A 230,767-nucleotide genomic window follows, 5' to 3' on the forward strand; every position below is an offset into this window, starting at 1 on the left:
GAGCACTGAAGTGAAGGCTTCGGAGAAAATGAAGAAGAGGTTTGTGAGAATAGTTTAGTTTAGAGAATACAGCATGGATACAGGCATTTCGGCCCACTGAGACCATGCCTTCCAACGGTTATCCGTACACTTGTTCTATTTATCCCACATTCCCATCCTACTCACTAGGGGCAAGTTGTAGAGGTCAATTGACCTACAAACTTGCAATTCTTCAAAGTGTGGGAGGAAACCAGAGCACCCGGAGAAAACCCACGCAGTCACAGGGAGAACGTACAAACTCCACATAGACAGCACCCATTGTCAGGATCAAACCAGGGTCTCTGGCGCTGTGAGGCAGCAGCTCTACCAGCTCTGCCACTGTGCCACGCTAACTCCAAGGATGAAAGACTTTAGCTACATAGTGAACTAGAGAAGCTGTAGTTGTTGATCCTGAAACGCAGGTTAAAAGGGGGTATATAATAGTGGTATTATAAATTATGAAGGGTGTAGACACAACAGACACCAACCATTCCCTTTGGTAGAGGGGGCAAGAACCTGAGCATTGAATAAAGTTGAGTAGCCAAGAAACCAAGGTTTAGCATGGATTTTTTTAAAATGTAGCAAATGGTTAGAATCTGTAATGTTCTACCAGGCTAGCAGTGGAGATAGATTAAATCATGCTGCTCAGAACTGGATAGGTACTTGAAGATAAGAAAAAAAAAACCACAGGCTAATAGGAAGAAGACAGGGCAGTGGGTCTATTTGCAATTAGCCATTGAATTGGTTTGTACTGAGCCAGCATGAACTCGATGGACTGAATGGGCTTGCTCCATGCTGTAATTAAACTGATTCTGAAAAGGTCGTTGATGAAAATAATCATGACTAGAACTATTTAAATACAACAACATAGCATCTTATTATAAGCACTTTGGGATGAGAATATAAATGGAATATCCCTCATTCTCATGAATATTTTATGTTATTTTTAATCTTCCACTTAAAGGCCTAAAAGATATTTAATGTAACTTTGCCACTCATAATTAAAACGCTTGGTTTTAAATACCGACGTCTCCAACATTGGTATTTAAAATGTCAAAGACACTGTCAGGGATTGTGAAGTATTATTTGGGCTTTAGTGACTCAATTATCCCAACCAGTAATGGCAGAGGTGGTGGTTCATCTCAGACAATATGCTAATCTTTGATCATACTTCCTGTTGTATACCACAACGGCTAACCTATTGATACGTGTAAAGAATGTTCTTGCCAGTACGAGAGGCTATTAGACATGCTGCAACCGAGGTGATGCTTGTAAAAGAGGTCTGTTAAAAGTTAATTTGGGACAGGTGCATTTTTGCAGTTTGATGTTTGGGAAGAATGATGACGGTTTTAACTGCATGGTGCATTAATTTATTATTTTAACTCTATCCCTTAAGTAGAAGATTAACGAGGTTATCAGGGCTCAGCTTCCTGCTGACTCAACTCACTGAGCCCTCAACAATATTTTTGAGTGTTTTCTCTCCAGCCACAGGGCGTCTTGTACTATCTTGGTTGATGCTGAGGGATATGAGACAAATGCAGGCAAATGGGACTAGTGCAGATGTGGCTTCTTGGTTGACATAGATGAGTGGGCTGAAGGGCTAGATTCCACGCTGCATGACTATGCCCTATTTTCTAACACCTTTAGACTTTACTTTAGACTTCAGAGATACAGCTTGGAAACATGCCCTCCGGCCCACCGAGTCCGCGCCGACCAGCGATCACCTTCACACTAGTTCTATCCTACGCACTAGGGACAATTTACAATTTTATCATAACCAATTAACCTACCAACCTGTATGTCCTTGGGATGTAGGAGGAAGCTGGAACATCCATAGAAAACCCATGCAGTCACAGGAAGAATGGACAAACTTTGTACAGACAGCACCCGTAGTCAGAATCAAACCCGGGACTCTGTTGCTTTAAGGCAGCAACTCTACTGCTGCACCACTGTGCCACCCTTTAACAATATTATTCATGAATTTGCATTTTAGTTAATCCATGACTACATTCTCAGTGATAGTTGCTCCAACACTCAATCACTTCCTTGGGAAATCTATTCAATGTACTTCGAGACTGCGTAGAACAGGGTAATTAGAAGTGATAGCTCAGCCATCTCAGCTCAAGTGATAGAAGGGAAAATTAAATATAAACCTGTATTCTACCTTTCCATAGTAAATCTCATGAGGTAGTGTAGTGCACATGATGACGTGCACTACATTGTGTAGTGCACATGATGAAATTTAACCATGAATTGAACAATATGCAGAGTGCTGGAGGAACTCAGCAGGTTCGGCAGCATTTGTGGAGGGAATAGACAAGCAAGGTTTTGGGTCAAGAACCTTCTTCAATCAGTCTGAAGAAGACTCCTGACCTGAAATGTTGTCTGTCCATACCTTCCACAGATGCTGCCTGACTTACTGAGTTATTCCAGCATTTTGTGTTTTGCTTAAGATTCCAGAAACTACAATTCCGTGTGTGATCATGAATTGGATTCACTTTTACTATGATGGCTGTATAACCAACACGGACATGTCAATTAATGACTGCCACATTTTCTGCCTGGTTAATTGTTCATGCCCATTTTCACCCTTCCTCCACTCTCTCACTAGAATCATTCTGTTACAGTTCTACAGGCATCAGCTCCACCACAATGGGGGACTCCACCCATGTCAACACTCAGAGAGGGTGCATTTATCAACTACAAGAGACATCTCACCTTTGTGCTCCGTCAAAATGAACATGTTTTAACTGTCTACTAAGACCTAAGGCGGGTGGTCAGAACATACGAATGGGAAACAAGGAGAAGCCATTCTGATCCTTGTGCATGTTCTGCCATTCAATGAGGTCATTAATTTGCACCAATCTCATATGCCTTCATTCCCTTCACAGCAAATAATCTATCAGAGGCTGTCTTAAATATATTCAGTGACAACCCTCTAAGCAGAGAATGTGAACGATTCATTACCATTTTGGCGGTCGCAAGAACGACAACTGAGTTTTTCAACGTATTTTATTCACAAAATTATTTCTCAGTTCACAGGTCCTCACAACACGTCTGGCCACAACGGTGGTCAGCATTGAACTGCCGCACGAAAGCAAAACCGCGCGAAAAACCAGCAGCCCCTCCTGAGTCACGTGACCGCGGCTTCCGAACGCCGGGTTCGATACCTGCGTACACCATTTTACCAATCATTTTAAAGGACATTTGGACAGACATATGGATAGAATTTGTTTATAGGGCTGTAGGGCAAATGCAGGCTAATGTGACAAGCTTATATGCTAACTTGGTCAGCAAGAATAAAGTGGCCAAATGGCCTGTTTCCGTGCTGTACGGCTCTATGACCACCAGGATTGAAGAAATTTCTTCTTATCTCAGTCCTGAATGGTTCTCCCCTTATTTTGAGAGTGTGAACCCTGGTTTAGATGCCCTAGCCATGGGAAACATCATACCCGACTCCTCTCAATCAAGCAAGCCAGATAAGAATTGTGTCTATTTTTATGAGTTTGCATCTCCTTATTCTATCTCAGTTTGCTTAATATTTCCTCATGTGACAAACCCAGCAATCAAGGTGGAAAGTAGTTATTGGGAAACAATCTCTCTTTATCCCATGAGCTCTTAAGTTAATTGCTGTGTCCCTCTCACCACAAGCTGAATTCAGCTGACTGCAGACCAATGATCAAACCAAGGACCTTCTAGGCTTGTAGGATTATTTTGCTTGTCCATTCAACCAGCTGGGTGACTGAGGAAGATTCTCATGGCTCTCATTGTCAGGACATTTACACAATGTTTTACTCCGAAGCAAAATTAATTTGCGTGAGGTTTCTTTAAAATAATAATAATAATAATAATAATTTTATTTATAGAGCACTTTAAAAACACAAACATAGGAAGATTCTCATGGCTCTCAGGCATGTCAAAAGCCAGGGACAAATTTTTAACACATGTTTTACTCCAGAGTGCGAGCAGCAAAAGAAGGCTCTATCCCCTCTGATTTGCCTGAGGTTTTCTTTAAAATGACACACTGTCAAGAGTTTCTGTTTTTGGTTTGTTCTATTCTTTGTGAAGAACTCATAGGGGAAGGGAGTGGTATATGGGTGGAGAAGGGAGAGGTATATGGAGGAAGGGAGTGGGGAGGGTCATGTAGTTACCTATAATTGGGAAATTCCGTTGTGTTGCAAACTACCCAGTCGGAATGTGAAGTTTTGCTCCTCAACTGAATTGCCTGCATTACAAAAGCACAATAATGGTTAAATAGCGGGTTTAGACATCCTGAGGAGGTGATAGGACTTAGATCCTGCAGATGTCATGTACAATGCTGAGCATAATCACTGGAGTCTAATTATACCACAGCATCTGATTTATGAATCACGAATCCTATATCTTGAATATAGCCACTCATAAAGAAGGTCTATTATCATAGTCATGCAAATGGTGTAACTTAGCAATATTGTGGTAATTAGTCCAACATGGTAATTTTTTTCCAAAGCTATATTGAACACAGATATTTCCTCAGCTGGTTGGATTCACAGATGCGCTGCGTTTTTTCTCCACAAAGCACTGCAGGTTTGATTGAAATTTTATTGCTCCAAATGAAACTCGAATACATAAACTTAATTTTAAGTGCATAAAATTTACTCTAAAAGCTGTACGAGTCGACAGCTATTTTGATAGATTATTGCGAGGCATATCTGAGGAGCAAATGAGAGATGGAGAGCAACAATTTCATGACAGCGTGATTGCCATTGGAATAATTAATTGCAACAGTAAAATGTATTTCATTAAAACAGGCGAAAATTTTTATTTCATTTTGGTAGGATCTATTACTTTTGGTCCTTATACGTAAATGTTAATCTTTTTTAACGCAGTAAAGTAGCTGATGAATAATTTTAATCACAAGCCAGGGCACAGAACCAATAGAATTGTTTCTGCATAAATGTTCAACTCACTCCAACAAAGATTGTCTGTCCTTTCTGCTTGCTCCAAGTTTAATGCGTTCAAAATGGCCAAGTGAGTGCCTGCTGGAAATGTGCACAGAAAGATTCGTCAAGTTGAGTTTATTGTCATATGAAGAAATACCATGAGGTACAGGTAAAATGAAACTCCTGCTTGAAGCTGCATCACAGGTGCATGAACTCAGACAGCACACAGCAACATAAATTATTCATACATTATGCATAAATTCCACAAGAGAGTGAAAAGAAAAACACTCTCTGTGCAAAAAACAAGACATTACTGCGATAGAAGACCAATGTAGTACCAAAGTGTTCCGCAGTTTCCTGTTGTCAAGGTAGAGTTAAGGTTGGGTAGGTTGGTTTAAGAACCTGATTGTTGGCGGAAAATAGATGTTGCTGAACCTGGCGCTGTGGGACTTCAACCTCGAACCGCAGCAGTGAGAAGGGTGCACGGCCAAGATAGTGGACACCTTTCATTGTAGATGCCACCGTCTCATGTAGATGCTTTCAAACGAGGGAAAGGCTGTGCCTGTGATGTACCGGGCTGAGTCTAGCACCCTCTCAGCCTCTTGTGTTCCTGTGCCTTAGAATTGCAGTTCCATGCCATGGTGCAACTAGTCACAATACTTTCTACAATGCATCTGTAGATCCTCATATTCATTAAACATTATTCATTAAACTTTCATACGGTAATATTGACAATTGGAGAATTACATTGAAAAGCTGAACAATTCAAGAACACCATGCAATATCATAATATATTTTGCATGATTAAATGTCCCAAGGAGTATATTAATCATCATTTACATTGAGTCATACAAATAGATATCATGGTAAGTGAATAAAAGCTCGGTCAAAAAGATAGGTTTTAAGGAGCATCTTAAAAGAGGGGTAAGAGGTAGAGAAATAGAGAGGTATCTCCAGAGTTTAGGATCTAGTCATTTTAAGGCATGGAGGGAGAAGACCATGGTTCTTACAGAAGAAGCCAGAATTGCTTCTTGCTAGGTTGCATTTCAGGGTCCCCACAAGCTGAAGGGCATCCACTGAGACCCATTGATAAAGAAGAGCTCACTGGTCCACCAGTTAGCTGCCACTGTAAAAATTGGCCTTCTATAGTGCATGTAGTTCAAGGTTTTACATACTGTACAATCCATCTGACGTCTGTTTTGGGCATTCTGTCTTGGCATTACTTTTGGGGATGGGGACCCTAATTTCAACAGCAAGTAATGGGATGAGGACTGTTGTAACTGGCTGCTCGGGGTTAGGTGAAGGTGGAGCTGTAGATTGATGGGAAGAAGGGAAAGGAAAGGTGAACGGGTTAGTGGACACTCCTGATTGCATAAGTGATTGCTGGTTCACAGGTTTAGGAAAAATTGTCCACCTCGTGGTGCGAGAGGCCAGAGGGAGAGCAGGGAGACATAGCGAGAAGTATGTGACCTACCTGAGAAGCCTCCCAGCACTAGAATCCATGGGCTGAATTTACACAGGCTAACAACTTAAACGAACAATGAGGCAAGCTTAACTCATACTGGGAAGTCTTAAATGAATGCATGAGTAGTTGAAACTCACAACTGAGCATGGAGTGCAAACCATTGAATGATTTTTGCAGCTGTCTACACTCCTCCATGTACAAAAAAAATCACGGACTATGTGCCATTTGCAATGTCCACATTTCTCTTCTGTTGAAATGGAATCATATAGCAGGTAAAAACATGACATCACAAAGACTCTCAGGATGAGATTAATTCCCAGTTGATTGGTGTTATGGTTGGCTTCAGATTATAGTGGGTTGGAAATCTATTCACACAACTCCAAATAAATTGAACTGTAATACTAAAAAATAGGTTAATCAGTTTGGTGCATTGCATATATTTTATATGTTGTCCCGTAATGCCCATTGGGAAAAGGACACAAAGTGGAGGAATTCAGCGGGTCCTGCAGCATCCGTGGAGAACATTGATAGGTAATGTTTCGGGTTGGGACTCTTCTTCTTTCCTTCCCTTCTTAGGAATTTCCGGAATTGCCAATTGGGAAATTTGTCTTCTCATTTTTTTTAGCAAAATTTTCATTCATCCATTTTTCATTCCGTTTTTCCCAGAGTAAAATTCCCTCAAATATTTCAGCAGTAGGACCAGATGCAAAATTTATTCACCGATGAATTTTTAACCTGAGTGATCTGCGTTTAGTTCAGTTTAGAGATATAGTGCAGAAACAGGCTCTTCAACCCACTGAGTCCACACCGACCAGCAATCCCAGCGAACTAACACGATGCTACATACACTAGGAACAATTTTACATTTATTTTACATTTATACCAAGCCAACTAACCTACAAACCTGTAAGTCTTTGGAGTGTGGGAGAAAACTGATCTCGGAGAAAACCCACGCAGATCACGGGGAAAACGTACAAACTCCGTACAGACAAGCAGCCGTAGTCAGGATCGAACCCAGGTCTTTGGCACTGTAAGGTAGCATCTCTACCACTGTGCCACCATGCCGCCTAGTTTCTAATTACCCAAAGAATAACCAGTCCTGTTTGAAGCTTTGAGGCGTTACTATTTAAAGGGTCAACATTCAAACAGCATTCTTTGCCCTCACTGTGACTGGAACCTCCTGCAATTTCACATTTAAGTTCATGAGGTTTGATTGCTCTGCCCATGGAGTCAGGATTATCAATACTATCCTGCAGCATCATTCTGCATCTAATCTCTGCCACATCTCACAGTTTGCTGATCACATAAGTGAGGTCACCTAATCTATATGAATAAGAGATTTTTACTTCATCTCACAGCAGAAAACAGAACAAATATGTACATTTATCTGTACACTCCAGTCCTTCTAGATATCTTCCTGGCAACCTCCAGCTAGGAGCGCCTGATTATAGCCCTGAAGGGTTTACACATCGCTCATATGCGCGAGACATGCTGCATGTGGGCCCCATTATTGAACATCCTGTCCAGCACTGATACCAAGTCAGTTGGCAACTGTTAAGAAAAAATGCAGAGCTAAATTTTCAGGTCAAAGTACCTCCCAACAGAATGCTATAGAAACTTTGAACAAAAGTTTTATCAAATTTGGTTTGGATGCAATTGTGAAACCAGGCTATTATTTCATTAAAACACAGAACTGCAGATGCTGATTTATAAAAGTGCAAACACAGTGCTGGAGTGGGGTGGAAGATTGCAACCTTCACATGGTCCGCCCTGTTTCGATGAATGTTATCAACCCGGTGTGCACAATCAAAGAAGATCAAATAGAACAAGTTGTCCTACAACGTTAGGCTGTGCACGCCATACGCAAAAAGAAGAAAGTGCTGGAGTAACTCAACGGTCAGGTATCATCTCTGCAGAACATGGATAGTGGTCGTTTTCGGTCAGGAGTTTTCTTCAGACTCTGAAGGAGGTTCTCGACCCGAAACATCACCTATCCATGCTCTCCAGAGATGCTGCCCAACCCGCCGAGTAACTCCAGCACTTAGTGTCTTCTATCACGTTGTTTGTGGTAATCCTTTTAACAGCAACCAAGTAACTGTATCTGAATAGACAAGAATAAAGTTATGCACAAATTGGAATTTTTGGAAATAAATATAATGAAGGTTCATCAGACTGCTGTTTAATAGCATGCATTGTTTAAGAGGCTTTTAGAGAGGCACATGAACATGCAGAAAGTTTGTGTTATCCAGTCAAATCATACTATACGCAAGTACAACAGCTAGTGCAAAGAGAAAAAATATTAGAGTGCACAATATAACATTACAGCCTTTTAGCTTTACAGTTACAGAGTAAAAGTCTAAGGTCTACAATGAGATAGGTTGTACGTTCTTGATTACATCCTAGCTTATGGGAAGACTGTTCAGTAGTCTGCTAACTGTGAGGAAAAAGCCTGGTGGTACATACTTTCAAGCTTTCATATCTTCTCTCCTACGGAAGAGAGGATCACCAGGGTGAAAAAGGTCCTTGATTATGCTGGCTGCTTTTCCGAGTCAGCCTGGCATGTGGATGGAGTCAATATTGGGAAGGTTGGTCTGGGTGATGGACTGGGCAAGATCCATATCTCTCTGCAATTTCTTGTACTCTGCAGAGCTGTTGCCAAACCAAGTTGATATGCAGCTGAGTGGGGCTGAGGGGCATGTTCCTTTGCTGTTCTCTGTTCTTTGTTTGCCTATGGTCTCAGATGTAATATTAATACTTATGTAATAATCACACAGCGTGGATCAGCATTAATTAAGTAGGAGCATACAAATAAAGCGGAGGCAAGCAAAATTCGAACAAGACCAACAATTGTCCTTTATTCCAAAGAAGGAAAATTGAGAAATAGCTGACTCAGAAGAGAACAGCGTTGGTTTGGCAACTGTGCTTCTCACAATGATGTATGTTATCAAGGTGGAACTCTGCAGACCACAAAGAATAGGGAACTGATGAACTTGAACTGAGTTCAGCAAGTGAAGAAATCCAATGGAAGCAGATCGATTAAGCAGTGATTTTGCAGTTTCATAAATTGTTTGGATTGCTAAGCAGTTTATCAGAATAAAACAAGTATAAAGATTCTTTGTTTCTGAGCAGGTGATTCAATGGAATGCATGCACGTAGGTCGAGAGTTCTGTTTCCTTGTCGGCTGCACAGTATGAATTTGATACATGGCACAGGGTTATTTTGCTACCATTTACCACAATGTTTACTGTTTTTCCTGCAAACGTTTCTATGTGAAGTTTATATATCTATTGAAGTCTTCAAGCATTGGAAACATCCTCGAATGGGGGAGGAGCCTGCAATACCAGAACTGTGTGCTGGCATAGTTGTGGTCTGAAAAGTCAAGGTTTAATATTGATTGGAGTTTCCACTGAATTGGTTGATAAACACACTCATTCTATTTCTTGTACAATAGCTATTTCTATTGCAGGTTCAGCATATCCATGTAGGCCAAGTCGAGTTTATTGCCATATAGGCGCAAGTCGAGTTTATAGATACAGGTACATGGGAAAATCGTGCCATCTTCCGGAGGCAGCATCTCATGTAGATGCTTCTTATGTTGCAGAGGGTTGTTTCTTGAAGGACCGGGCTGAGTCCATCACTCACTGCAGCCACTTGTATTAGATTTGCCATACCAGGCCAGGACGCAACCAGCCAGGATATTTTCTACAATACATCCTTTATAAGTTTGTTAGAGTTTTCAGTTTCATGCTGAATCTTTTTAAACTTCTAAGAAAGTTGAGGCATTGGTGCGCCTCCTTCATGATGCATCCATGGGCTGGGTTCAGGACAGGTCATCCGAGATGTTAACACCAAAGAATTTGAAGCTGCTAATTCTCACCACCACCGACCAACCAAGAAAGCTGGTACTTGATCTCCCAACTCCCCTTTTCTAAAGTCAATGATTAGTTCCTTGGTTTTGTTAACTTAAAGTGAGAGTTTGTTGTCGCGGCACCACTCAAGCAGATGTTCTATCTCTCCTGTACGCTGACTCAACATCAACCATGATTCGGCCAAAAAACAGTGGTATCATTGGCAAATTTATAGATAGCATTGGAGCTACACAACCACACAGACATGGGTGTCAAGAGGGGCGAGCAGAGGGCTCTGCAGCCTTGAGATGCATGTGTGTCGATGGTCAGTGAGAGGGAGTTGTTGTTGCCAATCTGCAATGATTGACGTCTGCCAATGAGGAAGTCAAGGGGAGGGGAATAGATACAGCGGATGGAGATCTAAGAGCAATTTCAACCCCATTTTCATTCCAGGAGTGGTGTCATGAAGAATGTTAAAGATGTTATCAACTTCTTAAGTGAACATACTTAAAAATGGATACAGCTTTCCTCTTTCGCTGCCTTAACTAAACCATTCATGATTTTTTTAACTCTAAATTTCAACTTACATTGTAAAATATTAAATGGAATATCTCAGTGTCAATTTAAACCTTTTAAGAATAGGGATTACTTACAAATTATAATTAAGGTAATGCATTCAGAACCGAGAGAGCAAGAGTAATGTCTGAAAATTCTTACTTGAGATTATAGCCATCCATCCAAAAAATGTGGTAGTTTACAGGATATCTGTAAAATATAGATCCGTCAAATGTTATGAAGCAGACTGCAGGAGTAAGATTAGGTGGAAATAATCAGACAATAAAGATGATTGTGAATGTAACAAGTGGCTCGGCATTAAAACATTTATTTGGCATTTTAAATAATGCTCCCAAAAATAAAATTAAAGAATTCTATTGCAATTTGTCTTTGTCATTATTTGGGGTTTTGTTTTGTAATCTAGTGAAGTCTCACTTCTAATGTGCTTGCTACCCAAAAAAACATGTTAATTGTGCCAAGTGAGATGGTGATAATAAAACAGCTGTCACTCCCACAAAATGGCTCCCTGAGGACATTGTTTGATTATAATTTTAAGAACTATTATGTCATAATTATTCATTTGTTTGCAGAGACTGTTCCTATGATTTTGTAAACATTATGATTATATTACCAATTTAAAGGAAAGCGCTACTCCTTGGAGAGCTGCAGGTACAGTATAACTGCATCTGGCTTGTAGTCTGCAAGGAATTGAACTCAAAAGAAGGTATCTATGATTACCTTGATCCCAAACTGTGATGCTCTGCAGTCAGGACAATAAAATCAAACATCCCTACTTAGGTATTTTTTACGGCTTGAAGTATAAACGTAAAAACCACAGTAAATAATTTTCGAATAGTGAAAAATGTAGAGATAAATGTCTTAACATAGCATATCATTAGCTATTTTATGGATAGTTCTTAAAACCGTGGGTACGATTTCAATTAAATAACTGCATGCAGTTTTTTAGAAAGCCTTTTTTGCTCCTATAACACTGCTTAATTATGAATTACAGTGGTAAAATATAGTCCATTTTTTCAACATTCGCCTTTCTGCTACATTAAGGAGTGAAGATAATAAAATAGAAATGATGTAATTGTACATGATTTTAGTCACAATTAAATATTTAAAAATCAATTTTATTAAAATTAAGAGCAAAGTAAATTCAAGCAATCGTATTAGGTGTTCACGCATTTTTATCTCATGTGGTACTTTGGTTGAAAGTGGTATATTTTAGTATTTAGCATTACTGGCACAATGTATCACAAATGGAAACTGATTATCAGGAATTAGAACATGGACATCATTTGCACTCTTTGCGATTTTCCATCATTAATATGCTGAACACCAAGTCTGCACTGCCAATGCATACCTTTGTTTTGTGCACACGCAAGAGACAGCAGATGCTAGAATCTTGAGCTAAAAACAAACTGTTGGAGGAACTCGGTACTTTTGAGTTACGTTTTCTGGAGATTTGATTTTTCATCAGCTTAGATAGTGCAGCTAAATCAATGAAATCATTGCATTTGTGTGAGCAAAGGTACTGGAAAGGTATGTAGGTTCATAGATATATACAGCGATTAATAGGCTAACTGATAATTAGTCGCTAACCACTGAGTAAGGTAGAAAATAGCTTCGGAAAGATGAAGAAAAATAAAAATACTACAGAAACTCAGCGGGCCAGGTAGCATCTGTGGAGGGAAATGGACAGATGATGTTTCGGGTCAGTACCCTCCTGACTAATGTAGTAGAATTTGTTTTTACTCTGTTTGTGGAGACATCTGCACCTGGAACACAAGATACCAACGTCCACCTTATTTTATTAGAGTCATTGAGAAATGCAGAACAGAAAGTGGGCCTTTGGTCCATGCCAACCATCAACCACCCATTTAGACCAATCCAACCATAATCCCATTTTTCATTGTTCCCACAAACCATTTAATTTTTCCAAGATTCTACCGCTAATCTACATATAAGACGATGAATCTGTTAATTGGCAAGTCTTTGGGTTATGGGAGGAAAACAAAGGCGGAAACCCACACAGTCACAAGGAGAATGTGCAAACTCCACACAGACACCAGCCAAGGTGCAGATTGAACCTGGGCTTCTGGCAATGTGAGGCAGCATCTCTACCAGCTGTGTTACTACACAACCAAAGCAGGGGCAGGCGGAACGATGTGGCTGGCAGCTGAGACCATTTTGTGTTAGCTGGGAATTGAATCTAGGTCTCTGACACGGTAGTGGGGATTCTATCTCTCAGCCTCATTGCTGACTATTTTATTCTGCTGTGCATTGCCCACGCCATGTTTCCTCAACTTCTTTAGAAACCCAGATGCGACAGATTAATTTGTAAATCTCATACTATTGAAAAAACAATTTAGTCCATTTCCTGGACTCTCCTCACCCAACTCTCTCTCCAGCTCCGTGCCAAACCTCGACTGAACATCAAATGTTAGATAGCCAGCATTTTCCTATATATTTGACCCAGTATTTCCAAAATAAGGAACTTAATGATGTGAGTAACGCTGCACAACTTCATCTTTCAGAAGCTATTTTCTACCTTTACTCAGTGGTTGGTGACTTATTGGTAAACTTATTTCAGTATTGTATGACTCTATGAATCTATGTAGTTTCTTTGTACCCTTGCACACACAAATGCATTGCTTTTATTGATTAGCTGCATTATCTACGCTGATTAAAAATCAAGTCACCAGGAAACTCAACTCAAAATTACTTTTGATTATCACCTAATCCTCATCTCATTAGAGTGTCTCCCCATTTATCTTACCGTCCCCCCCCCCCCCCCCTCACATAAGTCTGAAGAAGGGTCTCGACCTGAAACATCGCCTATTTCCTTCGCTCCATAGATGTTGCCTCACCCGCTGAGTTTCTACAGCATTTTTGTCTACCTCCCCATTTTTCTTTGTTAGCCCACTGAGTCCACGCCGACCCCACACACTAACACTATCCAATACACACAAGGGACAATTTACAATTCTACCAAGCCAATTAGCCTGTAAACCTGTACATCTTTTGAGTGTAGGAGGAAACCGGAACACCCCAGAGAAGACCCACGCAGGTCACGGGGAGAACATACAAACTCCGTGCAGAAAGTACCCATGGTCAGAATCGAACCTGGGTGCCTGGCGCTGTAAGGCAGCAAGGCTGCGCCACCATATATTGCGTTCTTGGTGCAGAAACCACCAAACAGAGCATAACCCTCAAAGTTAAGGGGCAGTACATCCATGATCTCCCTGCGCCTGCATGGATTTCCTTGGGGGTGTTCAGAACATGTTTGCGGGTTGTTTGGCTAATTTGCGAGTGTAACTTAGTATGGGTGGGTGGTGGTATATTGAGGGTGCATGTGAAAGAGAATAGATTACAAGGAAATATGTGGAGGAATGAGTTTGATGGGAATACACTTAGAACTTAGACTCAGAGGGCTGAATAGCTTCCTTCTCTGACATTAGAAAACTGGAAACCCATCCTTAATCCTGTAGTTTTAGACTCCCCTATCCAGTGGAAAATACTGTGGCTATATCACCTAATCTATATCTATGTCCTGATTTTATTAATTTCCAAGGGTCACCCCTCTCTCCCCACCACTCCCCACCCAGCCCCTCACGATCTCAAGGGACACTGACTTCAAACAGTAGGAAGAGCAAAACTTTCCTTGTAGTATGAATTTGGCCTGTGGTTAACCTGCTTAACATTATTTAGCTCCCTACAAACCAAGAATCAAAGCTGCAACTTTTGGTTTTCATTCATTTTTCACAATCCAAGTGTCTCTGGCAAGGCCAAAATTTATTTTCCATACATAATTTTCATTGAAATCTGTGTTGTTTGGTAGGGAGTTCCAGGATTATGACCCAGCAAAGAAGGACTGACGTTATGTTTCCAGACTGGGATGATGTGACTTTATGGGGAATGTTCTCTATATCCTCCCACCACATCATATGGTGAAATTTACCACTGAGCTAATAGAAAAAATCTCTACAGGTTCAGTACTCAGCATTGCCCTGCCTAGCCTAACAACTTAAACAGTTGAGCAAAACACAAAATGCTGCAGGAATTCAATGGGTCAGACAGCATCTGTGGAGTGTTCTTATCATAGAGGGTGAGCAATGAGATAGGGCTTGAAAAACCTTCTTCAATGTAGGTATACTTTGAAGAGATTTTGCAGTGCAGCAGTAAAATGGAGTCACAAGAAAATATACAGGGCGTCACAGTGGCACAGCGATAGAGTTGCTGCCTTACAGCGCCAAAGACCCGATTACGATCCTGTCTATGGGCGCTGTCGGTTTGGAGTTTGTGCATTCTCCCCATGTCCTGCATGGGTTTTCTCTGGGATCTCCGGTTTCCTCCCACACTCCAAAGACGTACAGGTTTGCAGGCTAACTGGCTTAGTACAATTGTAAATTGGCCCTATAATGTGTAGTGATACTGTTAATGTACGGGGATCATTGGTCGGCGCGGTCTCCGTAGGCCGACAAGCCTGTTTCGTGCTTTATCTGTAAACTAAGCTAAGGATGCTGGTGTCTTGAGCAAAACTCAAAGTGCTGAAGAAGCTCAGTGGGTCAGGCAGCATCTGTGGAGTTAGTTCTCTCCAACAGTTTGTTGATGATTGCTATTGTCATGAGTGCAATATGTATTGACAACGGTCATGTGTAGTTGATGGCATAGAGAGCAGGACGAGATGAGGGTGACCTATTAGAAGAAAGGCATTGAAGTTTATCTTATAACATTACACTATTTAATTCATGATTTATTTAATCTGCTTTTTGGAAGGAAATCTAAATGGACAGTAAAGAATGAAACAACTGTATATTTCAATGTATCATACTGTTAAATTTTGAACAACTTTCTCTTAATATTTTGTTTCACTTAAATCCTATCATTGGGACAGTAAAATCCAACAGAGGACAAAAAATTAATCATATGAATTGCTGTATCCATTAACATTACATTGATGTTTAAATAGTGAGAATATAAAATAATGCAATGTTACCATACTATTCCTTCATTCAATATCCAGTTTACCTTCTGTGGTAATTCATTGACTATATGTTAACAGATTTTATAGATATCTTTTGTATCCCAGGAATGGTCATATTCTTACGCTAAGTCAATTAACTATTTTAATGCTTGCCTTGAACAGTAGAAATCATTTGAGCTCAGCTGAAAGGAACAGGGAGAATATCATGATCACTTCCTCTCAGTATGGAGGTTAAATTGGTTAGCAGGGTGTGTCAGTAAATGGTGTGGAACTAAGCATTACCACAATTACATGGGTGTGTAACTTGCAATGAAAACAACAGTCATGCTGTCCTGTTCTTACTGTTATAATAGGTGAAATCCACACGTCTTCTGGATTAGACACGTGTATAGTTAAATGCAGGAATACACACACTACTGCTTGTGATTCTCTCATCCCCCAAGGCTGATACGCGGATGTCTCAAACAAAATCAGCGGGAACAGACAGGAACTTAAAAGGTGCAGAAATGTATTCCTTGTTATTTGCTGTAATACATGATGTGCTTTGGAATCTCCTTCTGAAATCGGTTGTAATATCTTAAATATTGGAACAGTTTTGGAACAGATTTGGTGCATACTAGAGTTGTAAGACCTCTTCTCATTGTAAACAAATTGTCTCGCCTTTTTTGCTTGAGATTTTATTGCAAAATTTCTTCGTACGAACCTCCATGGGGATGATCTTAAATGATTGGAATATCATTCTCAGAGAAATATTTCAAAATCAGAAGGATCCTGACCCGAATGTCCATGTTCCATCTTCTCCACAGATGCTGCCTGATCCATTGTGTCTTATTTTCAGATCCATATTCTCTGAAATAATGAATATGTTCAATTTTATTTTTTTGTTTATGAATCTCGTCGTTTACCTTAACCCAATCCAAATTTATTTACCTCAAACTGCAAAATGTTTTAAAAAATCACTTAAAAATTATCTTCATTATTTCTTAATGTGCTCTCTCTGCACACTTTAAAAAAAACACAAGTGACTGCTGAGCACAGCCCAAAACTGGATGCTAGAAATCCCCTTAGACTACTTCCAAAGAGTATTTAATGTTTGAGAAAAAACAATCCATTTCACAGGAATTTTCAGATTGTTGTGGGTGATTTTCTTTAAGGTAGGCTGTAAACTTAATTTCACAGCTGACTGCAAAATACATCACAGATGCTGACCTCCTCACTATCTATCGAAGGGATCAAAACGAGGCATTGCCTCAAAAAGGCTTCTAATATTATCAAAGACCCACACTACCCTGACTGCAGCCACATTTCACTACAGCCATCGGGAGAAAGGTACAGGAGCCTGAAAACTGTGACCACCAGGTTCAAGAACAGCATCTTCCCAGCAACCATCAGGCACTTGAACACTACATAACACTAACGTTCACATCTATGATCTTTTATGGACTCTGCATTACGGACTTTGAAATTCTTACTTGCTGTAGCTTAACTGTCTATATGGACTTCAGCAAGGCATTTGATAAGGTCTGCACGGTAGGCTGCACTGGAAGGTTAGATCGCATGGGATCCAGGGAGAGCTAGATGACTGGATAGAGAATTGGCTTCATGGAAGGAAGCAGAGGCTGTGGGTGGAAGGTTGTTTTTCTCACTAGGGGCCTGTGATTAGTCATGTGCCTCAGGAATCATGCTGGGTTCTTCACTGTTTGTGGTTTATACCAATGATTTGGATGAGAATGTACAAGGTCTGATTAGCAAGTTGGCAGATGACATAAAAGCGGGTGGCATCATAGATAGCGAAGATGGTTATCACAAATTACAGCAAGATCTCAATTGATTGGGCAGGTGCGCTGAGGAATGATTAATGGAGATTAATGCAGATATGTACCAGGTGTTGCATTTTGATAAGTCATACCAGGGTAGGGTAACCAGTTCAATAGTACCCCAAAGTCCATCAAACCAATGGTATGGCAACCACTCACTCTCTTCATTGATAACCATCTTGATGAAGCTTGTTTAGGGTCGATGGATCAGGTGCCACTGTAGGCGGTGTAATCCTTTCAGCCGATATTGGGGTTGTGCCATAAAGTTCACACCTGTCCGAGGATGTTGCCAGTCTCTTCATAGATCGTTGCACAGATGAGATGCTCCCGCCCTCTCATCCTGTGGTGGGGTTCATCACCTTGATCTAGACGTTAGCGTATCCGTGGGTTTGGACAGCTTCTCCTAGTAGGTTTGGATGGCCTGGTTCCACATCACCACGTAGAAGCGGCTGCTGGACTGGAAGCCAAAGACAAAGCCAGCGTAGATTGTGGTCTGTGTTGATGTAGAAGGTGCCACTGAAGCTGAACTCCTCAAATCCGACAGTAAGGCCAGGGCCAGAGTTGCGGGTCTGCAGTAACTCCCTGCCCTTGTTGCGCAATACCCAGTTAGGAACGATCTGCATTGTCGTCCCTCAGGTCAGTCACACTGATGGTGCTGTCTCTGGGCACATGTCATAGATATCTGGGATGTTGTTGTCAAAGTCCTTGCAGGTATCTCATCTGCTGTCACCATCGGCATCGATCTGGTTATGGTTGGGAACAAAACAGCAATTGTCCTTCTCATCAGAAACGCCATCATTGCCATCCTCATCAATGTCCTGATTGTCATCACACTGATTACCCACCCCCAGGTTTGAGTCATTGTCTTCCTGGATAGGGTTAGGCATAATCTCTTTCAAAAGCTCCATCCGTTTCAAAATGTTCAGCTTCTCTCTCTCTAGACCCTTGGTCATACGATAGAGATCAAAATGCTTCAAGATTGTTGATCAAATGTGGTTTGCCTTTCCGAAGTTGTGACCAAAGGCTTTGCACTTCCTCCTGATCTGTATTGATGTTCTTTCTTCTGTATGGATCAGCTTTACATGGAGCTGCAGGTAGCGATCAATCAGAAACACCTTGTTACCTCCTGGGTGGGGGCAAGGTCTTTCATGTACCTCTTCATGCTGCTCTTTTATGTGTTTCTTAAGTCCTTCAACTCCTCTGTAAACAGCACAGCAACCCTAATACTGTCATCGATACACAGTGGTGAAATCTTCCTTTTCCAAGTTTGACCTTGGTTTCCGGCCACGTTTGTGTCCAGATTGTTTCTTCACATCCTTAATATTGCACTTCCTTACTGGTAACTTACTCTTCTTCTTCCAATATGGTTGAAAAGACTCATCTGAAGAGCCATTCTTAACATATTTCTCTGCCATCTTCACTTGATAAATACCTCTCAGAAAGATCACTGGACTCTAATCCATCCACATCATTTCTTATAGAACAAGATGCTTCATTGCAGTTAACTGTTTTTTTCACATTTAATGGTTGAGTTGCATCTTGCACCTTTTCCTAAGAGCACTCTGCATATTCAGGATCTGAGCGTAAGAACATATCCTTCTTCAGTGGGGATTCCCAGTTGTCCACATCAACTGACCACCAAGTGGCTCCACTGTATGTACAAGGCTGAAAGTCTGCTAATACTGGGACAGGTTGGTGCTTCGCAACATTATCATCCTCACCATTTGCAGTCACTGTTCCATTCCGAGGTGAAAGGGTTATTGAACCATCCAGAACTTCCTCCATTGAGTCCTTATTTTTACTGGATGGGCACAGTCCCTCATTCAAAACAACGCTGCGACTTGAATGCATGTCCAGGATGTAACTGTGGCAAAGTGGAATCCTGCCTCACCACAACACCAACTAGCTTCTTCCCCTCTGTTATCAGAGTCCTGAACAGTCCTTCCAATTGCTAGGATTCTGCCTGAGTCACCTCTACCCCATTGCAGACATTGGACTTTATCTCTGTTGTGCTATAATAATTGATTCAATTTCAATAGTTTGTTTTTATCTGCATTCTGGGTGAACGATGAACATCTGAACATTCAAATTGTGAGCCTTCTCGAACTGCTTCTCACATTGGTCACAAGCAAATTCAAGTTCAGCTTCTGCCTTGTGCTTGGTCATATGGTATTTCAAGGATGCTCTTTGCCTGCACTAGAAACCACTAACTTCGCACTTCAAAGGTTTTGCTCAATTATGTCTCATATGTTGAACTGACAGTTGTTTCCGCTGTTTGAAAGTCTGTCCACATTCATCACAAATGTAGTTTCTTTTCACAAATCGAGTCGTTCTTTCTCCCAAGTTGTCCAAAAGCGTATGAAACCAGCATTCTTCTTCCTTCTCCATCAATGCCAACTGGCTGTCAGATCCATCCCAACTCAGCTCCTCACTTTGAACCCAACTGGGATTTACCTCAATCCAGTTCTGTAACTGAGTTGCATTCCAAAATCAAGGTTTTTCAAATCCACAACCTAATTGCTCTCCTTCAGCTGCTGTGTGATGAAAGCGAGATGGTCATTTTCAAACTGAGCATTGGTGAGCACATTTCTCATCTGTTTCAGCTCGGTCTGTAGCTCCCGGATAGACTGCCACATTTTTCTGGTTACTTCAAGAATCTGTGGTAATGGAGCCACCTTGGTCAGTGTTATAAACATAAGGCCAGTTGTCAGCTTTATTCAGGGCATCTTGGTGCAGGGGTGTTTCCCCAAGTCCAGCCCATCTGTGCCAACCTCAGGATAAAAAGTAAGGTCAATAGCCCCATCGTCCTTTCTTGGTTCTCCTCCATTTACAGTCAATTGTATCAGATGTCTTCAACGGGAGTAATCTTCAATGTTCACGGCAGTTGGTGTCGTAGTAGCACCTGGTACAGTCCCCTCCAACATGGTCCCAATTGTGTCCGATCCCAGTAGTATAGACTGTGTCTGTATTCAGCTGGCAGTGGCATCTGCGTTTTCAACCCCTGTGAATGCAAGACTGACAAGGCTGTGCTTAATTGCTGTGCGTATGTATTTAAATCATTGATGTGGGCCTGTAGGTCATAACTAATTTCCACACTCTTTGGTGTCCTATTCATTCCCTCCACTAATCCAGAATGCTACTGGTGGTGGGGGATGTGAGATCACTCTTTAATTACCTATAAGGCAGACCCTTTAAAAATAGATCATTATATTAAAAAAAAACAATTTCAAAAAATATTCCCAATTGTTCCAATCTATCTCCCCAAATTTACAATTTCAAATTAACAGATTTTATTCTGAGATAAAGGCATCTCCAATCTTATCTAACACATCTACCTGGATGCCACGTGGCCATCATGGAATTCAGGTCTCTGTTTGAACTCAATTCAAAAGGTAAGAAATATGGAACAGAAATAAATAAATAAAGATAAATAAATGGATTTATAAATGACCCTAAAGTTAAGAGAAAACAAAGAATAGACAATTAATTTCCATAGATTGCAAGCTCATTCAATGACATCCTATTTCATCTGACATAGACCATTTCATCAAAATGTATATATATATAAAAAATATAGCATGTTACTTGATGTCAACTATCCCAATAGGCTTTGGGAGAAATTAAAAAGATATAGCCAAAAAAAAACCCACAGGAAAATGAAGCTGCTAGTATCTTGGCAGCATGGCCTAGAAAAGAACACTGAGCTTCTCTAGTCAGATAAGAGACAGAACTTGGATGAGTGACAACTCAAAAGAACATGGAGAACTGTCTAATCAGATAAGAGCCAGAACTTGGATGAGTGAGAATTTGAAAGAACACTTTTGAAATAGCTTTTCTGTTTTAACCAATACTAACTTTCCAACATTGAAAGACAAACAAGTACAAAAACAGGTAAAATACACATTTTAATCTGAGAGATTAGCCAAAGTGGCATAGCCCCCTCGTTTCCAAAAAATTGTGCAAAACATTAGAGACATCTCTCTTTATTAATTTTCCATTTCCCTCCCTTGTCTGACAAAAGCTATTCTGTTTAAAACAAAAAATATTTGTTTCTATGTGAACCAATTTGCAGAATTACCAAGCTACAAAGTTCCCCTGGCAGATTTTGTGAACTAGGACTGGGAGGTTTGCAAAAGTTGTCCAGAACAAGGGGTCACAGTTTAAGGATAAGGGGGAAATCTTTTAGGAACGAGATGAGAAAAAAAAAATTCACACAGAGAGTAGTGAATCTCTGGAATTCTATGCCACAGAAGGTAGTTGAGGCCAGTTCATTGGCTATATTTAAGAGGGAGTTAGATATGGCCCTTGTGGTTAAAGGTATCAGGGGATATGGAGAGAAGGCTACAGGATACTGAGTTGGATGATCAGCCATGATCATATTGAATGGCGGTGCAGGCTCGAAGGGCCGAATGGCCTACTCCTGCACCTATTTTCTATGTTTCTATGTTTACGTGTATATAAAAAGTGACCAATTTTCATGTTTGAAAGGCATCTCTTCATTCATTATATTAACCAATTAAATGTAAAAATGTTAATGTACATTTAATGTAACAGCTAAATGAACATGTTAAATGATAAACATTAAATTCCCATATAATTTGTGGCTGTTGTCATTCTTGTGAAAAATGCCCAGTTGTTCTTTTTCAGCTGTGGGATGTACTTGTTAATTACAGCTCTTCAGTTGTATTATTCCACATATGTAATTCAATAGTTCATGAGCACATATTATTGTTGATAAAATGTGTACAACACACGGCCACTATAATCCTGACTGAATTCTGGACAACGAATGACTCAGCCTATATTCGGATGACTACACTGTGGTACTGTAATTCCAGTCCTAATCTTACCCCATTAGCTGGTTCAGTAAAACACTGAATACAAGCATGGGATCAACTAACATCAACTAACTTTATTTTCCAACACAATCACACTACCTATACGATACCTAATCCAACACCGCGGGCCCGATCCTTGTCTCTACTGGTTCAAGCCCTTCAGCTTCATGCGAATGGAACACCTCCAGAAAGTCAGCACGGTCCCAAGTGCTATCCCAGAAGATCGTCACACCCTCACGTGCTCTCCCCCCTTTAATGCCCTCACGGACCATTGGCGCAAAATACATGAGGGGGGGGGGGGGGGGGGGGGGGGGGGGGGACAACCCCTACAAGCCAATCATCAATAAAGATTATAAAATACATTAATTGACAGTTCCCTAACCCAGTCACAAAATATCACATAACATTGTTTCTACAAATAGCACTTAATTGGAACATTTCTATTAAGCAAAGAAACATTTTACTAGGAAATGTAAACAATTTGGGCAAGGCCCCTCTCCTTGCCCAATCATGAGTAACGGCACAAAGACCATGTGACATAGTTATCGACATTATTATAACCCCATCATCTCCCAATGAATCCTAAGCATGCATTTGCAGCAGGACCTGGTTCCCTCTGCAAAACCCTCATACATATTATCAATTAAAGGACATCTGCACATCAATCTGTACTCAACCTCTCCCCAGAACCCAGACACTCTGGAGCCATGATCCTCATGGTCTTTGTAGCTTTTGCAAAGGATGTTAAGCTGGCTTTGCAAAAGCAAAAATCCTCCATTTTGTCAGGCACCTAAAATGCCCAATATTGTACATGAGAGTATTATTGAAAGTTGGAGATTATAAATGTGATTCGAAGCTACATTAAAATGACTAGCCTAGCTATCAATCACACTCAGATGACTTTCTTCAAATGGTCATATTGCTATTTAAATCATCAAGAGTTCAAGTAGTTCTCTTTTAACAAAATATTGTAGAAACAGTCTATTGAACTGGTGCTCAGATGATTTCTTCAAAGAGCCAGCGCAATAAATTGAAGGACTTCACTCTTCTGTATGCTTCATGAATCTATAACAGTATTATTGCATTTTTGTTGAAAATTCACCTGCTTTAGAAGTCATTATTAATGCATTAATAAGCAGTATGGAATAGAGGTTTGATAGCATATTTTTTCATGACTATGAAAATCAATCACACAATGATGTTAACACCTGCTTGTTAACTAGAGTCAGAACTTACACAGTACAGAATCAAGCCCTTTGGCCCACTCTGTCTATGCTGATCATGAAGCACTCGTCCATACTGATTGTGCAGCGTGGCATGGTATCATTTGTGCATGTGAAGCTGTTGCTGCAAGATTTAAGTGCACTTGTGTGCAGATGAAGTATGGGCTCGAGTGGAAAGGCAGGCCACGATAGGAGGAAGAAGATGTATTAATTGTTGGTTGAAAGATTTATCCTTACTTGATCTTCTGTTAGGGACACATTATTGAAGATGACAGTAGAATCTGCTCTGATGAACCACATGTAATCCAACATTGTAAATTAAACTTTCTGCATTCTTTTGGTTGGAAGAAGGGGGGAAATGGGAAGAAGCTATTGAGACGTTTCTCCTGCAACTCCATCTGTGATCCAACAATGTCTGATCTCCGATCAGTGAAGTTAGGACTTTTAAAAAGACACAAGGTGCTGGAGTAACTCAGCAGGTCAGGCAACATCTCTGGAGAAAAAGGAATATCGATGTTTCATGTCGGGACTCTTCTTCGCCAAAATCACCTGTTCTCCGAGGATGTTGCCTGACCCAAGAGTTATTCCAGCACTTTGTGGCTCTTTTTGGAAACCAGCTTCTGCAGGTCCTTGTGTCTCCAGCAAAGTTATGAAGCCTGTCATTGCCAGGAAAGGTAAAGGATCAGGCCCATAATGTAAGTGATAGTTCCTGTTGAGAACTGTTTACTGCAAGATCTCCTGACATGACAGGGAATTGTGCTTGACTGTTTGTTCAACTCTTGATGTTTATTCTTCCTTCTTTTATGCGGCGCCCTAAGAAACTGGCATGGAATCAAAGAGAAAATATAATCTCCAGGTCCACATTTTTAATATAGTTTATTAAATTCTTTCTTCTTACACATAATCTTCATTAGTATTATTTAACTAATTAGATATCAACTGACATGACTATGGTTGTACTTCCTAAGAGTGAACAGAACTCTAACTCACATAAAATAATTTAATTTTTAGGAATATTTCTAGTCTATTTCTTACTGTGAGGAATGCATTTCCAGTGTTTCAGAGCCATGCAGCATGGAAGCAGAACCATCAACTAACCTTGTCCATGCCGACCATTTTACTGATCTGCGTTATTCCCATTTATCCATGTTAGGCCAATGTCCTTCTATGCCTTGTTGATTCAAGTGCCTGTCAAAATGCCTTTTAAACCTAGTAATTGTATCTGGCTATACCATACCTTCTGGCAGTGCCTCGATATCAAGCAGTCTGTGTGAAAGCAAATTCTGCCCCGGTCACCTTTTAAGTTCTTTCTGTCACCTCAAATCGATGGCCTCGTGATTTTGAAATCCCTACCATAGAAAAAAGATTATGACTATCCATCCAATCTTCTCAAAATGTTGTTAAACTCTATCAGATCGCCCCTCAGCCTCCTTCACTCCAGGGAAAACAAACCCAATCATTCCTTATACTGTAACTAAAGTCCTCCAATACTGGCAGCATCTTCATGAATTTATCCAGTGCAATCAATAAATTCTTACTTGCTGCAACACAACAGGCCTGTAAACACAAGACTCATAGATAACATAGAACAAAAAAAATCAATAAATCCATAACCCCAATGCAAAAAGCACAAAGTCCTTAGTGCAACCACAGTCAGTCCATACTTCATAGTTTAATTTGTGTTGTGCAGTGTTCAAGAGCCTGATGGTTGTTGGGAAGAAGCTGTTCTTAAACCTGGTGTTCAGGTTTTTCAGGCTTCCAAATCCTAGGATGAAATGAAAGCATGTTCAGTGTGATGTGGGTCTTTGATGACGATAGCTGCTTTTTTGAGGCAGTGACTCCTATAGATCCCTTCGATGCTGGGGAGGTCAGTGCCCTTCATGGACCTGCTCTCCAATCGCAGGTTCAGAGTTCACCTTGGTCAGAACAAGAATGCATGGAGAACGCAGAAGAATGGGCTCCCGCAAGGGTCAGTCTTAGCCCCAACCCTGTTCAACCTTTACACAAATGACCTACCCACCACCAAATCCCGCAAATTCATCTATGCAGATGACATCTGTTTGGCCTTCCAAGCACCAGATTTTGGTACATTGGAACAGGTGCTCAATGAAGACCTTGCTAAACTGGACAAGTACTGCAAAACCTGGCGCCTAAAACCAAGCCCAGAAAAAATGGTCTCCAGTGTGTTCCACCTCCATAATGCAGAAGCCACAAGAGAACCAAACATCTATCTGAGCAGGACCAAACTGAAGTATGTCCCCACTCCAACCTACCTCGGAGTGACCCTTGACAGGACCCTATCCTTCAAGGAACATCTCAAAAGAACAGCAGCTAAGGTGAAGTCCAGAAACAATCTCCTCAGTAAGCTTGCTGGCTCAAAGTGGGGGGCAGCAGCCCCCACACTGCGCATTTCAGCACTAGCCCTTGCATTTTCTTCAGCCGAATATTGTGCCCCTGTTTGGTCCAGGTCATCCCACACACACCATGTGGACACCCAATTGAACTCAACAATGAGGATCATCACAGGAACAATCCGCTCAACACCACTCCCCTGGCTCCCTGTCCTATCCAACATAGCCCCTCCACACATCCGGCGAGTAGTCCTCACTCAAAGGATGCTCCAAAAGACCAAAAACTCCCCTCACCTGCCAATTCACATGGACATCTTCAACCCACCCACTGCTCGACTTCCATCTAGACGACCAATTTGGAAGAACCCACCACCAGCTGATTTCACCATCCAATCAGCTTGGAAAAAGGAATGGGAGTCCAAGGACGTCCCAAATAAACATCTGGTGTCAGACCCAACCCTACCGGTCCCTGGCACCAATCTCCCAAGGAAGCAGTGGACGACGCTGAATAGATTCAGGACTGGACACGGCCCTGCTTGGCCAGCCTTCACAAATGGGGCAGCAGTCCAACACCACGGTGTGCTTGTGGAGAGCAGCAAACAATGCAACACATCATTGAAGCATGCCCTCAACAAAGACTCAAAGGAGGATTTGTCACCCTTCATACAGCAAATCAAGAGGCAACTGCTTGGCTAAAGGACTTTGCATTCGCTAAATAAATAATAAATGAACCTGGCAGTGTCCGGTTGTAATCTCCTTTGTTCCTGGACATTCAAGTTGCTCAACCAGACCATGATGCAACCTGTCAATATGCTCTCCAACATATCCCTGTAGAAGTTTAGTTTACTTGAGAGATACAGCGTGGAAACAGGCCCCTCAACCCAACGAGTCTGTGCCGACCAGCAATCATCCGTACACTAATTCTATCCTACACATTAGGAACAATTTAGAGAAGCCAATTAACCTACAAACCTGCACATCTTTGAAATATGGGAGGAAACCGGAGCACCCGGAGAAAACCCATGCAGTCATAGGGAGAACATACAAATTCCATACAGACAGCACTCATCGTCAGGATTGAACCCGGTTATCTGGCACTGGAAGGCAGCAGCTCTAGTTTAGTTTAGTTTAGTTATTGTCATATGTACCGAGGTACAGTGAAAAGCTTTTGTTGCAAGCTAACCAGTCAGTACCGCAGCGCCACCGTGCGCCCTGCTTCCCTTCACAAGAGTATTCATCAATGTACCAAATCTCATCCATCTTCTCAGGAACTAGATGTATTGTTCGGCTTTCTTTATGATTGCATCTATGTGCTGGGTCCAGGACAGGTCTTCAGAGTATGCACGCCCAGGAAATTGAAGTTCTTGACACTCTCCACCACCAACCAATCAATTAAGACAGGGTTTTGGATCCTTGGCTTCCCTCTTCTAAAGTCAACAATCCACTCTTTGGTTTACCTGACGTTGAGAGTAAGGTTGGTGTTCTGACACCATTCAATCAGATTATCAATCTCCCTCCAATACTCTGACTCAGCGTGGAAACGGGCCCCTCAACCCAATTTTCTAATTGTCTATTAGAGTTAGATAGATCTCTTAAAGATAGAGGGGTGAAGGGATATGGGGAGGGCAGGAATGGGGTACTGATTGTGAATGATCAGCCATGATCACAGTGAATGGCGGTGCTGGCTCAAAGAGCCGAATGGCTTATTCCTGCACCTATTGTCTATTGTCATCGTTACCTATAATTCATCCAACAAAAGTGGTGTCATCTGCAAATTTAAAGATGACGTTGGAACTGTGTCTGGTTACACAGTCATGGATGTAGAACGGGTAGAGCAGGGAACTGAGCACCTCCTCCCCATAAGTGCAGCAGCCAGAAATGTGCACAATACTCCAAATGAAACTTGTGTCTTGAAAAGGTGCAACAACCCAACCCTTATATTCTGTGCCCCAACCTATGAAGGCAAGCATGCATACCATACACCTCTTCACGACCCTATCTACCAGTCTAGGCACCTTCGGAGAATTATGGATATAAACCCGAAAGTCACCTTGTTCTTGAATTACTATTTTGAATGACTATTTTAGGATGCATTTTCAATGTATTGAATGGGGCACCCTTTGCAGTTTAGTCAGGACTAATGGTGAGTTAGGGGGTATTTTAACTTCCACAAATAACGATTTGGGCATCAGAGAAGACATAAAGGTCATAATAACTCTGGTCTCAAAGAGATAGCTCTGTGAAATAGGTAAATGTTTTTTCAGCTCACAAAGGTGAGAACTGTGTTTACAAGGGAACCCATGTACACTGATGATGCTGCACTTATCGCCCCAATGGAAGTAGGTTTTCAGGGGCTGATGGACAGACTGTCTCAATGTTTGTAATGAATACCGATTAACAATCAGCGTTAAGAACGCAGTTGTCAAGGGTCGGGGCACTTCACTCCCCCATGAAAACACATGAAAAGCCACTCCGCTGGAAATTGTTAACAAATTCACCTACCTAGGATCTACAGTGACCAATAGTCTTTCTCTGGATGAGGTAATCAATCCACTTACAGAAAAGGCAGCAACCACCTTTGGGAGGATAATCAAGCAGCCACGGAAGAACAGGAAAGTCATAATTAAGACATCTGTCTACAAAGCGCACGCCAAGCATGTTACCGTACAGCAGTGTAGCTTGGACACCTAATCTACATCAAGAATGGAAATTGAATGGAATTGGCTTTGTCGCATTCTTTGCAGGACAAAATCAGCAATTAATCTATCCTTTCCCTGACCTACTTACTAATCCTCAAGCAGAAGCATCTCTGCTGGCTTGTACATGTACACAGGATGCAAAATAGACATCTTCCCAAAGTTATGCTGTACGGGTTGAATGCCAATGCACGGAGAACAAGAGGAAGACCAAAGCTTTGCTACAAGGATATGATTAAAAGAGATCTGACAAATGTTTACTTTGGCAACCACAACTGGGAAGTGACTGCTGAAGTGGAGAAAGGACCTCCAAGCAGGTATGAAGCACCATGATAGCATGTGGTTCAAGACTCTGGAGGCCAGGTGCCAACGCCACAAAATGGTCAACAGCAACAGCTACACACCCCAATCCAATGGCTAGAGACAACTTCAGCTGCTGAAGCTATGTTGGGGGGGGGGGGTCTGCCTGTCATGGATAGGTCTAATCAGCCGCAGCAGAAAATGTAACCACAAATGAAACATTCCCCTCTCCAAGCAGGCCGTTAATCCCGCACCATAATCTCTCGCAGATGGACACTTGAGAACATATTGCTGTGGTCTAATGCTCTTCCACCTCACCATGAAAATGCTACGTTAAAGTTTATTTTTCTACACTGGTGTATATGATGACTAAAAAGCCTAAATTGGCTTCTGGGTATCTTCTGATTTACTGGTTGTATAGAAAGCCAATGGCTCCCCAGAAGCTGATGTGCACTGTATCTATCCACTATCTTCAGCTCGTGAGATGCTTTTTTATGTTAGCGGGATACTAAAGTAATTGTAAAAAATTACTATTCTCACTGCTGTTTTATGTTGGAAAGTTATTGCAACATCTATAATTATAACATACCAGAACATATTGAAAATAACCAACCTCTTTTCCATATGAATTGCTGTGCACTTGATTGTAAATGAACCAGTAGCAAATGTGGTTAAAATTATTATTATTATTATGACAAAAGAATGCAATTAGAAAAAGGTTATCATCCAATCCTTCTTATTATGTGGTCCTTCAGATTGAGGATGACTTACCTCATTCCAGTTCCTTGGTTTTAAGGTGGTTGTTGAAGCCAATGTGATCTACCAATGGGGCAGGAGGTGTTTGGCAGGTTGGAATGGTGGATAGAGGCTGTGACTGTGTGCTACTTTTGTCATTCACATTGGATTTCTAAGTTCTCCCGACAAACATACTCTGTGTCCTATCTGAAGAATGGTCCTGATCCGAACTGTTACTTATCCATTCCCTCCACAGATGCTGCCTAACCCAACAAATTATTACAGCAGAAAAGCTGGAGAAACTCAGCGGGTGCAGCAGCATCTATGGAGCGAAGGAAATAGGCGACGTTTCGGGCCGAAACCCTTCTTCAGACTTCAGAGTCGACCCGAAAAGTCGCCTATTTCCTTCGCTCCATAGATGCTGCTGCACCCGCTGAGTTTCTCCAGCATTTTTGTGTACCTTCGATCTTCCAGCATCTGCAGTTCCTTCTTGAACAAATTATTACAGCAGTTTGTGTTATGCTCAAGGTTCTCAGTGCAAGAACAACAGTAGATGAATTCCTTCTCTGAGGACCATTTTAATTTTAGTTTTAGAGATATAGCGTGGAAACAGGCCCTTTTGCCGACCCAGTCCGTGCCAACAGTGATCACCTGTACACTACTTATATCCTACACTCTAGGGACAATTTTTACATGTCAATTAACCTACAAACCTGCATGTCTTTGGAATGTGGGCAAAAATTGAAGCTCGGACCCGGAGAAAACCAATGCGGTCACTGTGAGAACGTACATGCTCCAACCGTATTCATTAAAAGAGCTGCCAAGGCTGAGATGCTCATTCAAATAGCTTATTTTATCTCAAAATAGAAAATAGCTCATTTTCCCAGTGTGAGTCAAAAGATATGGGGAACAGTGTAGACAAAAGTATAGACAAAAGGAACTGCAGATGCTGGAATCTTGCATAGAACACAAGTGCAGGAGTAATGATTGACCAGATTGAACCACTGAAGTCTTTCCAGGTGAGGCAGAGGTTCACCTGCACCTCCTCCAACCTCATCCATTGCATCCACAGTTCTAGGTGTCAACTGCTCTACATCGGTTAGACCAAGCGCAGGCTTGGCGATCGCTTCGCCCAATACCTCCGCTCAGTTCGCATTAACCAACCTGATCACCCGGTGGCTCAGCACTTCAATTCCCCCTCCCATTCCGAATCCGACCTTTCTGTCCTGGCCTCCTCCATGGCCAGAGTGAGTCCCACCGCAAATTGGAGGAGCAGAACCTCATATTTTGCTTGGGCAGTTTACACCCCAGCTGTACGAACATTGACTTCTCCAATTTCAGGTACTCCTTGCTTTCTCCCTCCTTCCCCTCCCCTCCCCTTCCCAGCTCTCCCACAGCCTACTGTCTCCACCTTTTCCTTTCTTCTTCTGCCCCCACCCCCACATCAGTCTGAAGAAGGGTCTCGACCTGAAACATCACCTATTCCTTCGCTCCATAGATACTGCCTCACCCGCTGAGTTTCTCCAGCATTTCAGAATCGGAATCATACTTTATTCGCCAAAAATGTTTTGCAACTTACGAGAAATTTCATTGGTCAGTCATACACTTAGAAGTAACAGATCACTTCAAAAACACATTTTAACATGAACATCCACCACAGTGACTCCTACACATTCCTCACTGTGATGGAAGGTGAAATATAGTTCAAGTCCTTCCCTTAGTTCTTCCTTGGTCGTGGGCCTCGAGCCCCCATTGACGGGATGATCTTGACTCCCATAGCCGGCGGCGCAGGGCCCTCTGCGTCGAGGCGATCAAGCTCCTGCATCGGGGGGGATGTCAGCTCCCCTGCGCCGGGCGATTGAACCTCGCATCGGGGCTGGTGAACCTTCCGCGACATTGGAGCTCCCGACGGCCTCACCCGAGACTGCGAGCCCTTGGTGTTGGTTCCGTGGTGGTCACGGTGGGAGCGATCCCAGACAAGGGATCAGCTCCGATGTTAAGTCCACGCCCCGCGGTGGGTCTCACGACAGTCCGAGGAGGCTTCCAGCTCCATCGATGGTAGGCCGCAGAGCCTGGAGAATGTGATCATAAAATTGATCACATCTCCGGGAAGGTAAGAAACTGAAAAAAAGTTTCCCCCGATCCCCTCCCCCCTCCCCCTCATAAAACAAACCAAAGAACATTAAAACAAAACTTTTACCAAACTAAAAAATAACAAAAAGAGCGGGAAAAAAAACTGACTGCCGACAGTGCAGCCATCGCCCCGGCGCCCCTGGTGGAATTTTTGTCCACCTTTAAAGAATGACTCCAGCATCAGTGTAAAAGTGTAAATGAGGCCAAAATCAGATGGACCATGACCTTGGTAAATGGTAGAACAGTCTCAAGGGGCTCACGTAATCTACTGCTATTTCTTAATGGAGACACAAGAAACTGCCGATGCATGAATCTTGAGCAAAAGACTAAATCTTGGAGGAACTCAGCGGGCCAGGCAGCTTCTGTGAAGGGAATAGACAGACAATATTTTTAGTTGTGATCCTTTTTCAGGTTGATTGAAGTAGTGGGAAAAACGTTGAAGAGAGGTGGGAGCGGGACAAAGTTGAGTCTTTGGAGCGGAGATCGCAAGAGACGATAAGATCAATGACAGTGTGGCTATTATATTTCTTATGGCCTTTATGTTTTCCTTTTGGGTTCAGTTCGGGGTTTTTTTGTTTTTTCATCAGTATTAAGCAAAGGCAGCTGAACAACTGCCAGTTTCTGCGCATCTAGATGGTCTGAAGAAGGGTCCCGACCCAAAACATCACCTATCCATATTCTCCAGAGATGCTGCCTGACCCACTAAGTTAGTCCTGCACTTTATGTCCTTTTGGGTAAACCTGCAGTTCATTTTTTCTATACTTTCAGGGACATATTGTCGTTTTACTAAAATCCATCACCATTTACCAGATTAATATCATCATGCCACTGATCAATGATTTGAAAAACAACAGTAACTAGACAATGGTTGTATTGAAAATAGACACAAAAAAACTAGAGTAACTCAGCGGGACCGGCAACATCTCTGGAGAATTTGGTGCGAGACTGTCGTACTGCCAGACGACAGTCGCCCATCAGTCACTACCGGCCTGTCACGTAAATGACGCACAAATGACGCCCAAGTGGGACAGGCTCATAAGAGTCCACATCTTGAACAACGGATACAGTAGGTGAGGTTGGAGGAGGTGCATGTGAACCTCTGCCTAACCTGAAAGGACTGTCGGGATCCCTGGACAGAGTCGAGGGATGAGGTATAGGGTCAGGTGTTGCATCTTCTGAGGTTGCAGGGGAAGGTATGTAGAGAGGGGGTGGTTTGGGTGGGAAGGAATAAGTTAACCCGGGAGTTGCGGAGGGAATGGTCTCTGCGGAAGGTGGAAAGGGGGTGGAGATGGGAAGATGTGACTAGTGTAGGGATCCCGTTGGAGGTGGTGAAAATTTCGGAGGATTATGTCTTGTAAGCGACGGCTGATGGGGTGAAAGGTAAGGTCTAGGACGACTCTGTCTCTGCTGCGACTAGGGGGAGGGGGAGAAAAGGCGGAGCTGCGGGGTACCGAGGAGCCACGAGTGAGGACCTCATCTATGATGAGAGAGAGGAAATCCCGTTCCAAAAAGAATGAGGACATCATGGATGTCCTAGTGTGGAACACCTCATCTTGGCAGATGCGGCTTGGACGGAGAAATTGGGAGTAGGGGATAGTCTTTGCAAGAAGCAGGGTGGGAAGACGTTTAGTGTCCATAGTTGAGGGAGTCAGTGGGTTTATATTAGATGTCAGTCAATGGTCTATTTCCTGTGATGGAGACTGAGATCAAGAAAGAGGAGGGAGGTGTCGGAGATGGTCCAAGAAAATTTGAGTGCAGGATGGAAATTGGTGGTGAAGTTGATGCTCTGCATGGGTGTAGGAGGTGGCACCGATGCTGTCGTCAATGTAATGGAGATAGAGTTCGGGGATAGGGCCAGTGTACGCTTGGAACAGGGATTGTTCAATGCACCCTACAAAGAGGCAGGCATAGCTGGGGCCCATGTGAGTGCCTATAGCTAAGCTTTGGACAGAGGAAGTGGGAGGAGTCGAAGGAGAAGTTGTTAAGGGTGAGGACCAACTCCATTAGACGGCGTAGAGGAATATTGGATGGTTCTGCAGTCAATGAAGAAATGGAGGGCTTTAAGGCCTTCCTGGTGGGGGATGGAGGTGACTGAACGTCCACAGTAAATAAGAGGGAGTGGGGGCTGTGAAAGCAGAAGTCATTAAAGAGACAAAGGACATGTGAGGTATTTTGGAAATAGGTCGGGAGAGATTGGACCAGAGGGGATAGGATGGAGTTGAGATACGTGGAAATCATTTCAGTGGGTCAGGAGCAGGCAGAAACAATGGGTCTGCCAGGGCAGTTGTGTTTATGGATTTTGGGAAGAAGGTAAAATCGGGCTGTGCGGGGCTGGGAAATGATAAGGTTGGAGGCTGTGGAAGGCAGACAGCCAGAAGTGATGAAATCAGAAGTGATCTGTGAGATTATGGCCTGATGCTCATCTGTGGGATCAAGGTCCAAGGATGTGTGTACGTTTGGAATGCTGTGCCGTATTGCTAAAGTAAAACACATGTAAGGGTCTGAAGAAGGGTCTCGATCCAAAAAGTCACCCATTCTTTCTTTCCCGAGATGCTGCCTGACCCACTGAGTTACTCCATCATTTTATGTCTATCTTTGGTGTAAACCAGCATCTGCCGTTCCTTCCAAACACATTTAAGCATAAATTCTGTATGAGAATTCTGACATTTATTGTCCCCATGAAGTTTTCGTGATGGAAAATTCTATCTTTCCAAATAAGCCTCTGCGGTGTTTATTTGTCTTTCAATGGTTAATACATAAAAAGTTAAGCATTATACAGTATATAGTTACATTGAAAAATAATTTGAGTTGGTCCAAAACAGTGTAAAAAATGTAGTGATTGTATTGCATTTGGCAGATCTGAGACGTTGTTGTGCCCTAACTCAATATCTATCCTTGCCCAGCCCCCCAAACCGCACTTAAAGTTGTTGCTCGTAAAAGCTATTCAAGATTTACTTTATGTCATCTTTGCTGATTGTAAAGAGATGGATGGAATGTCTTCTTTCCAATTTCATAATATTCACAATTAATATTTTTAGAACATTCTATTTAAATTTGCGTTGTACTTTGATAGCTTTCAGTGATTTGTGAAATTGGCTTAATTGATGCCACATACAAGGTCTAAAAATATATTTTCCTGGCACAGTGAAAATAATTTGTTCATAAATCCTACTGATATAACTCTAGCAGAAATGTTCTTATAATTCGCTGACATATTGCCTCACCCAAGGTACAACTGATATGTGCATAAATAAACATTGCCTCCTGCTACCGGTAAAACACACTGAAGTTATACGCTATTGTATTCCCTCCATACAGGAAGATCTGAATTTATTCCAAGTAGTAATTTTTGTGAATTGTGCAAAAAACACGTCTGTGTGCTTTGTGTGTGGACATTTTATTAATCTGTATTATGACCAACATCTATTGGGGTTATTCCATCCCTTCTCTACATTTCGGAGTCAACTAAAATATAGCAAGTCTTGATGAATATTTTCTGATGCTGAACTAATAAATTACTAATGTAGACAAATTCATTAATTAAATAGCATTTTAAAAATCGTAATCCTCTTATCCTTGCACTTAAATTTCCTCTAATCCATGAATAAAAATCTCTGGTGTGCAATTTTACAGTTCCAGTACAATGGCTACAATTGGTCCACACTTTTATTTAAAGAAGGGTTGGAATTTATGCTGCCCAACTTTAGCACACATGCACACATTTAAAAACCCACTGCTAAAGAAGGGCAAAAGTACATTTTGTATTGTGAAACAGTCATTTGGTTAAATAATTTAAAGAATTGCAGATGAGTATAGCACACTTCCAATGTGGTACTCAATAATAAGATATCATAGAAACATAGAAACATAGAAAGTAGGTGCGAGAGCAGACCACCAGGTCCATCGAGCCCGCACCGCCATTCGCTCATGGCTGAACACTAAACAGACACACTTACCCACAAACAGTAGACACAAGACACAGAACACAAGACACTACCCTCCCCTTTATACCGCTATCACCCCTCTCCACCCCAAGAACCTCGTGATCTCCTGGGGGAGGCAAAAAACCGGATAAAAACCCAGGTCCAATTCGGGAAAAAAATCCGGGAAATTCCTCTCCGACCCCAATCTAGGCGATCGACACTTGTCCAGGAGATCACTCAGGTCTTACTATACTAACCATACCTAGGTCCATATCCCTGCCCTCTCCCCGTAGCCTCTTATCCCCTTGGCAGCTAAAAAACCATCTATTTTAGTCTTAAATATATTTAAAGATTCTGCTTCCACTGCTCCCTGGGGCAGTGAATTCCATAAATTAACCACCCTCTGGGTGAAGAAGTTCTTCCTCATCTCAGTTTTAAAAGAGCCCCCCCTTATTCTGCAACTATGTCCCCTAGTTCTAGTTTCCCCGATCATTGGGAACATCCTCGGGGCATCCACCCGATCAAGGCCCCTCACGATCTTATATGTTTCAATGAGATCGCCTCTCATTCTTCTAAACTCCAAAGAGTAGAGTTCCAGCCTACTTAACCTTTCCTCATATGTCAATCCCCTCATTGCAGGAATTAATCTTGTAAACCTTCGCTGCACTGCCTCCAGGGCTAGTACATCCTTTCTTAAGTATGGACCCCAGAACTGTACACAGTATTCCAAATGTGGTCTCACTAATACTGTGTACAGCTGCAGCAAGACCTCCGTGTTTTTATACTCAATCCCCCTAGCAATAAAGGCCAAAACTCCATTGGCCTTCCTGATTGCTTGCTGCACCTGCATACTAACTTTCAGTGATTCATGTACTAATACCCCTAGATCCTTTTGCGTTGCATTACAACGCAGCTCCTCCTCATTTAAAAAATAACTTGCCCTATCATTTTTTTTCCCAAAGTGAATGACTTCACATTTATTAGTATTAAATTTCATCTGCCAAGTTGTTGCCCACTCACCTAGCTTATCTATATCCTTTTGCAGACTCTTCCTATCCTCCTCATCCCCTACTTTTCCTCCCATTTTTGTATCGTCCGCAAATTTTGATATATTACACTTGGTTCCCTCCTCCAAATCATTTATATAAATTGTGAACAACTGGGGTCCCAGCACCGACCCTTGCGGAACCCCGCTAGTTACCGGTTGCCATCCCGAGTATGAACCATTTATCCCCACTCTCTGCTTCCTATTTGTTAGCCAATCCTCTACCCATGCTAATATATTACCCCCAATCCCATAATTTTTTATTTTTAGCAATAGTCTCTTATGTGGCACCTTGTCAAAAGCCTTTTGGAAGTCCAAGTATACCACATCCACCGGTTCCCCTTTATCCACCCGGGGTGTTACTTCCTCAAAGAATTCGAGCAGATTCGTTAAAACAGGACTTCCCCTTCACAAAAACCATGCTGGTTCTGTCTGTCCGATGAAGTCATGTTTATCCAAGTGCCCCGTTAATGTTTCTTTAATAATTGTCTCTAACAATTTACCCGCCACCGATGGTAGACTAACCGGTCTGTCGTTACCCGCCTTCTGTTTACTTCCTTTTTTAAATATAGGTAGGTGTTACATTGGCCATTTTCCAATCCACTGGGACCGTTCCTGCCTCCAGGGAGTTTTGGAAAAATTATCACCAATGCATCCACAATCCCCCACCGCTATCTCCCTCAAGACCCTTGGATGTAATCCATCAGGCCCAGGGGATTTATCCTCCTTCAGTCTCATTAATTTCCCTAATACCACCTCCTTGGTGATCTTAATAGTATTTAGCTCCTCCATTCCTACCGCCCCCTGTTTATCCAGCGTTGGAATATTTTTTGTGTCTTCTATGGTGAAGACTGATACAAAATACTCGTTTAATGCCTTTGCCATTTCCATGTTCCCCACCAACAACTCTCCAGCCTCACCCTCCAATGGACCAACGTTCACCTTAGCCACCCTTTTTCTTTTTATATAGCTATAAAAACTCTTACTATTAGTTTTTATGTTGTTCGCTAAATTCCTTTCATAGTCTATTTTCCCCGTCTTAATTAATCTCTTAGTTATTTTTTGCTGACCTTTAAATGCTTCCCAATCCTCTACCCTCCCACTATCTCTGGCTACCTTATATGCCCTTGCCTTCAGCCGAATACTATCCTTTATAGTTTTACTGAGCCATGGCTGACTGTTCTTACCCTTACCCCTTTTTTTCTTCATAGGAATAAATTTTTCTTGAAGGTTATACAGTATACCCTTAAACGTACACCACTGCTCATGTACCGTCTTATTCTTGAGCCTGCTATCCCAGTCAACTTTGATCAGCTCAGTCCTCATACCTTCAACTACATAACTACATATCAATCTGTAGTTTGAGTTAAATTTGGGTGTGCATCCTTTCAAATATAACTCATTAGTATATATAGTTTCAGATAATTCATGGTAAGTAGAAGGTAGGAAGATCTTTTGGTTTCAAAGCGAATCATGGAAATTTTCTGGTTGTATGTTCTGCTGTAAACTGTTGACATTGATTGCAGAATTAATCAATAATTCATATTCTTTGTGTCATGCAATTACTTGAATGTTGAATTTAATGGACTCTGATCTTTATCCACCCCGGCATCTCCAATGTTCCTACATTGCTTTGAGACATATGTAATGCAATATACAGTTAGCTGCAGTGCAGAGTTGATAAGTCTGCCAAGATTCCCTCAGGTAATCACAGTAAAGTGACCCCAAATGGAAAATTATGTGTATGTATAACATTTAAAGACAGGATATTTTCCACGGTAATTACCTTCTGGCTGAGCAGTCTGACAATGTTCATTGTTCGGGTTCACTTGTGAAGAACAGTCATCTACACAAGGAAAAGGGCAGGTTATTAAAAAATAGACTAAGTGTTCCTACTGGTAAGTTGTACCTATACCCCAAGGTTCGTTCAATCGCTGTCGTATTGGCACTATTGCTTAGAATAATGCAATCATGGAAATGGTACCACATAGAAGAAACCCATTTGACCCATCAAGTCTCTGGAGGGAAAATCCATTTGGTCTCATTCTCTGAATGAATGTATGTACAATCAGATTCAGGAACATTTATTTATGAGAGTACTAGGCAGTCCTCTCATAAACTGGGGTTTTGTCCCAATTTCCAACCTACCTGATTGCAGAAATTAGACTTTTGTCTGGAACTATAACACCACAATGCTGTAAAATTATATTCTGCACTCTGGTGTTTTTCTTTTAGCATTACCTATTGTGTTTTTGTATGGATGACTATTTATTAATCCACTTGTGTATAGAATTATTTGATTTAACTGGAAACAAAAGGTTTTGACTTGCAAATAAAAAGCTTTCTTCTCAGCACATGTGTGACAATAATAAACCAATTCACATAGCAAGTGGCAGGACTGGCTGGTGTTCAACCACTGGGAATGCGGTCAGCAGTTTCGAAGACAATCGCCGAAGCCGACCCGTTAGTGCCAGACAGGAGGAAGGCTGCAGCCCTAAATCCTCCCACTACAGCCTTCATGTACCCCCACTGCTACCACGTGTGTGGCTTGTGTATCAGATTCGTGAGCCACACTCGATCCCACAAGACATGAGACTGCACAACCATGCTCTCGTCGTCTATGACGGGCCACCGCCAACAGCAATGTAAGGTTGAGGAACAACACCTCCTCTTCCATCAGACTTCCAGATTGATTATTGGATTCTACAACTCACTTCCTCTGTCTGTATCAGAACTGGCCATTTCAGCTGCTGGTCATCCATCTATGATGTGGGCTTAGTTTTCTTCAAACCATTGGCAAAACTTGACTGGCTGGGCATGTCTTACAGCCATGCATTTTGCAATTTTTACTATCTTTTAGTTTTTTTTTTTAACTTTTACTCTTGTATAAACATTTCTTCATAGCTTTTATTTATTTTCTTTCTCACTAAATGCCCCCATTAATCTATCAACTGGATGATTTCTACAAACCTGGAACCATCCCATCCTACCTTGTCCTATACATCCTTCCCCACCACATTGCAACGAACAATTAACTTGTTCTTTTCTCTCTTTCTCAGTTCCGATGGAAAATCTTTGACCAGAATTTTTAACTCTGTTACTGCCACCTGATTAGTTGGATGTTTTCTGTTTTTTTAGCCAAGATATTCAAATCAAATAGTTAATTGTTGTCTGTGGGAGTATTCAGTGCCAAATTAATTGTCATCTATATTACTAAAAGTCTGATCTTGACTACATCCTGTTGTTCTGTATATTGATTTAAATAAAAACGCTGCCACTTACGGCTGTGATTTTTGGCCATCTTACTCAGAGTCCTCCTCTGCTGCGCAGGACAAGAGGATTTTCCCCATCAATGAAAAATAAAAGAGTTATTAGTGTTTAAAAAATGTTGAGATTCTCTCTCCTGAAGGCCACGCCCCTTCCGGAGGGGCTATAAAACCCAGAAGTGTTGAGTGCCTCAGTCAGTCTCTGCAAGATGGGGGGGAGCGACAGGGTCAGTCTGAGTTGTGAATAACACTGAACACATCTATATTACTAAAAGTAAGATCTTGACCGCTTTTGACACTGCGATGTGATTTCCAAGAGAACGCCGCCACTCACGGCCGTCATTTTTGGCCACCTCGCTCAGAGCCCCCCTCCGCTGGACAGGACTGGAGGATTTTTCCCATCGATGAAAAATCAGAGAGATATTAATATATTTTTTTAATTTGCCATTCTCTCTGCTGCCCCCGCTGGTGGCAGGGGGGAGGGACTATAAAACCCGGAAATGTCGTGGTTCACTCAGTCTCTGTCAGATGGAGAAAGCGAGAGAGTCATGGTTCTCTGAGCTGCGAATAACACTGAACGCACGTCTACTCCACGGTGAGTCCCCGGGATGTGGTTTTCAGCAAATGTGTTGTTGTTTGCAAAGTGTTTGCCCAATTGGATTGGCTTTTTAAAGGGCTTTCAGCAAATGTGTTTTGTTGGCGTGCAACGTTTTTTTGTCCAATTGGCTTGGCTTTTAAAGGGCTTGCTTGCTTGTTTTCGGATGGATAAAGCATGAATAAACATTTTATTAGATCAGAGCTGTGTTTAATTTCAAAATTGGCGCTCATTCTGTGATTTTTGCTTAGTTGCAAGATGGCGCCGATGACGTAATTTCCGGTTAGCGTCATTTCCAGTTTGTGGCAAGAAGGAAAAGGGTGGGGTCAAGATGGCGCCGAGTGCAGGCGCCGTTGATGACTGAGTGTGTTTGTTGGATGTTATTTAAGGCATGTTTTTGCTTCAGCACCAGCAGCCTCTACAGGAGGCTTTAAACATTCATTTTACACACTGTATATTCAACACGTTCTGAAGTTACTTGGCTTTTTAGTATTGGGTGAGTGTGTGTGTGTGAATGAGTGTGTGTGTGTGTGGTGTGTGAATGTGTGTGTGAATGTGTGTGTTAATGAGTCTGCTTGTGTGTGTGTGTGAATTAGTCTGTGTATGTGTGCGTGCGTGAATGAGTCTGTGTGTGTGTGTGTGAATGAGTCTGTGTGTGTGTGTGTGTGAATGAGTCTGTGTGAATGAATCTGTGTGTGTGTGTGTGTGTGTGTGTATGTGTGTGTGAGTGTGAATGAGTCAGCGTGTGTGTGTGTGTGTGCGTGCGTGCGTGTGCGTGAGTCTGTGTGTGAGTGTCTGTGTGAGGTGGAGGGTGTGTGTGAGCAACAAATAACAAATAGTACGAACTAGCGCAACAGAAAGCTCCCCTCCCCCCCCGCTAAACTGTGTTGCCTTTGGTTTGGAAATGCTAAAGCTGTGTTGCTTTGTGTTTGGAAATGCTAAAGCTGTGTTGCCTTTGGTTTGGAAATGCTAAAGCTGTGTTGCCTAATAAATGTTGCCTTACCCAATTAAAGTTGCCTTGCCCAATTAAAGTTGCCTTGCTTAATTAAAGTTGCTTTGCCTTCTATATAATTAAAAGTCTAATCTTGACCACTTCCTGTTTGCGCTCTATATTGATTTTAGAAAAAACGCTACCACGTACGACTGTAATATTTGCCCATATTACTCAGAGTCCCCCTCCGCTCATCAGGTGCCGAGGATATTTCCCATCGATGAAAAATAAAAGAGTTATTAGTGTTTAAAAAATGTTGAGATTCTCTCTCCTGTCAATCACGCCATGAAGGCCACGCCCCTTCTGGTGGGAGGGGGGGAGGGACAATAAAACCCAGAAGTGTGGGCGTGGCTCAGTCTCTGCAAGATGGAGGAGGGAGAGGTCACGACTCTCTGTCTTTAGTGGCCTTACACCCTGCTTGAAATGGTATGAAACTGCACTTGAATTTGGTGGCCTTCCAACCTGCTTGAAATGGAATTTCAAGTAATAGCCATGAGTCAACTGCCAGCCCACCAGCCGCGAGTGAGTGAGCTGCCAGCACAACAGGTTTGAGTGACTGAGCCGCCAGCCCAAGAATCCATTTGGCCCACAATCTCCATACTAGCCCTGGAAACCAGTCCCTTCAGCCCACAACACCCATGCTAGCGCTCCAGAAAGCCCCCCCCTCCTCCACTGGCCATCAATATTGGAATTGATGGAGAGGTGGAATATTGCGTTGGGGGACCAGCCCTCCCGTGTGATGCTGGGACCCAACGGGTCCCACTTAGTCTAGTAATATATATAAATGACCTGGACATAGGTGTAGATTAGTAAATTTGCTGGAGTTGCGGACAATGAGTAAGGTTGTCAAATTAAACAGCGAGATACAGATCAGCTTTAGAAATAGGCAGGGAAATGGCAGATGGAGTTTAATCCGAGCACGTGTAAGGTGTTGCACTTTGAAAGATTAAATGTAATGGGAAAATATACCGTTAATGACAAGACTTGATTAATGTGCAGAGGGATCTTGGAGGCCAAGTCCATAGCTCTCTGAAAATGGTAAACACAAGTAGGTAGTGTTGAAGAAGGCATGTGGTATGCGTGGCTCCGTCAGTTGGGGCAATGAGTACAAGAGTCAGGAAGTCATGATGCAGTTCTATAAGACTTTGCTTCGGCTGCATTTGGAATATTGTGTGCAGTTCTGATTACCCCTCTTTACAGGAATATGGAGACTTATGAGAGGGTGCAGAAGATGTTTTACCAGAAGGCTGCCTGGATTAGAGAATATTAGCTACAAGAAGAGGTTGGACGGTGTTTTATTGTTTATTGAGGAAACACTTTTTCACACAGAGAGTTGTGAGTGTGGAATTCTCTGCCTCAGAGGGCGGTGGAGGCCGGTTCTCTGGATACTTTCAAGACAGAGCTAGATAGGGCTCTTAATGATAGCTGAGTCAGGGGATATGGGGAGAAGGGGAGAAGGCAGGAACGGGGTACTGATTGTGGATGATCGGCCATGATCACATTGAATGGCGGTGCTGGCTCGAAGGGCCGAATGGCTTACTCCTGCACCTATTATCTATCGTCTATTGTCATGTCAAGTTCATTTTCTTTACCAACATTGATTGCATGAACTTTTGTCATTGCTTCATGATCTTCAAGCTCGTTATCCATTGTTTTGTTTCTACTAAACTTAGTTTCTCCATAGCCATCATCACATGTCTCCTGACAAGCTGTACAAACTATCCTGAAATGTATACCTCACTGCCCAATCACCCATCACCTTGTCATTGTTGAGTTTCATTGGCTCCTCATTATCTTTAGAGCCTCACTCTTTCCTAACTACATAACTACCTTAACCAAGGTTCAGGTTTATTATTTACCAAGAGACAGTGGAAAGCTTTGTTTTTTGCATGCTGTCTAATCAGATTAAATTTGCTAGTGCTACATGTGTGGGTTTAAACTAAATAGTGGGGGGGAGGGATTGACAAATTGGGAGTATAAAGGGGAAGTGAGTACAGGAAAAGTTACTAAAGACTCCCGAGTTAATGGGAAGGAAAGTTCGAGAAGGGATAATAGAGTAAGATCAGGGCCAATAGTGGCCGGTGTGAGAGGGGAGGAGAATACCAAAGTTAAAGTGTTGTATCTGAATGCGTGAAGTATAAGAAATAAAGTGGATGAGCTTGAAGCTCAATTAGAAATTGGCAAGTATGATGTTGTGGGAAATAGACATGGCTGCAAGAGGACCAGGGCTGGGAACTGGATATTCAATGGTATACGTCCTATTGAAAAGACAGGGTGGGCAGAGGGTGTGGGGTAGCTCTGTTTGAGGAATTAAATTCAGGCGATAGAATCAGGAAATGTAGAGTCAGTAGAGTAGAACTGAGGAATTGTAAGGGTAAGGGCCATAATAGGAGTGGCCAAGCCCCAAAACAGTGGATATAGGGTGCTGTTGAGACAAGGGGCAGGTAGAATACCAAAGTTAAATGTGTTGTATCTGAATGCGTGAAGTATAAGAAATAAAGTGGATGAGCTTGAAGCTCAATTAGAAATTGGCAAGTATGATGTTGTGGGAAATAGACATGGCTGCAAGAGGACCAGGGCTGGGAACTGGATATTCAATGGTATACGTCCTATTGAAAAGACAGACAGGTGGGCAGAGGGTGTGGGGTAGCTCTGTTGGTGAGGAATTAAATTCAGTCCCTTGCGATGGGTGACATAGAATCAGGAAATGTAGAGTCAGTATGGATATAACTGAGGAATTGTAAGGGTAAAATGACCATAATGGGAGTTATCTACAAGCCCCAAAACAGCAGCTTGGATATAGGGTGCAAGTTGAAACAAGAGTTAAAATTGGCATGTCATAAAGGTAATGCTACGGTTATTATGGTAGATTTCAACATGCAGGTATACTGGGGAAAATCAGGTTAGTACTGGACCCCAAGAAAGGAAGTTTGTCGAGTGCCTCCGTGATAGATTCTTAGAGCAGCTTGTACTGGAGCCTACCAGGGAGAAGACAATTCTGGGTTTAGTGTTGTGTAATGAACCGGATTCGATAAGGCAACTTGAGGTAAAGGAGCCATTAAGAGGTAGTGACCATAATATGATGATTTAATCTACAATTTGAGAGGGAGAAGGGAAAATCGGAAGTGTCAGTATAAGAGTTGAACAAAAGAGACTATTGGAGCCATGAGGGAGGGAGATGGCCAAAGTTGACTGGAAAGATACACTAGCGGGGATGACTTTGGAACAACAATGGCAGGTATTTCTGGGAATAATACAGAAGGTGCAGGATCAGTTCATTCCAAAAAGGAAGAAAGATTCCAAGGGGAGTAAGGGGCGACTGTGGAAGACAATGGAAGTAAGGGACAGTATAAAAATAAAAGAGAAGTATAACATAGCAAAGATGAACGGGAAGCCAGAGGATTGGGTAACTTTTAAAGAGCAACAGAAGATAACTAAAAAGGCAATACGGGGAGAAAAGATGAGATACGAAGGTAAGCTAACCAAGGATATAAAGGAGGATAGTAAAAGCTTCTTTAGGTATGTGAAGTGGAAAAAATTAGTTAAGACCAAAGGTGAACCCTTAAAGACTGAAAAAGGAAATGGCAGACAAGCTGAATTGGTACTTTAGGTCTGTCTTCACTAAGGAAGATACAAACAATCTTCCTGATGTACTAGTGGCCAGAGGATCTCGGGTGATGGAGAAACAGAAGGAAATTCACATTAGGCAGGAAATGGTGTTGGGCAGACTGATGGGACTGAAGGCTGATAAATCCCCAGGGCCTGATAGTCTGCATCCCATGGTCCTTGTAGCTCTAGAAATCGTGGATGCATTGGTGATCATTTTCCAATGTTCTCTAGATTCAGGATCAGTTCCTGTGGATTGGAGGGTAGCTAATGTTATTCCACTTTTTAAGAGAACAGGAAGGGAGATTATATGAATGGTGTTCAAGAAGGAACTGCAATTGGAGAATCGAAGTTAGCCTGGACAAACTCGGTGGTGGGGAAATGTATGGAGTCAATTATAAAAGATGAAATAGCGGCACATTTGGATAGCAGTAACAGGATCGGTCCGAGTCAGCATGGATTTACGAAGGGGTAATCATGCTTGACTAATCTTCTGGAATTCTTTGAGGATGTAACTAAGAAAATGGACAAGGGGGAACCAGTAGATGTAGTGCACATGGACTTTCAGTAAGCATTTGACAAGGTCCCACATAGGAGATCAGTGGACAAAATTAAAGCATATGGTATTGGGGGTAGGTACTGACATGGATAGAAAATTGGCTGGCAGACAGGAAACAAAGAATTGGTATAAATGGGTCCCTTTCAGAATGGCAGGCAGTGACTAGTGGGGTACCACAAGGCTCGGTGCTGGGACTGCAGCTATTTACAATATATACTAGACCAAGTGCAGACCCCGTTGGGTTGTGGGGGGGGGAGGCGGCATGCAGCGTCACACACACTAACTATCTCCCCCCCCCACCCCGCGCCCCTCCCGCACTCACGCTAATTACCCCCCTTGATATTATATTAATACAGCTGTGCAGGACATTTGTTCAGTCATTCAGAGCTCAGACCTCCATCTTGTAGAGACTGATTGGGGCACACCACTTGCAGAGACTGATTGAGGCACACCACTTCCTGGTTTTATAGTCCCTCCCCCTCCCATCAGCAGGAGCAGCAAAGCGAATGGGAAATTTTGTAAAAATATTAATATCTCTGTAATTTTTCATCGACGGGAAAAGTCCTCGGCACACATGCGGCGGAGGGGGCTCTGAGCAAGCTGGCCAAAAATGACGGCCGTAGGTGGCGGCGTTCTCTCGGAAATCGCAGCACAGATGGCCAAAACCGGTCAAGAATTCTCTGGAATTTCTTGCAGTCTTGTGCAGAGCTATTTCCAAACCAAGCTGTGATGCAACCCAACAGTATGCTTTATGTGATGCATCTGCAGAAGCTTGTTAGAGCCATTGGACGCATGCTGAATTTCCTCAGTCAACTGATGAATTGGAGGCGTTGGTCTGTCTTCTAGGCTGTCGCTTCAATGTGGTTGGTCCAAAACAGATTGTTGGTAAAATAAATGCCAAGGAACTTGAAGTTCTCAACAATTTCCACTTCGGCACCATTGATACAGATTGGGGCTTGTACTCCACAATGCTTCTTGAAGCCGATAACTCGCTCCTTCATCTTGCTGACATTTAGGGAGAGTTTATTGTACTGCCACTATGTTATCTACTTTGCCTCCTTGCTGTAGTTAGTCTGCCTCCAGCTCCAGACAGTTAATGGAGACTATTCTGAGGGATAAGATATAAATGCATTTGGATAAATTGGTCGATTAGGGATAATCAGCATGGTTTTGTACGTGGGAGATTGTGTCTGACGAATTTGATTGATTTTTTGAAGAAGTATCCAAAAAGGTTGATGTCCAAATCTGTAGATGTGTTTATATGGACTTCAGCAAAGCATTTGATACGTTTCTGCACGATAGGCTGTTCGGGAAGTTAGATTGCATGGGATCCAGGGAGAGCTCGCAGACTGGATAGAGAATTAGCTTCAAGGAAGGAAGCAGAGGGTGATGCTGGAAGATTGTTTATTGGACTGGAGGCCTGTGACTAGTTGTCTGCCTCGGGTATCAATTGCTGTTTGTTGCTTATATCAATGATCTGGGTAAGAATGTACAAGGCATGATCAATAAGATAGTAGATCACACTAAACTGGGTGGTATTGGAGATAACAAAGATGGTTATCAAAAATTACAACAGGATCTTCATCAGTTGGTCAAGTTGGCTGAGAAATGATGAATGGAGTTTAATGCAGATAAGTGCTAGGTATTACATTTTGGGAAGTCAAACCAGAGCAGGACCCACACAGTGAATGACAGAGCCCCAGGGAGTGTTGTAGAACAGAAGGATCGAGGAGTGCAGGTACATACTTCCTTGAAAGTAGCATCACAAGTAAACAGGGTGGTCAAGAATACTTTCGGTACATTAGCCTTCATCAGTCAGGGCGTAGACTTTGGGATGTTATGTTACAGTTGTACAAGATGTTGTTGAGGTCGCATTTGGAGTATTGTACAAAGTTTTGGTCAATCTGCTACAAGAATGATGTTGTTAAGTTAGAAAATGTGAGAGAAAATTTACGATGATGTTGCCAGAACTTGAGGGCTATCGGGAGGGGTTGGACAGACTAGGTCTTTATTGCTTGGAGCGGAGGAAGATGAGGGGTATTTTATAGACGTATATAAGATCATGAGGGGTATATATATATATATAGGGTGAAAGCACTTTTACTCAATTTTTACCCAACGTACGGGAATCCACCCCTGACAGTGTGTTCCACGCACCCCAGACTGTCGTTGCAAAAAAAATGGCCCAACACATCTCAGTCTGAAGAAGGGTCCCAACCAGAAATGTCACCTATCCATGTTCTCCAGGGGTGCTGCCTGCCAGGCTCAATTACTCCAGCACTGTATGTTTGTTTGTAAACCAGCACCTGCAGTTTCTTGTCTCTTCCATGTGAATACATCTACTGAAGAAGGGTCTCGACCAGAAACATCACCCATCCCTTCTCTCCAGAGATGCTGCCTGTCCGGCTGAGTTACTCCAGAATTCCCTCGAGCCATCAGACTCTTGAATTCCGTATATTGTGCAGCCATTATTATCTATTTTATCTTTTTATCTAATTTATCCTTTTGTTATTTTATGTTGCACGTGGAGCCAGATGCAACAAAATTTTGTTCCGACTTGCATTTATTGGTGTATTTTTGAATGACAATAAAGTCTTTGATTGATTGATTGAATTTTGTGTCTATCCAACTCAGTATCCTGTACCTGCCTTCTCTCCATACCCCCTGATCCCTTTAGCCACATCTAACTCCCTCTTAAATACAGCCAATGAACTGGCCTCAACTACCTTCTGTGGCAGAGAGTTCCAGAGATTCACCACTCTCTGTGTGAAAAATGTTTTTCTCATCTCGGTCCTAAAGGATTTCCCCTTTATCCTTAAGCTGTGACCCCTTGTTCTGGACTTCCCCAACATCGGGAACAATCTTCCTGCATCTAGCCTGTCCAACCCCTTAAGAATTTTGTAAGTTTCTATAAGATTCCCCCTCAATCTCCTAAATTCTAGCGAGTACAAGCCAAGTCTATCCAGTCTTTCCTCATATGAAAGTCCTGATTGGGTTTAAGGATCAGTGTCTATCCTTTCTGTGGATAGAGGTGGAGGGAGTGGCTCCCTGGGGGCGGGGGGAGGTGTGAGGTGTGGTCCCTTTAAGGGCATGGCCAGCCATCCAGCCACACACACCCCCGCTTGTCCTGCAGTCCCGGCCGCCGCCAGCAGCTGCGCTCTTAGCGCCAGGCTACTTAACATCCGGGAACGAGTATTCGGATTTCCCAGGCAGAGACAGAAACAATATGGCGGAGGTGAGGCGGCGAAAGAGCTGGTTTTACCCCGATGTGATTTAATGACCGCGCCGCGCTCTTACCGGCTAGCGGGCGGCCGGCTGTTGAGGTGTATGCCGAGGTAGCGGAGCTTGAGCCGCGGGGGTGGTTTGGAAACGGAGCCGGCGGGTGCAGGTATTGACGGGCGAGTGGTTTTTGTTTGGAGGGGGGCGGGCGGGCGAGCGGGCGGGCGGGGGGCTCGGGCGCCTGTCCCGGCCCGGCTGGAACGGGCAACACTGCGCCTGCGCGCCTGGCCCCGGCCCGGGCTGACAGCTACCGGCGCGAGCTGCGCCTGCGCGCCGGCAAACTCTCTGTTTGTAAACTTGGTGCCACATTGCGCTGGGATAGTGAGTGTGTGGTTGTGTGGAGGAATGAGCCCGCTGGTTTGCACCCGTGCACAGTCCCTGCAACAGCCGCGCACCATAACTGATGTTTAATGTTTGTGCAATGTATATGTTTGCAAATTGTGCATTCACTTGCTCGTGTGTGTGTGGAGGAATGAGCCCGCTGGTTTGTACCCATGCACATCCCATGCAACATTCGCAGACCATAGCTGATGCCTAATATGTGTGCTATGTATATATTTGCAAATTGTGCATTCATTTGCTCATAAGTATATGTGAGTGTGTGTAGAGGAATGAGCCCGCGCGTTTGCACCCGTGCACAGCCCTCTGCAACAGCCGCACACCATAGCCGATGTTTAATATTTGTGCAATGTGTCTATTTGTAAATTGTACATCTACTTGTTCATAAGTAAGTATAGATACGTGGAGGAATAAGTCCGCGGGTTTGTACCAATGCCGAGCTCCTGCAATAGCCGCACACCATAGCTGATGTTTAATAATTGTGTAATATATTTCCAAATTGTGCGTTCACTTGGTTATAAGTATGTGTGTAGAGGAATGAACCTGCGGGTTTGCACCCATACACAGCCGCTGCAACATTAGGCTACGACTTATGTTTGTGTAACGCATATATTTGCAAATTGTGCGTCCACTTGCGTATAAGTATGCGCGTTTATCTCTGTATAATATATATATATATATAGTGCGCATGTGCACGCACGTATGTGTATATTTACGAAAATCAAATAAAAACCTGCAGATGTTGGGAAATCTAACAGAAAATGCCGGGAATACAGCAGATCAGGTCGTGTCTGAGGGGAAGGGGAGCAGTCAATCTTTCAAGTCGAAGATGAGGTCGCCCTGACAGTTCAAAACACGAAGGGTCATCGAACGAAAGCGTTGACTGTTTCCCGTCTCCACAGACGCAGCCCGTCCTGTTATTTCCAGCATTTTCAGTTTATTGTTTATAGATATAAATGTATAGATATGTATGTGTATATATATTTAAGTACATCTCTCGCTGTATATCTATATATTGAGATAGATAGATATTTGTAGTGCACGTGTTTATGTTCGTGTTGATGCACATGGGTTTGTGTACAACGCGCTGGTGTGTGAACATGTCTACAACGCGCTGGTGTGTGAACATGTGTACAAACAGCATGCATTTCTGCTCCGCATCCCCAGGCAAAGAAATCTGAGATTTGTTTTGTAGCTGATTCCCGGCTAACAATTAGAAGGTTGGACTGAGTTACTCCATTCATTTTGCATCGGCGAAATGGAACACAATGCATTGCAAAATGTATGAAAGATGGAGCCACTTTGACACAATCGACATGAGATTCTTCGTACTAAAATACCGCAAAACTCTTCCATTATCCTTTACCCCATTGATAGATCGTTCCAGTCCGTTTAACATCATCTCTGTTTCGACTCTACATGTCAAATGTGCATTGGCAGAGGTTGAGGCACTGGAGATTGTCTTCTTATTGTAAAATTGCATGGCCCAAAGCTCAGAGATCTTGGGAAAACTTGTCTGTTAGATGTCTTGTATTCCTGTCGCTCAATTCCGTTATCGGAGAGACACACAAAATGCTGGAGTAACTCGGCGGGTCGGGCAGCACCTCTGGAGAGAAGCAATGGGTGAAGTTTCGGGTCGAGACCGTTCTTCACACTCGTCTGAAGAATACTTGTGAGTCTGAAGAAGGGTCTCGACCCAAGACGTCACCCATTCCTTCACCTGCATTTTGTGTCTATCTTCGGTGTAAACCAGCATCGGCACAGTTCCTTCCTACACAATCCCATTGGCGATTTTGCAGACAACACGGTGCCGGCTTTTGCGTAAGCGTGGTCATACAAACGGTAATGTCGGACATTATGGCATCACAGTTTGGGTAAGCGACGTGATGCAAGCGCGATCAATCGGATTGTTCAGCTGGGCGGAGAAGTGCGTCAAAACAGCACAAAAGTACACGTGGAACGGAAGATTGTTACGAGATTCAAAATACTGTTTTTAAATAAAAAGACGAAAGTTTTTATTTGAAAGCCGGTGGCGCTTGGACCGGAAACAATGGAAAGAGCTGCGAGATGTCGCGGAACGGCGATGCAGAAGCTCGGGGAAGTCTAGTGTTTAAAGTGAAATAACTCCCCACTGCAAAGTAAGGATAGGGGTTGTTCTCGTATACGTTTAATTCAGGAAAACAAATGGAACAAAATACGGTGGCACAGTTGCTGCTGCTGCCTCGTAACGCGAGATCAGTGTTCAATCCTGACCTTGGGTTAGAGGCATTGTGGAGTTTGCGTGTATCCATGTAAATTGTGTGTGTTTCCTCTCGTATCCCAAAGATGTGTGGTATGATAGGTTATTAGGCTATTGTTAATCTCTCTCCTCCCCCCTCAATGAAGTTTATAGTTGAGTGGTAGATTCTGGGAGGAGTTAAGTGGAATGTGGGATTAATGTAACATTTGAGTAAATCGATGGAGACACGAGGAACTTCAGATGCTGGAATCTCAAGCAAAAGCGCTGGAATAATTCGGCAAATCAAACAGCATCTGTTGAAAGGTTGGATGGGTTGCGTTTCAGGTCGGGATCCTTTAGACTGAATGGATCGTTGGTGGTCAATGCCAATACCATGGATTGAATGGTGTGTTTCCATGTGGGTATCTCTGACTCACTAAACTCTACTAAGGAAACTAATCATAAACCCCATAATTCCTAATAAAACTTTGTTCCTTATACAAACCTTGAGATGTTGCCTGGAACCCAGCTCTTTTATGTTAATGGGTAAAAGAACCAATGGACGCTTGATTGTTTTGTTGTATGCCTGTTTGTTTGCATTTTGAGTGTTCTTGAGTAATTCTGGAACAATAGTTAGACACATTACGCACGTTCTTGGCCACAAAAGGTCTGTATGTTTGAAATATTAGAAAGTGTTCGCAATATAATGCAATTGATGTCTTAAATTAGTTAATTTCTCACCAAATATTTGTGGCCACAGAATTAGTATGTCTTCTCTTCCATTGAGTATGTAGACAACACAGTCAAATGAATGACTACATTTACTCTGATAATTGAAAGAAAATTGAGTTTTCAGATGACTTCTGTAAAATATAGTGAGTTGGAGCAAAAGGAAGGTGTTTGAATCAGATGTAAGGAAAATATGGAATCTTAAATTCTGCTTGGCTGTTTTGTAAACTTTGTGGTTCCCCCAATCAGGTTACGCTGAGCATGGGAACATAGGAGGTTAAGGTGAATGCTTAAGAAATTGTATATTCAAAATGTGTGTTCACATAAAAGTGAGGTGGTGCATTGGTGGAGTTGCTGCTTTTCTGCGCCAGAGTTCAATTCTGACTGGATGCTGTCTATACATAGTTTGTATTTTCTCCCAGTGACTACGTGGGCTTTCTCCCGGCGCTCCGGTTTCCTCCCACACTTCAAAGACGCACAGGTTTGTAGGTTAATTGGTTTTGGTAAAAACAATTTAAATTATCCCTATTGTGCAGGATAGTGCTGCTGTACAGTGTGATTATTGGTCAGCGAGGACTCGGTGTGCTGAAGGGCCTGTTTCTGCGCTGTGCCTCTAAAGTCCAAAGATGGCAAACTGGTTAACAAGTTGTCAATTTATAATAAATTTGCCACCTGCTGTTGGATTGATTGCAGTCCTCGTTTTAAGATGAAGAATATGCTTTAGTTGTAAACGTGCTCTTTTGAAGATGTTGATTACTATTATAAGTAAGCTTTGTTGGGATATTCATGCTTTGAAGTCTCCTGCAACAGCTGCCCTGCTTGCCATACTTTCATTAAACATGAAACCTTATGTATTCACCTCAAAGTTACGAACTCCCTGTTTCAATTAACTATTACTTCCTCTAAGGTGGAAGTTGCTTCTTGTGATGATGTTCTGTCTATCTTTCATGCTGTACTTGTGACAAATATCTTTAAATATAGGTTTAGTAATAACTGAAGCATCTTGATATGTTGTGAACAATTTGTTTTGCACTGTATTCTATCCTAAGCAAAGAATGCATAATGTAGCCTGTTAATCTCATTTTTAAACTTCATTATATCTACCGCCATTTTTGTCTTTACTAAATGTTATTTGTATGTAATAATAGCACTTGTAGTCTTGATAGTTTTTAAGGAATTGGGAAGAATTGGCATCTATGATCGGTGTTGCAGTGTTCTCAGTCTTTGAAGATACTGGCTTGTGGCTTTGTGCTCATCCTTCTTGTTTTGCAAATTGAATTGAATTAATTCTGATCTTTTTGTTTATGGTAAATTGCATTTTAAGTCTTCCTAATAATTAAATGCAGCATTTCAATCTGAAAGGTAAACTTGAGTAGATTATGACATAATAGCAATGGAACCCCATTCATACCAAAGCATGCCTCTTTTGTCATTAAGTCATAGATTTATTGAATAAACTTGAGAAGATTGTTGGGTCTTTTAAAGCAGTCCGAGTCCTGTGGTTGTAGATTCTGACCCAGTAACAATAAAGAAGCAGGATGGAAATCCTGGTTGAATGGTTTGTGCCTTGAAGGGAAATGTACCTCCTTCATTGTACTGAGACTATGCAATGAATTGAAAAATGTTCAACTTCAGAGAAATTGTCACTGAACTTCAGAGTTAATGAAATAGTTGTTTTATTAATTCTTCTTGTGCTGTTGGTAATATCCATCCATGACCGTCCTTGAGAAGACATTGGTGAATGAGTGTCAAACCACTATAGTTCATGTAAAGTTGGGATTTTGACCCAGACTCAGTGTATAAACTTTTATCAAGACTGGATGGTTTGTGATATGAATTGGACAGGTACTCTTGATTAGTACCGATGTCGGGTTATGGGGAAGAGAGGGTTTAGGAGGGAGAGATAGATCAGCCATGATTGAATGGTGGAATAGACAATGGGCTGAATGGCCAAATTCTACTCCTATCCCTTATGACCTTGTGAATTGGAACTTACAGTGATGGTGTTTTCATTCGGCGGTGGATGTTACTGATTTGGAGGACATCGTCAAAGGCACTTTGGTGACATTGCATTGTATACTGTAGATAGGTTGGCACATTGGCACAACTAGCAGAAGCACTGCTTCATGGTTATTGGTGATCAGTAGAATACAAGGGAAGCCGATGAAAATGTGAGGAGAGTGAAAATAATGGAATTAAAGTTGAATTGTGTAAATGTGTTGTTGATATTTTTTTGCAGGCAGGATGGGCAGAAAGACATGTTTCCATTCCATTGTTTTTTATGGTTACAAGCAAACTTTTTGTGCAGTTAAGAGTTGTACTTGTTTTAATGAAGAGCATTTAATCATTTTTCTGACTTGTGTCTTCAAATTGGTGCTATAGCTCTTGAAGAAGGGAAGTAGGAGCAACTGTTACTCCGTTTTTATTTATATTGGAGCAATAGTTTTGATTGACTGAAAGATATAGCATGGAAACAGGCCTGCGACACATCAAACTTACACTGACCAACGATCACCGATTCACACTATTTCCATGTTATCACACTTTTACATCCACTCCCAACACACTTGGAACAATTTAGAGCCCAATTAACCTTAAATCTCGTAAGGTCAAAAGTGTTAGGAGTGGAATTAGGCCATTTGGCCCATCAACTCTACTCCACCATTCAATTATGTCTGATCTATCTCTTCCTCCTAACCCTATTCTCCTGCCTTCTCCCCATAACCCCTCTCACACATGTTCTAATCAAAATCTGCACTTCTTTGGGATGTGGGAGGAAACCGGAGCACCCAGGGGAAACCATGTTGGTCACGGGGAGAACGTGCAAATTCCATGCAGTTAGCACTGAAAGTCAGGACACACTAGTGTCTCTTGTGTTGAGAGGCAGCAGCTCTACCAACTGCACCAACGTGCTGCCCTGGTGATGTCCATTGTCTCTTCTGTAAAGTTTCTGGTCTATGGGGACTAACTAGATGTTGATAGATGAGGATTTGGTGATGGTAGCGATTTCAGATATTTAGATCCAAGCTCTGCAGTGTAATCCTATGTAGTCATGATATAGTTGTGGACTATAAGATGAGAATTGGGAGGAAGTTACAAGAACATTTGCACAGCCGAAATTGAAAAACAGATCATCCAAGTTACAGTAATCCCTGCCATCACGGAAGGTGGTGTCCAATAAATTGAATTATCTTCAGAAGATATCAAGAAATAGTACAATGTCACAGGTTATGGGGAAGAGAGGGTTTAGGAGGGAGAGATAGATCAGCCATGATTGAATGGATGAGTAGACAATGGGCCGAATGGCCAAATTCTACTCTTATCCCTTATGACCTTGTGAATTGGAACTTGCAGTGATGGTGTTTTCATTCGGCGGTGGATGTTACTGATTTGGAGGACATCGTCAAAGGCACTTTGGTGACTTATTGCATTGTATACTGTAGATAGCACAAAGAAATAACTGAGGACTTAAGGTAGAAACAAGGAACTGCAGAAGCAAGTTGCAAAGGACACAAAGTGCTGGAGTAACTGGGTCAGGCAGTATCTCTGGAGAGCATGTATAAGTGACGTTTCGTGTCAGGAGCCTTCTGAGTCCTTCAAGAGGAGTTGATATTGCTAAAATCTTTTGAGCCAAACTATATCTCAGCTGTAGTACTGAAGACCACTGTCGAACTAGCTGTGCCTCCAATCAAGTCTGAAGAAGGGTTTTGGCCCGAAACGTTGCCTATTTCCTTCACTCCATAGATGCTGCTGCACCCGCTGAGTTTCTCCAACATTTTTGTCTACCTTCGATTTTCCAGCATCTGCAGTTCCTTCTTAAACACCTCCAATCAAGCTGTTCAATACAGTCATGAAATTGACATCCATCCAACAATACGGAATATTTCCCAGGTTCATTCTATTAAGAAAAAACAAGCACATCTGGCAAAAGACTGCCCAATCTCAATTCTGTAATGTCAGCATAATGATGGAAGCATCACCAATAACCTACTCGCTTATGCACAGTGGCTTTCAGGGCCACAAGACTCCAGGTGTCATCTTGGCTATATATGTATCAGAGGTGAGTGAAGGCAAGTGAGGCACAAAATGCTGGAGTAACTCAGCGAGACAAGCAGCATCACTAGAGAGAAGGAATGGGTGATGTTTCGGGTCGAGACTCTTCTTCACACTGAGAGTCAGGGGAGGGGGAGATACAGAGGTGCGGAAGTGTAAGCTGTTAGAACGAGACATCAAAGGGGGTGAATCTCAAGGAAAGTGTAGATCATTGTTAACTAGGGGAAGGTAACAACCAAGCAAGTTGATAAAATGTAATCAGGGACAGTCAGACTGGTCAGAACTGGGAAGGAGGAGGAATGGAGAGAGGGAAAGCAATGGTTACATGAAGCTAGAGAAGTCAATATTCAATACCGCTGGGGTGTAAGCTGCCCAAACGATTTATAAGGTGCTGTTCCTCCAATTTGTGCTGGGCCTCTGACAATGGAGGAGGCCCAGGAATGAAAGGTCAGTGTGGAAATGGGAAGGGGGGTTAAACTGTTTAGCAACTGGGAGATCAGGTAGGTTTAGGCAGACTGAGCAGAGGTGTTCAGCTAAACGATCACCGAGCCTGCGCTTGGTCTCACCAAGAGATGAGAGTGATGGCCCTGGCATTAAGGTAACATTTAACCGTGGACCGTCAAGTTTACTTGGTAAAACGAAATAATTGGGGCATAACTGGGAAAACAGTCAGTTGGCTGGAGTTGTATCTCATCGAAATGACATTGGTTATGGCAGATGTCAAGGGCTCTCACTTAACTTTTTTTCCCTGTTGCCAGCCGGGAAACCTTAGGTTGCCAAATGACAGTTTTGGTGGTCATTTAAGACGGCTTGCATGACGCGTGCAATAATGTGCTCGGACGAAGTGCGTAGTTACCAGTCGGAATTATGCTCAATGAAGCATTCACATATTATTTCTGCTTGAAATAAAGTCACAAACTAAACATATTCACCAATCAAGCCATGATATATAAGACTTCTGACCGACATCCACTACAAACCCACTGACTACCATGGCTTTCTGGACTACACTTCTTTCCACCCTGCCTCCTGTAAGGACTCCATCCCCCACTCCCAATTCCTCCACCTACGCCGCATCTGCTCCCAGGATGAGGCGTTCCACACCAGGGCATCTGAAATGTCCTCATTCTTCAGGGAACGGGGATTCCCCTCGTCCACCATAGATGAGGCTCGCACCAGGGTCTCTTCCATACCCCGCAACACTGCTCTCTCTCCCCATCCCCGCACTCGCAACAAGGGCAGAGTCCCCCTAGTCCTCACCTTTCACCCCACCAGCCGTCACATACAACAAATAATCCTACGTCATTTTCGCCACCTCCAACGTGACCCCACCACTCGCCACATCTTCCCATCTCCCCCAATGTCTGCCTTCCACAAAGACCGCTCCCTCCGCAACTCCCTTGTCAATTCTTCCCTTCCCTCCCGTACCACCCCCTCCCCGGGCACTTTCCGTTGCAACCGCAAGAAATGCAACACCTGTCCCTTTACCTCCCCCCTCGACTCCATTCAAGGACCCAAGCAGGTGGGACAGAGGTTCACCTGTATCTCCTCCAACCTCATCTACTGCATCCGCTGCTCTAGATGTCAGCTGATCTACATCGGTGAGACTAAGCGGAGGTTGGGCGATCGTTTCGCCGAACACCTCCGCTCGGTCCGCAAGAACCTACCTGACCTCCCGGTGGCTCAGCACTTCAACTCCCCCTCCCATTCCCAATCCGACCTCTCTGTCCTGGGTCTCCTCCATTGCCAGAGTGAGCAACACCAGAAATTGGAGGAACAGCACCTCATATTCCGCTTGGGGAGCCTGCATCCAGCGGGCATGGACATTGAATTCTCCCAATTTTGTTAGCCCTTGCTGTCTCCTTCCCTTCCTTAGCCCTCGAGCTGTCTCCTCCCATCCCCCAGCCCTCGGGCTCCTCCCCATTTTTTTCCTTCCTTCTCCCTGCCACCCCCTATCAGTCTGAAGAGGGGTTTCGGCCCCAAACGTTACCTATTTCCTTCGTTCCATAGATGCTGCTGCACCCGCTGAGTTTCTCCAGCATTTTTGTGTACCTAAGATATATACCACAATGACATGCAGCAAAATTACAATACATTTCTATTATTTCTTTACACTTCCAAACAAAAATGTGGTTGGATTATTCAGCATATGATCAACCTGTGTCAATAAATCCAGGACCATGGTAACATATATGCTTAACCATGCACGCTACAGATTGATGCAAGCATGTTTTCTGTGAAGGACTGAAAATTATCATGACATGGGCATAGCATGAGTCGTTATTGCTATTGGTAGAGAAACACTCTGGCTTCCGACATAATTTATCCACAACAAAATATACAGGTTGCAAGGAAATTTCTAAAGGCATTTTATGATAATAGCTGTTAAAACCAACTATACCCATCTGACACTTTAAACATTACATTAACTGAAAAGAGATGGCCAAAGGACATAGCTACAGCAAATGTTCTTTTGGTAATATGTTTAAAGGTGTCACAATGCCACATTACCGGACATTCAGATTAGATGTATGTGCCGTGAACAGCAATGAAGATACCCAGTTTGTACGCACCCGATTTTTAAAAAATAATTAATAAATGCTGTTTCCATCATTCCCACTTCAGAGTTAACGTTAAAATTTCAACTGAAATATCTCCTGACCAAATGTGTGATGTATATGACCGACTGTAGAAGTAAAACCTGGATAAATCCGACGTATAGTTGTGAATGTTGCTCATTAAATAACTACAGTACTGATACTCCATATTAAGAGCATTGATTTGCCGTTAAAATGAATTCTGTAATAATGTGTCAACGGCAGCAGTGACAATCGAACACTACGGTTTTAATGTTTCACAAGTTCACAATTTAATTAATCCGTCTTTATGGATTAAAACAAATAATAACATTGGAAATTAAAACATATTTGATTGCATTCCGTTATCAAACATAGTCTATGTTCGCTCTGAAGAATGAATGGGAGTAGACAAAAATGCTGGAGAAACTCAGCAGGTGAAGCAGCATCTATGGAGCGAAGGAAATAGGTAACGTTTCGGGTCGAGACCTTTCTTCAAACTGATTCTTCCCCCCCCCCCCCCCCCCCCATTTTTCTTGGATGGGGGGATCTGTGGACAGGATGAATGGGGTGGGTGGGGTGGTCAGCGCGGAATGAATGGGGGGGTCAGTACAGTTTGGATTGGATTGGATGGTCTGCAGGATGAATGGGAGGGGGATCGCTACAGGATGAATGGTGGATCGCTGCAGGATGGATGGGGTAATCACTACAGGGTGAATGGGGGGGATCAGTGCAGGATGAATGGGAGGGATCATTACAGGGTGGATGGGGGATCACTGCAGGATGAATGGGGGGGATCAGTGCAGGATGAATGGGGGGGATCACGACAGGGGGGATGGGGGATCACTGCAGGATGAATGGGGGGGGGATCGCTACAGGGTGAATGGAGGGATCGCTGCAGGATGGATGGGAGATCACAACAGGATGAATGGGAGGGTTCAGTGCAGGATGAATGGGGGATCAGTGCAGGATGAATGGGGATCAGTAAAAGATGAATGGGGAGATCACTACAGGATGCATGGGGGGTAGACAAAAATGCTGGAGAAACTCAGCAGGTGCAGCAGCATCTATGGAGCGAAGGAAATGGGCAACATTTTGGGATGGATGGAGGAGAAGTACAGGATGAATTGGGGGACCAGTGTAGGATGGATGGGGAGTGACGGGAGAATCAATGCGAGGTGGATAGGGTGATCAGCGCAGGATGAATAGATTGGGGGGGGGGGGGGGGTGGAGGGTAGATGGGGAGGGGAGCACAGGGGATGTCAGTGAGGACTGAATAGAGGTGGGATTGGGGATCAGTGATGTTTGGAGAGGAGGGGTCTCAGTATAAGGTGGGTGGAAGGGGGCATACAAGAGTGGGGAGGAAGGTCAGCGCTCATCGGACAGGGACGGCATCATCGCCCCGCTGCCTTGGCCGTCCCTGTCCACCGCCAAAGGGGGGAGGCTGTTGGGATCTCCTCGCCACCGCCACCCTTCCGCCAGCCAATAGGAAGGTGCGGGGCCGAGCGGTGTAGCCACTTCAGACGGTGAAAGGAGGCCGCCCCTTCCTTCTTCCCTCCCAGCCTTGGCGTGCACGAGGGTTTGTTTTAAAAGCAGATATGGCAGGGTGGCAAGCGGCGACCGCTATCAGTGCGGGAGGAGGTGGAGCCCCTGCCGCTGTGCGGGGCATGCCATTCGCTCCGACCTTCCGTCATGCTGCACCTGGTATATTTGCCCCGCACTACAGCTTGTTACCGCTGCCGACACGATTCTTTTCTCCAGGGATGCTACCTGACCCGCTGAGTTACTCCAGTTTTTTGTGTCTATCTTCGGTGTAAACCAGTATCTGCAGTGCCAAGCCGGGCAAAATGACTCGGCATTTAGGTTGCCCGGCAGCTCTTTGGGTGGTCATTGGCACCCGGGCAACCGCTAATTTCGAGCCCTGATGTCAGATGTCAGTCATTCAAGTCTCAAGGCATTGCTACAGGAATTCCTCAGGGCATTGTCTTAGGCACAGTCATCTTGGACTACTTCATCAATGACTTTCATTCCATCACAGATTTACGGATGATTGTAAATATAATTGAGCATTTTGTATTTCTTCAACAAGTGAAGCAGGCCAAGCACGCATTCTAAACTGGTGGTAAGGTTCTCATTGCAAATGTCAGGCCATGGTCATCTCCAGCAAGAGAGAGTTTAACTACATACCTTTAATATTCAATGGCATAACCAGCACTGCCTCCCTCAGTGAATATCCCCAGGTTTGGGTCAGCCCTATGGTCCAGAAACTCAACTCAACTCGACTAGCCACATGAGCAGAGTGGCTGCAAGAGTGGCTTGGAGACAGTGTTTACTGCAATAAGTGCTTCTGGCACCCCAAGACCATTCTACCATCTATAACAGGGGTTCCCAAACCTTTTTCATCCCGTTTACTCCTGGCAACTTTAATAGCACATAACAATGTTTTTTCAATTATTTATGAACAACTAATGATGAACAGATACGGTATACCAGAACCAAACACAGTCCGTCAATGAGAAAAGAATATGTACAAATCCAGAATCAACAAATTTACTCCCTGGGTAGGTGAAGTTTTCCCCCTGGGGGTAAATTTACTCCTGATTGGGAACCCTTGATCTACAAGATACGGACCAGGGAAGTGGTGAAATACACTCTCTTAGCCTGGATGATTGTAGTGAATATGAAGTGGTAGTTCTACTCAGAACTAAATATCCTCTTTGTGTAGGAAGGAAGTGCAGATGCTGGTTTAAACTGAAGATAGACACAAAAAGTGGGAGTATTTCAGTGGGATAGGCAGCATCTCTGGAAAGAAGGAATGGGTGACTTGGGGAGGAACATGCAAATAGTGGTGTTCATGTACTTGCTGCGCTGCTACTTCTTGCAGGTTAATCGGTTGGGGAGGTTCGTTCAGAGAAACCCCAAGTGAAAAACTGTAGGGCATTCTCTAGATAGTACACAGCACTGCCAGTTCTGTAGATTGCACACAGAAAAGTAGGAGGTTACATTTTAGGGTACTTAATAGGGTATCGGTCAAAGGGTATTTTATCGTCACGTGTACCAATTATGGCACAGTGATACTCGAATTACTGTACAGCCATACTAAAAAAAAAAGAACAAGACACACAACTACATAAAAGTTAACAACCATCCATCACAGCAGATTCCCCACATTCCTCACTGTGATGGAAGGCAATAAAGTCTAATCTTCCCTCTTTATTCTCCCGAGGTCGGGGCAGTCGAACCATCCGCAGTCGGGGCGATCGAAGCTCCTGTGGCTTGGAGCTCCTGAAGTCGGTCCCTAACCAGGGCCGCGAGCTCCATGATGTAAAGTCCGCAGGCTCTCTGGGGTTGATCCTCGACAGGGACCGCCAGTTCAACGATGTTAAGTCCGCAGGCTCCCGTCGTTGGAGCTTGCAAAGTCGATCCAGCAGGAGACCGCCAGCTTCTCAATGTTAGGCCGCAGTGCGGACGGCGATACAATACGGAAAAAAATTGCATCTCCGACGAGGTAGACGTTTCAAAAAGTTTCCCCCCCAACCCCCCACCCCCCCACATAAAACAAAGCTAAAGAACACTAAAACATACATTTAACACATACTAAAAACAACAAAGAAGAAAAGGATGAGACAGACTGTTGAGGCAGGATATTTACAAAAAGCTGCAGTAACTAAGCAGGACAGGCAGCATGTCTGGAGAGGTGGAATGAGTAACATTTCGGGTCGAGACCCTTCTTCAGACTAATCCCCACTTCATTGATTGAAATAGTTGAGCCTGGGGCACCTGCTTTTGAGCGCCAGTGGTCTGGGGTTGATAAGATTGGTTCCTGGTAATCACAAAGCATCTTTATTTAAGTACGATTCCAGCCAATGGACAATTGTCTCCTGATTTAGAAAACAAACTGCTTGAGGAACTCAGTGGGTCAGGAAGATCTGTGATGGGAAATATGCTCCAGATGCTGCCTGACCCGCTGAATTCCTCCAGCAGTTTATTTGCTCAAGATTCCGACATCTGCAGTCTCTTGTGTATCCTGACTTCCATGGACTCCGGGTTGACAAGGACTTGCTTTTGCCACACTCATTCAAATGTTGTCATGTGGGAGACGAGTTGGACTACAAGTGGGACAGCATGGTTTCAAGACCACACTCCCAGCATACTGGGGATAAATGTACAGCTATTGAAAGCAGGCTAGGTCTTGCCTAGTTGAAAAAACTGAGAGTGCTATGTGCTCTGTTTTGCAGAGACGCGGCACACCCCTGCCTCGCCTGACTGTGCCATTAACGGCATCCTTGGGCAGCGTCAAGGGTGGAGGGGTCTGCTTTTTAAGTAACTCCACATGATGTGCAGATGTGGGAGTCCTGGTGAGCTTCAGCTCCCTAGAATTGAAATATCTTACAGTGAAGTGTACTGCCTGCTGCTGTTATTAACTTCCGTAGTCCTGATGTTAAACTGGATTATTTTCCCCTCAGTAAATATACTGAACCAACACACAATTCTTGCTTCAAGTTTATTTGTCACCCCGGGAAACTTACTCTGGTCACTCTCTTGGAGTTCCAAGTGTTCCCCAGAGCAAGTGATTTACAATAGGCATAGTACAGGTATATAAGCAGTAGTAAACAGAAGCAATTTGGCATGGTTTCTTGGTCCTCCAATTATATCATGGTACGATATGTGTGTAAAGGCAAAGGTCAGGTTCCTCATGACAATTGACTCGCAAGCGCATGATCTCATTATCACCAATGATCAGGTTTCTCAAAATGAGTGACTAGCTTTGTCATAACAGCTGTAACAGAACCCAGCATTTTTCCACTCAACGCTGCAATTTTCCACTAATTTACGCAGCAAAAACCAAATTCATCACTGACAACAGTCCACGTCCCACCCCAGGCCGAAGAGGATCGGCATTTGAGGAACTGCACTTGTCACCTGAAGCAGAAGGATCCGGTACAGAAAGTTGTGCAGTGCTGGCCTGAGGAAACTTCGAGACTGCTTTGAGTCGATGGAGTCTGCAGCCAACGAAGATGAACATGCCCCTGCTATCACAGATTTCATCTGCCGCAGAATATGCACAAGAAAGACCTAGTGGGCTGTCTGCAGCTAAGCGTGGCACCATTCCATCTAAACTCATCTCCAAATTCCTGTAACTAGGAATCAGTACCTACTTCCATCATTGGAGACTAGTAAGATTAAACGAGAACTTACTAGTTTGAAGTTTGATCTTTATTTTATGAGGAGTTACGATGAGGGATTACGTGAAGAAGGCCCGTTCAGCCACACGTGCGTCAATCTTCAAAGCAGCGGTGTGAAATCACAGATAATAACAGTGACTGAAGTATGATAGTAAGATGAAAGAAGACTAGAACTACCAGATGATCTTAATGAGGGCTGGCAGCGGAGGGCACGTAATCCCTCATCGTAACTCCTCATAAAATAAAGATCAAGCTTCAAACTGGTAAGTTCTCGTTTAATCTTACTATTTTACTTCGGAATCACGTGAGTTACTACGTGAAGATTTCAAATGCCGTGAGAAAACAAGTCTACACAACTTCAACTGCCTCATTGACGAATGAGGGAAAACATTCATAATGCATACAGTCATGACATAGATTTAAACATGCTGATGCTGTTAAATAAGCAATAACAATAATCACATCTCTCATCCGGATGGAACCGATAACAAAACATAAAATAAATTGAGAAATACCCCTGGTCTGGCAATGGTTTATTATAACATGTTTGAAATTTTTGTTCGTTTGACCACGATACAGCCGTTAGGACGTGGTCCAGCGGAACGTAATTAACCCTTGCTGCTGCTGTTATAGCAGCCCTGGTGGAGTGAGATCTGGATCAGTATCTACTCCTACATAACTCAACTCAGTTTTAACACCTGGCCAGATCTGAGCAGATAGGTTCTTATAACGTTTTTTGTAACTAACAATCGTAGTTAGCTCAGAGTCTCAAAGGCTCTTGGTGACCTTAATGTATTGTATATGCGTGTCCCCACATAACGAAAGGTCCCTGTGTATGTCTTGAACTATCTTGAGACCTGACACCCCTACTGCTCTGCTTAAATTAATTATAGCATAAAATATTATGCATGTATTCGCAGATATAACCATCCTCTCCTGTCACAATAATGTAGCGAGTGGCCTGTTGCGCTAACCAGCATGATAACTACCTGATGAGGTCCGATCAAAGCTAAGAATGTAGCTAAGAACCCCCTGGTGAAATAGTGTTAACACAATGTCAATCTCCCATACTGCATTGTACTTGTCCTGGGAAACTTGTGTAACAGATATCCTTTACTTAACTCGATATCCGAGGTGAACCCAACAACTTGGACCTTGTTAGCTGCAGTAAGTCTGATGGAAAGCACCTTGGCACAGTTAATGACCCTATAACTCAATATTGTCAAAGACCATTTAAATGAACTGCAATAACTCAGAATCTGTACCATTTTAAATGTAACATGAGCATTAAACAAACATTTCCCATCTCCTGAAGCAGCAAAGTACCGCTTTTTGGTACCATTCCAGCACTCTGAATACATACAAAATAGGCGTGACAACCCAAGCCGTAAGCAGTCTATTGAGAATCTGTGGAACGTATATTAATTTTATCATGCAACGGCTGACATCCCAAGCCACAGCCTTAACCAGCAAGTTACTTTTAAAATAACCATAAATTGCATTATTATTATTCCCGACAAATCGGGAATCAAACTGCATTGGCCAATTCCACAGCTGGAACCTAAAGCTGCTCTTGATGACTTTATTTCAAGACCCAACTCGTAAAGCAAATTGGAGGAAGACATAAAAGAGCATTCCTCATGCTTGTAGCGAGAATGTATCTTTCGCCACTGTTATGCCACACGTTTTTGCAACCTTTGAATGAGCATGAAAACAACATATCCATGTTCGGTGTTGCATTGAATCAGAATTTCATAAATACTGTGTGGTCCAACACCTATTCTGTGTTGTTGATCTGTACTTAATGATACTCCAGTGGCAAAAGAGATTGTGTACCTTTTACCGGATCTTTTACCTGATTGCACCCTTGTGCTTATTATATGGGGGCGCTGCTCTGGCAGCAGCCATGTCAGCAGCGCGTCAGTTTTTTTTTCTACTTTTTCTTATTTTTTAGTATGTTTTAAAGTATGAATTTTGTGTTTCTTTGTGTGTTTTGTGTGGGGGGGGGGTAAGGGGGAAACCGCTTCGGTCGCCTCCTCCATGGAGAGGCGACTTTTTTCCAGGTCGCCTCCCCCGTGGCCTAACATCAAGGATCGGCGCGGCCTTTCCCGGAGACGCGCCCGGGGCTTCGGCTGCGGGCGCAGCGTGGACTCTTGGCGTGGAGCGGGTGAGCCCTCGCTGGAGGGGAGTGTTCCGTTTCGCTGGCCCGGGGCAGCCAGCAGCCTGAAGTCGCGGTCTGCAGAGCTCCAGCTGGTGTGGCGTCTACAGCCCGGGATCCCTCGTGGGGGACCCGGGGGAAGAAGAAGCCATCACTGCCGGCCCGCGGCCAACTTCTACCGCGGGGCCGGCATGGACTTACCAACACCCCTGGAGGGGAGCTTCGACCGCCGGCCCTGCAGTCTACGGTGCTTCTGGCTGTGGCGGAGACTTTAAATCTCGACCGCCAGCCTGCGGCCTACAACAACTTAAAGCCGCGGTCTCTGGTGAGGAAGAGCCGATCCTGGACTGACTGGACTCTGGTCCTGTCCACGGGGGGGACTGGGACGGGGGGGGGGGGGGGGGGGATGGAGGAGGACTGGCCAAATTTTTGTGCCTTCCACCACAGTGATGAATGCTGTGGTGGATGTTTGTGTGTTACATTTTTATTGTGGTTGTGTGTTCTTTATTATTGTATCGCTCCTGCTCCCCAACCGGTCGTCTGCACCAATGCGTCTGACATAATGACGCACGTGCGGCTGAACGGGCCTTCTTCGCGTAATCACTCACGTGACTCCGAAGTAAAATCTACTTTCTGCCCCACAGATCACAATCAGTGAGGATAGGGTGACAGCTCCTCGTCCACAATAATTCTCAACACGGGTATCCCACAAACATGCGTTCTCAGTCACCTACTACCGTACTCCCTATACATTCATGACTCCACAGCAAAATTTGTCTCTAACTCCATTGACAAGTTTGCAGATGACACCACTGTGATGGGCTGGATGATCAACAATGATGGGACAGAGTACAGGAAGGAGATAGAGAACTTAGTAACATGTTGTCAGGACAATCATCTCTTCCTCAAAGTCATCTAGATGAAGGAGCTGGTTATCGACTAAAGGGAGCGAAGTGAATACATGCCACAGTGGAAGTTGTTGAGAGCTTCAGGTTCCTTGGTGATATTACTAACTATCTATTATGGAAAACCACATTGTTCTGGCAGTCTAGAAGGCAAACCACTGCCTCTGATTCTTCAGGAGACTGAAGAAATTTGGCATGTCTCCAATGTGTCTTACAAATGTCTTTTAAAATCATTTGTCTACAGATGCACCCTAGAAACGGTCAAGTTGCATTACAGCTTGGTTTGGAAACAGCTCTGCCCAAGAAGTTGCCAAGAATTGTAGATGTAGCCCAGGACACAGATCCGACTTCCCATTGTTGACTCCATCTACACCTCGCGCTGCCCCGTAAAGCAACCAATATAATCAAAGACTTTTCCCACCCTGGTCATTCCTCCTCCTCCCCACTCCCAGCAGAAGGTACAGACACTTGAAATGTGCACCATCAGACTCAAATTAGCTTCTCAGTTATCAGGCTTCTGAACAGTTCTTTCATGAGCTCAGCTAATGTCCAATTCATTTCTACCCCAATGGGGACATTGGACTATGTTTATGGAACTGATGCGCTACAATGTTGAGAACTGTTTGCTGTATCTTCTCCTTTGTTAATACCTATTGTACTTGAGTTTGACTTGATTGTATTTATGTATAGTATTATCTGGTCTAATTGGATTGCATGCAAAACAACTTTTCACTGTATCTCTGTACACGTGACAATAATAAACCTAAACCTATGTCAGATTCCTATTCATAGACTAGAGCTCTGCTTTCAATACCGTTATCACAACCAAGTCCATCTCCAAACTTGTGGAACTTGGAGTCAGCACTCCCCTGTGCAACTGGATCCTGACTTCCTGACCAACAGACCACTATCAGTGAGGATAGGTGACAAATCATCCTCCACAATAATCCTCAACACTGGTGGCCAGCAAGGATACATACACAACGCCCTACATTACTGCTTACACACTTACGCCTGTACAGCTGAATATCAATCCAACTAAATTTACAAGTTTACGGATGGCACCACCATAGTGGGCCAGAGATCAAATAAAGATGAGACTGAGTACAGGAAGGAGATTGAGAACCTCGTAAGCTGGTGCCAAGTCACCAACCTCTCCCTTAATTCAGCAAGACAAAGAAGATTGTGATTTAATCAAGAAACAAAGCAGTACACACACCCAGTACATATATTAATGGCCCCAAAGTAGAATAAATATCACCAGCAATTTTTCCTGGACCAGCCACATCGAAGCAATGGCCAAGAAAGTACACCAACACCTCTACTTCCGTAGAAGGCTTGGGAAGTTTGGCATGTCCCCAACAACCGTCACAAATTTCTACAGATATGCCTCAGAAAGGTTATTATCGGGATGCATCACAGCCTGGTTTGGAAGCACCTCCATCCATGAGCACAAGATATTGCAGTTGTGGACGTAGCCCAGACCATCATGCAAACCAACCTCCCATGGACTCCCATCTACATGCTGCCTCGGCAAGGCTATCAGCATAATGAAGAACCAGTCTCGCCCCATCAACTCCCTTCCCCCCCCCCCCCCCCCCCCCCGAACCATCAGGCAATCAGTACAGAAGTTTAAAAATGCATACCTCCAGATTCAAGGACAGCTGTCATCAAGCAACTGAATCGTCCTCTCGCCAGCTGGAGTACAGTCCTGCCCTCCCACCTACCTCATTGGATACATTTTTGAAATATATTTAATGAGATTTTATTGGATTTTGTCTTGTACTACATGTTATACCATTTATCCTGAATCTGTACACTGTGGACTGATTGGTGTATGGTCTATTCATTGACAGGACAACACACAAGAGAAGCTTTTAGAGAAGCTTTTCACTAAACCTCGGTACACTTGAAAATAACAATAAACTAGACTCACCTAAATGTGCAGACCCCATATTACACTTGGAATTCAGCTCCTTTATCCAATTTTACTCTGAGGCTGTGATGAATTCTGCAGTTGAGTGTGCCAGGCAGAATCCAATCAGCATTATTGTGCAGGGTATTATTGAGAAACCCTGCATCACAATACTGTCAATTATATTTCCCCTCATTTACTTGTTATTGGCAGTAGATTGAGTGTTTTTTGGCCAAATTGTCTTTGACATACTGGGCACCTTTCCATTCTGTTGGTCAGCTGCCATGGTAATGTAACGTCAAAGCTAATACTGGAATAAAATTCACGTGCTTCAGTTGGTCTTGTACCCAATTGTAAGGGTCCATCACTTTTTTTTGTATTGATTGTACTTGGCCATTTCTTGATAGTATGAATTGAATTCAATTGAATTAGTTAATGAATTGAGCTGCGTTATAGAAAGGACCTCGAAGAGTCCAATTGGGTACTTTAGTAGGAGGGCAAGATGGACCAAACTTTCATGAATTCCAAACTAAAGATGAATAAGGAGGCTTCAGGTTTGTTTTTGTTTCACTCGTGCCCATGTTGATATATTAATGGAGATACTTCATGTTCTTTACTTAACTATCCACCACCATTCACAAGCCTAAATAGCTGGTCATTATGAGCTTTGATCTGATCAGTTTGTTACGGTATCTGTGCTGATTGGAATATTCCACTTCAATTTAGCATGTACCCAATCTTGAGTTGGCACTTTACTTTGGGTTAAACCTGGTGCTGCTTGTGAAATGTCCCTTTACTGAACTGAACTATTGTTCCTTTGTAGGAGAAATGCCCAGTCATAAGTTGGCTGATTGTGATGAAATACAATTAGGTACCTGAAGACCCACAGCTTTTAACAAAGTTTAAGTTTTGTGTGTTCGAACTTAGTCGCAACCAGCATGGTTAGATTGTAACAGAACGCTATGGGGATATCCTTTATGCAAAGATAGAATTTGTTTTCCAGATGTCACTTCTGCGCTGTTATTATAGACTGATGCATTAGGAAAAGTTGGATTGGTGAGAAACAAGTGAACAGGTAATTTGTTTCCCCACGTCTTTACCATTGGTATGGTTTGGTCATACGCCTTTCTTGACTTGCCTAATTTCATCAGCAATTATATCATCTTAGCGCTCTTGCTAATAGACTTTGAGGTCCGCTGCATAGAGTACTGTGGCCCTCAGTAAGGAAGAGAATGGATTTAATGTAAGATGTTGAAGTTTTGTTCTTCATGATTAATACAAAATACAATTTTGTGGCGTTCTGAGTCAAAATGGGCACCCAGGTTCCACTCCTTCAATGCTACCTCTTGCAGAGTGGAGTATTGCTTGAACTATGTGATTCTGTCAACCTCTTGCCTGGACTAAACAAATTTAGGGAATTATTTATCTTGGGTGTTTGAGGAAAACCCTCTGGTCTTCTGCCAAATACATCTAATGCAGAGGTCAGTGTCAGGTGGTCCAGGGGTTACATCAAGCTGAGGGCTTCCTGGCAATGTTGTAGTGAACCCATGGGCATGTCAGCATGTTCCTTCATTTCATAGTTGTGCACTGCAGCAGAGAAGTAGGGGACATAATGAAGATCATATATGTGCAAGTGAATTAACAAAAAATATTTATTAATATTTTAGGCAGATGCTAAAATTATTATTGCTTCATTGTGTTTAAATTATTTGAAGTTGAAATTTAAAAAAAAAGGTTAATAATGAAATTATTGCAACTATTTCTGCGTGTCTGAGCTGACAGAAGGGCATCTGCAGGGGATCTGTTTGTATTGCCTAGCTGTTGCTTGCAACGGGTCCGCATTGAACGATCATTGCAGTGTGGCTGCAAAAGGTAAACAGCAATGGGCAACCAGTGTGAAGAAAAGCCGCTGAACTGGATCCTGCATCATCCAGCTCAATATCTTGCCGTAGCATTTTGATAAAAGTAATTTTCAGAAGACATTTACGTAAGTTACATTGCAGTGGGTCCGTGGTTACTAACTAAGCCAAATAAGGACGGCAGATTTCTATCATGGGGTTTTTATGACAGTTATTCACTTATCAATGCTGTCATTTTATTCTAGATTGTTTAATTAAGTGAATTTAAATTCTTCAGCTGCTATGGTGGGATTTGAACACGATTCCTCAATTGAGCCTATGCTTACTAAATCTGCAACTTAATCGCCACCCGCATGTTCCACAACCTTTAGGTATGTTATGGTCTGACATTGTTTAAATGAGCTGTGCTGCTTGCTATATGCTAATTGGAAGTAGGATCAGAAATCAGAATTTGGATGGAAACAAAGTGCTGGAGCAGCTCAGTGGGTCAGGCAGCACCTCTGGAGTAATGGAACAGGTGACGGCAGAGATTGGTGATGAAATTCACCACCTTTACTGTGGATCAGCACAGTGGGCAGTGGTAGAGTTGCTGCCTAATGCCCCTGTCCCACTTGGGAAACCTGAACGGAAACCTCTGGAGACTTTGCGCCCCACCCAAGGTTTCCGTGTGTGTTCCCGGAGGTTGCAGGTGGTTGCCGGAGGTTGTAGGTAGTGGAAGCAGGTAGGGAGACTGATTAAAAACCTCCGGGAACCGCACGGAAACCTTGGGTGTGGCGCAAAGTCTCCAGAGGTTTTCTTTCGGGTTTCCTAAGTGGGACAGGGGCATTACAGCACCAGGGCCCAGGTTCGATCCTGGCTATGGATGCGATCCTGGATATGGAGTTTGGACCACACGCTTTTTATGGGTGCTTCTATTTCCTCCCACACTCCAAAGATGTAGAGGTGTGTAATTTAATTGGCTTTAGTAAATTGTCCCCAGTGTGCAGGATAGTGCTAATGTTCAGAGTGATCGCTGGTCGGTGAGGACTCGGTGGGTTGAAGGACCTGTTCTTTCACGCTGTGTCTCTTAAGTCTAAAGACACTAGCATTTCGCTTCTTCTGAGTCTGAAAAAGGGTCTCGACTTGAAACATCACCCATTCCTTCTCTCCAGAGATGCTGCCTGCTCCACTGTTACTCCAGCTTTTTGTGTTTATATTCAGTGTAAACCAGCAACTCCAGTTCCTTCATACATGTTATATGCTTCTAACCTGAAACACGTTTTTTTTCTACAGTTTCACATTTACTTGAGGTTTTATGTTTCTGAGGTCCATAACTAAATCAGAACAAATCTTGGTAGGAACTAATTTTTCAGAACAGGTTTGACAGAATGGATATGTAACCTGCCTCTGTACATCATAGGTGGGCACAAAAAGCTGGAGTAACTCAGCGGGTCAGACAGCATCTTTGGATAAAAGGAAAAGTTGACCTTTCGGGTCAGGCATCATCTTCAGACACAGGTATAAACCAGCAACCGCAGTTCCTTCCTACACATTTTGTCTATATATCATAGGATCACTTTACTGGCAATCAGTGGATGCCCTGAGCCACAAAGTGTATGTTATTTGGGATCTGTGTGAATCAGTTATGCTACAAGGGTAGAATAATGTTTTTAACACTGTCGGTTAGCCATAGGATAAGTCATTTACTTTCATCTTGTAGCTGTATTTCATTCCGTGCACTGGAGCCTCATTCTTTGCTATAATTGTATTTGAGTTATAACATCATGTCATACGTGATAGGAGCAGAATTAGGACATTCGGCCCATCAAGTCTACTCCGCCATTCAATCGTGGCTGATCTATCTCTCCCTCCTAACCCTGTTCTCCTGCCTTCACCCCATAACACCTGACACCTGTTGAAGTTATTTCAATCTTGCTCAGTAAACCATAATTGAAGTCAGTTTTTGTGAAGATGGACACAAAATGCTGGACAGGCAGCATCTCTGGAGCGAAGGAATGGGTGACGTTTCGGGTCGCGAGCCTTCTTCAGACTGATGTCAGGGGAGAGGGAGATACATAGATAAGGAAACATAAGGTGTGAAAATAGGACAAAGGGAGATTAAGGAAAACGTAGAATAGAATAGATCATTGTTAGCTGGAAGTTGACTACAAAGCAAACAGAGACAGTACGACTGGTCGGAGAACTGGGAAGGGGGACAGATGGAGGCAGAGGAAAAGCAAGAGTTGAAGTTAGTGAAGTCAATGTTTATACCACTGGGGTGTATGCTGCCCAAGAGAAATATGAGGTGCTGTTCCTCCAATTTGCACTGGGCCTCACTGACAATGGTGGAGGCCCAGGTCAGTGTGGGAATTGGAGGGGGAGTTAAAGTGTTTAGCAAACGGGAGATCAGGTAGGTTTAGGCTGACTGAGCGGAGGTGTTGAGTGAAACGTTTGCCGAGCCTGCGGTTGGTCTTGCTGATATGTACCTGGAAGAGCGGATACACCTGGAAAGACTGTTTGGGTCCTTGGACAGAGTCGAGGGCGGAAGTATAAGGACATGTGTTGCATCACCTGCGGTTGCAGGAGAAAGTACCTGGGGTTGGGGTAGTTTGGGAGGGAAGGGACGAGTTGACCAAGGAGTTGCGGAGGGAACGGTCTCTGCAGAAAGGGGTGGAGATGGGAAGATGTGCTAGTGGTAGGATCCAGTTAGAGGTGGCGAAAATGTCGGAGGATTACGTGCTGCATCTGAGGCCTGATGGGGTGGAAGGTGACTAGGGGGACTCTGTCGCTGTTACACCTGGGAGAAGCAAGAGCAGAGCTGTGGGATATCGAGGAGACCCTAGTGAGGGCCTCATCTATGATGGAGGAGGGGAACCCCCATTCCCTAAAGAATAAGTACCTCGGAAGTCCTGGTATGGAACACCATCTTGGGCGCATAGATGGAGGAATTGGGAGTAAGGGAGAGTCTTTGCTGGAAGCAGGGTGGGAAAAGGCTTGTAAATGTTCACAATGTTTTTGTGAATGTGGGTATGCAACAAATGCACCATCAGCCTGTGTTCATTTATGCACTTAACAAACACTTGAACAGCTGCAGCGGTTATTAGTTCGATTCCAAATTAATTTGTTTTGTGCCCCTTCAAACATGGTAAGAGTTATGACTATATAATCCTGTTGATTCCATGTTGCCCTGGAGAATGCTGGAACTGCAAATCCAATCTCCTTTAGAACCTTTTTAAAAAAATGCAAACTTCGAATGCACAGTAGTTGATTTCCCAGACATTTTGAAACTGGTCATTTAGATTTAGTTTAGACTACACTTTTCCTTGTATTGGGAGAGGGTTAATGTTAAAAATAGCCGATAAATATGGCTTATTGAAAGCATTATTAAAACGGCAGAATTAGGCCATTCGACCATTGAGTCGCCACAACTGCGGATGGTTTGACTGCCCCAACCGCGGGAGAGCAAGAGGAAGCAGATTGAACTTTATTGCCTTCCATCACAGTGAGGAATCCACTGTGGTGGATGTTTATGTTAATTTTTATGTGGTTATGTATTACCTCAATTGGGTACATGTGACAATTAACTGACCTTGAAACCTTGAGTCTGCTCAGCCATTTGATCATGGCTGATCTGTTTTCCCCTCATATCTGTGGATAGAAATGGGGAGGAATTGAGGTGGCGGCTACATTTGACAACCAAGAAGATTGTCGCTGACCTGAGCAATGAATTGAAGGTAGATAAAAATGCTAGAGAAACTCAGCGGGTGAGGCAGCATCTATGGAGTGAAGGAATAGGTGACGTTTTGGGTCGAGACCTTTGAGCAATGTATTGGGTCACTGGTAATGGTGAATGGACCTGTTGCTACTTGAGGTCAGAGCAACATTTTTTTTTTTGATAATCTCAAGTTTCTGGATGATGAGAGGCAAGCTTAAACAGCATTTGAATAGTCGAGAGGTAACAAAGGAATGCGTGGGGGTATCACAATAGTTGTGCTGAGATAGGTGTCATGATTCCTGAAAAGGTAGATGGTCTTGCTGGTTCATTTCTGGGTAAGACATCAAAATTGCGAATTATTTCCTCTTTGACTGTCAACCCGGGCTGTCTGCATAGTCCCTGCTCTGCTCTTGTTACACCCATGACAGTATGGCTAAGCACAGCTCCAATGCCATCCATAAATTCGCCTAAAGCACCACTGTGGATGGCTGAATCCCCGGTGGTGTGGAGTCAGTGTGCAAGAGAGATAGAGCACCTGGTTGAGTGGTGCCACAATGACCCCTCACTCATCATCGGCAAGGTCAAGGAACTGATCATTGACGTCAGAAATGGGTAGTCGGGAGACTGCACGCTAGTTTTTATTGGTGGTTTGGTGGTGGAGAGAGCAGCGTCATATTCATTGGGCATTAACATCTTGGGTGACTAGTCAGATATAGAAACAATCCCAAAGGTGTGCCAGGTCCTCCACCTTCTTAGAAGTCACAGAGATTTGGTATGTCTCCGAATATGCGGACAAACCTTTACAGATGTACTGTAGAAAGTATTTAAGAGGGAACTGCAGATGCTGGAGAATCGAAGGTTACACAAAAAAACTGGAGAAGCCCGTCTGAAGAAGGGTTTCGGCCCGAAACGTTGCCTATTTCCTTCGCTCCATAGATGGTGCTGCACCCGCTGAGTTTCTCCAGCTTTTTTGTGTAACCTACTGTAGAAAGTATCCTGACTGGTTGCATCATTGCCAGTAATGGCGATTCTAATACACAGGAACGTAAGAGGCTGAAAGTGTTGGTCTTAGCCCTAGACATCTTAGAAATGATTCAATGGCCTGGAGTAACTCAGTGGGTCATGGAACATCTTTGAAGAACATGGCTAGGTGAAGTTTCAGGTATGGACCCTCTCCAGGCACCCACCATCAAACCCATCTGAACAAGCTGCTGCCTCAGGAATGTGACATCTATCATCAAGGATCCTCACCAAGTCAAGTCAAGTTTATTTGTCACATACACATACGAGTTGTGCAGTGAAATGAAAGTGGCAATGCTCGCGGACTTTTGTGCAAAAGACAAACAACCAAACTACCAAACAAACTATAAACACAATCATAACACACAAATTCTTTTACATAATAAATAATGGAAGGAAAAATGTTCAGTAGCGTTAGTCCCTGGTGAGATAGGCGTTTACAGTCCGAATGGCCTCTGGGAAGAAACTCTTTCTCAACCTCTCCGTTCTCACCGTATGGCAACGGAGGCGTTTGCCTGACCGTAGCAGCTGGAACTGTCCGTTGCAGGGGGGAAGGGGTCTCTCATGATATTGTTGGCTCTGGAGTTGCACCTCCTGATGTATAGTTCCTGCAGGGGAGCAAGTGAAGTTCCCATAGTGCGTTCGGCCGAACGCACTACTCTCTGCAGAGCCTTCTTGTCCTTGGCAGAGCAATTCCCAAACCAGATGGTAATGTTCCCGGACAAAATGTTTTCCACTGCCGCTGCGTAGAAGCACTGGAGGATCCTCGGAGACGCTCTGAATTTCCTCAATTGCCTGAGGTGGTAAAGGCGCTGCCTTGCCTTACTCACGAGTGCTGAGGCGTGTGATGCCCATGTCATATCCTCGGAGATGTGGACTCCCAGATATTTAAAACAGTTCACCCTATCCACAGGATCCCCATTTATCCTCAATGGAGTGTACGTCCTCGGATGATGTGCTCTCCTAAAGTCCATGATCAGCTCCTTTGTTTTTTTGATGTCAAGAGGAGGCTGTTATCCTGGCACCAGAGTGCTAGACCAGCCACCTCCTCCCGGTAGGCCTTCTCGTTGTTGTCTGAGATCAGGCCCACCACCACAGTGTCATCAGCAAACTTAATTATTGAGTTGGAGCTGAACCTAGCCACACAGTCATGTGTATACAGGGAGTACAATAGGGGGCTGAGGACGCAACCCTGGGGCGATCCTGTGCTCAGGGTGAGGGACTTCGATGTATTCCCTCCCATCTTGACTACCTGGGGTCTGGCGGTGAGAAAGTCCAGGACCCAGGCACGCAGGGAGGTGTTGAGCCCCAATTCCATTAGCTTCCCGGCCAGTCTGGTGGGGACTATCGTGTTGAAGGCTGAACTGAAGTCTATGAACAGCATCCTCACGTAGCCCCCCTTCTGGCTGTCCAGATGGGAGAGAGCGGTGTGCAAGACCTGGGAGACCGCATCGTCCGTGGATCTGTTCGGACGGTATGCGAACTGCAACGGGTCCATGTTCCGAGGGAGGAAGGCGCAGATGTGTTTCTTCACCAGCCTCTCAAAGCATTTCATGACTACCGAGGCAAGGGCCACCGGACGGTAGTCATTCAGACAGGCTGGGGAGGCATTTTTTGGTACCGGTACAATGATGGGTTGTTTTAAGCAGGCAATGACCACGGACTTGTCCAGGGAGAGGTTGAATAATGTAGTGAGCACTGGAGCTAGCTGCGTAGCACAGGACTTGAGTACTCGCCCCGAGATGCCATCGGGGCCTGCAGCTTTTCTCGTGTTCACCCATGTCAGAGCCCTCCTCACGTCGTGCTCGGACAGCGAGAATGTGTGCACATTCCTGCCTTCAGCTTCGGTAGCCATCCCGCTGGCGGTATTGTCGATAGTCGGCAGACCTGGAGTGGTGTTGCCCCTCTTGAAACGAGCGTAAAAGGAGTTCAGGTCATCAGCTAGGGAGGTGCCGGCACTTGCGGATGAGGGAGGGGTGCTCCGGTAGTTGGTTACAATCCGTAGCCCCTGCCACAGGCTTCTGGTGTCCTGCTGCTCCATCTGTAACTCCATCTTGTCTCTGTACCTTCTCTTTTGCCCTTCTCTTTGCGTCCTTCACCATGCCCTCTTCTCACTGCTTCTGTCAGGTAGAAGATACTGAAGCCTGAAATCCCACACCACACTGTTCATGAACAGCTTCTTTCCAACAACATTCAGGTTCTTGGACCAACACTCTGGACTTTTGTTTTCTAATTATGTTTTTGTACTAATATATCTTTTTGCACAATATTTTAGAAGTTTGTTTGGAACTCATGAGAGGAATAGATTGGGTAGATGCACAGAGTCTCTTGCCCAGAGTAGGAGAATTGAGGAGAGGACATAGGTTCAAGGTGAAGGGAAAAATATTTAATAGGAATCCGAGGGGTAACCGTTTCGCACAGAGGGTGGTGGGTGTATGGAACAAACTGCCAGAGGAGGAAGGTACACAAAAAAGCTGGAGAAACTCAGCGGGTGCAGCAGCATCTATGGAGCGAAGGAAATGGGCAACGTTTCGGACCAAAACCCTTCTTCAGACTGTTAGGGGGTGGCGGGGAGAAGGAAGGAAAAATGAGGAGGAGGAGACAGCCCGAGGGCTAAGGAAGGGGAGGAGACAGCAAGGGCTAACAAAATTGGGAGAATTCAATGTTCAAGCCCGCAGGCTGCAGACTCCCCAAGCGGAATATGAGGTGCTGTTCCTCCAATTTCCGGTGTTGCTCGCTCTGGCCATGAAGGAGACCCAGGACAGAGAGGTCGGATTCGGAGTGGGAGGGGGAGTTGCAGTGCTGAGCCACCGGGAGGTCAGGTAGGTTCTTGCGGACCGAGCGGAGGTGTTCGGCGAAGCGATCGCCCAACCTCCGCTTAGTTTCACCGATGTAGATCAGCTGACATCTAGAGCAACGGATGCAGTAGATGAGATTGGAGGAGATACAGGTGAACCTCTGTCGCACCTGGAACGACTGCTTGGGTCCTTGAATGGAGTCGAGGGGGGAGGTAAAGGGACATGTGTTGCATTTCTTGCGGTTGCAACGGAAAGTGCCCTGGGAGGGGGTGGTACGGGAGGGAAGGGAAGAATTGACAAGGGAGTTGCGGAGGGAGCGGTCTTTGCGGAAGGCAGACATGGGGGGAGATGGGAAGATGTGGCTAGTGGTGGGGTCACGTTGGAGGTGGCGAAAATGACGGAGGATTATTTGTTGTATGTGACGGCTGGTGGGGTGAAAGGTGAGGACTAAGGGGACTCTGCCCTTGTTGCGAGTGCGGGGATGGGGAGAGAGAGCAATGTTGCGGGGTATAGAAGAGACCCTGGTGCGAACCTCATCTATGGTGGAGGAGGGGAACCCCTGTTCCCTGAAGAATGAGGACATTTCAGATGCCCTGGTGTGGAACGCCTCATCCTGGGAGCAGATGTGGCGTAGACGGAGGAATTGGGAGTAGGGGATGGAGTCCTTACAGGAAGCCTTGTCCAGAAAGAAGTTGCCTTGCCTAGCGATTGAACACCTCCGTTCCGCCTTGCCTAATTGGTCCCCCTCCGCCTAATTAAAGTTTTTCACATCGATGAAAAATGCCTAATTAAGAAAATGTTGAGATTCCTCTCCTGAAGGCCTAGGGACTTAAAGTTGAGTGCCTCAGTGTCCTAAGATAAGCGAGTTGGTCCTTCAGCCTAATTAAAGTTGCCTGAGTCTTCTATATAATTAAAATGTCTTTGAAAATCTTGAAATGCGACTTCCTGTTTGTGCGCTTTACCTTTGGTTTGGAAAAAAAAATTAAAGTACCTATGTACAGTTGCCTTGCTAATTAAAGTTGCCTTGCCTAATTAAAGTTGCCTTGCCTAATTAAAGTTAATCTTGACCACTTCCTGTGTGCGCTTTACATCGATTTTAGAAAAAACTACCATGTACGGCTGTGATCTTTGGCCATCTCAGTCCCCCTCCACTCATCAGGTGCCGAGAAGTTTTCCCATTGATGAAAAATAAAAGAGTTATTAGTGTTTTAAAAATGTTGAGATTCTCTCTCCTGTCACTAATGCCATGAAGGCCACTCCCTTTCTGGTGGGAGGGGGGATGGACTATAAAACCCAGAAGTGTGGGCTTGGCTCAGGCTCTGGAAGATGGAGGAGGGAGAGGTCACGACTCGTTGTCTTTAGTGGCCTTGCACCCTGCTTGGTATGAAACTGTACTTGAATTTAGTGGCCTTATACCCTGCTTGAAGTGGTAAGAAACTGCACTTGAATTTGGTGGCGTTGCACCCTGCTTGAAATGGAATACCGTGAGTCAACTGCCAGCCCACCATCCGTGAGTGAGTGAGCTGCCAGCACAACAGGCTTGAGTGACTCAGCCGCCAGCACAAGAATCCATTCGGCCCACAATGTCCACAGTAGCCCTCTGGAAACCAGTCCTTTCAGCCCACAACACGCATACTACTCCAGAAAGCCCCCCTCCACTGGCCACCAATATTGGAATTGATGGAGAGGTGGAATATTGCATTGGGGGACCAGCCCTTCTGTGTGATGCTGGGGCCCAACGGGTCCCACTTCGTCTAGTTAATTTTTTTTTTATTGCACTTGAGTCTATGTGCCCAGGCTGCTGCAAAGTTAGATTGTTCACCATACCTGCACCTCACTGTACTTGCGCATCTGCCAATTTGACTTGAATTACCGAGTTCTTTCTCAGACTTTTTATCAACAGAGTATAGAATTTATAACTTGGGAATGGAATTATACCAAAATTAATAGCTTGCTTTCACTCTAATTTCTTGGAAGAAACCTTTTGCAAAATGTGAAAATAAAAAACTAAAATATAAATTCCCGGAAATGCGTATTCTCCGGCAATGAAGACGCACCTGCATCGAAGACGCACCCCCATTTTGAGTTGCTAAATTGTGAAAAAAGGCTGGAGGGGCAGAATTTCTCACTCTCAAAAAAAAAACCCCAGTTACAATTCAATTTGCCCAAGGCTTCCAGATCTCCTCCATTCTGAATGACTGAATGGGTGGGAGGGGTGGAGGGTGACGGCAGGTGGGGAAAATGGGAGCGCTAAGAAACTAGGAAATTCAAACATAAGGATCAATAGTGCCAAAACGGGAGCAGCCACCAGGACCAGACGGCATCCCCGGGCCGGCAGAAGGCGATGAGGTGGCGGCCTGTTCTACTGTCGGTCCCACCGGCCGCTCGCAGCCACCCGAGCTACTTCCACTGTCCGGCCATAATGCAGTGGCTCTGCGCCCGGAGCGCCTCGGCAGCGGTGAGTTAGTTGCTGGCATGATCCCTGACCCCCTCCTTCTCAACGCTCCTGCCTGTGCTGACCACATGCTGTGAACAGAACTCTCCCCCCACCCCCAGCAGCACTCTCCTTTTACAGCCGCGTCCCACTTTACAGTCACTTCCCATCAGCTACCAGCAATGAGGGACAGACTTGGATATCCCTCAGTACAACAACATCTTTCTTGATGTTGCTGTAATGAGGGATAGCCAAGTCTATCTTTCTTGGCTAACAACCTAACCTTTGGACTCCAAGACGCAGGTACATTTTTGTGTCTTATTTTTGGGTAATAAATAGCGTCTTCATTGCTGGGAAATACGGCACTCAGCAGGTCAGGCCACGTTGATAGGAAGAGAAACAGTTTGCCTTGCAGGTTGAAAACCCTTCAGCCTTGGTCAAAACATGGGCTTTGAAAACATTAACTCTGTTTATCTTTCCACGGGTGCAACCTGACCTGAGTATTAACTACGTAAGCATTCTTTTTCATTTAACACACGTTGCAGCCAGTCTGACAACTCACAGGGATTGAAGGAGATGGTGCTGAGGTCGAACTGGGCGTTTACCGTACTTTTGCTCAGACACTTTTGCCAAGGCGCAACCTGTAGATAATGAAGGACCAAGCAACGTTCCTTGGGATTGCTAGTTGTGGGGCAACGAGAAAAGTGTTCTTTTTGTTGCCATTTTACAAGTTTAACAATGGGGTACGTGAATAATCCAGGCCAAATGCAAGGAGAAGATGCTTTTTATGGTTTGGGTATACCTTTGGTACATCAGGTTTTCAATTGGTCAGTGTTTTCACCACATTGAGGTGTATTTGTTTCCTCAACTCTCCTGATGATTGAGTTTTAATACTCATATGACTCGGCTATTAAATGTGGCGCCTTTTTTGTTGCAACTCTTGGCATATCTTATGTATGCAAAAGAAAGAATATCACTGACTTGTCACGCGACAATAAAGTGTCATTCATTCATTCATGTTCTTTTCCTCTAAGCATAAATGTATAGATATTTTAGTTTTAGAGACAGCATGGAAACTGGTCCTTTGTCTTATCGTGTCCACACCAGTCATTGATCACTCGTTCACACGTTCTATGTTATCCACTTCCTGCACACCAGGGGCAATTTAGAGGCCAACTCGCCTACAAACCCGCACATCTTTTTGGATGCGGGATGAAACCGGAGCACCAGGAGGAAACCCAAACGGCCACAGGGAGAACGTGCAAACTCTATGCAGACTTCACCCGTGGTCAGGATCGAAACTGGGTCTCTGGTGCTGTGAGGCAGCTGCTCCATCAGCTGCAGCATTGCACACCCTCCCCCTTCAATATGTGATGTACAATATCAGTGGGCAATAGGGTTCTAAAGAAAGCTAACATCTTGTGTTGTGACCAAAATTAATTGTTTTTCATTTTGTATTTTTAGGCCTCTGTTGGTAGACAGAGTCCTCGCGTGGTGTTATATCGAACACAGAATCTATGTTCCTTAGAAAACAGACTTCAGTCTGGAGGAGGTATAGTAAGCAAACTGTTTGTAAAATGCACTTTCTTTTTATCTTGAATATGTTCTTGTCTGGCAGCTTAGTAAATGAGTTTGCAAGTGCAAGACTTTTTTAAATGAATTATGAACATAAGGCATAGGAGCAGGAGTAGTGGGCCTTTGAGCCTGCACTACTATTCATCAAGAGCATCGCTGAATTTTACCCACTGTCTTTTGCAGCACTATCACCATATCCATTAAATTCCCTGAATATCCCAAAATCATATTGATTCATGTTTTGTATGAAGAGATCAATTGATCCAAACAGAGAATTTCAAAGGTTCATCTTCCTGTAAGTGAAGACATTTTTCCTTGCCTCTGATCTATATGCCCAACTCCTTGTACACCTACTGGGCTCTCTGGTCCTAAGATCTTTGGTCGAGGGAAACATCCTCCCTGCATCTAGCCTATCTTGCCCACTAATAATTTTTGTCGCTCCTGTTGGGGAATTTTGAGGGAAATCCTGGACAATTTTAGATATTGGTTCAAGCATTTTAGTATTGGAGATGGAGCTTAAGCAGAACAATTTCACTTTTTTTAAACAGTCTAAGGCAGCCTTTTTTTTCTGAGCATTTAAAATTCTTGGGGCCGAATTAGGCCATTCGGCCCATCAAGTCTTCTCTGCCATTCAATCTTTCCCTCTCAATCCTATTCTGCCTTTGCCCCATAACCCCTGACACTTGCTCATCAAGAATCTGTCAATCTTCACCTTAAAGGTATCCATTGACTTGACCTGTTCAAATGCAATCCACGGATTCACCACCCTCTGACTAAAGATGTTCCTTCTCGTCTCCTTTCTAATTGTACGTCCTTTTATTCTGAGGCCATGGCCTCTGGTCCAAGAGTCTCCCACTAGTGGAAACATCCTCTCCACAATCACTATCCAGGTCTTTCACTATTTTGTAAGTTTCAATGAGGTTCCCCCCCCTCCCCCTTCTAAACTCTAGCCAGCACAGGCCGAGTGCATTCAAACGCTCGTCATATGCTAACCCAATCAATCCTGGGACCATTCTCGTAAATCTCCTCCAACGCTAGCACACCCTCTTTCAGATATAGGGCCCAAAATTGCTCCAAATGCAGTCTGACGGCCTTATAAAGCCTCAGCATTACTTACCTGATTTTGTATTCTAACCCTCTCAAAATTGCATTTGCCTTCATTGCTACTGATTCTCCTTACAAATTAACTTTTTGGGAATTCTGCACCAGCACTCCCAAGTCCATTTGCACCTCTGATTTCTGAATTCTCACCCCATTTAGAAAATAGTCTACTCCTTTATTCCTGCTCCCAAAATGCATGACTCCACGCTTTGCTACGCTGTATTGCATCTGCCACTTCTCAGCCGGCCTATATTTTCCAGTCTTCTACCTCGCTCTCTTCTTGAACAGCGGAGTAATGTTTGCAATTTTCCAACTGTCTGCGACCATCCATGATTGATGAGATCACATCTAATACCTCCACTCTCTCTAAAGCAACCTTTCGAACACCTGCGGTCCAGGTGACTTATCCACTTTCAGACGTTTCACTTTCCCTTTAGTGATCGTCACTCCACTAACTTCCACCTACTGACACTCTTGAGTTTATGGCACATTGCTGGTGTATTCCATGGTGAAGACTGATGAAGAGAACATATATACAATTCATATGCCCTTTCTTTAATCCCCATAATCTATTCTCCAGCATAATGTTCCAGCGGTCCAACGTCCACTCTTGTGTATTTCTTACTCTTTATACATCTGAATAAACTTTTGTTATCCTCTTTTCTATTGTTGGCCAGCTTACTTTTGTGTTTCGTCTTTTCTCTCTGTATGCCTTTTTAATTACCTGTTGCTCTTTTAAAATCTTCCCAATCCTCCAGCTTCCCACTAATCTTTGCAATGTTATCTTTAATTAGTTAGTCAATAATATGTTTCTTTCGATCTGCTGCCCTGAATGGTATAGCCTTATACGAACACCTCTGAAAAACAATTTTTTGTGTGTTCAAACACAAAGTCTCTGTAATAAGAGAGTTTTTAGTACAAATAGAATTACATCTCCAACAATGCTTTTGCAGTTAATCATTCTTAGAGGGTCCGAGGTGTTGGGTGTTTTCTTTTAAAGTTGAAAATAAATTAACTGTTTTGAAAATGAGTGTTTTATATCAATTAGTTGTGATGTTTTGAATTACAGTGCCCTCCATAATGTTTGGGAAAAAGACCCATCGTTTATTTATTTGCCTTTGCACTCCACAATTTGAGATTTGTAATAGAAAAATTCAGATGTTGTTAAAGTCAGATTTTAATAAAGGCCATTTTTAATACATTTTGTTTTCACCATGTTGAAATTACAGCAGTGTTTATACATAGTCCCCCCATTTCAGGTCACCATAATGTTTGGGGCACAGCAATGTCATGTATAGGAAAGTAGTCATGTTTAGTATTTTTTTGCATGTCCTTTGCCTGCAATGACTGCTTGAAGTCTGCGATTTAGGGACAACACCAGTTGCTGGGTGTCTTCTCTGGTGATGCTCTGCCAGGCCTGTATTGCAGCCATCCTTAGCTTATGCTTGTTTTGGGGCCTAGTCCCCTTCTGTTTTCAGATGTTGTAATAAGGTGGACGAGTTGAATGTGCAGAAAGCTATTAATGACTATGATATAATTGGGATCATGGAGACATGGCTCCAGGGTGACCAAGGCTGGGAGCTGAACATCCAGGGATATTCAATATTCAGGAGGAATAGACAGAAAGGAAAAGGAGGTGGGGTAGCGTTGCTGGTTAGAGAGGAGATTAACGCAATAGATAGGAAGGACATTAGCTTGGAGGATGTGGAATCGATATGGGTAGAGCTGCGAAACACTAAGGGGCAGAAAACGCTAGTGGGAGTTGTGTACAGGCCACCTAACAGTAGTAGTGGAGTTGGGGATGGCATCAAACAGGAAATTAGAAATGCGTGCAACAACGGTAAAACAGTTATAATGGGTGACCAATCTACATATAGATTGGGTGAATCAAATTGGCAAGGGTGCTGAGGAAGAGGATTTCTTAGAATGTATGCGGGATAGTTTTCTAAACCAACATGTAGAGGAACCAACGAGAGAGCAGGCTATTCTAGACTGGGTATCGAGTAATGAGAAAGGGTTAGTTAGCAGTCTTGTTGTGCGTGGCTCCTTGGGCAAGAGTGACCATAATATGGTTGAGTTCTTCATTGGGATGGAGAGTGACATTATTAATTCAGAAACAGGGGTCCCGAACTTAAAGAAAAGTAACTTTGAGGGTATGAGATGTGAATTGGCCAGATAGACTGGCAATTGATTCTTAAAGGGTTGATGGTGGATATGCAATGGAAGGCATTTAAAGACTGCATGGATGAACTACAACAATTGTTCATCCCAGTTTGGCAAAATAATAAATCAGGGAAGGTAGTGCATCCGTGGATAACAAGGGAAATCAGGGATATTATTAAAACAAAAGATGAAGCATACAAATTAGCTAGAAAAAGCAGCCTACCAGAGGACTGGGAGAAATTCAGTCCAGCAGAGGATGACAAAGGGCTTAATTAGGAAAGGGAAAATAGATAATGAAAGAAAACTGGCTGGGAACATAAAAACTGATTGCAAAAGTTTTTATAGATATGTGAAGAGAAAAAGATTAGTTAAAACAAATGTAGGTCCCTTGCAGTCAGAAACAGGTGCATTGATCATGGGGAACAAGGACATGGCAGACCAATTGAATAACTACTTTGGTTCTGTCTTCACTAAGGAAGACATAAATAATCTGCCGGCAATAGCAGGGGTCAAATGAGATGGAGGAACTGAGTGAAATCCAGGTTAGCCGGGAAGTGGTGTTAGGTAAATTGAATGGATTAAAGGCCGATAAATCCCCAGGGCCAGATAGGCTGCATCCCAGAGTACTTAAGGAAGTAGCCCCAGAAATAGTGGATGCATTAGTGATAATTTTTCAAAACTCCTTAGATTCTGGAGTAGTTCCTGAGGATTGGAGGGTAGCTAATGTAACCCCACTTTTTAAAAAGGGAGGGAGAGAGAAAACAGAATTACAGACCAGCTAGTCTAACATCTGTAGTGGGGAAACTGCTCGAATCAGTTATTAAAGATGGGATAGCAGCACATTTGGAAAGTGGTGAAATCATTGGACAAAGTCAGCATGGATTTATGAAAGGTAAATCATGTCTGACGAATCTTATAGAATTTTTCAAGGATGTAACTAGTAGAGTGGATAAGGGAGAACCAGTGGATGTGTTATATCTGGACTTTCAGAAGTCTTTCGACAAGGTCCCACATAAGAGATTAGTATACAAACTTAAAGCACATGGTATTGGGGGTTCAGTATTGATGTGGATAGAGAACTGGCTGGCAGACAGGAAGCAAAGAGTAGGAGCAAACGGGTCCTTTTCACAATGGCAGGCAGTGACTAGTGGGGTACCGCAAGGCTCAGTGCTGGGACCCCAGCTATTTACAATATATACTAGACCAAGTGCAGACTCGGTGGGTCTGTTCCCCCAATGTGCGGTTTTGTGGGGGGGAGGCGGCATGCAGCGTCACACACACTAACTATCTGGGGTGGAGGGGAAGAGCACCGCGCACTCGCGCTAATTACCCCCCCCCCCCCCCCCCCTGGATATATATATTAGGGGTAATTTGCTCCTTTTAGGAGAGGAGAGGGGGGAGTGGGGGGAGAGAGAGAGGGGGGGGGGGAAAGAGAGAGGGGGGGGGGGGGGGGGGGGAGGAGGAGGAGCGTGGGGAGAGAGAGTGACTTTTTATTTCAACCCAAACCCCCCAAACAACCATTTGCAGGCAGTGCTTTTTTACTTTAACCATATTTTCATTTTCAAACCACATTAAGGGTACTTACTCACAGTTGTGTGAACATGTGTTCAGTGATATTCACAGCTCATAGAAACGTGACCCTCTGCCTTCCTCCAGCTTGCCGACTAATTGAGGCACACCATTTCCTGGTTTTATAGTCCATCCCCCCTGCTGTCAGCGGGGGCAGCAGAGAGAATGGGGAATTTTGTAAAATCATTAATATCTCTGTCATTTCTCATCGACTGGAAAAATCCTTGGCACACATGCGGCAGAGAGGGGCTCTGAGCGAGGTGGCCAAAAATGACGGCCGTAGGTGGCGGCGTTCTCTCGGAAATCGCAGCACAGATTGCCAAAACCGGTCAAGAACAGACTTAGTAATATATAGATTAATGATTTGGACGAGGGAATTGAATGCAACATCTCCAAGTTTGCGGATGACACGAAGCTGGGGGGCAGTGTTAGCTGTGAGGAGGATGCTAGGAGGCTGCAAGGTGACTTGGATAGGCTGGGTGAGTGGGCAAATGCATGGCATATGCAGTATAATGTGGATAAATGTGAAGTTATCCACTTTGGTGGCAAAAACAGGAAAGTAGACTATTATCTGAATGGTGGCCGATTAGGAAAAGGGGAGATGCAAAGAGACCTGGGTGTCATGGTACACCAGTCATTAAAAGTAGGCATGCAGGTGCAGCAGGCAGTGAAGAAAGCGAATGGTATGTTAGCATTCATAGCAAAAGGATTTGAGTATAGGAGCAGGGAGGTTCTACTGCAGTTGTACAGGGTCTTGGTGAGACCACACCTGGAGTATTGAGTACAGTTTTGGTCTCCTAGTCTGAGGAAAGACATTCTTGCCATAGAGGGAGTACAAAGAAGGTTCACCAGACTGATTCCTGGGATGTCAGGACTTTCATATGAAGAAAGCCTGGATAGACTCGGCTTGTACTCGCTAGAATTTAGAAGATTGAGGGGGGATCATATAGAAACTTACAAAATTCTTAAGGGGTTGGACAGGCTAGATGCAGGAAGATTGTTCCCGATGTTGGGGAACTCCAGAACAAGCGGTCACAGTTTAAGGATAAAGGGGAAATCTTTTAGGATACGAGATGAGGAAAACCTTTTTCACACAAAGAGTGGTGAATCTCTGGAATTCTCTGCCACAGGAGGTAGTTGAGGCCAGTACATTGGCTATATTTAAGGGGGAGTTAGATGTGGCCCTTGTGGCTAAAGGGATCAAGGGGTATGGAGAGAAGGCAGGTACAGGATACTGTGTTGGATGATCAGCCATGATCATATTGAATGGCGGTGCAGGCTCGAAGGGCCGAATGGCCTACTCCTGCACTTAATTTCTATGTTTCTATGTATTCTCTTCAGCGTATAAAAGGCACGCTCAATTGGGTTCAGATCGGTTGATTAACTTGGCTACTCAAGAATTGACAATTTTTTACCTTTGAAAAACACCTTTGTTGCTTTAGTAGTATGTTTGGGATCATTTTCTTGCTGGCCAATGAGTTTTGAGGCATTTATAAACAGCAATAAAAGTTTCCAACGGTGATGGAAAGACGGGGGTGGGGGGGGAACCTAGGTGCAGCGAGCTCTCTTATACCTGCATTAAGGAGGCAATTATACACACCTGAGCAATTACAAACACCTGTGAAGCCATGTGTCCCAAACATTATGGTGCCCTGAAATGGGGGGGACTATGTCTAAACACAGCTGTAATTTCTACATGGTGAAACCAAAATGTCTAAAAATGGCCTTTAATAAAATCTGACAATGTGCACTTTAACCACATGTGATTTTTTTCTATTACAAATCTCAAATTGTGGAGTACAGTGGCAAATAAATAAATGACAGGTCTTTGTCCCAAACATTATGAAGGGCACTGTATCTGCTTCAGACTGGAAGAAAATATGTAATAATTGAATGTTGTGTTTTTGTTCCTTTAGCCGGCTCAATGGGCTCAGCAGATCACAGATTCAACTTAGCCGATATCCTGTCTCACAATTACACTCCTCGGGAAGAAGAAGAGACGCCGGAGGCCGATAAATCGTTTGAAGATCTGGAAAGGGTAATTTTTTTTTTTTTAAATTCTCAACGAGACTTCACTGGTCGAAACCTAATGAGTGATTTGATCAGCAAGTGGATCAGAGTGAATACCATATCTCTCATAGGCGACACAAAATGCTGGAGTAACTCAGCGGGACAGGTAGCATGTGTCTCAAATATCTTTTCATCTTTCCGTCCACATTTCTGGCACTATCCCACACAACCCCCACCCTGAATGCAGCATCAAAATGTAGATGAGCAAGATAGCTCAACTACAGAATTCTTTGAATGTTAAAAGCAGTATATTTTTGATAATTGAGCACAGGTAGAATAATTCCCTCTGTTCAGTACTTTAGCTTGTTTGGTCTAATTGCTGACAGACAACTATGCTTTAACAAATGTGCGGTGTTAAAAATAAAATCATTTGGTTTTATTAAGCTACATTGAAATATTTGGCACAGAGCAGCAAAAAAATGTTGGAAATTAATTAATTAACAGATAATTTTTAATAAAGTCTAGCTAGGATTTTATAAAAATAATTGTGATGTGATTTAATTTAAACTTGCCATGTGTAATTACATTCCAGTGAAACATCCTTTTATTTCATCGTGTTTGTGTTTAAAAGCCTTCGTTCAAAGTGGAAATAAAGAACTAAGATCCATTCATTTTTTTTTAATCTCATGAAGGAAAGTGATGTACCTCTGGAAGAACTTCTAGCACTTTATGGCTATGAAGCATCCGATCCAATCTCTGAACATGAAAGTGAGGGCAGCTCTCCCAGCGAACTTGCTGACAACTTACCGGATATGACCCTGGACAAGGTCAGAACTGTTGAGAGATCAATTTATGTGATAGTCATACAACATGGGCGGCATGGTGGCTTAGCGGTAAAGCTACTGCCTTACAGCGCCAGAGACCCGGGTTCGATTCTGGCTACGGGTACTTGTCTGAATGGAGTTTGTACGCCCTTCCCGTGACCTGCATGGGTTTTCTCGGAGAACTTCCGTTTCCTCCTTCACTCCAAAGAATTATACGTTTGCAGGTTAATTGGCTTGGTATAACAAGTCCACGTTGATCATCTAGACTAACCTCTTTACACCAACACCATGCAAATCTCCTGGGATCTTTAAAGCAATAAGCCAATTATTACCAATATGATCAAAAGCTGTTCATGGGAGATCTAGTAGACGGCAGTGATGTGTTCCTTGACATAATTGAAAAATTTGAATCGTTGCGAAAATGTGATCTTTCCAAAGATCTCTACAGATTTAGAGCTTGCATTTAATAATCCCAATTCTTTATTTTATAGATAATATATAAACTATTGTTTATACCTGATTAATGTGGGAAAAAGATCTTCGGGGTAAATGTTGATTAGCTTCCAAATCTGCATCTTTGCCGAGATACAAAATCATGAGAGGAATAGATCGGGTAGTTGCACAGTCTCTTGCCCAGAGTAGGGGAATTGAGGACAGAGGTTCAAGCAGAAAAGATTTAATAGGAATCCAAGGAGTAACTTTTTCACACCAGGGGCAGAAAACCTGGGGGAGGGTGGGTGCAGAGTGGACACGTCCCCCCCCCATGTTTTGAGAGGTGGGCGACATCCCCGCCAGGTTAACCTGCCTGGACTAGCGGGAAATAAGGCCAGCGCGGAGAAGCAGCGCTGGTATCCCGTCAGTCCAGACAGGGCTGTTGGTTAACCCGGTGAGACAGGCAGTTGAGCTGCATTTAGCGCTGGATTGAGCCTCCGAAGCCTCGTGTGAGTGTGCACATGCGCGAGCAGCCGCCAAAAAATTGTGTCCCCCGTCCCCTCCATGTTTTGATAGTGAGTTCCATTCTTGTTTCACACATAGGGTGGTGGGTGCATGGAACAAGCTGCCATAGGAGGTAGTTGAGGCTGGGACTATCCCATTGTTTAAGAAACAGTTAGACAGGTACATTGATAGGACAGGTTTGGAGGAATATGGACCAAATGCAGCAGGTGTGACTAGTGTAGCTGGGACATTGTTAGCCGATATGGGAAAGTTGGACCGAAGGGCCTGTTTCCACACTATATCACTTTATGACCATGAGAAATATAATGTTTCTCTGCCCCTATCTGTTCTCCAGCATCTCTTCCCATCAACTTGAATGTAATGTTTCGTAAACATAAATAGAGAATGGGAAAGCATACTTCGCAATTGTTGCCATAATCTACTTAATTATCACCATTGGGTAAAACACGTAATAATCCCTGCACATTAACACAATCCAACCCAATTAACATACAAACATGTGCATCCTTGGAGTGTGGGAGGAAAGCGAAAACACCCGCAGATCACAGGAAGAACGTAAAACTCCTTACAGACGAGCACCAATACTGGGGATTGAACATTGGTCTCTGGCATTGTAAGGTAGCTACACTAGCGCTGCGCTATCGTGTAATCTTTTGTTACCCAATCTTACAATTAATATTTAATAAACTGCTTAATATCTATTCTTGTGGTTTAACTCCCTTAAGGTGCTATGCAGCTTGATTCCAGTAATCTATTGGACAAACGACCCATAAAAAACATTCTCTTAACTTATTTCATAATCTATATACTTATAAAACTCTAATCTTGGATGTGTGTGTGTGTGTGGGTGTATAATCAGACTGATCGAAAAAACGGCGCCCAGACGATACATATTCCTGTAGAGATTTATCGGGTGAAGTCAAAAATCCGCTTACCTGAAAATTTCGAGCTTTATTTCTTGAGTTATTAATCAAAATGTTCAAAACTTTCAAATAACTTAGAAAATGAAACGGCTTTGGCTGATGACGTTATGACGTCACAATGGCTGCACATTGTATTCAGGCGCTGCAAGTCACGTTGCCTGGCCGTGCCGCTCGCAAGACCTTTGAAAAAAACCACGCTGTCTTCTTGCTGAAGCCAGGAGCGACATTCAGGAACCAGCTCTCCCCTCTGACGACGCACCCCCCTCCCCAACCCCCAAACCCCTCAAACTCTACCCCCCTCCCTCTCTGTCCCCTTCACGCCTCCCCCCCCCCCCCCCCCCCCCCCCCACCACCGTGCGTTGAGGGGATGGGACCCAACGGGTCCCAGTTGGTCTAGTTTCCAATAAAATTATTTAAAATCCACTAAATTGATCTTCCACTATGAACTCACTCAACTTCTATAGTCCAGAAAGGCATTAAGCTAGTAGAGCTGCTGCCTCACAGCACCAGAAACCTGGGTGAGCCTGACCTTCTGTGCTGCCTGTGTAAAGTTTGCACATTCTCCCTGTGTGGATTTCCTCTAGGTGCTCTGGTAATGATGGTTTGCAGGTTAATTAGCCTCTCTACAATTGCCCCGTGTGTGTAAGGAGTGAGTAAGAAAGAGGGAGAACAGAACTAGTGTGAAAGGGTGATTGCTGGTCGGCCAGAACTTGGTGGGGGCCTTTTACCATGCTGTATCTCTATACTAATCAAGCTGTGACTATAATGTGAAAGAGCTCAAACTCTGAAATCCTCTGAGAAAATTTCAGCAAAAGAAGTAACCAAACGATCAAACATTAATAATAAGCCCTTCACTTTGTTGACAGGAACAAATAGCTAAAGATCTTCTTTCTGGAGAAGAGGAGGATGAAACCCAATCTTCAGCAGACGATTTGACTCCATCAGTTACTTCCCATGAGGCATCAGATCTTTTTCCCCACCCTTTGAGATGTAAGTTTTATGACATGGTTTATCAAAACCGTACGAAGGTTGCCATTTAATTCATTGTGTTTTATTCATGCAAACACCAATGGACTATTCACTGCCACACTCTGCCACATTGCTGTATTTAATTGGGGGTTTTATTAAAGACGCTTTACCTGGAGAGTGTTAAATCTTCTGTAGTAAATAGTCCAATAATATTACTGGTTTGACCTATCATTCTCAATCTTTTTTTTCGCTGTTACCTCACCAGATATTAGAGGCGAAAATATTTTTATTTTTGTCCTACAACATGCTCAAAGGAGATGGAGAAAGGAGGAATGATCCTGTACTAGTAGAGCTGCTGCCTCACAGGAAATGCTCTTTACCATTCAATTTACCTAGTCCAATTCAATGTTGGCTAGTTATACTCAACAAACAGGCTTTGACACATACAGCGCAATCTACTCTGGTTAAATAGATAGAGTTGAATATTAATAATCCCTCGTGATCATTACGAGCTTTCCTCTTGTGAAATAACAAATTAGTGACCTGTCCCACTTAGGCGATTTTTTTGAGCGAATACAGGCGACTGTCGCTAAATTTTCAACATGTTGAAAAAGCTACAATTTTTGCTGTCGTAGGCGCTGTCGTTAGTGAATTTCATTAAACCTAGTCCCTGGCAGTAGCCAAAAGAGTCACATGTGGGACAGGCCCTTTGATCTATTTGATGCCAGTTATCTATTTCACTTTGTAGTCTCATTAAAATTGTCTGTCCAGACGTCTTTGTTGACTGTTGTTTTCTGTGTATTGTGTACCCCCGATTGCTTTAAGTTCAGAATTCATGAAGCATGTAAGCAAATGAGTTTTTTTTTAATTTAGTTCCATGTTGGAAATTCATTACATTTCTGCATAATCTACTCCTTTGGGAAAGATATCCAGCAGTTTGACTTCTTTCCTTAGTTCTCTTGAGTCCTGGTATTGTCAACAGCTTCCAGATTAATGTTATGACATAGGAGGCAAAGTAGGTTTCTGTATTTCCAAATAAGAACACATAAATTTTGGCATAAATGCTCATGGAGCCTACTCGACATCTTGAATCACAATTGCCCACTGATCTATAACCTCAGTTCCATATTCCCAGCGACCTCTGGTAATCTTTCACTTCCTTGCCTTCAAGAATCTATTTAACGCTGGCTGGGGCCAGACTGCTGGCAAACCGTATAACCAGGGGCGTAGATAGAGCTTGAAACTAAATACGAAGGGGGGAGGGAGTCATCAAATTGGAAGTGTAAGGGTGTAATTAAAGGGGAAAAGAGTGCCGGAAAAGTTACAGGGGTCTCCAGAAGTAATAGAACAAGGTTTAAGGGGTTACAGAGTAAGGTCAAGTAAAATTGGGACAGTTGTGAGAGGAGTTGAGGTGATACCGAATTAAATCTGTTGTATTTGAATGCACGTAGTATAAGCAATGCAGTGGATGAGCTTGTAGCACAGTTAGAAATTGGCAGGTATGATGTGCGAATTACAGAGACATGGCTGCAAGAGGATCGGAGCTGGGAGCTGAATATTCAAGGTTATATGTCTTATCGGAATGGCAGACAGGTGGGCAGAGGGGGTGAGGTAGCTCTGTTGGTATGGAATGGAATTCGGCCCTTAGCGAAGGGTGACATAGAATCAGAAGATGCAGAGTCATTGAGGATAGAGCTGAGAAATTGTAAGGATTAAAAGACCTTAATGGGAGTTATTTACATGCCCCCAAACAGTGGCCAGGATATAGGAATCAAGTTACATCAGAAAATATAATCGTCATGTAGGAAAGGCAATGCTACGGTGGTCCTGTGAGATTTCATTATGGAGGTAGACTGGGAAAATCTGGTTGGTACTGGACCCCAAGAAAGGGAATTTGTAGAGTTCTGAGATGGTTTCTAATTTAGAAACATAGAAATTAGGTGCAGGAGTAGGCCGTTCGGCCCTTCAATATGATCATGGCTGATCATCCAACTCAGTATCCCGTACCTGCCTTCTCTCCATACCCCCTGATCCCCTTAGCCACAGGGGCCACATCTAACTCCCTCTTAAATATAGCCAATGAACTGGCCACATCTACCCTCTGTGGCAGAGAGTTCCAGAGATTCACCACTCTCTGTGTGAAAAAAGTTCTTCTCATCTCGGATGAGATGAACTTTTTATTTAATTTTTTATTTAAATCTTTTTTTTTTTAATTTGACAGCAATTTGCATACATACAATGATAACAGACAGTGATAGTCAGGACATAATTGTACAACAGTATGTAAACGACCCTCAAAACCCTTACCCTTACCCACCCTCGCCACCCGGAGACAAACAACACTCACATACGTACACATCCACACAGATATGATAAGATAAACAAAATGATAATGGACGAAAAAAAAAAAGTGTAGGGAAGGGGGGGGGGGTTGAGGGGATAGCAGCTGCAATAAGACAGAGCAGTGATAGAGGGCACTCAGTCCTCTTCCGAGTCCGGAAACAAGTTAAGAGAGTTAACAAGTTCCAGGAAAGGGTTCCATGTATCTAGGAATGCCTTGGTAGAGCCTTTGAGAGAGAACCTAAGTTGAACCTGAGATGGTTTCTTACAGCAGTTTGTAGTGGAACCTACCAGGGAAAAGGCAATTCTGGATTTAGTGTTGTGTAATGAACTGGATTTTATCAGGGAACTCAAGGTAAAGGAACCACGCGGAGGTAGCGACCAGGGGATAAGAGTAATAGATAAGGAAGTGTAAGGTGTGAAAATATGACAAAGGGAATATAAATCAAGGAAGATGTAGAATAGATCATTGTTAGCTAGAAGAAGCTAATAACAAAGCAAACTGAGATAAAATGTAGTCGGGGACAGTAAGACTGGTCGGAGAACTGGGAGGGATGGAGATGGAGGGAAAGCAAGGGTTACTTAAAATTAGGGAACTCAATGTTCATACCGCTGGGGTGTAAGCTGAATATGAGGAATATACCTACCAATTTCTGCTACAAGGTCATTCACTTTGTTTCTTAGACCACGTGCATTGAAATACAAGCGAAATATGAAGTGCTGTTCCTCCAATTAGCGCTGGGCCTCACTCCAACAATGGAGGAGGCCCAGGACAGAAAGGTCAGTGTGGGAATGGGAGGAGGAGTTAAAGTGTTTAGCAACTGGGACATCAGGTGGGTTTAGGCAGTGTTCAGCGAAACGATGGCCAAGCCTGCGCTTGGTCTCGGCGATATATAGGAGTCCACACCTGCTACAGCGGATACAGTAGATGAGGTTGGAGGAGGTGCAAGTGAACCTCTGCCTCGTCTGAAAAGACTGTTGGGGTCCTTGGACAGAGTCGAGAGGGGGAGGTATAGGGACAGGTGTTGCATCTCCTGCGGTTGCAGGAGAAAGTACCTGGGTAAGGGTGGTTTGGGGTGGGAAGGGACGAGTTGACTAGGGAGTTGTGGATGGAACGGTCTCTGCGGAAAGCAGAAAGGGGTGGTGATGGGAAGATGTGGTAAGTGGTGGGATCCCGTTGGGGTGGTGAAGATGTTGGAGGATATGTGATGGCTGATGGGGTAGAAGGTGAGGACCAGGGGGACCGTCCTTGTTACGACAGGGGGGAGGGAGGGGGAACAAGAGCATGGCATGTTGCAGAGTAGCAGGATATCGAGGAGACCCTAGGGAGAACCATATCTATGATGGAAGAGGGGAATCCCCACTCCCTAAAGAACCTCATCCTGGGCGCAGATGCGGCTGAGACTGAGGAATTGTGAGGAAGGGATAGAGTCTTTGCAGGAAGCAGGGTGGGAAGAAGTGTAGTCTAGATAGTTCGCTGACGACACCACTGTTGTGGGACGTATCACTGATGGGGATGAGTTGGAGTATAGAAGAGAGATCGAGCAACTGTCCATAAGGTGCCAGCGCAATAACCTGGCCCTCAACACCAGCAAAACCAAGGAACTGATTGTGGACTTTGGAAGGAGTAGGAGGGGAACCCACAGCCCCATTAATATCAACAGGTCAATGGTTGAAAGGGTCAAGAGCTTCAAATTCCTGGGCGTGCACATCTCTGAAGATCTTTTCTGGTCCGGGAACACTAATGCAATTATCAAGAAAGCTCATCAGCGCCTCTACTTCCTGAGAAGATTACGGAGAGTCGGTTTGTCAAGGAAGACTCTCTCTAACTTCTACAGGTGCACAGTCGAGAGCATGCTGACCGGTTGCATCGTGGCTTGGTTTGGCAATTTGAGCGCCCTGGAGAGGAAAAGACTACAAAAAGTAGTAAACACTACCCAGTCCATCATCGGCTCCTGACCTTCCTTCCATCGAGGGGATTTATCGCAGTCGCTGCCTCAAAAAGGCTGGCAGTATCATCAAAGACCCACACCATCCTGGCCACACACTCATCTCCCTGCTACCTTCAGGTAGAAGGTACAGGAGCCTGAAGACTGCAACAACCAGGTTCAGGAATAGCTACTTCCCCACAGCCATCAGGCTATTAAACCTGGCTCGGACAAAACTCTGATTATTATGAACCTATTTTCTGTTATTTGCACTTTATCAGTTTATTTATTCATGTGTGTATATATTTATATTATGGTATATGGTCACACTTATCTGTTTTGTAGTAAATGCCTACTAGGTTCTGTGTGCTTAAGCAAAGCAAGAATTTCATTGTCCAATACAGGGACACATGACAATAAACTCACTTGAATACTTGAACTTGAACAGTCATTCCAATAAAAAGCAACAAGACACAAAATACATTTTAACATAAACATCCACCACAGTGACTCCTCCACATTCCTCACTGTGATGGAAGGTGAAAAAATGTTCAATACCTTCCTTTCTTTGATCTCCCGCGGTTGGGGGCACTCGGACCTTCCGTTGACGGGACGATCTTGGCTCCCGTAGCCGGTAGTCAGGCCCTCCGCATCGGGGTGGGGGGGGGGGAGAGATCTCAGCTCCCCGCGCCGGGAGATCGGACCCCAGGTCGGGGCTAGTCAGACCTCCTACGACTTTGGAGATTCCAGACATCAATCTCTACCCGAGACTGCGAGCTCCTTGATGTTGAAATCCGCAGGCGAAGGATCGCAGACTCCGATGGTACATCCACGGCCCCACGGTGGGGCTCAAAGTCAGTCTCAAGCAGGGCCGCTAGCTCCATGATGTTAGGCCGCACAGCGACCGGAGATACGATCCGGAAAACAATCGCATCTCCGGCAAGGTTGGAGAAAAATACAAAATTTCTGGATGGGAATATTCAAGACCATTTCTAAAACACTCAAAATTCAATTGGAGTCAGATTCAAAATATTAGGAATGTCAGAGGGCTGCCCTAAGTTAACGATATTCCAAAGACGCTTCCTTGACTACAGTTTAATAACTGAAAAAATGTATACTTAAATTCTACAAAAAGATAACAGTTCCGACAGTGAAGATGTGGATTACAGAAATGACCGAGACCCTACATTTAGAAAAAATAATGCTTGTTTTGTCGGACAAATCAGATCAATCTTCCAAAATATGGTCTCCTCTCATTTAATTTCTTCAACAACAGAATGGTTGAACACAAATTCAAAACCGACGCTAGGGTCGAGTGAGCGGGTGTAGGGAAGGGTAGTGGGATATATCTCCACTTTTTTTTTTTCACTTCTTCGTTAGTTCAGGGGTCTTCTTTCTATTTTTGTATCTTTTTCGAAATTCTTTCTTTTCTTTTTCAGTTCTTCTTTTCCCTTTCCTTTTTTTCTTTTTTGCGATTCACTTATTAGTTTATAAAATGTTAAAACTGAAGCTGTACGAAAATTGTATAATTGTTATGTTGATTACTTTCTCCTTGTTCAATTGCTAATAAAACAAATATTTTTTTAAAATAGTTAAAAAGTAATAATAATAATTAAAAAAGAGATTGAAAAAAGTTTCCCTCGACCCCCTCCCTCACCCTCCACATAAAACAAACCAGAGAACATTAACACATACTTTTTTAAAATACACTAAAAATAACAAAAAAGACGAAAAGACAGATAGACCGTTGGCGAGGTCGCCATGATTAAATGGTGGAGTACACTTGATGGCCTGAATGGCCTAATTTTGTTCCTTTCACTTATGAACATGAATACAGAGATACACCTTATGACTGCCTCTAAATATTCAAAGATTCTTCTTCAACTGCCCTAGGAAGATCAGAGTTCCAAAATATCAATACGATACAATAGAACTTTATCCCAGGAGGGAACTTGATCAAATAATGCAGTTGAAAAACGTTTTGCTTAATTACCTTAACCGATGATCGTTTATTTAAAAAACTGTGACCCCCTTTCGAAGAAGAACCTTGCCCTGGCGCCTCTGGATCTTTCACAAGTCTGCTTTGCCCTGACCATATTCTTCGCCCTGATCCCTCTGGAACTTGTACTACAGTCTCCCCTCTCGTCAGTAAACTCCAGCGGCCTAGATATTGCAATCTTTCTTTGTCGGAACACTTGTCCCTTCCAGGTTTCAATCTAATAAACCTTATCTCTTTGTTGGAAAGGCTATAATGTACAGTAGTACATCCAGTCCTTCTGCATCAGAGCTCTCTCCTTCACCCTTTAATATTCTTTCATTTTTCCTGCTGAACTGTGTAATCTCACATTTTCCCACATATTCAGATTGCTGCATCTTTGCCCATTCACATAATGTATCTGTGTTCTTTTCATGTAACCTGCCGTTATCCTTTCGTATCATCCTTGCATCCTTTTCTCAGCCAACATTCTTGCCAGTCTGTGTCAAAGATTTAACAGTGACTTCAACCAAATCATTATATTAGTTGGAGGAAAACGATGATCAGGAGGAAGAGAGAGAGAGTCTGCCGAAGAGAAATTAAAATCTCAAAACTATTTTTGCACAAACAGTAGATTCCTCTTAATGTTAAAAGCTCGTTAATTTTTTTTTTTAAGTTATGTCCTAAATAATAATAAAATTTAAATTTTTCTTAGTTTTTTTTTTCAGGTTAATAGCCTTTACGAGAACTAAGCAGGCTTTAAACTTCCATGAAGTTGCAAAATGGGTTGAACATTGCTTACATTTGCTGGTGGTTTTGCTTAGAACTGTTGGCATTTAGGTAATTAAATGGCACTCGGGTTCCAGATTTAAAAAGCAGGTGCTGTAAAATGTAGTTAAGTGGGACTTGCTTCATTATTACTACTTTAATCCTTATCTCACACCTTTTGGCTTCTCATCTCTGGCCTTTGTTCAACCATCTGCCTTTCAAACCCACCCCACCTGTATCCACGTATCACTTGCCTGGTTTCCCCTCCTCCCCACCTCCACTACAATCCGTCTGAAGAAGGCTCTCTACCCGAAACATCATCTATTCCTGTCCTCCGTGCTGTCTGACCAACTGAGTTACTCCAGCACTTTGAGCCTTTTTTGTAAACCAGCATCTGCAGTTCCATGTATCTAAAATTGATGGTGGGTTAAGATCCTATTTAGAATGCTAGGCATTTTATTCCTCCATGCATGTTTGTAGAGGTTGAGAAAAAGACAAATGCTAAAAAAAATTGTTTAAGTGAATAATACATAACTGTTTCAATTATTAAATGTAATATCATTGGTATTAATTATATGTAATTTTAATACAGCAAATAAAGATCAGAGGAAATTCTGATTCAGTTCAGTTCCACATCAATTCTTGAGTTTTACGACAGTTAATTGTGTAGCTGCACGAAATAACAAAAAATAATTATTACACCTCAGTTATATTTAACTATTTAATTTGGATATAAATATAAATTATGTTTTATTTGCTCTCTAGCTAATTCTATTGAAGATGATAAGGAACTTTCCTTAACGGATGAGGATTCTGAAGAAGATGATTCTATTTTGTCGAATGACTGTAAAAAGGTTAGTGCCTGTGGGCATTGATTAGTGTATATCCTTCATCAGCCTGTGGGTCCGGAAGAGATGCCACCTTTACAGGGTTGGTCATAACATGTTCTGCAGCTTCTACTACAAAAGTGCTTGATCTTCCCACAATTATCTCTCTTTTACATCTGCCTTCTCTCATTTTTGGTTTTCCCCACTTTTGTCGTGCTTTGAAAACACCAGATTATTGGGGTAGCATGCAACTGAGCTACTCGTATTGGATAAATTCCAAGCAGATTCTTGGTTAACTAAATATGGCGTGGAAGGATGCATGCACGAAGATCATGAGAACATTCATTAAGGTGCTGAGAGGGAAAAATAGATCGACCATGATCAAATGGCAGAATAGATTTGAAGACCTGAATTGCCTAATTCTTCTCTTATGACTTGTGGTCTATGGCATTATTATACTTTCAGCTGGCTGTCATATATGGAAGTATTATCTTGAATATGTATGTATTTGTAAGATTTGTTTTACAGAAATTGATTGTAAAATCAAATTGTTAAAATTGAGAGTCATTTTTAAGAGAAGTAATGTACATTGTAAAATCCTGATAACTCAGCATGCTCAGGACCCTGGCAGACAAACAGATTTTCTGTTTTATTTCAAGGTGTTATGCAGTATTGCAAGAAATTTCTCCGTAAACCCTAATAAATGTAAAAAGAATACATGAAACAGTTTAAAGGGAGCATAGGAAATGGCACCCCAGTGAGTTGAATGGGAACTGAGGACCAAGCTAATGAAAAACAAACATGTTCTCAGTGAAAGGTGAATTTAGAGAATACGGGAACTCCAGCCTCAGCAAGTCAGAAGGGAGCATGGGTCCGTCCTCCGATGAGTGTGAAGAGAAACGGCAAACGTTAGCTGAGTAGCCAGATGCCGACACTGGGCTTTCTGAATTGTTGGAATGCAGGTTTTTGTAATTTTGCTGCACTGAGTTTTATTGCACGAGGTCTAGATTACAAAGATGGCTAAATCTACGTTTATACTAAATCTATGTAAAACCTGTTAAGGGATGCAATTAAATAAATTGAAATTAAAGGATATAGCAATAATTGTTGCAAGAGGGGTTTGTAATGCACAAGATTATGAGTTGCACCATCAGATCAGTGATTAGCTCAGAATTTATGAATGTTTACTGGTTGGTTAAGGAAAAGGGAAGGATCTGTTATCTCTTCAATGGTTCCAAGTTTCTTCATGGGTTTAAGGCTGAGTAATTTTTACCATGATGTGCTTTATGGAACTTGCATGCAGAAAGTATTAGATCTGTTTGTTGCTGAGTTATGACATGGCAGTAAGAGAAAGATTGGATGCAACAAAAGAGAATGTGGGTGAAACACAGAAATATGAAGGATGGTATAAAAGTCTTGATGTACAGAATTGTTTGAAGAACTTTGAGCAATTTTTCTTAAAAGTGGTCCTGACAATAGAGCAGGAAATGGCTTGTGTGTGTGTGTGTGCTTGAATCAGAACTGAAGCAAGAGTATGCTATTTAAGGTTTCATGTCCAATGATTCTGAAATTTGGACGTTTTGTGGTAGTTTTAGTCACAGATTTTGGAGGCAAATTTCAATGTGAATTTGTTGTATATATTTAATGCGTAAAGTAGAATTAATTTTTGGCCTTAATCATTTCTTTGGGCAATTGAAACAGCCAACAACCGCCCATACCTTATTACCTGTAAATGGAGTGGGTTAATGGGCTATTGGAGGGCATTTAAGAGGTTTTTTTTGTATATCTGTGGTCATACTTGGGCTAGATTAAAGATTTCCACCATTGCCCTTGGTATAATCTGCAGATGACTGATTAAATAACTAACTATTAAATACTGTCAATACTAAGCGCTAGATTTCTAAAATTTCAGAATATTAACTGTACAAATGCCACAGCATTCCTGGTTGAACTTGCACTCTGATCTCCACATTGTTAGCACAGCAGTGTGGGTTATCAGTTTAACTGCTGGACCACCTCCATACCCAATGGAACTGACTCCATATTTAAGTGATTATGATTTATCCTAGGATATATCCAAAAGGTAAATCCAAAGGGCTTCTACAGCTATATTAATAGCAAAAGGATAACGAGGGATAAAATTGGTCCATTGGAGAGACAGAGTTGGCAGCTATCTGCAGAGCCAAAAGAGATGGGGGAGATATTGAACAATTTATTTTCTTCGATATTCACCAAGGAGAAGGATATTGAATTATGTGAGGTAAGGGAAACGAGTAGAGTAGCTATGGATACTATGAGTTTCAAAATAAAAGAAGTACTGACACTTTTGAAAAATATAAAAGTGGATAAGTCTCCAGGTCCTGACAGGATATTCCCTAGGACATTGAGGGAAGTTAGTGTAGATATAGCCAGAGCTATGACAGAAATATTTCAAATGTCATTAGAAACGGGAACAGTCACCGAGGATTGGTTTCTAAGAGTAAACCTAGCAATTACAGACCTGTTAGTTTGACTTCAGTGGTGGGCAAATTAATGGAAAAGATACTTAGAGATAATATATATAAGCATCTGGATAAACAGGGTCTGATTAGGAACAGTCAACATGGATTTGTGCCTGGAAGGTCATGTTTGACTAATCTTCTTGAATTTTTTGAAGAGGTTACTAGGGAAATTGACGAGGGTAAAGCAGTAGATGTTGTCTATATGGACTTTAGTAAGGCCTTTGACAAGGTTCCTCGTGGAAGGTTGGTTAAGAAGGTTAAACTGTTGGGTATAAATGCAGGAATAGCAAGATGGATTCAACAGTGGCTGAATGGGAGAAGCCAGAGGCTAATGGTGGATGGCTGTTTGTCGGGTTGGAGGCAGGTGACTAGTGGGGTGCCTCTGGGATCTGTGTTGGGTCCTTTGTTGTTTGTCATGTACATCAATGATCTGGATGAAGGTGTGGTAAATTGGATTAGTAAGTGCAGATGATACCAAGATAGTGTTGTGGATAATGAAGAGGATTTCCAAAGTCTACAAAGTGATTTAGGCCATTTGGAAAAATGGGCTGAAAGATGGCAGATGGAGTTTAATGCTGATAAATGTGAGGTGCTACACCTTGGCAGGACAAATAAAAATAGGGCGTACATGGTAAATGGTAGGGAATTGAAGAATACAGTTGAACAGAGGGATCTGGGAATAACCGTGCATAGTTCCTTGAAGGTGGAATCTCATATAGATAGGGTGGTAAAGAAAGCTTTTGGTATGCTAGCCTTTATAAATCGGAGCATTGAGTATAGAAGCTGGGATGTAATGTTAAAATTGTACAAGGCATTGGTGAGACCAAATCTGGAGTATGGTGTACAATTTTCGTCGCCCAATTATAGGAAGGATGTCAACAAAATAGAGAGAGTACAGAGGAGATTTACTAGAATGTTGCCTGGGTTTCAACAACTAAGTTACAGAGATAGGTTGAATAAGTTAGGTCTTTATTCTCTGGAGCACAGAAGGTTAAGGGGGGACTTGATAGAGGTCTTTAAAATGATGAGAGGAATAGACAGAGTTGATGTGGACAAGCTTTTCCCTTTGAGAATAGGGAAGATTCAAACAAGAGGACATGACTTCAGAATTAAGGGACAGAGGTTTAGGGGTAACATGAGGGGGGACTTCTTTACTCAGAGAGTGGTAGCGATGTGGAATGAGCTTCCAGTGGAAGTGGTGGCGGCAGGTTCGTTGGTATCATTTAAAAATAAATTGGATAGGCATATGGATGAGAAGGGAATGGAGGGTTATGGTGTGAGTGCAGGCAGGTGGGACTAAGGGAAAAAAGTTGTTCGGCACGGACTTGTAGGGCCGAGATGGCCTGTTTCCGTGCTGTAATTGTTATATGGTTATACAACTTTAAATGCGTAATCTGATTTCCTTAGATGTTCAATTTAAATATTTTGGGTGGAATTTCACAGCCTCTTAAGAGAACTTGCCAAAATTTGTATTTTGTTTTCTTTCAGGAAATTATGGTTGGTCCTCAGTATCAAGCTCCAATTCCACCTTTTATTAGTAAATATAGGCAAAACGAAAAAGGTAAGAATGGGAGGCATTGTGGGTTCCGTCCATATTTGCATTTTTGGCAAATTATTTTCTTGATTCTCTTGACCTACAAATACTTCATACCGTCGATTGATGTGGATAAAAATATTGTTTAGTTATAATATCGAAAATTAAGACCAGGAGCTAGCTTTTGGCCCTCCAAGCATGCTCTGCTATTCAATACAATTATAGCTAATCTTGTTTCTGTTTGGATCCCCTTACTCCTAAATGCCTTTCATATCTGGAAATCTATCCATCTGGAAATCTATCCAACTGGACTTGCTCAGTCTTCTGTCGGAGAGGATTTAACAAGTTTGCCAACCTCAGAATGAAGAATTAGTTTTTTCTCATTGCAATCTTGAATGTCATGGCCCGTCTGCTGAGACTGTGACCAAACAGCCACAGAAAACATCCTTCCTGCATTGAGCCTTTACAGTCCTGTCAGAATGAGATCTCTGCTCATTCGTCCAAACTCCAGTGAGTGCCACCTGGCCATCCCTGTCTCCTCCCAGTTTCACCAACCCAAGAATCATTCAGGGGAACCGTTGTTACATTCCCTCTCTGGCAGGTATGCCCTTTCTTGGGCATGAAGCCCAAAACGCCACAGGATACTCTAGATGTGATCTGCATAATTGTAGCAAAGCCTCCTTATTCCACAACTCAATCCTCTCATAATGCAGGACAAATTTATTTTGCGGGCCAAATATCAACTGCTTGCTGCATATGAATGTCTAATTTATGTAACTGGTGTGCAAGGACACCCAGATCTATTTACTCTTCAACTTCCCCTTATTAAACAATCTTTTTAGCCTCTTTGCTGTATTCTAAGCTGCTCCCAACCTTCAAGCTAGTTGTTTCTGCTAACATTTGTTGTCTCCTATCTGAATCCAAAGCTACTGTATCCTTAATTTCCTTCGGTAAACCATGTTTTTAAAACTTACTATTGTACTGGACAGGAATAAAAACTTGCGATAAATCATTTGTACTTTCTTAAAATTGTATCTACTGTCAATGCATTTATCAAAGTTTCCCTAATCTATCGCGGTCAATTTAAGATCGGAGAAACTAAAAATCCACGCACTCGTTGAATGAATAGATACGTTGCATCTATGAAAATTATTTTGTCTTGGCTCTGTTGCCATATTAGTACGTGTTAGTGGTGTTAATTAATTTTTAGATCTTCCAATTGCTCTTGTAGTAGTCTCTGGTGGAGTTTTGATTTTAGAGTATCATTCTGATTTTATTTTATGTGCCTTTTTTATGTTTCGGGAACTAAGGAGCATACTTAAGAAAGAAATCGGGGGACTAAAAGGGGGACCGGAGTTAGATCTGGCAGATAATATTACGGAAAAGGAGATTATACTGACAAAGTGATTTTACACTTGAAACTTTCAGACGTTCTGAATGAATTTGTATTTGTAGTGCATTTAAAATTTAATGCTGTCAAATATGTCACAGGCATTCTGGGAGAGTAGTTCAACCTGATTTTGGCATCTGATCTTTGTCCAAAGTTGTATAATTCCATCTTTTTAAATGTGACCATTTTTAGTGACTATTCAACAGCAAAACCTCCCCCAAAATTCCATCGTAGACTCATCCTTGAGAAATCTACTAGTTTCCAAATAGCGTAATGTTTCTGCACATGGTGACAGTATCATGCCACCCATGTTCGTGTCTGTGTTCATGCTTGGATGGAATTCAGACTAATCTGATTGTAGACAAGATATCAATTGACACTGTTCAAAAAGAGGATTTTTTTTTTTTAACAAGTTGTAGTCATTTATTGTAACTGAACAGCAATCATCCTAGGAATTAACAAATTCTCTGAATGTTTCTTTGATCTTCACCATTCCTGCTGAGCTAATTTGGCTGCCTGTCAAAATTCAAAGTGGAACATGTTGAAAATGTGAAATAATTGCTGGGAATATTGATTAGGCCAGTCAGCCAGGCCAATCTGTAGAGAGAAACAAGTTAGCTTTTCAGTTTAAGGCCTTTTTCAGAACTGGTTGCACTGTTTGTCATTAATGCAATTACTACATTTTACAAAAAATGCACTGAATCTAAAACACAGGAATATTGGGATGTAAAAGGTGCTAGAACCATGCGTGTTTTATTAGTTAATTTTGCATACTTTTGAGGTATCTTTTTTTTTTAATTTCCTTAGTGTTTAGTTAGACTCTATTGGTAGTTAAACTCCTTACTTAGATTCTACTGGTAGTGGTCGATTTTTTAATGATTGTTATTTGGTATATTTAAATTCTTGCCTTTGTTCCCTCTTTCACACTTACAGTTTATGATAATGAAGACCAGCTGTTATGGGACCCCTACGTTCTCCCAGAAAGACGAGTGGAAGAGTATCTGTACAAGGCAGTAAAGAGATCGAGAGAGGAGAAAATGACAGAAACCTTGCCTGAAGGAATACTTGTGAAAGATAGTGAACAGGTGACTATCATGTCTACACAGATTACCTTCTATATTAAAGTTGAGCTCTTTTCCATATGCTCCTTTCGATTGGCAATCCAAGTTTCATGTGGATGTGATGACCTCCAAAATCTAAATTGTACTTTAATAAATTAATCCCTTGGAAAATTCCTTGACAAGAATAATTTGAGGATAACATGCAAAAAGGGGTTTCTTCTTAACATTTGGCTCTACTTTTGGTCTACTTTGGTTGACACTCAATTTATGTGTGAGGACTTGGAAGAATGCTCATCATCAATAGGAACATTGTGAAACCAATGTGGTTTGGGAACGGCTCTGCCCAAGACGGCAAGACATTCCAGAGGGTTGTGGACGTAGCTGAGTTCACCACACAGACTAGACTTTCCAGCATTGACTCTATCTACACTTCAAGCTGCCTCGGAAAAGCAGCCAACATAAAGACTTGTCCCACGCCGGTCATTCCTCCTTCCTGCTCCTGTCCAGCAGATGGTACAGAAACTTGAAAGTGCAAACCACGTGACTCGGGAACAGCTTCTTCCCCTCTGTTATCAGGCTTCTGAGCGGTCCTTCCGTAACTGAGGGTACTATTCGATTCAACTCTACCTCATTGTGGACATTGGACTTTGTCTCAGGAACTGAATGAAGGTATCTATGTATGATATGTCTGATCTGATGGAAAACATGCAAAAGAAAGCTTTTCATTGTTTTTCAGTACTTGTGACTAGAATAAGCTTAAATCATATTAGAATGGGCTATGTTGATGTAATGGACACTTTGTAGGTTGTGGCTTTAATTGTTAGCATTGTTGAGGGCTACTGGTTCCTGGCTCACTTCATTGTGGGGAGAGCATTTAGTTCGCTGCATCCCGATGTGTGACCTGAAAACATTACTACAATGCCATAGATATATACCTTAGCTTTTAAAGCCAGCATCTGAGTTGCCATTTGTTCCTGATCCTCCTTCCCACTCGTCTTGATGCTCATACTGCTTTCGGATTTTGTTTTAGAAATTTTCTTTTTTTTTTCTTGAAGATATAAAAATAATTTTGGTAGGAGTTTCATGTTTTGTTTATGTTACCTTCCTGGTACTTTTGCAGAATGTAGTACTGCTGTTTCACAAATCAATTTTCTATCTCTGTTTAACTCCATAGGCTTTGTATGAGCTGGTAAAATGTAACTTTAATGCCGAAGAAGCTCTCAGAAGACTAAGATTCAACGTCAAAGTGGTGCAAGGTATGTATCTATTTTTTGTTTTGAATGCCTTGCTATCCACCATTATTACGTAGCTATTCAATAGAAAATGAGTGCAGGAGTAGGCCATTCGGCCCTTCGAGCCAGCACCGCCATTCAATGTCATCATGGCTGATCATCCCCAATCAATGCCCCGTTCCTGCCTTCTCCCCATGTGTCCTGACTCCGCTATTTTTAAGAGACCGATCTAGCTCTCTTGAAAGCATCCAGAGAACATGCCTCCACCGCCCTCTGAGGCAGAGAATTCCACAGACTCGCCACTTTCTATGAGAAAAAGTGTTTCCTCGTCTCTGTTCTAAATGTCTTGCTCCTTATTCTTGAACCTGGTTCTGGACTCAGCCCAACATCGGGAACACATTTCCTGCCTCTAGCACGTCCAAACCCTTAACAATCTTATATGTTTCAATGAGATACCCTCGCATCCTTCTAAACTCCAGTGTGTACATGCCCAGCTGTTCCATTCTCTCAGCATATGACAGTCCCGCCATCCTGGAAATTAAACTTGTAAACCTACGCTGCACTCCCTCAATAACACAAATGTCCTTCCTCAAATTAGGGGACCAAAACTGCACACAATACTCCAGTTGTGGTCTCACCACGGCTCTGCACAACTGCAGAAGGACCACTTTGTTCCTATATTCGATTCCTCTTGTTATAAAGCCCAACATGCCATTCGCTTTCTTCACTACCTGCTGTACCTGCATGCTTACTTTCATAGACTGATGTACAAGGACCCCCAGATCCCGTTGTACTTCCCCTTTTCCCAACTTGACGCCATTTAGATAGCAATCTGCCTGCCTATTTTTGCTACCAAAGTGGATAACCTCACATTTATCCGCATTGAACTTCATCTGCCATGCATCTGCCCACTCCCCCAACCTGTCACCCTGCATTCTCATAGCATCATCCTCGCAGTTCACACTGCCACCCAGCTTTGTGTCTATTCAGGTTAAGATGAGACCTTTACCACCAGTATCTTCCACTTGTCCAAGAATTGAGCAATTTGGACAATTCCAAGCTGCATTTTCTTGAGTCTGAAGAAGGGTCTCGACACGAAACGTCACCCATTCTTTCTCTCCAGAGATGCTGCCTGTCATGCTGAGTTACACCAGTTTTTGTCTATCTTAATTATAATAGAATTGGCTTTATGCTGTTATAACTTGCTGAAGCCTAACATCAGACTATAAAGTAACAGGTTTTGCTACCAAGGGTAAATCTGCGATAACTGCAACATAACTGCTCCTGTACAACTTTGGTTGCAAATGTTTTAACCATGTTCTGCAAATCGTGCAATTTCCATTCTACATTGATAAGGTGCCTTTTTTTTTGTACATGCAGATGAATTGTGTGCCTGGAGTGAAGAGGAATGCAGAAACTTTGAACATGGACTTCGTGTTCACGGGAAAAACTTCCACCTCATACAGGCAAATAAGGTAAAATGAAATGGAAAAAGTTGTGCAGGTGATGGATGTATAAAAATTAAAACAAAACTTTATGGAAATTGTACTACAGTTCAGTCACCATTGCCATCAAGGCGAATAAAGGGCAAGGTTGGAGGACGCTATCAGCACAATGACACAGAAGGTAATGCTTGATGATGTGGATGGAAACCAAAATACCTCGAGAAACATGTGCAGTCACAGAAAAAATGGGCAAAGTCCGCATAACACCGGAGGTTAGGAAGTGCTAGTTGATCATCAATTGAATCCTGCAAACTTCAAGTATAGTTTGGTGGTGGAAAAATCAGTGCAGTCGGTGAGAGAATGGTGCATTTTAAGAAGCCAAATTGAGGTAGGACATGGACAGTAATTGGTAAGGCACTAATGTTGATGAACGGAGCTTTGAGGTTCAAGTTCATAGTGCCATAAAAGGGACGACATATGCAGAAAGGGTGGTGAACAAGGCATATGGTATGCTTGCCTTCATAGGTTGGGGCATAGAGGTTACACTGCGGCTTTACTAAACACTGGTTAGACAACACTTGGAATATTGTGTGCAGTTCCAGTCGTCATACTATATGAATGATGCCATTGCACTGCAAAGAGTGCAGAGGAGATACACTGGGATATTGCCTGGGTAAGATGACTGTAGATATGGGGAGAAATTGGATAGGCTGGGCTTGTTTTCCCTGGAATGAAGGAGGATGAGGTAAGATATGATAGAACTATATATTATACTATAGGGTAAGTAGTCTAAATATGTTTCCCATAGTAGGGGTATCAAGAAGGGATGAAGGAGTTTTTAAGTGGCTTTGAGGGGAAAGATTTTCGATTGATATCTGGAATTTGCTGTCATAGAAGGTAATGGATTAGCATTAACATGGTGGGTTGTGCTGAATAGGTTATACAGAATAGGTGAGGATATGGGATTGTTCTGAGAGGAAGCGTAGACATGGGTTGAATGGCCTTGTTCTGTGGTAAAGATGAAAGATTTGCCCCAAATTGCAATGCTCGAGCAATTTGGCTTATGTGGAAACGAATGGACAAAGGCAGAATATTACATGTTTAAGGATTCTTGTATAAAGAAATATTGGAAATGCTCCAGACGCATCGCACTCTTTTCAGAGATGATAATATCTTAGGCCAATGACTTCTCAGTCTTGGTTCAATTTATTTGTTGTATATTGGATTGGATTTTGTCAACCTTACAGACTGATTGACGTTCTGCAAATTAGTCACCCAGTTGATGTTTAGTTTCTCCAATGATGGGGGGAAGTATTACTGTGAGCATCAAATGTAATGCTCAAAAATGGAAGTGCAAGTAAATTGCTTCACCTAAAAGGAGTTTGTGGGTGGTTTAGTTTAGAGATACAAAGTCGAAACAGGCCCTTGTCCACACTGCCCACCGATCACCAAAACGTTAGTTCTATCCTACACATTAGGGGCAATTTAAAGAAGCCAGGTAACCTAAAAAAGCCTGCACATCTTTGGAATGTGGGTGGAAACCAGAGCACCAGGAGAAAACCCACACGGTCACAGAGAGAATGTACAGTCAGCACCAGTCGTCAAGATCGAACCCGGGTCTCTGGGCACTGTAAGGCAGCAACTCTACCACTGTGCTGCCCTGTCCTTGGATGATAGAAAGGGGAAAAAATAATGAGGCTGGTGTGGCATCACCTGCAGTTGTGTGGGAAATACCTCAATAAGGGGAGAGATTAGTGGAAATGGCCAAACTAAATTGTGGCAAAAGGGATCCTTCACTAACCTGAAAACAGAGAGGATGAATGTGAATAGTGGTCTAATCTTTTTGGCTGAAATTAGAGGATGATCTGGTGATCAGTTGAATATGGAAGCTGAGGGTGAAAGGTGAGGATTGAGGTAACCATTTTCTTGTGTTTATCACAACTACACAACTATGATGAAAGACTGGAATGACTGGGCTTGTATTCATTGGATACTAGAAGGATGATCTTATAGAAACATATAAAAAGTTTAAGGGATTGGACACACTAAATGCAGGAAAACATGTTCGCGATATTGAGGGAGTCCAGAACCAGGGGCCACAGTTTAAGAATGAGGGGTAGGCCATTTAGAACTGAGATGAGGAAAAACTTTTTCTCCCGGTGAGTTGTGAATTTGGGGAATTCTCTGCCTCAGAAGGCAGTGGAGGCCGATTCCATGGATGCATTCAAAAAAGATAGAGCTCTTAGGGCTAGCGGAATCGAGGGATATGGGGAGAAGGCAGGAACGGGGTACTGATTGTGGATGATTTAGCACTGGTAGAACAATGCCTCAACTTCCATCTGGGCACATTAGTTTAGATACAGCATGGAAACGGGCCCACCGAGTCCGTCCTGAACATCGATTGTATTGTATTCAAATTTATTGGCATTGTCTCAATTTGAGACAACAAAATGAATTTCCCTTACAGGCAGTATCATAAAAAATAAAAAAATCATAAAAAAATAAATAAATAAATATAAATAACGGAACATATTAAAAATAAAATTGAAATTGAATTTAAAAAAAAGCACAAACACAGAAAGTCCACGACACAACATAACATAAATGGCACCAAGGTGAGGATGGCACCATAGTCCAGCCAGCCTCCCCTCCGTGTTCATCCGAGGTCGGGGCCTTCCGAGCACCCGCAGTCGCCGCCCCGGGTGGCCTGATGTTCAGGCCCTCACGCCGGGCTGGTGGAACGCCGACGCCGAACCCCGACGGTGAACGTCCTCCTCCTCAACCTCTTCATCGATCACGCTAGTTCCATGTTATCCCACTTTTGCATCCACTCCCTGCACTCCTACAAACCTATTAACCATCTTTTGGAGGTGGGAGGAAGCCAGGGCACACAGAGAAAACCCACACGGTCACCGAGAGAACATGCAAACTCCATAGAGATTGCACCCATGGTCAGGATTGAATCTGGATCTCTGGCGCTGTGGGAGAGCAGCTCGACCAGCTATGCCAACCTAATTGCAGCCAACAAGGCTTAATATCATTTAACCATATTTTCTCTCTCCATAGATAATGCTGGATAATTCCACTGCAATTTGTTTGTCCTTTTCCATCGCAAACTGCTGGTATTCAAAGTGATAGTTACCTTGACAACTTCCTTTTGCAACTAGTCACTGACATTTCCTCTGCTCTTGCCACCCCTCCCATTTTCTGCAATTTAAAATGTGTTTGTTTTCCCACTTTGTCCTGTATCAAAACTGGAAATATTGACCTGAAAGATTGACTCTGTTTCCCCATCCACGGATGAAACCTGATTTGCTGAGTTCCAACATTTCTTTTTGTCGTTTCTTAACAATGTGTGTACAAATTTCAATGGTTGCAGATACCTGAAATTCCTAAATACAGCAAACAAAAAATCGTTAAGGATAAAAGGAATTAGTCAAATAGTCGGATGTAATCAAGAGAGTAAACAGTGCTTTGTTGTCATGTATTGGCAAGGAACAATTATATTCTTGCTTGAAGAAGCTTAATAGACTCCATAAATGCAATAATACACAAATATATAATAATCAATTATACAATAAATTAATAACTGCAATATTAGCTAACCATGATAGTGCAAAACCAAATTCCATAGTACAACCAAAGACAGTCCATAGAAAATTGTAGTTGCTAAGATGGTGGTTAGTTGTTGTGCAGTGTTCAAGAGCCTGATGGTTGCTGGGATGAAGATCTTCTTGAACCAAGTGGTCACGGTTTTCAAGCTCTTTGTACCACCTCGCCGATGGTAGAGACAAGATGAGAGTGTGGTCCAGGCGGTGTATAATAGTAAGATTAAACGAGTACTTACCAGTACGAAGTTTGATCTGTATTTTATGAGGAGTTACGATGAGGGATTACGTGAAGAACCCACCCAGCGCGCAGGCGCGGCATACTTCCAAGCAGCGGTGTGGAATCACAGATAGACACTAGTTGAAGTAAAGATAGTGAAGACCAACGAGACATTAGTCCGAATTTGATCTATATAATGAGGGTGGGAGCGGAGGGCACGTAATCCCTCATCGTAACTCCTCATAAAATACAGATCAAACTTCGTACTGGTAAGTACTCGTTTAATCTTACTATTTTACTTCGGAGTCACGTGAGTGACTACGTGAAGACTTCAAAGGTCTGCGATTTCAAACCGTGTAACAGTTATATCACTCACTGCCGAAAGATCATCGAGGGAGGAAGTGGTAGCTAGAGACCAACAAGTTTGTTTAGTTATAAAAGAAATATTTATTAACTATAACAAAAAAAAAAAAATAGCTCCCATGGGCTTTAAATCATAACTTTGCGGTTTTTAAAACGGTATCCGAAAAGACGTCCTGTTCCATCAGCGGTTTGTTGTAAAATCGTTGGAATGTCGATTCCCTTGACCATCCCGCTGCTCTGAGGATGTGGTCGAGGGGAACCTGCATCCTATCCGCCGCTGAGGTGGACGCTGCCCTGGTTGAATGGGATTTAAAAACATTTGTGTTAATCCCTGCCATGCTGAGGACCTGTTTCAACCATCTGGATAATGTTTGGCTGGTTACCCGTCCAAAAGGCTTTCTGTGGCTAACCCATAAGGCTTTCTCTCTCCCTCTTAGCGTTTGGGTTGTGTCTAGATAATGATGAAGGTGGGTCACCACACACAGCCTAGGTTCTGGAGGGTAAGCCCGGAAGATCAACGGGGAGTTTGATGTACCTGGTCTACTTTGTTTTACCAACCCCGGCATGGTGAAAGTAATGGTATCTGGGGTGGTCACCATGTAGTTCAGATTAAGCTGATGGAGCGACTGAACCCTTTGAGCTGAGACAAGCGCCATGAGCATGAGGGTTTTGTAAGTGGCCTGTTCCAGGCTCAGGGATCCCACCGGAGGCCAACCTCGAAGGTGTGTGAGAACTACACTCACATCCCACATGTGAGTGTATCTAGGTGTAGGGGGTTTGGTATTAAAGATCCCCTTAAGGAGTCTGATGACTAGAGGGTGGGATCCCACACTATGCTGTTCTATCGGCATGAGGTATGCGGACAGTGCGCTCCGAGCCGTATTGATGGCACTGTAGCTCATCTTGAGATCATGGTGCAGGTGGGCCAGGAACTCCAGCACATCCGAGATCGAAGTCGTCGTGTAGGATGTCCCTGCGTCCAGACAGTACTGTTCCCATTTCCTGATGAAGGTCAGGTACTGTTTCTTGGTGGAAAACTCGCAGGGATGCCGACATGGTGGTGATTGTTCTGTCTGATAACCCCAATCCCCGGTAAGGCCTGTTCAAAATCTGGAAACCAGGAGTTTCAATTTTTGGTGGCATGGATGGCTAATGCCAGTTACCGGGTGAGTCAATAATTGGGGGTGGTGTTGAAGGACCATTGGTGTCTCTACCACCATGTCGTGGAACATTGGGAACCATGGTTGGGTAGGCCAGTCGGGCACGACCAGAATGCCAGAGGCTGAGTCTGCCTGAATTTTCTGGAGTACCCGACTGATGAGGCAGAAGGGAGGGAAAGCATAGAAAAAGAAATTTCCCCAGTCCAGCGTGAAGGCATCTACCGCTGCTGCCTCTGGGTCTGGTTCCCAAGCCACATACATGGGTAGTTGGTGATTTAACCTAGACGCAAACAAATCTATATCTGGCGTACCATATTGCTTGATAATTTTAGCAAATGATTTTGGGTCCAACATCCATTCGATGTTGTCGTTGAATTTTCGTGACCTGGTGTCCGCCACTAAATTTAGCTTGCCTGGTAAATAGGCAGCTGATAGCCAAATATGTCTCTCGACACACCATTGCCAGATTATAGCAGTTAATTTGTCGCATGATACTGATTTAATGCCACCCATGTGCTGGATATAAGATACTGCCGTAGTGTTGTCGATCATAATTCTAACATGCACGTGTCGCATACCAGATGCATATGCTTTTAGCCCATAAAAGGCGGCGAGCATTTCCAAAAAGTTAATGCCCAGTGATTGTAGTAGCGATGCCTCTGAGTTAGTCCATCTGCCACCTGTGCTGTCTTTGGAGTTAGTAGCTCCCCAGCCTAAAGCACTGGCATCCGTTGCAATGGTTATGTTAGGATTGGTTACGGTGATAGGACTGTGACTGTGCCAAATATTGTCAACCCACCACTGAAGTTCTGATTTGGCTTCAGCGGGTAAATCCATTTTGCGATCATAATGCCCCCTATGAAGGCGTAATGCATGAGTCCTTGCTCTTTGTAGATTTTGATAATGCAAGGGCCCATGTTGGGCAGCCGGAAATGCTGCTACTATAGAGCCAATAACTCTGGCTACATGCCGTATTCTAGGTTGCGGTGTGGCAATTAAATGGCTACAAGCTTCAATGAGTGAAACTGTTTTGTGTCTGGGCAGAGTGACAGTCATGTGAATCGTGTCAATAGTGAAGCCTAAGTAATCCATGTTAGTAGTAGGCTCCAATATTGATTTATCTGGGTGGAGGATAAAACCCAAAGTTTCAAGGAGTTGTTTAGTGGCTAACACTCCTGCGACAGCTTGTTCCCGTGTTCTTCCTAATATGAGAACATCGTCCAGATAGGCCACTACTAAATGTTTTAGTTCTCTCAATTTCTTCATGGCCACTTTAAGAATTTTCGTAAATAGTCTGGGAGCTGTCGTTAAACCATTGGGCAAAGCTCGGTACTGCCATAGCTGGCCCCTCCAGATAAATTTCAGATATTTAAAGTAATCTTTATGAATGGGTACCAAATAGTAAGCATCTTTGATATCTATGCTTGCCATGTAGTATCCCTTGGAGATCAGTTGTCTGGCAGTGACAAATGTCTCCATTTTGAAATGTTGATACTCAACAGACTGATTGAGTGATGTCAGATCAATAATAATGCGACATCCACCATCTTTTTTGGTTTTGAGAAAAATATTTGATACAAATTCTTGCGGCTCGTGTGTGGTCATTTCTATGATGCCTTTAGCCACGAGCCGATCAAGTTCAGCTTGTCCTTCTACCTTCTCAACTGCCGAGGGAAGGAACACCCTTTGGGGCATGTGCTGAACTGGCGGTTCTACGCCTGGTTTGAATTCAATCTTGTATCCACTAATACTGTTGAGTGTAAACTGATTGTTAGTAAGGGAGCACCAAACATGCTTGAAGAACCTCAAACGTCCCCCTGTTAATACTACACCCTTTGTCTGTGTATGTTGACAGGAACCAGACCCACCTACCTCCATGTTCACTTGTGGGGTCGTTTCCGGTGGGTCTGGCCCAAGGTTGTCCGTGTTGGTGCTGCGGTGGGGCGGCGCATCTTCCCACGGTTCCGCCCTGGGCCCCGCTCTAAAAAAGAGCACTGGGGGTAGTGGGAGGCGGTCACCAGGCTTTCACCAGCTCGGTATCTGCTGGTGGCTGCCGAGGCGTGCGGCCAACTGGGTGTCTTCGCCCTGCTCGGTCCTGGCCCTGCCCTCATGAGGCCTACTGGTTTTGCCGCCTCTTCCAACTCCTTGAGCCTTTTGGCCAGATCCGCACCAAATAGCAGCGCCTGTCGTTCGGGCGCTGGAGCTTTACAGAGGCCGGCATATGTTGGGTTGAGGGCAGGCCTGATGTTGTCCCGCCGTAGGTTGTTTAGCTCATACGTGGTGCTGCACATCAGTGCGAGGGCATCCTGCTGGGGTATGGTCAGGTCTTCATCCCCAACAGACCGAGCAAAGGCGGTGACGGCTGCTGAGTGGAGCTTCAGGACTCGCTGCATTTTGACCTCCTGAGCCCTTATGTGCTGCCCCAGCTGGTTCCAGATCTGCCCATTTACCGTCTTGACCCTCAGCGCCTCGCAATTTTCGGGCGCGATGTAGTTGTCAAGGGCCTGCTGGACAGCCTTGTCCTGCAGCGGGTTGTTGGACAGCCTGTTTATAGTGGCCGCCATTCTGGGTGGCAACACCATCCCAGTTGTTGGTGGTGCCGCATATCGGCCCACTACACCCAGTAGCTCTTCTTCTGGCACGCCTGGCATGCTGACGATATCCTCCGCCTGCCCTTGGGATAGGCCAGCCCAGTCCTGGCCTCCCTTACTGCCCTCGAATATAGAGGGTACAGAAGGGTGTGGAGAGGAGGAGGCCAAAGCCCGTCCTCCTGGGAGATGCCGCATCTCCTCATTAATCATACGCTCGAGGAGCTGCCTCATGCAGCTTATCCGAGCGTCTCTCCTTTTCGGTGGGGGAGAGTGTTCCCGTTCCTCCGAATCATCGGAGGACACCGGCCGGTCGGTTTTCTGTGTCGCCTTCCTCCCTGTGCGGGGCGTTGAGATCTGCAGCACTGGGGGCGGCTCGGTGTCGGGTGAGCGGGAGCGTTGAAAAAGCTCCTCCGCTGCGAGAGGCTGCCGTCCCGCTATGGACCCGTCCTCGGGTGGAGTAGGGCAGGCAGTCCTCCTGGCTGGTCGCTTGCGAGAGGCCATTATTCTCTCTAGCGCGACTCTGTAACAAAAAAGGCACTTACCTGAGGTCTTGCCTTTATGCTGCAGCTGGAGAGCCTGGCTCCAGCTGCTGCCGCTGTTGCACTGCTGACGTAATGCCGCGCCTGCGCGCTGGGTGGGTTCTTCACGTAGTCACTCACGTGACTCCGAAGTAAAATTACACTATTGGGTAATATTTAATGGGTGAAATGCAGAGTCACCAATAATGGTGGGAAGAATGAAGAGAGCCAATATAAAACAAATTTGATGGTACAGAAATTGTATATGGTGGTAATGTAGATAATCAAATCTTTGAAGGTATGGAAAACATTTATTTTCAAAATGGTGCCTTGTGACAGAAAGAATATTTTCATAAATTTGTGCATTTGCTCTGGCTCTTATATTCTGCAATGTTTTTGAACGCTGTGTGACTAGGTACGAACCCGTTCCGTGGGAGAGTGTGTAGCATATTATTACATGTGGAAGAAATCCGACCGTTACGACTATTTCGCCCAGCAAACAAAATTTGGAAAGAAGAAGTATAGCCTTCACCCAGGTGTCTTGTGAGTATTATTTGGATATTTAATTTCAACAAACCATTTTTACCATTTTTATTTAAAAAAAAATAATTTGACTGTTAAAGGACATTGACGTTGGCAAGGTCAAATTCTCATTCGTTTATACATGCAATCTAGACTACCTGATTTGGGTGTTCACTGAACCTTGGGGATTATTTAAACTCTAGTTCAAAATAGGAATCTTGTTTGCCCTTTTGAAATGTTGAGAGCTGAAAATTTTCTATTTATCTTTACTTTAATATTCTGCATTAAAATTGGGTCTCATTTCTCATCTTGCAATTTTCTTCCCCTCTTGAAAGAGATTACATGGACCAGGATTTGGATGGTATTGAGAGTGAAAGTTGCAGCCGAGCTCCAAGCTCTCCACCCATCTCCTCCACGACCAGCAGACTAGACTCTGAGCAGGAGTCTATGCTTCACAACTCAGGTAATCCCACTGCCCTGCAGTAGTTTTTTAAGTTCTAAATATAATTATTTATCATGCCGAGATTTTGGTGAACTTTGGAATACAGTTATTGACTTGAGAATTATGTATTTTTACTGTTTATTGTTAGTTTTAATGTACAGTGCATTGAGAAAGTATTCAGACCCCTTCACCTTTTCCACATTTTGTTACATTACAGCCTTATTCTAAAATTGGTTACAGTCATTTTTTTTTATCATCAATCTACGCACAATACCTCATAATATAAAAGCGAAAACAGGTGTTTAGTAATTATTGCAAAATAATTAAAAATAAATAACTGAAATATCACATTTACGTAAGTATTCAGACCCTTTGCTGTGACTCTCAAAATTGAGCTTTGGTGCATCGTGTTTCCATTGATTATCCTTGAGATGTTTCTACAACTTGATAGGAGTCTACAAGTGGTAAATTAAATTGATTGTACATGATTTGGAAAGGCACACACCTGTCTATATAAGGTCCCACAGTTGACAGTGCATGTCAGAGCAAAAAACAAGCCATGAAGATGAAGGAATTGTCTGTAGCCCTCCGAGACAGGATTGTGTTGAGACACAGATCTGGGGAAGGGCATAAAACATGTTTTGGAGCATTGCAGGTCCCGAAGAGCACGGTGGCCTCCGTCATTCATAAATAGAACTTTGAAACCATGAGGACTCTTCATAGAGCCTGGCCAAACTGAGCAATCGGGGGAGAAGGGCCTTAGGATAGAGACTTACTAACATATTCAGGGAGGTGACCAAGAACCCGATGGTCACTCTGACAGAGCTCCAGAGTTCCTCTGTGGAGATGGGAGAAACTTCCAGAAGGACAACTATATCTGCAGCACTCCACCAATCAGGCCTTTATTGTAGAGTGGCCAGACAGAAGCCTCTCCTCAGTTAAAGGCACATGACAGCCCGCTTGGAGTTTGCCAAAAGGCACCTAAACAAGATTCCCTGGCCTGATGAAACCAAGATTGAACTCTTTGGCCTGAATGCCAAGTGTCACGTCTGGAGGAAAACAGGCACCGCTCATCACCTGGCCAATACCATATCTACGGTGAAGCATGGTGGTGGCAGCATCATGCTGTAGGGATGTTTTTCAGCGGTAGGAACCGGGAGACCAGTTGGGATCGAGGTAAAGATGAACGGAGCAAAGTATAGAGAGATCCTTGATGAAAACCTGATCCAGAGCATTCAGGACCTTGGACTGGGGCAGATGTTCACCTTCCAACAGGACAACGACCTAAAGCTCACGTCCAAGACAACGCAGGAGTGGCTTTGTGACAAGTCTGTGAATGTCAGTAAGTGGCCCGGCCAGAGCCCGGACTTGAACCCGATCGAACATCTCTGGAGGGACCTGAAAATAGCTGTGCATCAACACTCCCCATCCAACCTGAGAGAGCTTGAGAGGATCTACAGAGAAGAATGGGATAAATTACCCAAATACAGGTGTGCCAAGCTTGTAGCGTGATACCCTAGAAGACTTGAGGTTGTAATCACTGCCAAAAGTGCCTCAATAAAGTACTAAGTAAAGGATCTGAATACTTATGTAAATGTGATATTTCTTATTTATTTTTAATTATTTTGCAAAAATTTCTAAACACCTGTTTTCATTTTTTTATTGTGGGCTATTGTGTGTAGATTGCTGATAAAAAAATGAATTTAATCCATTTTAGAATAAGGCTGTAATGTAACAAAATGTGGAAAAAGTGAAGGGGTCTGAATACTTTCTGAATGCACTGTAATAGGTCACAATGGTAATAGTGTGCCGTCGTCGTTTGAGCAATGAACTTCTAGCTGCAGCTTTATTATTAAATGCAACAACACAAGAAGTCAAATCACAACAAATCATCAGTTATGCTAGGTAAACCAGAGCATAATAGTGCAAGGCAAAGAACGTATTGCTAGGCAAAGTAGTACGACGTCCATTGTAGTTTGGAGCTGAGGTACAGTGGATGTTCGGGTTGTGTAGGGTGATTCAAAAGCCTGAGGTTTGATGGAAAGAAACTGTTCCTGAACCTGTAGGTAATGGTTTTTGGGCTCCTGTACCGCCTTCCCAATGGTAGCAGCGAGATGTGAGAACGACCAGAGTGGTGCTGGCCTTTGATAATATTAGCTTCCTCCATGGGTAGCGTTTCCTGTAGATTACTTCAACTGGTGGTAGACTGGGCAATGTCCAACTTTATAGCCTCTTTTGTCATTGGGCTATTGAATTATCAAACACCCCATGATACAACCACCCAGTATGCCCCCTGTCATGAGTCTCCTCTACATTTTGAGGGTGTGGAGATGATGATGAGCTTTCTTTGTGATTGTATCAATGTGCTGAACAGATCATCAGAAATGTTCACGCCCAGGAATTTGAAGCTGTTGACTCTCACTAATGCCATCTTACCAATGAAAGCAGGTTCATGGCCCCTTAGGTTTTCTTTCCTCGGGTCAACAATCAATTCCTTGGTCTTGAGAGCAAAATTGTTCTTCTAATTTCATCTCAAAAGTCCTGAACATTACAACCAACATTGCTACTCATTTACAAAATCCTGATGCTTTAATCCAGATTTTCAGATTTCCTGAGATGTAGCTAAGTTTTTCTTGTAAGAACATTGGCCAGGGTGCAAAGTTGCTCCCAGTTTACAATTTTTGCTTGTCGAATAGGTGTCCTAGATTTGGATTTGCATTGTGTTGTTTTCACCCCGTGGGTAATTACAATATTTATTATCTTGAAGGGGTATATGTTTACACAAAGGGTGGTGGATGTACAGAACAAGCTGTCAGAGGAGGCTGGGGCTATCCCAACATTTAAGAAGCAGTTAGACAGGTTTGGTGAGATATGGACCAAACGGCGGAAGGTGGGACCGGTGTAGCTGAGACGTGTTGGTCGGTGTGGGCAAGTTGGGCCGAAGGGCCTATTTCCACACTGGATCACTCTATGACTCTATAAGTTGGTACAAATAAATTTGTCATGGATATCAATTGTGCATTAGGTCAAGTTATTACCTGCTTGTAATCCCATCTTTATGCACACGTTTTATTACAGAGCAGCAAGATGTGGAACTTGCAGTTTGCACCATGAATAATAACAGCCAGATGTTTGAGTATTGCAATCCTGCAGTGAACGGACCTGAAACGAATTGTTCTATGGATCCAATCTGTGGCCAAGGAAGAGTTACCCCCACACGTGACTGTGATGCTGTTACTTTAAGTCAAGCAGAATCTGGGTTTTTCCAGCTGGAACTGGATCAAGTCATTCTGGACAGGCCAGCATTGGAGATGTCCACAAAAAAGTTGAAGATGGATTTCTCACTGCCTAAATCGTTTAATGACGGGCTGCCTGACAATCCCAGCAACGTGGTTTTTGAAAACCACACTTCCCACATTGCTCAAGCAAAAATGTCTGTGGCCGTGACGGATTTCGGAAGTATTGATGTTGGGGACGTGAACAGTTTGCTCAATGCTCATACATTGCACCACTCTGCAACTATTCAGTCGGAATCTTTATCTCAGTGAGAGCGAGGCATCTCACAGAATATTTTATTTATATTTTACTTTAAAAGTTACTGAAAACTATTTTTTGGCATGACATCAGTGATGTCTTATATTTATTTACAGTGCATATTTGTTTCTCAAGAAAAGGAACCATTTATTTTTGGGCCCAGGTACATGAATGGGATCTAATCCTTTGGATGTCACATGGAGGAGACTTTCCCCACATTTTTACAGATCAAAACCTTTTCACCTGTTCAGTTTTTGTATTCACCTTGTCAGTAAAATTGGATTCATAATGTTATCACCGACAAATCTCATTCATGACAACTATTCTAGTCATAAACATTTTTTTTATTGTGCATGGTGTTTAACGTCTAATGTTAGTCATTTGCTACATCTCAAGAAATTAATCAGTGTTCTTTTTTGGATAAAGACGTGTGCATTTTGTGTGACAGATTTTTTTAGTAGTAGCTTGATTAACCAAGCCATCTGCAAGGAGCTACTTTCATGACTTTAAAAAAAAAAAAAGAAAATGAAATAGTTGTTCCTTTGGTTTGGGCAAATGTGAGCTGATTGACTGGAGTAAGTCCCATTCCCTGTTAACTGTTTAACTATCTCCCATTTGGATTTAACTGTTTTGGATGAGCCCACCTTAAACTATTCCAAGCTGATACAGAACAGTGGCCTGGGTGGCTGAGAGTGTACCTAATATTCATTGATTCACTACAACCAGTATAGATAGTACTAGGGATTGATGAATCTGAGTCCCAGGGACTCCATATACCAAACTGTGAACTAGTTGCTGTATGGACTTTATGCCACTAGATGATGGTTTCTGGTAATACTTTACTGTACATCTAGTGTTAATAAAGGGCACTCACTGCATGGACCAGAGACAATTTGTATTTCCATGAACGTGAGGGTTGCAGAAGTTTGCTTTTTTTTCTAAACTAAAGCTGGCAAGTAAGATAAGCAACTGAACCCCACATTAAATAAAAGTGCAATTCCTGTTGGATAGCTGCTAAGTCTCTTTATAAAAAAAAAAAATTAAAAAAAAGCCAGTATATTTTCCCAGGCATTCTTGCCATGGTCCAATTGGAATGCATTCACTGGTTGTTTCCACCTTGCTGCTGCCCTGTTACCTGGCCATTAAGTTAAGCATTTAGAACTGCCTTTATTTTTGAAATGCTCTTCGTTTAAAGCACATGCCGATTTTGCATATCAGAAAGACGAGCTGTCAGTACATCGATACAATTGACAATTGATGATGATTAACCTGGCCTGCATTGTGATTGGAATCCTCCTCCATCAAATAAAGTCAAAGCATTTTTAAATTGTAAAACTACAATGTCCTTTGTGGAACACAGAGTGAGGAGTTCTCAGTATTCTGCACTTGAGTTGCATCTTAATTTGGATGGTGCCATCTTGAACAGACAGGTGCTGCAATAAGCTTTACCTTTCAGCATATTTTATAAAACACAACTTTAACAATCTTGCACTGAGAAGGTCTATGCACTCAAATGCTATTAACTTTCTCATACATCACATAATGCTGTGTTAAAACAATTCCTGTCTTGGGGAAACTGGTTTGATAACTGCATCTATAGAACTGATGGGGACTAAAGCACAAACTTTATGCATTAAAGCCATTTGTGCTGTACTTTGTTTTTTTTTTATAAATGGCACTGAAAATGTTATCAGTCATCAGATCACTTTACCCTCTTCTCCCTGTACCCATTTCAGGCGCTGTGCACTTTTCCTTTTTGTTGATCCAAAGGTCACACTTGATATGAAAGAAACTCTTCAGTGTTAATATGACATTGCTTGCTGTTCAGTATTTTTAGACTAAGAGTTGGAATATAATTTATTTTTTACTTGCAGTTAACAAGCCTATTCAATTCAGATTGAGATGTCTCAATAACCTTGATGTTTGCTGTAGATATCTAAGTGAAAGGTTTTCCCTCTTTCTGTAGCTTTTTAAATATATGCTTTACAATCCATTTTAATCAAGGTTTAAAAATTGCTTACTTTGTTTGAATGTCTGTATACCCGTGCTATTGTTAAATGACTTCATGACGACTTCAATGATTAATGCAAACAATAGATCTTTATTCTTTTGGATACTGAACCCTGTGAGGAAAGTGCCTATTAGGTTTGCAGATCATCATTGTTATATTTGTGTATTTTTGTCAATCTTGGCTCGATGGTAGTTCTCTGGGTCAGCATTCAAACTTAGTTCTCGGGATGAGCACATAACCAGTTAGTGTTGTTTGCTCGAGGTGAAGTCTTTCAGGTAAATTGTTGGACCAGACTTGTGAAAGGTCCCTTCAAACTATACCAAGAAAAATAGTTCTTGGACATTATTTGCCATTATTTAACCATTCACCAGTATCACTAAGTCATCTCTTGTGCTACAAGTAAGATGAACTGACAGTTCAATTTGATGTGGCTTTACTAGAGGCACACTCTGAAATAATTACGTTCTCTCCCTAAGAAAAGATGAAGGTGACATTTGCAATTGCATCAAATGTCAAGAATGTTAATTTTTAAGCCATCTGAAAGGAGCTATACTTTCATGACTTTTAAATCTGTAGGTGTTGCAAGATGATAGTCACTCCTTTGAGACCCAATATATGATTGATTATATCCATGTCATAACACAACCCTGTTTGTTGTTAAAAGTTCAGATTTCACAACATAAAAATATTTCCTTTAAACTTGTGCTGCTCTTACAATTGCCTTTTCAAAGTTCATGTCTAACACAGATCATTTATATCCTTGTTTAATATCGAGCGAGGCTCTATTTAAGAAAATCTATCATGTCAATGCCAAAGTATTTTTCAAAGCTTCTACAATGTTATTACTTTTTCTTGATATTACTCCCTGCAAGGAATACACAGTACTAGCAGGATAATTACTCCTACCTGTACATCATCAATTCCATCTTTTATGCTTTGAGCACAATTTCTTTTTTAATGATCTGATAAGAGTGAATCTGGAAGAATGATTCTTTTGTATTCAGTTTCTCCATGCAGAGTAATTCATATTTGCCCAGTTAGTATTAATGTGTTGAACGCACATCGTAACAAGAACCTCGCATTCCTCTAATATTGCTGCCATAATGTGTTTATTGCCAAAAGATAATTTAATGCAAAAAATAATAATTCTTGGAGCAAAATCAAATGTACCAAAGCTCTGTGTATACATTAGGAAAGTATTTAATAAGATCCTCTTGTAGTGAAGAACCATAATCCCCAATATTTACAAATAGCAGTTTACCTTCATAATAACGGGGGGAGGGAAGAATGATGTCCGTTATTGTCAATTGTCCACTATAACACAGTAAGGGGGGTAAATATGTAAAATATTGGAAAAGGTCAATGAACCAATGACACAAAATACATAATAATTTAAACTTTTCACCCGATACAAATGGATGCCTGAGTAACAACAGATTTTGACCATTATAACCACAATCTGTTTTTATAAACATGTCCGTAATGACAAGGGTAAAACGATGGTTAAGATGCTGGATTTTCTTGCAACTTTCAGCATGTTGTTTGGTTACTTCTTTGGGAAGTGTATTTTGAATGGGGGAGGGAACACTAAAACAGAAATCATCCTTGATTACTTGTGTTGTGTTGTTGCAAGCGAATCGACCACTGTCTATACCGTCTGTCTCGCGTTTTGAAATAGTATTGAGAGCAGACAACTACTGACCAAAGCACTCGCAACTGGAAATCAAGGTCAACTTTCTTCCAACATGTCGAATTGCAGGGGTTTTTATGCTACACAAATCTCATGCAACGGTTGAAAATACTAACAGCCACCTCAAATTATTCCAATGAATTCATATCTGCACTGTTATAAAATGAATGAGTGCAACTTCTTTTTAAAGATATGACATGGGAATGAGAGTAAGTGAGACCAAATATTATGAACAAGTGAGCAATTTGCATATTTTATCTTTTGTCCAAAGTTTCCACTTTCAATGAAGTGGAGTTTTTATTTACATGCTCTTCCACATCCACTGGAGGGCAGCCCTTGTTTAAAGTACCACTGAAGGTCTATTTTCCACCCTGATGGACAAAATCAGCACCATAACTTTTCAAATAGCTTGTCTTTTCAATGTTCTGATCAATGCCCTTTTTAGAAACTTCATTTAATTTTTCTAGATTTTGTGGAGCAACAAGTATGAGTTATTTGGAATAGCTGAGTTACCGATGTACTTTGGTAACAAATATTTTTATAAAGTACATTGGTAAACACTTTTTGAATGTTTTACTTTAAAAATTCTTTAACACTTTCCTGCTATTTTGTTAGTTGAAACGTGCAGTTTCATTTCAAATTAATAACCCACAAAAATATGATGCTTTTGGTGCTTTACCCTTGAATGTAATGTTTCTTGCTGTCAGATGATGGAGTAGGAATATTATTTCAATGTGCTCATTTGACAGCTGTCCAATCTTTAGATTTATTCTTAAAACTACTGAATGGGCAGTCAAGATTTTAATACTCTTGAATTTGCTTAACAATTAGAATATCGAAGTTTGAAGCATTGTTCTGATTTTATTACTTTTCCCCATTTGAGTTTGTTCCCATTCGAGTTGGTTCATAGTAGTCGAAATTATTGAGCATGACATGGCCCTGAAGATAATGATCGCTGGTTGTCCTTGTTCATAGATAGTGCTGTGCTGGCTGTATTATGTTTCTCGCGATATAATTTCTACATGCATTCTGTGTACATTTCTTAACATTTTATCTGCCATTGTGCTATTGCCACCTCCTGTTTTTTACTTGTGCCATAAGTTTCCCTTGTGCATCCGTTAACACGCTCACACTGCAATGACCGGAGAATGGACTCAAAAAAAATTAATTGAACTTTTATTTAAAACAAGGATACAATCTTGCAGCAAAATAACAATCGCAATATGTCCAAGAATTTATTTTTCTGAGAGGACTGGATGGAAAGCAAAATGCAATAGCAGGGAGTGAACATGATTGTATCTTAACGTTAATTTACCCCAGCCCCAAGATATTTGTTATGCAGGTAAGTTCAGAGCTCTATATTTGCAGCTCAGTCAAGGGAAATCAATAATATCTGATTAATATTGAGGGGATCTACTGCATCTCACATAAGAAGAGTTGAACTTGCATGGAGGGTACAGGTAGAGTTGAAAATATATATTCCTGAGTGTCATTGGGCAGAAGCCACCCAAGGAAATGACCAGGTTTGCAAAAAAAGTAGAACTATTAAGTTGGCTTATATTAATTGTCACAAACCTTGCCAAGTTTGCATTTCCAAAGCTAATAATGGATATTTCCACTTACCAAAAGTTATAATTTTTTTTTAAGTGTCTACAATTGTAGGTGCAATGAATGGATAGAGGCAGCAATAAGTCGTGGTCCCATAATGTATTATACCATAAGAGAGAGTGGGTATTCTATTCATATTGTGTAGTATAACCCCTGAACTATCAGCAGATGTATTTTTGTGAGTTTCCTACGGGAATGTGGAGTTACGATGCAATATTATTCCTATAATACTGTGGCATTGATAATTTCTAATGGTACATAATATACCGGATAGTCGGTTGCTGCATAATATCTGCCAGATGTTTTTGTTGTATAATAACTTGATACTCTGTCATTGGACTGAATTGGAAGATTGAATATAAATGTAGTATGTATATTTGTACATTTTCAGCCATGTATTTTAATCTCTGCAATCCTTTATATACATGTATTTGAACGGTATTGAACCCTTTCACAGACCTGATGAGTTTTTAATAGACTTAATGTCAGCCCAAATGCATCTTGTTCAAATCTGCATTGGTTATAAGACAGAAAAGTGGGTAAAATTTTTAGTGATCTTTATGCAGTATACATCATTCAGACTTCTGATGGATTGGGCAAAAGGTGCTTATCAAGATGTTCTATTGTAATGGAGATATGAAGAGCAACTTAATTATTTAGTTGCAATCATCCTTACCTTTTGTATAATGGAGTCCTAACCAATGTTAATCGGCAATGATGAGAGTGAGGAATTTGGATAAATATTTGCAGTCCAAGATGTTATAATGTACTTCAGAACAAAATGTGAGAGATTACTGATATTTTACAGCATTTTGGGTTATTCTTGGGTAATGTAACCAAGAACACACTGGCCATGCATTTGCAAAATGTGGTACCTTCTAAAGTGCTACACAATGCACAACTGAATTATTTGAAGGGAAGTGTTTACTTGTAAATGAAACGAAGGAGGTGGTAGTTTTAAAAATAAATAATTTGTCATGCCGGCTGCTACTATTCAACTTGCTTCTTTGCCTGTGTTCTTTTGTTAGCTCTCCTTAATGCTCAGTCATTGTACATCACAACTTTACTACACAAGGGGTGTACAAGCTGAACAAAAACCTGCTCAATCTTTTCTTTGCTTTCTTTCAAGTTACAAAAACAAAATATTTATTTGGATATTTCTGCCAATTTTTCACATCCTTTAGGTGATATATTTAATTTTGTTCACTATTAATTTCAGCTGCTGATCTCAACTTTTTGCACTTGCTCCAGTTTAGTTTAGTTAAATGAACCAAAGATCAAAGCTGGCTGAAAAGTTCAAGTGTAATTTTTGGTTGTAAATGTGTCTTAAAGTGATCAGGTATGAAAACCAGTTAAGCCCCTGTACGTTTTGGCACTTCCTGCATGCATGCTGATTTTCGACTTTCTTTGTATCATGATCATTGTGCACATTAACAAATGCATGCAAACCATTCTAACCTACTGTTCACAGAAGTAAGAATATTTAGGATTATCAATCATAACAATGACACATGACTCTCTCAAAAAATGTAGCAATTTGATCCAGAGTGTTACTCAAACTGACCAGTTTCCAGACTCTACCCGATTGACCTACCACCAAGAGGTTTCCATCGGTGCTCTGGGTCAAGAAGCAAAATAGTTGTGTTCTCTACTTTTGATATCCATCAACCCTGATGGAAGTGCAGAATTTTGGTGTGGACAGATTGAATTGATCATGCTGTCCCTTAGATTTGTGCACTCACCCTGGTGAGGTTTAGAATGCCAACTGGCAACTGTGAAAGTGTCGAAGAAATGGGAGGGAGTGCAGTTCCATTTGATTGTATTTCTTGTGTTTTTTTACATGTAGTTTTATTGAAATAGATTTAAACCCTGCATCAACGTTTAAAAACATAACGTTTAATTTTTGATATTTAATGATCATCACCCTTGATAAAGATCAATTTTTTAACAAATACGTGTTTACTTTCATGATTTTTCAAAATAACATTAAGCAGCGGTAGAGTTGCTGCCTTGCAGCGAATGCAGCGCTGGAGACCCAGGTTCGATCCTGAGTACGGGTGCTGTCTGCACGGAGTTTGTACGTTCTCCCCGTGACCTGCGTGGGTTTTCTCATGATCTTCGGTTTCCTCTCGTACTCCAAAGACGTGCAGGTATGTAGGTTATTTGGCTTGGTAAATGGAAAAATTGTCCCAAGTGGGTATAGGGTAGTGTTAATGTGTGGGGACTGCTGGTTGGCACGGACCCGGTGGGCCGAAAGGGCCTGTTTCCGCGCTGTATCTCTAACCTAAACTAAAACACTAAAGGACCAATAACATGTTTGCATTCTCCAAACCATGCTTTGGAAATAATACAAATGGGTTAAATGAGTTTGGCATTGAATGTTTTTTTTTTAACTTTGAAACTGCAAAATAAGACCAATTGTTATTTGTGCAGATGTTTTCAAGAATCATTTGAAATATGCCTTCAAGTTGGCTGGAGTGGAGAAAGTCTATGTATCTTTTAACACTTCATGCATGTTACATGTATAGATAAAGGATAGATTAACAATCCGGTATTTGATTAGCCGGTTGCATATCTGTAAATTGCAACATTCCTTGTATGAGACTCCCCTCATTACTCCCAGAGTCATTACTACAGCTTGACACAAAGAAGTCCAAAATGCATCAGAAATTCCTGGTGTAAAGAAGAGAGATAGTGTTAAAATATTTTTAAATTATACTTTGTAAATATAACTTAAGACTATGACTAGGATAACTTGGGATAAAATTGGTCCATTGGAGAGACAGAGTGGACAGCTATCTGCAGAGCCAAAAGAGATAGGGGAGATATTGAACAATTTATTTTCTTCTGTATTCACCAATTAGAAGGATATTAAATTATGTGAGGTAAGGGAAACTACTAGTTTCTATGTAGTAGCTATGGATACTATGTATACTACTAGTAGCTATGGATACTATGAATTTCAAAGTAAAAGAAGTACTGACACGTTTGAAAAATATAAAAGTGGATAAGTCTCCAGGTCCTGACAGGATATTCCCTAGGACATTGAGGGAAGTTAGTGTAGAAATAGCCGGGGCTATGACAGAAATATTTCAAATGTCATTAGAAACGGGAATAGTCCCCGAGGATTGGCGTACTGCGCATGTTGTTCCATTGTTTAAAAAGGGTTCTAAGCGTAAATCTAGCAATTATAAACCTGTTAGTTTGACTTCAGTGGTCGGCAAATTAATGGAAAAGATACTTAGAGATAATATATATAAGCATCTAGATAAACAGGGTCTGATTAGGAACAGTTAACATGGATTTGTGCCTGGAAGGGTCATGTTTGACTAATCTTCTTGAATTTTTTGAAGAGGTTACTAGGGAAATTGACGAGGGTAAAGCAGTGGATGTTGTCTATGGACTTTAGTAAGGCCTTTGACAAGGTTCCTCATGGAAGGTTGGTTAAGAAGGTTCAACTGTTGGGTATAAATGCAGGAGTAGCAAGATGGATTCAACTATGGCTGAATGGGAGACGCCAGAGGGTAATGGTGGATGGCTGTTTGTCGGGTTGGAGGCAGGTGACTAGTGGGGTGCCTCAGGGATCTGTGTTGGGTCCTTTGTTGTTTGTCATGTACATCAATGATCTGGATGAAGGGGTGGTAAATTGGATTAGTAAGTATGCAGATGATACCAAGATAGGGGGTGTTGTGGATAATGAGGAGGATTTCCAAAGTCTACAGAGGGATTTAGGCCATTTGGAAGAATGGGCTGAAAGATGGCAGATGGAGTTTAATTCTGATAAATGTGAGGTGCTACACCTTGGCAGGACAAATCAAAATAGGACGTACATGGTAAATGGTAGGGAAATGAAGAATGCAGTTGAACAGAGGGATCTGGGAATAACCGTGCATAGTTCCTTGAAGGTGGAATCTCATATAGATAGGGTGGTAAAGAAAGCTTTTGGTATGCTAGCCTTTATAAATCAGAGCATTGAGTATAGAAGCTGGGATGTAATGTTAAAATTGTACAAGGCATTGGTGAGACCAAATCTGGAGTATGGTGTACAATTTTGGTCGCCCAATTATAGGAAGGATGTCAACAAAATAGAGAGAGTACAGAGGAGATTTACTAGAATGTTGCCTGGGTTTCAACAACTAAGTTACAGAGAAAGGTTGAATAAGTTGGGTCTTTATTCTCTGGAGCGCAGAAGGTTAAGGGGGGGACTTGATAGAGGTCTTTAAAACGATGAGAGGGATAGACAGAGTTGATGTGGACAAGCTTTTCCCTTTGAGAATAGGGAAGATTCAAACAAGAGGACATGACTTCAGAATTAAGGGACCAGAAGTTTAGGGGTAACATGAGGGGGAACTTCTTTACTCAGAGAGTGGTAGCTGTGTAGAATGAGCTTCCAGTGGAAGTGGTGGAGGCAGGTTCGTTGGTATCATTTAAAAATAAATTGGTTAGGCATAGGGATGAGAAGGGGATAGAGGGATATGGTATGAGTGCTGGTAGGTGGGACTAAGGGAAAATAATTGTTCGGCACGGACTTGTAGGGCCGAGATGGCCTGTTTCCGTGCTGTAATTGTTATATGGTTATATGCTGTAATAATGTTAAAACCTCTAGTTGGTATGTTGTAGATTTCCTGAACTGCCTGGATTGTCTGAAAGAAGCAGTCTGCTGCAAAGTAGGATGTAACCACCAGATGGTGAAACATGTTTATTTTTGTTGTCATTTAGCTGGAGAGGTCGACAACACACTTTATGAAGTTGTAATGGTTGACAACTTTCTGTGCCTGTAAGATTTTATATTCGGACATTAAAAGAACGTCCAAGAACATTCACATTTTGCGAACATGCGCAGTCTGACTTCCAGAAATCTATTTTATATTGCATAGTATTTTATACTTGCGAATAAGATTCCCACCAGGCACCCTTTGAGCTATATTTGCACACTTCTGTTTCACGTGGACAGATATAGTAACATCATTGTAGCATATGCCAGGTATTTTGCAGTATTTAAAATAATAATGAGAAATTTATCATACAGTGTAAATTGCAAAACATCACGTTTTGAACCAGCTTTTAAGAAACCTGCAAAGCGTTTGAGAGCTTAAAACCCCATAGTACTGAAAGAAATGACGCTTTTGAACATTCCAACAGCCAATAATTACTTCCATTTGTGTAATAAAAGTTGTTTTTTGCGTATCTTACCATTTGACCTGATGTGTTGTCCAATAAATACATTGTGAACTATTTTAAAACTAGTTACCAATGCAGTTACATTTGCACAATTAATAATTTGCCCAGCGTTTTGAGATTACTGTAACATATTAAGCTGGAACTTGTATATTAAGGATTTCATGACAATACCGAAGTCCCAGTCATTTTATCCATCAGCCACAACCTGCCTTTGTTTGTAATAATGTTGCATCCATCATGATCTTAAAACAGAAACAATGAAAATCTAAAGCAGTGGTGAAAGCAGATATCTTGCAGGTATCTAATATCCTCATTTTCCCTGCACGTGGAATTAATTCCATGACCACTGATTTGGAAGATTCCCAGCCCACCCTTTCTGAAACTGCACTCTGTGAAAATGCCAAAATTGGCCAAAACCTGTGTATGTAATTTAATAATGAAAAGTATTTCAGAGTTGTGTTGTGTGAGAGACCCTTTTATTTTTCATATGTAGCTGTAGATAAAACATTGGGTGTCCCACTATAGTTAGAATAGGAACATTGTTTTCATTCAGGACAGAATTGACACACACATTGAATTATATGCACAAAATTGGGAAGCGAGAATGCTATCATCTGAAAGCGGGACCTAATGGGAGACTTCAAAACATTCTTATGTTATCTTCAGCATGGGTTGTGTTCATCCTTTGCAAGGGTGCATTTTGCATGAACGCCACTTGTTTGAGAAATTGTGCATCGAGATCAAAGGTTAATATCAAACCATGTTCGAACGGTTAAAATAAAAGGGGCGAAAGTGTAGACATTTGCAAATTTTCAATTGGATATTTTACCAATACAGAAAATTATGTTTTTTGAGACCATCATGGAGGTGTTATTCTTAGTAATTGGTGGACTGCATGTGACACATGCTCCTTTATGCTTGATGAAACGCAAGGATACAAGACTGAAGTTGTGATTTCTGTTTGCCACATGAAAGCTGGTTGCTCGTGTTAGAGATCTTATTGTATGTACATGGGAGGGATTAGTTTTCCCCTTAATTTAAAGAAAAAAATGCATCACTGATTTTACATTCATTGGTTTTCAGTTGTGAGAAATTGCTTCATTAACTTTTAGGTGCCAGTTTTGAGTGTAAATCTCAAAAATTCTCAAGACATTTTATTTTTATTGCTTTAATTGTCTGTCACCTGCCAAAGTAATGAGGTTTTGAAAGAATGTGGGTCTGTAAAGCTTATCATGAGAAATGAGACCCTGTTAAGTTGACTTCCAAACTGATGCACAACACAAGATGCTTTCTTTCCCCAATGAAGTCTCCAGAAATTTTTTTTTTAAATTCCAGAAATTGATTTAAATGTTTGCTGTGCTGCAAGCCAAACAATGTAATATGGCAATATAATATTCATGTACAGTCAGCCTCACCAAATATGCTTGTTGCTAATTTAGCTCAAGTGCTTGTATGAGTGACTTCCGCATGGACAGTGATTCCATCCTTAAGATTCACAAACAGATTTGGAAAGGGCTCACAAACTATGCATAAAGTGTAGAGTATTAAAATGAAGGGTGTTAAAGTGACACTAGAGAAATTACAGTACATAGCCAATCTGATTTAATACTAAACATCCCTCAGCAATCTTGTTTCATTCATACTGGTTTTCTATTTAATTGGAATATTTATATTTAATATTTCTTGATGTGCTGCTGATTTTTTTTTCTTGATTTGGTTAAAATAGTTTACAATAATGCAGACTTCCCTCTTGGTGACCAGTTTAATATTGTTTGTCGTATGAAAGCCTCCTGTTTGCCATTTTGTACTCTACAATAAAACCTTGATAAATAAAATCGCTTTCCCCTTTTGTTTTACTAGACGCGAAACAGTCTTACAGTAATTTTCTATCTTTACGTACTTGACCTCTTTTTAATTGAGACATTGAATATTGTAAAGAAATACTTACAGCCATGAATGATGTAGACACAGAAAAACTAGCCACTTGGAACTTGGGGACAAAGAGCGAAGATGATTAGCAGACTGACCAAAAGTGATGTAATAATGTGCTTTTACACAGTGGATTTGTTAACATCCTAGAATGCAATGGAAGTGATAGTAGTGGAGGCAGGTTCACTTGGAGTATTCAGAAAATAATTAAGGGGAAGGAATTTTCAGGCCTGTGAGATTAGTTGGATTGCATGGTACACACTTGGGCAAAATGGCTGCCTTTCAAGCCATAATGCTTATATAATTGAGATTTTTACAAATTCTGCTATAAAGAAGACAAAGCTAATAGAATCTAAATACCATCATTTTTGTCACAGAACATCCTGTTTGAGACTTGCCTTACCATGGAAATGTCATGAGCTGAATCAGTCACTTCACTGATTCTTCGAAACAGCCAAGTATTTCATGTTCAGCTTGAATGTGACTTCATATTAGTCAGTCCATGGATGAGTTTGATTATTTGTGGTTGCGACATACAATATAATTGTACTTTAGTTCGTTAGAAATCCTTAATCATTTTGGAATGACCTTCATACACTCTTAGTCTTTAGCTAAAAGTGAACCATTATCCTGAATGAAAACTCATTTGGAAGTTAATTTTCCTTTTTACTGTTAAATTAAAATTGGCTACACAATGCGGAGCTCTCTTCTGTTTAGCCATTATGAATGTAACCAAAGTATTAAAAGGGAGCATTGAACATTGTCACATAGGAAACAATGGATGCAAAGGTAATCGCTCACTGTGAAGCCATTGAAAGGAGATATCATTTAGAATTTATTTATATTGTCAATAATGTTAAACGTCAAATACACAGCCTTTCTGCAAAGTGTAGATTCAGGGGCACATCAATCAGAATGAAGGATTGATTAAACCAATCATTTAAGAATATTCTCAAGACACTAATTAAAATGTTTAATTTTGAAGTGCAATAATGCACAAATTATACTATAATCATTACCACAATAAACAAATAATAGTGATATCAAGTAACTGCAATAGTGAAAAGTTGAAGATCACAGTGCAACCAAAAACACAGTACATAGAAGATCCTCGAGGACCAGAGGACATGGATTTAAGGTGAAAGGGAAAATATTTAATAGGAATCTGAGGGGTAACATTTTCACACGAAGAGTGGTGGGAGTTTGGAACAAGCTGCCAAATGAGGTAGTTGAGGTTGGGACTATCCCAATGTTTAAGGAAATGACAGGTACATGGATAGGACCGGTTTGTAGGAATATGGACCAAACACTGGCAGGTGGGACTAGTGTATCTGGGACATGTTGGTCGGTGTGGGCAAGTTGGCCCAAAGGGCCTGTTTCCTCACTGTATCACTCTACCATTATATAGTTGCTGAGGTTGTGGTTAATGCTGATCAGTGTTCAAGAGCTTGATAGTTGCAGGGAAGAAGTTCTTGAACCTGGTGGTCATTGTTTGTAAAATTGTATTCCATTTATTATAGTGTTTCCATGTGATGCTTGGCACTGTAATCTATTTAATCCTAATAAAAATTCCCCCTCGCGTATATAATTAGAAGCATTTGGATAGAAAAACACAGCAAGCTTATTCCCCATTTCTAAGCATTATCTAATGGTTGACATGTTCAATTACATCTGCTGATAATTGCTGGCAGATGTCATGTTTTTCCAAAGAATGAATTGCATAAAAGGAGAATTAATATTCTCAGCCAGCGCAATATTTTCATGTCCCTGAAGATCAGGCACATAAGTTTGATTTTTTTTTTTCCATTTTTGTTTGATACTTAATTCCCAAATAATTTGAAACAACAGCACCTAATGAACTGAAATGGATACACTTTTAATTTGTAAATAAAAGAGAAAGGGTTTGGTTGCAATTCGCATTTTCAGTTCAAAATTTCTGTTATCTTAATTAAGTCTGTGATTAATTAATTGATTGAAAGATACAGCCTGGAAACAGCCCCTCTTCTCTGCCACACATCGAATGGAATCTTCTATAATAATTTTGTGGGGTTTTTAATAGATACAAAAATGACTGAATATATGTCATTGGCATCATAATTTATATTCAGTAATAGTGACAGATGTCATACTCTCCTTATCAGATACCTTTTTGTTTCCTTGTCCACTTTTGTTTCCTTTCCATCTCTAGCCTTGCTCCACCCAAGTGACAATCAAACCTCTCCCCTCACCTGTATCCCCCTATCAGTTGTCGGGCTTTGGCCTGCCTGTACCTCTCTTTTCCAGCTTTCTTTCTTTGCCCACCCCCCTCCAAAAAATAAACCAATGACAATCCATCTGGAGAAGTGTCCCGACTCATATCATTCCCTATATACATCCTTCCGAGGTGTTGCCAGTAAAAGACTGGCCAGCACCATGCTGGTAAAAACAATGTGGTTCACAACTGGCTGGCTGGTAATGGGGACACAAGAAACTGCAGATGCTGCAGTCTTGAGCAAAACACAGTGCTGGAGGAACTCGGTGTCAGGCCTTGAATGGTCAGGTAACGTTTCTGGTCGGGACCCTTCTTCAGACTGATCGCCCGTAATCTAGGGAATGATGGATTAATGTTAGGATAATGTGCAAGTAATGTTTGAAAGGTCCAAGCCTGTACTCGCTGGTGTTTGGAAGGATGAGGAAGGATCTCATTGAAAGCTACCGGATAATGAGAGACCAAGATAGAGTGGATGCGGAGAAGATGTTTCTAGTACTAAGAGAGTCTAGAACCAGAAGGCACAGCCTCAAAATAAAAGGCCGAACCTTAAATGATCAGAATGAGATGGGCCGATGTCGTGGAGGTCAAGGCAATAGGTGTTTTTGAAGCAGAGATTGGGAGTTTTATGATTAGGAAGTGTGTTAATGGTTACGAGAAGACAGAAGAACGGGGTTGAGAAGGAATAATAGATCAGCCGTGATTAAATGGTGGAGGAGCCTAATTGGCCTATTTCTGCTCCTATATCTTATGGTCTTTTTTGGGTCATTTTTTTGGAAGATTTGTTCCATTAACTGAATTAAATATCCACATTTGTGCCAGAAAAGTTCTAGTGATCCGGTAATTAAAACATTTCAGATCTTATGGTGGTCCACTCAATGCTGCCAGTTAATGCGATCACGTTTTTGTGTTTACCAATTTCGATTATTTGCTGAAGGGAACTCCAGCTATTTTCCTAGTTTTATCTCTCGTGACCGCAGTAGATGTTTGTTTTTTGCCACTCTCTGTTTGTGTCTGGGCGCCTGTGTTGAATTGGCAGCCACTGTTACCGCCAAACAGAACGGTTCTTATCAAGTGCTTACACTGTAAAAGTCACCAATTCTTGACTGAAACTCGTCATGGAGCAGTGGGATGAAGTTATGCCAGGAATACGATTTTAATTTTGAATTCTCTTCATTTTTAAATACATTACTGATCACAAAGATGACCTGCTGGTGATGCATTGTATTGTTTTGGATCATTCATAAACATTGACATTTCTCATCCTAGATCTGGAATAACATTTATATCTGCTGTTCTTAACTGCAATGCTTTTTATCGTTTTTGTGCGTGATTTCCAAATATGGCCTCAGTTATTCCTCAGAAAAGAAGCTGATTAATATTTCTAGATGGATCCATTAATTCTTTTTCTTTAATTGTCCTTAGTTATAAATATCTCTTGCAGCCATTTTTCCTTCACCCCCTTCTCTTCTGCAGGATGATGAACGTTGCCCATAGCTGGTATTGGTGTTAACTCCAGAGGATGATTTTCACTCTATGCATAATCAACCTGAAGTTTGCAAATTCAAGTCATTGCTCCTTGAAAACCCATTGACAACAATGTGGGCTTATTCCCCAAATAGCTACTGCTTACAGATTCATTCTGGTATATCCCTGTAAGGAGAGGAGATTCGTTTAACTTGGCATCATGTTCGGCACGGATATTGTGGACTGAAAGGCTGGTTCCTGTATTGTACGGTTCAATGTTGAAGTGTAATTTTGTGCTCAAACATATTATGGAGTTTAATTTCATTTCCTATGTCTCTGTATGTTTCAGATTTCCCAGTATGTTGGCTCCTTTTTCACATATGGTTTGCACGTTCTCCCTACGACCACGTGGGTTTCCTCCAGGTGCTCCGGTTTCCTCCCACATGCCAAAGATGTGCAGGTTTGAAGGTTGATTGGCCCCTTTAAGTTACCCATAGTGTGTAGGGAGTGAATGAGAAAGTTGGACAACAGGACCAGCGTGAACGGGTGATCAATGGTTGGCGTGCCAAAGGGTCTATTTCCATGCTGTATCTTTAAATTAGACTAAAATCTTTCCAAGTTCAACACATTTAGGAATTTCCATATATTCTCCAACTGCACGCAGCTGTTTCTACTGCAGCTAAACCGCTCTAATTGGGATTATAAGGGTGCCACTGAGTTTACTGCTGAGTACTTTTATCATGTGTCAGGCACCCCTTACAAGTGTGTGAAAGTTATTCTCAGTTTACCGGTCTTCTCCCCTAATAGCGTAACAAAAAAAATAAACACCATATTTTTTTAATCCACAGATGATAGAAACATAGACATGAAACATCCGGAGGTGCAGGAGTAGGCTATAAAAATTTCGACACTGCACCGCCATTTATATGATCAAGTTGATCAAATGCAGAGCCCGTACCTGCCTTCTCTCCATACCCTCTGATGCCCTTGGCCACAAGGGCCACATCTAACTCCCTCTTAAATAAACCAATGAACTGGCCTCTGAACCCTCTGAAGAGAGTCTTGACCCAAGACGTCACCACTATCAATGTGAATCAAAATGGTGCCTCATCTCGACCTACTGTTTCCCCCTTCTCCTTACTTTGGGTTTTTGTCCTGGATTCCCCAACATCTAAACATCTGCCTGCTCCTAAACAGGTCCCCCTTTGGCCCAACTAAGTTTATAAGTTCCCCTTTCAATTTAAAGGTACAGCATGGAGACAGCCCTTTGTCCCACCAAGTCCACACCGACCATCAATCACCCATTCACACTCGTTCTGTGTTATCCCATGTTCTCATCCACTCCCTACACACTAGGGACACTAGGCTTGCTAACCTATAAACCCGCGGATCTTTGGGATGTGGACACGGAAATACACGTGTGATGAAAGGCAGAGCAAGCTGGTCAAACTCCACGCAATACTAAAGTAAACTAAGAGGATCAGGAAGAAGAGTCTTGACCCTCTGGAACAGAAATGGGCAGATCTAGCTCAACTTCTTGTACTGTGCTTTTTTTTTTGTATAACCAAGCTGCCCCTTCTAAACAGTCCTTTGGCACAACTAGCCCGAGTTTGTTTTAATTTAGAGGTACAGCATGGAGACAGCCTTTGTCCTGTCCACCGATCATCAATGCACAAGATGTCTTTTAAATGTCCAGGACAAGTATCAGCTGGATCAACTACAAATCCTCTGGCGGAGATCAGAAGAACTATATCCACACAGAGAGTGGTTCATGTAGTTCTCTGCCACAGAGGGTACCTGAGGCAAGTTCATGGCTATATTTAAGAGGGAGTTAGAACGGTGTCCCTTATGCAAAACCAACAGGGGGTCAGAGAAGGCAGTTAGAACAGACCTTTGATCATTATATTGTAATTTATCGAAGGGTCCGAATGGCCTACTCCTGCACCTAATTTCTATGTTTCTATGTTACCCATTCACACTCGTTCTGTGTTATCCCATGTTCTCATCCACTCCCTACACACTAGGGACACTAGGCTTGCTAACCTATAAACCCGCGGATCTTTGGGATGTGGGCGGAAACCCACGTGTTCACAGGGAGAATGGTCAAACTCCACGCAGACAGCACCCGAGGTCAGGAACGAACCCGAGTCTCTGGAACAGTTGGGCAGCAGCTCAACCAGCTGTGCTACCAGGCCGACCAAGCTGCCCCTTCTACTAGTTCCACCTGCCCGAGTTTGGCCCATATCCCTCTAAACCTCTCCTGTCCATGAACCTGCACAAATGTCTTTTAAATGTCATTATAGTATCTGCCTCAACTACATCCTCTGGCAGCTCATTCCATATACCCACCACTCCTCCTTTTCATGTAGTTTTCCTCGATGACCTGAACAACTAATACTAATAGGAGGTAGAACGGATTTGCAAAAACAACTTCACAGTTAGAACAGCACCTTTATCATTATTTGTAATTTATAACTGATGGGAGGTTATTGATCTGAAACTAACTATTCTCACACAGACATGTGCTGCTTGACCCATTGACTATGTTCAGAGATACAACAACTTATTTTACATCATCACCCAGCATCACAATTACTACCATTAATCCCCCCCTTTCCCTTCTGCTCTTAAGGAATTGATGATGGTTTTGTAAGAAATAATGGCCATGAAATTACTGAATTGTCGAGCAAATCCAACTGTTTCTTTCAGGTCTGCAGGAAAAAACCGTGTCCCATCCTTACTTGTTCCGGCCTAGGTATGGCATTCAGAAATGTGGTTTGGCTTTTAAAACAACGGCCGAGCAAGTCACTCATTATATAGAAATATCAAACAATGCAGCCCCCAGGAACGGGTCCGTGAAGCCATTATGCCTTCATTGGCCATGATGCCAAATTAACTTTAGAGTTTTGTTTATTGTCACGTGCGCCGAGATACAGTGAAAAACTTTTGTTGTATGCTAGCCAGTCAGCGGGAAGATAATACATGATTACATTTGAGCAACCCACAGTGTAGGGATACAGGACAAAGGGAATAACTTGCAAATGGGGAATGTGTATCGCTTCACTTCCTGAAGTCAATCACTACCTCATTTCTCTTGCTGACATTGAGAGAAAGGTTGTTATCTCGACACCACCTACCCCCACATGGTCCATATCCCTCCATTCCCTGCCAGTTCATGTGTCTACCACCTGGCAGCAAATTCCAGATGCACCCCAGATTCTCCTTCAAACTTTCCCCTCTCAGCTTAAACCTATGCCTTATGGAAGTTACAAGGTGGCACCAGAAGGTAGTGCCTTTCCACATACTGTTCAAAAAGAGGAAGCATTATGCAATTTTAAGGTATGGAGTGATTTGATGGAGTCAGTCACAGTCATAGAGCTGTACAGCATGGAAACGGGCCTTTTGGCCCACTTTGTCATGCTGACCAATTTGGAATCTGGAGCAAGTAGTCCCACATGCTTACATTTGGCCCATAGCCCTCTAAACCCTTTGTATCCTGTCCAGGGCAGGTATAATATTGTGTCGAACAAATATTTCACAGTTTCTCTGCACACGTGACAATAAAGAAACCATTCAAACATTAAACCAGCTATTGAATTCTAATTCGATTTGAACTATTAAACTTGGGAATCTTGCAACCCAGTGGTACGAATATTGAGTTCTCCAACCCTCGCATCCCTTCTCCCTCCGTCCCTCCCGTAGTCGTCATACTAGTTTTACTATCATCCCGTTGAGTTCCTCTCTCTGTATGCTTGTTATCACCTATCCCACATCCAACAATGGCCTATTGTGTGTGTGCCCCACATTCCTTTGATTATCGTTGCTTTTTGCATATCTTCCTTTCATTTCTCCTAAGTACCGTCGATATCTCGTTTCCCTTTCGGTCCGAAGAAGGGTCTCAATCCGAAACGTCACCTATACCTTTTCCCCAGAGATGCTGCCTGACCCGTTGAGTTGTTCCAGCCATTTGTGAATGTCTGTCTATTGAATTCTACACTTGTGATTATCCTTCCATGCCCATCTCATTCTGATCATTGGATGATCCCTGGACTTCCCAATGATCTTTCACTACCCCATGATTTAATTCTGAGTTAGAAGTGTTGCAAGTTTTCTTTTAACAATAACTGTACTAGGTAGATTGCGTAAGACAAATTATCCCATTCTGATCATATCAGATTATTAATTCTCATAATTCACACCACTTTTCCAACTGTTTAATTAGTGATTGTATGTTTGACATTTAGAAATTGGCTACACTTCCATTGTGAATAAAGTGGAAAGTAAAATATTTGATTAAATTCTAAACTGTTATTGGGAACCCACTTTGTTTAGCAGTTCTCTGACTCACAATGTCCTGTATGTTATTAATTATCCTTTTCTATATACTTGGAGTGTTTAATTATCAATCTATATCTGCATCTCATTGTCCTATATCTATAATCATTGCAAGATTACGCAGCTGCTTTTGTCCAAAATATTTCCACAAGGTCTGATGATTCAGATTCCTCTTGTGTGTCTGCAGTGGCCACTTATAGAGTTATCGAGTACACACCAAAGCCAGTGAAGACCAATTGTCCTACTTTGAGATGGTTTGAGTTGAAGGAAGTGCAGAGTACAACGGAAAGCATTATTTTTGCCAATCTTCTATTAAAACAAAACTTTGATTCATTCACAATTGGTGAGCAATGGTCGTTTTTGGGAACTGTTAGACGTGAAATGATGAGAAAGTCCAGGCAGAGGAGACTAACTTTGCACCATGTTTAGCACAAACTTTGTGCTGTACTATAGACAATAGGTGCAGGAGTAGACCATTTGGCCCTTCGAGCCAGCACCGCCATTCAATCTGATCATGGCTGATCATCCACAATCAGTACCCTGTTTCTGCCTTCTCCCCATATCCCCTGACTCCGCTATTTTTAAGAGCCCTATCTAGCTCTCTCTTGAAAGCTTCCAGAGAACCTGCTTCCACCACCCTCTGAGGCAGATAATTCCACATTCACCACTCTCAGTGAGAAAAAGTGTTTCCTCGTCTCTATTCTAAATGGCTTACTCCTTATTCTTAAACTGTGGCCCCTGGTTCTGGACTCCCCCAACATTGGGAACATGTTTCCTGCCTCTAGCGTGTCCAAGCCATTAACAATGTATCAATGAGATCCCCTCTGTCCTTCTAAACTCCAGAGTGTACAAGCCCAGCTGCTCCATTCTCTCAGCATATGACAGTCCCGCCATCCCGGGAACTAACCTTGTGAACCTACGCTGCACTCCCTCAATAGCATGAATGTCCTTCCTCAAATTAGGGGACCAAAACTGCACACAATACTCCAGGTGCGGTCTCACTAGGGCTCTGTACAACTGCAGAAGGACCACTTTGCTCCTATATTCGATTCCTCTTGTTATAAAGGCCAAAATGCCATTCGCTTTCTTCACTGCCTGCTGTACCTGCATGCTCACTTTCATAGACTGATGTACAAGGACCCCCAGATCCCGTTGTACTTCCCCTTTTCCCAATTTAACGCCATTTAGAAAGTAATCTGCCTTCCTGTTTTTGCTACCAAAGTGGATAACCTCACATTTATCCGCATTAAACTTCATCTGCCATGCATCTGCCCACTCCCCCAACCTGTCCAAGTCACCCTGCATTCTCATAGCATCCTCCTCACAGTCCACACTGCCACCCAGCTTTGTATCATCTGCAAATTTGCTAATTTATGTTCTATGTTAGAACATATGAACAAACAAAGAGCGGTCCTGAGCTACTATCCACCTCAATGGAGACCCTTACTCCATCTTTAATTGGACTTTACTGGACTTTATCTTGCATTAAATATTATTCCTTGATTGTTATCTTGCATTAAATATATTATTCCTTGTATTGTGTATCCATGTATTGTTTTTATATATATATATATAAAAAATATATTATATATATATATATTGAACAATTCTTCAACGTTACTACAGAGACTACTTTAACTTTAAAAGCAGCAGGCTCGCATATAAACATACTTTTGTATGGGCAAGAAGCCTATTGTGACTAGAGTCACAACATTGACCAACATTGAAAAACCTGGCTTGCTATCTTTCCGTTGCAACAGATATTAGCAGCAGAGGTCAAAGTGTTGCTTACTTTATGGCAGGAAAAGAAGCCATTGCAAGAGTGCATGTGGAAGATTGGCACAAAGGTTAATGGCTGGATTTTGAACTCATTTGTTTCGAGTTCAGATTTCTTCATTAAATATCAGTGGTCTCGGCGTGCAGGAAGTCATGGTACGTACATAGGTCATATCATGCCAGGTGAAGAGGCAGCAGAATATGGGAGACAGATGGGGATATAGTGTGAGATAGGTGTGGAGGAACATGGGTGGGAAGAGAAAGACTGAGATAGGGAGCGATAGGGAAAGAAAATAAATCAAAGTGATGGGAAGAGGGAAGAAAGACATGTTGAAGAATGAAACTGGAGGAGAGCTAAAAAAATAATCGGAGATGGAGGGGATATGGGTTGGGGGACACTAGAATAGGGAGCTAAGCTTCAACAGAATCTGTGGAATTCATTGCCATAGATGGTGAAGGAGGCCAAGTTACTGGGTATGTTTAAAATGGGATTAGGATTAGGATTAAAATAGGTTTATGACTAGTATGGGGGTCAAAGGGTATGGAAAGAAGGGAGGAGAATGGGGTTAAGATAGAGAAATAGATCAGGCATGATCGAATGGTAGAGCAGACTCGATGGGCTGAATGGTCTAATTCTGCTCCTTTGTCCGATGGTCTTATGTTCTTATGATGTGCATTATATTAATGTTGAGGGCACAGTCACAGAGGACTGGAAAAGGGAAATTAGGGAACTTTGGATGTAGAAATGCACAGTGAACAGGGGCTATGTCGGTCACCTGGAGGAGAGTGGGTCTGAGGAGTGGCGGAGTGAAAGTGGAGCGAGGGAGGAGATGGAAAATGAAGAGAGCGCAATTATTTTAGGGCAATAGGCTCACTGAGCCTTCTACAGAATAAGAGCTTTGTCTTCAATAGGCAAGAATCATCACTGATGATAATTCACGGGGAGGTCTGTGGGAATTGAACAGTTTTTAAAGAAGGGCATTGCGGGATTTATTACAGCATAACTGAAAATCTTGCATCCGTAGTTGATACTTTCACAAAGCTACAAGGATTCTACTTGCATGTTGACTAATCCCAGTTGCGAAAGACTCTCTGGAGGTGGACAACTAAACCAGCATTTTTGAAAAATTTTAACATTATCTGTCCTATGGGTTTATCTGCAAGGAGTGTTTGAGATTATGATCGGATGAGGCATAGCATTAGAATCAGACTGCATCAAGCAATGAAATGTTTGGTACAAAGAGAGAAAAATATGTTTAATATAAGAGTTTTAGAATGCATTGCAAGAATTGCATTGCACTAGAATGCGTAGAATGCATCCCACATCTTCGGATTCAGAGACTGTTTCTTTCCAGCTGTTATCACGCAACTGAACCATCCTATCAACAACTAGACAACGGTCCTGAGCTACTATCTACCTCAATGGAGACCCTCAGTCCATCATTACTGGACTTTATCTTGCATTAAACCTTATTCCCTTTATCATGTATCCGTACACTGGATGGCTTGATTATAATCACGTGTCCTCTTTCAGCTGACTAGTAAAGGGCCTGTCCCACGAGCACGCGACTGCATGCGGCAAGCGCAACATAACGTGGTCGCTTGAGAACGTGGTCGCTTGAGCCGTTTGGCCTCGCGGGGCCGGTCCCACTTCGATTGCCGGAGTCGTGTGGAGTTGTGCGGAGCTGGTCCCGACATCGCGCGGGGCTCCAGAAAACTGACAGTGTTCAAAAATTCCGCGCGGCAACGGCCTGCCGGCCCGCAGCTGCATTGAGGCCGTATGCACCACCTTGACGGGCATACGCAGCATCTTGACGCCGTACGCAGCGTCTTGACACCGGACGTCATGCGCGAACTTCCCGCGGACTTCACGTCACTAACACGACCTCCGCGTGTCCCGCGCTTCTGGTTTGGTCAGGCTCGCCGCATGCTGTCGCATGCTCGTGGGACAGGCCCTTTAGCTTCCAACAAAACCTTTTCTCTGAACCTCGGTACACGTGGCAATACACTAAACTAAGGTGATTTTGTTTTGTTACGCCAAGGGGTTTCGAGGCTGTGAAGTGAACCTCTGAATTGGTTATTGATGCCAAGTCTATGGAAACATTTAGAAAGAGTTGAAGGAAACAGGAGGGAAAAAAAGGCCCTGGAAAAAGACATATGGGTCATGAAGACCATGTGCAGGGAGGGGGAACTACAACATGAATTTGTTTGTCTGAATGCTCTATTATTTATTTTATTCAATAACCGTTTATGCTTTATCTCACATCTTTAAACCTGCAACATGCATCAAATGTTGCAATGGCTTATAAGCAAAACGACGTTACAATTCAATTCAATTCAATTCATTCAACTTTATTGTCATTGCACAAATACGAGTATAGGTACAACAAAATGCAGTTTAGCGTCTGGTCATAGTCATAGTGCAAGATAGTAGAAGTAAAAATAAAAATACAAAATAAGCATACAATAAAAAACAAAATACTGGTTAACAATGTGTGGATTGTGGATGAATTAAAACTGGTACATAGGCAAATAACTGTATACAAATGGGAGAGTCTAGAGATAGCTAGCAACAGGACTCTGAGTTCAGCAGTGTAATGGTGTTGTTGAAAAAGCTGTTCAGATTCAGATTCAATTTTAATTGTCATTGTCAGTGTACAGTACAGAGACAATGAAATGCATTTAGCTTCTCCCTTGAAGAGCGACATAGCAAACGATTTGAATTTAAAAAAAAATAATAAGTGGGGGGGGGGGGGGGGGGGGGGGGGGGGGGGGGTGTCCGGGTGGGGGGGGGGGGGATTGGCAGTCACCGAGGTACGTTGTTTAGTAGAGTGACAGCGGCCGGAAAGAAGCTGTTCCTCGACCTGCTGGTTCGGCAACGGAGAGACCTGTAGCGCCTCCCGGATGGTAGGAGGGTAAACAGTCCATGGTTGGGGTGAGAGCAGTCCTTGGCGATGCTGAGCGCCCTCCGCAGACAGCGCTTGCTTTGGACAGACTCAATGGAGGGGAGCGTGGAACCGGTGATGCGTTGGGCAATTTTCACCACCCTCTGCAATGCCTTCCGGTCGGAGACAGAGCAGTTGCCATACCATACTGTGATGCAGTTGGTAAGGATGCTCTCGATGGTGCAGCGGTAGAAGTTCACCAGGATCTGAGGAGACAGATGGACCTTCTTCAGTCTCCTCAGGAAGAAGAGACGCTGATGAGCCTTCTTGATCAGAGTAGAGGTATTGTGGGTCCAAGAGAGGTCATCGGAGATGTTGACTCCCAGGAACCTGAAGCTAGAAACACGTTCCACCTCCGTCCCGTTAATGTGGATGGGGGTGTGCGTGCCGCCTCTGGACTTCCTGAAGTCTACAATGAGCTCCTTGGTCTTCTTGGAGTTAAGGGCCAGGTTGTTGTCAGCGCACCATGCTGCTAAGTGCTGGACCTCCTCCCTCAGCCTGCTTGTGCGGGACCTGAGGCTCCAGTACCGACTCCCTGATGGGAGGAGGGCAAACAGTCCATGGTTAGGGTGAGAGGGGTCCTTGATGATTTTCCCGGCCCGTCTCAGACACCGTTTTCAGTGGAGGGCATCCATGGCAGGGAGCGGGGCAACGATGATGTGCTGAGCGTTTTTCACCACCTGTTGCAGTGCCTTCCTGTCAGCTGTGGTGCAGATGCTGCACCATACCGTGAAGCAGGTGGTCAGGATGCTTTCGATGGTACAGCGGTAGAAGTTGGACAGGATCTGGGAGGACAGGTGAGCTTTCTTGAGCCTCCTCAGAAAGTAAAGGCGCTGTTGCGCCTTTTTGATCAATTTGGTGGTATTGAGGGACCAGGACAGATCTTCTGAGATGTGTATCCCGAGGAATTTGTAGTTGGAGACGCGCTCCACCTCAGTCCCGTTTATGTGGATGGGGGTATGTCTGCCACCTCTGGTCTTCCTGAAGTCAACAATGATTCCCCTTTGTCTTCTTGGAGTTGAGGACGAGGTTAAAAGAAAGTAGCAGCGTTTTGGAGTTTAGTCGCTGCTGTAATGTTTTCAAGAGTGTTAGATAGAGCTCTTAGGGCTAAAGGAGTCAAAGGATATGAGGGGAAAAACAGGAATGGGGTACTGATTTTACATGAACATATTGAATGGTGGTGCTGGCTTGAAGGGCCGAATGGCCTACTCCTACACCTATATTTCTATGTAGGCAGTCTGTAGTCACAGTTAGCTCCAAGCTCCCAATATATTATCTGCTCCTGTGATCTTATTTGAGGGACACACATAGGCCAGGTGTCATGGTTTTATTCAACATATCCAGAGGAAGTGTAGCTACTGTAATTTTGGGTACATGATAACCAAATTACATGCTGTGAGATTTCACAAACTACAATGAGAGGTGCACAAGAACTAAGCAGCTGAATTTTTATCGACATAATGGATAGGTGATGTTTCGGGTCACCTCTTTCCGAGCTGTAGTCCAATATACCTGTCCAGATGTACCCACCTCAACTAATTCATCTGACATCTTGTTCCATTCGCCCACCACCCTCCACTAGCCAAGCCTCCGGCAAATTTACTTCAATCCAACACCTTCATACAAATAAGTAAGATTACTACCACAGCTTTGGCACCTACCGCTAAACCATAGGATTGTTAAAGCATCCCTGGGTTACTTGGAATGGTAAGTACAGAAATTGTGCGGCAGATCTCTGATGTATCCCTGATTTATAGATGCTGCCACACCTGCTGAGTTTCTCCAGCATTTTGTGTGTACCTTCGATTTTACCAGCATTTGCAGTTTTTTTCTGAAACATCTGATATATCGTTGCTCGGTTTCCAGATCTCTGTGCTTGATTACGCAAACCCCAATCTAAGCCCAGGATCTTTATTCTTTATGGTGCTTCCTCTGCCACTTGCTTGAAGGCAGGTGTCGGCAAAGGGAAGGAGAGAAATGGCAGCTTTCACCCGCAAGTAAGAATTTCATTGTTCCATCTCGGAACCTATGACAATAAAACACTCTTAACTCTACACATCATAGTTTTAAATACACTAGAAACTTTAACGTAAATACCAGGAGAAGCTTCAACTCTGCTTGCTATAGGTGAGATTGAAGAGCGACAAGGCAATGTTTACACTGTCTGCAACTGGAAGAGCTGCCACAGGAACCTATAGGAGTGGATAAAATACTGGCTTAAAACAATATATATGTGTGTGTGCATGGATATGTGTGTGTATATATATATATGTGTGTGTAAACCATAGAAGTTGATACAATTAACACTTTTTAAAATATATATATATGGATACATGGAAATATATGTATGTATATATATATTGGGCTATGTGTTAAATGCAGGCAATTGGGACGAGCCCAGTGCGCCAACATGGTCGGCACTTGCAGTCTGTCGGTTCCCGAGGAGCAGAACCCGTGAACCTTCATGGCCAGACCACAGAGCGCTGCCAACCCAGCGGAGACCGTAACAATTTTTCGAATGCGCGGCTTTTTTCCCCGTTCACGCCCACGGTGAGAGATGATTCGTGTCGGAGCGCCTGGAGTGGTCCTCCCCTCCCATCGCCAGTGGTCGTGAGCGCTGTCACTCCTGTACAGAGGCCGCCCGAGGAAATAAAACATTCGCGAAACGGACACGTTCCCAGGCAGAGTGCGGCTCTTTTAAACCTGCTGAAATAAGAGATGCAAAGTCTTTAGCCTTTGTATTTTGTCCTAAACCTCTTTTTTTATTATTTTTTTAATCGGCTGAATCAAAGGTAAGTTTGTTTTCTTTTTTTTTAAATGTTTTAGTTTTGTAACATTTCAACGTGATACGTTTGATTGGAAGGGGTACTTTTGGACAAAACTGAAGCTGGACGAACTGAACGGGGCAGGCAGCATCTGTGGAGGAAATGGACAGAGGACGTTTCGGGTCAGAAGCCTTCTTCGGACTATTTTGAGGTGATTGGGGATGTAGGGAGAAAGCCGGAGAAGAGGTGGAATGTAGAAACGAGGAACTGCAGATGCTGTTTTACAAAAAAACACACACACAAAGTGCTTGAGTAACTCAGCGGGTCAGGCAGCATCTCCGCAGAACATGGATAAACTACGTTTCGGGTCGGGACCCTTCAGACCATAATGTTATCCAGAGATTATATCTGTCCGCTGAGTTACTCCAGCACTTCTTGTCTTCTGAGGTGATAAGTGTGGCCAGGTGGGGATAGGGGATGGTGACTTTATTCGAGGCGGGGGGGGGGGGGGGGGGGGGGGGCAGGAGAAAATGTGTAGGAAGGAACTGCAGATGCTGGTTTAAACCGAAGATAGACACAAAAAGCTGGAGTAACTCAGCGGGTCAGGCAGCATCTCTGGAGAGAAGGAATGGGTGACGTTTCTGGTCGTTTAAACATGCAGGTACAGCAGGCAGTGATGAAAGCGAATGGCACGTTGGCCTTTATAACAAGAGGAGTTGAGTATAGGGAGGTTTCACGGCAGTCGGGTCACGACCCATGACCCGTACTGTTGCTACGATACTCCAACTGGATTACACGCGATGTATTGCAGTAGGCACTTACCATTGTTTCTCTAATTTGAGGAAGGACATTCTTGCTATTGAGAGAGTGCAGCGTAAGTTTACAAGGTTAATTCCCGGGTTGGCGGGACTGTCATATGCTGAGAGAATAGAGTGGCTGGGCTTGTATACTCTGGAGTTTAGAAGGATGAGGATATCTTATTGAAACATATAAGATTATGAAGGGTTTGGACACGATAGAAGCATGAAACATGGTCCCGATGTAGGGGGAATCCAGAACCAGGGACCACAGTTTAAGAATAAGGGGTAAGCCATTTAGAACGGAGACGAGGAAACACTTTTTCTCACGGAGAGTTGTGAGTCTGTGGAATTATCTGCCTCAGAGGGCGGTGGAGGTGGGTTCTCTGGATGCTTACAAGAGAGAGCTAGATAGGGCTCTTAAAGATAGCGGAGTCAGGGGATATGGGAGAAGGCTGGAACGGGGTACTGATTGGGGATGATCAGCCATGATCACATTGAATGGCGGTGCTGGCTCGAAGGGCCAAATGGCCTACTCCTGCACCTATTGTCTATTGTGAAGTTTCCTGACTTTGCTTTGCAGTCAGTTATAGACATCTGCCAAACAACCCCTGCTCACTGGGATGCACCCATCACTTGCCAGCACTTGCCCCACTCTTCACCCACCCTCTTCCTCCCCTCCACTTTATCAATCTGAAGAAGGATCCTGACCCAAAGTTTTCTGTCCATTTCCTTGCTGCCAGACCTGCTGAGTTCCTCCAGCACTTTTTTTCCTTCTGCTGAGACCAGTAATTGTTGTGTTTTTAAATGCCAGGTTAACTGAATTCCTATGGTTCTGCCCTCTCTCTCACAATTATTGGATTAATAGTCTGTTAATGTATCTGCTGTGCTATATTTCAGGTCAGGTCGGGGGGAGTTCCCCCCCGCCACGGGTACCATGTAATCATCAACTCATTTAATAATCAAATAACCAAAAAGTTGAGTTTATACTTTTTAGTTAAGTTAAAAAAAATAAAGATCACAAAAATAGTGTTTCCTCTTTCTAGTGGTGCTGGTACACCATTTCGACATGTATATCATAAGCAAAGCCCTGAGATTTGAATGTATTTTTTCTGAAATGGTGTACTATCTATTTTTTGCAGGAAATAATCTTGGAAATAATCAGAAAAGGCACGAGGTATCTGTAAACTAATTCTTGTTACATTCATCTCTAGTTATGTAATTGTTCTTAAATTGTAATTTGTATAGAGGAGTATTTTGCAAGATTTCTAGATAGAGTTTGTAAAATATTTTTTGTTATGTTGTATCCTAGGAGCAAATGAACAAAATGTGAATCGTTCTGTGAAACTGATGGCTTGCTCTTTCTCAACTGGAGCATTGAACCTGGGCACATAAAATACAAAAATAACTTAAAATCTTTCCCCCGACCTGAAATCTACTACTGCAGATACATTAACAGGCTATTAATCCAATAATTTAAAATCTTAAAGGCATGTGCTGTGTAGATAGAACCTTGAAGGGTCCATTTTGTGTTTGTACTTTAACTATTAAAGGTTCTGCATGGATGACACTAAATATAAACAACTTGTTTATCAACTTCCAAATATATTATAAAATGTCTGCATCTTCCAAAATGTTGGCTTCAACGCCTTCTGGAATACTTATGGACGGTGAGATTAAGTACATACAGATGCTTACAATGGATCTTTTGGATATTTGCTGGCTCATTATGCTTCCCATTTTTGTATATTTGGAGCCATTTTACTCATGGTAGGGTTTTGCTTTTGGTTGTCCACATCCACGCTGTAGTTTCATGGTGTTTATTATTTCTGGAGCGAAGACTATCAATGAAGGCTTAACTCTAATTTATAGTCGTGTCTGAGCCCATGACTGTAATGATAAGCAAAATGAGCCCCTGCCTATAACCGGTTTACCCAAATGTAGTGACCTGATTGTTGCTTAAATTAAATTGTGCTTATTGATCAGTATTGGGTTTGAAGAAGGTTTCTGACCCAAAACATAACTTATCCATGTTCTGCTGCTTCTCCTGTTGAGTTACTCCAGCGCCTTGTCATTTTTGTAAACCAGCGTCTGCAGTTCCATGTGTCTCTGCATTGATCAAGGTCCGTTGCTTCTAGCATTGATTGACACAAATGACAAAATCGTCATCATAATGATACGTTTAAGCATGTTAATTGCAACCAACTTCAGCTTTTACTTGTTTAAGAAGGAACTGCAGATGCTGAAAAATTGAAGGTGGACAAAAATGCTGGAGAAACTCAGCGGGTGAGGTAGCATCTATGGAGCGAAGGAAATGGGCAACATTTTGGGCCGAAACCCTTCTTCAGACTACTTTGCTCCATAGATGCTTCCCCACCCGCTGAGTTTCTGCAGCATTTTTGTCTACCTTCAGCTTTTACTTTCTGCCTGTCTCACTTACTTCTGATGTATTCACCTGGAGCTTAATTGAACCAATTAACCGAGTACTGCATCATCCAATGTACAAAGCCCTGATCAAATACATTAGTCCAGGCTTTTAAAACATTAGTTCTACCTGTGTTCAAAAGTACACCAACTTGGTGTGTGGTTAATTGAACCAATTATGTGTGTGCACTTTTGAACAACAGGTGGAACTAATGTTTCAGAAGCATGGACTAATGTATTTGATCAGGGCTTTGTACATTGGACAATGCGGTGTTAATAAAAGGTTTTAGTGTGACTATTGTTGCATGTTTATGTTTAATATGGAGTTTAAGTCATTGGATTAGAATGCACTACATAGTGTGTATGCCCAGACATTATTATCTAAATGGTGGCCGACTAGGAAAAGGGGAGATGCAGCGAGACCTGGGTGTCATGGTACACCAGTCATTGAAAGTAGGCATGCAGGTGCAGCAGGCAGTGAGGAAAGCGAATGGTATGTTAGCTTTCATAGCAAAAGGATTTGAGTATAGGAGCAGGGAAGTTCTACTGCAGTTGTACAGGGTCTTGGTGAGACCACACCAAAGTATTGCGTACAGTTTTGGTCTCCACATCTGAGGAAGGACATTATTGCCATAGAGGGAGTACAGAGAAGGTTCACCAGACTGATTCCTGGGATGTCATAACTGTCTTATGAAGAAAGACTGGATAGACTTGGTTTATACTCTCTAGAATTTAGGAGATTGAGAGGGGATCTTATAGAAACTTATAAAATTCTTAAGGGGGTGGACAGGCTAGATGCAGGAAGATTGCTCCCGATGTTGGGGAAGTCCAGGACAAGGGGTCACTGCTTAAGGATAAGGGGGAAATCCTTTAAAACCGAGATGAGAAGAACCTTTTTCACACAGAGAGTGGTGAATCTCTGGAACTCTCTGCCGCAAAGGGTAGTCGAGGCCAGTTCATTCGCTATATTTAAGAGGGAGTTAGATGTGGCCCTTGTGGCTAAGGGGATCAGAGGGTATGGAGAGAAGGCAGGTACGGGATACTGAGTTGGATGATCAGCCATGGTCATATTGAATGGCGGTGCAGGCTCGAAGGGTCGAATGGCCTACTCCTGCACCTAATTTCTATGTTTCTATGTGCAGTCATGTGCCCATAGGATTTTGTGGCTGTTTACACTTGATATGAAGCTGAAATTTTAAACATCAATTAATTAATAGGATACTTTACACAGGGTGGCACAGCTGGTAAGAGCTGCTGCCTCCTGACATCAGTGACCCAGGTTCAATCCTAACCTGTGTTTAGGAAGGAGAGGAGGAGAAACGTCTTTTGTCAGAGAGTGGTGAACCTGTGGAATTTGCCACAGAAGGCTGTGGAGGCCAGGTTGGTGGATATTTTTAAGGCAGAGATAGATAGATTCTTGATTAGTACAGGCGTCAGATGTTATGGGGAGAAGGCAGGAGAATAGGATTAGGAGGGAGAGATAGATCAGCCATGATTGAATGGCAGAGTAGACTTAATGGGTCGAATGGCCTAATACTACTCTTATTCCTTTATGACCTTATGACATGTTGGTAAGTTAATTGGCCGTGGCGTTTGGGCAAGTGAATGAGGAAAAATGGGATTACCTACAAATCCGGTGATCGATGGCTGGCATGGACATGGGGCTTGTTCCCAATCTTAATGACTCCATAAACTCTCTCTTTCATTCTGTCAAAATTGCTCTTGTGCAATCCTCCCCTCTGGAGGGACATTTGTTGTTTCTAAGATAAATTACTGTCCTTTCCACACAGTACCATGTAAGGTGATGCTGTTTCTAAACCTGTATTTATGATCTGGCTACTTTGAGGGAGTAGGGGTACAATGTTAATTGTGGATGGTGCCCAGAGCAGTCGGTGTGTCTTCTACCTTGCATAAGCTGCAGACAGGGCACCATTGGAGAAGGGAGCGAATGTCCATGGTTCTGGGTGGGGTGCTCATGAAACAGACTGACTAAAGAGTTGGTCCCTATTTAGAAGTGTTATGTCGATCTCTCCATCACTGTTGCCAGTTCCTTACTGAGTTTGCAGTGACTGCCTTCTGCCTGCATTGCCTGAAAATTGGTTGCTCTGCAATGACGTTCTCCAAATACTATCTCACAACTGGGCTGGCACGGTGGGGCACCAGTTTCTTCACTCTCTTCTCCAATGCTGCCTTACAGCGCCTGAGAGCCGGGTTAGATCCTGGCCATGGGTGCTGTCTGTACTGAGTTTGTACGTTTCCCCTGTGACAGCGTGGGTTTTCTCCGGTTTCCTCCCACACTCGAGACGTAGGTTTGTAGGTTAATTGGCTTCGGTAAAAAATCTGATGTGTCCCCAGTGTGCAGGATAGTGCTAGTCGGCGTGGACTCGGTAGGCTGAAGGGTTTGTTTCCATGCTGTGTCTCTAAACTGCTGTAGAGGTGAAGGAAAGCTGGAGTAGGCCTGGGGGAAAATGGAGATAGTGGGGAGTTTGAGACCAGGTAGGGTTGAACCAGGACTAACAGGTGAGTGAGCACCAGCCTCTCCAGGGACTTCATGACGTGTGAAGTCAGCGCCACCGGTCTGTAGTCATTGGAGAAGCTGGGGTGCGTCCGCTTTGGTACAGGAACCAGCCAGGATGTCTTCCACATCACGGGAACCCTCTCCAGGCTCAGGCTCGGGTTGAAGATATGCTGGAGTATTCTGCACAACTGGCTGGCACACGCACGCCTTGAGTACCATTGGGCTGACGCCATCGGGACCCGTGGCTTTGCCTGGGCGGAGTCTGCTCAGCTCTTTTCTCACCTGCTCAGCCTTGATGGTCAACTGCGACAAAGACTAGATTTTGAGCCAATTTCTGTTAGCAAATGAAACGTGCACAGCGTACAATGACAATGGTGCCATAAGTGCAAGAGGGAGATGGCATATTGAGTGAATTACCACTGTAGTTTCACAGCCCATTCTCTAGGTTGGACTGGACAATTATTTAAAAAAAACACCACTTTAAAGCCTGTGCTAATTTTAAATGCACACCTAGTAAGAACAAGGGAACTATTTCTTCTCTGAAGTTAGAGGGTTGAAGGCTTTTTCAGTGCATTCAATTGCTATGCCATCCTGGTGTTGGCCTTTGTACCAATTAATGAACCAAAACCAGAACAATTTGTTTATTCTCCTGTCTTGTCACACAACATTTACCTTTGTAACATTTTGATGCATCAGGTCCCATCTGTTATAGTAGCTTGCAGATGTGAACAATTATTTATTGATAGTCTGAAGTGCATTTAGTTAAACTGAACCATGCAATGAACCTGTCATTCATCTCAATGTGCTGATTAATTAGCATTTATTTTATAAAATTGCACAAGTTCTGCTGCAGGCAGCAGTTTCGGAATGGCAGGAAGAGATGTGGCTGAACTGCAGGATTTCAGTCGCTGTGTCACCAACCCTGGATTTACTGAAGGGTCTCGGCCCGAAACATCACCTGTTCCTTTTCTCCAGAGATGCTGGCTGACCCGCTGAGTTACTCCAGCATTTTGTGCCTATTTATTAAGATTAGTCTGACTTGTAAAGTTAAACTGGACAAAGAACCTGTGTGGAACCTACCAGGACCTTGGGATTTGTAGCCAAGTAAAGTGTAGTTGCTCGGCATAATGTAAGAAGCTTTATTGTTAAGACTCCAGTTTCTTCTCACATCCCAATGTTGTGTGTATTTGCATATTAATGGGCCCTCTTTCTATCCTGCTCCCTCTTTCATAAGGTGTTTCTCACTCACTTTTTTGACTTCTCCATCTTGGGGGAAACAATTAGGCAATGGCATCCATCACCAGCCCACGGTCAGGGTGGCACAGCGGTAGAGTTGCTGCCTTACAGCACCAGACACTCTGATCCGATCCTGACACTTGGCTGCTGTCTGTACGTAGTTTGTAGCTTCTCCCTGTGACTGTGGCGTCTCCCCTGGGTGTTTCCGTTTCCTCCCGGGATTGTAGGTTAATTGGCTTCTGTAAACATTGTAAATTGTCCCTAGTGTGTAGGATAGTGCTAGTATACATGGATCGCTGTTCATAGACATAGGCATAGAAAATAGGTGCAGGAGGAGGCCATGTGGCCCTTTGAGCCAGCACCGCCATTCATTGTGATCATGGCTGATTGTCCCCAATCAATAACCCGTGCCTGTCTTCTCCCCATATCCCTTGATTCCACTAGCCCCTAGAGCTCTATCTAACTCTCTCTTAAATCCATCCAGTGATTTGGCCTCCACTGCCCTCTGTGGCAGGGAATTCCACAAATTCACAACTCTCTGGGTGAAAATGTTTTTTCTCACCTCAGTCTTAAATGACCTTCCCTTTATTCTAAGACTGTGGCCCTGGTTCTGGACTTGCCCAACATTGGGAACATTTTTCCTACATCTAGCTTGTCCAGTCCTTTTATAATTTTATATGTTTCTATAAGATTCCCCCTCATCCTTCTGTTCGGCGTGGACTTGGTAGGTCAAAGGGCCTCTTTCCACACTCTATCTCTAAACTGGGCTCCCATTGTCACCTTGATAAAACTCTTTCCTATCCATGCTTGTTCCAGAAGGACTCCAGTCCATTTTTCCAGTTCCTCCTGCTTCATCATATTTCTCTACTGATGACAGCAACTTCTGCAATAGTGCTCTGGATGTGTTTGCCTTGCATGTACTTATTTGAATTTGGAGAGCAGACTGAGCCAGTGGTACCTGTACGGCCTCTGGTGTTCCTCTGAATCTTGTCCTGGGATCAATGTGTCTGTATTTGACAACAGGAGAAGCGTGGGTGGCACGGTGACGCAGCGGTAGTTACTGCCTTGCAGCGCTTCCAGCGCCCGAGATGCGTGTTCGATCCTGTCTACGGGTGCTGTCTGTACGGAGTTTGTGCGTCCTCCTCGTGACCGCATGTGTTTTCTCAGATCTTCAGTTTCCTTCCACACTCCAAAGATGTACAGGTTAATTGGCTTGGAATAAGTGTAAAATTCTCCCTAATGCGTGTAGGATAATGTTAATGTGCGGGGATAACTGGTCGGTGCGGACTCAGTGGGCTGAAGGGCCTGTTTCCGCGCTGTATCTCTGAACCAAACTAAGGCCAGAATCTTTCCCCCTGTCCCTGTCTAAGTTGGTAAGACCTGTCAGCTCTGAAAGCTATTGATATAATTCATAAAGTGGAATAAAGCTTTTTTTCCTTTCCCACTTAAAATTTTTAAAGCAAAACTTAGGAGTGCACCTTCTTATCTTACAGCGGCAAATCACCAATCGGATGCACAAGGATTCTCATTCTACATCACATCCAGCTGATGCAGATCATAGGTGACTTTTCGGGTCCGAACCCTTCTTTAGGCTTGACCAGATCTGTCACCTATCCACAGAGATGATCCACATATCCATGTAGGAGAGAGGCATGGTGTCCAAGGCAGGAGATGGTTGGAAGATTGCAACAATCTGGCACCGCACATAAGGACTAGAGCGTGGTCTTTGAAAATGGTACCAAAGCATGGGACTCTTGCATGCTGCCTCAGTAGACTATTTCTGTACACTTGCTAATCGGGGGTATGCCATTACTCTACTGGACAACTTGTGAGATTAAAAAAAAATCACAGTTAGCACTTCACATGTGACAAAAAAAAGCACCATTGAACCATTATCCAGAGATGCTGCCTGGTCTGTTGAGTTACTCCAGCACTTTGTCCTTTTTTTTTGGTAAACCAGCACCTGCAGTTCCTTGTTTCTGGATGTTGAGGTCAATCATAGATGGGTTCCCTAGATTACTGTCGGTGAATATGTGCTTGTCAAGATTCCAATCGCATGGAGTCCAGTGATGTCTAATGCCGCAAAGTCATCCAAGTAAAATAGCCAGGATTAATGTAAGGTACAATTGCAGTTTCTTTAAGTGCTTATTAAAACATAGTATTTGCTCTAAAACAGAAATGGTCACTGCATCTGAAATATCTGAGGTCATCCGTTTTCGACCTTAGATATGGGTTACCACAAATATATACATTATGGCCTCTGTTAATTAGATTAATAATGGCTTTTGTGGTTTATTGGTTCAAACATCCTTTTTGTTGCAGGTTTTTGTTTATGACTCTTCACTACTATTTTCAGTAATTGGTTGTTTACTCTGTCTTTAGAGCACTGCTTGTTCATGCTCCCATAGTGATAATCTGCTGTTCTTCAGCAAGAGCCTCTGGAGCTTTGGCATTAATTATACTTTGACATTCCCAATTACGCTTCAATTCTCCACAAATGTTTTCCAACAACATTGGGAGTCAGAATAGGGCAGATGACGGGTCACTTAACATCTCATGTGTGTACATTTACTCTATCAAAATCGTACAGCACAGAAGCAGGCCCTTCAGTCCAACTTGTCCATGCTGGCCAAGATGCCCCTCCTGAGCTACTCCCATTTCCTTACATTTTTGCTCGTGTCCTTAAATCCTTCTAACCCATGTACCCGTCCAAATGTCTTTTCAAATGTTGTTATGCCTACCAGCCCCTTCCCCCCCCCCCCCCCCCACACAATGTTGCGAAGACGAGATCTGACCCAATTCGTCATTTATCTATTTCCTCCACAGATGCTGCCTGACCCACCGAGTTACTCCAACACTATGTTTTGCTCAAAATTGAATTTTATTTCTTAAAGAGTACTGCAGTGCAAAATTTTAATTGTGTAGTCCTAATTCATACTCCAGCAATAATATGTGGTACAAAATAGCTGCTTTGGCTATTTATCCTGAAGTAACAGAACTTTTGGAGCCATTGTATATTCTAGAGCTTGAAACCAACAGCAATAGTTCAGAGCGCTGGTAACCATTACAACACTGCACTTAAGAGTTATGCATCAACTCTTATTGTAGCCCAGTTCCAGACTTCCCACCCTTAGCTCAATCTGCACTTCGCGCTGCCTCGGAAAAGCAGCTAACATAATCGAAAGCTTATCTCCCAATGCCAAGAGACAATACCAGGACTAACCTGGGTCCCAGTATATCATTAGGAAATCCACTGAATATGGCACGGTTTAAATATTATAACTGGAAACATCACAATAGACAATAGGTGCAGGAGTAAGCCATTTGGCCCTTCGAGCCAGCACCGCCATTCAATGTGATCATGGCTGATCATCCCCAGTCAGTACCCCGTTCCTGCCTTCTCCCCATATCCCCTGACACCTCTATCTTTAAGAGCCCTATCTAGTTCTCTTTTGAAAGTATTCAGAGGCAGAGAATTCTACAGACACCACTCTCTGTGAAAAAGCGTTTCTTTGTCTCAGTTCTAAATGGCTTACCCCTTATTCTTAAACTGTGGCCCCTGGTTCTGGACTACCCCAACATTGGGAACATGTTTCCTGCCTCTAGCGTGTCCAAGCCCTTAATAATCTTATGTTTCAATAAGATATCCTCTCATCCTTCTAAATTCCAAGCCCAGCCGCTCCATTCTCTCAGCCTATGACAGTCCCGCCATCCCGGGAATTAACCTTGTAAACCTACGCTGCATTCCCTCAATAGCAAGAATGTCCTTCCTCAAATTAGGGGACCAAAACTGCACACAATACTGCAGGTGAGGTCTCACTAGGGCCCTCACAACTGCAGAAGGACCACTTTGCTCCTATACTCAACTCCTCTTGTCATGAAGGCCAACATGCCATTCGCTTTCTTCACTGCCTGCTGTACCTGCATGCTTACTTTTGTTGACTGATGAACGAGGACCCCAGATCCCCTTGTATTTCCCCTTTTCCCAACTTGAAACCGTTTAGATAATAATCTGCCTTCCTGTTTTTGCTACCAAAGTGGATAACCTCACATTTATCCACATTAAACTGCATCTGCCATGCATCTGCCCACTCCCCCGACCTGTCCAAGTCACCCTGCTTTCTCATAGCATCCTCCTCACAGTTCACACTGCCACCCAGCTTTGTGTCACCTGCAAATTTGCTAATGTTACTTTGAATCCCTTCATCTAAATCATTGATGTATATTGTAAATAACTGCGGTCCCAGCACCGAGCCTTGTGGTACACCACTAGGCACTCTTTGCCATTCTGAAAGGGACCCGTTAATCCCTACTCTTTGTTTCCTGTCTGCCAACCAATTTTCTATCCATGTCAGCACTCTACCCCCAATACCATGTGCCCTAATTTTGCCCACTAATCTCCTATGTGGGACCTTATCAAATGCTTTCTGAAAATCCAGGTACACTACATCCACTGGCTCCCCCTTGTCCAAACAAATCACCCTTCCATTGACCCCATCTACACTTCATGCTGCCTCGGCATGGCCACCAGCATAATCAAGGACATGTCTCACCCCAGACACCTCTCTTTGATTAAGCAAGAGATACAGATGTTTATCCTATCATTAACCAGAGAGTAGTCCTGAGCTACCATCTACTTCATTGGAGACCCTCTGACCATTATTAATCAGAGGCTACTGGACTTTATCTTGCACTAAATGTTATTTCTTTAATCCTGTCTCTGTGCACTGTGGATGGCTTGATTGTAATGTTCCACTGACTACAGCATGCAACTAAAAAGCTTTTCACTGTATCTCTGCACACATGATAATTAACTAAACGGTGATTCCTTTCCCTTGCTCCTGTCTGGCAGAAGATGCAGAAGGATTTGGCACACAGTGTATGTCGTGCCTTGAAATTGCATCACCTTCTATATCCATCTTTAGTCTTGCTGATCAGTGACTAGCACAAGAGGCAGAGACTAACAACATTTGCCCTCCCCTGTGCAGCCCCTTCAAGAGCTTTCAATAATAAAAATGCGCACATGCTATTTTCTAGGCCAGCTGGGGGCATTAATCATAGCTAGTAATATGATCATTCAAATGGCTAAAACTTTGATTATTTTCCAAGAAAGGAACAATTGTTAATATGGATTTGCTTCAATGACAAATATTGCAGGTGACAGCATAAACGAAACTGAGCATGAATGAGATGGCAAACAATGTTATTTGTCCTATTTATAAGGGAAGTAAATAGCTAATGTCCTATGAGGTTTCCTAGCATCAACAATTGAGGTAGTTCATAGATGACTTGGATCTAATGTCTGACGACACAAGTCCAGTGGAGGTAGGAACATAAAGTTGGAAATGATGACTAAAAAGTACATAATCAAAACTTGCAGATGTATTGCAAAGGAATTGCGTGCAAAGTTATATTTTTTAGACCAACTACTAAATAATTTAAAGAATCAAATCTAGATTCGCAATAGACAATAGACAGTCTGAAAACATTTAGGGGTCCATGTGCAAAAGTTGCATCGATGTGGTAAATACAAAGATTAGAGTCTAACCGAACATTAGCCCTTAATAACAGAAGGACCCATGATAGAATGTTGTTGTTTTAACTATTGATTGAAACGGACCCTTCAGCCCATCGACCCCGGCCGACCATCGATCACCCGTTTGCACTGGTTCTACGTTATCCCACTTTTACATCCACCCAATCCCATAGACAATTGAGCGGCCAATTAACCAACAAACAAGCACATCTTTGGAATGCGGGAGGAAACCAGATCACCCAGGGGAAACGTGCGCAGTCACAGGGAGAACGGCCAAACTCCGCACAGACAGCACCCAAGGTCAGGATCTAACACGGGTCTCTGGCTCTGAGGCAGCAGCTTTACCAGCTGTGCCACTGTGCTGCTCCTTGGTTACACCACACCTCTTAACAACTGTGTACTGTATAAGACTTTTAAAATGTATTTGTTTATGTGAAGTGGGTGACACTGAGGAAAGCCAACATTTAATGCTCAGCCCTAATTGCCCACAATGGCAGTGGAAAGCGTTCTTTAACCACAATAGTCTATTGAAGTGAAACTGTTCTCAATTCTGCTAGGTCGACGTTCAGGATTTTGAACCAGCGAAGGGCCTGTCCCACTTACACAACCTTTTCGGCCACTGCCAGCACCCGTCATAAGTCGCCGAAAATTTTCAACATGTTGAAAATCCAGCGGCGACCAGAAAGATGTTCGACTCTTTGGGTGTCTAGGAGACCTTTCACCATCATACAGGCAACGTCTGGCAACCTCTCATGACCATACAGGTGACACCCGCGATATAGAAACATAGAAATTAGGTGCAGGAGTAGGCCATTCGGCCCTTCGAGCCTGCACCGCTATTCAATATGATCATGGCTGATCATCCAACTCAGTATCCCGTACCTGCCTTCTCTCCATATCCTCTGATCCCCTTAGCCACAAGGGCCACATCTAACTCCCTCTTAAATATAGCCAATGAACTGGCCTCGACTACCCTCTGCGGCAGAGAGTTCCAGAGATTCACCACTCTCTGTGTGAAAAAAGTTCTTCTCATCTCGGTTTTAAAGGATTTCCCCCTTATCCTTAAACTGTGACCCCTTGTCCTGGACTTCCCCAACATCAGGAGCAATCTTCCTGCATCTAGCCTGTCCAACCCCTTAAGAATTTTGTAAGTTTCTATAAGATCCCCTCTCAATCTCCTAAATTCTAGAGAGTATAAACCAAGTCTATCCAGTCTTTCTTCATAAGACAGTCCTGACATCCCAGGAATCAGTCTGGTGAACCTTCTCTGCACTCCCTCTATGGCAAGAATGTCCTTCCTCAGATTTGGAGACCAAAACTGTACGCAATACTGCAGGTGTGGTCTCACCAAGACCCTGTAGAACTGCAGTAGAACCTCCCTGCTCCTATACTCAAATCCTTTTGCTATGAAAGCTAACATACCATTCGCTTTCTTCACTGCCTGCTGCACCTGCATGCCTACTTTCAATGACTGGTGTACCATGACACCCAGGTCCCGCTGCATCTCCCCTTTTCCTAGTCGGCCACCATTTAGATAATAGTCTGCTTTCCCGTTTTTGCCACCAAAATGGATACTCTCACATTTATCCACATTATACTGCATCTGCCAAACATTTGCCCACTCACCCAGCCTATCCAAGTAACCTTGAAGTCTCCTAGCATCCTCCTCACAGATAACACTGCCCCCCAGCTTAGTGTCATCCGCAAACTTGGAGATATTGCCTTCAATTCCCTCATCCAGATCATTAATATATATTGTAAATAGCTGGGGTCCCAGCACTGAGCCTTGCGGTACCCCATTAGTCACTGCCTGCCATTGTGAAAAGGACCCGTTTACTCCTACTCTTTGCTTCCTGTTTGCCAGCCAGTTCTCTATCCACATCAATACTGAACCCCCAATGCCATGTGCTTTACGTTTGTATACTAATCTCTTATGTGGGACCTGGTTGAAAGCCTTCTGGAAGTCCAGATACACTACATCCACTGTTCTCCCCTATCCACGCTACTAGTTACATCCTTGAAAAATTCTATAAGATTCGTCAGACATGATTTACCTTTCGCAAATCCATGCTGACTTTGTCCAATGATTTCACCACTTTCCAAATGTGCTGCTATCCAATCTTTAATAACTGATATGTCACCAAGGGTGGTCTGTATGGTCGTGAGAGGGCTCCTAGACACCCAAAGAGTCATAGCGTCTTTCTGGTTGCCGCTGAATTTTCAACATGTTGAAAATTTTCGGCGACCTATGACGGGTGCCGGCAGTCGTCGGGAAAGTTGCGTAAGTGGGACAGGCCCTTGAGGATAAATGGAAGCAAGGGCACTGTATGACGTAGGATTTGTGGCTTGCTGTATTCCTTCATCCTTGCTACCTTTGCTCTTCTAGTTGAGGGTCACAGGTTTGGGATATGCTGTCAATGTTGATGTGGAGAGCATTGTGAAGATGTTGCGAACTGCACACATACATGCGTCCTGTTTTGGGTAGGTATAAGTTTAAACACACGTACAGTGTCTGCAGTTTGCACCACCTGAACAATGCTCTCCACATCAACTCACCAAGGCTGCTTAGACACCACATCCCAAACCAGTTGACCTCCAACAAGAAGGACAAGAACGGCAGCATGAAGGTGGTAAGAGTAATTTGAAGGCAGCACCAGCACCTTCATATCTGTCCGAAAGGATCTGTATGCTTGAGGTGCACGTGGTTCTTAGGGGCTGGAAGTTTGGGCAATGCATCAGAGTCATTGCTTGCGTGGGGAAGGCAGAGTGGCCTAAGCAGAGTGTTGGCAGATGCTGAGACTTGGTTTGGGCAGCTTTGGCCAGTAGCACACTTGGGTTGGTCTGCTTTAATGATGTACAGTCCTTCGAAGTACCACTAAAGGCTGCATCTGCATAATGTGGAGGCCCAGCAGATGCTTCTGAAAAGTGGTGTCTTGGACATGCATTTTATGCTGTGGATGCCACTAGTAGTTGGGGTCCTCCGTCACTCTGTAAGGGCAAGGCAGATTTTATCTTGGTCCACCTTCCTGCCTGATCCCATCAAGTCTTCAGAAATGCATCAATTAAAATGGATTGAACACACTGAAATTTCTGGGACCTGTCCAGGTCTTTTTTTAATATGTTGCAACCTGCCGCAACTACTTCCTCTGGCAGGTACTTCCATATTTCCATCACCCTCCGTCTGCAAAGGTTGTCCCTCAGGTTCTCATTAAATCTTCCCCTTAGGGGGGAAAAAAGACCTGGGTGTATTCACCTTTTCTATTTCCCACATTATTTTGTACATCTTTATAAGATTATCCCTCTTCTGCCTGCACTCCAAGGAATAAAGGCCCAGCTGCCCAAACTCTCCCTGTAGCTCAGGCCCTCAAGTCCTGGCAACATCCTCGAAGACCTTCTGTGTACTCTTTCCTACTTGACGATCCTAACGGTATCTTTCCTATAGCGGGTGTGGTGGGGGTGACTAAAACTATACACAATACTCCAAGTGTGGTCTTCTCAGTGCCATTGTTGAGTTTTGTGTTCAGCTCTGGGCACCATGTTATAGAAAAGCTGTCATGCTGGAAAGGTAACAGAGAATATTTACTAGGATGGTGCCGGGACTCGAGGGCATGAGCCAGGGCTAGAGGGTCTATGCTATAGAGAGGTTGAGTAAGCTGGGACTATTCCTTGGAACTCAAGAGGATGAGGGGTGATCTTATTGAGGTTACTAAAATCATGAGAGGAATAGATCGGGTAGATACACAGTCTCTTGCCCAGAGTAGGACCAGAGGACATAGGTTTAAGGTGAAGGGAAAAAGATTTAATAGGAATCCGAGGGGTAACTTTTTCACGCAGAGGGTGGTGGATGTATGGAACATGTTGCCAGAAGAGGTAGTTGAGGCAGGGGCTATCCCAACATTTAAGTAACATTTAGACAGGTGCATGGATAGGACAGGTTTGGAGGGATATAGACCAAATGGGGGAAGGTGGGATTAGTGTAGCTGGGACATGTTGGCCGGTGTGGGCAAGTTGGGCTGTGGGGCCTGTGTCCACATTGTATCACTCTATGTCTCTATGACTATTTTGAGCAGATTCATTATCAAGAGGGTTCATTGATGAGGTCAGGTTTCTTCCGTGGGCCGGTTGTGAATGAAGCTGAAACTCCACAGAAACTTTTTATAAACTAATGTAAACCAGTGAACAACTTGGTTTAATGAGTAGTGTGGGTATTTTTCACTTCCAAAGAACATCCTCTGCGTCTTGCAAACTGTAGGTGCAGCATACATCAAAGTTAAAATAATAAGGTATTTCCTTAGTGACTTTAATGCGCTGAATCATTTGGAAATTATGTTTTTCAATTAAAAAGGAATGCAAGATCTCAATGATACATTAAATTCTGGAAAGGAATGATAGGATAATTGATGTACAGGGATGTTAAGTGGAATTCTGATGAGAATCTAACATTCATCTGTAGCATGGTGTATATTTTAGCTTGCATACAGACACGTGGTTGGAGTTGGCGGACACTGATTATCCCTGCCATAGGACATCGCGCACAAGTTACTTAGGTCAGTGTCCAGGGCCCAATTGGCTTCCGCCTCTTCATTCATGGCCTTCCTTCAAACACGAGATTTGAAGAGGGATGTTTGATGATAAATTAAAAATGTTTGCTGTTGATTAAAAATGATCAATTCTGTTCCTGACTCCGCAACAGATGAAATGTAGACACAAAGAACTGCAGATGCTGCTTCATACCAAAGATACACGCAAGGTTCTGGAGTAACTCAGCAAGGCAGGCAGCATGTCTTGGAAAAGAAGGTGACATTTCTGGTGGGAACCAGTTAAAGGTCCCGATTCTAAACGTCTCTCATCTGTTTTCTCCCGAGATGCTGCCTGACCTGTTGGGTTACTCCAGAACTTTGTATCTATCCTCAGCTGATGAAGCAGCCAGAACTAAAGAAGACTGGGCCAGGGACCGACAAGTTTGAAAAGTAACTCAGGCCATTGAACTATCGAAGGATGACATTCTCCAACGTGAGAGACGAGTTAGCCATGACCAAACCACAGTGCTGGTGCATCTCAGGTCAGGCAGTATCCCTGGTGGAAATCGACAGGCAATGTTTTGGGTCCCGACCCAAAATATCATTGGTCCATTATCCCGTCGAGTTCCTCCAGCACTTTGTTTTGCTCAAGATACCAGCATCTGCAGTTCATTGTCTCCAATTAACCGTGACATTCAGTGGAATTACCATCTCCAAGTTCCCCACCATTGAAGTCTTGGGATGGTAACCATTGACCAGAAACACACCTGGATCAGCTACTGGAGGCTACCTGAACAGGGACAACCCTGGCGATCTTGCCGCAGGTTATTGATCTCCTGACGCCTCAAAGCCTTTCCACCATCTACAAAAGACGTCAGGAGTGTGAAGGTACACTCCCCACTTGTCTGAATGTAGCTCCAATACCTCCAGAATCGTGACATGCTCTCAGATAAACAACCTGCCGGATTTGCACCCCTTAACCACACCAAATATTAATTGTCCCTGCTTGCCTTTGCGGCGTCAGTTTGTCCCACTAATCAATGTACACCCCGCAGTTACCAGTTAAGCCTATCGCAAAAGTGCCTCAGAAACCCATTGATCCTCCCTTCAAAAAAGACTGGGCCAACAAGTATTTAGTTTAGTTTGGAGACACAGTGTGGAAACAGGCCCTTCGCCGACCAGCAATCCCTGCACACTTACACTATCCTACACACTGTGAGGACAATTTACAATTCTGCCAAGCCAATTACCAGTAATCTACGAACCGGTATCTCTTTGGAGTGTGGGAGGAAGCCGGAGATCCCGGAGAAAATCCATGCAGGTCGTGGGGAGAACATACAAATTGCATACAGGTCGGGATCGACCCAGGGTCTCTGGCGCTGTGCCACCATGCCACGTGCATGAGAACAAGTTGCAATCTAAACTTGATTTGGCAAAGTATTGTTCTCTGTTCTTGGTTACTCTGCATAAATCATGGATCTCCCTATAGTCATAGCCATACAGCGCAGAAAGAGGCCCTTCATCCCAACTTGCCCATGCCGACCACAATGCCCCATCTCCATAAGTCCCACTGACTAGTGTTTGGCCCATATCCTTCTAAACATTTCCTATGCATGTCCTTGTCCAAATGTCTTTGAATGTTATGATCATTCCTGTCTCAACTACCTCCTCTGGCAGCTCATTCCATACACCCACCAACCTTTGTGTGGAAAAAATTACCCCTTGCGTTCCTATTAAATCTTTCCCTCGACATAAATCTATGTCCTCTGGTTCTTGATTCCTCTTCTTTGGATATATAATTTCCCTAATGTTGTTATACACCTTATCCTCCTGCACTCCAAGGAATAAAGTCCCAGACTGCTCAACCTCTCATAAGGGATAGGAGTAGAATTAGGCCATTCGGCCCATCAATTCTACTATGCCATTCAATTATGGCTGATCTATTGCTCTATCCTAACCCCATTCTCCTACCTTCTCCCCACAAACTCTGACACCTGTACTAATCAAAAATCTGCCTTAAAAATATCTTGGCCTCTACAGCCTTCTGTAGCAAAGAATTCCACAGATTTACCACCCTCTGACTAAAGAAATTTCTCCTCATCTCCTTCCTAAAAGAACGTCCTTTAATTCTAAAGCTATGACCTCTAGTCCTAGACGCTCCAACTTGTGGAAACATCCTCTCCACATCCACTCTATCCAAGCCTTTCACTTCTCTATGTTTCAATGAGATCCCCCCTCATTCTTTAAACTCCAGCGAGTACAGGCCCAATGCCGACAAACGCTTATCATAGGTTAACCTAGTCATTCCTGGGATAATTTTTGTAAACCTTCTCTGGATCCTCTCCTGAGCCAGCACATCCTTCCTCAGATATGGTGCTCAGAATTGCTCACAGTACTCCAAATGCGGCCTTACCAGCGCCTTATAGACCTCAGCATTACATCCCTGTTTTTGTATACAAACCCTCTCAAAATAAATGCTAGCATTGAGTTTGCTTTCTTTACTACTGATGCAACTTGCAGATTAACTTTTTGGGAATCCTGCTCCAGGACTCCCAAGTCCCTTTGCACCTCTGATTTCTGGATTCTCTCCCCATTTAGAAAATAGTCTTCGCCTTTATTCCTATATTATCGTGGGAGAATCTTCAACAGCAGGAGTGCAGTGACTCAAGATGGCAGCAATCCACTACCTTCTTCAGGACATTTATAGATGGGCTATAAATGTTGTCCACGCCAGTGAAGCTCGAAGCCTGAACGTTGATGTAGGTGCTGCTGTTTGGCTCTTTGCACAACTGGAGAATGCAAAGCATGGTCTCGGGGTAAGGGTTGCACCTTTTAGGATTAAGGAGATATATTGGTGTGTTGCTGCCCTTCTGAAATGTAAATCGTTGAGCAATATTACTAGATCATCTATACTATTACTGAAAACTCTTGACCACTTCCGGTCTGCGTTGTAATTAAATTTGCGCAAAAACGATCCCCCCCCCCCCATAGCGCTACTCGCCATTCTCCTCTGCTGCAAGTCAAATAAGTTTTGTTCTGATCGGTGAAATAGTACAAAAGTTATGAAGGTTTAAAAATCGTAAAACCCTCCCCCTTCCGGAACCCGCTGTCAATAAAGCGGCGAGGAGAATAAAAAGCTGAAGGGGCGCAGTGTGTTGAGCAGCTCGCGGGGAGTCAGCAAGACCAGCCGGAAGCTGCTGAGTTGAACCGGAAGCCTCTGAGTGAAACCAGAGTGGGACCGGGATCAGCTGCGTGAGGCCGAAAGCTGAAGGTGCGGGGTGAGCAGAGTGTGAGCCCCCCCCCCCCCCCCCTCCCCCTCCCCCCTTTCCTCACACCCACCGTTTCCTACACCCTCCCTTTCCCCACAACCCCTCCCCTGAGTTGTGGAATGTTGCTATGGGGCAACAGGTTGCATTGGGAGAACAGGTGAGTGGTGGAATATTGCGCTGGGATCAGGCCTCCCATGTGACTGGGACCCAACGGGTCCCACTTAGTCTAGTTGGACGTAAAAGGGAACATTTAGAATGTTCCCTCAATTTCAGGGAAATTGGAGTGTGGATGGGAAAAGGCCTTTCTGACTGAATCAAGAACTGTATATTTATAACAACTTTCAGATGAATCTTGAAAGATGGCGGCAAAACATGGCGACTTGTATATTGTCTCAGTTTATTATTCCTCCACACTTGTACGTAATTAACATTGTGCTTATGTATGGTAATACTTTTACTGAAATGTAAGCAAAAAAGGAATGTTACTGTATCTCGGCACATGTGACAATAAAGTACCATTAAATCATTGAATGGATAGTTGAGGTATTGTATCAGTTTGATATTGAACGACAGAAGGCTTGAAAAGCCAAAAGCATATGCCTGCTCCTGAATATTGCCCGTTCTCTCAATATTTTGTATCGTTAGTGGGATCATCTTTGAAATATTTCACAAAGCTACTTTAGACATTGTTTGCATTGTCATGTTAATATTGCTGTTCCAGGTTTTGTTGAACTCTAATGACCATGACAGCCAAGATAACCTTCCCGGAACTGGAGGTTTGGTTTCTGCTGGTTCTCATGATTGGTGCAGGTAAGTCCTTGAAGTTTTAAAGTGGGGCGGCATCGTGACATAGCGGTAGAATCGCTGCCTACAGCGTTAGTGACCCGGGTTCATTCTTAAATACAGGTGCTGTCTGTACAGAGTTTGTACGTTCTCCCTGTGATGGCGTGGATATTCTCCGGGTGCTCTGGTTTCCTCCCACACTCTAAAGATGTACAGGGTTTGTAGGTTTATTGGCTATTGTAAAATTATAAATTGTGCCACATGTTGGATAATGTTAGTGTACAGGGTGATTGCTGGGTTGGCATGGATTCAGTGGGCTGAAGGGCCTGTTTCTGCGCTATATCTCTAAAGTCTCCAAGGTCCAAACTGATTATTTCTTAAGGTAGTTGTTTCTGGAGCCTTGCTATGTAGAAATGGCCTTCCTGCCTGCTTCATTGCTTACAGGCTGGGAAAAGGGTGCAAGAAAAAGAACATAATTTATCTGAATCTTTGGAAGAATATTATGTGATATTCAAAACTGCACAATTGTGGCAATATCTGACAACACTGATTGAATGCGCAATTGGAGTTAGCACTCTATCGAGCTGGCATAAAGCCCTAATGTTCGAGGTTTCCAGCACTGTCTGGCAGAAATCAGCTGCCATGTGTCTTAATCTTTTTCAACAGGTTTCTTGCCTCATAACAGGTCTGCTTGCTGGCAGGTGCCTGGTGGGCAGGAAGACAGCAGGTACCAGTTGCCAGTTAAGTCTCACGTGGGGACTCGCACATTGTGGGATCCGGAGGAGGAGGGGGGGGGGGGGGGGGGGGGGGGGGGGGCGGTGCGGTTGTAGAGTGTGAAAAACAGGCCTTTCAACACACCAAGTTCACACCAACCAGTGGTCGCCCGTACACTAGTTCTATCCTACACTCTAGCGACAATTTACAGAAGGCATTTCAACTACAAACCTGTAGGTCTGTGGAGTCATAGAGTCTTACAGCGTGGAAATAGGCCCTTTGGCCCAACTTGCTCACACTGGCCAGCATGTCCCATCTACACTAGTCCCACCCACCCGCATTTGACTCGTATCCTGTCCTAAACTTATCGATAGTACCTGCCTCTGGGAAGAAGGAGTGGGCGCACCTGGAGAAAGCCCACGTAGTCACAGTGAGAATGTACAAACTCTGTACAGATAAGCATCCGTAGGCAGGATCGCGCATGGGTCTCTGCCGCTGTAAGACAGCAACTCTACCGCTGTGCTGCCCTTGGGCATTGTAGAGGAGAGCAGGGGAGAGTAGTGCTCATAATAGGACACCATCTATGCTGGAGTGAGCATGTTGACTGAGTGAAATCCGCTCACACTGGACCTAACGAGGTGCAATCAATATCCATCTACTTCCCAGCCCTTGCACCTTGCAACTCCGTCTACTTGCTGGGATTCCCATTTGTAGAAACACTTAGAAACAAAAATGGATTAGAATTAAGAATTATTTCTAGATTTTTGTAACTAGCTTTCCCCTGAGGAGGAAACGGGTTGCCTTTCAAGAATCCAGATCATGTAATGGTCTTATGTACCAACACCAGAACAATGAATTTCTTGCTGTAGCTTAAAAGGGTTGCAAACATAATAGTACACAGATAATGTATAATAATCAAAAATACAATAAGCTAATAGCCATAATACCAGGTCACCACAATAGTGAAAATAGTGCAAACCAAAGTCCCTAATGCAACCAAAGACATTGTTCATAGAAGATTAGTTAGTTTGGGGGTTAGTGTTCTAGAGACCGATGGTCCCTGAGGAAAAAGTTGCTCTTGAACCTGGTGGCACAGCTGTGCCTCACTGCACCAGAGATCTGGGTTTGATCCTGACTTTGGATGCTGTTTGTGTGGAATTTGCATGTTCTTCTCCCAGTGACTTTGTATATTTCCTCTTCATGCTATATCCTAAAAACGCGCACATTTTTTGGTTAATTGGTCACTAAAATTTCCCCTAATCAGCAAGGGTGGATGTGAGAATGGTTTAACACAGAAATAGTATGGATGGATGATTTGGTCAGTTGTCGTGTACCTGCTGTGCCGAAGGACTTGTATCCATGCTGTATCTTTCAATGAGTTCAATCAATCGAGCTGTGGCAAGTTAGAATTTCATTGTTCCATTGCCGGTACCAATGACACTCTGGACTCTTGTCTCTTGACGTTTGGATAGACCTGCATGGATCACTGACACTGTGTTGCCTTAATCTTCAGACGCTGCCCACATGATGTCGAAAAACTGCAGTCACATTGCATTGAATTCCTCCGTTATCCTCCTTGGTAATCCTTTGAGAGCTACTTTACTGCCAAGAAGCGGAGCTTGCACTGTCGACTACAAGGACAACCCAATTGACGTGGTCTGGCAACTGGACAAGGATGAGATTTTGAGAAGCCGGTACAGTGCATTGAATGACCAGGTGCTGACAGTCACCATACCCAGTTTCAATCAACTCAAAGGGAACCTGACTTGCTCTGTCCTTCACAACGGATCGCTGCAGCTGCTTCAATGGGTTGAGGTCAGAGCTGGATGTAAGTTCAGAGGAGGAGTGAATAGGGTTTAGTTTAGAGAAACAGCGTGGAAAGATGCCCTCCGGTCTACCAAGTTCACACCGACCAGCGATCCCTGCACAATAACACAGGGTGGCACACATTAGGGAAGATTTACAATTTTATCAAAACAATTAGCATAAAAGCCTGTATGTCTTTGGAGTGTGGGAGGAAACCGGAGCAGCCGGAGAAAACCCACGGGGAGAACGTACAAGTTCTGTACAGACAGCACCCGTAGTCAGGATCGAACCTGGGTCTCTGGCACTGTAAGGCAGCAACTCTACCGCTGTCCACCAAGCCGCTCTAATATATATGTAATTAATGGAAGTCAAAGTGCTTGCTTGGCTGCATTGGATGGGCTCTGTTCCCTCTAGTTTCATAGCAGTGGGTGCCATTATGGTGGGTGTCACTATCATGGGCGTTGGCCTGACCTACCATCTACCTCGCTGGAGACCCTTGGACTATCTTTACTAGACCTTATCCTGCACTAAGCATTATTCCCTTTATCCTGTAACTGTGCACTGCGGACAGCTTGATTGTAACCATACGTTATCTTTCCGCTGATTGAATAGCATGCAACAAAAAAGCTTGGTACATGTGACAATAAACTAAACTAAACTATCACGTGTGTCACATCAATCCCATTTTCCATACTTTTATGAATATTCATTTTCGCATTGCCTTAATGGGCAAAATTTGTTAACAGTAAAATACTCATTTAGTATGAAGGAATATTGTGAGTTGCTGCCTGCTCCACTCAATGGCGGGGAGACGGTCAGCTTAAAATCAGTTGCAGATGTAATGGGATTCTTGGCTTCTCATTAGATGCCCAAGACTCATCTGCTATCAATCTTTCAAAGTATGCCTGTACTTGCACGAGCAACAACCACCAACTGTGTAAAGCCCAGCAATTGTTCTGTTGGGAGCTGCCCTGCCTTTGGGTTGAAAGGTTGTGGATTGAAGTCCACTTCCAAAGACCAGCACAATATCCATGATGTTGTCTCTGCTTTCCAAGGCCATGCTGGACTAACTACCTCTTTGATGTCCCTCAAACTATCCTTGGCTAGACCTTTCTGGCTTTACCTTGCACTAAACGTTATTCCCTTATCATGTATCTATACACTGTAAATGGATTGATTGTAATCATGTATTGTCTTTCTGCTGACTGGATAGCACACAACAAAAAGCTTTTCACTGTACCTCGGTACACATGACAATAAACTAAACTGAAGTGACTATTGGAGCACAGATCATTGGATATATTCAAGATGGAGGGAGAAAATACTGAAAGATAGAGTATTATGGGGAACAATTACAGTAGAAGAATTGAGATGAACGTAGATCAGCCATGATCATATTGGATACCCAAGGCAGCAAGAAATTGCAGAGTTGTGAAGACAGCCCAGACTATCACGCAGACGAGCCTCCCGCTCCCATTCACTCCTTTGACACATCACCCTGCCTCAGGAATGCAGCCAACGTTGGTCCTCTCTTCTCCGCTCTTGCGTCAGGCAGAAGATACAAAAGCTTGAAGGCATGAACCACCAGACTCAAGGCATGTAACAAGAATTGTCTGGAGCGGATAGCCAAGGTGGGGAAGAAGCTGGAGCTGTGGAGGCAACGCTCCCTCGCTATAATGGGGAAAAAAATTGGTCATCAGGTGTGAGGTGCTTTCGGGGCTGCTGTACTAGGCGCAAGTGTGGCCTGTCCCTCCCTCCTACGCCAAAGGGATCACCCGGGCCGTCTTCCAGTTCATCTGGGGGACAAGGATAGACCGGGTGCGACGGGCCACAATGCACAAGTCAGCAGACAACGGGGGTAAAAGCGTGCCCAACGTCGCCCTCACCCTGATGGCCACCTTTGTGTGTGGCTGCATCAGGCGGAGCGTAGAGCCAAGGCACGTGGGCACCAAGTGTCACTACCCGATGAGGTTTCTTCCTGTCCCCGGTGTTGAGAAGGATGGGCCTTGCGCAGATGCCACGCAATATGCCAGTCAGCTGGACATTGCCGCACTATCTGTCGTTTGTGGAAAGGTTCTTCCGGACCAACACCTTTGACCACAAGTCCATCGTGCAGTGGTCAGCATGGAACGTCCTGCAGGCACTGCAGGGAAATGACTCGATGGATCCGGTGGCGTGGTTCCCAGAGCAGACTGCCCAGCTTGTCTGGCAAAATGCCTCATCGCCAGAACTCACCAACAAGCACCAAGACCTGGCTTGGCTGGCAGTGAGGGGAGCCCTCCCAGTCAGATCTTTCCTGCACCGTCGAAACCTCACTACCAGCGCACGCTGCCCCCGGGACGGCTGCTATGGAGAGGAGACGGTTGCCCACCTCTTTGCAGAGTGTGGATTCGCAAAGAGAGTCTGGAGAGGTCTGCAAGGGTCCCTGGAACGATTTATTCCGAACAGCTCCGTCACAGAGGACTCTGTGATTTACGGACTGTTCCCAGGGACGTATTCAGAGACTGACATCGAGTGCTGCTGGAGGGTCATCAACTCGGTGAAAGACGCTCTTTGGTCTGCCCGAGCGTTGCTCACCACCCAGCGGAGCGAGATGTCCGTCGGGGAATGTTGCCGACTGGCCCGCTGCAGACTGCAGGAGTACGTGCTGAGGGGCCCACTGAAGCTCAGTGCAACCAACGCCAATGCTCGGTGGGGGAGGACCACAGTCTAGGGCCCTTCCGCTGCTGGACATGGGGGGGCAGGGTGTGGTGGAGACGCCCCTCAAAATAAGGGAAGGTATTCCACGCCAGTGGGCCACGTGTGGCAAGGGTGGGGGATAAATTTGTGAAATTTGAGCAATGTATGTAGACTGTATTGAATAATTTGTGTAGCCTCCGAAAAATGTTGGATGAATTTTTTGCACGGTTCATGTATTGTATATATTACCAGAATAAAGTCTATTTTGAAATTTAAAAAAAAGATCAGCTTCTCCCTGCTGTTATCAGCCTCTTGAGCGGGCATCTCATATGTATGCCCGGGCTATATTCCCGATTTTTCCAATCTACCTCTTTGCAGCCCTTTCACTGCTTTCTCAGTAGCTGTAACACTATACGCACTTCATTAATGTTCTCTTTTGCACTCCTTCCTATACTCATTTATCGTATGAGTCCCCTGGTTAGCACGCAAAACAAAGTATTTCAGTGTATCTCTGTACACATGACAATAATAAAGGCGCATCAATACCAGTTCCCCATTGTGTATGAGTTTATACTTGAGGTTAAATTGATTTCTCAAATCACACTTTATGTTTGTTTTGTTGGGAGATGATTACAAGCAGAGAGAGCAGTTAATATCGCTCAGTTGGAATGTGAGTGGCTGAGTCAGCCCCAGACGCATAATGCTCGCAAATGGACCGTCGGTTCTCTCAGCAGAACTGTGCCGTGCTGACGTTGAAGTTTTTGGGCTTCATTTATTTTATAATATAGTACGAAGAAATTACTTAAGATAGACACAAAGTGCTGGAGTGACTCAGTGGGTCAGGCTCAGTTCTTTTCAAAATGGGAAGTTGACATTTTGGGTCGGGACTCTTATAGTTTTGATACGATATGATACAATACGATATGATAGAACTTTCTATCCCAGGAGGGAAATTGACCTGCCAGCAATCATAAAAACACAAAATACACAAAACACAAGCATGAAATTAAAGTGACAAGTGGAAAGGCTTGGGGTGTGTGCAAAGATTGGGGTGGGAGTTTTTGGAGGTCAGATCAGAGGAAACAATATGTTTATTTATGTGCAGAAGAATCTCACTACTTACTCCATTCATGCAGCAAGATCATGAGTTTGCCACCATAAAGGTGTTTGGAAATGAAAGGTATTACTGCCCCCTACTGGAGTGCTGGAACTTGACAGCACTAACGTTTGTTTTTTTATTTGTGGCCTAATATATTTTATGCCTAGTCAATGAGGTAAAGTTTGACTGATGTCCTAACCACTATACAGTCTGAAATTGGACCATTAACTGTGCAGCTTGTCGGGATTTGCTTAGACCAGTATTTCAAAATAATTCCTTGGTTGGAGAAAGTACTTTTTAGACATTGTGGAGAATTGTGATATTACGTTTGTATTTTTTAGCCGAGTGATACATTCATTGTCATCCTGATGACATTTACTTTAAAAAAAAATTCCCAAGAGAAATATATTACCATTGAGCATTCTAATAAATTGTGCCGGGGAAATTGGGTTTGGGTTTATTTTTATCCCAGGCACAGTTAAAAGCTTTGAGTGCTGCTGTTACCATGAAGTCTTGACATCCTCTTCAATGTTCTTCTTCTCATCACTTCCCTTCAGCTCTGCTAAAGGCACTGACATTTCATCTTGTATGGAGTTATCTAATGACTCTAATTTAGTAAGCAAAAAAGATTACTGGAGACTTTCGAGAGCATGGAAGATGCCCATGTTACTGTGAGGACTGGAGATTTTTTTTTCGAGAACTCTATAGAGGTTGAGTAGGCTGGGGCTCTATTCCTTGGAGCTCAGTAGGATGAGGGGTGATCTTATAGAGGTGTATAAAATCATGAGAGGAATGGATCTGGTACTTTGCATGGAGTCCCTTGCAGGTGAATCAAGGACCAGAGGATATGTATGAATGAATGAATACTTTATTGTCACATGTGAAGGAGAAAAAGATTTAATAGGAATCTGAGGGGTAGCGTTTTCACACAAAGGGTGGTGGGTGTATGGAACAAGATGCCAGAGGAGGTAGTTGAGGCAGGGACTATCCCAACATTTAAGAAACAGTTAAACAGGTACATGGATAGGACAGGTTTGGAGGCATATAGGCTAAACGTGGGCAGGTGGGACTAGTATAGCTGGGACATGTTGGTCGATGTGGGCAAGTTAGGCCAAAAGGCCCGTTTCCATGCTGTATCACTCTATGACTCTAACACTGACTGATTAAGGCCTTGCGCACCTGAGATTGCCACGTGGAAGAGTCTACTGGTGAATAAATAGACGTCGGACTGTGAGTGTGTGGCAGTGGGAAAAGCAACAGTTTCTTGAGGTAACTCCAACTCCTATCCAGTATTCTGGATCATGGAGACATTGACTAGTGACTCAATAATTCAATGGTAAATTATAGTCACATTTACCAACGTACAGTGAAATTCATTGTTGTACACAGTTCAGGACTAGTATCACACACTGTACCTAAGCGCTTAGATACACATCTTAGATAAACATCTCAGATATGTCTCATCTCACATCTCAGTCATGTTTGATAATGTCAGGAGATATGGAGCAGCTGGAATTGAGGTATGAATCAACTATGATCTGGTTAATTAGTGGGGTTGGCTGGAAAGACCTATCCTATATCCTACAGGATGACGGGGTACAGAAGTTGAAAAAGTACACCTACAGATTCAGGAATGGTTTCTTCCACAACTAGAGACCAGTCCTGAGATGCAATTACCACATTGGAGACCTTCGGATCATCTTTAATCGGACTTTACTGGACTTTATCTTGTATTAATGTCATTCCCTTTATCATGTATCTGTGGATGGCTCAATTGTCATCATGTGCTGTATAATCTTTCTGCAGACTGGTTAGCATGCAATGCAAGGTTTTTCACTGTACCTCAGTACAGAACTTCTTCTTTCGTGTGGCGTGCACAGCCTAAAGTTGTATCACAACTTGTTCTATTTGATCTTCCGTTTGCTCAGTACAGATGATGATAAACTAAACTTGGTTAAGGGCTTCTCCTGTCCTTGGTACTCTGAATCAGCTGTGAGACTCGAAACAAAGGCAGCTGGAAATATGCTCTTGGGGCGGCACGGTGGCGCAGGAGTAGAGTTGCTGCCCGACAGAGCCAGAGACCTGGGTTCGATCCTGACTAACGGTGTTGTCTGTACCGAGTTTACAAATTCTCCCTGTGAAGCAAGTGTTTACACCGGGTGCTCCGGTTTCCTCCCACGCTCCAAAGACGTACAGGTTTGTAGTTTAATTGGCTTTGGTAAAAATTGTAAATTGGCCCGAGTGTGTAGAATAGTGCTGGGATCTGGGATCGCTGGTCGGTACGGACTTGGTGCGCCGAAGGGTGCTGTATCTCTAAACTAAACTAAACTAAACTAAACTTGCTTTGATATCCCATCTTGTGAGGAGCAGCCGCCTCCATACTGCACGGTTGAGTAAAGGTTGCTACAAGCATTTTCAAGGATTAGAATGCACAACATGCTATTTGCAACCCGTGTGTGATCTAGGTTATTGTCCCATGAACTATAATGATTCCTTTTCTCTTCAGATCCTCCAATGAAACCACACCTTTTACTCTGCAAATCGTACTGGACCTCATTTGCAATACAAAGCATTGTTTGTAATTGGGATCCAGGATCTGAGACTCATTTGGAGACTAATTACACATTACATGTATCGGAGTGAGTAATATGGTTCAATGTTTAACTTTGATCCAACTTTGTGCTGCTGTTAAGTCAGTAAATGAGCATGACCTTGTCTATAAGAATAACATTGAGCTCAATTTGATGTCACCTTGCGGAGGTTAATTCATTAAACAGTTGGTTTTAAAATACATATTGGATTCAATACGGAGCGGGCGATGCCTCACCTGGATCACCATTTGAAGCTCTGGATTGTTGGGCCTGCGGCAGGGATGGGGTTTGGGGCCGGAGGAAGGCAGGTGAGTGGACTGAGGCCGAGGCGATGTCTGGTGGAGCGGTGGTGGGTGGTCAGGGGGGAGGGGGGTTTGAGGACTGTAGTGTGGGTGGGGAAGAGCTGGGGTCACATGGTTTGAGGGGAATGGGGAAGACCCGGTGGAACAGCCACTGAGATTACCAGGGTTGGGGGCCTAGCACTAGGACCCAGCACAGTCAAACCCAGGGGAGTGGGAATCTGCAGCGTGGAAACTTCAGGCCCGGTGCTGAGTCCAGGCTGCAGGTAAGGCGGTGGCTGCGCGCTGCTGGAGGGCGGTGGAGTGGCCAGGGTCAGCGGTCTGTAAGAGTAGGAGGTCCCGGTGGGCGGATGGTCGGTGAGGCAGTGAGGTGAGAAGGCCCCGCTAGATCTCGAAGCCCTAAGCTTAAGCTTGTCTAGTTTATACGTAAATCCGGCCCTGTTCTCGTCGTTCATACTTTTTAATACAATTTTAACTAAATGGAAAACTAGATTGATTTAAAATTGCCTTTATAAATGACAACATTTGTTGAGATACCCTTTTAAATTAATGTAAAACACAAAGTAACTCAGCGGGTCAGACAGGATCTGTGGAGAAAATGAATAGACGACCTTTTGGGTCGGGAACGTTTTTTTGGTCTGGAGTCTGAAGAAGGGTCCTGATCTGAAATGGCAGAGAGTCTGAACATGGGTCCCAACCCAAGACGTTGCCTATCCAATCCTTCCACAGATGATAGACACAAAAAGCCAGAGTAACTCAGTGGGTCAGACAGCATCTCTGGAGAAAAGGAATTGGTGACGTTTTGGGACACTAGTTCATCGGAGATGTCCTCTTTCTTTAGGGAACAGGGGCTCCCCTCTTCAATTATAGATGAGGTTCTCACTAGGGTCTCTTTGATATCCCACAGCACTTGCTCCACCTCCCTCCATTCATAACAAGGACAGAGTCCCCCTTGTCCTCGCCTTCCACCCCATTAGCCCTCGCATACAGCACATAATCCTCTGACATTTTCCCCACCTCCAACCAAATACCACGACTAGCCACATCTTCCCATCTCCACCCCTTTCCGCAGAGACCGTTCCCCCGTAACTCCCAGTTCTCCCACCAGTCTTACTGTCTCTGACTACATATTATCTCTGTACCACCCACTCCCCTGACATCAGGCCGCAGAGGAGTCTCGACCCGAAATGTCACCCATTCCTTCTCTCCAGAGATGCTGCCTGTCCAGCTGAGCTACTCCAGCATTTTGTGTCTATCTGCTGAGTTACTCTGTGTTTTACTCAAGGGGTCCCGACCCCAAATACAGTCTGTCGATTCCCTCTATGGAGGCTGCCTGACCTGCTGAGTTTCTCCAGCACTTACCAGTACCATGAGTATTTTTACTCATATTTTTACTAATTTCTAATCTGCAGATCCCTGTGTGTTACTGCAAAATCGATTCTTTATTCATTATCACAGGGTGAATATGCTGTGTTTAAATTAGTTACTGAGTTTCTAATATTACCATTATGGCTAATTTAAAAAAAAATGAATACAAGCAATGGATAGGATAGGTTTAGAGGGATATGGGCCAAGTGCAGGCAGGTTTAACTAGTGTAGATGGAACATGTTGGTCGGTCTGGGCAAGTTGGGCTGAAGGGCCTGATTCCACACTGTATGACTCTATGACAAGCATTTTGAAATGCCCAGAAAGGATCATGAGTGATTCTATTCTACATGAATTGAAGTAGGGAAGTTATTGAGGGTCATAAACCATGTTATGTACATTGCCTAACCTCTGATGTACGCAAGTATCTCTCCTTGTGGTGTTGCTGATGTATCTTAGTTTTGTGTTTGTGCGCTTTGTCTACATCTTAAACAGAGTTAACTTTAAACTAAAGTGTTATATTTGTTGACCAATACAGAACCATTGGGAAATGCGCTACCAGATATTTAACACCAAAGAATTGCACTACAAGTGGAGCCAATAATTCATGCATGGTCCTTGTCTCAAACTTGGTTTCGTACCATGACATCTGGGTTACGGCTGAGAACGACCTTGGCACCGAAATGTCCAACCACAAATGCCTTGATGGCATGTTGATAGGTAATAAGGAATCTTTCATCACATGTTTAAAGATGAGCTTTATAATAACAGTCCTATGCTGCTCGATTTTATTCGCTTTTCTTGATTTCATCTAGATTTACTAGATTTTATTAGCTCTAGTTCTTAGCACTAGACAGGTATTTTGATTGATAAACACAAAATCATGATTAACTCAGCGGGACAGGCAGCATCTCTGGATAAAAGGAATGGGTGACGTTCCTTCTATCCAGAGATGCTGCCTGTCCCGCTGAGTTACTCCAGCACTTTGTGCCTATCTTCGGTGTAAACCAGCATTTGCAGTTCCTTCCTACATATTTTGATTGATGTTGCATTAAATGCTAACACGGAAACAAATAAAGTGATATATTGGGTTGTGCGTTGTACAAAGAGGAAAGCTGATTAGCTCTTTGAAAAAGTAAATAATCACTGTTAGCCACTTTTATAACTTGCCTGAATAATTGTTCATATTAAAATTTTAATCTTCAAACTAACAGATTTTGTCAATAAAGAATATATTGGTAAAATAAACTGTTCATGCACCATTGTGATATGATTAGTTCCCTTATATTTCCAAAACTATTTTATTAGAAGTGATTCTTCAGCATCCGATAGTTGCAGGTTTTATCATCTGTGTCGCTGCCTTGGAGTTTTCTGCCGATGAACCTGCAGTAAACTGATAAATATTGACCTGCTGCATAGTTACTGGTTCACCAAATAGTTGATTGGGACTAAAACGGAGTTGACAACTCAGCGGGAACATTGAGTTCTAGTGATCTTCTAGTGATCTTTACTAGGCAAACATTGGGTTTAAATACCTTCTGCTGTTACAACTGAGCTCTGCTGTTTACTGCAAGATGATATATACTCATTTTATCATTTTTAAATGACCTGTTCAAAATGATGTCCTGTTTTTGCCCTATATTGTTTTATTTATTGAGCTTTTTTGACTTAATATATTATCTGTTGAGCACTGTGTTTACAAACCAGTTGTGCTGATGCTGCAAGTAAGGATTTCGTTGATATCTTAGAATAATGGGGAGGTCACTTAGAATAAAGGGGAGGTCATTTAAGACTGAGGTGAGAAAAAAAAAATTTAACCCAGAGAGTTGTGAATTTATGGAATTCCCTGCCACAGAGGGCAGTAGAGGTCAAATCACTGGATGGATGGAAGAGAGAGTTAGACAGAGCTCTAGGGGCTAGTGGAGTCGAGGGATATGGGGAGAAGGCAGGCACGGGTTATTGATAGGGGACGATCAGCCATGATCACAATGAATGGCAGTGCTGGCTCGAAGGGCTGAAGGGCCTCCTCCTGCACCTATTTTCTATGTTTCTATGATCGACACAAAGTGCTGGAGTAATTCAGTGGGTCAGGCAGCATCTTTGGAGTAAAAGGGTAAGTGACGTTTCGGGTTGGTACCCTTCTTTAGACTGAAAGTAACTAAATTTTAATTTTTCCCTTTCTCCTGACTCTCAGCCTGAAGAAGGGTTTCGACCCGAAATGTCACATATTCCTTTTCTCCAGAGATGCTGCCTGACCCGCTGAGTTACTCCAGGATTTAGTGTCAAAACTTCCATTGTTCAGTTTCGGGATAGATGACAATAAAACACTCTTGACTTGAAGTTACAGCCTAAATATTTGCTTTTATTATTGATATATTTGATGTGTGTCTTTGCTGCTGGCAAAGCTGATATTTAATGTCATCCCTTGAGAAAATGACAATGAACTGTCTTGTGTAACCATTGCAAACCTTGTGTCATAGAGTCATACAGCATGGAAACGGGCCATTTGGCCCAACTTGCCCATACCGGCCAACGTGTCCCACCTGCCTGTGCTTGGTCCATATCCCTCTAAATCTGTCCTATCCCTGTACCTGTTTAACTGTTTCTTAAAGATTGAGTTGTCCCTGCCTCAACTACCTTCTCTGACAGCTTGTTCCATACACCCATCACCCTTTATGTCAAAACGTTACCCCACAGATTAAATATTTTCCCCTTCACCTTAAACCTATGTCCTCTGGTCCTCGATTCAAGAGTGTGCATCTACCCGACCTATTCCTTTCATGATTTTGTACACCTCCATAAGACCACCTCTCATCCTCCTGTGCTCCAAGGAATAGAGTCCCAGCCTACTCAACCTCTCCCTATAATTCAGACCCTCTAGTCCTGGCAACATCCTCGTAAATTGTCTCTGTACCTATTGTGATGGTAAACACTGCTGGGTGGCGGGTTCCGGTATTTTTAATCCATTGATGAAGAAGGGATGTGAGTATACCGTGTAGGAAGCAACTGTGGATGCTGGTGTACACTGAAGATAGACACGAAATGCTGGAGTAACACAATGGGTTAGGCAGTATCACTGGAGAAAAGGAACAGGTGATGTTTTGAGATTAAAGAAGGATTTCAACCAAATACGTCAACTAATATCAGTATACTTCCAAGTCAGGGTATTATGTGACTGGCAGGGAAGCTTGCAGGCAATGACACACCCATGTTCACTCAGGGGAAATGGCTTTGGAGCGCTGTACCCAAATTTGCATCTTCTCCAGTTACTCAATAATTCTGTGATGGGCAGCACAAGGGCATACTGGTAGAGCTAGTCGTCCCACACTTCACATCCTTGTATCCCTGTCGTTAGCACACCTTCCCCAGCTAACAATGGGCCATTATGGACTCCGCCCTTCCTGAGGTCATCTGTTGCCAGCTCTGGCTTGTTCTGGCCTTCTCTTAGAAGGGTTCCGACTTGAAACGTCACCTATTTGTTAAGACCTAAGACGTACAGAATAGTAAGTTAACTGCGTTCGGTGAATTGTCACCAGAGTGCAGGATAGAGACAAAGATACTAGAGCGGAGCAAGATAGACCTGCAAAATCCAATGGGCTGATGTGTAGTGAGCAATGGAGCGTAACTTCCGCCATTTCAGTAAACCCGACCCGACTTCAGTTATGCCTCTCGCAGTGTAATCAGTGTTGTGGGACACACACACACACAAACACACACACACACACACACACACACACACACACACACACACACACACACACACACACACACACACACACACACACACACACACACACACACACACACACACACCCTCACACACACACACACACACACACACACACACACACACACGTGTCATGGCAGGTATTGGAAAAAGTACGGAAAAGGTAATGGGGAAATAATATAAAGGGAATCGATGTTTGACAAAAAAAAAGATCTAGAGCGGAGACGGAAGCCGGTAACGGAAATTGCTCTAAAGATTACCCATGACGTACTACAGCTTTTTCGTCGAGTGGACTATCTTGCTCCACTATAGTATCTTTGGATAGAACTAATGTACAGGTGATGACTGGTTGGCAGGGACTCAGTGGGCCAAAGGTTTCCATACTGTATCGCTTAACACTATATTGAGTTTCACAATCCATTTAATGGTTTATGCTTTAAGATTAATGACCCCATGTAAGTGGACTACAGTGAGACTATGAAGCAATCGATTAAACACTCGAAGAACGTCAATTATCTTCCTGGTTGGAAGAGTAGTGTCGCTATTAAACCTGAGTGAGTTTAGGCGAGTGTTAATCAATCTCTCTTTAAGGACACAGTAATGAGTGTGAATTTAGTGAATCTAAATTGCATTTTACCTCAAAGCAAATGTGTTCTTCTTTTATCTTAGGATAACGTGTCGGATAGAACTGAGCAACGGGCCATTTAACCCAATTAGTCTATACTAGTAAATAGAACCATAATGATGGAAACAGGCCATTAGGCCCATCACATTCATGCTGACCAGAAGGCAAACATCTGTATTAATCCCTCATCCATCACGGGCACTCTCTAACTTGCGTAAGGGTTATGTTCCGTGAATCCTTGCATAAGTCCGATTTTACACGTTGGAATCACTATCCCCATTCCCTACACAAAATAACTCATTGAGCCTGACGAAGGGTCTGGACCTGAAATGGCGCCTGACCATGTTCCCCAGAGTTGCTGCGTGGCCCACGGATTTACTGCAGAACTCTGTGTCCGTCTCTGATAGTATCATCTGTCTGGCTGCGTCCAAGGCACTTTCTCTGCTGTGTGGCCTTCTGGGTAAAGACCGCCGCCATTGCTGACTTACTTCCGATGTATACTGGAGTGATCGTACAGTGCTGTGGAAATTACAACCTGCCTTGATTGCACCAATGACTGAGTACAGAATTGTTTATGTAAGAGCGAGTTTACATAAGCTGCCTACTGCGTGAGTCGGGAAGCGTCTGCACTGCCCTTGTAGCTTTCTATGCCCATATGATGCAAAGTGCTTGATATGACCCATCTCAAAAGCTGTCATTAACTCTGCTTCTGCCACCCTCCCAAGCAGTGTGTTCCAGGTACCCACCACTCTGTGAAAAAGATCCTCCTCTGGATAACCCACTGGATCTCTTAATCTACCCTACCTTACCCTAAATCCAAATGGGGACTAAAATCAAATAATTAATGTGTTTTTTTTAAATCCCACAGTAAAATTCAGAGCTCCTCGAATAATTGAGGTGACACCGGATGCTGAGCAAAATGGCTGCTTAATTGGTCAATGGATGATGCCCTTTGAGATGACTGATCATACCACAGTGGCTTTTGAGATCCGGTACAAGGAACTTGACGATGAAAGATGGATCCAGGTGATTTTTCTAAATTTAACAGTGCAAAATTTTAATTGTTCAAATTAGAACTGCATTCCAGGTCCCAAATTAATTACGAAATTTAATGTAATTGTGCATTTCTTAACAATGTATTAATAAGTGTAAAGGTGCTTAGTCTGACACACTGTAACCTTTACTAAAGCATTTATTAAAGCACATGGTACACACGTCCCAGCACTGGCTGCATCCAGCCTACAGGCATACCGGGACCAAAAATGGGAGGAAGCAAGGGGAGGATATCATAGTTATACTGATATGATGGGGCGTGTTAATGGTGATGAGGTAGCTACATTATAGGTTGCATGCATAAACCATCTACATCCTTTCCCATACAACCTTCCCCACCCGAAAGAAGAGGAGGCGGAACGGGAACAGGAACAGGTGGGAGGGAAAAGGCAGGCGGGGACCCCAGCTGGAAAGGAGAGCTGGGAGACACAGGTGAACCAGGTGAAACAGAAGGGGTAGAATGAACAGGAGTCGGAGAGAGAGAGGGACTCGCAGGGGGCGAGCGGACCGGAGAGGGGAAACCGGGAAGAGCAGAGGAAGGAAGCCGAGGTACGCGAACCGAACGTGGCATGCAGCGGGCAGAGGGAAAGTTATTGGAGGGGGGCTCAACAGGCGACGGAGGAGAATAAGGAACAGCAGGAGGTGGTTTTGGCTCGTTGACCGCCAACAGGTGCTGGCGAATTGCTAATTTACTTGCATTTAGATCATTCAGCCAAACACGGATTTGCTCTCCAGTCTAATGTTTCACGACGTGACCTTTTTGTGACATCAGAATCATTTTAAACAACCACAGAAGTGTAGAATTTCATGAGGTGAAGGACGTAACGCATGGTATTATTACATAGCTGGAGTGCCAATTAACACATTTTAAGTGGTCAAATTAGTCTTAACACATTTGATTAAACTGAATACAAGTTAACTCTAATGTGATGAATTATGTGCATGTTCTTAAAATAAAATGCAGCTCAAAACCATGAAAATGAAAACCAAAATGCATGCAAATGAATGGAACTGTTTTCCAAAATGGATTGTAATAGAGGTGCCACAGTGTGATGCAGTTAGCATTAGTGACTGGAAATACATTTCCATGGAAATGTGTTTTTCATATGGCTATTGGACACAAAGTGCTGGAGTATCTCAGCAGGTCAGGCAGCATCCCTGCTGGGCATGGATAGGTGACATTTGGAGTTGGGACATTTTGGTCAAAATGGCATGGTGGCACAGTGGTAGAGTTGCTGCCTTACAGCACCAAGGACCTGGGTTACTGGTCTCAATCCTGGCTACTGGTGCCGTCTGTACGGAGTTTGTACGTTCTCCCCGCGACTTGCGTGAGTTTTCTCTGAGAACTTTGGTTTTCTCCCACACTCCAAAGACGTACAGGTTTGTAGGTTAATTGGATTGGTATAAATGTAAATAATTGACCCTAGTGTGTGTAGGATAGTGTTAGTGTGTGGGGATTGCTGGCCAGTGCGGACTTAGTGGGCCGAAGGGCCTGTTTCCATGCTGTATCTCTAAACATAAGTAAACGAGATGAAAAATAAGAGTCCCGACCCAAAATGTGGTGGTGTTTCCGATGGTGGGGAAGAGATTTATAGGCGACAGGATGATCTATTGATCTGTTGGCAAGATGAGCAGCACAGTTTCAAATTAAATTTAATTCTGATAAACGTGAGGTGATGTACTTTGAGAGGACAAGTAATTGTAGGACATTCACAATGAATGGTAAATCTTTAGGTAGTATACATTTTAAAAAAAAAACAGGGACGTGTGGGTCCTTTAAGAAAGAACTGCAGATGCTGGAAAAATCGAAGGAGACAAAAATGCTGGAGGAACTCAGCGGGTGAGGCAGCAGCTATGGAGAGAAGGAATAGGTGATGTTTCGGGTTGAGACCCTTCGGTTGCCTATTCCTTCACTCCATTGATGCTGCCTCACCCACTGAGTTCTTCCAGCATTTTTTATCTCCCTGGGATGTGTGGATCGGTCAGTTAATTGCCATTTAAATTGCCCCTAGTGTGTAGGTTAGTGAGAGAATCTGGGAAGAGTTGTAGAAAATGTGGGAAGATTAAGAAATTGAGTTAATGTCATAGTGTTTGATAAAGAACATGGGATTGAAGGGCCAGAGAACCTGTCCCCTATGATAGATCTCTCTGATTTAACTTCTGTAACAGAATTGGAATTTTGTAATGAAGTTGCGTAAGTGAAAGTTGTATCCTCCTTCCACTATTTTAATCCTATGGCACTGCCAAGAACCACAAGCCAGTGTAAATTGTTGTAGCCAGTAACTGCACTGTAGAATCCAAGTTATTGTGAACTCTTAAGTATTTTTACAGCAATGCCTGCTTTATTCAAATAACGTTTTTTGTTTTCATGCCACCCAGGTTGCTTTAACAATGATAAATAGTACTTTCTTCAGACTATGCCATCTCTTGCCTTACACTGAGTACCAGATGAAAATTCGCTGTAAGCAGAAAACTGAGACCAGTCCATGGAGTGACTGGAGCAATGAGAAGACCGGCATTACAGCAGAGTCTGGTGCGTGTCAACATGGTCCAAGCTACTGCAGTTATATAGAGTCATACAGTGTGGAAACAGGCCCTTCGACCCAACTTGCCCACACCAACCAACATGTCCCCTCTACACTAGTACCACCTGCTTGCGTTTGGCCCACATCCCTCTAAACCTGTCCTATCCATGTACCTGCCTAAAGGTGTCTTAAACGTTGCGATAGTACCTGCCTCGACTATCTCCTCTGGCAGCTCGTTACATACACACACCACCCCTTATGTGAAACGGTTACCCCTCAGGTTCCTATTAAATCTTTTCCCCATCTCACCTTAAACCAATGTCCTCTGGTTCTCGATTGTCCTACTCTGGGCAAGAAACTCTGTGCATCTACCTGTCCAATAATTTTGTACAGATCTATAAGATCACCCCTAATCCTCCTCAGCTCCAAGGAATAGAGTCCGAGCCTGCTCAACCTCTCCCTGCAGCTCATGCCCTGATGTTCTGGCAACATTCTCGTAAATCGTCTCTGCACCCTTTCCTGCTTGACAACATCTTTCCAACCACATCGTACTCGGAACTGAACACATTTCTGTTCCCTTCCTTTAGCAAATGATGCAATATATATTCATTTTTATTTTGGACTTTTTGACCTGATAAGAGAGGAACAGAGACTTGATAAAGGACAATCATCTTGATTTACATTTCCATTCTGCACTGCTGCGACAATCTTCCCCTTGATTTCCAATTATTCACGTTAAAATGTGTTTAAAACATTTGGTCAATGTGCCACATTTTTTTCCTATAACCTTTTTACAATGCAATTTACTGTCTCAGCTTTCAAATAATTCCATAATGTGAGGAACTCTGACTAATTTCACTGTACTCCAGAGTTTTATTTTGTTACTGTGTTGTGATTAACTTGCACTCTCTTTTTTGATATTAGTTCCAACTCAAAAACTACAACTTTGGAGAAGTATCGAGACTCCGAATGCAGAAGGAATACGCAGGGTGCACCTAATGTGGAAGGTATGCTTTAATATAGGTATGCTTCCATAGAGTGGATGTGGAGAGGATGCTTCCACGAGTGGGAGAGTTTAGGACTAGAGGTCATAGCCTCAGAATTAAAGGACATTCCTTTGGGAAGGAGATGAGGAGGAATTTCTTTCATCACAGTGTGGTGAATTTATGGCATTCTTTGCCACAGAAGGTATGGAGGCGTAGTCAATGGATGTGTTTAAGGCAGAGATAGATAGATTCTTCCGAAGATAGACACAAAAAGCTGGGGTAACTCAGTGGGACACTCGGCATCTCTGGAGATAAGGAATGAGTGACGTTTCGGGTCGAGACCCTTCAGATACCGGATAAAGTGTATAATCCTTAGAGTATGATGACGTCCAATAAAGTCCAATTGAGATTGTCCAAGGGTCTCCAAGAGTATCCAAGGATGGTTCAGTTGCCTGATAACGGCCAGGAAGTAATTGTCCCTGAATCTGGAGGTATGAGCTTTCAAACTTCTGTATCTCTTGCATGACGTGGGAGGGGAGAAGAGGGAGTGACTGGGGTGCGACTGGTCCTTGACTATGCTGGTGGCATTATAGCCGAGGTAATGTGGTATGATAATGCCGCTGAACTCGCGCAAGAAGGTTGCGTTCCAGTGGAACTTCAGTGAACTTCAATGGAACTAAAGGTGTACAGAGGAGTACAACAGGCTACCCCAATTTACTAAGATCAAATTCCTCCCTCACCAAGCTAACATCTGAAATATGAAAATAAATGTTAATTTATAATAAATTGTCCCAAAATTAGATATTTCATTGAGTTAGTGTCATACAGAATGCAAACAGGCCCTTTGGCCCATCTCATCATGCAGAGTAGACCTGATGGGTCAAATGACCTTATTCTGCTCCCAAGAATTTATGAACCTATGACCAAGATCTTCAGCTAAGCTAGACCATTCTTCCTACACATGGATAGATTCTTGATTAGTATGGGTGTCAGGGGTTATGGGGAGAAGGCAGGAGAATGGGGATAGGAGGGAGAGATAGATCAGCCATGATTGCATGACGGAGTGTTGATGGGCCGAATGGCCTAATTCTGCTTCTATCATTTATGAACTTATAAACATATTCTATCAAATGAATGAGGAAGTTAGAATTTCTGCCAGTGGCATTACTGGAACTTCTGTAGTCTTCAGATTGATGCTGTGACTTGACATCAACAAATTTAATGCACGTCCTGAAGATAATGTGACAAACTGCTCTTAATGTAGAATTCTTGACATTTCAACGTAAGTTTTACGTCAGACCAAAAACTGGGCTTTGATTTTTCATGAGGCAACAAGATATAGCAAATTAAATTATTCTTGCAAGAAAGTATATCATTTAATTAATTGTCCCCTTTCACTGTGTTCCTAATGTTGCCGCATGGGCAGTAACACTTGCTCGCAATTGTTATTTTTGGCCACAGTACTGTGGAGGTTATGTTACTTGGTCTTGGTATCCAGGCATCTGGACATTGCAGACATGAATTTAAAGGCCTCCATGGCAGCTGAGGTATTTATGAACTTAAATAAAATATATAAAGTCACTATGATTAATGATCGCAAAACCACTTGACTGAGTTACTAAAGATCTGCAGCGAAGGAATAATGGTTATTTTTGCAATTTCTGTCATAAGACTTTAGATTTCAGAGGTACAGCGTGGAAAAAGGGCCTTCGACCCACCGAGTCGCAACCAACCAGCTAGGGAATTGAGTATAGAAGTTGGGACATTACAATTGTATCAGACGTTGGTGAGGCTGTACACTAGCACTAATCCTATGGACTAGGGACAATTTACATTTTTTTTAACCGAAGCCAATTAACCTACAAACCTGTACGTCTTTGGAAAGTGGGAGGGAACCAGAGCTTCCGGAGAAAACCCACGCAGTCACAGGGAGAACGTACAAACTCCGTACAGACAGCACCCGTAGTCAGGATCGAACCCAGGTCTCTGGCGCTGTGAGGCTGTATGACACGAATCCCATTTACATTGATAGGAAATCACAGTGAATGATAGGGCTTTGGGAAGTGTTGTAGAGCAGAGGTATCCTGAAGTGCAAAGAAGGGTCTCGACCCGAAACATCACCCATTCCTTCTCTCCAGAGATGCTGCCTGTCCAGCTGAGTTACTCCAGCATTTTGTGTCTACCAAAAGGGTGGTTAAGAAGGCTTTTTGCATGCTGGCCTTCATCAGTTAGGGAATTGAATATAGAAGTTGGGGACATTACAATTGTATCAGACGTTGGTGAGGCTGCACTTGGAATATTGGGTTCAGTTTTGGACATCCTGCAATAGGAAAGATGCCATTAAGCTGGAAAGGGCACAGAAAACATTTAGGATTAAGCTGCTCGGACTCAAGGGCCTGAGTTATAGGGAGGGATTGGGCAGACTCAGACTTGATTTCTTGGAGTGCAGGAGGGGTGACCTCACAGAGGTATATAAAATCAGGAGAGGAATATATAGGTGAATGAGTCTTTTTCCCAGGGAAAGAGAATCAAGAACTTGAAGTCAAGGGTTTAAGATGATAGGGGAAATATTTAATATGAACAAGAGGGGAAACTCTGTCACAGAGTGGGTGGTGGCTATCTGTAACGAGCTGCCAGAGGAAGTTATTGTGTTCAGTTCTGGGCACCATGTTATAGGAATGATATTGTCAAACTTGAAAGGATTCAGAAAAGATTTACAAGGATGTTGCCAGGATCAGAGGGTCAGAGCTATAGGGAGAGGTTGAGTAGGCTGGGTCTCTATTCCTTGGAGTGCAGGAGGATGAGGGGTGATCTTATAGAGGTGTACAAAACCATGAGAGGAACAGATCGGGTAGATGCACAGAGTCGCTTGCCTGGAGTAGGGGAATCGAAGACCAGAAGGCATAGGTTCAAGGTGAAGGGGAATAGATTTAATAGGAATCCGAGGGGTAATTTTTTCCGCACAAAGGGTGGTGGGTGTATGGAACAAGCTGGCAGAGGAGGTAGTTGAGGCTGGGACTATCCGATCATTTAAGAAACAGTTGAACAGGTACATGCACAGGACAAGTTTGGAAGCGATATGCACAAGCACCAGCACCAGCAGGTGGGACTAGTGTAGCTAGGACATGTTGGCTGGGGGCAAGTTGAGCCGAAGGACTTGTTTCCACAATGTATCACTCTATGACTCTAAGTGGTCAAGGCATGTACAATAACAACATTTAAAAGGCATTTGGACTCGGCTGGATTACTGCAATGCATTGTATGTGGGGGTTAGTGGGTCCTCCATCGCCCGTCTCCAGATGGTACAGAATGCAGCTGTACGTCTTTTAACTGGCACACGTAAACATAAGCACATTTCGCACATTTTAGCCTCACTCCACTGGTTGCCTATTCAGTTTAGGATCCATTTTAAAATTATTTTATTTGCTTTTAAATTCCTGAATGGTCTTGCCCCGCCCTACCTATCTGAGCTTCTACACCCTTATACACCCGCCCGCTCTCTCAGGTCAGATAATCAGCTGCTCCTGAGTGGGCCTAAAACTAAGCTGAAGCTCAGAGGGGACCGTGCCTTTGCTGTGTCGGCACCCAAATTATGGAACGATCTGCCTCTCCACATTAAACAGGCCTCTTCTCTGTCTGTTTTTAAATCACTCCTTAAAACCCGTCTCTTCTCCGTGGCCTTTGATACCCAGTAAGATGTCGACTTTATTTATTTACTTGATTTAATTTCTTATTTTTTGATTGCTTTTATTCCGTGGCTATTATTTTTACTCATGTTTTATGTCTTTTAATTTATTGTTGTATTTCATATGTAATTTTTGCGCCTCATGTGAGCTGTTATGGTGTCTGTTTATGATGTCTTGTTTATTCTTCTGTACAGCACTTTGGTCAACATTGGCTGTTTTAAAGTGCTTAACAAATAAAGTTGGATTGGATTGGATAGAAAGGGTTTAGCGAATATGGGGCCAAATGCAGGCAAAAGGGACGGTTTGATTTTAATCAATGTGGTCTTTGCACTGACTGGGTGCACTGTACCTCGACACACGTGACAATAAGCTAAACCAAATACCAGAACTTCAACAGCAGCATAGCATTGTTAGTGTTCACAAAGAGACCCTTTAACTATTGGTACTTTGACCAGACCTATAAGAGTAATCTCATTGCCCACCTGTTCTTCCTCCATATCTTGCATATTTTAGGTAACGTCTAAGATTGCTAAATTCGTATTTATTGAGCTCCTCCTCTCATCTGCTTGATGTCATTAAATCGGCACATTAATGTTTTTCACACAGCCACTGAAAAAAACTGCAGCGAATGGAGAGATTTTGGGCTACAGGGTCTGGCTGCATAAACCGGAGCTGCGAGTGCACAACGCTTCAATCTCAGAGCGATTCATCCATTTGCCAGATGGCAACTACAGAATCCAAGTGTCCGCCTACAATTCAGTGGGGGAATCTCCAAAGGCTGACATCGTCATTCCATCATCGAAAAATCTAGGTAATGCTAACTGCATGCTTTTCACAAAATAATCCACTCATTATTGGTTAGGTTATTGAGCAGGGCTGCAACAGATATGTTGCAGCCCTGTTGCAACATGTTGGCCTTCATAACAAGAGGAGTTGAGTATTGGAGCAAATAGGTCCTTCTGCAGTTGTACAGGGCCCTAGTGAGACCACACCTGGAGTATTGTGTGCCATTTTGGTCTCCAAATTTGAGGAAGGACATTGTTGCTATTGAGGGAGTGCAGTGTAGGTTCACGAGGTTAATTCCCGGGATGGCAGGACTGTCATATGTTGAGAGAATGGAGTGGCTGGGCTTGTATACTCTGGAATATAGAAAGATGAGAGGGAATCTTATTGAAACATATAAGGTTATTAAGGGTTTGGACATGCCAGACGCAGAAAACATGTTCCCGATGTTGGGGGAGTCCGGAACCAGGGATCACAGTTTAAGAATAAGGGGTAAGCCATTTAGAACGGGGATGAGGAAAAACCTTTTCACACAGAGGGTTGTGAATCTGTGGAATTCTCTGCCTCAGAAGGCAATGGAGGCCAATTCTCTGTATGCTTTCAAGAGAGAGTTGGATAGAGCTCTTAAAGATACCAGAGTATACCAGATATAGGGAAAAGGCAGGAAGGGAGTATTGAGTGTGGATGATCAGCCATGATCACAGTGAATGGCAGTGCTGGCTCGAAAGGCCGAATGGCCTACTCCTGCACCTATTGTCTATTGTGTACATTTGATATGTTATTGCTGGATAATTAAATCGATGAGGATAAACAGCGGAACGGTTGATGGGTGTAGATGCAACAAAATAATGAGCTTATTCTGATATTTGATTCTTGCAATGAGCAAATAAAGTGCAGAGAGATGTACTTTCCTGCAACAGTTGTAACTTTTATCAATAGATTTGTTTAGTCAAATATTCCCAGGTTAACAATGAAAATTGATAATGACTCTTTCGGTATTTTTTTCCCCCTCTGAGATACTAGAAGATATTTGGTAATTGAAGCTAACAATAAGGGTACTTTATCAAACAAAAGTAAAAAACATTCTTACTGTGACTTTCTACGCTAAGTGTCTATCTTTGGCTGTGATCTGTTTTCGCTGGAGCAAAGGAGGCTGAGGGTTTACAATAGAGATTTATAAAATCTTAAGGTGCATAGATAGGAAATATAGTCTCAATCTTATTACCAGGAGACGCAAAGGTCCAAGGAGAGGGAAAAGATTTAAAGAGGATCTGAGTGGCAATAAATAAGGAGAAAGTGCAAATTTCAGGAGTAAAGTCATTAAACTGAAGTCCTTGGTAACTTTTTTGTTTAGTTTTCAGTTTAGAGATACATCGCGGAAACAGGCCTTTCACCGAGTCTGCACCAACTGGCGATCCCCGCACATGAACACTATCCCACACACACACGAGGGACAATTTATATTCATACCAAGCCAAGTAACATACAAACCTGTATGTCTTTGGAGTGTGGGAGAAAACTGAAGATTTCGGAAAAAATTCATGCGGTCATGGGGAGATCGTACAAATGCCGTACAGAGAGCAGTTGTAGTCAGGATGGAACCCGGGTCTTTGGCGCCGTAAGGCAGCAACTCTACCGCTAGAGTTAAAGTAAAATCTGATTCCAACTAGAAGAATGTAGCGATATCCATTGTTAATTGAAGAAAGAAAATGACCTTCCTGAAAAAGATGTGTCACCTTCCTAAGGTAAAATAATCACTTTGACCTTCTCTGGCAGGGTTACCATCAATGTCCCACATTCTTGCTTTTTCCAATGGAAACAACAGCATTCTGGTGCAATGGGAACCTCCCAATGTGCCAACAACTGGTTACGTGGTCGAATGGTGTGCAGTGTCTGTGAAAATTGCCTGCAGTATCAGCTGGCAAAATGTCGCTGCCAACGTTACAGAAGTAACCATCCAAGGTATGTAACTGAACATTGTAGTTGGCCCTCCAGCACTTTGTTTTTGCCTCAGGATTCCAGTATCTGCACTCAAAGGTGGTCACAAAGTTCTGGATTGTAATAAAACCCCATTAATAGTGCCCATCAGGAGAGGAAATCTGCTATTCTTACCTGGTCTCCAAGTGACTCCAGATTTATTTGCTTTCCCCTTCCTTACTACATATTCGACGTGCAAATTAACCTTTTTGGGAATCCTGTATCAGCACTCCCGTCCCTTTGCCCCTCGGAATTCTGAATTCTCTTCCCATTTAGAAAATAGTCTACGCCTTTATTCCCAAAACAGAAGAATGAAATGGTATTTAACTCTCCCCACTTCCATTAGTGCTTCGTTCTTCACTGCCATTCAATAGGATTGTGGATGATCGTTTACCTCAGCTCCTTTTCCTGCACTTAATTGATGTCCCTTGATTCACCTGTCCATGTTCTCCAGAGTTGCTGCCTGACTTGCTGAGTTAAGGGCCTGTCCCACCAGCATGCGACTGCATGCAGCGAGCGCAACCAAACGTGGTGGCTTGAGGCGTACGGCCTCGCGGGGCTGGTCCCACTTCCAACCGCGGAGCCGTCTGGAGTTGAGCGGGGCTGGCCCTGACATCATACTCACCAATCAGCTGGGCAGGAGGCGGGCCGACTGAATTTGGACGTCGCACGGCGTCGGGCGGTTACGTCATCACGCAACGGCACGCCGGGCAGTAAAGTCATCGCACAACGCCACGTGCTAACGTCGTCGAGACGCTGCGCACGCCGTCGAGGCGCTGCGTACGGCCTCAATGCGGCTGCGGGCTGACAGGCCGGTGCCGGGCAGGATTTTTGGACTGTCAGTTTTTCGGAGCCCCGCGTGATGTCGGGACCAGCTCCGCACAACTCCATACGGCTGCGCCGATCGAAGTGGGACCGGCCCCGCGAGGCCGTACGGCTCAAGCGACCACATTAGGTCCCGCTCGCCGTATGCAGTCGCATGCTGGTGGGAGAGGCCCTTTACTCGGCACTTTGTGTTCTTTTGAGCAGATGGGGCCCACGTCTGGCCCAATTTAAGTGTGTACTTTTGATCATTATAAAAATAAAGGATTGTGTGGGAAAACAAAGCATGGAAATATTTTCGCAAGAAATGGAATAAAGGTCCATATCTGTACAAACAGATATTTCCTTTCAATTTTGGAAACTTAAAGTTGACTCAAATCCAAAAGTAACGTTGGAAACCATTTGACTTTTCTAGGGAAAATTTCTAAAAGCAATAAATCTGCCGAATCTCCCGATTTTGTTTTGATTATCATTGTGCTCATGGATGCTTCCCCTTAAGCTGAATCTTTGGATTGATGCAGGAGAAAGGGGATAATTAAGGTGCCATAAAGCAGTTTGATTTAATTTAGATAAAATACCTTGTCAAGATCGGTAGAAACGGTTTAGAGATATACGAGTCAAACTCGGGCAAAACAGGACCTGTTTTCATCTTGAATGTCTCTATGACTTTAAAATGAAAACATTACACTGTCCAAGTCAAAATTTTACTGTCATATATCCCAAACGGAACAATGAAATTCTTACTTGCAGCAGCTCAACTCTGTAAACACAATAATAAATAACAAAACTGTTCTGTATATTAAAAAAAACAAACAAGCAATAATAGTACAAAAATTGGATTGAATATCAATTTACATTTTGTAGGATTATTGTTGATTGGGCACAACCTGTTTTCATGCAAGCGATTAACAAAAAAATGTTCATTGTTGCAGGCTTGTGGTTTTATAAAAACTGACCTGGCAACTTAACCTCCACATAGTTAGTGCCAAGATTTCTAATTTAAAATACTGATGACCAATCTACATTAAAAAAAATGAAAATATTGAAAGTATTCAGCAAGATCAAAATGATATGAAGACTTAAGCCTCTGTCCCACGATGCGAATTTACCCAAGAGCTCTCCTGAGTTAAAAAAAAAAATCAAACTCGTGGTACTTCATCACGAGTATTTTTTCACACTGTGGCAAAAACTTAACGAGTTTCACGAACTTACCGTGTACCTGCTGTTAGTGTTATGAGCCGCTACGAGACGTCCACGAGCTCCAACGTACCCGCAACGTACATTCTACGTAATTACCACAAGTTTGATTTTTTTTTTTAACTCGGGAGAGCTCTTGGGTGAACTCTCATCGTGGGACAGGGCCTTAACCAACCCTCTCTAAATATTCCCCTGAGAGTAAAATACTGAAGGATTATTAGACGGAGAAGCAAGAAGCTGCAGGTGCTGAACTCTTGAGAAAAGCACAAAGTGTTTTGGACTGACATATGATGAAAGAATGGGTCAACTGAGCATGTATTCACTGGAATTTAGAAGGATAAGAGGGGATCTTATAGAAACATATAAAATTCTTAAAGGATTGGACAGGCTAGATGCAGGAAAAATGTTCCCCATGTGTGGAGCCCAGAACTAGGGATCACGGTTTAAAAATATGGGTTAGGCCATTTAGAACTGAGATGAGGAAAAACATTTTCACCCTGAGAGTTGTGAATCTGTGGAATTCTCTGCCGCAGAAGGCAGTGGAGGCCAATTCACTGGATGTTTTCAAGAGAGAGATTTTGCTCCTAAGGCTAAAGGAATCATGGGGATATAGGGATAAAGCAGGAACTGGGTACTGATTTTGGATGATCAGCCATGATCATATTGAATGATGGTGCTAGCTTGAAGGGCAGAATGGCCTACTCCAGCTCCTATTTCCTATGTTTCTAAGAAGGCTTTAGCTTTTCGGGCTAACGGAATCAAGGGATATGGGGGGAAAAAAACAGGAACGGGGTACTGATTTTGGAAGATCAGCCATGATCATATTGAATGGTGGTGCTGGCTCAAAGGGGCAAATGGCCTACTCCTGCACCTATTCTCTACGTTTCTATGAGTTCGAGCAACTCAGCGGGTCGGGCAGCATCTGTGGAAGGGAATAGACAAATGACGTATCGGGTCGGGACCCTTCTTCAGGATTTATTAGATGACGAGAAGACCTATTGTCTAGGTATCTATGTACCTAAATGTCTTTGTTAGAGCAATACTGAAGTGGTGTGAATTGTTCTTCTCCAGATACCATTGAGCCAATACAGCTGTACAACATTTCAGTTTACCCTATTTGTGAAGACCTGCCAGGCTTTCCTTCATCCACTCAGGCATACTCAAAAGAAGGTGGTAAGTACTATGAATGACATCTGCTAGCTTGCTCAATGGATTTAAAGGGAATGAATTTGCTACTAGGTATCATACACCAAGGAAGATCTGATGGATTATAAAGGAATCCAGCTTGTGCAGTTCTTTTAGGCGGATAGAAGCAATGAGAGCTATGATGCTGGTGATTATTCACCTCTCTGCCTTGCAGACACATCATTTATGAAGGAAGTTGTAGAGTTACGCAGCACAGGAACAGTCCTTTTGACCCACCGCACACAGTGCAGGGCTTTGGGGAATGTTGTAGAGCAGTGGGGTCCAGGAGTACAGGTACATCGTTTGTTGAAAGTGGCATCACAGGTGGTCAACAAGCATTTTTGGCACATTGACCTTCATCAGTCAGAATATTGAGTATAGAAGTTGTGAGGTCATGTTGCAGTTGTATGTGACGTTGGTGGGGCTACATTCAGGGTATCGCGTTCAGCTGTGGGCACCGTGTTGCAGAGAAGCTCTTGTCAAGCTGGAGAGGGTACAGAGAAGATTTACAAGGATGTTGCCAGGACTCGAGAGCCTGAGCTACAGGGAGAGGTTGAGGGGTGTTCTTATAGAAATGTACAAAATCAGGAGAGGAATAGATTGGGTAGATGCACAGAGTTTCTTGTCCAGAGTAGGGTAAACGAGAACCTAATGACATGGGTTTAAGGTGAAAGGGGAAAGATTTAATAGGAACGTTATACTTATAAAGCTCAACTAAACACAGTTTAAATTAAATTAATTCTGTACTTTTCATACTGAAACTGCCCCAGTTATTAGTGGCGTAGTTGATATCCACCACTACTATAAACCTACAACTCTCGCATCATTCTATAATTTGGTTACATAACTGTTTGACTACCTTTTTTTTTTAAATCAAAAAAAAGTATTCAATTATTAAAAAATAGTATTTACAATACAATAAAACAAACCAGAACCCGCCATCATAATACAACACAAACAAATATCCAAAATAAACTACTATACAACTATGTTACAATCCTAATTGAGGATGCATTCAATCCCCTGCGGTGCCCAGCGGTCCCGAAACTCCCCCAGGGTGCCCGTGGACCTTTCTAACCCCACCCGGACGCACTGTTTGACTACCTTGTGCTGACTGTTAGAAGGCCCGTACTGTACCCTCAGCAAAGTGCTCATACCATGATAATAAAGCGATCCTAAGACCATAAGACACAGGAGCTGAATCAGGCCATTCAGCCCATCGAGACCACTCCGCCATTCGATCATGGCTGATCTAATTTTCCCTCTCAGCCCCATTTCCTGCCTTCTCCCTGTAACCTTTGACACCTTTGACAATCAGTAATCTATTGACCTCCACTGTAAAATACTCAATGTTATTACCTGCACAGCCGTCTGTGGCAATTAATTCCACAGATTCAACCTGCTCTGGCTAAAAATAAAATCCTCCTTATCTCCATTCTAAAGGTACATCCTTTTATTCTGAGGCTGTGCCTTATGATTTCAGACTCTCCCGATACTGGAAACATCCTTTCCACGTTCACTCTCTCTACTAGGCTCTGATCGCCTCATTTCAGTCCTTAGGTTCTACGCATCTGGCCTCTAGTGTAGAGCCTTCTAAGATACCCTCACTCGTTAGTGCGGTATTGGACTACTTAATTAATTTTGCATCTCCCCCTTCTCTGTTGCAATCCCCGTATCATGTCCAAAGATTCTATACTCTTGAATGTTGAGTTGCCAATCTGCCATTTTAACAATATTGTATTTCTTTGTGTTTAACAGGGAGATCAATATGTCTTTAGGTGTTACGTTAGGAGGTATGGGACAGTGGAGAAAGGGCACTGAATTACAATCTCAGCCATAATCTTCTTGAATGGCAAAGCAAGAACAAAGGGTCAAACAAGCTTGCTCCTTATGTTCTTGTGTTGTCAATGCCCATTTGGAGAAGGTAAAGTCTTTGACATTACCCAACATGGGTGAAGAAGGAAAAAATAAAAGAAATTAACACAAGTTGGAAGGAAAAATATTTTTGTACTGAACATACAAGGGACTCTATCTATAGTCATAGGTAGTCATACAGTGTGGAAACAGGCCATTTGGTCCAACTTGCCCACATCAACCAACATGTCCCATCTACACTTGTTCCACCTGTTTGCACTTGGCCCATATCCCTCTAAACCTATCCTATCCAGAAGTACCTGTCCAAATGCTTGTTAAACATTGCAATAGTACCTGCTCTGTGAAGTGTTGGTTCACAAAAAAAGAGTGCTGAATGAACTCAATGGGTCAGGCAACATCTCTAAAGGACATGAATAGGCAACCTTTCAATGTGGACCTTTCTTCTGATTGGTTGTAGTGTTGAGGGAGGGGTGGAGGAAGCTGGAAGAGGGGGGGGGGAGATTACAAGATCCTGTTATCTCACACATTAGTGTCATTATCATCACAGCTCCAAGGCGCAGTCCAGAGATCCGGTCCAAACAGATCTGGAAGACCAAAGTTCACTTCGAATGGAAGGAGCTTCCAATTGATGATCGGAATGGCTTCATCAGGAATTACACAATACTGTATAAGAATAGGAATGGCAAGCTGAAATGTAAGTAAAATCAGTGAGTAAGGAAGTTCAGTTAGTTGTGGTTGTAGTTGAAGTTAGTTAGTTATTATTGTTATGGGATACATTTGGACAGGAATAATGGGCTGACTCTTGAGGTAGAAGGGTTGTATAATGAGCAACATTTACAAATATACTAATTGGAATATAGGAGAATAAGAGGAAATCTGATATGAACACGTAACATTTTGGGGGACATTGAGAAAACTGAGGATTTTCCGCCATGGGAGAATTTATTCAAGGTCAGGATAAATAGATTTCTGATCAACAGGGAAGATGAGGGTATCAGGAACAGGTGGGAAAGGAGAGCTTAAGCTTGAAAAGGCATTTGGTCAGCTATGTGGCTTGGAAGGATTCAGAGGGTGATGGACCAAATGGGATGGCATGGTGGCGCAGTGGTAGAGTTGCTGTCTTACAGCGCCAGAGACCTGGGTTTGATCCTGACGATGGCTGCTGTCTGCATTCTGCCCTGTGACCGTGTGGGTTTTCTCCAGGGGCTCCGGTTTCCTCCTACACTCAAAAGACAAGGTTTGTAGGTTACTTGGCTTTGAAATAACAGTAAATTGTCCCCTGTACGGGCCGAGTGCGGAGCAGGCCATATTTCCGTGCTGTATCTCGAAAGTATCTCTAAAGTATAACAACTAATCTAGAGGGGTTTAAGTTTATTAATGTTACATGCACCAAGATACAGTGAAAAGCTTTTGTTGCATGCTATCCAACCAAATTAGATAATCCTATACAGGAATGCAATCAAGCCAAACACAAGTAAAACGGGTAATGTGATGAGAAAAGTATGCCAACTTGGTCAACATGGACAAGGTGGGCCAAAGGGCCTGTTCACGTGCTAAATAGCTTTGATGCTCAAGATGCAAAGATCAAATTGGACATATGGTCATAAGGTCATAAGTGATAGGAGTAGAATTAGGCCATTCGGCCCATCAAATCTACTCGCCATTCAATCATGGCTGATCTATCTCTCCCTCCTAACCCCGTTCTCCTGCCTTCTCCCCATAACCTCTGACACCCGTACTAATCAAGAACCTATCTATCTCTGCCATTAAAATATCCACTGACTTGGCCCCCACAGCCTTCTGTGGTAATGAAGTCCACAGATTCACCACCCTCTGACCAAAGACATTTCTCCTCATCTCCTTCCTAAAAGAACGTCCTTTAATTCTGAGGCTGTGTTATTGAATTGGGTGATGGCCTGAGGGCTGTATGGCCTTTTCCTGCTCTTTTTTTCTTGCATTGCTGTGTTACGCCATCTGAAACTGTTGTTATTGCTGTCTCTTACACGTTTAATCAAAGACTCTTGCGCTGAAGAACCAGTTGCTCGAGTGTCAGGTTTAATGCATGAATTTGGTCTTTCTGCTCCTCAGCTGTGGTCATCAATAGCTCTGAGCACAACTGCATCCTTACTGACCTGTTGCCAAACATGGAGTATGACGTGACCATTGTGGCCTCGACAGATGCAGGCAGTGCTACCGGCTACAACCTGGCCATTACCACCAAGATGATTGGTAAGAATTATAACATGGGTTTTCAGATCCACCATTTGGCAAAGTGTAAATGAAATCATTTACCATGGAAGACAAAGTGCTGGAGTAACTCAGCTGGTCAGACAGCACCTTTAGTTTAGTTTAGAGATACAGCGCAGAAACGGGCCCTTCGCCCCACCGAGTTCACGCCGACTGGTGATCCCCGTACACCAGCACTATCCGACACACTAGGTAGGGACACTTAAGTCAGAGGGTGGTGAATCTGTGCAATTCTTTGCCACAGAAGGCTGTGGAGGCCAAGTCAGTGGATATTTTTAAGCCAGAGATAGATAGATTCTTGATTAGTACAGGTGTCAGAGGTTATGGGGAGAAGGCAGGAGAATGGGGTTAGGAGGGAGAGATAGACCAGCCATGATTGAATGGCAGAGTAGACTTGACGGGCCGAATGGCCTAATTCTACTCCTATCACTTATGACACTTTACAATTTTTACCAAAGCCAATGAACCTACAGATTTGTACGTCTTTGAAGTGTGGGAGGAAATCTGAGCACTTGTGGAAAACCAACGCTGTGATGAGGAGAACGTACTAACTCTGTACAGACGGCACCCATAGTCAGGATTGAACCCAGTTCTCTGGTGCTGTAAGGCAGCAACTCTACCGCTGCGCCACCTTGCTGCCCATCTGGAGAACGTAGATATGTGATGGGTTTGGGTTAAAACCCTCCCACAGACTGATTTGGGGTTGGGACAGGGGAGTGAAGGAAAGACAGCTGGAAGAGAGGAGGAGGCAATACAAAGCCTGTCAGGTGATCGGCCAACAAAGGTGAGGAGGGTTCAACAAAGGATACAGACAGAAGGTGTGAGACAAAAGGATTGAAGAATTATGAATTGTGAAGCTAGAGGAAGGACAATAGGTGGTGGGGGGGGGGACAAACTGCTGCGAGTCCGATTTCTAAATAATTTACCCCGTAAACAGGACACAGCATAAAACATCTTTGTAGATGCAAGAAACTGCAGATCCTGGAATCTTGAGTAAGACAACTAAAGTGCCGGAGGAAGTCAGCGGGCCAGGCAGCATCTGCAGAGGGAATGGACAGACAACATGTTGGGTCGGGACTGTTCTTCAGACTGATGGAGTGGAGGGAAAAGAGGGGTGGGGCAAAGCCTGGTAAGTGATAGGTGGATACAGTTGAGAGGGAGTGATTGGCAAAAGGTGAAAATAGTGGGAAAAGCTAGAGCTGGAGGTAACCAGCACTTACTGGTTGACCCACTGAGTTACTCCAGCACTTTGTGGCTTTTTTTACACTGAAATGGCTGTTCAGTTCAAAAGCAATTGTGCAAAGGGGATAAATGTTGGACTTGCATGTACTGTATTACCTGTACATAGGTACAGTGAAAGTCAAACAACAATCGTTCTACACATTGACACAATCATAGCCAAGTACAAGTGCATAGGAATAGTAGATTACACTGTATAATTCCAGTCTAAAGTTGTTAAAAATGTGGAGTCTTAACTTGGTTTGTGTCGACACCCTTCTTCAGACTGAGAGTCAGGGGAGAAGGAGTCTAGAGATATGGATGGGGTAAGGTGTGAAAACGACAGATCAAAGCAGACGATGATAAGGAAACATAAAATGGTTCATTGTTAGCTGGTGGGGAGGCTACAAGGAGGCACACAATCAGTGTTGAATTCTCTGCCTCAGAGGGTGGTGGAGGCTGGTTCTCTGGATACTTTCAAGAGAGAGCTGGATAGGGCTCTTAAAGATAGTGGGGTCAGGGGATATGGGGAGAAGGCAGGAACGGGGTACTGATTGGGGATGATCCGCCATGATCACATTGAATGGCGATGTTAGCTCGAAGGGCCGAATGGCCTACTCCTGCACCTATTGTCTATAGTCTATTATCTAAACAATTCATAAAGACTCGTTGTCCTGGCGGCAGCACCGGATCGGAGTTGCAGGAGTTGGCATGGCCTGGATTATGAAATGTTGAGTTTTTTTTTTACATCTGTGAGTTTCTTGTTCACAAATGCTCCATTTCCAATTATCAGATGACGGAGAAGTGGAACTGTTCCTGATGTGCATCTTCCTGTTCTCTCTGTTTCTGACCCTGGCTTTAATTGGGACCTGCATCTACCAACGGCAAAGGTATGGGGTAGCGGTCCGCTTTGACCCAAAACCAATATTTGAAATGGAGATAGATTCAAAATGCTGGAGTAACTCAGTGGGACAGGCAGCATCTCTGGAGAGGAGGAATGGGTGACGTTTTGGGTCAACACCCTTCCTCAGAGTGAAAGTCAGGGGAGAGGGAGTCTAGAGGTTTGGATGGGGTAAGGTGTGAAAACAACAGATCAAAGCAGACGATGATAAGGAAACATAGAATGGTTCATTGTTAGTTGGTGGGGTACAATCCAGTAAATTACATCAGAAGGAATGAAACTAGTGGGAGGACTCGTGTGGGGGGGTGGGGGGGGGGGGGGGGGGGGGGGGGGGGGGGGGGTGGAGAGAGAGGGAAAGCAAGGGTCACTTGATGTTAGGAAAATCAATATTAACAGAGCACTGGCTGACATGGGAACATCAGCAAACATGCTTGTGGTATACACCAAGCAGCATTCTCATCCTCCACATTTGCCTCTTCAATCCACAGAATTAAGAAACACATCTGGCCCAACATCCCAGACGCTGCAAATAGCACCCTCGCTCACTGGATGCCAAAAACATTATGGCAGGTAATTGCCTATCTTTATTTACTCATCCAACAGAAAAGATTCTACCGCATGGTCGAAGGAAGAGTGTGCAAACTCCACACAGACAGTAGTCCGTAAGTTCTTGGAGCAGAATTCGGCCCATTAAATCATGGCTGATCGATCTTTCCCTCTCAAGCCCATTCTCCTGCCTTCCCCCATAACCCCTGACACCCTTACTAATCAAGAATCTATCAATCTCCGCATTAAATTTATCCATTGATTTGGCCTCCAAAGTAATCTGTTGCAATGAATTTCACAGATTCACCAACCTCTGACTAAATACATTTCTCCTCATCTCCTTTCTATAGGTTTTTCCTTTTATTCTGAGGCTGTGCCCTCTGGTCCTAGACTGTTCCACTAGAGGAAACATCCCCTCAACATCCACTCTATGAAAGAATGAATAAATGAATGAAAGATGTTTATTGACCAAGTATTCGCATACAAGGAATTTGCCCTGGTGCTCCACCCGCAAGTGACAACATGACATATAGTGACAGTTAGGAATGACATATAAAGCATCAAACATTACTAGCAAAACATTATTGATTAAACATGTGAATTAAATAAAATGCCAGATCAAAAGGAGGCTACAAATTTTGGGTTATTAAGTAGAGCTACTACTTGTGGGAAAAAAAGCTGATTTTCTAGTCTATCTAGGCCTTTCACTATTCGATACGTTTCAATGAAGTACCCGCTCATCCTTCCCAACTCTAGCGAGTACCAGAGGTCAAGATTGAAACTGGGACTTTTTGCTTGTGCAGTAGCAACGCTCCCTGCTGTTCCACTATCCCTCCTTTCCATTGGGAGGAGTTTGTTTGTTGATGTACGTCACTGAAGTGGCCATCACTTATTTTCCAAAGTGCATTTGTTTAAACTCTTTGTTGATATTCAACAGTAGGCCATCCGTGGCGGAATGCCCTTTCAACCCGTAGAAGAGTTTTGCAACTATATACTAGTTAACAATCTAAAATACTCAGACAATTATAGATGCATTGTTCTGAATGAACAATTGCGAGCGGCGTTTCAAAGATATTCCTGAGATTTTTTCTTTACATCAAAGACTAGAGGGCATAGCTTTAAGGAGAGAGGGGTACAGTTTAAAGGAGATGTACGGGGAAAGTTTTTCTTTCTACACAGAAGTGGGTGCCTGAAACTCGCTGCCAGGGATGGTGGGGGCGACAGGTAGAATAGTGGCATGTGAGGTTTTTAGATTGGCACATGGATGTACAGGGAATGGAGGGGTCTGGATCATGTACAGGCGGGAAGGATTAGTTGAACTTGGCATTATGTTCGGCATGGACATTGTGGGCCAAATGGCCTGTTCCTTTGCTGTGTGGTTCTATGTTCCATGTTTGTTAGTGGTTTATGGAAAGTCAGTAAAGGTGGCCAGACCAGCATTTAATGCCCATCCTTAAGTACCCTTGACAAGGTGGTAGCGAGTCACCATTTTGGACCACTGCAGTTCACCTGGCAAAGATGTTTCTGTGGCACTGTTGAGGTAGGGGTCCCAGAATGATGCAAGGAACCGCAGGGAATTTCCAAATCATGATGGTATGCAGTCCAGAAAAGAAACTAGAAGGAGTGTTGTTCTCATGTGCCTGCTGCCTTTTCCAAATAGAAAGGGAACGTTCTCCTGCATGCAAAAAGATGTTGGCAGGTGCACCGCAGAACAGCAACTTACCCTCGTTTTTGCTTCAAAAAGGATGTAAGAGAACTTGAAGGGGATCCGAATCCCAAGACTCGATGCCAAGTTGTTTGTTACGAGGGCTCGGCCAAATCCCACATCAGTGACATCAAATATTACTGGCTACAGGGCGCGAAGAACGGGGGCTATCCAGCGTTTGTGATGGAAGCCAACAGCAGCACCGAGCAATCCCTCCAGGACGTCAGCGCCGGGCAAGATGCGATTGATCCCCGGGAGATGGAACGTTTGCAGCACCCTGCACCAGAGTGCAACAGCGCGACCATGAATGAGTACCAGGCCCACGAGAGCACAATATTCGCCGGTTCGTCAAACCCGGCATCACCTCTTCACACTTGCTCATCGCACGATGGCCATAGTCTGTTATCACAAATGCGGAGCATCCCAGATGGCAGCCATGGTAAAACTCTGCTGGAGTCAAATCATGCACTCGACGAACAGGAAATGTTGTGCAGCTTTCCATTTTTAATGAACTTGCATAATCATATGAGCTCTGAAATATTAAGTTTAAATACATAGACTCAGATGCCGTCATGCAAAAGGTTGCATGGACCAAAGTCTGACTGGCTCATCATAGCCCATGTGCCATCAGTCTGAAGAAGGGTTTCAGCCCGAGACGTTGCCTATTTCCTTCGCTCCATAGATGCTGCTTCACCCGCTGAGTTTCTCCAGCATTTTAGTCTACCAGAGATACTATTGTTGGCTACTATTGTTATGTCTTCATGATTGTTAATGGTACATTACCAAATGTAACTAAAAACTCTGGAAAATCAACTGCAGATGCTGGAACCTTGAACAAAACACAAAATGCTGGAGGAACTCAGCAGGTTAGGCAGCATCTGTAGATGGACTGGACTGGCAGCATTTCAGGTCACTGCTGGAAACATTGTCTGTCCATTTCCTCTTCAGATGCTGCCTGACCCATTGAGTTCCTCCAGCACTGTGTGTTTGCACTTAAGACTCATCTCTGTAGCAATCTGCATGTACTATCTCTGAGAGAAAATAATGGGAATTTATTTCTAAAAGAAAACAAACCATCTATTTTTTTTTAAAGTTCTAAACAAAATCTGACCTTGTTATCACTAAAATTATAATCAGTTTTCAAGGTGAACATTGTCCATATGTTCTGAAAGATCTAATTTTGGTACTATATCAACATTTAAATGGCATTTATACAGGTACATGAACTGGAAAGGTTTAAAGGGTTTTGGGCCTAACGTGGGCAGGTGGGATTAGTGGGACATTCTGGTCGGTATGGGCAAGTTGGGCCAAAGGGCCTGTTTCCGTGCTGTATGACTATGATGGAATAAGATGAAATCAAACCACATGATTGAACTTGGCTTGATTATCATTGGGGAAGGTACAGTCATAGAGATGTACAGCATGGAAACAGCCCCTTCGGCTCACCTTGTCCACGCTGCATTCTTGGCTAGTCCTGTTTGGGTTTTTCCTTGTCAATTGTGCCTTGTTTTGTATGCTATCTAATCAAAACAGATAATATACCTGGCGATTTAGACGCACCTGCGTCGAAGACACGCCCCCATTTTGAGCTGCTAAATTTTGGGGAAAAAAACAAACATTTGCCGTGGTGGCGGCCATTTGCATTGCGTATTGTTTTCATATAAAATAAAGATAATGTATATACCGGTAATAAAAACAATACAGTGTTCGGAATAAAATAACATTTTATTGTGCACGACACAAAGATTACAAAAACGAAAAACATTCTAATATTCAAATCTGAAAAAGTCACTACTATCATCCGAATGTTCAAAGCATGATAATTCACCAGGGGCATCACTGCTGTTCGGAATATAACTATTATCAAATAGAATGTCGTCTTTGAGCCATCTAACGCTTTACTGATGCCACATTTTTTAAAAGCTTTGACGACAATTTCAGTCTTAACACGGTTCCACGATTTTAAAACCCACTCGCGCACCTGAGCAGTGGTTGGCCTTTTCAAACGACCTGTTGGTGTTAGATCGTGGTCTGTGCTCCTCATCCACTGATTCCATTCCTCTTTCATAATGGATGGATAACGTTGATGGATATGTGCAAAGGCTGAAATTGGCAAGTTAATCCACCGGGGATCACTACAAGTTTTGACTTCACTCTCTTTACCCTTTCTTTAGTAGCTGTAGTTAGGTGAGCACGAAACTTGTCCTACACAAGTAGGGGTGGTTTTTTAAGAAGGCCCCCGGGATGCCATGACCAGACCTTATCCAACCAGAGCTTCATTCCATCTTCATCCATCCATCCATCCCTTTGAATGCACGTGGAGAACAATCCCTGGTGGAATTTTGTCTTTTGGGATGGGTTTTCCTCTTTAAAAATAAGTAGTGGTAATATAATCCCATCCACACAACATGATAGCACTGCAGTGTAGCGGGTTTTCTCGTGTCCAGATGTCTTTATAGTTACCGATTTGGAGCCTATGATATCCACTGTCCTATTTGATACCACATCAAACGTTAACGGCACATCATCCATGTTTCCATGCTTCCTCATACATGTTTCCAATTTGTCCCAGTTCACAGTCTCTTTTCTAGCATTGATTACGTAGATATGAAATTCAATGATTTTGTTTTCATACTTTTCAGGCATTTTTGGAGCGATTCTTGTTTTAGTTCTCATCAAAAGTCCATTTCTCGTCATAAATCTAAGGCACCAACGACGTGTCATGAAAATCATCCAGACCTTGTGCTGCTTTGATTAGTTAATAATAGTTTTTGTTGACATTGATCTGCCCGCATTTCTCTCTTCAACTATCCAATTCTTAATTTCTTCCTCGAGTTCTGGCCACTTTGCTGCAGAACAATGCAGGTTACGTTTAATTCTTATCGCAGGCTTCAACAGGTCCTCTTGCCTCCTCCAATAATGTATCATTTTCTCAGTTGGCGATGATCCAAAATGTCTCTCTGCAGCCCTGTTGCCGTCTTCTTTCGCATATTCAGTAACTTGCAACTTGTAGCCAATGGTGTAAGAACGGCTTTTTTTTTTTGCAGATGCCATAATATGGGCAGTGTTAAACAATATAAACAGAATTTCCAGAGCTTCTACTTAGACCAGGTGTTTGAAGTGGCGAAAATCAACCGTGCGTGACTGCATGTTGTCGCTTCTCATCAAAACAAATGATTGCATTGCCGTGTAGTATCAAAACGCTTCCTATAGGCCTATGAACAACCTAACCTTCGGCCTCCAAGACGCAGGTAATTTTTCGTGCCTTATTTTAGGGTAAAAAATAGCGTCTTCGACACCGGGAAATACGGTACATAAATACAATCAACCCAAACTAAAAAGAATCAAGTCAAATTCAAGTACAAGGGGTGGAGCAACAAGTAGGTTTGTTGCAAAACCTACCTTCAGCGGGGCTGCAGATCTGTCCCAGCCCGTGTGCGCGATTTTGGCGTCGTTGAGAGGGGGGCGGGTTTAAAACGCGATTTTCCCTAGGCTATTCAAATCGAGGTTGTTCAGCCTACTTAGTTGCTGATGAAAAATCGCTGGGAGATTCTTTCGCTGGAGCTATTTTTAAACTATAATGGTTAATTTAGTTGTTATAGTAAGTTAAAAATTATCCTCTAAACCCGCGACGGCCGACAACTGGATGGATCTCATACAGCGGACAACAGAAGGTAGGTTGTTTATTTTTACATTAAAAAGGGGTTCTTAAGATCCCTTTATACAAAGTTTAATGTTGCGAGTAGCTAATTTGGGGGCCCATTCAATCCAGCAGTATTTTTCTGGGCATATGGGGTACAAATCCACCGTAATGGGAACGTTTTAAACCAGTGCGTTCCACAGAGTTCCAAAGGATTCCACTCGAAAGCTGATTTAAATGGCCATTAATTTACAGCAATTGAACACTAAATTCCTTCCATTTGGCCTATAAATTAATGTAAATGAGATTTAAAAATCATGTTTTATTGTGAATTTTTTGTGAATGTTCTTTGGACACTTACGCTATTTAAAAAATGTTAATCTTTCCTTAAGAAATGGATAGATGTTTAGATCTAGTAATTGAAGTTTGGAATTAGCTACAATTGGGTAACTAACTAATGTGCTTTAATTTGTGTGCTAGAAATGCACGCAATCAGATGGTAGGCAGCGCGACTCTCGTCAGCAGCGGCTTCTGCAGCCCGTCTGCGTTTTTATTATTTTTTGTCTATGTTTTTATGTAGTTTTTGTTATTTTTTGATGGGGTGTGTGTGTGGGGGGGTGGGAGGGAGGGGGTAAGGGGTAACTTTTAAATCTCTCCCTGCACGGGAGACCCGACCTTTTCTTTGTCGGGTCTCCGTTGTCGTTGGGGCTGCAACGGGGAGCGGCCTCCAACAGGAAGACCGGGGGCTCTGGTGCCGACTACTCACCTCACCGTCGCGGAGCTGGCCGAGTCCAGAGCGGGTGGAGCGGTGGTGGAGCGCTGCTGCGGCCCGACCTCCGGAGATTCGGAGGCTGCAACTGCGGGTCTGGCGGACGGCGGCACCGGGAGCCCGCGGGTCCCTGGAGGGAGACCGCTTTTCAGGGCTCCCGCAACGGCGACTTCTCCCGCCCGAGTTGCGGGGTTGAAGAGCTCCTGGAGCGGGGCCTTACAGCATCGCCCCGCACGGCTTGGAATGGCTGCGGGACTCTGCGAACACACGCCGGGGCTCTTACATCAAGACCAAGTGTGCGACCTTGCATCACCTGGCGTGGCTTTAATGGCCGCGGGACAATCGCCATCGTCATCGCCAGCCGGGGGGGGCTTTGACTTTGACTCTGACGTCGGGGGGGGGGGGGGGGGGGGGGGGGCAGTGGAGAGATAAGTTTTTTTTTTCTTGGCCTTCCATCACAGCGATGTGATGGATGTTTATGTAAATTATGTTGTGTCTTGGGTCTATTTGTTTGTAATGTATGGCTGCAGAAACGGCATTTCGTTTGGACCTCAAGGGGCCCAAATGACAAATAAATTGAATCTTGAATCTTGAATTTCAGGTCATCCAAGTAAAATTTCTTTCAGTTCTCTTTATTTTTAAGAAACTTATGGCCATTTCACTGTCCTCGATCACAGCTTTTGTGTTAATGGAAAATCAATATGGAACAAGATGCAAACATCCGAGTATGAAAATGACCATAACTTTTTTAATACTTGAGATATGAAAGTGAATTAGGTGTCAAATTAAATTTCTTTTTATGCTTTATCTGATGGGATAAATTGCAGACTTGATTCTTAAAATCTCAAAATGTTGTAATATTGCTACAACAAGGGGAGGATTCAGTGCTAAATATAATTCACAGCATCAGTTCTGTAGAGAAAATCCTACGTCTGCAATGGAGAAGAGGTGAATTGGTCAGTACGCTGGCTTATGGAAGAACCTTTCAGAAGCCTGACAACAGGTGGGAAGATTCTGTTCCTGAGTCTGGCGCTGTGCGCTTTCACATTTCTTTATCTACTGTCCAACAGGAGCAGGGAGAAGAAGAAATGACTTGTTTGGAAAAATACTTTGATTATGTCGGCTGCTTTCCTGAGGCAGCGTGATGGGGTCAATGGTGGGGGGGGGGGGGGGGGGGGGGGGGGGGGGGGGGTTGCATCCATCCCAACCAAAGGTTATAAAACATTGTGGATAGTGTTACAAGGTCTTGAAATCGATGGAATTATCCCTCAATGATAATGTCTGAGAGGAATTTCACACAAGCATTATTCACATGTATGTTCCTGAAATACAGAGTGCAGGGATGTCAGATCCTCACTTTTGGAAGAGTGTGGTTTCAGTATTTCACCCCAACTCATGGATTGCAAACCTTGATCAATTGCTAAATGAGCATTTGAATGTGGATTACAAAATGCAAAACAAATATTTAAGAAGCAAAACAAATATCTCGAAGACACAAAATGCTGGAGTACCTCTGCAGGTCAGGCAGCATCTCCGGACAGCATTTCAACTTGGATTCAAAATGCAAAATATATATATAATGAGCAAAGCAATGATCTCAACGTCGACTCTCCATTATTGCATCATATCATTTGTCAGAGACTTTATTCAGTCTCACTGCTATAACATCGCACTTTTCCACATTCTTTAAGTTATAACTTTACTTTAGACGTTAGAGATGGATTGTGGAAACAGGTCTTTCGGCCCACTAAGTCCACGCCGACCAGCGATCACCCCATACCCTAGTGCTATCCTACACACTAGGGTACAATTTACCTTTTTTTTTTCAACCAGAGCTAATTAACCTACAAATCTGTTCAAATTTGCTCCAACAAAATGTCGTTGTCTTGTACAATGACAATAAAGATTATTATTATTATTATTATTATTATATCTCTGGAGTGTGGATTTTGCACTTTTGGAGTGTGGGAGGAAACCACGTGTACTGAGGTACAGTGAGAAGCTGTTGCTATCTAATCAAAGAAAAGACTGCAGATGCATTTTATTGTTCTACATCACTCTACGTCATCGTCTATATCTCTCGTTTCACTTTTGCATGACTTTCAGTCTGAAGAAGTCTCAACGCCGAAACGTCACCCATTCCTTCTCTCCAGAGATACTGCCTGTCCCGCTGAGTTACACCAGCATTTTGTGTCTATAGATGAATAACATTGAGCTGTCCACAGTGCACAGATAAAGGATACAACTTATAGTGTAAAGATATAATATTGAAGTCTGATGGTATCGGGATGTTTAGTGCTATCGGGTTTAATGGTATTGAGTTGTCGTCTCATCTTATAATGATTCAGTTTTTCACTACTTTGCATGTAACAGTCAAAAGATTGAAACAATTTTGCTTTTGAATGCTTGATTGTTACCAAGTGCTGAAATTACTTGGTACGGGAATGATATAATGTGCGATTATTGTTGGGTCTGTTTGTACTTTCACTTGATACAAACTGTCATCCTATAACAAATGATTGAAAACAGAGATCGGTTGGTGGCAGGTTGCTGCCCCTTGCAACCACCAAGAGACCAGTCACAGAGACCTCTCTCCGTTATTCTGTTGCCCCCCCCCCCCGAGTAATTCAATCACTGGTACTTTCCAAATTTGCTAAGATCCGGAGATGCCAAATTTGAATCGGGTCTGGGTTGAATTAACACTGTAGCAACTTGATGTAAATCCAGGAACACTCTCTGGCATAAACCAGTAAATTGGTGTTATTTCCCAGAAAAGGAAGCATTTTTCTCCAACTCCGCTGTGTATTCCAGGCTCTCACGTGGCAATAGAAAATCGGAGGTTCCAAAGCTTAGATCTAACTCGTGTCTCGTTGCTATGTGACCCTGGCCAACATCTGGTATCAGTGGGTGAGTATTAAGAGTCACAGAGCTGTACAGCAGGGGAAGGCCCTTCAGCCCAGCATGTACAAAATCATGAGAGGAATAGATCGGGTAGACGCACGGAGTGTCTTGTCCAGAGCCAGGGAATCGAGAACCAGAGAGGGGAAAGATTTAATAGGATGGTCGGTGTATGGAACGAGCTGCCGGAGGAGGTGGTTGAGGCAGGGACTATCGTAACGTTTAAGAAACATTTAGACAGGCACATGCATAGGACAGGTTTAGAGGGATATGGGCCAAATCTAGGCAGGTGGGACTAGTGTAGATGGGACATGTTGGCCAGTGTGGGCAAGTTGGGCTGAAGGGCCTGTTTCCACGCTGTAAAGGGCCTGTCCCACTTGCGATTTTTTTTTGGTGACTGCCGGCGTCATATCAGGGTCGCCAAAAGATTTTGAACATTTCAAAATCCAGCAGCGACAGAAAAATTTGTGACACTTGAGGAAATACCGTGCGTCAACACGCCGTGTCACTACGCGTCACCACCTCGTTACGCCACGTCACGCCGCATCACGCCATGACTTTTTCGATGACCTGATACCTCAGTCAATTATGCCAGCAGTTGGCGAAAAAAAAATCGCCACATGGGACAGGCCCTTAAGGCTCTATGGTTAAGCTGAGCAAGTTTGGCAAACTGGGCTAGTTCCATCTGCCTGGACCTGGCCCATATCGCTCTGAGCCTTATTGCCCCCTAAACCCATAGCCCTCTTGTGCTCAGATGTGCCAGCCTGACCCCTACGCTGACCTAAAAGCTTCCTGGTGTAGAATCATAAAGTTACAAACTACGTTTGACACAACACGAGAAGCTGAAAGATAGTTTTTTTTTAAAGTACATTCTTTTAAAGTCACTTGTAATTTGTCAGGAAACTGAAATCGGCATATAGAAAATTAGTTTATTTTATACGTCTGTCCAAATCATTTCAGGCCAATAGTTGTAGTCTAAGGCATTAATAATACACTTGGACCTAAAGTGACAAAGTGGATAACTTCAAGATGTGTTATAATGGGATTCGTTTGACCTTGAGTTCATGCTGGATAATTTGCCCTGATTTTATTGGAGAAGCAGTGAATTGCTGGCAATTGGCGGAATCACAACATTTTTTCTCAATTTCATGAATTAATAACAAATGTTTCACTGTTTTAACTACCATTGCACCAGTGTGTCCACTCAATTCTCTTGCTTATGTTACTGAAAATATAAGATTTAGTTTAGATTTTAGTTTTAGAAATACAGTGAGGAAACTGGCTCTTCAGCCCACCGGGTCCGCACCGACCAGCGATCCCCGCACATTAGCACTATCCTACACACAATTGGGACAATTTACATTTATGCCAAGCCAAATAGCCGACAAACCTGTACATCTTTGGAGTGTGGGAGGAAATGCAGCATCACTGGAGAATATAGATAGGTGACGTTTCAAGTCGGGATCCTTCTTCAGACTGATAGGGATGAGTGGGGTGGGGAGCGGGGAAAGCTGGATGAAAGGAAGGGCAGGACAAAGCAGACCGAGTGGTGGGTGGATAACAGTGATGGGGGGGCGGGGTGGGGGGTGGTTGATAGGCAGATGATAGACACAAAATACTGTAGTAACTCAACAGGTCAGGCAGCATCTCTGGAGAAAAGGAATAGGTGATGTTTCGGGTTGAGACACTTAATCGAACTGATGGGCAGATGGTTGGACAGGAGTCAGAAAAGACAAAAGGAGTGAGATGAATAGTAGAGATGTGAATTGCAAAACCAGGGATGGGAAAGAAGTGTGTGCGGGTCCAGGTTTGGCACAGGGAAGTGAGGGGGGGGGGGGTCTAGGATCTTTCTGTATGCGTGCCCTCCGGTGATTACATAGTACCAGTCAAATACGGGACAAGAGCAATCCCGTATGGCACAAACCAATTTAGCCCAATATACGGGATGTCCCGGCTAATACGGGACAGTTGGCAACCCTAATCCTGACCCAAAATGTCACCTATCCATGTTCACCAGAGATGCAGCCTGATCTGCTGAGTGTGTGATTTTTGCTTCCCCTCACTTTTACAAATTATTCTCAAACACAGGCCCCGCCTCTGATGTAATGGATTATGATTCAGATGACCATAACCACACTTTTTCACTCCCTGGTAAATACACTTGGTGTAACCTACAAATAAACATTGCCATGTTGCCGAATTTCAAGGAAATTGGCTGCAAAAAAGTAACTTTTTGCTCACAGGCTCCATCTAGTGGCCAACATAAGCAGGGAATTTGATGCGCCTATTTCTCAATTGATGTCTCGACCCGAAACGTCACCCATTCCTTCTCTCCAGAGATGCTGCCTGTCCCGCTGAGTTACTCCAGCATTTTGTGTCTATCTTCAGTTTAAACCAGCATCTGCAGTTCCTTCCTACCAATTTTATAAAGTAGTGATGGATCATTAGTATTGATACGCAATATTTTATGGTTTGTGAATATAGTTTATGAGTGCGTGCATGTGAACCCATGACCCATTACAAAAATATTAAATATTAAATATGCCATTAATAGTTTAAAGTTTAGAGATACAGCATTACAACAGGCCGTTCGGCCAGTCGAGTCTGCGCTGATCTTCGATCATCTGTACACTAGTTCAATATTATGCCACTTTCGCATCCAACACACTTGGGACAATTTACAGAGGCCAGTTAACCTGCAAACCTGCAGGTCTTTGGAATGTGGGAAGAAACCAGAGCACCTGGAGAAAACCCACGTGGTCGCAGGGAGAACGAGGTGGGGATTGAACCCAAGTCTCTGGTGCTGTGAGGCATGAACTCTAACACTGTGCCGCGCTAACTTTAATGTACAACTTTAATGACTTCAATAATAATCTTAATGTTTGCTGAATCCCATGTTCATTTCATTAAGTTGCAAAAATATTTGTAAAAAATAAATGTCAAACAGACTTTATACTTGTGCGATAAATCTTTAATAATTGAACTACTAATTGTTACTGTAATTCTATGTTATTTCATTGCATTCCTTCCACTGAAGTGCTGTTCAACTTGCATTCTTTCAGTTTTACAGTAATTTTATTTTCAAATAAGCTGCTTAAAAATAGAAATATTTTAAAGACCTTAAAACATCCCAAAGCACTTTCAAACCAACAAAGCACAGTCATTTCTGAAGGGTACAGAAAATCTGTGCAGAGCAAGCAGCCAAGGAAACTAATTAGATAACGAGCAGTTAATTTGTTGCACAAAATTATCAGGCTCTTCATAAACCTGCTCCTTGCAAAGCAGTAAAGGGCAGAAAAATGGAATAATATTTCAGAAGTAACAAAGTGATGAATGCACTGTTCAGCCAGCTGTTCAGAGTGGTTTGGATCAAAGGGGTCAAAGTCTTCTGGATCGTTGGGTCTTTGAGTTGGATCATCATTGCCATGTTGTTGCAAGAGGTGCTTTAGTCTCCCTTGTTGCTTTGATATTGATCACTGTTTAAATACCTCTTTTATAAATGTGCAGAATGCATGCTGACCAACGCTCAAATATATTCACAATTATGTTCCATGCCCTGTGTTTCAAAATACTGAAAATGCTTAATTGTTTCCTTATACGAGTTACGAGGCAGTCAACTGGCCCTTCAAGTTCATGCTAGCTCCAAAGAAAACACTTCCATTGTTTCCATTCCCACTTCTCATTTCCCTGCAGCCGCGCAATGTATTCTCGCTCACAAGGTCATCTTTTTGCCACCTATTTTCACTCGAGAGTAACTTGTATTGGCTGTGATGTGGGAGGAAACTGGAATGCATGGGCCGAGTGCATGTGGTCACAAAGAGAATGTGGAAACATTACGTAGACAGGACCTAAGGTCAGGATTGAATCTGAGCCTGAGACGCCTGCATCTTTCTGCTTGAAGAATGTTCAAAACGCTGCACCAGAGCTTATTGCCTTTATGTAACCAATAGAGTTTACCATAGACAGTCTGAAACGTCACACCTTCCTTCACTCCAGAGATGCTGCCTGCCCCGCTGAGTTACTCCAGCTTTTTGTGTCTATCTTCGGTGTAAACCAGCATCTGCAGTTCCTTCCTACACATATCGACTGTAGGTTTTTGCAGATCTGCCGGTGGTTCCCAAGTCCTGAGCTACTAAATCACAAGGAATGCTGCAATAAGGGGAAATCAAATAATCCACACTAGCAGAAAAAAAATACTGCTGGAGCAACTCAGCCGGTCGAGCAGCATCTGTGGGGGCTGAGGGATGCTCGACGTTTCGGGTTGAGACCCTGCATTAGGACTCAAAGTCTGGAGACCTGGGTTCGATCCTGACCAAGGGTATTGTCTCTACGAAGTTTGTATGTTCTCCCCGTGACCTGCGTGGGTTTACCCCAGGAGCTCTGGTTTCCTCCTACACTCCAAAAATGTTCCGTTTTGTGGGCTAGTTGGGTTGGTAAAGTTGTAAATTGTCCCTCGTGTGCGTAGGATAGTGCAAGGGATTGCTGGTTGGTACGGACTCGGAGGGCCGAAGGGCCTGTTTCTGCACTCTAAACTAAACCCTGTTCTGCGCAAAAATGTGCAGAGAGCATGTTGAGCGAGGCTTAAATTCAGATGGCACGGTAGAGTTGCTGCTCACAATGCCAGAGACCAGGGTTTGATCTTGACAATGGGTGCTGTGCGTACTGAGTTTGTATGTTCTCTCTGTGACTGCGTGGGTTTTCTCTGGGTGCCCCGGTTTCCTCCCACAAAGGTTTGCAGGTTAATTGGCTTCTGTAAATTGTCCCTAGTGCGTAGAATGTGGGATAATATAGAAGTAGTGTATGGGTGATTGATGGGGGGCATGGGCTTGGAGGCAGAAGGCCTGTTTCTACGATGTATCTCTAAACTAAATTAAATTAAACATTCTCACTATCTATACATTCACGGGTGTCATATTCGGTGGTGTTCACACACATCTTTAAAGAAAACACAGGTGGCTCCATGGAATGATATCCTTTCCCTTGTTTGAGGGATGTCTCCACTGGACTCTGCCCCTCAATGTCCAGCAGCAGAAGGACCCTAGACCTCTCCCAACAGAGCCTTGGCGTTGGCTGCACCGAGCTTCAGTGCGTCCCTCAGCACGTCCTCCTGCAGTCTGGAGCGGGCCAGTCAGCAACGTTCCCCCGACGGACATCTCGCTCTGCTGGCAGGCCAACAGGTTTGAGGCAGGCCAAAGAGAGTCTTTCCCTAAGTTGATGACCTTCCAGCAGCACTAACGTGTCTCTGGGAACAGTCTGTAAATCAGTGAGTCCTCAGTTACAGAGCTGTATGCCCAGGGCATGCCCGCTGTCAAGCTCCATAAATAATTATTCATGTCCCTGGATTCGCGAAGCCAGATATCCGAGTTTGATCCTGACCTCAGGTGCTGTCTGTGTGGAGTTTGCACGTTCTCCCTGTGACCGTTTGGGTTTCCTCCTGTTTTCTTCCACATCCTCTGTCAGCGTGTTATGGGGAGTAGGCAGGAGAATGGGGTTAGGAGGGAGAGATAGATCAGCCATGATTGAATGGCAGAATAGACATGATGGGTCGAATGGGGCCTAATTCTGCCCCTTATGATATTATGCTCCTAAAAGGCCTGTCCCACTAACGTGACTTTTCAGCGACTGTCTTCGACCTTCAAGCTCGAGGGCACTCGCCTGAAAAACAGCGAGCTGGATCGACCGTCTGCTCACACACGCACACGCACACGCACACACGCACATGCACACGCGCACACGCACACGCACACAAAGGCGGGGGCCAGGGAAAGCAGGGGAGTGCTGTCTGAAATTCACACCCGCGATGAACAGGAAGGTAAAAGACGGCTGGTACAGTAAGTCCGTTAGAGACCGTGGAGAGGGGGGGAGAGAAGAGGAGAGAAGGGGCGGTAGGAGTGGAGACACTTTTAAGAAGCCAGACAACTCTTAATAAAGTTTAGCGGGCATTTAATATTACCGGTTGGTTTTCCTTGGTTCTGAAAACTCCAATGAGCCAAATAAAATGCCCGGTCAGCAAAGGAGATTGCCTACAGCTACCTCGACTGCCTAGCGACCCCACTCCACTGCACTACGAGTTCAAAGAACCATGCCGACCAATTTTTACTCGCGGAAAAATTTTCACCATATGCTATATCTCTATATATATATGCATAAGTAAGTAAGTCTGATGTTGAGTTTCATAACACTTTATATGAGGTGATTTAGATTAATTTGTGCCAGTTATTTACTGACACTGAGGGTTAGATTAACGGTTTGGATTTCTGACACTTTCTGGCCTCCTGCAAGGCTAAGCCCTTTTATTAGAGGAGTTTTATGGTGATGATGTGTTCAGTGCTTGCACGACTTAAACCAAGTGTCGAAAGCTGCACAGAAATGGAGAGTAATTCATTCAGTTGAAGCCTGGTGGCGCTATGCAGGCTGGGCTGGGTTGCAAGCTGGGCTTCTCCATCACAGCTACAGTGACACAGGTTCAATTCTGACTTCTGGTGCGATCTGTGTGCAGTTTGTGCCTTTACTCTGGGACAGCTTGGGTTTACTCTGGGACTCCTAGTTTCCTGCCGCATCCCACAGACACACAGGGTCACGGGACAATTAGCCACTGTAGGTTATCCATTGTGTGGACGGGTGGTGAGAGAATCGGGGGGATGACGGACTTGGAAGAGAGAATAAATGTTCTTAATGCAGAAATTTGACAGATAAGGGTGTCAGGGGTTATGGGGAGAAGGGAGGAGAATGGGGTTGAGAGAGAAAGATGGATCGGCCATGAATGAATGGCGGAGTAGACACGATGGGCCGAATGGCCTAATTCCGCTCCTATAACTTATGAAATGAGGAAATGGTCTTGCTCTGTGACCCAGCATAGACTCAATGCACCAAATAGCCTCCATCCATGTCGTAAGATAGATAAAAGGATAAAGAGGGAGTTCATAAGATCATTGGAGTGGTTGGACCAGAATTAGGCCATTCGGCCCATCAGGACTACCCCGCCATTCAATCATGGCTGATCTATCTCCCTCCTAACCCCATGATCTCTGACACCCGTACTAATCCAGTTAAGAGGCTTTTAGATTGGCCTATGTATATGCAGCGAATGGATTGTGTGCAGGCAGATGAGGCTAGTTTATCCTGGCAGTATGGCTGGCACAGACATTAAGGGCCAAAGGGCCTGTTCCTGTCCTGTTTGATGTTTTATTTTGTTTTATAAAATGATGTTCCCCGTCTTGAACACACAAGCTTGCAGATGTTAAAATCTGGCAGCCCAATGAAGCAGCGGTAGAACGACTACCACAATGTGCCAGGGGCCCAGGTTCGATCCTGGCCTCGAGTGCTGTCTGCGTGGAGTGCGCACGTTTCCTTAATGACCAGGTGGGTTTCCGCCAGATGCTCCGGTTTCCTCCCAGTTCCCAGAGACGTTTTGGGTTTGTAGGCTAACAGGCCTCTGTAAATTGCCCTCAGTGTATAGGGAATGAATGAGAAAGTGGGATAACATACAACTAGTGTTAACGGGAGATCAAAGGTCGGCATTCCCCCGATGGGCCGAAGGGCCTGTTTCCACGCTGTCTCTGTAAACTAAACTAAATGATCTGCTGGAGGAACTCGGCAGGTCAAGCAACTTCTGTGGAGGGAAAAAGACAGTTGCCGTTGAACACAGAACACAGAATTCCCCCAGTGGATTGGTTATTGCTCTTCCGTTTTCTGGAGTTAACACCAAGTTCTGCTATTAAACCATTAGACCTTGTAGCCAAATTAGGCCATTCGGCCCATCAAGACTGCTCCACCATTTGGTCATGGCTGATCTGTTTTTGCCTTTCAACCCCATTCTCCTGACTTCTCCCTGTAACTTTGGATGACCATCCTAATCAAGGACTGCTCAATCTCCACTTTAAAGATACCCCATGTCTTGGCCTCCACAACCACCTGTGGCAATGAAGTCCACAGATTCACCAAACTCTGGCTAAATAAATCCCTTCTTTCTTTACATTGTACACCTCTTTGATATCCATCCTTTGCTTCTCCCCTTACTGTTTTACCCCTTCTCTCTTCCCCCTGTGTCATCAGTGTTAGGAACCGATGGCACGGTGGCGCAGCAGTAGAGTTGCTGCCTTACAGTGCCAGAGACCCGGGTTCGATCCTGACGTTGGGCGCTGTACGCACAGCGATTGCTCGTTCTCCCTGTGACTGCGTGGGTTTCCTCTGGATGTTCGGATTTCCTTCCACGTTCCAAGGACGTGCAGCTTTGTAGTTTAATTGTCATCTGTAAATTGTCCCTAGTGTGTAGGAGAGAACTAGTGTACGGGGTGATCTCTGGTCGGTGCGGAATCGGTAGGCCAATGAGCCTGTATCCATGCTGTGCTAAGTAGGCAATGGTGCTGCCATACAGTTCCGGTGACTAGGGTTTGATACTGTCTGTGTGGTGTTTGCACGCTCTCCCCGTGACTGCATTGGGTTTCTCTGCGGGTGCTCCTGTTTCTCACCTCAGAAACGTGCTGATTGTCAACTTATGTAGTTACTGTACATTATCCCGAGATAAAGGTGGATTATAGATGTAAGCAGTGAGGAATGAAATTTAACGAGATCGCAGCAAAAGATAGTATAGCCTCAATGGGCCAAATGGCCTCCTCCTTTGCCTGAAGGAAATATGCAATGAGAGAAGTCATCAGTGGCCCAGGTCTGATCCAGGCCTCCGGTACTGTCCGTGCGTAGTTTGCATATTTACTTTGTGGCTGCTTGTGTTTCCTCCGGGAACTCTGGTTTCCTGTCACATCCCAAAGATATGCTGGCTCGCTGGCTAATGAGCCCTCGTGTAGATGGGTGGTACAGGAATGAATGGTATGCCACACGAGAGAGAATAAGTTGCTGCAATATTGTGTACAGTTTGGTCATCGTACCATAGGAAGGATGTGATTAAGCTGGAGAGGGTGCAGGGAAAATGTGATAGGATGTTTCTGGAATGGGAATGATTGGGCTGGGACTCTGGAGAGAATGAGCCTTTATGAGGTTTATAACATCTTGCGAGGTAAAGATAAGTGTCAGCAGCATCTGCAGTTATTAATGGTGACAGCCTTTTTGCACAGTGTGGGGCTGTCTAAAACTAGAGGCCATGGGTTTAAGGTGAGAAGGGAAGGATTATAGGGGGGCTTTGTCACATGGAAGGCAGTGAACATCTGGAACAAGCTGCCAGAGGAAGTGGTTGTGAGTGTGTGACAGGTACAATAACAGTGTTTAATTGGACAGGTATTTGGATAGAGAAGAGTGAATATGGGACAAATGCAAGTACCTAGACTAGGTCAGGAAGGTAACTTTACCGAAGTTTGAGTAACCCAACGGGTCACAAAAAGCTTGCAGCATCTCTGGAGAAAAGGAATAGGTGACATTATTGGTCGAGACCCTTCTTCAGACTCAAGAGTCTGGAGAAGGTTGAAGAGTCTGAAGAAGGCTCTCGACTAGAAATATCACCCGTTCCTTTTCTCCAGAGGTGCTGCCTGACCCGCTGAGTTACTCCAGCTTTTTGTGTCTATCTTCAGTGTAAACCATCATCTATCTGCAGTTCCATCCTGCACAGATGCTGTTATCGGCATGGACGAGTTGGGCTGAAGGGCCTGTTACTGTGTTGTAGAACTCGATGACTCTGCCGGGATTGTTAATTCAGTGGGGTCATATCATCAGTTGATGTCAACTCTGAAATGTAAAATACATCTTTGGCTTTATTAAAGTTTCATGTTGGTCCCTTAATCTGTTTCCAACAGTTTGCAGAATCCGTTGCAAAGATTCTTCACGCTCCAACTCCAAGCCACTTCATCACCCTTACAAATCCTAATATCAAATTCCTGTTTAAAAGCGACATCCTTATTCATTGCACCTTCCACGTCCTCTTGTCAATCCAAAGCACCCTACAGCCAGTGCAGTAATTATTGAACTGTAGCCATGTTTTTAAGAGAGGAAAGTTTCACTCACCAAGCTTCAGGAAAGAACGGAGTGGTGAATTTTAGGCAGGAAATACAAGGCGCTACATAGCTCCATCAACGCATTGCAAACTGCCTTCAAAATTACTTCCACAATGGAATGAAATTCAGAGCAAGGGAAATTTGCATTGGCATGAGGAATGAATCTGTCTATTGATCCAAACTAGAGATGAATTTCTTGGAAAATCTCTTTGAGTAATGTTTGAATTCACAAGGAACTGCAGATGCTGGAATCTTGAGCAAAACACAAAGTTCTGGAGGAACTCAACTGGTCAGCCCGAAGAGTCTCATCAGACACGAGGAACAGACATATGAAAATGCATACCTCCAGATTCAGGGATAGTTTCTTCCCAGCTGTTATCAGGCAACTGAACCATCCTTGGTCCTGACCTCCCATCTACCTCACTGGAGACCTTTGAACTGTCTTTGATTGGACTTTATCAGACTTTATCTTGCACTAAATGATATACGCTTTATGCTGTATCTGTACACTGTGGACAGCTTGATTGTAATCATGTGTAGTCTATTCGTTGACTGGGGAGCATGCAACAAAAAAGCTTTTCACTGCACCTCAATACATATGACAATATTCAATAAATAAACTAAACTAGAAGGGTCCCAACCTGGAACATGGCTGATCCAATCCCTCCACTGATGCTGCCTGGCCTGCTGTGTTACACCAGCATTTTGTGTTTTGAGTAATGTTTGTTTTGGCATCGATATAGCCATGGTACAGAGCTAATTCCCTTCTCTTCCCAACAGAATCTATTGGGATATTTTGTACTTGGCAAGCAGACCAAACAGATTTAATGCACCATCTGAAAGACAAGATCACCATCAGTGCAGCATTTCCCGAGTACAGTTTAGTTTAGAGATACAGCATAGAAATAGGCCTTTCGGCCAACCGAGTCCGTGCCAAAATCTATCACCCGTACATTAGATCTATCCTACACTCCACAGAGAGTTTACAGAAGCCAATTAACCTGCAAAACCTGCACATAAGATCATACACGGCAGGGGTAGCATTTAGCCCATTCGGCACATCAAGTCTACTCCGCCAATCAATCATGGCTGATCTATCTCTCCCTCCTATTCCCATTCTCGTGCCTTCTCCCCACAACCTCTGACACACGTGCCAATCAAGAATCTATCTATCTCTGCCTTAAATATATCCACTGACTGCCTCCAAGCCTTCTATGGCAAAGAATTCCACAGATTCACCACCCTCTGACTAAAGATATTCCTCCTCATCTCCTTCCTAAAAGAACGTCCTTTAATTTTGAGGCTATGACCTCTAGTTCTAGACTCACCCACTAGTGGAAACATCCTCCTCACATCTACTCTTTCCAAACCTTTCACTATTCTGTACGTTTCAATGAGGTCCCCCGTTTCAATGTGATTTCCTCCCACATTCCAAAGACGTGCCTGTTCCCAGATCAATTGGGCTCTGCAAAATTGCTGCTTGCGTGTAGGAACAGGTGGGAAAATGGGATAACATAGAACCAGTGTGAATGGGAGATAAAGTATACATTTCAGTATATATGACAATTAAACACATTTGGCTTTCTTGAGTCTTGAAAGGATGAGAAAGTGAGTAGAATTAATGTGAATGGAAGTTTGCTAACTAGTGTGGACAGTGGCCATGGGCAGGGGAAAGAGAGGGGGTGGGGGGTGGGGGGTAGATTGGGAATATGACTTGAAATTGGAAAGCGTAATATTTTATTTTGTATCATGGCAGGTGCCCTGTGCACCTGTGGACTATATTGGTTTGAAATGCAATCCTGCGTTGGAATATAACAGTGGAGTGAGTCTTTGCCTTGAATTCCACTGTCCATGGTTAGTTTGGCAGGGCTAACGTCAGGGTTGGTGTGTACACATGTGTTGGAGGTTCTGAAGCTGAACCAAAGCCAAAGGGAAGCTGCAAGAATCTGAACTTCTTGTAAATACCGCTCTTAATCTGCAGCAAGTTCCATTCAATTTCCACTGCCAGAAACCTTCAGTATTTTCCATTTGCAAAATGTGCCGTTGTTTTCTTAGGTTGTGATATTCCCCTTTGGCGATCCATTTCAAGTCAAAAACAAATCACAATTTACCTGTCAAAAATTCATTGGTGATAGGAGCAGAATTAGGCCATTCGGCCCACCAAGTCTACTCTGCCACTCAATCATGGCTGATCTACCTCTCCCTCTTAACCCCATTCTCCTGCCTTATCCCCATAACCCATACTAATCAAATGTCATTATAATGATAGTCGGTAATGAGTTAATTCATTCTGCCCGTACTCTTTATAAGTCGTCCACTTTGCGAAGTTCTGTTTTAGCACGAATAATAATTTTTTAGCCTGGGGAGATCTAAGCCAAAGCCATTTCTGAACACATGTCTCACTCTGGCAGCCACTAACTTGAATCCAGTTGCTGTTTTCTTATGCGAGTATTCCATGTGTGTAAAATCCTCCACGTCTCAGGTCATGTTGAGCTCTCTCTGCCATCACTGGGTTTACCAGATTAATTATTTGTTCCAGGATTAACAAGCTGCCGGTCTTGGGGTAGAAAAGAGTCAAGAGTGTTTTATTGTCATGGGGGGGGGGGGGGGGGGGGGGGGGGGAAAGCTGTTGTTAGAAACCACCTAAAAATCAGATAATTCAATAACCATACCATTGGATTGTAAGCCAATGGAATGAAAATAGCCTCGTGGGTAGCACGCTACCTTCGGTGGCAGTAGGTTTTTGGTTCTAATCCCATCGACGAGAGTTAATCACAAACCATAGATTGGAATTCTGGTGCAGTAATTCAATTGCTGCAGCACTATCAGTGCTGTCTTTCAGATGACATCTTAAACCAAGATCATACAGCAATATACACAATCTTGAGAGGAATAAATCGGGTAAACGCACAGTCTCTTGCCCAGAGTCAGGGAATCGAGAACCAGAGGACATAGGTTTAAGGTGAAGGTGGAAAGTTTAATAGGACCCTGAGAGGAATTTTTTTTACACAAATGGTGGTGCAGGGAGTTGGAGGAAGTACACGCTATAAGACTCTGTGACTCTAAGACCCTGACTGCCAGCTAGAAGAATATAAAAAATGCCACAGCTCAAGTGATGCATCGCTGCTGTCAAGAGTCAAGAATGTTTTATCGTGATTGTGAGGCTCCAAAAGGCACTGGTAATACCGCATTTGGAATATTTTGAGCAATTTTGGGCACCGTATCTGAGAAAGGATGTGCTGGGTCTGGAGAGGGTCCAGAGGAGGTTTACAAGAATGATCCCAGGAATGAGTAGGTTAATATATGATAAGTGTTTGACGGCACTGGGCCTGTACTCACTGGAGTTTAGAAGAATGAGGGGGAACCTAATTGAAATGTACATAATAGTGAAAGGCATGGATCGAGTGGATGTGGAGAGGATGTTTCCACTAGTGGGAGAGTCTAGGACAAGAGGTCATAGCCTCAGAATTAAAGGATGTTCTTTTAGGAAGGAGATGAGGAGGAATTTCTTTAGTCAAAGGGTGGTGAATCTGTGGAATTCTTTGCCACAGAAGTCTGTGGGGGCCAAGTCAGTGGATATTTTTAAGGCAGAGTAATGGGCCAGACCCATTTAGGCGACTTTTTGGGCGACTGCAGGAGACTCTGTGGTCGTGAGGAGTTCCCGCATTCTGGGGACTAGTCGCGGCCTCATTATGGTCACTGCGAATTTTTCAACTTGTTTAAAAAATTAGCGGCACCCAGAATTAAGCTGCCATGGAGAGTAGCGAGAAATCTCGT

At 43.2% G+C, this 230,767-nt stretch overlaps 2 protein-coding genes and 1 long non-coding RNA gene across 9 annotated transcripts; 2 read left to right on the forward strand and 1 right to left on the reverse strand.

Moving 5' to 3' along the window:
• Window positions 1-4,030: 4,030 nt before the first annotated feature.
• On the reverse strand, window positions 4,031-49,307 carry LOC129711329 (uncharacterized). The gene is made up of 5 exons (XR_008725819.1): window positions 49,177-49,307; window positions 38,649-38,708; window positions 16,505-16,650; window positions 10,971-11,018; window positions 4,031-5,039 (listed from the first exon to the last, which is right to left on the reverse strand). It is a non-coding gene; the product is annotated as an uncharacterized LOC129711329 (long non-coding RNA).
• Window positions 49,056-134,898, forward strand: LOC129711327 (mesoderm induction early response protein 2-like). Of its 3 annotated transcripts, none has more exons than XM_055658905.1 (13): window positions 49,056-49,114; window positions 82,507-82,594; window positions 89,367-89,488; window positions 90,153-90,287; window positions 93,031-93,154; window positions 100,910-100,998; window positions 104,961-105,033; window positions 107,330-107,481; window positions 108,632-108,713; window positions 110,070-110,164; window positions 119,010-119,137; window positions 119,452-119,579; window positions 122,637-134,898. In XM_055658905.1, exons 1-13 carry the CDS (start codon window positions 49,106-49,108, stop codon window positions 123,104-123,106), a joined length of 1,695 nt encoding a protein of 564 aa, XP_055514880.1. In that variant the 5' UTR covers window positions 49,056-49,105; the 3' UTR covers window positions 123,107-134,898. The 3 variants fall into 3 exon arrangements, with proteins under 3 accessions (XP_055514880.1, XP_055514881.1, XP_055514882.1); XM_055658906.1 differs by lacking the exon at window positions 49,056-49,114 and adding an exon at window positions 49,129-49,267; XM_055658907.1 differs by lacking the exon at window positions 49,056-49,114 and adding an exon at window positions 51,173-51,635.
• Window positions 134,899-150,728: 15,830 nt separating this feature from the next.
• Window positions 150,729-212,155, forward strand: LOC129711330 (interleukin-6 receptor subunit beta-like). 5 transcript variants are annotated; one of them, XM_055658912.1, is made up of 17 exons: window positions 150,732-151,074; window positions 152,987-153,021; window positions 172,069-172,157; window positions 174,358-174,672; window positions 180,935-181,067; window positions 183,223-183,404; window positions 187,905-188,062; window positions 190,469-190,622; window positions 191,539-191,621; window positions 195,893-196,097; window positions 197,846-198,031; window positions 201,137-201,238; window positions 203,673-203,819; window positions 205,214-205,354; window positions 207,384-207,480; window positions 207,980-208,061; window positions 208,388-212,155. In XM_055658912.1, exons 3-17 carry the CDS (start codon window positions 172,085-172,087, stop codon window positions 208,469-208,471), a joined length of 2,142 nt encoding a protein of 713 aa, XP_055514887.1. In that variant the 5' UTR covers window positions 150,732-151,074; window positions 152,987-153,021; window positions 172,069-172,084; the 3' UTR covers window positions 208,472-212,155. The 5 variants fall into 5 exon arrangements, with proteins under 5 accessions (XP_055514889.1, XP_055514890.1, XP_055514885.1 ...); XM_055658910.1 differs by lacking the exon at window positions 208,388-212,155 and having other exon boundaries at window positions 150,730-151,074; window positions 207,980-208,375; XM_055658914.1 differs by lacking the exons at window positions 174,358-174,672; window positions 208,388-212,155 and having other exon boundaries at window positions 150,729-151,074; window positions 207,980-208,375.
• The last annotated feature ends 18,612 nt before the right edge of the window (window positions 212,156-230,767 follow it).

The sequence above is a fragment of the Leucoraja erinacea genome, chromosome 29 (assembly GCF_028641065.1).
Source record: "Leucoraja erinacea ecotype New England chromosome 29, Leri_hhj_1, whole genome shotgun sequence".
NCBI classification, from domain to species: Eukaryota; Metazoa; Chordata; class Chondrichthyes; order Rajiformes; family Rajidae; genus Leucoraja; species Leucoraja erinaceus.

What these genes read in the sequence shown, in the direction of transcription:
- LOC129711327 (XM_055658905.1), top strand. An exon ending in CAACGTCAAAGTGGTGCAAG is followed by an intron (nt 108,714 to 110,069) that starts GTATGTATCTAT and finishes TTGTACATGCAG; the next exon opens with ATGAATTGTGTGCCTGGAGT. An exon ending in AGCCTTCACCCAGGTGTCTT is followed by an intron (nt 119,138 to 119,451) that starts GTGAGTATTATT and finishes CCCTCTTGAAAG; the next exon opens with AGATTACATGGACCAGGATT.
- LOC129711330 (XM_055658910.1), top strand. Translation starts at nt 172,085, where the DNA reads ATGACCATGACAGCCAAGATAACCTTCCCGGAACTGGAGGTTTGGTTT. An exon ending in GGTTCTCATGATTGGTGCAG is followed by an intron (nt 172,158 to 174,357) that starts GTAAGTCCTTGA and finishes CTTAATCTTCAG; the next exon opens with ACGCTGCCCACATGATGTCG. An exon ending in TACAGAAGTAACCATCCAAG is followed by an intron (nt 198,032 to 201,136) that starts GTATGTAACTGA and finishes GTTCTTCTCCAG; the next exon opens with ATACCATTGAGCCAATACAG.